The sequence below is a fragment of the Crassostrea angulata genome, chromosome 4, assembly GCF_025612915.1.
Source record: "Crassostrea angulata isolate pt1a10 chromosome 4, ASM2561291v2, whole genome shotgun sequence".
NCBI classification, from domain to species: domain Eukaryota; kingdom Metazoa; phylum Mollusca; class Bivalvia; order Ostreida; family Ostreidae; genus Magallana; species Magallana angulata.
Genome location: NC_069114.1, coordinates 34,251,411 through 34,513,105, shown reverse-complemented (window position 1 = coordinate 34,513,105; position 261,695 = coordinate 34,251,411). Strand labels below are relative to the sequence as shown.

The 261,695-nt window shown below is 33.4% G+C and overlaps 19 protein-coding genes, 1 long non-coding RNA gene and 1 pseudogene across 27 annotated transcripts; 9 read left to right on the top strand and 12 right to left on the bottom strand.

Annotated features, from left to right (window-relative positions):
- Positions 1-2,483: 2,483 nt before the first annotated feature.
- LOC128180724 (uncharacterized) lies at positions 2,484-13,149 on the bottom strand. 4 transcript variants are annotated; one of them, XM_052848865.1, is made up of 10 exons: positions 12,891-13,149; positions 12,499-12,704; positions 11,701-11,897; positions 11,436-11,509; positions 10,422-10,490; positions 8,967-9,006; positions 7,714-7,779; positions 6,220-6,356; positions 5,641-5,838; positions 2,484-4,133 (listed from the first exon to the last, which is right to left on the bottom strand). In XM_052848865.1, the coding sequence occupies exons 1-10, from the start codon at positions 13,012-13,014 to the stop codon at positions 3,400-3,402; spliced, it is 1,845 nt and encodes a 614-aa protein (XP_052704825.1). In that variant the 5' UTR covers positions 13,015-13,149; the 3' UTR covers positions 2,484-3,399. The 4 variants fall into 4 exon arrangements, with proteins under 4 accessions (XP_052704825.1, XP_052704826.1, XP_052704828.1 ...); XM_052848866.1 differs by having other exon boundaries at positions 5,665-5,838; XM_052848868.1 differs by having other exon boundaries at positions 5,773-5,838.
- A 1,262-nt stretch (positions 13,150-14,411) lies between these two features.
- On the top strand, positions 14,412-17,177 carry LOC128180739 (uncharacterized). The gene is made up of 5 exons (XM_052848888.1): positions 14,412-14,567; positions 15,112-15,194; positions 15,309-15,402; positions 16,352-16,795; positions 16,921-17,177. The coding sequence occupies exons 1-5, from the start codon at positions 14,489-14,491 to the stop codon at positions 17,160-17,162; spliced, it is 942 nt and encodes a 313-aa protein (XP_052704848.1). The 5' UTR covers positions 14,412-14,488; the 3' UTR covers positions 17,163-17,177.
- Positions 17,178-18,957: 1,780 nt separating this feature from the next.
- LOC128180738 (uncharacterized) lies at positions 18,958-21,513 on the top strand. The gene is made up of 5 exons (XM_052848887.1): positions 18,958-19,110; positions 19,598-19,689; positions 19,835-19,928; positions 20,041-20,475; positions 20,769-21,513. Exons 1-5 carry the CDS (start codon positions 19,041-19,043, stop codon positions 21,023-21,025), a joined length of 948 nt encoding a protein of 315 aa, XP_052704847.1. The 5' UTR covers positions 18,958-19,040; the 3' UTR covers positions 21,026-21,513.
- Positions 21,514-22,175: 662 nt separating this feature from the next.
- Positions 22,176-25,263, top strand: LOC128180737 (uncharacterized). Its single transcript, XM_052848886.1, has 5 exons — positions 22,176-22,354; positions 22,573-22,667; positions 22,857-22,950; positions 23,060-23,497; positions 23,721-25,263. The coding sequence occupies exons 1-5, from the start codon at positions 22,288-22,290 to the stop codon at positions 23,996-23,998; spliced, it is 972 nt and encodes a 323-aa protein (XP_052704846.1). The 5' UTR covers positions 22,176-22,287; the 3' UTR covers positions 23,999-25,263.
- Positions 25,264-40,173: 14,910 nt separating this feature from the next.
- Positions 40,174-52,307, top strand: LOC128180743 (uncharacterized; annotated as a pseudogene).
- Positions 52,308-53,233: 926 nt separating this feature from the next.
- LOC128180729 (hexokinase-2-like) lies at positions 53,234-68,438 on the bottom strand. The gene is made up of 11 exons (XM_052848874.1): positions 68,279-68,438; positions 63,176-63,338; positions 62,559-62,698; positions 60,649-60,864; positions 56,557-56,656; positions 55,903-55,982; positions 55,680-55,792; positions 55,329-55,487; positions 54,358-54,497; positions 54,098-54,234; positions 53,234-53,991 (listed from the first exon to the last, which is right to left on the bottom strand). Exons 1-11 carry the CDS (start codon positions 68,315-68,317, stop codon positions 53,893-53,895), a joined length of 1,386 nt encoding a protein of 461 aa, XP_052704834.1. The 5' UTR covers positions 68,318-68,438; the 3' UTR covers positions 53,234-53,892.
- A 41,073-nt stretch (positions 68,439-109,511) lies between these two features.
- LOC128180740 (uncharacterized) lies at positions 109,512-119,001 on the top strand. Of its 3 annotated transcripts, none has more exons than XM_052848889.1 (5): positions 109,512-109,672; positions 111,703-111,869; positions 116,797-116,905; positions 118,525-118,639; positions 118,810-118,997. In XM_052848889.1, exons 1-5 carry the CDS (start codon positions 109,577-109,579, stop codon positions 118,887-118,889), a joined length of 567 nt encoding a protein of 188 aa, XP_052704849.1. In that variant the 5' UTR covers positions 109,512-109,576; the 3' UTR covers positions 118,890-118,997. The 3 variants fall into 3 exon arrangements, with proteins under 3 accessions (XP_052704849.1, XP_052704851.1, XP_052704850.1); XM_052848891.1 differs by having other exon boundaries at positions 118,786-118,926; XM_052848890.1 differs by having other exon boundaries at positions 109,530-109,672; positions 111,706-111,869; positions 118,810-119,001.
- Positions 119,002-123,584: 4,583 nt separating this feature from the next.
- LOC128180726 (pyruvate kinase PKM-like) lies at positions 123,585-150,538 on the top strand. The gene is made up of 12 exons (XM_052848871.1): positions 123,585-123,671; positions 128,691-128,841; positions 130,456-130,547; positions 130,893-131,012; positions 131,917-132,109; positions 132,238-132,380; positions 132,877-133,004; positions 136,856-137,006; positions 145,991-146,143; positions 146,278-146,441; positions 147,230-147,348; positions 147,640-150,538. Exons 2-12 carry the CDS (start codon positions 128,733-128,735, stop codon positions 147,876-147,878), a joined length of 1,611 nt encoding a protein of 536 aa, XP_052704831.1. The 5' UTR covers positions 123,585-123,671; positions 128,691-128,732; the 3' UTR covers positions 147,879-150,538.
- A 970-nt stretch (positions 150,539-151,508) lies between these two features.
- LOC128180731 (protein Mo25-like) lies at positions 151,509-159,222 on the bottom strand. Its single transcript, XM_052848876.1, has 8 exons — positions 159,106-159,222; positions 158,356-158,512; positions 156,702-156,866; positions 155,130-155,248; positions 154,795-154,963; positions 154,504-154,629; positions 154,104-154,247; positions 151,509-153,701 (listed from the first exon to the last, which is right to left on the bottom strand). Exons 2-8 carry the CDS (start codon positions 158,464-158,466, stop codon positions 153,513-153,515), a joined length of 1,023 nt encoding a protein of 340 aa, XP_052704836.1. The 5' UTR covers positions 158,467-158,512; positions 159,106-159,222; the 3' UTR covers positions 151,509-153,512.
- LOC128180727 (flavin-containing monooxygenase 5-like) lies at positions 159,167-167,667 on the top strand. Its single transcript, XM_052848872.1, has 10 exons — positions 159,167-159,492; positions 161,186-161,355; positions 161,787-161,963; positions 162,180-162,306; positions 163,528-163,698; positions 164,000-164,108; positions 165,908-166,057; positions 166,298-166,483; positions 166,976-167,109; positions 167,297-167,667. Exons 1-10 carry the CDS (start codon positions 159,293-159,295, stop codon positions 167,472-167,474), a joined length of 1,602 nt encoding a protein of 533 aa, XP_052704832.1. The 5' UTR covers positions 159,167-159,292; the 3' UTR covers positions 167,475-167,667.
- A 2,160-nt stretch (positions 167,668-169,827) lies between these two features.
- Positions 169,828-175,640, bottom strand: LOC128180068 (dnaJ homolog subfamily C member 3-like). The gene is made up of 11 exons (XM_052847881.1): positions 175,444-175,640; positions 175,233-175,343; positions 174,903-175,027; positions 174,605-174,679; positions 174,274-174,414; positions 173,761-173,942; positions 173,341-173,566; positions 172,859-172,979; positions 172,418-172,550; positions 171,978-172,123; positions 169,828-171,647 (listed from the first exon to the last, which is right to left on the bottom strand). The coding sequence occupies exons 1-11, from the start codon at positions 175,538-175,540 to the stop codon at positions 171,508-171,510; spliced, it is 1,497 nt and encodes a 498-aa protein (XP_052703841.1). The 5' UTR covers positions 175,541-175,640; the 3' UTR covers positions 169,828-171,507.
- Positions 175,641-179,061: 3,421 nt separating this feature from the next.
- Positions 179,062-191,373, top strand: LOC128180067 (cilium assembly protein DZIP1-like). Of its 2 annotated transcripts, XM_052847879.1 has the most exons (21): positions 179,062-179,202; positions 179,687-179,944; positions 180,877-180,948; positions 181,131-181,196; positions 181,537-181,674; positions 181,805-182,002; positions 182,136-182,213; positions 182,493-182,786; positions 183,298-183,378; positions 184,020-184,128; positions 184,276-184,336; positions 185,714-185,852; positions 186,418-186,495; positions 186,641-186,746; positions 186,839-187,115; positions 187,452-187,694; positions 187,939-188,122; positions 188,373-188,441; positions 188,822-188,892; positions 189,087-189,172; positions 189,692-191,373. In XM_052847879.1, exons 2-21 carry the CDS (start codon positions 179,687-179,689, stop codon positions 189,802-189,804), a joined length of 2,721 nt encoding a protein of 906 aa, XP_052703839.1. In that variant the 5' UTR covers positions 179,062-179,202; the 3' UTR covers positions 189,805-191,373. The 2 variants fall into 2 exon arrangements, with proteins under 2 accessions (XP_052703839.1, XP_052703840.1); XM_052847880.1 differs by lacking the exon at positions 183,298-183,378.
- A 46-nt stretch (positions 191,374-191,419) lies between these two features.
- Positions 191,420-192,976, bottom strand: LOC128180069 (uncharacterized). Its single transcript, XM_052847882.1, has 2 exons — positions 192,819-192,976; positions 191,420-192,566 (listed from the first exon to the last, which is right to left on the bottom strand). Exons 1-2 carry the CDS (start codon positions 192,886-192,888, stop codon positions 191,455-191,457), a joined length of 1,182 nt encoding a protein of 393 aa, XP_052703842.1. The 5' UTR covers positions 192,889-192,976; the 3' UTR covers positions 191,420-191,454.
- A 915-nt stretch (positions 192,977-193,891) lies between these two features.
- On the bottom strand, positions 193,892-195,841 carry LOC128181918 (uncharacterized). Its single transcript, XM_052850498.1, has 7 exons — positions 195,823-195,841; positions 195,210-195,421; positions 195,036-195,105; positions 194,766-194,941; positions 194,445-194,626; positions 194,184-194,349; positions 193,892-194,065 (listed from the first exon to the last, which is right to left on the bottom strand). Exons 2-7 carry the CDS (start codon positions 195,415-195,417, stop codon positions 193,938-193,940), a joined length of 930 nt encoding a protein of 309 aa, XP_052706458.1. The 5' UTR covers positions 195,418-195,421; positions 195,823-195,841; the 3' UTR covers positions 193,892-193,937.
- A 6,366-nt stretch (positions 195,842-202,207) lies between these two features.
- On the bottom strand, positions 202,208-203,923 carry LOC128181919 (uncharacterized). Its single transcript, XM_052850499.1, has 6 exons — positions 203,716-203,923; positions 203,502-203,571; positions 203,197-203,372; positions 202,899-203,080; positions 202,564-202,729; positions 202,208-202,414 (listed from the first exon to the last, which is right to left on the bottom strand). Exons 1-6 carry the CDS (start codon positions 203,921-203,923, stop codon positions 202,311-202,313), a joined length of 906 nt encoding a protein of 301 aa, XP_052706459.1. The 3' UTR covers positions 202,208-202,310.
- Positions 203,924-206,097: 2,174 nt separating this feature from the next.
- Positions 206,098-210,231, bottom strand: LOC128181917 (uncharacterized). 2 transcript variants are annotated; one of them, XM_052850496.1, is made up of 7 exons: positions 210,092-210,231; positions 208,076-208,287; positions 207,743-207,821; positions 207,385-207,560; positions 206,917-207,098; positions 206,619-206,784; positions 206,098-206,304 (listed from the first exon to the last, which is right to left on the bottom strand). In XM_052850496.1, the coding sequence occupies exons 2-7, from the start codon at positions 208,281-208,283 to the stop codon at positions 206,180-206,182; spliced, it is 936 nt and encodes a 311-aa protein (XP_052706456.1). In that variant the 5' UTR covers positions 208,284-208,287; positions 210,092-210,231; the 3' UTR covers positions 206,098-206,179. The 2 variants fall into 2 exon arrangements, with proteins under 2 accessions (XP_052706456.1, XP_052706457.1); XM_052850497.1 differs by lacking the exon at positions 208,076-208,287 and adding an exon at positions 208,544-208,752 and having other exon boundaries at positions 210,092-210,208.
- A 7,076-nt stretch (positions 210,232-217,307) lies between these two features.
- On the bottom strand, positions 217,308-222,772 carry LOC128181001 (uncharacterized). The gene is made up of 3 exons (XM_052849235.1): positions 222,045-222,772; positions 220,296-220,335; positions 217,308-217,938 (listed from the first exon to the last, which is right to left on the bottom strand). The coding sequence occupies exons 1-3, from the start codon at positions 222,390-222,392 to the stop codon at positions 217,496-217,498; spliced, it is 831 nt and encodes a 276-aa protein (XP_052705195.1). The 5' UTR covers positions 222,393-222,772; the 3' UTR covers positions 217,308-217,495.
- LOC128181002 (uncharacterized) lies at positions 218,851-220,009 on the top strand. Its single transcript, XR_008243272.1, has 3 exons — positions 218,851-219,195; positions 219,369-219,494; positions 219,911-220,009. It is a non-coding gene; the product is annotated as an uncharacterized LOC128181002 (long non-coding RNA).
- Positions 222,773-229,485: 6,713 nt separating the features above from the next.
- On the bottom strand, positions 229,486-231,122 carry LOC128181000 (uncharacterized). Its single transcript, XM_052849234.1, has 3 exons — positions 230,733-231,122; positions 230,409-230,448; positions 229,486-230,245 (listed from the first exon to the last, which is right to left on the bottom strand). Exons 1-3 carry the CDS (start codon positions 231,081-231,083, stop codon positions 229,800-229,802), a joined length of 837 nt encoding a protein of 278 aa, XP_052705194.1. The 5' UTR covers positions 231,084-231,122; the 3' UTR covers positions 229,486-229,799.
- A 2,067-nt stretch (positions 231,123-233,189) lies between these two features.
- On the bottom strand, positions 233,190-234,450 carry LOC128181243 (ctenidin-3-like). Its single transcript, XM_052849565.1, has 3 exons — positions 234,334-234,450; positions 233,477-233,961; positions 233,190-233,367 (listed from the first exon to the last, which is right to left on the bottom strand). The coding sequence occupies exons 1-3, from the start codon at positions 234,425-234,427 to the stop codon at positions 233,356-233,358; spliced, it is 591 nt and encodes a 196-aa protein (XP_052705525.1). The 5' UTR covers positions 234,428-234,450; the 3' UTR covers positions 233,190-233,355.
- Positions 234,451-244,243: 9,793 nt separating this feature from the next.
- On the bottom strand, positions 244,244-252,897 carry LOC128179248 (uncharacterized). The gene is made up of 5 exons (XM_052846616.1): positions 252,778-252,897; positions 252,141-252,281; positions 248,583-248,682; positions 248,246-248,376; positions 244,244-244,710 (listed from the first exon to the last, which is right to left on the bottom strand). Exons 1-5 carry the CDS (start codon positions 252,814-252,816, stop codon positions 244,450-244,452), a joined length of 672 nt encoding a protein of 223 aa, XP_052702576.1. The 5' UTR covers positions 252,817-252,897; the 3' UTR covers positions 244,244-244,449.
- Positions 252,898-261,695: the final 8,798 nt, after the last annotated feature.

Here is a 261,695-nt window from a genome sequence, read left to right as displayed (position 1 = left end):
GACTACCACGTGTCTCAGTGATATGTACTTAAGAAATTGTAGGTTAATTGCAATGTTGAAATTTGATGTAGGAGATAAACCTATAAATATTGCAACCAAAGAACAAAAGTTGGATAAATGAGAAGATTATCTCCTTTAGTTAGAAAATTTAGCCGCAGAGGAGAACAAAAATATTACCGCAACTCCGCAAGATTCCCTTTGAGTTCTCTGATCAGCAATAGAAAAATATTTTTTTTTAAAAAGGGTTCATTTTTTAGAAAAATAAGTTGGCATTTGATCTAGATCTCGGCTATGCTTTTCATGATTATTTTCATTATTTACATACGTTTAATTTATATACGGTATTAAAACAAAGCAACCCGATGAGGGATTGGTCAACTGTTCCAAAACACAATTAATAGTTTCTTTGGTGATAAGTAAAGGGGATGAAGGTGAGGCCTTCGTAACCACCTCACAATCACCGTATCTCTCAAAAAGCAAAAACTATAACAAGGAACGGGAGTTTGCAAAACTTATTAGGTTATTTCTATCTGTGTTGGGTTGTGTTAAAGTCCATAGAAAGCAAGGCGAAGCCATATTGCCGTCTATTAGTTGCTACTTGTCGACTAGAAATATACATGTATACGGCAATCATGTGACGCGTATTTAATTTCATTCAATGAGGTTGTACATTTTATTCTAAGGCAATACAATAAATAACGCTTCTTAAACGGTCTAATATTTTGAACTTATGCCTAATCCCAGTTGTAATTTTGTACAATAAAAATATGTTCAAATCAACACAATTTGAGTTCCTCTAAAATCTAAAACTTAACATTACTCAGCTTCTGGATAATTAAGGTCACACTCCGTATCCGAGGCTAGCTCTGTAGTACATTTCCACACATGTAAAATAAACCAAATATGACTATATGCAAGCTGGGACCATTATTTACGGAGTGAAGTGACCAGCTCCAAAAACCTTTAACCTCTCCAGCATCCTAAACCTATGACCCAGATTAAGTATCCAAGCCTGCGAGTTCATTTGTATTACAAGATGCACAATCCATCAAAGTTTTTAATGGTATTGCCATTAACAACTTAATGTATAACATTTTTGAATAAGTTTTCTCATTTTGTCACAAATAAGACAATTCATTACTATGCCCCGAAAATATTGTTCAATCACGCCGGAAACAGTTATTGTATTGCCCTCCCTGAAACAGTTATATTACATTTTTGAATAAGTTTTCTCATTTTGTCACAAATAAGACAATTCATTACTATGCCCCGAAAATATTGTTCAATCACGCCGGAAACAGTTATTGTATTGCCCTCCCTGAAACAGTTATATTTCAAAGGAAATAGATACATGTATATTGCCCGTCTGAAACTTTATTATTATACCAAAATGTAGTTACTCTATATAACGCGACATCTGATTGGTTCAACTACTAGACAATCACGTGCCAAAGACAATAAAGCTTCATATTTCCGTGTCATCGTCATATATTTCATCATATCCTACCACCTCGAATTTTCAATCTTTGCTTCTGAGAAATCCGGAGGATGAGCATATGATGAAATTATGTCTGTTCATTTTAAAATGAACCGAAATTGGTAAACCATTAATAAATTATCGAGTAAGTGAGGATGTGCTCCGTTTAGAGAGTCCCTTTTACCTCGTATAACCGTATGACCGTAGTCGGACGAAGATCTTGTAGTTTTCAGCACGTGTCAATTACTGTCAATCAAAGTCCACGTGGTACAAATAAACGATATAAAATTATTCCGGTTTGTACGACCCTTAAATTTCCGGAAGCTCAAAATTACGTTAATTAAGTATGTGAAAGGGATTTTTATGTATTTCAACCATTACAATCAACGTTATTTCTTATTTCCTAACGATACAATAGGTACATGTAAATCTGAAGATATTCACACATATGTTTTCAGCTGTACTGTCTCTTTAATTACATTATTGCTTTACTAGAATTGAAAAACAATTAAAAACCGATGTATTCTACGTGTAAATTATCACCTATCATTCGGTATACTAATACGGTAATAAACAATTTGTTGCATGATTGTGAGTAGAATATAATTTATATGAAGATTTATTCCCCATTGAACATATTTCCCGAGGGCAACATTCAGCAATCAAGCCTGGCAAATGCACAAGCATCATTAGATGCACCATCCATGGACTTTTGGTGAATATAAGACCAGTAATAAATATTTCTAGACAAGTAATAAATATTTCTTGACAATCGCAACTGTGTTTCCGAGCTCTGCCGGAAAGGCCCGAGAAGATGTGATTGATTACATTCGAAGTGTTTTCCCGGGCTCTATCGGAAAGGCCCGAAAATTGCGATTGCATAAAAATAGTTCAAAAGATATTGAATAATACATCAACTGCATGACGTACTGTTTAAAAAAATGTACATGCAATAGGATTTCAAAAACAATATCGTCGGCAGGTGATAATGAAAAAACAAACAAGATAACATTTGTAAAAACACGTTTAATTTAACAATTACATAACTACCAATGAAAAATGAGCGTTAAACCTGGTATCAACTGAAGCAAGGTTTGTAATCTCGGTATATTATGCTGGACACAAGATGACGTCATTGTCACACGCTTTAAATGAATGTCTAACAATTAACAAGTCTTCGGTACCAACACACACATTTTTTTTTGATAAAGATTGACTTACGAATATAACAAACGACTAGCAAAGACAATAATTAAACAATTAAAACATGGAAAATTTTATGATTCAGTAGTCTAGGTTCTCACAGCAAAGTGGGGGTTAAATATCAATGCCGCTTCCTGTCGCGCGCTGGAAGACAGGTCAACAGTATATAGATTTTGTAAAATTCGAAACTAATTTTAAATGAAATATATATATTTATATATATATATATATATATATATATATATATATATATATATATATATATATATATATATATATATATATATATATATATATATATATATATTGACTTCATCAATCGAAAAATTGATCTGTCTTTTGCGTTCAACTCTCATTATATCAAGAAATGGACCTAGAAATCTGGTTAATGTCACAGTTTAATCTACTAATATGTCATTCGGTAGTTTATACCAAAACAGTCAACTCTATGCCAACAACGGAACAAGATTCCACATAAGATATCATCAATCAAATATAAAATGTAATATCATGTATCAGAAATAGGAATGTCGAGATAAAGAAAGGTGCTTTTTCTTCTTCTTTTTTGCTGTTTATCATTATTGTCATGTAATGTTTTGTAGTCTAACTAGCTAGAAGGTTATTGATTAGAAAGACCACGATTTTAAAATATAACAATTATCCAAGACGTACATAGTATATTGACATTATCATATCCTGTTGCTTTACCCAATATGAATTCAGCTGAGTTTAGACTCCTGCTGTTTTTCAGTAATTGTCACGTGGATTTGTGTGGGAATTTCCTCTTCTGTCGCAAGCTCTGTTTTCTGGTCTGAAAGACCATTTTCTTTGGCTGCTTCGTCGACAGAGTCGTTAATGAGTTCATCTTGTTTATCATTATTAGTAATAAAGACCTCTTTGTTTGCGTTCGCTACACTATCAACACTATCTAATTCGTTACAGTTTGGTTCGGTTTGCCCATTTAAAGTCACTTTTGTGATATCCTGCAGTCTCGATCCCTCCTTGCTATCCGCATCACTCTCCTGTGGTTTGGGAGATATGTCTTTCTTTGCCTCAAACGACGTGAGGCCGGAATCTTCCGGCATTATATCATGGCTAAGTACTGATTTGTTGATATTTTCTCCAATATCGTCGTCAGCTTTTTCTGCTATCTTTTCTAGTCTGTTGTCTGCGTCGGTGTGCAAAGGGGGCTGATCGTCTGCATTTTCAACAAAAGAATTCAATATGTTTTCTTGATCGGTGTCATTTGGAACTTGTTCGCTGCCATCACGTGCAGAGAAAGCCCCTACTGGGGTGGGCGGGGGTTGATTGTGCAGGGACGCAGAATCGTCAGGGACATCTCTGGGGCGTCGGTAGTACGTTTTGGGGGCGGTGCGGCCGGTAACCGAAGGAAGAATAGACTCTGGGCTACTCTTGAAATTTCGACTTCCTTTAAATGTAACCAGCACTACCTCTGCAAAATAAATGGAGCATATTGCATAACAGTCTAAATTTAATACCGTAGGCATGAATATAATTGCGGCAGTTAAATTGTGCGAGAATATACAAAATCAAAAAAAAAAAAATTAGATATTTATCATTGTCTTTAACTTTGCAAATCCATATCGTGAATTTAGTTTTATAAGATATAAAAATAAAATCCAAGCTCAAACTTAGCATATTATACACGCGTATGCTTTTAGTTAATACACAATACATTAAAAATGATGTAGATTAATTATTGTAAAAAAAGAAATTTCTAGATATAAAAAATAATGAGAAAGAAAACAAATTCGCGAGAGACGTCGTTAGCACTAGTTGTTATGAAAATCAAGTAAACAGCTGTTCAACTACAAGTACATGCGACTGCAAAGAGCCATTATTACAAGACCCGGACTTTCGGTGTAATAAAACATCTACTAAGTCTATTAATTTTCATTAGCCAATGACTGGATGACATAAGAATGAAACAGATAGGCCTAGGAACCTAGGAACGTCAGAATAAAGTACCAAGAGTCAATGGTTATTTAAATAAGCCAGTAAACTAATATTACGTGCAAAACTGGTGCCAAATGCAGTGTGCTTGATGTGTTATAAGACACTTTAAATTTGTGCTAAACTCTCTCTCTCTCTCTCTCTCTCTCTCTCTCTCTCTCTCTCTCTCTCTCTCTCTCTCTCTCTCTCTCTCTCTCTCATAGCATAAGGCTTGCAAAATTTAACCAAAATTGAAAAAAAAGAAGTTATCTTAAATAAGTCGATATTAAAAAGACTTGATAGGACATTAACGTTTGTAATCTTGAATTGGGTAACATCAAACAAACATCAAGTTTACTTTGCCCTTCCAAGACATCAAATTTTTTCTTGCAAAGTTTATTTAATTAGGTAAGTTTTTATAGCCGTAGTAGTGATTTTCATACGAAATAAATTCAATAAATTGTCATTTGTTAAAAATTAAGGCATACTACAATAAAGATGACATTTTTCACATTTTTGCTCTATTATTTCTATTAAACGCCTACTTTCTAAAACATTGCGCAACTACCTCCTTTAAGGTTCATAAACTGAGGCATATATATATAATTACTTGTATATATACTGTACTACATATTATAATAGCATATAAAAATTAATTCCTAATTATATTCTAGAAAACGTAAGATAATTTTGTAATTCATAATGCAAAACCAATTAATGTCGCCAGCATTCTAATTGTCTAAAGAATGTCCTTAATATTTACGTCACAATCATTTGAAGTAATTTTCCATTTCAAAATATTTATGTAGATGGGTGTACTTTTTATGTCAAAAGAATTAGTCAGTTTTTTTAAGCTAAGCGAAAAGAATAAAAAAAATTTGCTGTTATCTTTAGGAGCCAAGCAACAACTGGGGGTTGGGTGGTTATAAAAAAAACCACAGGGGTTAATTAAGCGCCACATCTACGGTACGGCAACCACCACCAAGTGCTACCGCTAAGCTACCAACTTTTCTTAGGTTTCTCATTCTCACTTTCAGTGTCGCCGTGAACCAAGTGACAGGTGGTGGAGTTGTCCCCCCACGCACTGCGGGGGCGGCCCCCGGGATGCGGGGAGGGGGTGGAGGATAGCAACCTTTTACCGGGCGCCGTGGACGGTCGTTTCTCCATGGGCTTGGATGCGTCGTCCACATCAGATCTGGGAGAATCTTTGAAAAAACCCGAGAAACAAACAATTAACAAATAATAACAGAAATTACGAAATGCTCAGTGATATTTCAATGTTTCAAAAATTACACTTATCACTTAAAGCGCGATTTCTAAATTAAAGACTCACGGGTGCACTTTTGTTATTTGTCTTCTTTAACAAAAACACGATAAATTGGTGATATGTGGCAGACAAATCCATCTTATGTGGGGACAAATACAATGGCCTTGTCAGCTATGTTTATACATGTCGGATAATTTTAATGCGATTCTTGAAATCGGCACCTTACTCTTTTTTCTCTTGCAGGTTTTTAGACATACACTGAAAAAAAAGCACTTCAGTACCGTAAAACTATATAATTAGGTGATTTCTAGGAAAGTACCTGGGGGTACTGCTGGAATATTTTGGCCTTTGTCCCTTGATCTTTTTGCGTGACCTGTCATAAAGATTCCTTGTGGGTTTGTCCTTGGCATATACACTCCATATACCGACAGACTTTTAGCATCAAGGAAATGCGCCCTGAAAAAAAACCCCAAACAAATATCTAATTTATCAATTTTGTAATTAATTCAATTTGTCGGCAAAACAAAACGTATATATTACATAAGATTAATGAGGTTTTCTAAAAAAAAAAATTAATTTTCTTTCTTTCCAAGTGACATAATCCATTTGTATTATTCAGTATGTTAAAATATAGTGAAAAGTGCCCAAGTCTCGTTTTTAATAGGGAAAAATGATTTAATTTTCCACGATGTCGACTTTGCAGTGTACTTTTACATGTACAATGGTTTTCATAAATGTATAATATGTAGTACAAATATTCTAAAGAAGTAATTTGTACTTTTATGGATAATCATAAACAACCTGTTTCCATACTTAACATGTAACAAGCCAAAGTCCTAAGATACGTGTAAAGAAACACGTTTTATCTTAATCCATATTAACAAATATAATTAACAAAAAACAAATGAACGCTGTTCTGAAGTTCATTTTTATAAAATGTTTTTCTCATTCATTGCTCTAGAATTCATGACTTGTCTGGCGACACTAAACACGCCATCTTGATATTACTTATGGAAATTCGTCAGGATTCATATCAAAATGCCAATTCTGTTTTTGCGAGTGAAGGAAGAGTCGCCATTCCTCGCTGATCCTCCTTAATTCTAAGATGATTAGTTTCAATTTATTTTTAGTTGACATATCACATTTGTAAAACAATATTTAGACAGGATAAGGCTCTTTTGTTTGAAGAAAAAAAAAGAAGATATAAATGGCATCAAGGTTAACTGCAAATTGTGTTGAGAAAAAAAGCGGTCGCCTGTAAATGGATTTTGGTAAATATTACATTGAAATTAATCGCGGATTCTCCATTTTTAGCTTGTGATTCTTAGGAAAAAAACAATACATGTACATAGATAGGAAAAATTGAATATTTATTCTCTACAACTAGAATTTCTATATTAGACATATAATACCCTTGAATTTATTCCAGTTCTATTTAGGAAAATAGCTTTTAACTTGTAATTGGAAAACGTAGCTCGGCATACTCTCGGTAAAAATGAATATTGAAGGGGCAAAATTTGCATCTACTTTCACTTCAACAGTATTGTTTTTAGATCTAATTATAAAGATCAAAGGTTGATACATATCATGTTGTTTTAATTCGTAGTGTCTTTGCTCATATCAGTTAAAATTACCAATTATGAAGAAAGCAGTTAATTATATCTGAAAATATTTTTCTCCTTTTTCACATCTCTAAACTGTTTTATTTTCTAACTTTTCTTGGTGATTAACAATATATCATATTATCTATATAGATCGTATTGTAAGTGATGAATAGGGCCAATATCTCTCCTTAACGAGCCCACTCCTTTACCTGTTGTATCTTGCACCTGTTAGGAAGGCGTGTGGCGACTCTCCCTCAGGATGGGCAACCAGAACACTGCAAAAAGTCGAAAAGGAAAGCAATCAAAACAAGTTCTTTTAATTAACATGCAGGCAAGGATTCAAACGAAACACGTCAGTGGTATTGATTCCAAGTTATCTGATGATTTTCAAATCTTTCATTACATTCCTTGACCACTCTTCAGGTGTACTTCTGTTACATGTATGAATTGATGTATTATTGTATATATTAATTTAATATATGGAAAAAAAATCGGACTTCTAATATTTTTTATTTTTTTCATGCCATGAGGTTATTTGATATATCATCGCGTGAAATAAATTTTACTTTAAAGTTTTGTGCTTCTAGAAAATAACAAGGCAAATTCTGAATTGAGGAACGGACGTTTACTCGATGCAAAAAATTGTTCATTAATCATATATAAAACATCATGCAATATGTACATTCATATCTTAGCATGCAGTGAAAACAAGGTGGAGATGCTATATAATAATCTGTAAATGTATATAAGTAAAATCAAGATCATGGGCCGTATACAATTAATTTTCATTGGATATTTATATGTCCACTAAATTTATAGGAATCTCATGCATATGCATGCAGTAGTGTATGATGTGTGGTAGAATTGATGCATGCAATCTAGGTTTAAACCTGTCTCCCTTAAACATCTATTATAAATACATATACATCAATCAAGTTGACCCCTCTCCATAGCTTAAGTTTTGACATATACACACAAAGTGGAACATATATACAGTGTAAGACAACACATATACTCTGTGCCTCATTTTTGCCCATGCAGCTGTTGACATTTTATTTGTGTCCACTCACCTTCAGTGAAAAATCTAATGAATTGAAATTCACTCTGTGTCACAAGTTGTCAAATAAATATCACATTTTACTTTAATGTATTAAACACTGTAGTGAAAGAACAAAACAAACAAAATTGAATGAAAGTGACATGTATTTTGATGAATGAATTCATATATTAATTACATGACTTATGCAGGTTAAGAGGGCTGAATAGCTGTGGCTGTTTTTAGACTGTATTAATCTTCTTTAAAAGAAAAGCTTTGTATAAAGGTAAAAAAAATATATGGTTAAGTTGACCATGCACTCAGCCTCCTTAATTGCAGATTTAAGATGTTAATGATCCTCCAACAAACCCCTTTCATTAGTACTTTAATCAGTGATATGATGACAAGTGACAGTATCATACTTACTCTTTGTTTATCTGGTTTGTTGATGGTGAGTTCTCTGACTCTGAAACACAAGAGATCTTTCTGAAGTTTACTTAATATAATCTTAAAAGATTTGAATTTTTTTTCTTCAGTTTTCAGTTTGAATTTTACAGCTAATTATTTTAATCATGCAGATAAACAGCATTAATTCACAGTAAAACAGAAAAGAAAGCAATTCTTATGCATTTGCTAACTAAGATTCATCTAAAAGATCAATTTGAGAATTTTTTTCACAATAGAAAAATTGAGACATATTCCTTATGATCTTTAATAGTACCTCATATAGAATAAAGCTCATAATGGCCATGTATTAAGGTTATAGTTATATTCATATATATATCATTACCTTCAATATTAAGAATATAATAATTATATCTACATGTACTAACAAAAATATTGAGAAACTAAAGTAATTAAGCTTCTTCTGAAAACAAAGACATTCCATCTGCAACCATTCTCTTATACAAAGTAAACTATATCTAGATCTGCAGATAAACATTTAGTATCTTTCATTGCAAAGCTAGGTTTTCAGCTAACATACATTCATGTACATGTATGTTTAAAGTTTTGAACAAGCTTATTAATTAAGCTCTGTTGACTTGAAATAGACAATATACTGATACATGCGAATTTCAGTACATCGCCTTTTCCATTTCCTTTCTAAATTAATGGCAAATAGCACATAATTTGCAAGGCCAAGCATAATTTTATCCAAGCTTTTCGCGCAATCATTTCACAAAATATTTTGTTTGTGTACCAAGGTATTCTTATTTTTGACTTGCAAGATCTAAATTAAACGCATTGGGCTAAATCTACAACAATGTACAATTATATATGGACCCTGAATTGCTGTAAACCATGGAAATATTTTATAAATTTACATTTAATATACAAAAAATACAATTGAAAGAATGGAAAAAAAGTTGAGGCCACCTCTAAAAGCTTGTTTGCCCTCTTTGTACTGAATGAAGAAAAAGTACCCGACTTCAGATATTAACTTTTCTAAACAAACTGAGAATATATCTTTTTTAAATCTAGAATGCAGTTAATTTTCAATATTTGTTTAATATAAAGCAACTCTGAACAAATTTAAAAAATCCTTATATAGTAAACCAAGGTTTCAACAGTTTTTGTTGGGAGAGCGCAAATGAACAATTTATTAAAGGTGGCCCAAGTATATATATATATAAAGAAGCAGGTGATCGTGAACCCCAGGCATCTAAAGAAAATCCATCAAATACAGTGAGATCAACGATATATTCCACTGGTGATGTTCCAAATATGTTGAAAGCCAAGAAAAAATATTCATTCCATGCAAGTCAGAGTAAAAAAAAAATCCCATAAAAATTCAACCATCAGCCATACAGTAGTGAGAGCAGTAAAAATGTATAAGTGACTGAGTAAATATTGAATCATGCTCCGTTTTTTTAGGGGTACCTCGACAAGACAGACAGTGGTCTGTATAGCGAAACGTATCAGGGTTGTCCACCTCGTCAATATCAACAGCTGAAATAACAGTGCACAATGGCCATAATAATATCTTAATGTAGTGACAGTTGATAATGAGAAAACACTAATTCAGTATCTGCATGGATCTAAATATGCATTTGTTCTGATACTAGGTAGAGTTTTTCAAAATTATTTCTAATTTTTAAATTAGATTAAAAGATGAATTCTAAACAAACTGACATGCTATTTCACAATTAAGCCATATAAAAGACCCAAATTATATATAGCTCATTAAAGCCTCATTTTGTGGTGATATGGAGTTTGTGTTTTTTAAAACACTTTTAGGTTCAACAAATATATAGTGCAATTCATATTAAATAATTAAAATTGATTTATTGTTAAAAATAGTTTTTAAAATCTAATAAAAGAGAGTAAAGAGATACTCCGAGTTAAGAAAAGGCCCTGAATATGCCAGATTAAGCAGAAACAGTTCCAAATCCTCATTTTCTTAAAATTAAAGTAATTAAATTTCTTCTTTCATTACACAGATGATATTCAACTTTGCCAGGCAAGACTCAGATGTGGTGGCAGATTGACCTTTTGATGTAATTAAGTGAAGATTATATTAATATACATATATTCATTATATGGCATCTATTATAAATTGCTATGCATTAATTACTTATTTTGAATTAAAAATATTTATTCAATTTAATGAATATAATTGTCAACAATTTTACTTATGTCAGTGCCAGATGATAAAACTCATGTACATCATGTATACACTTGACTCACGTACTTTACACAACTAGATATGATTCTATATGTATATCAACTGTCTCATAGATACTTTTAAACCTATACAGATAGTACATGTTTTGACAATGACATTACAAAAACACATGCTGCAATAATAATAATAACAAATTTGGTGTAAATAAATGAATATAATTCATTGGCATGTGACATATAACCTTTGAATTTGATAAAGACTTCACTTACTTTTGACCAGCTCTCTTCGGACATCGTAAGAATTTACAGGGGCCGATGCGCATCTTTGTCTTGCTCGTAGTAAGCTAATGAAATATAAATTTAAATGGTATGAATATAAAAAGATCATAGGCCATTATTGAACTATATATTTATAATAGAAAGTGTCTACAAAACAAGATCCAACTAACAGAAAAAACTAAAACATCATCAACTGTGAGATTTATCTTAGTGGTAAAATAGTTCTAAGGGAGGAAACTCAAGGAGCTTGTCTTACGTTGTGCGAGTGGGTCGTCCATATTTGAGTTCTTTGGCAGACAGCTGTGAGGTATCTGTGGCTGTTAGGTACTGGTGAGGAGAAGGAGGGTGGTAAAAGGAAGAGCCTGTATTTCTTTTTCTGGGAGTATTCCTTGCAGAGGAAGCTGGAGTGACTGAGCGCCTGATGTTATGTACTGAACTGGTTTCACTTTCAAGCTAAACAAGAATCAATATGAGATCAGAATTCTGTCTTCATGCACCTATAATCAATAATCAACTTTACATAATGCAATGTATGCCCATTTATTATATTTATAAAGCATCAGTTCTGCCTCAATATATAGATTATGTTCAAGTACATGCATAGGTGATCTTATATATAATTAATATAAATGTTCTTGTTTGTATATCATATATTATCACAATATCACTTATTAAACTTCTATCATGAAGAGCATTTAAGAACTTTATATACTAAATAGTATATATTGGTATAGGCCTATGGTTCATAATGTAATTTCTAAATCAATATCCAATCAAAATCTCTTTAAATCGATATTATCTCACATGTTAAAAAGTTGAAAGGCTTAAATTACTGTCAATGGTAGTTTTAAGGATATTAAATGCTTTAATCTTATAAATCACTAAAATAACTATAGGCCTAAATCCTTTAATGATTTAAGTAGAACTAAATTGGTAGATTACTGATGCAACACCTATACTCGAAAGAATCTTATCTCCATAATTATGTAATATATATATATATATTGCAAAATCACCTACATAGTTGTTTGAGTTATTGAATAAGATGTCTTACTTTGCTGGTACTAAGTAGTCCATGGACATGAAATGGGGATTCCCCACTATGAGTTATCTCTTTACTGATATCAAAGGCCCAGGCTGGGGAACCCCGCCCATCAAAGAACTCCTCCCGAAAGAGTTTGTTGATGTCGTCTCGAAGCTGAACATGGTATTCAGAGGTTTTGTTGAAGGAATATGGACTTAAAGGATGTTTCTTGCTTCCTGCAAGTTAAAACAATATTGAACTCAAAATAGTCACATATGACACATAAACTCATTTTAAAACAGTTAAAAGCACGTGCCTCTATTAAAATTACATGATTTGATTTATTATGCTTGGAATCTAATTAAAACAATAAAGGTTCTGCCAAACGGAAAAGTGTTGCTTGATAATTATGCAGAACATACCCCTCAAACCCCCGTGGGGTTTCGGTTGTGGTTCCGTTTTTGTTACCCCATTGTCAAAAGTTAGATCCAAGAGGCGTAGGTGCGGTTTTTTGCCGCTCCCTGCGCGTGAGCCTTTATTGATCATGATACGAGAATTCGCTTCATTTTATGCTCTGCAGACATGCTACATCCTTCAGAATATCAGTGAACAATACCATCGCCTTAGATGTCAGCCATGTTGTTGATAGCGTTGTCAATGGCGGTAGCGAAGGTCAAGGGCAAAAACAAGTACTTCATGCAAGTAAGTCGTACCAAGTTTATTCCAATATAAATCGACGACATGTCGCAAATTTTGTGCAGCATTTAAGGTACATCACTACATCAACACATGTATTTTTTAATACACTACGTCACAAGATGGCGATTTAAATGTTTTGTTAAAATGTTTATATCGTACAATTGGGTTGTATATCGTCGTAGCTCAGTGGTAAAAGTATTGGGCTTCTGGGCCGCAGATCATGAGTTCGAATCCACATGGAGCACTTGTTCATGTCAACTTAATGAAATTTTTGAAAATGTAATTTTTCATCAAAAATTGCACATATTTTTGCATATTTGCTTCTTATCCATTAAAATCTTATTCATAATCAAGTAAATTTCAGCTGATTTGAGAAAATATTTCACGGTGTAGTGAGCCACCTTAAAGAAAGAACTAAATTTTTGAGTCTTTTTTTTTGAAATTCAGGCATTTACCTTTGAAAATTAATACCCCATATTTCTTCTTCATTCTTCATGTAAATAATACATGTAATTCCCACGTGAGAAATAATTTTTCTAAAGGAAATTTTGAAAATCCCATCAATAAATTTCTGAAAATCCTATAGGAATTAGCCTATGTACATTTCCTATAAAAAGTTCTGTAATCCATGAATGAATTTTTTTTAACTGTTGAAATTAATTTTTTAACGGTAAAAATCTCACCTGACAGGTAACGATGATCATTTCATGCAATTAACTACAAATAATACCATCCTAAATTGTAAACACAATTTTTTATGACATGGTTCAGAAACAAAGTGGAATAAAACTTTTAATCTATTTACATTCTTTGGTTAAGGTACATGTTCTAAATCATAAAATGTGCGGTTGACTGTTTAATAATGTACATGTAAGTACACGGGAAAATGCTATACTTTCGTGTGATATAATAATAATGTATGTGCGTTAGATTCAAATATTCATTTTGGTCACTCCGTATTTAAAAAAATTGATATCTTTTCTACGAATTGTAAACATGAAACAACAGCAATTAAATATCGCCCGCTTACGCGTACAATGTTTAGTGTACATGACCTGGGATTTAGGGAGGGGGGGGGGGGGCGGCACCTCGGCTCACTATCCAGTCCAGTCCTCCGAGGAAAAAGTTAACAACATAATTAATATACATTTTACTAAAGAGGGGAATTTCTATCATTAGTATGATAAAATACCCGGCCGTTTGTAAAAGACCTATGTTGAATTCTTGTCTTCTTATCAGAAAGCCCCAATTATTAATCTCGGACAAAAGATAACCTGTTTTCTACGATGCCATGACATACAAGCCCCAATAACCAATCACCATGTTCTTCATTGTAATTGAATTGTCGTTGATTTCTTTAATTACCATTGTGCGTGCGCAGCCACCGCCAGTTGATGCAAGTAAGTTCACCACATTTTAGTTCAGAATAAGATGGAATTATTTTTGTAGGTCTAAGATTAAAACTAACCCTAATCTCACGTGACGTGATGTCACGTGTGAAAATAGTTAACGGAAAGTGCTTGGTTTACCCAAAAATGAAAAAATAAAAATAAGGCAATATCCAAAATTCTACAGAAACAAGTTCTCTGAGCATTATGTGCATCACCTTATTTTCAAAAGTATGCTGTCAAATTGTGGCCGTTACCTGTCAATCTAATGGAAGCGAAGCAACCAAGTACATGTATAAACAACAAAGCAACAAAGTTAATACACTACTATTTGTTATAAGCCTTAGTCAAATTTAGATGTTTTGTACTATAATGTCAGCCTGTGAACACAGAGTGGCCTGTTCAACATGTTCAGTGCAGGCGCTGAGAACCACGAGCTTTTGCGAACATTGGTAGAATTGAGGGATAGGAATATCTGACGGTACTCATTAATAGTATACATGTATAATTTAACCACTGAACAGGTCTCTCAACTTCGAAAGGAATTACTTTGTAGGCGGATGTCCAGCAGGATTTAAACCACATGGAAATCTGTGCTACTTTGCCTCGACATCAGAGGCCAACTGGGCTGGAGCTATGGTATATCTTTTTTCCTTCTTTTTTTAAAACTAATATTTTTATCTCCATTTTTCTCAATCTTTATATTAGATAATCAAGACATAATTTATTGTCAATATTGAATGTTATTTGTAGGGTTATTGTCAGTCTATAGGGGCAACTTTAGCTACGGTGAACACTTTGGACGTACAAACGTTTCTAACGGGACTAATTAAAACTGGGTATACAAGTAAGGAAATGTTTTGATCAATTTTTACTTTTATTTCGTTTGAAAAGGTGTTCTGGCTTATTTAATTCATTATATACACGTACCATTCGATTTCGTATTCGGGACAAGTGGCCAGCCAAAGCACGACATGAGGTGTGTCAAAACAAAAACAAAAACCAATGATCATTATGATAGCATACTTATTTTACCTCTATTTATCAGTGGTACTCATCTGTATGACTTTAAAAAGGGCTTGCAGTTGTAATGAATAAGTTTATGCACGGGTCTCTAGTACATGTTCAAAAGTAACGGGGCGTCATCTTTTATTTTTTCGAACACTTCACCAGTTTAGCTTGATGGTTTTTAGTGCGTCTTAATTGCATTTTTTTGGAGTGGGGGGGGGGGGATCCAGTTATCAAATAAATTATGTAAAAAGAAAGACGATAAAATGTGACTGGATTAACTAAACCTTTTATCGATGTTAACAATATGAATACAACTAGAGGCAATATTCTTATTGAATATGAAATGCAAACTACTACTACTACTACTACTACTACATATAGTAGTAGTAGTAGCTAGATATATAGTCTTATGCTTTGGCACCTGAAGTTACACAGGATGAAACTCTACCATTCAGTCAACTGAAATGTGACTGAATGATTAGTGAAAGGTGTCTGAATGGCATGTGCCACTCAGTCACCTTTCCAGTCAGACCATTCAGTAAACATTTAGTTGACTGAATGGCAGAGGTTCATCCAATGTTACATGTAAATATTTTTCTCTTATGAAAAAATGTCCTACCTAATAATATACACATTGACAATATATGTACAGTGTATTATTGGGTAGGAGTGTGGAATTTCACTGCGAAAAAATATACTTGGTCAGGTAACTAAATCTTATGTTACGAGAAAAATGAATTTGATACTTTGCTTATAATTGTAATCAAGATCTGTGTACATTTCAGATTCAACAGTAACACTGAACACAGGGAATGATTATATCTATCATTATCTTATTGATTCGGGCATTGACACCACGGGCCATTACTCCTTCACGTTTGACGTCATGGCCTGTAATGACGCTCACATTGCCTTGTCACGTGACAAGATTGATACCGCGAACACGTACGAGATTGTGATTGGTGGATGGTCGGATTCTCAGTCGGTGATTCGGGACTGCAAACAGTGTGCTCATATGGATACTGCAGCGCATCAGAACCACCCTGTAGACTGTTCCCAGTATCGCTCCTTCTGGGTCAGTTGGACAAATAACATTATCAAAGTAGGCAAAGGGCATGATGTGGGTAAAAATAGATTTCTGATTTGGAATGATACTTCCCCTCATGACGTCAACTATGTTGCTGTGGCGACCGGCTTTGGTGCTACAGGGAAATGGAAATTTGAAAGAAGTGAGAAAATCTTTAGATAAATTTTTAAGTCAAATATTTCAATTGTATTTCTTGTTAAAATAAACAGCACAAAATCCAAGTCGAACTTGAAAGCTATCGCAGATTACTAGTATATTCTTTTTAAGGTAGCTACATGCCTGGTCAATTTTGGCTTGGGGGTTCAGACCTAGCCCTAGAACAGCAGTGGATGTGGCTACCAGATCAGACCATGTTTGACTACACAAACTGGGCACTGGGGGAGCCGGACAACCTATACAACAGACAACACTGCGCCCTGATGGACAGTTCCCGCTCCTATCAGTGGACCGATGAGGACTGCGAGGAAAGCCGGAACTTTATCTGTCAAATCGAAAGAAATAGCGAATGAATTCACATAATTTTATTGAGGCGTTCATTTATTACGATATGTTTACACGTATTTTCTCGTCTTTCCTTTTTTGGATTTTTAGCTCACCTGAGCTAAAGGGTCATGCGAGCCTTGTTTACCGTAGTCGACGTTATTTGTGTCCTTTTAACTTGACCAAATTCAACTAAACTTTACACAAAGCATTAAATTGTTCAATAAAGTTCAAGTTTTAGGAAATGAAATAAACAGGATATTGTGTTGTTTATAAAAAAAGTAAAAAGTTAAAATCAGGGACAACATTTATTTTTCTACAGTACAAATTAAGAAATTCATTTCTGTACAAACACGAACCAATGATGGTCCCCGGTAATGAGTGAAACATAAGTACATGTATATATATATATGGAAAAATTATCAAAAATATTCTAGGAACTACAACTTAAGAATGTATGATATATTTTATGTGAATGCATACTGATATATAAAATAGTGTCAATTTTGTCCAAATTCTTCTGAAGAACTATAATTTAGCTGACAATTTGCTAAACATGTTTGTCCCGGTAACTTTCCAAACTTTCCAATATACATTTTTCAGTTGCGTGCACATGAATGAATAAACTTAAGGTCTGTGAAGTGGATATAATTCATAAAATGTTGTATAGTTTAATGTAGGATTTAGGAGATCTGAAATACACAAAATGCAAGACCGAATTTTGTGATATAATAATATGAACTGTTTGGCATGCAGTGAGAACCACGATTAATTAATCACAATGGTGTAACGCGGAAAGGAGTAACTTACCGCGGGGAGAAACGAGATCCACGTTGCTTGTTCTGTTTATAGTTTATATTTTAAACTATGACCTGCAAACGAATTTTATTGCCATTTGAGGGATGAAATTGCAAAGTTTTTCGTTTCAATTCTGAAATTATATGATAGTAAAATCTCCCCGGAAATCGGTGCACTAAGAGTCACCGTATACATGAATTCTTTAAAATATAATATTTACCTTTTCAACTGTCTTTGTGTGTGATAACATTACGAATCAATTAAAACCCCTATAGCCCAATGATTTTATAAAAGATGAACAACACAAAATGGGCGTGCACGGTAAAAGAAAAGCATTATTGGCTTCGCTGCGTAGCAATACATTGAATGTGCTTTATGAAAAAAGTGTTTTTAAAACTTTGTTTAAAGCGTACAAATTGGAAATAATATCGATATATGTATATTCCAATGCATTACACCAGTGACTATTTCAATATTTAACGTGGACGTACAATTGTTGAAAATTATATAAATATAAGTAAAATACATTCTTTGAATATTATGAGGCGATCAAAAACTTTCGGGATTGATCAAATCTATCAAAAAGCCATTTGGGCTTTACTGGATTTGATCACACCCAGCCGTATTTGATCATCTCATATTACTCAAATAATGATTCCCTATTCCTTTAGTAAATCCACTGTCTGTTTTAACGCCAGAGAGAGCTGACGTTCAAATAAATTGCACGTTTACGTCTGGAGAATATAAGGATTTTATACTGTATAACTAACTCTTTGCTGACTTGTGTATTGTTTTTACCAACCATCAGTTTGAATAATCATTTAAGACAATCACAATGTGCAAAAACGTTTAATTGAATTAAAGATACTTTTATCAGCATTTAACCAGAAACCAATGTTGACAACAGGTTTATGGTGATTCTATTTTAAAATTATGTAAGTGCGAATATACAGAACGTCCTTCTTGGTATGTCTGGAGATAAGGTAGTTCCTTCTCTACGCCACAGCAAGTTCAAAGGTGATACATGTGCACCAGTATAAATAAGAACGACTCTTTTTATCACTCAATACCTTTATACTGGTATATAAAGTTAAAAACGTACAGACACCATGAGAGGGGTTAATATCATTTTTGTATCTGTGTTGTATTTTTCGATCGACGACTTGTTGAGCCATTGTGGTGAGTACATGTCGTTCTATCATAAATTCTCTATGTACAAACCAAATCCACATAGCCGTTACAAATAACCGAAGTGATGAAAAGAAACCTGTGCTTCATGATAAATCCCTGATGATATTTTTTTTCTTTTTATTAATCTGAATGTCTCTAATGAATTTTCAATGATAAAAAAAAATAAACTATAAATTTTACAAGCCATGGTAAATCAAAAAATTGGTTCAATGTAAATGCTTTTCCACCACACCAAAAAGTTACTTGTTTTTAAAAAAACCAATGCAACGGCACGTGCATCTGGTCAAGAAGTGAGTTGTACCAGTAATGTTGTTACCATATAAAAAAGGCTTACGCCAAGGTAATTTGGATCTCGATGAGACCTTTATTTAAAAATCAATAAAAACAATGTTTTAATTTCATTCTTCTTCAATTAAACATGAAAATCACTGGGAGATGAAAAGATGGTAAGGCAAATTTTTTTTAAAAATTATAGTTGACGCTACATGTCCTGGAGGATTTACACTGTATCGTGGACTATGTCTGGCCCTATCCAATCAGACAATGCTAAGCTGGCCCAATGCATTGGTACGTGTTTATTTTATAACACTCGGTACGTTTGTTTTACTGCGTGCACGTGTAAAGGTTACGATGTACGGCACATTAGTTCTAGTGCAACTTTAGATTAATTAATAAAATGATTCAAATTGAGACAAATACAACAACCTTCTAGGGAACTTGTCAAGACTTAAGTGGAACTCTTCTTACCATTGACAATGCCCAGAAACAAAAGAATGTAGAGGATTTCATTACTGATCACTACAATGGTAAATGATCACTATTTCTGTGATTTTCGTTTTTGTTTTGAATTTCATTATTTTCAATCTGTAACAATACAATGCATGTTCATTTCATCATCTGTTTTTTTTTTTTAAACAGCTTCTAAAAGAGTTTTGGATCTTCCACCAGTTTACCAATACCATTACATAGATGAGCTAAGCACCTACATCAGACAAGAAAAATACATTCAGTTTGATATCAAAGGCTGTAACGACGCTCATCTTATTCTCTCAGAGCACCGAAATGATTCATTTTCCTCATACGAGATTGTCATCGGGGGTTGGGGCAACACGCAATCTGTAATAAGGGATTGTAAACAGTGTATTTCCATGGCGACCGCGTTCCACAGTCCATTGTCTTGCACAGAGTTCAGACCGTTTTGGGTCAGCTGGGGTGGCGGCACCATAAGGGTGGGAGAAGGCTGGGAGGTGGGCACAGGTACATTCATGGAATGGTCTGATCCAACGTCACATCCGGTCAACTTTTTAGGAATTTCATCCTGGAATACTATGACGTATTGGCGATATTTCAAAGGTACATGAATTTTGTGTAGGAAATTGAAAAATTGAAAACAAAATGAAATATTCATCCTTATACTTTACAATCAATTTTGCACATGTTGGTATTTTAGTATAATAGTCAGAGAGATGGAAGTATTTTTCATTTAGACAGTGGGCACCTATCTTATATTCTTCCAGAATAGTTCTTGATTGCAGAAAAAAATTTCAATATGGGTTGTTGCATTCAAATAAATTTGAAGTATCTCTCAATTTTGCTCAGCAGAATTTCGTGTAAATTGTCTAAAGATATTTTTTTCACACCTCCAGACCCGTATAACAGCAATTTCTGGCTCGCTGGTTCAGATCTAAGACACCATGGACAGTGGGAGTGGTTCCCAGAGGAGGATTTTGTGGTCTTTGAGAATTGGTTACCAGATCAAGAAGAATCCCAACAACATTCACCAACGCGGCACTGTATGCAGATGTCGCTTTATAATAACTTCAAGTGGGTCGCCGACAACTGCATGCAAAATCGAAAGTTTATTTGCGAACATTTATCAACCTCAAAGTCTCCGTTTGGTTGAGGAATGTGATGTTGATATGGACACTAAACATTATCAGAAATAATGTCTGAAGTTCATTTCTGAAATTCGTTATTTTACGATATATTTATAAAATAATAATGACCACACTATACTGTGATATTTTATAGGTTAAAAATTTCGCATTTCCAAATCGGTAATCTTGTGATATACATTTGCAAATAAATCAATTAAAACTTTTACAAATTTATTAGTCCATAAATAATTTTTCTGTACATACACGATATTATTGAAATTAGCACTATGCCGAATAGTAATTCCATGCCAAAGTGGCATTTTTGCACTCGTCTAAGCTGCATGTATCGAAAAATTCAAATATGCCATATGATAGACCATTGCCTTAAGAGTATATAACCACCTTTGTAAACTGTTTTGATAAACATATACGAGTATGTGTTAAAATATAACCATTTATAATGTTATTTTTTTATTGATTGATATTAAATCTTTTTTGTTATTAAATGGCTGATTGACCAAACTTCCTTTTTATTCCTTCTTAGTTTGAGTGTAAATATAGTTTCTGGTATTGCAGTTGCAAGTTGTAAGTGTGTATGCATATGTTTAAACAACTTGCCAAAAAAAAAAACCTATCGTACGGTGAAAACAAATTAACTTTTCTTTTAACTTTAGTAACGTTAACTCTACCTTTCTTTTGTGGACAAAATTCCAAATGAAATATTAATTCAAATAAATCATTATGTAGAGATATCTTATATACAAATTTTACTACTTGACTTTGTATTTGGAAGAAAATTCTATTGTAGCCTAGTCAAGTTTAGTTGAGACGTTTTAAACCATTTCTTCCATTTTATGTTGCTGTGTTTCGTTTTACATCTACCTTTTACCAGTTTCATCAAGCGAAAAGAAAACCGCAATGGTGCTTTGTATACGCATACCAGCATACCATTTTGTGGAACAAATTAGAGTTTGTTTCACGATGAGCATACTTGAAATACATATGCATACATGCAGAAGTTTCCCAACTTCAGCAAATGCTAAAAATATTGATGGAAGATTGTATAAGACAATAAGGAAATCATGCATATATGGAACCGATTTCATGTATTTTCAAGAAGTATTTACTATCTTGCAGAACACAGCACTCTGATAAGTGAAGCGATAAGAATCTTTCTTATACAGTGTATATACGTAAACCATACTGTACAGATCTTATTACTGACAGTAGAGGATAAGTTATTATTATGTTATAGTTTTATATATAAAAAAAGAAACATTTTATTGACATGAACGGCGTTTATAAAACATTCATATTTGTGATATTTTCTCCGATTAACCTTTTGGGCCTATATGGTGAGTATAATTATGTTATTTTTAGTACAAAGAGATCATTTCAAGAATCATGATAACAGGAATGGGAAATACGTTGAGTAAAATTTTGTTAATAATAACCAATTAAAAATATTTATTCATATAAGAATGTAATTAATATGTATTCTGTCCTTTTGTAATAAAAATAAAGAAAATGAAAGTCACTGGGTGATAAAACCATGAACATTCAATATTTACAGTTGTTGCTACCTGTCCTGGAGGATTAACACTGTACCATGGCCTGTGTTTGACCTTGCCAAATCAGACGATGCTGATGAGCTGGCCAAACGCAATGGCAAGTGATTAATCGCAACTCAGTACTGTTTACGACCCCTTTAGTTCTAGTGGTCCAAAGATGCAAAACTTTTCAAAAATATATCTTCAAATGACGTTAACAAGAAAGTTTCGTAAATAAAAGAATATTTGACTTCATAATATAATTTATTTAAAATATAATTTTCCTGTTCTTTCAAAAACCTTATAGGGAACTTGTCAAGACTTAGGTGGAACTCTTCTTACCATTGACAATGCTCAGAAACAAAAGAATATAGAGGAATTCATTGCTGATCATTACAATGGTAAGTAACTTTTTTATCTTTATATTTAAAAAATTGTACCAACTTTATAATCTTAAATAAGTACTACCATGTATGTACTGTACAAATAGTATGTTCTTTTCTGAAACAGTTTCCAGAATTGATATGGATCTTCCACCAGTTTACGAATACCATTTCATGGATGGGCTAGATAACTTTATCAGGAATGAGAAATACATTCAGTTTGATTTTAAAGGCTGCAATGATGCATACGTTATCCTCTCTGAGCACCGGAACAATTCAGTCCGGTCATACGAGGTTCTCTTTGGGGGTTGGAAAAATACATTGTCTGTAATACGAAAATGTAGACAATGTGCTCCAATGACTACTACATCCCACAGTCCGGTGTCTTGCACAGAGTTTAAACGTTTTTGGATTAGCTGGGAAAACGGCACAATACGGGCGGGTGAGGGACGTGAAGTGGGCGTAAATACATTCATGGAGTGGTCTGATTCAATGTCACATCCGGTCAACTTTTTTGGCATTTCATCTTGGAGAACCGCTCAGACATCTTGGAGGTTTTTAAAAGGTATTTGCTATAAAGACCAATTGAGATAAATATTGAAAATTTAAACAATAATTTTGGTTTAAAACGGTTTGTCATTCAAATAATATATTAACAACAAAAATCTACACACTCTCACACTTTCATTACAGTTTATTACATCATTACTATATTTGTTTTTTTTATATATATAAATGTGTTCATTTATTTTTCTTTTAATTTCATATTCTTTCATTTGAAACTGTAGACCCATATAACAGCACGTTCTGGCTAGCTGGTTCGGATCTAAGACACCATGCACAATGGGAGTGGTTGCCTGAAGAGGATTTTGTGGGATTTACGAATTGGCTTCCCAATCTAGAAGAATCCCAAAAACGTTCACAATCCCGACACTGTATGCAGATGTCATTTCAGAATGATTTCAAGTGGGCCGCTGACAACTGTATGCAAAATCGAAACTTTATATGCGAAATTAGCAAACATGAATCATCAACAAAAGCTCCGTTTGGCCGAGGCGTGGGTTGATATCGTATATGTGTTAAAACTTAACTATTTTTATACCAAAGTGAAATTAAGAATGTTTTGCCCATTACTGTCGTCAGTATGCTTTCATATTTCTTCAAGTATTTGTTCACATGAGCACACATTGAATTTACACAGAAGCCTGAATTTTCTTACCAGAATTGTTTCCGGGTATAATGCTACCAAGATCCTATTTGTTTGGCCCAATTCCGTCTATCCAGTTTCGGATGTGAGTTATTTCTATGTCATTAAGTCCAATGAATGGAAGTTGTAGAAAATTTAGAGACATTGTAAGATTTTTCCTTCATATATTAAAAAAACCCTACTTTAATACATTGTACTGTCAAAGATAACGATGTTATGTTTAATGACTGGTTAAAGGAATTTTAAAATAAAGCTTGCATTGGGGTAAAAAAACAAACGATAAAGCTTTTTCGGTCCAATCATATGAATCTTCTGCAACATGCACTAATGGTTTTTAGAATATTGTTTAGATTTTTATTAAGTTTATCAATATTTCCAGTACTGAATTCCATTGCATTTTCTATTGTTATCGCATTAAAAATATTTTAGCCATATATGTTCTCCAAAAAAATGACCACTTTTTAAAATCTCATTTCAATTTATTTAACCATTACAATAAAAACGTGCAGAAACATGTTCTATTTAACCAAAATGACTTGATGATAAGATATGTTTCAACAAATGGATTGCCAGAATCGTTTCTCTCTATATGTCAGCATTACGAATGTATGATTTAGACAAAATGTTACGTAACCTTAATCATACCTTCCTTATTAAATCAGACGTTTGAAATGTTGAGTAAACATATACCTTAAATTGATTGGTTCTATTTGAAGAACGTCAGCAATTTAAACTGCCATATTTTTCTAGAGAAGAGTGTGTGATCGTTTCAAATACCTTTGCAACCATGCACCACACAATCAAAACACTGACTGAAAAAACGGACTGCAGGTCTGGAAAGCAAAGATTTTAATGAAAGGGGCTAGCTGTTAAATATTGTTTCCTAAAGATTTAAAAAGAATGTATCCAACTACTACAGTGTCATTTTAAAACGTTAAACAGGTTTGGTTACATGTTGGCATCTCCTTATGCATGTGCAAAAGGTAGAACTTTATATGGGTATATCAGGTAATAAACTCAAAGAAAATCTAAGCTGATGCAAGCGTGTTGAAATGTTTCCTATTTATTCAAACAATACTTGTATATTTTATACTTGCCGTTTCAACCACCAATAATATTTGTAATCTTGGTCAAATGTCCTTTAACCCTTAACGTATCCTGAATTAGTTTCATAAAAGCTAGGAGGTTAAGATCTCAATTGTTTTTCTTGTTTATCATTTATAATAATATAATAGGCTCAACCAAATAGAAATCAATAATTTTTTAAACTTCAGTATTTATATTTAAAAACCTCTAAATGAACTTTGGTGATTCATGCGGGGTATACAGGTAGCGACATTGCAAAAACAATGATACATAACCTGCGTTTGCGGGTTATTTAAAATTTTTCTGTCATGGTCTCTACTTTCATAACCCGCATGGCTTATTAAAGAAAGCATTTAATTGTTTATCTTTACATTTTTATTTGAACAAATTGATGACTGAACAGTAAGTAAAAGTAACTAATTTATTGTGAATGTTCGTCAGTACGTAAGATAAAAGAAATTATAGTAATGTCATCTTATATCCGACATCACCATGGTTATTTCGTGCAATCCGTTTATGCAGGTTTGAGTCCTGTCAGATTCTGTAAAGCTATGAATTACAAGCTATTTTTGTAAGAAAGATGTGTGGAAGGGGGGTCTCGATGTCTTATCCAAAAAAAAAAAAAACTTGACAAGCTTAAAATAAATAAATAAAAGGAATTTCTGCATATCATGAAAATCCTAAACCTGTTAACGTTACACTATAATTCCATTTTCACTATTGATTTCCCTGATTTATTTCAATTTTTAACAATGCTCCCAATCAAGTTGTGAGCCATCTCGATATATTTGAAGTAAAGTATCTCTGAGCAATTCATCGAGGCATTTTGTTTGAGGAACGCCCATAACTCGTCAAACCCGATTTTGCCTCAAAAAGAGAGTCTTATACCCTTCTTTTGTTTTATACATGTACATACAATATATTAACAATAACTTCCAGTTCCTGTGTCAAGCCCAAATCTTTGTTGACACAATTAATAGCTGAGATATTGATACAAACTGGCTTCCATACACGGATGTTTTTGTTCCGATTCTGCACCATGTTGAAAAGTATGTGTGTTAAATAACTTTCAAACATGCATGAACACTTGTTTTAATCATTTACACACATTCCGGGATATTGAGCTCTGTCGTTTTGTGAATTCGTCGGACCATTAAAAGATTGACGTTTTATGATATAAACCGAGCGTTTCAAAGTCAGGAGAAAACCTCATTGGGATTCAACTGTTGTGGTCGCTTGCTTGTTTGGTTCTTTTGGTTCAAATTAATGAAGATAAAGTTTAAAATCAATAAACCTCTAGATTTTATAATTGACTACAAGAACCTAGATTCTGTGAAATAGACTATAAACACGAGGCACGATTTTTACTGCGAAACTGAAAGGGTCAAATAAAACCACGTGGTCTAAAATTTGAATGACAATAACATAACGATATTCACATACGATGACATAATATAAGCCGCAATGTGAAGTCAGTTGAAACGAGTCACAGGTGGTTAAAGCATTTAAAAAATGTAATTTTTTCCTTGTGTGTATGTGTCTTTACACGTGGTACACGTTTTTGAAAAATCTATTTTTTTTTTGTTTTTACATTTTAAACCTAAAAATCTTTGGAAAAAAAATAATTAACATGTTGCAGACCATATTAAAGACTCTTTGTTTTTAAAAGTGAAAACAAGTATTCCTTTTAAAGGAATGACCGGCATTATATCATCGGTCAGCATCAAGAAATGTCTATATATAAATTTATAAGTTCATTATGCTATAAATAGTATAAGCCGGTCTCGGCAATAATTTGCTGCTTTACAAAATAGTGTTGAATTAATTTGAAGCTGGTACTGTATAGTAATCAACGTAGTGCAAATTGTCATGTGTGCACAAAAGGTGAACTTTACCGTATGCATAGCATGGAATCAACCGAAAAAAGGCTTTAAAAATGTTCTTCTCTACAACATTTGGCCAGAAATGGAGACATTCTCATTGAGTGTATATTTGTTCAAATTATAATCCCAGAGAAAGGGTGGGGGTGGCAATGGCACAAGGAGGTCGAATTTTTTTGTAGGATTTAAAGAAAAAAACATTACTAGGTGAACACTTACAATTTTTTTAAGTGTAGATGTAAGATGATCTTTGTGACGTCATATTTACATTAGGTCGTGTTTTGGACAATTTGTTACAACATACTTATTTTCTAAATGGTTTTAGCTATCCATAAAAAAAATTGTAAACAACAAAATACTGATATTCAAGGTTACATACATTATTCACACCTGGAGACAAATTCATTTCAATGTAATTTCTGTATTAACTTCAATGTTTTTGGGTGTTAAAATAAAGAAAAAATACCTAAATTAGAGCAAAACGTCATGATATTTTTTTTATATTTCATGCAGGTTTCATTAAACCTAAAGCGCATATAAGTTTTAAGCAGTGGTAAATCTTATTTTGCTAATAACTGTTTGAGGGCTTATATATGTAATTATCACTTTAAAGTAATATTTTCCTATATCATAAGGGCTAATAAATGGATTAGAAAAATTTTATGTTTTTAAATTTACCTTTTAAAGTGTTGCTTATGGATTTGAGAAAACGACAAATAACAATAATGTGTGTACTTATAGTGTTATGTGACTACAATTTTTAAATTTTTAAATATCGATTAGCCATGGAATGATTGAGTGGATATAAACTAAACTTTTTGTAACCCACCACTATCATTCTCCGTTGGCACGCATCAATAATTTATATTATAATGTTGTTTTTTTTTTTGCTTTTGATTACTAAAGCATTCTTCCACATACTTAAATCTTCTCGAAATGATGACATATCAAGCACTTTTTTAACTTGCAGTTTAGTTTATGCAACCAGCACATACATGCACACAAAACAGGTAATTTTCTATGCATTGCTAATGCTTGTTTAAGAAGAATTATATGTAACAGTCAGACATTGCCATTTGAATCAGACGTTTGATATGCTGTGTAAACATGAAGGTAGAGTTGATTGTCTGTGTATTAACATTTGGCGAGATGTCAGCAATTTTACCTGTCATTTTAACCGAGAGAGAGAGAGAGAGTGAAGGATCACATCAAATACCTCTGCAACTGTGCACCGCACAATCAATGCATTAACGCTACACAGACACACAAAACAGGGAAAATGTACCAGTCCGGAAACAGATTTTTAACAAGAGGGGCATTTCCCCTTAACAAAGGAAAAAAAACTGCAACCACAAATATGCACAGTTATGCACTCTTCTCTTTAAAAAAAAAAAAATACCAATTTTAGAATTAATTTGAGTTAGAAAAAAAAGTTTTTAAATTTTTTTCCCCCAATTGTACAATTTGATTGACGATTTGATGGAATCCAAGACTAGTCTCTCACATGCTTTCTTACACTGTATTATGCGCCAGCTTAAGAAACTGTTTTTGCTTTCATAAGGATGTACCAATCCATCAGTAAGAAACTTTTGGATAAATGATAACGAAGATCAGGATTAAAAGCCGCAAAGATATAAAAAAAAACCCGGCATAACAGTTACTCACAAGAAGCTCGAGTTTTTGATTTTCTTTCACAAAAGTGTGCGGGAGCCAATTGAAGTAGTCAACGAAAGCATACGGTAATGTAAAGGATTTCTCGACTGGTTTTGAGTGTAACTATTATAACCAGGAATGTAGTTTATATTCACATTATGTAATACTGCTCAAGTCATTTTGTATGAGTAACGGCGCGGCATAATACCTTTAAGTTTTACGAAGACACGAGATCATATATGAAATATATGATATTTACAACTTTCTGTCATGATGGGACGGGACCTTCATTATCTTACTACGATGACGAATTTATTCGTTGATCCTGATAAACGTACACAGTACAGTGCCAGAACTCAAGTTATCTATGAGAACACAAAGGAATCTAGACAACATTGAGATATTGACAATCTCAAAGGGCCCCGCTTAAATAATGGACAAAAGGATAAAAAGCATTTAAGGGAATTTTTCTTTTTCACCTTGACCTCTTACTTAGAAAAATTCCAGCTGGCATAAAACTTTTAACTCAATCTCATTAACCCTTTCATACAGACATTTTTATTCAACCTTAGCAACATTATATGCAAATGGGAAATAATCTACGGTCTAAAAATGTTTATAAAAAGATCCGTTTTGACCTTCACATTGCCTTGGTTCAAGTTATATAGTCACTGCATATCATTAACCCAAAAGCTCGGTTAATGTGAAGTAAGAGCCAAATAGGGCCAAGTGGAGAGTATATATATATATATATAATTATGTTCTACAAAGCATTTTGCATGATCCAATACGACCTCGACACTTTACTTACAAACATCATTCAGGGTCACTGCACATTCTTTGATCGTAGGCACTCTGTGAGTGAAGTATAAGCCAGATTTGACCAAAGGGAGAAAATATATGCTCCGGAGAAGAATTTTTCAAATAATTCTGCAATGACCTTCAGCTTTGACTTTGAATCTCAAAATCTCTGTTTATATGAAGTATGAGCCAAAAAGGGTTATGTTGAGGGTATACATGTATACATGTATATACTCTGAAAAAAATAATTTTTTCGTGATCTAATATAACCTTGACCCTTGACCTACAAACTTCATTCGAAATCACTGCTCATTCTTTGAATATAGGCACTCTGTGAGTAAAGTTTGAACCAGATTGGAAGGACGGAAAGACTGGTCACTATAGGGCGCCCGCAGAGCGGGACCCTGATAACATATAATTATAACTATGTACCGTCCTCAATCGGCATACACTTTATGTGTTTTGCGATATCATTATTATTGTGTATTACAAACATGAGCTTGCTTAAGATAATATCATCTAAAATTTGATAGCTTTGTGCATTTGATTTAATTAAAGGACACGTTTCATATATTTTTAAATGAGAGGAAAATGTTGGGTTTTTTTTTTTTGTATCGCCCGTTAGAAAATTAGGTATTATAGAATAAAATGCATTTAGTTTAGAAAGTGTTTTTTAAGAAGAATAGTTAAAAGAATGTACTTTTTTTCGTTTAAAGGGGTGGAGGATTGGGTTTGACAATGTCAGATAACAGTGTAATTTTTTCAAGTCGATCATTGATTGGGTAAGAGTAGAGTGACTCATTTTTTCCCTGTTTAATTCTGTATGTTGTTGATGTATTATGTTGGGAGCGCATGTGTTAGGTCAGGTGCTCAGGGAGGGAATCTCTCTCTCTCTCTCTCTCTCTCTCTCTCTCTCTCTCTCTCACACACACACACACACACACACACACACACACACACACACACACACACACACACACACATACATACATACATACATTCATTCACTTTCAACTTTTCAAATTACAAACACGTTAATCAATATTTACATCTGCTAGTTATTTGCTCCTTTCTTATAACGAAATTTTGTGTTATTACAGCCACAGCTGTATTATTTAGGTTTAATGTTACCAGCACCCTTTCAAGTTCCCAAAATATTTGTTTCCTTGCTAAAAAGATCACTATCTTTATAATGATTTGTGCTAAATTATGCCTAGTTTTATAAAAGCATGCGGGGAAAGGGGGGGGGGGTCAATGAACTCGAGAATAATGCTTGTTTATCAGCACCGAGGGTAAATTAATGCATCACATTAAAGACTTGACATAATAATTAATAAACCGCATTTTTTTTTGTATTTTGAAGATTTTAAATTGAGCTATCCTTTCATTTCCATAATTTTTTGTTTCATATAATTGATGCACAGTCTTCAATCATTACTCATTACCCTGTCGTGGAAATCATTGTTGTGTTCAAAATCTCCTCAAGCACAGATCTCTCTAAATATAAAATCAATAGCGGAAAAAATCTAGTGATACCAACTGTCCTCCATACAAGCAGGTTTTTGTTTTGTTTTGTTATATGACGATGCAATTTGTTTCTGCGGCAGGTTAAAAGGGTTGAAGAACTTACTGTGAATACTACTGTAGTGTATAATATCAACACACATACCGACATATCGACTCCTGTAGTTTTCGGAACACATCGGACCACAGAAACACGATCGTGAAAAAGCCTTTCTCTGATTCAGTTGTTCCGTCGCAGGCTACTTTCTTTGGTTTTTTTAATATTAATGGTACACTGCTGTGTTCTGCAGATTGAAGGGTGTGTGTTATTGATCACGGATATCCTATCATTACTCAAGGTAATTTATGTTAATGGCCACCATTTAGACTTATTCTTACGCCAAGGGAAATATTTGATGTAATGGTACTGGAAATATTTAATAATATATGATAATTTGTAGTTTAATTTTTTTAAAGTATGAGAGATGGAATTGAAATGCGTTAGTCGGACAAACTTAAGACATAACATTATTATTAACATGCAAAATAATGCAAAAGTATTGATTTAAAATGGCGTCGTTTTCATTTATTCAAATATATAACAGTGAATGATAGGTTTCCTGAAAACAAAGCGATGGATACTAATAACAGAAAATCTTTTTAATTGAAGTACATGTTTATTCAAAATATAATCGCAATATTTCTAGATATGATATATGATAATTACTTTAAAACTTAAATTCTTACCGTGATACAATGGAGTTATCAACACCTGTCATGTGAAGTCAGTTAATTAGGATCAATCGCGATTCAAGCATGCAAAAATGTCATTCAAAAACTTTGAATATGCTTTTAGAAATTTTATACACAATGATCCATGACTTCCTTTGAAATGATTTACAGTGTAAAATATTTGTTTGTTTTTATATAAATATACACGCGAGACATGCACTTTTAAACAATCATTATTTTATTATATCTTATTTGTTAATTTAATTATCAATTTTTTTAAAATTTTCATCGTAAATTAAAGAAATTAAACTTTGAAAGTGAATAGTAAAATTGTTCAAAACAGAATCTAAAAGTGTGTCAACATGAAACATTGGTCAATATTATGGGCTTTAATCTAAAGGTTTGTGCACAAAAAATGCTGCTCCTTGGTGCTGAACATGTAAATAAGGTTTTATATGAATTTATCACTGCACATAAACAAAGAAATGCAAAGTATATTTGTGATTTGTATCTCATGATCAACGGAACCCGGTTACAGAAGTCAGAAATATGCATTTTTGGCTGATTGCTAATAGGTCGTGAAAAAATAGGGCTATTTTCATCATACCATAAAGAATGTTCCATGTTTATGTATTCTTTGACATTTATAAAAAGAGGTTTCTTCCCAAATGGCTGCAACAAGTCTTGCTTAACATTTATTTAATGCAATTAAAGACTTCAAAGAAAGATAAATGAAACAACCCGATGTGTACTACTTCATGATAACACGCCTGCCTTGTCCGGATCAGACTCAATTTTTCCCCATTTCTCGACATTGAAGTTATATGGAATAAGAATGTCGTCAAATAATATGGTTCTGTTCTATGAGGGAAAATACAAAAGGGCTCTAGTTTAAACACAAGTAATGCTGAAATTGAAGTACACTTTCTTTTGAGCTCGATGTATGTTGAAAAAATCAAAATATCGAAATATATAATTGGTGTTAACCTTTGTATACACAAATTTCAACTATGTATAGGCAGAGTATATATATAGACTTTTAAAGAAATGACTATAGCATGTAAAGAAATAACACAAATAAACAAAAAACAAATTAACATAAAATCCAGTCCAGTCTAAAGTGGCTGCTTTAAAAACAGTTCAAAAACATTTGTGTGTAATTTAAAAGGGCTGGATGATTGTAATCATTTTAGTGTGTGTCGACCTCTTTAAGAGAAGAATTCTGAATAAAGATAAAGAAAAATATAGAAAGGTTAAAGCTAAAATATATGACTTTTATTAGGATAGTATTGAAGGTAATTAAAACTGTCAGTGTATAATTATCAAAGCAGCTCAAAGCATCATATATGTGCACAAAAGACGAATTTTACTGTATGGATTGTATGGAATTGCTTCTTTTTAAAATATATCATAGCTTTTGGCTGTGTGGTTTTCATTTTCATTCGTTGAGTTGTTCTGATGCACTGATATTTAAAAGATAAAATAGCAGGCAGTTGAAAATTTGATGGGCAATAATTGATGAATATGGACACCCTGTTTATACTTATAATGTATTTAAGAAAATATTTTATCGTTTATGCATATATAGTTGCAACCTTCTGTGTATATTTGGACACAAATAAAACTATATTGGGTAATGGCAAATTTCTACCCCCAAATGTTTACTTATTTTTAACATGACCATAACAAGATCATATCTTCTTCATTACATATGAAATAGAAAATGTCTACCACAATAATTTGTAATTAGTGACAATTGTTAATATTATATAAGTCAATAATCTAATCTAAGTCATTTTCATTTGATTAAAGTACATTACGGGACATATGTCCTTTTCTGACATCGTGCGCAATTGATAATCATCTGTTGATAACGAACATTGCCCAGAATCAAAAGGCCAAAGGAAAAATACAAATTAGGAGTAGAGCAAACACGGACCTCTAGGAATTAGAGGTAGGATCAAGTGAAATCACAACCAACAAATGACATTAATTTTTATTTATTCAGTTTCATAAATCCTGCAAAATAAATAAAATAATCAGCTGTGCAGCGAGATCGGTCTCTCTCTCTCTCTCTCTATCTCTCTTATTCATTTTGTAGGATTTCTAAAACATACATGCATAATATAACTATCATGGACTTCATTGTATGGTCAATACGTGGTTATATGGACCCATGTCATATGAAATCGACCTCAGACACAACTCTCTCTCTGTGTGATGATTAATAACATTTCAAAGTACAAAATATTGCAGTTCAGTTGTGTTAACTAACAAGTAATTTTATTAAAGCTATGATGATTAGAATTTTAAAACATACGTACTTTAAAAGGAAACAAGTTATATGATTTAACAATTTTAATGAGAAGAAACTGCAACTGAGATTGTAAAGGAACGCTTTGGCATTTTATACACAAGAACCGGTTTCCAATTTTTAAATTCTTATTTCATACTTCCAATGTCAAAATTGACCTAAGATGATACGCTTGATCAATATGAACATTTCTATTTATCTTTACTCAAACAGTGATCAAGTTTTAAAAAATGATGCATTAATTTTCTACACAAGTGCTTGGTCAAAATACTAATTTCTAATCAAAGATAAAGAAGGATGTTGTTCTTCGATCAGTTGTGACCAGTTTGAATGCACTGAATATATAAAATAAGACATTGAAAATCAACCAATACCATGAACTTACAATACAGATTAATGCAATACAAAAAAGATTCTATATTACAAACGTTCACTTTCAACTTTTCAAATTTTACCCACTTATGTTGATATCTACATTTACACATTAATTCCTCCCCTCCCTCTTAATAAAAGATGTTTTGTAAAGCTACAGCTGTATATAATTAAGATTCGCTGTTGCCACAACATATTGAAGGCAACAAAGTATTTGTTTTCTTGCTAAAAGATCATAATCTTCATCATGTTTTGCAAAAGTATACCTTGTTTTATAAAAGCTTGCTGGACAATGAACTCAATGAATAATTATGCTTCTTAATCATTACTAATGGTAGAATGTATGCAAATGATTAATATTTGATATTATAATTAATGAATCCCAATTTCTTTTCTCTCCATTTGTGATATATATATATATATATATATATATATATATATATATATATATATATATATATATATATATATGGTGCTACATGACCTTTTTTTCAAAATGACCTTTTTTATATATATATTTCCTACGTATACTTACTGTACATGTATGCAAAATTAGCTTAAAATTGGATCGATATGACAGTTAAGTATGTCTCCTGCCAATATATATCTAATCTCTCTATAACTCCCCCCCCCCCCAAAAAAAATAATTTAAAAACATCATCTGAGGCAGGCATTGCAGCCTATACTTAAATTGCTAGTACACGCATTACTACGAAAGCCGAGAAGGATCATTCGAGATACGAGATTCGAAATACGAGATTCGAAATACGAGATTCGAGATTCGAAATTCGAGATTCAATATCTAATTAACCAATCAAATCAAGGATCTGAAAACACGTATCCTAGCGACATCAAACTGTTCTAAATAAAGATTATTAGTACATGCTCTTATATACAAATAAATGCTATGTTCACTTCTCCCTAGCTTACTAAATAATTGTTTGTATTTATTTTTACACAGAATATTCAAGTAGAATAGTAATAATGCAGTGTGTTTCGCAGATCTATGTGATTTTGTTTGCCCTTGTGCATTTCCACCTGATGCGTTTGAACCCTGGGGTATTTCACCACCAATAGTTTAAACCCCGGCTTTATTCACCCTTTTTTGTGTACAAATGCGGTTATGGTAGAGAGCTTCATAAGCGGAGCCAGTTTTTTTTCGGTAGGGGGGTCCTAGGCCAATTTTCAATAATTTTACTATGTATATTAAGCTTCAATTTTCCCGAGGAAAGTCCAGACTCCCTGACCCCCTTCGTTATAGACCTCCTCCGCGCATGAAGATTAGTATCTAAAATACGTTTTAATCTAAATATAAATAATCAGTCCAGGTTTCACCAATAAATATAAGCATTACTTTTCGTTTTTTATGTATACAGGCATACACTAGTACTATGATTATAAACTAATCATTGAAATATTATCACATCATACGGAATTATTAATATATACAATTTTTTCCCCTTTTCTTGAGTAAACAACTTCTTATGAGTCTTACTTTTGGCATTGTTTTCAATATAGAAGGATACATATTCTGTACAATTAAAGGTAGGGATAATAGAGTGCCAATTTGTTCACATTGCCGATTTCTTGTGCAGAGAACAGTAAAATTTTAAAAATTTGATTGTGCATGAATTTTTTAAAATCTATTGTTGTAGTTTGTTATAATTCATTCATTGATATATCAACAAGAAAGAATAGATGGTATAGACAGGCATATGTATCACACCCAAGTTGAGTGTCTCTGTAGTTTCCTACCCCCCCCCCCCCCCCCTCAACGCATCAAAATTGACAATAATTGCATATAAATCATACAAAAGTTTAATTTGTATGAAAGTAACTCTCTAAAGATGTAAATAAGCACTGCAAAGATGTGTGTACGTAATATACTACTACATTACACTTAGCCAGATAAAATGTAATCAGGGTGATAGCTACAGGTGGCGAGAAGTGCAAATTTACCAATTTGTCGCCATACACACAGAACACCAAATAAAGAAACTGTGTGTGGTGTGGGGAATGCATAGAGGATGGCGGCAAATTATCTCAAATAACCAGTGCGAAAATCAACAAATAGGCTGTTATTTGTTACCTATCCTGCAAATACATTGATAAAAAATGTTATCGTCACATAACATAGCCGATTAAGTTAATGTTTACATATTATGGTCAACGTACATGTAATTCTAATGTACATGGAGGCGGACGTATCAGGCGGGGGTCCAGAATTTTTTATCTCCAAAAATGATCGGTTGAATTACATAAAATGCTTTGAAAATTGTCTTAAAGTATCGCGCGGGTCAAAATGCATGATAGAAGCTATGTACAGTGTAATTGGAAACTTTCATTTTATATCAATATGTAGTAATACCTATTATAACAAATGAGAGTATAGCCCAACTGCCACAAACAATACATGTCTTTTACCGGCACCACCCCCTCCCCATAAAAAATGAAACAATTGTCGTTTTATTTGCTAAACATGTGTGTGGTTCAAGATTTTTCTAAAGGACATACCCGATTAGAATTGAAAAATCAGTCGTTTAAAACTAATTTTGTCAAATTTTTTAGATTCATTTAGTTATATTTTGGTTCATTTGGGTAAATAGATGCACCAGCGCAGCTCTAATTTATATATAATCAGGCCATAAATTCGAAATATTTCAAAAATTAATAGCTTTCAAACCAGTGGATAAAAAAATGAAAGTCGAACTCGATTAGTGCTAATACCTGTGTTGAATGAATGGTACAGTAGGATATGCGCAAAAAAGTCCCGTCTACTCTTTCCTACCCTATATTTATTAATTGGAACATTAAATCCGATTATAAGAGTCAAATTTAATTAAGTACGGATATATTTTGCCGAGCCAAATAAAAAAAAAGCCTGGAAAACGAAGAGAGAACGAAGTGGGGACAGAATAACTGACAAATTAAATTAGGACTATGTAGCCCCCCCCCCCCCCCCCCCCCCCCGAAATTTATATATTGAAAACAGATTATTGAGTACAACATCCGCACACAATTTAAAGAAAATTCCATGGTTTTTTTTTAATCATTTTTGGTAGCTAATGTAAGAAATCACAATTACCCCAAACCCCTCCACGGAAAAGAAAATGCTAGGTGATGAGAGAGAGAGAGAGAGAGAGAGAGAGAGAGAGAGAGAGAGAGTCGATGTAAATCACAATCACACCGTTCACAATCACACCGTTCAAATTAAAGCTTGCTAGTTGGTCTGCCCTATCCTAGCTACCTCCTCTCTTTTCTCCTTTGAGTGGCTTAACTGTCTGTATATGCTTATATCAAATCAAACAATTTCAAATTCTAAATCAAAATTGAATATGACACTACAAAACTCTCTCTCTCTCTCTCTCTCTCTCTCTCTCTCTCTCTCTCTCTCTCTCTCTCTCTCTCTCTCTCTCTCTCTCATATCGACAATGACATTGATACCCTACAATACACTATTCCTATCTGGATTGTTGTCGTTGAGGTTGTAAATCATTATATCTCCTATAGTTTAAAACTTTATCATAACCTATATTTTGACATGTCGATTATTTCATTGAATTTCGTTTTATAGCTAAAACCACACTCAGTTTTAATTATTTAGATCAAACAGATCTTTTTTAGCAAGCCGATTTTTACACAGTTGGGACGAATACACTACGGGTTAAAATGGTTCGGGGGGAAAATACATACAGGACAAACAAAATCACATAGATTCGCAAAGCCAACAGTGTTATCACTCATTTAATTGTTTATATTGTGTGGGGTTAATTCATTAATGTTAATTTAACCATTTTATAACCATTACATAAGAGCTATTAAGACATTTATTTGCAGGAAAGAGCATGTACGAATGATCTTTATTTAGAACAGTTTGATGTTGCTAGGATACAGGTTTCAGATCCATGATTTGATTGGTTAATTTAGATATTGAATCTCGAATTTCGAATCTCGAATCTCGTATTTCGAATCTCGTATTTTGAATCTCGAATCTCGAATGATCCTTCTCGGCTTTCGTACATTACAGATATTTCAAATTGATTCACACCAAAATTTATCGCGGGAATTATAGCATGATATCACTGTGACGTCGTACGTTAAAATCAAGATTCTCAACTCAATACGAAGGAATGGAAACATGTAAAAAATGTTTTGGGTCTCAACAAAGCTTGTGCAGTATTCAAACCTCAAGGCACCGTAAATAACGCGTTGAATGTTAGCCATTTTTGGCAAACACTACGGGAGAAAACATTAGAGAGCATTATGGGACGTATATTCTTGATGAATCTGCATGTTTAGCTCGTTCTTTTCCCGCGCGCACTGGTTCTTAGAGCTCACTTCGCTTGCTTTTAGAGAGGATTAGCAAACAACGTGTACGCGAACGTGTACGTGTAGAAAGGAAAATATGTGCACTACGTCATCAGTTTGTGTAATGACGAATTTCTACACGTATGTACCCGAATGAACATACATGTAAATTGCAAAGCACCTTTTAGGTCGAGCTTGTAGGTCTGTTTCCCTGTTGGCTATTTATTTTTTTAAAATGTTTACATTGTATTTTTTTAAGCCTGAATATTTAATGCGAGTACTGATATCAATTAACATAGTTTTTCATTAAAATTTGATATTATATATATTAGAGAGGTTTAGCAAACCAACGTGTACGCGTACGTGTACGTGTAGAAAGGACAATATGTGCATTACGTCATTAGTTTGTGTAATGACGAATTTCTACACGTATGTACCCGAATGAACATACGTGTAAATGGCAAAGTACCCGTAAGGTCAAACTTGTAGCTTCTGTTTCCCTGTTGGCTATTTATTTTAACAAATATGTTTATTTTTCTTAAGCCTGAATATTTAATGCGAATATTGGTATCAACAAACATTAATTTTCATTAAAAATTTATTTGTTATTGAACTTTTATGCACGTATCTCTCACTCCAAAACATGCAATGGTTCTGTTATTTTACTAATCTGTGATAAAAAAAAAATATATACATATATAAACAATGACGTCTAATAAAATTAACACATGCAGAATTTTCAATTTTCGACTGTGACTAAAATTCTCAGCTTAGTAGGAGAGGATATCTAGAATTACCTTGAAATATCTACACGTAAAGGTACACGTTACAACTGCTAAACAAGAAAAGTAATGTGAACTGGTACGCGTAGTTTTAACTTGTAACCTACACGTACAAGTACGCGTATCCGTTGATCTGCTTAACCTCTCGATCTATTATTCTCTCTATTTCTTACGGAAACTTATAGTAAATTCATAGCTCTATAGAGCCCCGTTTATCGATTAGTCGAAATCTACAGCGACTGAAACTGACAAGAAATGTTTATGTACATAAACAGTAATATAGTGAATTTTACTTATTTTTAATACTTAAGTTATTAATTAGTTAAAAGAAAGATGTAAATATAGGCTGAATAATGAAATGATTTCTTTGATGATTCATGCGGGTTATGAAGGTAGCGATCATTGCAGGAAAAATTTACATAACCCGCTAACGGGGGTGATGTAATTTTTCTGCAATAACATATCCCGAATGAATCACCAAAGAAAGCATTTTCGTATAGTCGACAATTATTACCTGTTACTCTGTTGTGGAGACCAAGCTCATCAAGCAAAAATCTAATGGTACCAACTGCCCTCCATACACCGATGTTTTTGTTTTGTTTGTTATGATGCGATCTGTTTCTGTGGCAGGTTGAAAACGGTCAACGGACTAATTGTGAAGACTAGTTTATAACATTTACACATATACCGGAAATTCGACTCTTGTTAATTTTAGTTAACATGGAAATTAAGATCCTTAAATCTACGTCGAGACAAAAACCGGATTGTGATTCAGTTGTTCCGTCGCAATTTAAGCGTCTTTGTCTATTGTAAAAAAAAAATTAGTATAATGGTACACTGCCGTGTTCTGCAGATTGAAGGGGTGTGCGTTGTTGATTACGGATATCCTATCATTACACAAGGTAATTTTATGTTAACGGTTATCCTAAAACTGATGCATACGCTTAGAGAAATGCTATATAATGTAACGGTATCGGGAATACAATGTATTTAATATATGACAATTTGCAGATATTTTTTTGAAAATATGAGAGACGGATTTAAAGCTGATGCATTAGTTTGACAAAGACATAACAATATCATTAACTTTAAAAATGGATGCAAGTCGCTTAAATTTAAATCTTCTTAAAATTGATGCCCTTGTTCATTCAATATGCAGGCTAACGCCTGCCATGTGAAGTCAGATAAAACGAATCGCAATTCAAGCATGCAAAAAGGTGTTTTTTATATAAAAATAAATGGATATACCTCAACATTTTCATTCACAATTATTTCTTACTTCCTTTGAAGTCATCTACAGTGTAAAATATTTCCTTGTTTGTACATGAATCTACACGGCTAAGCTGGTACATACCCTTTTTAAAAATATATTTTATATTCTTTAATTTAATTTTGAAATTTTATATTGTAAATTAAACAAATTATACTTTGAAAGTAAAACTAATAACTGCAGAGCAGAATTTAGAAGTGTTCAACACAAAACAATGCTCAGATCATTATATGATTAAAGTAAAGCGCTTTCTTCGTTGTTTTAATTGCTTCCTTCCCCCAAAAATAATAAATAAGTAGACGTTTATGCTGTGTACTTCCGAATGTTGTTCTTGAGTATACTAGTATAAAGAAAAATTCTTATCATTGCGTATAAAAGTTACTGTATACATGCTGTCACTTAATTTGATATTTTCCGCATGATCAACCGAACCCGATCAAAAGTCAAAAATGTACATTTTTGGAATAATTACTTATTGTTCGTAAATAAATTAAAGACCATTTTTTAACATCCCATAAAACCATGCACGGTGGTTTTTTAATCATTGACACTTATAACAAGAAGTCCCTTCTCAGTTGGCTGCGCAAAGTCTTGCTAAACATTTAGTGCAATAAAAGACTTCAAACAAAGAATATTGTAACAACCCGCCGTGTACTGCTTTATGATATAAGTGTGCAGTTATCCGGATTAGATTTAAAGGAATATTTTCTCCCCATTTCTTGATATTGGGTTTATATATATAAAAAATTCGCATTCGTCCATAATTTGTAATTCAAACATGGGAATGTCGTCATATATTCTTTTCCCGTTCTTTGAGGAAACAAACAAAAAGGCTCTAGTTGTAACACAAGCAATGCCGAAATCGAAGATAAATATAAATTTGTTCTTTCTTTTTAGTTCGATGTATGTTGATACAATCAAAATATCGAAAAGTAGAACTGATGTTTACCATTGTGAAGACTTATTGTCACCAACGTAAAGTGTATTTGCATACCTTTCACTAAATATAATGAACAAAGACGTGTTATCAAGCTCTTTTTGACGCAAATTACATAACATTATGCATGCAATTCGAAAAGTAAAATCTATAATTGAAAAGTTCAATCCAAATATTTTTATTTCTATATTTCATGTAGCATATACATTTAACAATTGTTATATTTATCATAGAAACACGATGGTATATCCCTTGTGTAGCTTGAAATATTTTATACCAGACTAATTATATATGCATCATCATGAGATTTTTATCCAATTTTCCTTACGTGTATTATGTTAAGCTTTACTCTTAGCCCTAGATGTACATAAATGTCCTCCAAGATATATCTCAGTCTAACCAACAAACCATTGCAGATCAAACCATTACGTAACACCATGACGTCACGTTGCATCAGTGGGTTATATTGCATCCGCTTTATCTTACATGTATCAAGTCTAAAACTTTGTTTTATTCATATAACGCCATTCAAATGTAATAAAGATTAAAGTGATAAATATCTTAAAATATTTTATAACTTTTTCTAAACCAGTTTCCGGCTAAACGGAAAGTCTAACATAATAGTGAATAAATACAAATAATAACAAACCGTGAACCATCTCTAAACTCCATAAAACGAAATATAAATTCAAAGCAAAACACCACGGACTTCCAAATAGCTGTTTCGTTTTCTCTATGCTTTACATAAAAAAAAAACTTAGTGCAGTGTTCTTGGCTTTACATGTAGATAACATAGGAACATAACTAACAGTATATAAAATGGCCGACAAGGTGCTATAATGATGATTAACAAAGATTATTTAAAGTCTAAATTAAAAAAAATTCCGGATTCAAATTTATTGTCAATGTTTATTTTCGTGGTAACATAAACTATAACTAAAGAATTGATTTCATACCTGTGCCGTTAACGTATACAGTAACTCAAGCAATACAGGTATACCTTATATAAAAGAATGATCGTCACGTAACATAATGGTTTATTCAAATGAAAGGATAAGCCGCGCTGTTGTGGTTGCTTTAAGTAATACCAATGAGGGAATTAACTTTACTGTGAGGGCAAGTCTACGAACGAAATTATTAAACCCTCTAGTCTTCGATGGATAAAAACACCCATAAATGTCTCATTGCGTCAAGTTTATACGTTAAAAATTCACAGTTTTAATGTTTATTGTGAAATTTTTCTGCTTTACATGTATATGAAATTATTTTAAGAATAACGTCTGGTTTGACAAATTCATGTAACAATGAAAATATGTCTGTAATAATTTCTTCTTTTGATTTAATGTACATGTAAACTTTGGCTGTTGAGATGAATGTTCATTGGTTGGGTTGTTTAGATGTATTGACATATGAATGAATAAATTTCAGACAACTTGATGAACACACCATGGGTCATATTTATAAGGCATTCATTCTTTTCTTTTCTTTTTTTTTCCAAAATGCTGCTTATTCTTTTTAAATCGTGTATAGTATGCGTACATATAAAAAGGAATGCCTCACTAGGTTACAGCAGAAAACATTTCATTTAAATAACAGCAGCTTAAATATGTATAATGCACAAAAAAACCATTCATTCATCCTTGCTAAGTTGTTTTTATTTGGTTTTCATTTGCTAGACATTTTCATCCTGTTTGCATTCGTCGAAGCATCACACACATCCATTTAACCATAATTGGAAGTCATATTTCTGAATAAAACTGTAAAGTATGTGAATGAAGCGATAAAAAGGAAAATAGTTGATGGTGTCAATTTTAGTCCTGGCATATTTGTGACAATCCATTACACTAATATATGGACAGTTCTCATTCAGCCCTTACCCACACTTATACTTCACGGTCGTTAGATACACATCAAAGGGAATTATGGATATCTTTGCAATATTATTTCTTCTGTCGGGGACAACAAATATGAAATCACACAGCTTAAATTTCAAATTTTAAAAGAATGAATTTTTTTCTTTCACATGTCGGTGAGAATTTTTTCGATTTAATGAAAAAATTACAATGTTTTAAGGCAGTATTAGCCATTGGTTGTTTGGTTTTACTCGTTCTTTAAAAACACAAAATTCTTTTTTTTTATATATAACTTCATATCAAGGCTACACGTTTTTAAAGGTCTTCTCGGCCCAAGGCAGGGAATAAACTGACTAATCCGTACCTTTCAATTTGGATATACTTTACTTGTTTTGATTGCAGAGTTTGGTATCCAAGCTTTATTGGATATATAGAATAATATCCGAAGGAACATCCAATGTCAAGGGGTTTCGCCACCAAACCAGACCTCGGGTGGTCATGGGCGGTGCTTGTTGCGTCTTTCGGAGCCCACTTTATCCACGGTTTCTTCCTCACAGCTGTCGGTCTCCTACAGTTGTCTCTATTGGAACACTTCCGGGAAGACGTGTTTAAAACCTCATGGGCACTCTCCATTTTCCTAGGCCTGTTTTCACTATCTGGTAACTGTATATTTTTCCTCTTTGAAGGGAGTATAGACAGTAAACGTTATTCATTTTAAAAAGCACAAAAGTTTATAAATGTAGTGCTGGAATGCTACCATTAGATTTAGTTTATCTGAGCTATTTTCCATCAAATATAATGTTTTATCTTTTATTCATATTTTAAATGAAAATTGTCTCAAACCAAGGGGGTATGGGTTATTTTGATAAATCAATGTGAATGAAAGAAAATGATGTTTAAAATAATATCAGTATATTAATAATTTTCAAATTGTAAAGTTTTTGATGAAGAGTGTCGTCATACATGTACTTCGTTAATTGTAGTAGATAATGACATTCATCTTGCAATGCACTACACGCTACATGTATGCATTCTACTGTTTCTATATATGTATTCTCGCATATGAGTACATGTGTTAACGTTGATATAATAACGCCAAGGGAAGGGATAGCCCAAAGATCTTGAAATATTGGCTCAGATCCGAAAAGTATGATTTCACGGTTCATTGTACACTGTAAAAAATGTTTTGCAAAAAGAAGGAATTTACAATGACATGCATTATCTAAATGAATAAAAATACTAAATAAATAAAAAAAATTTCAGGCCCACTGGCAAGTTTGATCGTCAACAGATGGAGTTGTCGCGTGTGTATGATCACCGGTGGACTTACTGTGTCTATAAGTCATGTCCTGACTGCCTTTATGCCAAATATAACGGGAGTTATCTTTTCTTTGGGAGTTTTTGGCGGTAAGCAATGGTTGTTGAAAATAACGTCCAATATAATTAGCTAAATAACATGTGCTACTGTTTTTGTCAAAACGGGTGTCGTGACAGGTTACTAGGAAATATTGGCAAATTCAATATCATTGTAAAAAGGTGGATTAAGACAAAATATAAAAATAACGAGGGATGGTTAAAGTATTGCTATTTATGAATCGTTTAAAATATTCCAAATGCTCTTTTGTAACATATTGATAAGGTTGATGTGTAATAACCAAAAAATGAAAGAATCAAACTCACTCCTTATATTTGTTTATGAAAAGTAAAGTTATTGAAAATCAGTTTGCAACTACATTTTCTATTGTAACAGGGTTATTGAAAATCAGTTTGCAACTACATTTTCTATTGTTAACAGGATTTGGAAGTGGGCTCTGCTACACATCATCTTTTGTTGCTATCGGATACAACTTTGAGGAAAAAAGAAACTTTGCGAGTGGAGTAGCAGTATCAGGAGTTGGAATTGGAGCGTTTACTCTAGCCCCTATACTGCAAACCGTCAGTGATTCCTACGGATATTTTGGTCTCTGGTTAACTTGTAGCGGCTTGACACTGCAGTATTGTGTCTTCGGTGCTATGTTTTTTCCTTCAAGATTAGAGTTAGAAAGAAAAATCAAAACACAATTTTCAACGATCGACAAAGACCAGAGAAGAGAAGGCTTGTTTCATAAATTACAGAATTTTGGAAAATCCTGCGGAAGATTTTATCGGAAAGAGCTCGTTTTTGTATACTTGTCGATGTTTCTCTGTAACATTGGAATATATTTGATATACCTTCATTTCGCTAGTTACGTGATTTCTGTCGGATTTAGTCACCTAGATGCGGCCTTACTTCTCTCTATATGTGGGATTTGTAACTGTATTTCTCGAATCCTAGTAGGATCGGCCGCCAATTCCAGCAATATCGATGAATTTGTGTTGTATGGAGGTACTTTCAGTTTAACTGGTTTGACCACTGCACTGTTTCCATTCTATGGACACATATTCGGTGGTCAGGTATTTTATATGGTGACGCTTGGTTGTTATTCAGGGTGCTGCTATTCCCTCCTGAATTCTATTTGCATCATTCTGGCAGGTGTAAGCAATTTGGCCACCGTGTATGGCTTTGTTATGCTCTTTACGGGTATAGGGTGCTTCATTGGACCTTTGCTTGGAGGTACATTTATATATATGTTGCTGAATGATCCGACTAACTCTAAATTATTATGTTTTGCAATAGCACGTTGATTATTCTCTTCTTCCAGGGTTTATAGTGAACAATGGAGGAACGTACGGTCAAGCGATTTCAATAGCTGGTAAGTTCGATGTCATAATTATATGTGCATTGCTTATACATGTATTTGGCAATGACAAGGGAGAATAGGGTTTTCATATAGTGAGAGTTTATTTACTCGATACCACACTGTTAATGTACAAAATTGTTCTTAGAATTTGTTATCGGACAATTGCATGCTGTAAATAAGAAGTAATTTGGTATGAGTAAACATTAATAGGTGGTTATTAGCTTAATCTCTAACGATAATGGAACTGGGTTGAATACACAGCAATCAACAATAAAGCAGTAACAAAAACGTAACGTGTCGATCTTGATGTAACACGCTAAGTAATTTGATACCAGTATAAAAGCAGAATGAACGATAGTTTTTAACAAATGGACAACACAGATACTTTGGTGACTTGACAATACATGTATATAAATAAAAGAAAAGTCCAGTTTAATGTTACTTTATTGTTATTATCAAACAATATGATAACTGATATATCATTAAATGACAAACTAAATGCACAGAATTTACTGATCAACATCAGATGATATGATAATATCAATACCACTATCCCGGTAGCAAGAAGAAGTTGCAAAATATGTTTCTATATTATATTCTGTTAAGTTATATAGAAAGGCCATGCAATCCTTAAATTTAAATGTTGATGAATTACAGGTATCCTAATTCTACTGGGATCTCTCTTTGCTTGGGGATCTGGTGCCGGTAAGCGTTCTGGAAGTCAAAAGAAGGATACCGAGGAGATCATTGTGTATCGTAAAGAGTCAGAAGAAAAAGAGATGGTGATGGAAGATATTCCAAACGTGATAGAAAGACTTCTGCCAGACAAGGACCAAAAGGAAGGGTGTGATCCCAGCTACCTTGCTACTGACAAACAATATTGCTCAACATAGGAAATGGTACTTGTATGTTACCCTAAGAATGGATCGCATTCAGAAAGGAATTCTCTTATATCCAAGCTCGGCCAACTGCAAGATGGATTGTGATGTTGGTCTTATTAAAGCCAGTTGGACAAAATTGTGTTTGAATGAATTAAAGCAAGGTCAGTTAGATTTCCTAGTGTATTTGTCATAGATAAATAAAACAATACGCATGTTATAATGAAATACAATTTCATATTATTATTGCAATTAATTTACCCATAATGTCTTGCAAATGCATCGAATGTTTGTTGTTTGTTTGCGATAGAGTTTGATTGTTTCTCACTATGTATAGTCTAGGCTCATTTATATAAGGTTAAGTGAATTAACTTCTACGAAGCAATTAATTTTAATTAAAGAAATGAAAAGGAAACAAATAATGCTTGTTTCGCTTTGACTGTTCGTTGTTCATTATATATATCAAATGGCATTGAATTATTGCTTAAGAGTGTGCTTTTTAGGATAACGTTTACTCCGGGTTTGAGAGTTCAAACAATATTTTTACAAAGTTCAATATCTGAAGTTCAATGTTGTTTTAAAACCACAAAATAACAACGTTATTAACAAATATTGATACTGATATCCATGATTTGTTTATTTGAGAAAGATATACTCCGACAAAAGTAGATTAATATTAAAACAGAGGAAATTCGGACTAATTTTTTCAAATTCTTTTTTTCTCTTAAAAACTTTCTGTTGCAATGTAATTGCAAAAGTTAAGTTTCTATATGTTTTTTTTATGTCATTTTACATATTTTATGGTTGTATTTACTCGTCTATAAATTTATATCACTGGCTGGCACGCGATTGGAAAAATCTTTAAAATACATAAAATCGATTCAAGATAAAATATCTCGAAATTTTGATCATTGACCTTATATAATATTAATGTCAACATAATACAGACAACAAACACAGTTTTAGGCAATCAATGGTTTGGAGCTCCTAGTAGTCAGTTTATTGTAAAAAACTATTAGTCTGTTTTTTGTAAAACTCGATCAAAAATGGGTGCAATTTTGGAAATTGATAGAGGAAATTCGGACTAAATCAAACTTGAAATATGAGCTTAAAACGATTCAGTCAAATATAAAATTAGTAAAGCTATTCGAATTTTATCATTTCCCAAACTACAAATTGTTTTATTATTTCTAATAATTACAAAATAAAGAAAACCTTGAAAATGGTGGACAAATTTTGGCACATTCAGAGGTCATTAGCAGAAAAAGTAGGTCATTGACCTAGTTATTTGAAAGTGAAAAATAGCACAACAATAGTGGGGTTTCAACGTGCAATAAGTAGTTTTTCGTTCCTATTAGTGGATTTTTTTTCGCCCCTGAGTAAACGTAATCCTTAAGCGGTTTAACTTACTAGGTTTTTAGAAATCGTATTTAAAAAAAAAATAACATTTCCGCTTCATGCTCGCATTATCGATGACGGTCACATTGACAAGAGTGACCGGACTAATGCAAATTAAATGTCCTAAAATACAAGTATCCTTCATATCAAATAATATGCTTCCTTGGACCAGAGGTTAGGTCTCGGAAGTCAAATAAATGGACAGGACACTGAGTAAATAGTTATTTTCGTTTCTCGAGATAGTTTTTCCAAGTACAATGCCAGTGAAGGGATTTAAATTTGACATAGAGCTCACATGGGGTTTCGATTTAAAGACAGAGACTGCAAAAGCCACACAGCGGTTATCCAGTTATTTCCTTACCTCCTCCTGGAATTTGGCTCAAAAGGAACTCATTTCCATTTAGCATATTATACGTTAGACCAAAATACCAAGCAAGGATACTAGTATGTGAATAAAATATGAATATGTGTGTGTCGGAAAAATATGTATTCCCATTGTTTGCAATTACTTAATTTTTTTGCAACTATCAAACCATCGTCAGTATTTAAAAGTCTATTAATATGAGATTCATATCTTAATAAAATATCCAATGAACTATAGAAAAAACGTCAAATTCACCAACATTGTCCTATTGTACAACACTAAGCACGCAGACTATATAAAAGACGTTGACAATATATTTTCAACTCGTTGTTTCTGCAGCATTTAATACAATGAACCGCAAACTTTTGAACAAAATCTTTACCCGTTTTTACATCTTATTTTCGGTTTTGAAGCAGTTTCTTGAATTAAGATCTAAATTACGATCAAAAGCGATCATATAGTTGAGTCGTTATTCATTATAAGTCACGTTTATAAACTATGTTCACTCTACTGGCAATGAGTATCAAGCTTTTATATGAGATAAGCTAGCAATCAAGTTTCAAGTTCAATTATTATAAGAGGTTGTAGGGGTCACCGGTAATAGATAAAGTACTGTCCGTCTGACCTTCCAGTTGACCACTTTTGATAAGGACAAAATCAGCGGACATGACGGTCGCCGGAATTTTCCTCCTTTTTGGGATTCCTTCCCTCATTAACAGTCAAAGTATGTACATGTACCTAGCTTAACATGATCTGGAATGGGTTTTTATGAAAATTATTTAGCAAATTGAATAAAAATTGTTGGGTTTTTTCTATCTCGTCTTTTTCGTTATATTGCATTATCTTTAAAAGTCAATGCGATTAAAAAAATTAATTAAATGTACAAATTATAATTTTGAAATTATAGTGTTTTTAGGTTTCTTCCGTGTAGTACTATTCTAGATTCTTTAAAATGAATTGTCTGTTTTCTTGTTTGATTGATACAATGTATGAAAAAAAATAACAGTTTACGACATAATGAGTTTTATATTTTGTTTGAGAGAACTAAGAGCATGGACACTTCGCTTTAAGATTATTTAAATGCTACTGCATGCATCTTTAAAAAAGTGGAATAAATTGAAATCGGATCGAATAATATGATATATATGAAGTAATGGAATCGAAGAACATACATATAATAGGTATTTAAAAGATTGTACAGATTTAATCTCAACAATTTGTAACCTTTAGCAATAATCGTGCAATAGATAAGTATGTATACATTTATCGTAACTTTTTTTTACATACTAGAATGCTATTGCATGTATATATAATGTGCAGATAATTTAAAAGCTCCATCGATGGGATATTCTAAAAAATATTGCTCCCGCAAAAGCTTTTGGGCTGAGAAGCTCTCAAGGGGTGTGTAACATTTCAAGCATCGATGGACTGCTGAGAGCAACTGGGCTGTGTATAATATGAGTTTAGTCCCAACGTAATCCCAACGTTATATCAAATCAAATTGAATGTATTGAGCTGCATGTGGTAAAGGTAAATATTAAACTCGATAAAATTGCATATATTTTAGGTTTTGATCCAAATGCCTTAGCATTCGGTTCAAGCGGAAGCAGTGGATCAGCAGCGGCATCAAGTGGATCTGGATCGACCGGAACAAGTGGATCGTCTTCATCTGGTGGATTCGGAGGAAGCTTTGATCCAAATGCAGCAAGTGGATTTGGACAGTTAGCTGGAGGAAGTTCCGGTAGCAGTTCAACTGGAGGATTTGGAGGAAGTGGTTTTGGATCTGGAGGATCATCCTCTGGTGGAAGCTCGACTGGCGGTTTTGGAGGAAGCGGATTTGGGTCAAGTTCTGGTAGCGGAAGTTCATCTGGTGGATTTGGTGGAAGCGGATTTGGAAGCTCTTCAGGAGGTGACTCTTCATCAGGTGGATTTGGAGGGAGTGGGTTTGGCTCCAGTTCTACTGGCGTCAGTTCATCTGGAGGTTTTGGAGGAAGTGGATTTGGTTCCTCGTCTGGAGGAAGTTCATCAGGTGGATTCGGGGGAAGCGGATTTGGAAGCTCTACAGGAGGTGACTCTTCATCAGGTGGATTTGGAGGGAGTGGGTTTGGCTCCAGTTCTACTGGCGGCAGTTCATCTGGAGGTTTTGGAGGAAGTGGATTTGGTTCCTCGTCTGGAGGAAGTTCATCAGGTGGATTCGGGGGAAGCGGATTTGGAAGCTCTACAGGAGGTGACTCTTCATCAGGTGGATTTGGAGGGAGTGGGTTTAGCTCCAGTTCTACTGGTGGAAGTTCGTCTGGAGGATTCGGAGGTAGCGGGTTTGGTTCCAGTTCCACAGGTGGAAGTTCGTCTGGAGGATTCGGAGGTAGCGGATTTGGATCTAGTTCCACAGGCGGAAGTTCGTCTGGAGGGTTTGGAGGAAGCGGCTTTGGTTCCTCGTCTGGAGGAAGTTCTTCAGGAGGAGATCCCGCATCTGGTGGGTTTGGTGGAAGTGGGTTTGGATCCAGTTCCACAGGCGGCAGTTCGTCTGGAGGATTCGGAGGAAGTGGATTTGGTTCCTCGTCTGGAGGAAGTTCATCAGGTGGATTTGGAGGTAGTGGCTTTGGTTCAAGTTTTACTGGCGGAAGTTCGTCTGGAGGGTTTGGAGGAAGCGGATTTGGAAGTTCTTCAGGCGGAGATTCATCTGGAGGGTTCGGAGGTAGTGGCTTTGGTTCCAGTTCTTCCGGAGGGTTTGGAGGCAGTAGTTCTTCGGGAGGAGATCCTTCATCAGGCGGATTTGGAGGCAGTGGCTTTGGTTCAAGTGCAACAGGGGGAAGCTCTAGTTCAGGAGGAGCAGCTAGTGGGGGGTTTGGTGGGAGCTTCGATCCTAATGCAGCAATGGGAGGGTCCTCTAGTTCAGGCGGAGCCTCAGGGGGATTTGGTGGAAGCTTTGACCCAAATGCAGCAAATGCTGGATTTGGTTCTCTTGGTAAAAAATAGAAAATATATAAAATCTTGCAATTATACTTAATGGGACTTGATTATGTTTCATGATCATTAAGTGATAATGTGTACCATTAAATATTTCATAACTTAATTATAATATTTTTCTCTTTTTTTGGCTTACATATATAAATGCACTGCATACGTGAATCATACATACAACTTAATACTTTTCTTTTTTTTTTTGGCTTACATATATAAATGCACAGCATACGTGAATCATACACACTTTTAAAGTGCTCAGCGCATTATGCACAGGGAGAGTTCTGTATGTATATCATCAAATTTTGCTGCCGAAAAAAATTGCAGATATAATAAAATATTTAAATTCAAGAAAATTCTTATACTTTATAATACGATTTTATTTTTATTCTAAAGCAAAAACACGTTTGAAACCACGATATGTTTTAAACTCCTGAATAAAAGTGAAATAATTACCCCCTTTTTACCATTGATTCATTATATCATATAAAGAGATGTTACGAAAATCACAAAATCATTAATACTTGCATGGAATATACTTTCATTACCCTTTTCCATAATTAATACCCATAAGAAGGTATTACTTGATTTTTTGCTTGATGTACATCGTCCGACTTATCGATACATAATAAATAAGTCTACAATTTATTTTTATAAAATGGTGACAAGTCAAATACATGTACTTCAAAGAGAAATACACACAGTTTGACTAAAACATACTAGTAAGAGAGAGAGAGAGAGAGAGACAGAGAGAGAGAGAGAGAGAGATTTATTTTTCATATTAATTAATGAATTCTCATATTTGACTCATCATGATTTAACTTTTAGTCAAATCATCTATGAAAAAAAAAAGATTATGGTATCATAAATTTTCATAGAAATTTGTCTGAATGAAAAGTGAAGATGACGGTTCAAATTAATGACCAAATGACAATCACCTCAAAAAATGCAAGTTTTAGTTTTTTTCAGTAACGTTGTATCCATAATAAATAATTTAAAAAACAAATTCTTTCTGAAAGTCTTATAAAGTGAATCAAATTGACATAACTAATAAATAATTTATCTGTTGTAAAATACAAATGTGGATACTTTTGATAATTGTGATGTCGGTTTTTTAAAATTTTGTGTAATTTGGGATTTGTTGAGTCTTAGAGATCTTTGGGTTTTGTAAATCTTCAGTTTTTAGTTACTTTAAAAAGCATTACGTGTGTGTTTGAATTCATTGGTGAATATACTCCAGCAGGTGTTTCTGCTATGCAGAATTTGATTAAAAACTCTTGAATCATTTTTTCTTTTAATTTTAATAATAACAATTCCATATTTCATAACAAAAAGCATAATATATCAGCAATTACCGGAAAACAAGTTTGCAGAACTGCACAAGGCTTATAATATAAATACTGTTTATAAGGTAAATGCATTTACAATAATGAGTATGTAACAAGAAGTTGCTTTTAACGATTGACAATAAGAAACTCTTATGAGTTAATTAATGCTGTACTGTTCCGCTGTAAAAAGTATCTTTTTAAATCAAACCATTTTCGAGTATGTGTCCAGTAAAACATATCAATGAAAAAAATAAGCTCTTCCACTTCATTGATAAAAATCTCAACACAACAGACTTCATTTTGGTAGCATACGTTTACAACACAAGAATTCCCTTCATTAATATACATCGCAACAAAATTGCAGTTACCTGCAGATACCTATGTACATGTGTATAGTTTTTAGCCAGCGTTCGTCAACCTGGCGCAATATCATTATGCGGATGGCTAATATAGATCTAAGATTAGCATAAAAAAAACAAAACCCATATTTTCCAAACTTTGGCAAACAATATAGATGAATAGAAGAGTACAGTCACGTGATTTCATCTAGAACGTCACGTGATCTTACAATCGCAAGATTCTTCCTCCTCAGGTTCTATATTGTACAGCCTCCTCACTCAGCAACTTGTTTTTTGTCCAGGAGTCTTGTTGCTACAGCAGCAACCAGTGCAGCACCTTTTCCGCTTCCGTCGTGGGATAACGTCAACTTGAACTGCAAAATACCCGGATTACCTTTAATTTTAATTGTTTTAATTTATTTTATTTTTTTTAAATTGGCTGTTTACTTTTAGTTTCTATACTTAGACTGGATTAACTACCTTGTGACCAGGGTTAACAAGCTCTTTAATTTTCAGGACCATAAGATTATGAAATCGAGGATGAAATCGGTATAGGGAGCCATCAATGGCAATCGTCATCGACTTCTTTTTAAGGCGATTTATCAGGGTAGCAATGCCTGAAATAACACGTGCGAGCATAAATTGTGAGAACTGTTAATAACGGATTAATGATCGTCGCAAGAATGGTACCCGATGCAGTAAGTACCTGGCTACAACACGAATTTGTATTTATTACTCACCAGCTGATGAAAGGAAAGCTGCGCGCGCAGATACAAGGGTGCAGACGTATTTGACAATCTTGCAGTCATCGGATGTGTAGTTTTCAATGCCTAACTCATCAAGTACTTGCTTGGTGTTTCTGAAGAATTCGTCATTGTCACTGTAAAATATCCAATAGAAAAATCAATTAGTACATGTCTATATCGATTTGAAAAAATGTAAATAAAGCATAAAATGTTTTTTTTACAATGTGGAATTCCTCACCCCATTTTAAAATTCTAAAATTTATGTCAAGGTTTATTTAAATAAAAATCTTTTTAATGCATCAACATTTGCACGTTCTGAGCTATAATTATACTTTATGTCTTCAGTCCCAATTTGATATTTTAACATGCGTGAATTTTATTAGGGAACATGCCGACCCAGTTAAAAGTTTGTAGCCATGTCTCAAGATCGGAATGTGAAGTTAATAGTTTTTATATAATATTCCGGAACTTTAAGTACCGCCAATACAGCTTCCCTATAGTATCATTGTACCATTCAATGGTCATAAAATAACAAGGATATTTTTTTTTCAAGGTAATCACCCCCAATCTCTGTACTTGTAGGAAACATTCCAGAACAATTTCTGCCTTTTGGCAAGTATGTCGATGCTGTTTATAAAATCATGCAAATGTACCGGGCTACAAATCATACACCATTTCTGAGACATACATCAGATTCTATGGTCTGAGTTATTGAAGCCATTAAATTATAACTCTGGTGATTGCATTTCCAAATGTTACGATATGACTTACACGCTAATATGTTGCATTTCGTGAAATTATGCTCACTGACTATAAATAATTGTTCTGTATAACAAATGAAACCAAACTTCAAGTTGCATATCGTAAAATTAAAGCTGACTGACAATTATTCTATCAAGTGATAAATATTTGATAATTAGAGCTTAGATTAAATTCTTACAATGTAGTAGCGTTTTAAACTTTACCTTTCGACTTCTGAGACGTATTTCGTATAGAATCTGCCTCGAATAAAAAGTTCGCTTTCTTTGTCGATGCCGGAAAACAAAAGTTCATCCATGGCAAGTCTTTCTAATGCCAATCGTACAATCTCACCCATGTACATTCCAGAAATCATCTTTTCCATTCTGAAATAGCATTAAAACAACAATAAAATATAATACCCTTTTGAATGCAGTCATGTAACATTTATTGACTTTAGCTCCCGGTCATGAAAAATTCGAATGAGAGACCTGGGAGCTACAGTACTTCCCATAGAAAAAAAACCTCAGCAATTTACACAAAAATTACACTAGTTTTGGAAATACTTAAATATTTACATTTGTTTTCCAGGATTAATGGAGAAATTGTCCAGTTCTCGATCGTACTCGGTTCTAATAAAGTCTAAACATCCATTGTCGCCAAATGCTCCCCATTCTGTGTTTATTATGACCTATAGCAGAAATTCAAATATAAATGTAGCTGACCAATATACTTCATTCTATTCTATTTACGGTGTTTACAGATGTGAGTTTAGGGGGTAATTCCATTATCTAGTCTCACCTGGTTTGGATGATCGCGGTCCCCTTCCCACAGACCGACATTTTCAAGAGATTCCATGTAACACGCATTGCATCCGGTCCCTGTGAGATAAAACCATTGTAACAAAATGACGTCATCGTGCATAAAAAAACATTCTTTTGGAAATGTTGTCAAATTATATGTGTTTTTTCATGACTATAATTAACAGATATATAAAAAAAATATGGTAAGTAATGAACACTTAATTATTTTTCATCATTCATCCTAGCAATTTCTAAACATTTCGCTACAAGTAGTAACAATTTCCATTAGAGATCAAAATATTTGAATGAAAATGCAAACACTTTTGAAAAAAAGTCCAAATCAGTAAAATACATGTAAGAGTAAATCATTATTTCGAATGTTAAGTAAAATCATTTATAAAAGGGAACTTTGACATTAGGAAGGCTGGATGGCCATTTTAGGCTATATTTACCTCCTTTAAACAAAAAGCTCTGTATAGAGATAGGAAAATGACCGACTCTTAATGCTAAAATTAGTAAAATATAATCATTTTTAATTCACCCAATGATAAGTCTATGGCCAAAATGTTACATTAAAAGATTTAAGGCCGATCTGATGGGAGATCTGTTGACAATTCAGCCTCCCTAACAGATTGTGGGGTTTGTTACGGACCTAGAATAAGGCCGATCTCACACTGCCTGTCACTGTGAGCAGCCGACATCAGAGTTCCCACGGCGTCATTGACAACGGCCACCACCTCTACTGAGTTGATCTGAAATATCAGGTGCATGGTATATCAGCAATACTCAGTTCCATAGTGTTGATTTGAAAAAAGGGCTACATACTATTTAACAATATATTTGTTACCATAGTGATTTTTAAAAGTTTAATCAAAAGAAGGATATCATTATTATTTGGACATGGACAAATAAAAAGAAAGGAAGTGTGTGAAATTCAAATTTCTTAAAATTTACATGATAATAAAATTACTAAAAAGATTCCTATGACCACCTGGCAATCTCAATTAACTGTCGGAGTCCCCCACACCCCCGAATTTATTTTCTGGATCCGCGCATGCATTAATTACGTTTATTACGTTAGAGTTACGATTCTGTTCATATGCCGGAGAAAAAACCCAGCAAATTGTATTACAAGTAAGTTACATTTAGAATTGTCATTTGTATTATCGTCAATATACATCACTAGGACAAACAAACAAGAGGCCCATGGGCCACATCGCTCACCTGAGGAACAATAGGTATGATAAAGTCAGCTTAATGGAGTCATAATACAATCTGGACAATGTACATTAATACATGTAGATCCTGTATAAATAAAATCCATTTTTCCCCCTTGGAACTCGGATAGCCCTGATTGCTGAAAATATTTACAAGAGCAGACTTTAATCACCGCTCCTGCACATATATAGGGACTCAACGTTATGCAGGCAGAGATGACCGCACACCTACGCAACTCAACAGGTACCACCGTTAATGCAAGCAGAGATAACGCAAGCAGGGATGACCTCACACTTGCGCCAACAGCTCAACCTAACGCAGGGAGTACCGCACACTTGCACTAGAAAGGCCAGAACACCAGCAGGGATGACCATACACTAGTGCTCCGCCGCAACCACCACCAATACAAGCAGGTATGACCGCACACTTGTATCAATGCGATACAGGGCAGAAATGACCGCACATTCTGTATCGTTGGTTAGAAAAACACGAAAATTAGAAAGTGCAGGGATGTCAACACCCTCAATCTCTCCGTACCTGTTCAAGTTTAACCCCAAACAGCCACTCGTTGCAATGCAATAGACACTGTCCCTATATATGTGCCAGCCTAAAATAATTCATAGTATCTAAAAATTGGAAATCAAAAATAAACAAACTAATCCAGCCTAACCCAAAACTACTTATGCAGAACAACTTATATACATTGAATATTTATTATTGTATAAAAATAATCATCACATTAATTGGTTAACAGTGGATGCATTAATTAAAATAATCAAGAATCAATAAATCAAGGGCAATAACCCAAAACAGTAATACAAAATGATTCTACTGAAAAAATAGCTGCCTGCTTCAATTTTATAGTCATATCACATGTTGAGTATTGCAGTTCTCAAAAAGATCCTTTACAATTGTTTATATATGGGATATTTAGCTACATCAAACTCTGAACCTTCTTGTGAGGCCGAAGAATTGTCCTGGAGCCAAAGTCTTAACAATTAAAAAGAATCATCTTGCTGATTAGTTTCTGAGAAGAAGATTTTTAAAGATTTACTCTTTATTCCTATGTTAAACTTTAACACCCCCCCCCCCATGTGGCCTCACCCTACCCCCAGGGGTCATGATTTTCACAACTTTGAATCTACACTACCTGAGGATACTTCCCACAAGTTTCAGCTTTCCTGGCCAATTAGTTTCTGAGAAGAAGATTTTTAAAGATTTACTCTATATATTCCTATGTAAAATTTTAACACCCCCCCCCCCAATGTGGCCTCACCCTACCCCCAGGGATCATGATTTTCACAACTTTGAATCTACACTACCTGAGGATGCTTCCACACAAGTTTCAGCTTTCCTGGCTGTTTAGTTTCTGAGAAGAAGATTTTTAAAGATTTACTCTATATATTCCTATGTAAAACTTCGACCCCCATTGTGGCCCCAACCTAACCCCAGGGGTTATGATTTTCACAACTTTGAATCTACACTACCTGAGGATGCTTCCACACAAGTTTCAGCTTTCCTGGCTGATTAGTTTCTGAGAAGAAGATTTTTAAAGATTTATTCTATATATTCCTTTGTAAAACTTCGACCCCCCCATTGTGGCCCCACCCTACCGCCGGGGGTCATGATTTTCACAACTTTGAATCTACACTACCTGAGGATGCTTCCACACAAGTTTCAGCTTTCCTGGCTGATTAGTTTCTGAGAAGAAGATTTTTAAAGATTTACTCTATATATTCCTATGTAAAACTTCGACCCCCCATTGTGGCCCCAACTTAACCCCAGGGGTTATGATTTTCACAACTTTGAATCTACACTACCTGAGGATGCTTCCACACAAGTTTCAGCTTTCCTGGCTGTTTAGTTTCTGAGAAGAAGATTTTTAAAGATTTACTCTATATATTCCTATGTAAAACTTCGACCCCCCATTGTGGCCCCACCCTACCCCCGGGGGTCATGAATTTCACAACTTTGAATCTACACTACCTGAGGATGCTTCCACACAAGTTTCAGCTTTCCTGGCTGTTTAGTTTCTGAGAAGAAGATTTTTAAAGATTTACTCTATATATTCCTATGTAAAACTTCGACCCCCCATTGTGGCCCCACCCTACCCCCGGGGGTCATGAATTTCACAACTTTGAATCTACACTACCTGAGGATGCTTCCACACAAGTTTCAGCTTTCCTGGCTTTCTGGTTCTTGAGAAGAAGATTTTTGAAAATTTCTCGAAATTTTTCATTAATTTCTAATTATCTCCCCTTGAAAACGGGTGTGGCCCTTAATTTTCACAACTTTGAATCCCCTTTGCCTAAGGATGATTTGTGCCAAGTTTGGTTGAAATTGGCCAAGTAGTTCTTTAGAAGATGTTGAAAATGTGAAAAGTTTACGGACAGACAGACGGACAGACGGACAGACGGACGGACAGACGGACGACAGACAAAATGTGATCAGAATAGCTCACTTGAGCTTTCAGCTCAGGTGAGCTAAAAATAACTTTAAAGTTCTTGAGATTCTGGCTATTTCCCGGGCACAAATAAATAAAAGTAATAATATGCTTTAATAATATTTAACTATCTTTTTTTTTTATTTCGTGCTTTTTATCTTTTGATTTATTTCTATCAAGCTTCCTGTCTTGGAGACAATAACTTGTTTCTGTTTTCAACCTTGATGTGAATGAAATTGATTTCCTAGGATTCAAATTTACATTTGATAGACATTTAGAAGTAACATACACTCCTCAATGCCGTCTGTCCCCAGACTGGTAACGATAACATGTTTACTCTGAACCGGCTCAATAACCGCAAGTGCTCACAAGTACACAGTTAGGTGGAATTTCTATAAATCATATAGGTACACCATAAGCAATCGGACCCTTTGTAAACATACAGGGTTATTTTTGCCCCGTGGTTTCTTTTTTCGCCCTTCTACACTAAATGTAATCTAAGACATAAGCACAGATTCGGCCCGCTGACGAGGGCAAAAGGCCGGGCTGAAATAAAGCGGTGCTAATATTTCCCTGTACACAGTATATGATGCGTTCTAGTAATAAGGAAGGGCGTATTTTTCATAGTTAAGATTGTCTTACTTCATGTTCTCGAAAAAATATCCTTTGGATGAGCTAAGGAAAACACCTAACGGAACACTAGATTTTTATATAAATTAAACGAAGGCGCTCCAAATTGTCTGGACAGCTTTAAATTAATGTTTATATTCTGAAGTGTATTTTAGGTTATTTCATTGAATTTAAATAATTTAACTCAAAACGCAACACACAATTTTAAAATATATCTTCAATATCAATGAAAAGAAAGTTATTATGGACGCCTACGTAACACATTTGGTGTCGTTGTACTGTTTAACGGAAAAGACCGACAGGCTACAATATGGTTTGAACCATAATATTCAACCTTCATCCTCATCATAACAGAAGACAGACCGATTAATGTTGTTTCATGCATAAAATAAGACTTATAAAATTCTTGGCAGTAAACTAGCAGATGATGTAACGCGATTCGTTGCCTCTTACCTTAATTCTAAGCAGTGCTTCGTGCAGCAGGCGACATATATCTTCGCCCACAACCCCTTCGCACCGGAAGCCTTTTGTCCATTGGGATAAACGCGCTTTGGCAAGGCCTTCTTGCTTACACGGGAAGGAAAATGTGAAACCCAGAGGCAGCTTTTGGTTTTGTAAATCATGCTCATAAATGAACTTTTTTATACAATCTGCTATGTGATCGAATAACTACAACGAAAGAAAAAAATACAAATTAAGTTTGATATTACTACACAAAATTGAATTATTCAGGTAACAAGTGAACAGATGTCTATATCACAACAAACCGGGGCTTTTTTGTGTTTAAATTATTCATAATCCATTTTTTAACCCTTAATTGATAAACACTACCTATCAAGAGAAATGACTATGGGGTACTATATATGCAATATTTTGCCCCAAAAATGACAAAGTTCAACGGATATTTTTCTTCTTCATAAACAATTGATCTGCAAAATAACAATTTCTATCGTGAAAACTGTAGGAGGAGTTATCCGTATAAAAGGGGTACCCTTTTGGCAGCCGCCCGCCCGATCGCCCGCCATTTTCACAAAATAACCAGGTTTTTCTTTGGAAAACCCGGTTAAATATTTTTCGAATATTTATTATTAATATACTTTGAAAGAAAAATTGATCATATTATTCAAGAAAAATAGATAAGATGAATAAAGCCAAGACACTACAACGTTGAATGCATCGGGGATAGCAATCGCGTAGTCAAGATCTTTTACACTCAACACTTTGTACTCAGTACATGTACGTGTAAATGGATTATCCTACATATTCAAAAAAACTTTTAAACGACCACTTTCTATCGTCTCAAGCCACGGCTTTTGTGTCCATTCTATTTCCACAAAATAGAAATTTGTCGAAATAGAATGGACACAAAAACCCGTGGCTTGAGACGATGCCACTTGTCTTAAATTATTCACATTATAAATGTTGGGTGTACACCATAAAAGGACAGTTCATGCGAATTCTGCATGGACAAACTGAGATAACTATCGACAGTCTGGAGTTTAAAACTATTCTCACAAGTAGTCTCGGCTTCCAGAACTTTAAACTTGCAGTACGTGTACTTCTGAATAATAATAATAAATATCACGACACGCAACGGACAATTGTAGATCCTGTTGCAAATAGGTCAAGGTTGTTTACTTGAATTTGACACATATGGAATTAAACAAGAACAACAACAATGCCCGGCTATGATAAATTTCAGAGAATATGTCTTTAAGGGTTAAATAAAATCAAACTAAACTTTGGCGATGGAAAATATATCAAATGGATCTAAAGAGGTCGAGACGGAAAAGTCTAGTTCTTAAACCCGAAACCTTCACAACGTTACAAAGAAATTCTGCTTACAATGCAAAACAGACATACGAGATATTTGTTCTAGTAAATGATGGCTCAGATACAACGATAAAAGCACTGAAGTTGTTAAAAAACTCCACTCAGCAAAGATTTTTTTTAAATCAAATATTTTGAAACGATTCTGAAAGGCGTACATAGTATTTCAATACTATTCAATTTCAGTAATATTCGAGCTATTATATTTAGAATCCCGATGAAAGTTAAATTTTGGGTCGTATCTCAAATTAAGAGTACAATAAGACATATTTAAATTCTATCCTACCACTCTAGTCTAACACTTTGAAATATTGTTCTTGTCGCACGCACAGTGCAAGATTATTGAACAAAGATTTTAAAAAGATGAGTAAATAAAGTACCAATAACAAAGTCAACAACAATTTATTATTAATATACTATAGGCCTTCAAGGTTTCTTTTACTTTACTGGGGGATGTATATTTAGCATGGTGATGTCCCTTTGATTGAAACATGTCATATAACTGAGCATGCTCACCATGCATCATGACATACCTGAGTTCCGGTTCCCAGCATGACTCGCTGTGGAATGAGGTAGGTCTTACTCTGAATATCAACGTCATGTCCGTTCAGTTTTACCAGCAATACCCGAAAATTAGTTCCACCAAGGTCAAGGGCCAAAAAATTCCCCTTTTCTGTATTAGAAGGACAATTTTTTTTTAATTAATATAAACATGATTGGTTTTGACCAGGTTTTTAGTATATACGTCCCCAATATGAATTGCCGCGGTGCGGGGTGTCATTAATGGGATAAAAATCAACTTACTTTTAGTGTTTTATTTTTTAATGACATAAATGACAAAAATCCAATATCTATATTACTTGTAGATAAGTTGTTGAATAATCATTAATGAATATTCTGTAACTTCAACTTTTCTCCCACATATTCGAACGAGGACAAAATGGGAGGAAGGTGTTATATTTTTACTACATCTATCATATTTTTGGGTAGTTTTTGGCATTGTCTTAAAAAATAAAAGTAACCTTTTCTTTAATTATAATGAACAATGGAATTGCCACAGACATAGCTTATCTACTTCAAAACATATATTTATGAATTATTCATACTGGGGGGAATGCTTGAAGTGTAACCCTCCCTCAAGAAGACTCACCTGAACCGTCAGGTAAGGCCCTGACAAAAGTGGGGAACATCTTGATGTCGGCGCGCACGTGTGACTTGCTGCACAGTCCGCTCTTCATCTCCTCGTGCAGGAGGTGCATCACCCTCTTGTAGGTAAGTGACGACAACTTAAACCCCTTAATGACCGCCTCAATCTACAAAAAAAGTCAAAACTGTATAAAACTTACTCGCATAGCGTGTATAAATATAAAGTTTAACATTGGGTTAAAATGATGTTTCCTTACTCTTTCCCATCTGTCCATTACTTTGTTTTGAGAATAAGTACTCTACAAACGTGGCTTTTATCTTCTAACCTTATCTTTGGGAATGTTGCATCATTATTTTAGAGTAATTTTTATCACGAACAAGCAATCCATACGTTTGCAAAACAACGGAATAAAGATAATCATCAATAACCCATTACTTTTTACATTGTAATATTCAAGAAAAAGCTATTTTCAATGCAGCACCAGTTCAAGTTTCAGCTTCGTATGAATTGTGTCAATAATGTGATGCAGAACAAATTTGCAATCTTGTATGCGATTGGATATTCTCCGTATATTTTTGTGGGGATCATATGGACGACAACTGAAATAAAGAAATTCGTTACCGAGTCGAGCATACACTTATACAACGGTTAGCTGTCTAAGGACAGATTTACAACATGCATTTGGTAATCAGAAATGGGTCAAGTACACAGTCCATTCAAAAGGATAGTTTGCTTAATCTTTCCATGAACTCTTTTAGGATAAGAATTCAAAGTATATGACCTTAATAAATTAAACCACAGGATTTATCGAGGAACAACGCAAAGGAAAGAAGATAACAAAAAGGACAGACAGACAGATAGATAGAAAGACAAAGCACGTTTAAGTTTCAAAAACATTTAAAATCTGGTTGCATATATAAGAAGTTATTCCAAGAGCAACTGGAGTAATACGAAAATATGTAGATTTGCTATAAAGCTAAACAAAGACTCAAAGACAGGTATGTATAAATATACATGTATATAGGTATATAGGTTTCTATTTATATAATCGCGATGCCAAACAATCCAGAAGAGTCCGAATAAAAGCTAGCAGACGATACAACAGTCACTGGTTCTATGCCAAAAAATACATACATACAAACACTCGTCTCATTTCAATCCATGTATTTAGGTGCATATGTACAGCGAACGATTGCATAGGTGATTTACAAGCACTTTTTACTAAGTATAATTTATTTCAGGTGAAAGATCTCTATTGAAAACAAGTTATATCTGCGAAAGAGGAGGGAGGTAAAGTTCATGTTTGGAACAGCCTGTTTTTGTTAACAAAAATGTTTTCTATATATAAATTTACATGCAATGAATTTTGTCTGATAATTTCCATACAAGAATAAGATTAATCATAAAACTACATGTACATTTAACGTTGTTCGGTGGTCTTTTCGAAAGTACATCACTTTTATCTCTAAATCATAATATACTATACTACACTGCATAGGCACATGTATATCTTCTTTTGATAAAGAAAATATACCCTTATAAACATTGTATTATAGTATTTGGTAGAGGTGCATGTACTACATACATTTTTGATTACGAAAAAAACCCTAATAATCAGGTGCCAGTGATGCACAAGTACTTGGGGACTTGCTTTCTTGCGTTTCTTTTTTCAGAGCAGACGACCTTGGTTATTTAAATAAAATAGTCCATTGCTCGGTAACAAACCAACAGGACTGAGTGGACATGTGCCACAGTTATTACAAAATAATGTCGGCACACAGCATCTAATGAAGAATTAGTTCTTGTCATGCAGGGTTCAGACTATTAACCTAAGAATTAAATTTTTAACCGACAGAAATTACTTGTATATGACTGTGAAAAAGCAAATAAAATACATGTACAAGAAAGTTTATCATAACAGAACAAGATTCCCATGAAATAGTCTCGATTAATTCTATCAATGATTCTCTTTTTGAACTGTTATTTATCGTGATAGGTTTACTAATAATGAAGTCTTTCCAAGGGAAAACAGAAAACAAAAACAATCTTTTATTGCGCCTAGTTTTTATGTTTTGTTTTGATTGTGTTTTGTTTTGTGTTTTTACATCAAAACATTTTCTTAATTCATTTCTTCTTGCAACAACAACTGGTGATTGACTAATACACGAATTGACCGAGCAGTAGAATTATCTCGTTTTCTTTATGGATTTTAGAAGAGTACAATCAATATTGACGAAACCTTATACATACAAATTCAAAAGCAACTGAATTACTCTTAAAAGTGGGACAAATAGTACGTGAGGTTCCGCAACGTTTTCATCGTCAGCAGCAAGTTATCCGCAAAATCTGAGATTTATAAAACCTATACACATGTACAGATCTTTAATACACATTTCATTCCTTTTTTCGACGTCGTACATGTACATATAACATGCAATGTCAACTCGGGCATAGATTTGTTTGTATGAGAACACATTACTCTACCTAGCAACCTAGAATATTCAAAACGAGAGTTGGTAGAATTTTAACAATCATATTCAAGTTTACTAAAAAATATAACCCCAAAAAAACCCAACAATCATTTATATCTAAAAGTTTACGAAAAGCTTACCAAACTGTCACACTATAACATATTGTACTTCTACGCTTACATGTAGGGTTGCAAAATTTCCAGAATTAACATTTTTTTTAACACACACCAAACAGAACGAAGACTTCATGTATATAGATGTGTCCCTATTGTTCTGTATGGTATGTGAGATAAAGTCTCCATCAGTGTACGCGAGTATCACAGAGGTTTAACAGAGTGAACTAGATATATATAATTATTACGCAACACTGATAAACCACGAAGGGTCTATCTATATCTATAAGACTTGCAGGAACCGCATGCTTTCACAGTGCCAAATGTCAGCAGAGAATGTAAATATGATGTGTTTATTAACAGATGCAGGAATCAGGAATCTTATAGGAATATTTGAAGAAGGTACGGTTATTAGCAGGAAGCAACTTTTTTTCCTCTCTGGATGGGTTTCTGGTAAACAATTTAATCCACCACCCATTTTTGCGGACGAGAAAATTTTTTTTCAATACAAATGAGAATGGAAGTAATATAACCCAAACCAGGTCATCTATGACATGTAAAAAGTTTAGTTTAGGTAAACAAGTAAACATACATCAATGTACAGTGAATGTTTCTCGAGGTTTTATCAGAGTTTGTTGACTTTATGATAAAGTTAAATAATTATGCACCACTTGCATGACTTGTAGCCCTACTAAACAAAATATGGGAACGTTGACTCGGTAGGAAAACAGTTGAGTAAACTAAAATTTTACAATGTTCACCAGACCTTGGAAAGCTGAAATGATAAAAGCTGGTGCACATGTGGACCCAAATGCCAGTGTTATAATTAGGACAGTGTTGACAACGTAGAATAATGACCTAGACAATAAGTCTTCATGCATAATTTTACACATTTAGTCAAACCTACATTCTCTTTTCTTGGAATCAGCAATCTATTTTTGCACAGCGCAATATTTTCAAAAATTAGATTAATACATGCTTCTGATACATTCTTATGTAAACATTGTTTAATTACGAATCTACCTGGTGCAAATATCTTTCAGATTGCAAATGATATGATATGATGCATATTCATTCTAACCATGGATTTAAAAAAAAAAGAATTCTGAAGAAAAATATATACGATTTAAGAAAAAACATCATGAATAACGATTGAAACGTTTGTAACAAGACACAGAATCTAATATGGCGTCATTGGGCAGTGTTCCATCCTTGTTGGTCTAGCATTTTTAATTTCCCATTTGTTTATAAAAAAAAATACACTTAAAAAAATTAATTTAGAAAACTTCAGCAATCATTGATACTTATAAAACAAATGTACTCGACTATATCGCTACACTTTGTTAAAACACTTATTCGTACAATTATTTTTATTTATTTTATTTTTTCATTTGTTTGTAAAAATTTTACTTAGCAAATTAAATATGGATTACAACTCATTCTTTCATAGTTTTTCATGGACATACCCGAATGTACCCGGCTACATAGCTTCATGACGGTGTATATCTTGTTAAACTAGTAACGCATACGTTAAATTCTTGAAAACATGTAATGCACGGAATCTATAAAAATGAAATAACACAATAATTAACTATTCACCGCAAAAAGTTTGTTTAAAAAAAAATAAAGTTATAATTTGCTTTCAAGTAGATTTATTTTTTGGAAACTAAACTTTTCAACCAGTCAGCGAAATGGTCGTCTTTTTACCTGCAACTTAAATCGCTGGCCAGTCAGTAACTTTACAATGTCAAGGTCAGCACGTGTACTGACCTAGCTTAGAAAGTTATGAAATAAGAATGAAGAGCCGTGAGATGAGGAGGACAAGCACAGAGGTGAAGAGATAATGCTTTGTAAATTCACTGAATGTGATATTTGAAATTTAGAGACTTCTCAGGATTTTTTGCGAATTTTCTTTGTGCGTTGAAAGAAAAATGAATGCATTGCTAATTGAAAATATTCGACAAGTTTAGGATAAAGAATCATCAAATATTATATAACTTAATATTATTCTGTTTCCCATTCGGATCCCCAGCTTGTTGTTTTCCTGCATTCGTCCTTGAAACTCACACCCACATATTGTCCAATCAGATTTCGAGAGAAAACAATATCTAGCTATTTTCGATTAACACGAAATAAAAATAAGTTATTCAATCCTTAAATATATAATAAAATATATATCTTAGCACATGCATGTGTGTTTGTTTGTGACTGCATCATTGTCCAAAACAGAAGCTCGAGAATGCAGATATACGCATGTCGGTTTTGGAACACCTCCAAAAGCAAGAAATTCCTGGTTCAAAAATATAACGTCGCATTTTCTTAAACATACATCTCAAAGTTTTAAAACTTAGCATTTACTTAAAAAGGCAAATAGGGAAACTGAAATTGTGTTAAATGAAAAATATGTAATGGTCCGTTACCAAAGATTGACCTAGATACGACTATTGGATACGTCACCCAGGTTCTCAAAAGACCGTTTCATGTTTGACAAAATAACGTAAGAAGCGGTTGAAATGACTTACTTTTTCATATCTGGTCATTTGCTCTGGAGTGGAAGGCATCTTGAGGATCAGTTGTCGTGCCGCTGTGAGGGATATTTCGACGTTTTATAGCCCGATCGATTTGCCAGCAGTCTCGCTAGCATGTAAACACAGACATAATGAATTAAAGAGGCCTTGAAGGGGGAGCATACTCGAGTTGACCTAGATTTGAGGCATATTGCTGAACAGGGGAAATTGGACATCATTATGTAGATCTAGCTCCTATGGTAGATGTATAAAGAACTGTCAAGGACATTTTTATCGGCATGGCAATTTTTTTATCTTGGGTAAATATACATAATAACTGCTGACAAACATCGAATGATATCTTAATGTACTTTAAATTGAGAGTCCTCGGTATGAATTGAGCAAATAAGCATGCACAGAGAGAGAGAGAGAGAGAGAGAGAGAGAGAGAGAGAGAGAGAGAGAGAGAGAGAGAATAAATAATATCATTATATTGATAAAAAAAGTTTTCGGAAACTTTTTTCCTTCTATATTACAATCATATCATGTACATTCATTGTAAAAAAAATGAGGGAGAGAGAGAGAGAGAAAGTTCATTTATTCCTAGCCTTTCGAAAATTCAATTGTTAAGTTATAAATAATTGTTCGATTACATTTGTAGTTGTTTTTAAATTACTGTGCGTTAGTCGCGATCGTTAACTAAATTCTTTGATAGTACAAGCTTGTGTGTTTGTAACGTAACTTAGATAACCTAATTCGATGATAATTCCCAAAATATTTTAGATGAGTTTCTTGTACTATACAAGTCTTGTTTTACAATGTTTGAATCTGTATATAAAATATGCACTTTGGTGAATTTTTCATACTCTGCAACAGAATGGGAAAATGTAAAGAAGATAAGAATTACCAAATGTAATTCATATCGAAGAAACTGAATATGTTTAACTTCCACAATGATTGAATTTCTCCCGTGATGAAATCATATGAAAAGCTGTTCATTATTTTTTCAGAGGAGTTTTAAAACCAATTCAAAGAAATTACCAGGTAGGCTATCATCTGACCGCTCCCCGGATTGAACCGAAAATACTTGGCTAGCGAAGACGTGAACATGGAGTCATGAGCTACGATTGTTTTGTGATGCGTTTTGTCATTTTATTCTATTTTCATTTTTTTATTTGTGATTTATTCAATTTTTTCACTTTTTAAAATACTTAATAGGAGTAAAAGCGTTTACAAAGGTTTGGACGCGCACCATAATTTTTATGGCATACAACTTACAAGTCACATTTAATACATGAATATGGTGCTAAGGGTTCAGTCATCTATTGGGAACTAAAATTGTACAAATACATTTATATGTCAGACATGAATCAAGCTACATCGTTGAATATTTGTATACATAATTTTTTTTTTTTTTACAGATTTCACACCAATTTTTAAATAAATGGCACAAGTTACACACATTTTTTACTAGATACTTAAAATCATAAATAACAACATAGTATATATACTGTAATAGTGATTTTATTATTTGAAAAAAAAAACTGATATAATCACCTTTATTTCGTAGAAATTGTAACACGTGTTTATATCCATTAGATTATTTATACATTTATCTGCCTCGTTAGCTTAGATATTATTACTAATTGAATAAAATTGTTACTGAATGACTACATCGGTTAACTGATCAATCTCATGGACGGCGAGGCTTAAGAGATTGATCAACCGGTATATTTCTATAGTCAGTCAGTAAAAAAAAACAGTAAGCGATTTGTTTTCACGAAGACATTTATTCACAAGAAGTGGCGATCAACTCAAATACATGCTAAAGTTCCCTATAAAATAACATCTCGTTCAATACGCATCAAATTCTCATTCTCACCTTTCATTATTTTTGTTGTTATATAATTTTAACGACATTTTTCTTTCCCCTGCAGAGCTTTGCGATTTCGCATCCAACAATATTACTTATTAGGTTTGTTACGTAATGTTTACAGAAATTTGTGAGGTCGTTAAAGTCCATAGAAGGCGAGGCGAAGCCGAGCCTTTTATGGACTTTATCGACCCCACAAATTTCTGGGTCTCCCCTTCTATGGACTTTAACGACCCCACAAATTTCTGTAAACAGTCAGTAACAAAACTAATATCGAGGACCTGAAGTTTGATATATAAACAAACAAAAGATGATTTCAAAGGGCAACCACTCCAATTCAAATAAGAGGCCAATGGGTCACATCGCTCACCTGGGGAACAATCGGTATGATAAAATGAGCTTAATAGAGTCATAATACAAAATATCTGGACAATGTAGTATAATACACGAAGATCCTGTATAAAAAATCCATTTCCCCCTGGCTGGATACTCTTATGTTTCTTACCATTAGTCCCTTTTCTAAACACATTTAAATCTACATTTTCTGAAGTTGCTTTCACTAAAGTTACAGCTTTTGTAGGCAAATGGGTTTTTAGAAAAAAAAAATTAAAAGATTTTTTCTAATATATTCCTATATATATTTATGCCCCCCCCCCCCCCGGTTGTGACCCCATCCTACCCCTGGGGTCGTGATTTGAACAAACTTAAATCTATCCTACCTGAGGATACTTCCACAAAAGTTTCAGCTTTAAGGCTGATTAGTATCATGGAAGAAGATTTTCGAAGATTTATTCTATATATCCCTATGTAAAGTTCAAACACCCCTCCCATTGTGGCCCCATGCTAACCCAAGGGGTCATAATTTCCACACCTTTGAATCTACACTATCTGGCAATGCTACCACACAAGTATAAGCTTTCCTGGTTGATTAGTTTCTGAGAAAAAGATTTTTATATTCCTATGTAAAAATTGACATCCATTGTGGCTTCACCCTACCCCTCGGGGATCATGATTTTCACAATTTTGAATCTAAACAATACTTTCACACAAGTTTCAGCTTTCCTGGTTGCTTATTATTTAAGAAGAGTATTTTTTAAGATTTACTCTATATCTCGCTATGTAAAGTTTGACCCCATTGAGGCCCCACCCCAACCCTACCCCCAGGGATCATGATATCCACAACTTTGAATCTACAATACCTGAAGATGCTTTCACAAAAGTTTCAGTTTTTTCTGGCTGATTAGTTTCTGAGGAGACGGTTTTTAAAGATTTATTCTAGATACTCCTGTGTAAAAGTTTGACCCCCCCCCCCCCCCATTGTGGCTCCACTCTACCCCTGGGGATCATGATTTTCACAACTTTGAATTTACACTACCTGATGATGCTTCCACATAAGTTTCAGCTTTCCTGTCCAAATGGTTCTTGAGAAGATTTTCAAAAACTTTCAATAATTCCTTATTATCTCCCCTTGAAAAAAGGCGTGGTCCTTAATTTTTACAACTTTGGATCTTGAAAGTGTAGAGAGTTTACAGACAGACAGACGGACAGACAGACGACAGACAGAGGACTATATATGATATTGGCCTAAAATGGCCCCCTAAAATGAACATCATCATTTTACTGTAACTCTTTGTTTTCTTTGTACAGATATATATGTGATGTTTTTACATTATGTCCATTTTGATTCAAGTGCCCACAATTTAGAAATATGATATCATAATGATAACATTTTCCCGCCATTTTTGCATTTTTAGCATAAAACAGCTTGTTTTCAAGCAGTTTTTCTCTCTGAAAACATAGTGCGCAAGCTTGAACAAACAAAATAATTTAATCAGAGGTGTAACTTGCCAAGACTAATAACTGACAAAAAAAATTTCCTTGTTCAAGCATGCGCTCTATATTTACCATTCGTTAAAAGATAAGAAAAATGTCAATTTTTGACTTATTTTGAGTAAAAATAGCGTCACTCCTGACGTCATATACTGCAAGTGAGTGCAAAAAAAAAATCAAACAAATAGGTGAAAAATACATTTCATATCAACTCTTCTAAAATATAACATAACATTTTATTGTTCCCGAAACACTTTAAAAATGGCGAATCATGGGGGCCAAATTCAACTCATCTATACTACTATATTAAAATAATAGACTCGAATTTTTGGGCTTTAAATACCGATAAATCGGAAAAGTACTGTCTTTTGTTCTATATATTTTAAACATCATTGGTACTTGAAGATTACCAATTTGTTTTTATTTATTCTTAATCAAGCTTCGCTAATTAATAATCAACGAAAATTCCTCAAAAAATTCCGGAAATCATCTGAATATTTTGGATTTTACAATCTTGCGCATGCTCATTACATTCACGCTAAATCACGGGAGGCTCTTTATTTTGTTTCCAGAATATCACATTTGCATTTTCATTGGAAATTTTTTACTGTTCATCAAAGAAAATAAGGGAGATAACTATAACACAGTGCATTTACAGTAACTATAAAAAGTCCCGAGAGTTTCGAATGTCAACATGGTGTGTAAACACGTTGTTGAAAAAATCTTGAATTCTGCAATTATAGATTTAACTTTTCGAAGAAAGGTATTTACAGCTTCAAAATGGTTTGTTTGAATAATTTGACTGTTATTTTCGATGTAACTTTATTATTTTTCTCCAAAATCGTTTTGGAGCGATTCTGCAATTTTCTGCTACATTACGGGTACAGTGTATATGGGAGGCATTTAAACTATGGTGAAGGCCTTTCCGAGACACAGTTAGATTATTCCAACTCAGCAGAGTGCAGTGAAATTACAATGAAGCGCAATGAAGTGGTAAAAGTTTTTGTTTGAATGGAAAATCCTACACTTTGTATCGAATGTCAATTGTTACATAAGATAGGCCCGGTTCTTTTATAACGAGGAAAACAGTATTCGTAACCATGCTTTCTGAACCACTCATCTTCTAAGCAACACAAGCAGGTCTGTGGACCCTGGAAATGTGGACACAAGCTGAATCCCGATTTTTTCTCGCCTAATCTTTCATGTAAGAAGTCACGAAATATGAATCAAATTATCTAGTTTAACCTTAGTAAGCAACAAAGATACAAAATTTCCTGTACTTTGGCACTAAATCTAGAGAACATAATTCTTCCCCTCAAGTCAGTGCAATTCTCTTGGCCAAAACTCTACCCCTTAAGTCAGTAACAAAAAGCACCAAATCTCCTGTGCAGAACTCTTCCCCTCAAATCAGCGATAAAAGGCGCCAAATCTCCTATACATAACTCTTACCCTAAAGTCAGCGACAAAAGGTGCCAAATCACCTGTACACAACTCTACCCCTAAAGTCAGCGACAAAAGGCGCCAAATATCCTGTACATAACTCTTCCCCTAAAGTCAGCGACAAAAGGCGCCAAATCTACTATGCATAACTCTACCCCTTAAGTCAGCGACAAAAGGCGCCAAATCTCTTGACCACAACTCTACTCCTTAAGTCAGCGACAAAAGGCACCAAATCTCCTGTACATAACTCTTTCCCTAAAGTCAGCGACAAAAGGCGCCAAATCTCTTGATCATAACTCTATCCCTAAAGTCAGCGACAAAAGGCGACAAATCTCCTGTGCATAACTCTTCCCCTCAATCAGCGACAATAGGGGCCAAATCTTCAGTACATAACTCTTTCCCTAAAGTCAGCGACAAAAGGCGCCAAATCTCCAGTACATAACTCTTCCCCTAAAGTCAGCGACAAAAGGCGCCAAATCTCTTGACCACAACTTTACCCCTAAAGTCAGCGACAAAAGGCGCCAAATCTCCTGTACACAACTCTTCCCCTAAAGTCAGCAACAGAAGGCGCCAAATCTCTTGACCACAACTCTACCCCTAAAGTCAGCGACAAAATGCACCAAATCTATTGACCACAACTCTACCCCTAAAGTCAGCGACAAAAGGCGCCAAATCTCCTGTACATAACTCTTCCCCTCAAGTCAGCGACAAAAGGCGCCAAATCTCCTGTACATAACTCTTACCCTAAAGTCAGCAACAAAAGGCGCAAAAATCTCTTGACCATAACTTTACCCCTAAAGTCAGCGACAAAAGTCGCCAAATCTCTTGACCACAACTCTACCCCTAAAGTCAGCAACAAAAGGCGCCAAATCTCTTGACCACAACTCTACCCCCTATAGTCAGCGACAAAAGGCGACAAATCTCCTGTACATAACTCTTCCCCTAAAGTCAGCGACAAAAAGCGCCAAATCTCCTGTGCATAACTCTTCCCCCAAGTCAGCGACAAAAGGCGCCAAATCTCTTGACCACAACTCTACCCCTAAAGTCAGCCTCAAAAGGCGCCAAATCTCCTGTACAAAACTCTTCCTCTAAAGTCAGCGACAAAAGGCGCCAAATCTCCTGTACATAACTCTTCCCCTAAAGTCAGCAACAGAAGGCTCAAAATCTCTTGACCACAACTCTACCCCTAAAGTCAGCAACAAAAGGCGCCAAATCTCCTGTACATAACTCTTCCCCCAAAGTCAGCGACAAAATGCACCAAATCTCTTGACCACAACTCTACCCTTAAAGTCAGCGACAAAAGGCGCAAAATCTCTTGACCACAACTCTACCCCTAAAGTCAGCGACAAAAGGCGCCAAATCTCCTGTACATAACTCTTACCCTAAAGTCTTGTGTTGGTCAGACCGGTTTGAATACGCGCCAGATAGCTCAGTTGGTAGAGCACCTGACTAGAGATTCAGGGGGCCCGGGTTCAAAACCCGGTCTGGTCCGTCATTATTTCTCCCATCCTGTTACATTTGGTGCCGTGACCAACCCCTGGAACTGACAGGTGAACTCCTGCCAGGTGAAGAGCCGGGGTGATCTTCAGTGACGAAAATCATTCAAGGATGGAGGAATTTGACTGTCAGACCGGCTCGTATACCGGCGCCAGATAGCTCAGTTGGTAGAGCACCTGACTAGAGATTCAGGGGGCCCGGGTTCGAAACCCGGTCTGGACCGTCATTATTTCTCCCATCCCATTACACAGGAATTTTATGATAACTTGTTGTTTCATTGAAAAGAGAAAAATTATTTAATGTTTTACAATTTATATTATTTGAGTGGCTCTATCACTACACCATGAAATAGTTTCTCAGATCAGTAGAAAATTACTTGATCAAATCTTTTGTCCTTTCCATCTTCCATTACTTTATTTATTATTGTTTTTAATTTTGGTCCACTTCGATACTTTTCATTTAACGGAATAAGCCAAAATATACAACAAAAAGTTGCTTTCGTGTATATATCTTGTTTTTACTGCTATGATGAGGGGAATACTAAGTTTTATCTGGATTTATGCATAGCATGAATTCTGATTCCACAGTTTATTTCATTGAAAAGTAGCATGTATGACTTGTTCATTCTAAAAATTAGCAATATTTATTAGTCCACATACGAATTTCTAATGATCTTTCTCTGTCTCTTTGTCTCTTACTCTGTGTCTTTCTTTTTAAGATGAAAAATATTTGTCCTTCCATTATTTTAAAACTGTTTCGGTTTAACTTTTTCAAAATAAGCGAAATGATAGAACAATATTTCATGGTGTTAATGAATGCTATCAACATCTATGCTTCTCTCTCTCTTTCTCTATCTCTCTCTCTCTCTCTCTCAGATGTAAAATATTTGTTCCTATCATTATTTTAAAACTGTTTCAGTTATTTAAACTATTACGGAATAAGCGAAATGATATATCAATATTTCATTTCGTTAATGAATGCTATCAACCTCTATGCGCGCTCTCTCTCTCTCTCTCTCTCTCTCTCTCTCTCTCTCTCTCTCTCTCTCTCTCTCTCTCTCTCTCTCAGATGTAAAATATTTGTTCCTATCATTATTTTAAAACTTAATCGGTTATTTAAACTTTTTACGGAATAAGCGAAATGATAGAACAAAATTACATGTCGTTAATGAATGCTATCAACCTTTATGCTTCTCTCTCTTTCTCTCTCTCTCTAAGATGTAAAATATTTGTTCCAGCTATCATTATTTTAACACTGTTTCAGTTATTTAAACTTTTACGGAATAAGCGAAATGATGCAACCAAATGTGCAAGACCAATTATGTCCTGAATGTCCACCCAAAGCTTGTAAATTTTAGTATTTCTTGATTCCATTTTGAGGATATAAGTAGTTCAAATTACATTGTACATTGTATATGACCAAGAGTACAGAGAAACATAATGGGAAATATTGACAGTTTGTGTTAAATCCTCTAAAAGCTTAAATTTGCCCCTGTTTCCAAAATGTTAAGATTACAAAAAACTGCAAATCTCAAATTTTATTTAAGTGACAATGTGTGTTCTTTTCTTATTAACATGAAATATTCCAAAAATATACATGTAGACCATATATGAAACATATATACAGTAGCATGTAAATTGTTGTTTTCCTATGGAACGCCATGGCTGCCTTATAGCATAATACTATAGGTACATTATGTCAAATTATCATTACATTCTGTCAAAGTCCATTACGTGGTGTGAATATAACTTTACGCTAGGTCAAATCGTTATTACGTGATGTCAAAAGCACGTTAGGTGAAGTAAACATGTCTTTACATTATGTCAACTTTTTATGTTGTGATGTAAATTCATCCTTACGTTATGCCAACCTTGTACAACCAAAGGTCAATACATCGTGACATTATTTTGACACTGTATTACATGGGGCAAATGTATCCATACATTATGTCAACATTTTATTACATGCTATCAATATACCCTTACATTATATCAACACCGCAGTACGTATCGCAATTCTATCCTTACATTATGTCAACATTTTATTACATGATATCAATGCATTTTTACATTTTATCAACACCTTAATACATGGTGTTAACTCATCCTTTCATTATTTGAACACTTTATCACTTTATGTCAAAAGTACATTACTTGATTCGAAAATGTCTTGACTTTTTGTCTAAACTTTATTACGTGATGTAAATAAATCTTTACATTAGGCAAATTCTCTATTCCGTGATGTATACGCTCTATCACTTTAAGTCGAAACATCATTCCGTTATACAAACACGAAATCCTTGGTCTTTATACATTTGTCATGTTTAAAATTCAAAATTTACAACATAACATATATATAGAGACGGTACGCCGATTTACCCAAATGGACCCATGCAGAAAAACCCCAACAGTAGATACTAGTAAGAAGCAATCATACTAAAAGGAAAATATATATACATGTAGGCCTACGTATGCTCTTCTGAAAGCTGTGAGGGACTTAGTTGCAATTTCCCGAGAGTGAATGAACATCTACGTATTTAAACATTGAATTTATAGTTTAGATAGACCTAAGTTATAAGAATAAGACTTAAAATCCAAGTTTTCTTGTGCTCATCGGCCCTTGAATATTTAAAATGAAATGGATATAAAATCTAAAATTAACCCCTTTATTGTTTTTATTGTTTTTTTTTTGGGGGGGGGGTTAAAATTTTATTTTTGATTTATACTTTTTTTACTTCAAGAATATTCAAATTACGTTCGTTACTACACACTCAGTCATTTAGCAGTCAGGGTTCTTTATCGTTCCAAAGCCTGTATGTCGTGGCGCAGACACCCAGTGCATATTTAATTTTCTAAAATTTAGTCTCAAAGTATTTAGTAGTTAAAATAAAGTATTTAGTAGTTAAAAATAAACGTTTCTATTGCTATCTTAAATTAAGGATACTGACCCTAACTACACATGTAGGTATGGCCGTTCTGCTACAAAATTATTATGCTATGAAAATGATTTTGTTCGTATTGCTGCAGAGGGGGTGGGAATGGTGTTTGTGGAGGGGGTACGCTACGTTCCTCTGAATACATTTTCTCCTTTTCATCCAAGAGGGCACTTGATAACTTATATGAAATAAAATCTACAAATAAATTACAAGAGATCTTTAACCCCTTTAAAGACCTTCTCCATCTTGATATAGATGTTTTTATGAAATGTTTGTTTTAGGTAATTGTTCAGACAGAGGGTATAAATCAGAAATATGTCATAATAAAAACGCACACAAATAAGAGAGGGGAACTGTATTCGCCGATTTCAGAATTATTATAAAGAAAGGCAAACACTTTTGGTAGAATCGGTACTGTCTTCAGGGTTTGCCCCATACATGTAACTTATTAATTTTTAATTAAATGAAATAATTCGACAGCATGAGTATTGGTTTTTTGTAAACAGTTAAATGTATGATCATGTTACATATATTTTCGTTGTAAGTATAGAATAGGCGTGAAATAGGCTGAGAAGGAAATTTTCGCTCATTCCGTTCTGTTCCGTTGAATACCAATATCCACAGGGGTGGATTGCGGAACGTAACGGAACCAGAATCTTACAAATAAGTCAAGTACTGCTGACATTGTAATTTTAAAGATGGTATGCTTTGGAATGCATTTCGTTTGTTTTAAATCTCTAACTAATAGAGAATATTTTTTGCTAGCTTAAACTAGTTAGTAAGTTCTGCCGTGAAAATACTGTAATATGTTAACATTAGAGTAGTAAGTAATATAAGTATATTTTTCTTTAAACAACGAATTTAAACAATAAAATTAAAGATCAATCTTATTTTGAAATGAAATGAATAAAAACAAAATTAATCATTATTTTTAAATCTCTATTTTCCCATTGGATGACCCTTTACTGGTTCCGTTCTGTTCCACAAAGTTTCAATAACCCCTGGATACATTTGGGTAAGCTTACCGTTTCCTTGTATATAGAAAGGCCGATGTATCCGTGTTCGCGTAACGAAATGATGTTTCAACATAAAGTAATGGAGCGTGTACATAATGAAATAGAGAACTGACCTACAGCGAAGACTTATTCACATCACGTTATTAAGTTTAGACATAACGTCATAAACTAATGACATCAAGTTATAAAGTGTTGACATAATAAAACGATATATTTACACCATGTAATAAAGTGTTGATAAAATGTAAAAATGCATTGATATCATGTAATAAAATGTTGACATAATGTAAGGATAGAATCGCGATACGTTCTGCGGTGTTGATATAATGTAAGGGTATATTGATAGCATGTAATAAAATGTTGACATAATGTAAGGATACATTTGCCCCATGTAATACAGTGTCAAAATATTGTCACGATGTATTGACCTTTGGTTGTACAAGGTTGGCATAACGTAAGGATGAATTTACATCACAACATAAAAAGTTGACATAATGTAAAGACATGTTTACTTCACCTAACGTGCTTTTGACATCACGTAATAACGATTTGACCTAGCGTAAAGTTATATTCACACCACGTAATGGACTTTGACATAATGTAATGATAATTTGACATAATATACCTTTAGTCTAATGCTATAAGGCAGCCATGGCGTTCCATATTTTCCTGTAATAAAAAAAATATACATTGACCCCAGTACCCCATCTCCATTCTCATCTAATTTATTGTGGGTTTTTTTCCTTCTTTGAACATCCTCTTGAGGGTTGAGGGTTTCAATTATAACTATGTGCACACTGCAATACCCCACCCTTCTCCCATGGAGAACTATATAGCTATTTGGCAACATGAGGGGTTCTATCCATCTACCTGTGGTTATCAACAATGATCACAGTAATAAAATAACTTTTAACATCAAACAGTTTATTTATTTCCAAAGTGGTGTCAATTAAACATATGCTATTCCTTGTGTTTGTTTACAATAATAAAACAGAGGTGTTTCATGCTATAACATTTAATATTTGTTCATTAATGATATCCACTCCACTTGAATATTTACTATACCCCTAATTAATGTACTTCATATGAATGTGGAATCCACATGTAATAGACCAATATATGACAGATGGCAAAATGGAATGCTGCAGCCACGAGTTTGTACAGGTAACTACTTTTTACCACGCGTTTTGCTATGGGACCCTCTTAACCAATTTCCATTACTTCAACGAAATCCCCCTGTATGCACTGAGCAAGACAATATCTTAGTTTCTGGACAATGGAGATATAAGAATACAATGCAACCACGTTGGATTTATGACAAAAATGGACCAATTATTCTTGTAATGAGAAACTATATCTTCAAATCAAAAGAAGCTTCCCATCATAACTTTCTATCAGATGAATGCTTTATAACAGACCAACTTTCACCAAGCATTGAGGTTCCATTCCGTTTAACTCATAGAGCTGGATTTACCACTAATTTGCAATGGAATGTCACTCAAAGGTATAATCAGAATTGTTGTTTCATCTCGGGTATAAATTAAAACTCTCTATACCAGTGGTGTAAATGAGTAAATTAGTCAAAGAGATTAAAGAAAGATAATATAATAACTTTCTTAAGGTGGTATTGGACACCTCCATGTTGTGATGTATTGTTCATTGAAATAAACAACAATTTAAGAATGAAGTCTGATTATATAAGTTAGTTTCTTTCTCAATATTGTCACCTAACAGCGTATAGCGCAGTGGTTTAGAGGGTTTACTACAAATCTTTACGTCATGATTTCGAATCCCGTTGGGGGTTTTACATGGGGGTTTTTACATTTTTTACCTCTCCAGAAAATTTCAAAAGCTATTCTGTGGTTAAATAGTGTAAAATTTGAAAATTCTAAACATTGATATAGACAGGTGTCCCATACCACCTTAAGTTAACTGCAAAATTCTACTCTTTGTGAAATTCTTATAGAAAATAAAGTTTCACTGCATACATCAGTTTAAATTTGATAAGACAATTGATATTCCTTGATACTCTTTATTATTTACCTAAAACTAAGAAAGTGATATATAAAAATACTCTATATTATTGTATATTAAGATGTGGGAGATTTGGTGCATATTCGTCTCCGACTTTCTCTGAGAGAATGTGTAGGAGATTCGGCGCTATTTGTCGCTGACTTTGGGAGAGAGTTTATGTGAAGGAGATCTGGTGCTATTTGTCGCTGACTTTGGAAGGGAGATGAGGTATAAGAGATTTGGTACTATTTGTCGCTGACTTTTTAAGAGAGTTTAGGTATGGGAGATTTGGCGCTATTTGTCGCCAACTTTTGGAGAGTGTTTAGGCGTAGGAGATTTGGTGCTTTTGTAGAGAGCTTAGGTATGGGAGATTTGGCGCTATTTGTCACCGACTTTGTAGGTAGCCGAGGTTTAAGAGATTTGGCGCTATAATATGTCACTGAGTTTGGGAGAGATTTTAGGCTTGGGAGATATGGTGCTATTTGTCGCTTACTTTTCTTGAGAGTTTGGGTGTAGGAGATTTTGGGCTATTTGTTGCAGACTTTTGTAAACAGATAGCCATGCTATGACCTTGAGTTGTTAGTATTACATAATGATCACTATGATATTTATGTGTACCTAGATGCTGCGCACGGAATGGTGTTAATGATAATTGACAGAATGAACTCTGTGACTCTTGTAGCAATGCGTAGTATTCCTAAATGATGTTATGAAACCAGGTGCATAATACGGGCAGAATAATATCCAAATTGAGAGTTTAACAACATGTGACCTATTTGGCGATTCTGTGTCTGCAACGAATGCTCTAGTACTCTATATTGAGTCATGTATTGTGTATTCTATATATTAACCTTTGTAACCTTTTATGCCGTGTATGAATGAACGTATTGTGAGTAAGTGATGCCTCATACTAGGTGGGGGACTCCGAGACCCAGGACTCGGAGACTCACATCCTGCATCCAGACTCTTTGATTGGCAGTTTTGACGGTTTTGTTACTTTATTTAGAAATAAACTATTAATCTTAATTTCGAACACTAAATGTTCACTCATGATCGTCGTATATGGGCCGAACTAGTCAGAACTGTCCATCATAAGTAAAATGTTATATATACCCATGTAAAATGATGTTGAAGAGATAGATCCCACATATAGATAGATTCCGCTTATTGAGATAGATTATGAGACTCCTGATTTGGGCTGCTATTAGCTGATGTAATTGTAACTATACGATCACGCTTAATAAAACCGCTTGAGAAAGAAATACTGGACTTGTCATCTATAAGCTTGAGCTGACCCTCAATAGGATCCTGTAAGACGGAAGGCTTACATGAACTTTCTTGGTGCCCGTGACCAGGACTAAGCGAAGTCAAAACAGAATAAGGTAAGAACCATTTCTATATGTCTCTTATAGCTATCTCGAAGTAAACAACTTTGTCTAAGCAACAATATGGCGACAGGTGATGAGTTTTATAAAAAAGAACTTAGAAATCAAATGGAGCAATTAGAAAAACAATTCGCGGGGTTGGGTCAGAGCAAAGAAAACAAAGGGCAAGAAACAGGTCAAAAATCTTCAGAAAAAGAACAGATTAAACAAAATACTTTTGAAACATATCATGATGCTAGGCCGTATGAAACTCGTGAACCTCGACACCGAGTCCCAGATCAGGATGATGATAACGATTTTTTCATTGGTCAAGTTAAAGCTATAACAGCCGCACTCTCAGTGCCCCTATCTTCTGTGATAACTCCTTTTGAGGGAGATGCTCAAAAATTTAAACAGTGGATAAAAGAAGTTGAAAAGTACAGTGTTATGTCTGGGAAACAAGGTCATGAGATCCCCATGCTTGCATACATTACGAGTAAGGGTTCAGTTGGGGATTATATTAAAAGGTATTTAGATGAAACAGATGCGTCTGACAAAATCCCATCTTGGAACGATCTTAAGGAATCCCTTAAAAATAGATTTGCAGAAATAACAGATCCCCAACACGCGTTAGCAGTAATGCGTAGGACTCGACAAAATTCAAATGAAAGTGTTCAGTTGTTCGCCGAGAGACTATTGCAAATCGCGGAAGACGCCTACAGTAATGACAGACTAAAAGATCCTTTGATACAACAACAGTTAGTAGATATCTTTTGTGACGGGTTGACATTCGACTATCTCAGAATGAAAATTTTGCGAGAAAACCCTAAAGATTTAGAATCCGCAATTCAAATAGCAATGCGAGAACAAAATCTGAGACAGAGGCTAGCGATAAGAGGGTCAAATATGACAGAAATTGTCCAAAGTAATGACAACAGACGAACTCTTTTAAATTTTGATACTACTCTTCCCTTATTAAAGGATAGAGCAGATAATCTTACCTCAGTAGAAACAAGGCATGTAGAACCAATGGAAATTGACCATGCGCGTAATAGTAGGTGTTTTAAATGCAAACAGACGGGTCATAGGGCTCGATTTTGTACTCAAAATAAACCCCAAGTCAGGTCCCGTCCTCAAATAAATAAACGACCCAGTCAAAACAAACCCGTTCATAATATAGAGCAGAAACCCCGTTCGCCTGTGGAATGTTGGAATTGTGGTAAAGTAGGTCATGTGCGTGCAGATTGTTGGGGCTCGCATATGTATCAAAGAGCGCAGCAAAATCGGGGCAGACCATCAAATCGTCAAGGCCGAACATATAAATCTAGCGACCAAGTAAATAGGGGATCGTCTCAAACTTTCAAATCGCGCTCTTATTTTGATAAACAAAAACAGGAAAACTAAGACGTTCTTCCTTCGTTGAAGCCCGAAGAAAGAACTTTAAACAAAGACCTACATATGAAATTAATTTTACTAACAACCCCAGTAGCTGTTTATTAAAAGTAGGTAAAAATAAATTTAGAGCTTTGGTAGATACAGGTGCAGCCGTATCTCTAATTAGTAAGAAAATGTATGATAATCTATTTCCCCGCCCCAAGTTGTTTAATAATGACATCCCCTCTTTACAAGCAGCAAATGGCAATTCTTTAATTGCGATAGGGTATGTATATATTTCCTTTAAGATTTCAGGGTTAACTTTAGACCACAAACTTTATGTGACAAAGGGACTCAACCGAAACATGATTCTCGGTCGTGATTGGCTCAAGAAAAACAATGTTCGTTTATACTTTGATCTTGGACTCATGCGTATTGATGGCAAAGTATACGCGGAACTTAAAGAAGATTTACACATCTCAACTGTTGTAAGAACTCCTAAGAAACTTATTATGAGACCAAACACGGTGACTGTATTCTATGGAAAAATAAATAACAATTTTCCTCTGGAAAAAAGTGACTTGGTTGAAGTGAACAGCATAGACAATAACTGCATTATGGAAAACCCAGGACTATATTTAAAAGACGCCGTTTGTATAGTTCGGAAAGATAAGAAAGTTCCAATGATCTTCGTTAACCAAACTAACAAAAATTATAAAATTCCAAAAGGCTACATAGTAGGACGAATTACCGCATTAAAACAGAAGGAAATCTCAGAAATACAGACTACTCAAGACACAAAAGAAGAAATTGATGTACCTAAAAGATTTGAACACTCAATCAAAAGACTTGTGAGCAAAAACAATGATTTATTTGCAAAGAAAGACAGTGACCTTGGAGTGACTGATACTGTTAAAATGAAGATAGAAACTGGAGATCACCACCCAATAAAGAACAGACCCTACCGTGTACCCTTAAATAAAAGACAGATAATTGACAAGGCCATACTGGAAATGATGGACGCAAAGATAATTGAGAGATCACAATCGCCTTGGTCATTTCCCTTAGTAGTGGTGAAGAAAAAGGACGGATCAGACCGGATGTGCGTTGACTTTAGAAGCTTGAATAAGATAGTGAAACCCGTATCATTCCCGCTACCGTTGATTGATGACATCCTATGTTTACTAGGTAAGGCAAAATATTTCACTGCACTAGACTTAAAGAGTGGATATTGGCAAGTGAAATTAGAAGATTCAAGTAAAGAAAAAACGGCCTTTGCATGTCACAAAGGACTATTCCAATTCAACCGGATGCCATTTGGGTTGAGTAATGCACCGGCAGTCTTTCAAGAGCTGATGAACATAGTTCTTCAAGGACAAGAGGAGTTTGCCATCGCATACCTGGATGACATTCTTATATTCTCAGAGACACCGGAAGGTCATATTCGGCATATTCAAGACGTTTTCAACCGCCTAAGGAAGCATGGACTTAAAATGAAGCTAAAGAAATGTAGTTTCTTCAAGAAACAGACAGAATATCTTGGTTTCATCATTGATGAACATGGCGTTACACCTGATCCAAAGAAAGTCGAAGCTATAAGAAAGTTACCAGCGCCCACTTCAGTCCGAGAAGTTCGTGGCTTTATAGGTATGTGTAGTTATTACAGGAGATTTATACCGAACTTCTCTAAGATTGCGGAACCATTGATTGACTTAACCAGAAAATATGCAAGGTTCAAATGGACACCATGTTGCCAAAAAGCGTTTGACTTTATTAAAGAAAGTTTAACGGTAGTGCCTTTACTAGCATATCCAGATACTAATAAGCCTTACATCCTGTACACCGATGCCAGCGACAATTGTATTGGAGCGTGCCTTACTCAAAAGACAGATGAGGGAGAAGATAAGCCAATATATTACTTATCCCACAAGCTGAGTAAAACTCAAGAAAAGTGGTCAACCATAGAAAAGGAGGCATTTGCAATCCATTACGCCCTTCAGAAATTAGACCATTATTTACACGGTGCTCAGTTTACTATAAGAACAGACGATAAGCCGCTCAAGTATATCTTAGAATCTCCAATGCAAAATAAGAAAATTCAACTATGGGCATTAAGTATTGCAGGATATAACTGTAAGGTAGAGTACATAGAAGGAAGATTTAACTGCTGTGCAGATCTCTTATCCCGATTACCGACAGTCAACCTCGAGTGTGAAGAGGAAGAACAATCAGAGCATGATGAACCAGATGTTAAGGACAATTTCTTTGAAGTGAACGTACTTAACTCCAATGCCTTTTCGCCTAAGAGATTAGCCAGATGTGAAGTTAAACAACAGGACGAATTGGTCAAACCCTTTATTGATCTACCAGAAAAAATCAACATCAAAGAAAGTCAACAACACGATGAGCAGATTAAGAAACTGAAGAATCGGTTAAATAAAGGAACAGCAACGGCAACCGAAGAGAAGAAGTTTTTGGAAATTGATGGTTTAATGTACTATCTTTCAGATGGAGACTCAGAAGGCCCAAAACTTCGTCTGTATGTACCACGTGAGTTAGAACTTTTAGTAGTGCAGCAGTATCATGACGGACTTGGACATATGGGAGTGGACAAAACATATGACGTAATCAGACAAAAGTACTACATACCAAATTTGTACAAAAGGTTATACTCTTATATAGAAGGATGTGTAGTATGCCAAACGTGGAGCAATAAGAAAAATCAACCTCCACTTCAAGAGACAGATATACCACCTTTTCCAATGGCTAAAGTAGGACTTGATCTATCAGGGCCATATCCAACATCCTTGTCGGGAAACAAGTACATAGTGTCTTTTATTGACATTTACTCTGGTTGGCCAGAAGCTTTTCCCGTTCCTGATAAGTCAGCTGACAACATAGTACATCTTATCTTAGAAGAAATATATCCAAGATATGGCTGTCCTCTTCAAATCCTCACAGACAACGGAACAGAAAATGTGAATAAGAAAGTGGAAGAAACTTTAAAAGAATTGAATATCAACCATATCAAAACATCTTATTACAGCCCTCAAGGTAATGGTAAAGTAGAACAATTTCATAGAACTCTACATGACGTGATGGCTAAGAAAACAACAGACAACGCTCAAACATGGGATATTCATCTTAATCAGACGTTGGCAGCCATTCGTTTCCATCCTAACGATTCGTCAAAATTTTCCCCATATTACCTTATGTACAACAGAGATGTCGTATTACCTCTTGATACTTTAATGAAACCTCGAAGGAGATATGCGGGAGAAGATCAACACAAGATCGCCCTACAAGAACAACATAAAGCTTTCCTGCTAGTACATCGTAATATGAAGGAAGCCAAGAAGAAACAGAAAGCTCAGGCCGATAAGAAAAGCAAAGACGAAAATTTTCAGGTAGGTGACCCTGTCTACCTTAAGAACAACAGGAGACAAAATAAATTAGATAAAAAGTGGCTACCATATTATCGAATCATTGAGCAGAAAGGACCAGTTAGTTTCGTGGTGAGAGACCAATTGACTGGATTAACCACCAAATGCCATGCACGACAATTAAGACTGGCAGATATTTCGCACTGGCCCCTTTCACAAACTACGGAAGATGGTGGAAGAACTCTAAGAAAAACTAACTATGTGGTGCCACCGGAAGATGAATCGTCGTCAGAAAATGAAGACATGCAACCAGAACCATTGGAAAGAGCTATACAGTCCAAACAATGGGAAAGAGAAGGATCTTCAGACGAAGAGGATATTCCCCTAGCAGAACTTCAAAGACGTATAAGAGCTAAGAAAATCATGGATGATCAGCAGTATAAACACGAGAATGATCAGACCGTAGATTCAGAATCGGATGAGACCCATGAGTCAGAACAATGTGATGAAAATAGTGGTCAAGACTATGAAATACCCTTAGATAACCCAAATGTACCCTTAGATGAAAATATGGAAATAGATGAAATAGTCCCTAAAGTAGGTCGAGGCTTCAAACCAATCCCTAAACCGCGTAAATCAATCCCTAAGCCCTGTAGAGAAAATAGCATACAAGAGTATGTGTTGGCTTTTATGAAGGAACTAACCAAATTAATAAACTAAATAAGTTATATTATTGTATATTGTAGATGTAAATAATCTTGAATAAGCTTAGCTTTGTATATATAGCACGCTTTTAAAAAGATATGACAGGATGACCCACGTGACATTAAAACATGTATTGATGAGATACGCCGACTAGCAAACGCGGAATCAGCACCTCGGTTATTTGTATGTATATGCGGAGTTAAAGAGATTTAACATATACGCGAAATACATGAAACAGCGAATAAGTAAAGAAATTGTAAGACTAATTTTTATACGTGATTTAAAATTATTGGTAAAAACTATTAAATATTACTATCGACATCTTGAATATGGGACAAGGTTGCTCAGGTTTTCATGGTTTAATGTCTTAAGACAAAAGATATTAATATTAAAGTTTTCCCTATGAATTCACTTATGGCGGAATTGCCAGTAATTAATTTGCAACCCATGAAATACTCGTCTTGGTTTAATGTCCCTGGTTTTATGTGTGTTTAACTTTGGCAGTAACAATAATGATATGACTTTGTATTAAGAAACGTAAAATTATTAAATAGTGGGGTGGTATATGCTGTGGTGGTTGCTGGACAGGTTGTCGAAAAAGGGGTAGTGACGGAGATGAGAAAGGTTCTTCCAAAGACACTTTATTTTGTTGTGAGAATCCAGAGAAAAGGACCTCTAGCGACATTATTGAACTTGAACCAATCCCGAAAGTCACTAGGATCCGAGAGAAACCCCGACGAAGCGGAAGAATCGCAACTCGCAAATTGACCTGTAACACGGGGACAATTTCGACTAAACTAGCACAACAATTTCTTGTAGAGGAGGAAAATGAAGACTATCCATGGACCAAATACTATCGACCGGACCCAGAGCTGGCACGTAAATACCTGGAAGAGAAGGCCGCGATGTCTACGCAACAGAGGAACGCAGGAGACGCTCCGCGAGAAGTCGCCTCGCCATCCGCGCCGACCCTCTATCCACGGGTGCCGATGATGGATGAATAATTGAGCTACAGCCGCGAAGAAGTTGTGTATTCCTTATGAAAGGATTGTGAAATTTAGCGAAAATTAAAAAAATGTGAAATGTGTAAAGTAGAAATGTGCGTTATCTTGTGCTAATGTAAATCTTGTATTTGTTGATTCACTCTGGAAAAATTCAGGAAGAAACCGATGGACTCCGAACTTATGACGCGAACCTCGCCCCTAGGAAGGAAGAGATATTTTTGTGAACTTATAAGCATGCACTAACTTTGTATATATATGTGACATCAAGCTTAACCATACTTAGTATGACTTTGATGATGAATTACGATTATATTCAACTATGGTTATTTTCATCTTGATCATTATTGTCATACTTTATTCATTATTGTTTTCATGGTCGTAATGCGATATAATCAAGCTATATGATTTTATGAACATGTATACATCCTGGGTATAGATTTGTTTTTATAGATGAATGGTGTTCCAAGCCGGAGGTGGAAACATGTCACTTGTTACTATCTCTTAACATAGATGTTCTGACTGGTATGTCACTAGGAAGTTCGTCTGATCAAGGGTAGATCAAGGACGCTTTCCTATTCCGGGCGCCAAGAATGAGAAATCTCCCTTCGGGATATTTCTTTTGTTTGGGGGACGTATGTAAACAGATAGCCATGCTATGACCTTGAGTTGTTAGTATTACATAATGATCACTATGATATTTATGTGTACCTAGATGCTGCGCACGGAATGGTGTTAATGATAATTGACAGAATGAACTCTGTGACTCTTGTAGCAATGCGTAGTATTCCTAAATGATGTTATGAAACCAGGTGCATAATACGGGCAGAATAATATCCAAATTGAGAGTTTAACAACATGTGACCTATTTGGCGATTCTGTGTCTGCAACGAATGCTCTAGTACTCTATATTGAGTCATGTATTGTGTATTCTATATATTAACCTTTGTAACCTTTTATGCCGTGTATGAATGAACGTATTGTGAGTAAGTGATGCCTCATACTAGGTGGGGGACTCCGAGACCCAGGACTCGGAGACTCACATCCTGCATCCAGACTCTTTGATTGGCAGTTTTGACGGTTTTGTTACTTTATTTAGAAATAAACTATTAATCTTAATTTCGAACACTAAATGTTCACTCATGATCGTCGTATATGGGCCGAACTAGTCAGAACTGTCCATCATAAGTAAAATGTTATATATACCCATGTAAAATGATGTTGAAGAGATAGATCCCACATATAGATAGATTCCGCTTATTGAGATAGATTATGAGACTCCTGATTTGGGCTGCTATTAGCTGATGTAATTGTAACTATACGATCACGCTTAATAAAACCGCTTGAGAAAGAAATACTGGACTTGTCATCTATAAGCTTGAGCTGACCCTCAATAGGATCCTGTAAGACGGAAGGCTTACACTTTTCATGGGTTTATTCGGATTATGCATTACTGATGCTGTTATTTTTGCATTGGCCTTTGTAAACAATATGGAGGCTATCCACCAGCTATCCCCCTTTCCTCTTTTGTTTCGTGACTTTTTACATGAAAGATGAACCTTTTTCTCCGTATGTTTTCCGTGCCCCGTACATATCCCCAGTCCCCTCACCATGCTGCGAGCACAGCAAAAAATGCAGAAGGAGACAAACAACGTAGCTTACCCCTCTAAAACGAATAACTGAAACATGTGCATTAATGTTGTGAAAAAAAAAACCTTTTTTCATTTACAATACAGTACATGTAACAGGAAGTTCAAAACAAAAATGAATTTGTTACTAAAAATATTCTTGACTCTATTTTGAACAATATCATTGTTTCTGAACATAGTTGGAAAGAGAGAAAGTGTGTTTATGTGTGTTTTTGCGTATAATGCACGTGTGTGAAATTCCTGCTTGTGCTGTTTAGAAGAGTGGCGGTTCCGAAAGCATTGTGACGAATACTGTTTTCCTCGTTTTAAAAGAAATGGGCGTGTCTTATGTAACAATTGACGTTCGATACAAAGTTGAGAACATTCCATTCGAACGAAAACTTTTACCACTTCAATGCGCTTCATTGTAAAAGCATTATTGTAGGCTTAAAGCTTGGTTATGCAAATGTCAACAATACACAGTGTGTCGATGTATCTATTTCGTAAATGTCCGATATCATATGCAATGTCAAACCGTGTACGCACGGGTCAAAGTCTAGTATCATATATAGTTCTTTGATCAGAAAAGTTCACTTGAGCTATCAGCAGGTGTATAGAATGCAGTTTCTGTTGTAAACGATAATATGAAATAACGAGATAAATAGGCGAAAGGTCGGCCATATTGTCGAACATACCAGATGCCTAATTGTGACAAGGAGAACACGGCGGGTGCGACCGGTCAGCAGAGGATGCTCACTCCTCCTAGGCACCTGATCTTACCTCTATCTATTTGAAGGTCCGTGTTGCTCTGCTTTGAATTTGTATTTCGTTTTATGGATTTTTGAGATGGTTGGTTTGTAATTGTCATTTTATCATGGGCTACCCTCTGACTGACATATCACATTTCCATTGATTTAAATATGGCACATGCCGGTCGGCTATATTTCTATGTCCGGCTGTTGAGAATTTATAATCGGCAATATGGCCGACGTTTCTCATACTTAACTTGACATTTCATATTATTAATCAAAGTACTGAAGTACTGAAAGCCGGGCTCTTTTGGTGTGTCTTTATGCATATTGTGTAGTAAAGACTGAAAATCTCTGTCTGTCTCTCTCTCTCTCTCTCTCTCTCTCTCTCTCATGCTTTTAATGTCGGCAAAGCATCAGAGAGCGACCAAATTTTGTAAGCGGCTATAAACAAAAATAAGTCTGTCTAGTAGAAGTTAAAAAGTTCAACAGTTGCTGTCTTGAATTTTGCAACAAGCATTATATATTCAATCCCCGTTTCTTCATCATGCAGCAAAGTAGTTCCTGGAAATTCATGCGCATTGTATGAGTTTAAAATGCATAGTAATGTTTTAAAAACACGTTATTAATAAGAAAACTAAAAAAGATAGACAATTCATTCGAAATTTAAAAAAAGAAACAAAATGTCAACACTTTTGACAAAACGTGGCTCTTTGTGTAACTATTTGGTATAGCGAAAGCTTTACCTTGGCACTGTTTGGTTTTTTGTTTATTTGTGCTATTTATAGTAACATTGGCGATTGGCCTGCCTATAGCCAGGACTCTGCTTTCAGCAGAGCCCGGCTAAAAACAGAGACCGCGTTTCGTAAAACTTGATAGGGAAACGAAACACTTAAATAAGGTTTGTTACCGACTGAAGCATTCAACCTGATATATATCCGTTGTATATCAGTAGCAAACTTGATAAATATATTAATAATATCCGGCAGTCACGTGCCGATGAAAGTGTGCCATATCAGTCTGAGGAAAAACAAAGAAGGAAAATCTTAGTTTTAATATAATTAAATTGAATTATGTCTTTAATTTTATGAATTGTATTGATATTTCGTAAGGTTGCAAGAGAATCGACGACAATGTCATGACTTTTAAAAGTTTCATTAAATGATCTTCCATGCGCAAAAATTACACAAAAACAATGGTCCAAAATGAATTAAACCTCGAATGTACCTTTTAGATGCATTTACGCAAAACATTAGTAAGTGATGATAAATGAAAATTTATAAATTTGGTTGTAGGTCGTAAGTGCCTTTGTAAAACGCAGCCAAAGCTATCAACCATGCACTACATACTTGTTTGACCGTGAACTGAGAAAATTCTTAAGGTACCTCACTACACCTTGAAATAGTTTCTCAAATCAGCAGAAATTTACTTGATTATGATAGAAAGAATGATGGATAAGAATTATATATATCAAAGAGGCGAAAAAATGTACAATTTTAGATAAAAAATGCTATTTTCAAAAATGTCATTCAGTAAACATGAACAAAAGCCCCAGGTGGATTCGAACTCATTACCTGCGGTTCACAAGCCTGATACTTTAACCACTGAGCTATGACGATACACATCTGAATCGATTGATACAAACAGATTAACAAAACATTTAAATCGCCATCTTGTGACGTAGTGTCTTAAAAAGTATAAGTCTCGGTGTAGAGAAGTACCTTAAGCCTTTTTAATTTTATTTTCCATTTTAAATGTTTAAAATGGTTAATATTGGTATTTTTGATGCTTCGTCAAAATTTGAAAATCACGAATTAAGAAACAAAATAGAAAATGAATTTTAAATTCTTTGGGGTTTTTTATACAAAGCACGAGTTTTGTAATTGTTTACATATGTGTTTTATTGAATAAATTTCCATCAAGTATGTTTTTATTCTATTTATAATGTTATTTGTGAACACATTAAGTCAGTTTATCTTGTTTACGATAAGTCATTTCGTCAAAGAAACAGTAATTCTTAACTTTACACTATTTGTAAACAAACATGAGACATATTTTGTAATTGAAACCTTCTTTATGATAGTGTTCTTTTAATCTTTTATAATAATTTTATTTCCATATCTCTATGTTATTTATAAGATAATTTCTTTCTTAAATTTTTTACTTTAATTTTGTATCCTTATTGTGATCCCTTCCTTACCCCAACTGGCCATAGCCTAAGAAAGACCCTTAAAAAATTCACAATACGTGTATTTGTATTTCAACGTGAATATTCTTTATTTTCAGTTATATTCACATAATATTTCTTCCGGATAAATTATCTCAGAAATAAGTGGGTTATAACGTGACCTACACACTATTGAGGCCCCTTAGTTTATCTTATGGATAATATATATATCTTGCTTTTTGATTTTTTTTTTTAAAACACATCATTTCAAATAAAATATGTTTTAAAAAATTAAACATTTTATAGAATGTCCTTTAAAAATGGAGATAGTATTTAATTGAAAGAATATTGAAAAACTTAAAAAAAGGACAAGTGTGTGTGTGCGTGTCTTATTCTACTTTAAAGTCATCGCCATGTTCATATTTCTATATCACTAAGCTTTAGTTGTTATAGTGATGATGTCGTCCGTACGTCCAAACCCTTGAATTAAAGTACCGAGTGTATGCACATACCTTATCTTTAGCTTTGTCATTAAAGAAGCTCTAAACAAATTGTCGTTAGCATTTGATTATTACTTTGTCATGTATCTTTTTGCGAAGGATCCCATAAACTTCCCTTGCCCTAATGCATTATAAAGATTAATAATATTCTTTAAAATAGTCTGCAAGGTAAGACGCATTTTTATCGAATTTCTATGTGCATGATCATTATGGTTTGTTGATATTGTTTCAGTTTTTTTTATTTTTCATATTCCTGCAAATTTAGAAGACAGAGATTACATTTATATATATGCTTTGTTTACCATTTGATTGCTTTACATGAAATATTTATATTTAATTATGCTGATTTTAAAAAAAAATAATTATGATATTCCGAATATTATCTAATAGATTAACACAATTTTTTTTTATAAACATAGTCGATAATTATATAGATAATCAAAGAATGATAAATACAAAAGAAATTTTGAGGAATATATTTTATATTGCAGTAACATTGTCTTCGTCTGTACCTGGTAAGGAAAATAATCTTCCGGTATGTAAAATCAAAAATAGTTCCTAGGGTTATTTTTCTTTGTTAAGGAAATCCTTTGCAATTATAATAATGTTGCTATAAGCGTTAAGTCGTGATGGATTTGCAATATGGTATAAGCCTTACCAACCTATTTGTGGGTGCGATTGGGTTATAAGAAATTTATTGCACCGTTTGTGCTTGTTTTTTTTTTCTCATTGTGATCCTTAGTCTAATCTACTAGTAGAACTGATTGTATAACAGTGATCTCCTAGAATTTTCAAAATCTTTTAAGAACATAAAATATACATACGTGTTTGTTATATATACAATTCTCTAAATGTAAAATAGTCATTTGACTTAATTTTGTATGGGTTTGTGCTTCCTTTTTTCCTAGAGTTCGGACGTAATCTGTCAACAATTTGCACAAAGATTACGTTCTGTGCAAAGAAAAAAAATAAAAATGATTAACAATCTGGTTGATGCTTGCACATACATCAGAAAACAACGGATGCGAATGCTCTAAGTACGCAGCGTATTTAAACCAAAGTAATCTTAAACAAAAACGCAAATGTGACAAGAAGATTATTTAACTTAATTTAAAGAATTCAAGCATTTTCGAATTAAGTTGTTAATTAAGAAAATAATCATGAAAGTATGAATAATAACATTCATTTTCAATAACTAATGAAAACATTAATTTAAATGTTCAATTAGAAATAAGTACATTAATTTTCGTTAATTATTACATTAAATATGCATTCATTTTCAATTGGAAAGAGAAGAGAAATCGTTACCAATAATGTTTTTGCTTGTCTAATACGATGCTTAAAATAGCGACCGTCACTCCGTGAATCATCACTGTCTATTGATTTACAACATATACTTATATTTGATGACACGAAAGTTCAGTGAACTGGGAACATTATAATTCATCTTTAGTGGGTTTTGGTGGGTGGTGCCGTTCGTAATCAAAATAAAAGATTTTATAATATTCGTTTTCAGAAAACAAGAATTAATGAACGCAATTTCGTTTAAGTCTTATAGTTTTGAAGTAAAAAGGTAATTAACGGCACCTAAATAACTCTGAAAATAAATTTTTCGACGTACTTTACAAATAGAACAAATTATAGGCGACCGACAATACCTTTTACCATATATGGATGAAAAAAAAATATTTTAAAAAAATAAGCGTATTTTATTACATGTAAAGCGGACATTTGGCTCAAACATATAATGTCTGTTAAAGGAACGTAGACACGATTTGAGTTTATGTTTTTCAAAGTTTATTTTTTGATATCTAGAATTGTCAATATGGATGCTTGATTTTTTTTCTTCAAAATTTGAAGGTCAAATATCGAGTTACAATCGAGATACATAGGTTAGAATTCTTTGTTTTGTAAACAAAGCTCGACTCCTATTATTTTATACATATGTGTTGTGTTGGTATATGTTTCAATATAATGCTGCTTTCTGTTTGAATAACATTAGTCATGACATGAACATACTGAGGCAGTTTATCTTTTTTACCACAAGTTATTTTGTCAAAAAAGTCATAATTTCTTTACTTTTGATAAATTATAAACAAATATAAGATTCGAGCTTTGTTTACTTAAAAACGAATTGTTTCCCCTGTATCATAAATATGCAAGTCCTTTTGACCTTATATGTCATTTTTAGATAATTGGTGTAGAAATATAGGTCAGAATAATAGCAAAGGGGTTTGTCTGATCTTGTTGAAATGATATAAGATGAAGCATATCAATTACAGATTGCTTCAAGCTATTTTATTTCACATGTCTTTCATCACGTAATGATCTTGACAATTATTCCTAAGCAATTCCGAATTCGCTAGCAACCTCGTTTTTATATTTACCATTATATATGTACATGAATTAATTTACTGGTATGTTTATTAATTAAAAACTTGCATTTTTTTTTTCATTTTCTAAATAATATTGAGTTGAATTATTGTAAAAATTCAAACAATTATAACCTTTTTCATTTATATACAAATCAATAAATATATAACTAATAGGGCAATTGTGTTGTAGATTCTAATTTATAGCAATTAGGTCTTTTAGGAATGTTGCTTTTTTATCTAAAGCGAGGTAAATTTATTGCATTTGGACCTTTTAAGAATATGTTTATGTTGCTTTTCCATCTAAAGCGAAGTAGAGTGATTTGCTTTGTTTTATACCTAATCTATTTTTTCACTATGAACATGTGAGTTTGCAAGCTCTATATTTCATCAAAATATCAAAATTTGGTGGCCACGTAAAGTCACAGTGTTTCTTCATAATTCATACTTGACACCTTTGGTTCATGAAGATGCACAACAACCTTAAACGATTGCTATGTGGACCGGTTATCATGGTAGCAATCTGTTGCTAACAGAAGCAAAAGACTTTATCATAGCCATTTGAATTACGGTACTTTGAAAACAATCGCAGCAGTTTCAGGCAAACAAACTATAAGAATCACATTGACATATTGTAAATTCTAATGTAATAGTTTTAGGGCAAATTTAACTGAACTAATCAAACTATTATTATGGTAACTAAACAGAACTTCAAAAATAACATTATGCCAGTTTATTCAAGCATAAATAGTTTTGACTGGAACATTTTTATCTGCCAGGTAACAGAAAACAGTATATATCAATATAAATGAAAATTGATATCCGTTGCTATGATAACAAAAATCTGTATATTATGAGGTACTAAAGAAGAATGTTTATCCATACTTGAAAAATGTTTTAAATTAAATTGATTACATGCATAATTTGCATATAAAACAACATGCAGAACCTCTTATTAATTGCTTTTTATATTTTGGCAGCAGCTTTGCTCAGTTTCGGACAAAATTAAGCCAGTTTAAGAAATGTTTACATTCTCAAATTTAGAAGATGGCCGCACATACCCCGTAAAGCTTGGATCAAAACATGGTTAAGAGACCGTTTGAGATAAATGTACATGTAGCTCACTTACACAAAAAAAGCCGGGACATTAAGTAACAAGTTATTTAGAAAATCTTTCAAAATAATTTTAATCAAACACATTAATTATTGATAATTATAATTAGATATTATATTTTTTATATGTTTTGTTTGCAACGGTTGCATTAACAAAGCACTTATAAAAATCAATGAGTACTCGACTATTGCTAGAGTTCCCAATTAATCGACAAGGCTATCCGAGTAAAATTGACATTTTTTCTAATAATCATCTTCAAGCTATGGGAAAGATTGTTAATCCTTTTTTCAAAGTTGTTAACTTTATGAATATTCAAATTTGTTGCTTCGTTCCAACTTGTATTGCTAGATTATCAAACATTCAATCTTTTAGACGGATTATTTATGTAAAATATAAATATTCACACGTAGTGTTAAAATGGTTCATTCAAATTTTCAATTTCATTACTTCCCAAATACAGCGAAATACATTAAGCAATGATAGAAATACTGAGTTGAGCCACATTCAGCAGTTCATGTCTATCCATTTTTTTTTTTGGAAAGTGACTATTTTGTTCTTTCTTCCTTTTTGTCAGATATTTTCGTTTCGGTGGCTTGTTTCCTTTGTATAGCTGTTAATTCAATCATTTTGGAAAACGGTTTTTTATCATGAATTTATCAATTTTGATTTGATTTTTGATATTAAGGCCTTATTTTAATCATTCAAGCATAGTATTTATTAGGCTATGTTTTACGGGCAAAGCCATAAATGTGGTTAAGTAATAAAGTATGATCTATATAAAACATCAAAGATTTTGGTTTTTTTATTCACTTCTGTTTTTCCTCTGTTTTCGCGGTTTGTTAGTGGTTTATCCCCGTTTTCTGTAAACTGCACATTGATCCATAAATCACCATGAATAAAAACAACAGGAATATTGAATTTTTGCCATTAATGAAATTTCGTGCATATAAAAATTACGTTATCCGTTTGCAGCTCTAGGGGATGTCGTAGGAAAAGAATTCTTTAATTTACCACTGTAATCACGAAAGCCCAAGGTAATGTGGAAGTATTCATTGATGATATTTAAGATGTCGAATGATAGAGATTCCCATGGAAAGGTACCAGAAGCTACACTATGTATACATATATGCTTTAATTTATGATTGCGCCTTTCAAAGGGTAGGTATGTAGGTATGTAATTTTTACAATATGTATTATTTGGAGGAGGGGGGCATATTTTGAAAGGGTAATGCAAGTAAAACAAAGTCCCTGGTTTATTCGATTTGTTGGAACATCTGCAATTGATTTTTGGTTAGAAAATTGTGGTTAGAAATGGATAGCTTGGTCCGAGTATCTCCAGCAACAATCCATTGTACACATACTAGTAAATAGATATCAACTGTTCTGGCATCGATGTGTTTGGTATCAATATCAATAGCTGTGTAGTTGCTCAAGCGCCTAATTGGAGGCCCTAAACTCACATCTACGACACCTAGTACATGTGTTGGCATGGAAGATACACAACTCCAAATTAAGATTCTTAGAGAAAACATCAAAACGGTAAATATTTAGTTCAACCGGTGTTTTGTGTGGTGAATCGGAAATCATTCCCTTTATAACCTAATAGTTACAATGTTTGCTTGGTTTTTTTTTATTTGATTCCTCTTTTGGTTACTATTTTTCTCTCTTCGTTCATTAACAATTCTTTCCTGGCTCTAAAAACTAATACGTTGAGAAACAGACTGATGAAGTGATATACATAGGGAACAAATCTTATTTTCAATAAGATTTTTTTTCATTTTCAATAACAACAGTTTTGGCCAGGTCTATTTTCTATAAAAAAAAGAAGTAAGTAGTTCAAGAACTACAAAAAATGTTTACATTTTTGTCAACATTTGTACAAGATGGCCATACACCCACTTAATTGCAGATGCTTTGTCTGGTTTTGAACATCAATGTATGTGATTTTTCTTGCATGCTAATTTTATTAAAAGTGTAAATCACTCAGACAACACAATGCGTTAGTGTACCTTGTAGGAATTACCCAGTATTTCAATTGTCTTTCTCGACAGCCTACATTTGTTTGATATCGCTTTTTATGTTTTTAAAGAAACATTGTAAAATGATAAGGCGTAATTTTTTTAAGCAGATCGATAGTTTTATTTATAGACTTAATTAGATCAAGGTTCATTTTATGTTGGTCATAGGGGATATATATGTGTCGTCTCTACAGTCATCAACGGATATCTTTTGAAATAACCAAGTCATACATGTATATTAATGTTTTTCATAATGAAAATATGATTTCAAGACAAACATGGCAGTCTTGTCGTATATTCCGTTCTGACACAGTGAATTAGCCTGACCCAATTTCTTTTTCATTCATTTTTTTAGTCGGAATAAGCAAGATCAGAGTTTAATGAAAACATGTCCTGATTTATATGAAGAATTCTTGATTCCGACGGAATATGTTCTTTCTTTCCTTGTGCAAATTATACTTGTCAAGATTGAAATATGCGCAATATTTGTGTTATTACTCTTTCTAAAAATAACTAAACTTTAAACCAACTCTATGTAAATTTTTGGATGGTATATGTAACATTTTCAGAAATGTATGCGTAGGCCTACTATCCGCATTAATATGGTTTTCTAATCATAAAATCTTCTTCCATTTGACCTGATAATGATTAGAGCTAATTGAAGAATCAATCAACTCGAGCTATATTAGATACTGTCATATTAATTTGATATTAAAATAAACATCTCATCGGTTCGGAGCCCACCTGGTTCCTAGTTGGATTATATTATGAATTTTCTCAATAAGTCACGTTTGATTAGGTTAGATTGTAATTTCAAGTCGGATTAGAAATTAATAGGATGAAATCACTAGTAGTAACGTCACAGACCTAATACATCATGCAGATGATAAAACCTGACGGATTTATATTTTTGGTCTTCTCTTTCTTGTAATGTAGCCTATAATAACGTGTAGGGAAAGTTAGAGGAACATATAGAGTTGAGTTTGATGCCTGGAAATGGAATATTACTGTATATCTGCTTAACTTACTGTTTTCATGAAACTGTCAAACTAAAATAATACAAACATGAAATTCTTTGCAATTCACTGTGAACTGTTTAATTTTAATAGATTAGATGGTTACGTTTTTGCCAATGGTAAACCTTATACACGATGGCGCAAAAACATTTTAATGAACTGCAGTAAAAAAAATCCTCAATAAATGTAACAAATTATACGGTCGGTCTTTATATAAATACATACTATGTAGGTTTTATGTATTTCTGTCTGTCTGTATTTCGATTGACTTACAAGTGCGAAAAATTTACTGTTTAATCTTCATAACACCCCCACAGGATTGCTGAGGTAGAATTCTAGACACAGACTATTTATTTCTTGTAATCAGAAAGGATACATACAAGCCATATATCATATTAGTGGAATTAAATATAGACTCCAGGGTTGTTCGTCATTAGCCAAGTTTGCTGAAATCATATTTTTATATCCTCTGCACGTCAATATACGAGAAATTTCTTAGATTCACATTTCAATAAAGGATCTGCCAATGTTTCAACCTACATAAGTTACATATGCGAAAAATAAGTTTCTTTTAATAAAGTAATCAAGAATGACATGAAAAGGATATTATCTTATCTTTTTGTGTTAACACTTGAATGATAAAACTTTCTTTTAAAAATGGCCCGAAAAAAAAAAAACTAGTGTAAATCGTTTCAAGTTGCAGCAAATTGATTTTCATAGAAGTGTATTCATTTGTTTTGTCATATTCTGGTATAAATTACTTTGTTTTGAATTATGATGGAAATATGATGCAAAATGAATTATTTGTATTTAAATTTTTCAACAAAACTTGCATTAAATTACCATATTTGGGATCTGTTAGCTTCAATTTTATTTTTTAACCTGGAAAACAAATATATTAGGCTTTTTGGTTGTATTTAGTTTACACACATATGACAGAAATCTTTAATGTTCAGTGATAAGCTTGTTTAAAATACAGGGTTTTTTAGAAACTTTATATAAAATATGTGACAAACATATTGTTCAGTGAAAAGTTAAACAAATTATTAGTTAACACATATATGTAAATCAACATTAAACAAAAGATATGTGCGAAAAAAGCAACCGATTTATTTTGTTTATTTTTATTTTGCTATTTACAAATTAACTTTAAACACTCGTAAATGATTTAAACTGCATTATTCTTATGCATTCTCGAAATGAATATACAAATAGGAATCGATGATTTCGGCAAGGCATTAAGGTGGTATGGGACATCTGTCGATATTAATGTGGATTAAAGTACATTATCATTAAAAATTTTGTAGAATTTTCAAATTTTACAATATTAACCAAAAAATAGCTTTTAAAAATTTTTGGAGAGGTGAAAATTGTAAAACCTCAAGGGGGATTCGAACTCATGACGTACAGATTTGTTGTAAACCCTCTCAACCACTGCGCTACGCTGTTGTGTGACAATATTGGGAAAGAAACTACTTATATAATTACATCTCTTTTTTTTTTATTTGCAATTTATAAATTTTTCACATAAACATTTATACACACACTCATACAATCTCAACAAGAATATACAATACTGTGGAATCATTAGAATTCGTGGTGGCTCAATTTTCGTTGTATTCGTGGGTAGCCCTCGCCCACGATTTACATCCTCAACGAAAACTAATTATAAAAGATTTAGTTTACCATCTGAAACTAAAAACTGACGCATCCACGAAATTACATCCCAACGAATATGCAAAAAAAACCACAATCCACGAAAATTGGCCCCCACGAAATTAAATGATTCCACAGTAAATAGCTTGAGGAATATAGTTGATACAACGTACAGAAAAGAAAGTATACGAGTCTACTGTTGACAAATATTTCTCCACAAAGTCCATCTTTTGTCAAATATTTTCATTTCAGAATTTTTTATAAGATATACATTTTTCAATTACATATTCCACTTTTAAGTAACATAATAAACCAGATAAACATGGAAGTTTGTTTTGTTTAGAACAACAAAAAATGAATAGTTTTCCATATAAACTAAGGAAATTCACAACCGTGTTTGTATCTAGAAGAGGACAATTCCCAAAAATAACATTTTATATATTGAAACCAACTCTTTCTGAAGTAGTATTATAAATGTGAATACTAAACTGATTCCACATAGCTAATGAATGGGAACAACTAACAAAAATATGCTCAATAGTTTCAGTAGAATTCCCACAGAATGTGCAATCATCGTTATCAGTAGCTTTTATCTTCTTCAGATAATTTTTAACTGGAAGAATTCTGTGTAAAATCCTATACTGGAACCATTGAGAATCGTTGGTCACATTAAAACATATTTTGAATACATATTTGGTGGGGTTTTTTTTTCTAAATAACCATTAAGTGACATTTCAGAGTTCCATCTGACAAAGGAAGCTGGAGTTTTGTCTCTAGTGTTAATATTTTTATAGATAATATTGGTCCATTTTATTAAAAAAACAATGGCTCATAATACAATGGTATAATTGGATCAATAGTATAACAATACATTTCTTTGGTGAAACTAAAAAGTCTTAAAAACTTTGCAATGGCACTTATAATGCTATTATATTGCATTGTACATACATGACTAATGTTAGATTTGTTTTCAAACATCTCTTTTGGTAGAAGAGTTCCATTATCATGTAAGAAATCATTAACAGTTTTTACACCCTTTTCATACCAGTATTTTATAAACAAACTTTTCTTACCAACCGTTATCTTAGAATTGTACCATACAGAAGATGAAGTAACCTTGTAAGAATTTTGCAAGTTACCAATATATGATGCCAGTACATACAACCATGATTTTAAAACAGCAACCCAAAAGTTGTTGGTTGTCTTATCTAAAAGTTTCTTAATAAAATCATCACTAAAATCCAGAATTTTTCTGACAGCAGTGTCACCATATATTGCATAAAAAATATGAATCCATGATTGTTTTCTCCTCTAAGGAGCTTTTGTATCCAGGAACGTTTTAACAATACTAAAAAATTATCAATATTGACCATATTAAGTCCACCATTAAAATATTTTTGGGTAGCAACCTCCCGTTTGATTTTATCGCACTTGGCTTTTCATAGAAATCTAAAGAGTTCTTGGGTCAAAGATGACAAAAATTCTTTATTGGGGTTTGGTTAAGAGATAAAAAGATGATTGAGCTTCGGCAATATAAGTGTTTTAATTACGGTTACTCTTCCAATAGGAGTGAGAATTCGTCTATTCCATTGCTGAATCAATGCCAGTATCTTTGGTAATTGTTTATCATAATTTTAGTCAACAATTTTATTGACATTAACTGAAAAATAAATACCTAATAAATTGAATTCTGTTGATCCCCAATCTAGTTTCCACATAGTATAATGGAAGACTTGACTAGAAAATTTTCTTGAGCCAATCCAAATAATTTTTCCAATTGATTTTAAAGCAATATTGGCCACAGTGAATTAATAGAATAGTTAAATTACATCTTCATTTAATTGTTTACTTCGATAAACAATACGTCACAACATGGAAGTGTCCCATACCACCTTAAATTAAGATATTGTCATTGTAATGGTGAAGTAATCATCTATGCAATATCTAACATTTTGAATATTGAATAATCTTTCAAAAACGTTTAAATGAAACCATTCATAAATTATCCTTTGAAAACTTTAAACACTATGTTTGATATTATTATTGCAATTTTCATAACGAGTGAAATCATTTTGCAAAGCAAATATTAGAAATAATCGTAAAGAAGAGAAAAAAATTTCCAATTGATTTTAAAGCAATATTGGCCACAGTGAATTAATGAAATATATATTTCATGCTGAAATGAAATCGACTCAACATTACAGAATAGATTTACATAAGTCGTACTGTTAACAGATTTAAAGGAGGGTAAAAATAACATATGAAGGAAAGTCGATCCTTCTCAATATAACAACATACATTAACCGTAATAAAAAAATAATTTAGATTACTTTACAGGAGTTGCAAAACAAGTTCTTGCTTTTCAATTTATTGGTGAAAACTGCGCTGTTAAGATAGCTTTGTAGCATATATATATATTAGTCTTTTTTCGGATAACTTTGTATAAAGATTCAAATTTTAAAGCTAAGATATTAAAAAAAATTCTTCTCTTATTAATAATTTTTTACTAAACAACCAGATATAAGATTTAACGTTAGATCTTACGGGTGTAATGTTATTTCTAGACCATCCAACCTCCTTAACGTGGCAAGTTCTGTTTTGGGGACACAAATTTTGTTACAGTGGTTTCACCAATATTCACTGATTACCAATATTTGTGGATTTTGTCGTTATGCTTATCCACAAAATTAAGTGTTCGTGGAAGTGCAATTTCAATTATCATTTTGCATTGATAGGATCCTTGGTCACAACTTTACGCATCCTTGAAACTGTAATCTTCACTTTATCCATGAAAATTGATGCTCATAATTTAATGAAACAACAGTAACAAACATTTATATCATTATATGAGTTGATGGTGTTAAGGCGGAACTGATTAAAATGGTTTTAGTTAAAAATTTTGGATAGATAAGTGCTGTCTTAATATATACCGGTATTTACACATATTGTTATTTTTCATTTATACATTATATTATCAGATCTTGCACACATTGCTGCAGACAAAATATCTTCTGAATGTAGACACACGCATTTTTTTAATTCAAACATTAAGTGTTATTTGGCAATGCCCAGTGCATTTAGTTTCAACATTAAATCAAATACTTAAAACGATAAAGAATTATTTCTACATATAAGTGTATTCTTTTTAAATCTTTAGTTATCTCTATCCGTGTAAGAATGTGCTCCTCCATCTATAATACTTATAGACAAAACATATACAATAATGTTTTTTCTTTCGTGTTCTATTGTATAAAAAAATATATGAAGTTAAACCAATCTATAATCTCTCCCTGGTCACTATTTCTGTCTATTTTTGACGATTTTAAAAAAAAAACCACATACCTTTCAAAACAATACAATTGAAATTGATGTAAGGTAAAATCCAGAATGCGTATTGACAATTACTATTTATCATATATCGTTTGCAATTCACAATCCCCACAGACGTTTCATTTTGACTGTGTTTCATTGCCCAAAGCAATAGTGGGGCGTTTCAAAACAGAATAACTGGATTTTTTTAAATTCTAATTAATAAATACAGTTTAAGAATAAAGGTTTTATCAATATCCCAATACTACACAAAAAGTGACTTGGGACATACATTACATGTTATTCATGAAGAAGTAACATCATCAAAAATACCGGGGGAGACTACACATTCATCAGTAGAGCGGCCACCAATAAATTTGCACATGGTTTTCTTGAAAGAAATACCGCTTAACGGATCTGAAAACACGTACCGGTATGCATTGTCTTTTGGTATATATATACATATACGAAATTAAACCTTTGCTTTACGGCCTTATAAATTTTTAAAGACAGATCTTAATACTAGAATAAAACATTTTATTCTATTCATTTTACAACGATTGATAAGCAAGTTCTACAACTTATATTAATATCTCTCGTTGGCACGGATGTTAGCGCGAGGGGGTCATTGGTGTGGGAATTTCGATATTCAAATAATCGTTTCCCTTTTGGAAAGTGACTTTTATTTGAAATAATATATACTTAGAGAGTGGTTTTTTTTTTTTTTACCTAAACATGATTTATGAAATATGCATAGATTTGTTGAAATTGACTACATGGTCATTGAGAAGAATTACACTATTGATCTGAAACTTTGATGAATTTTCTACTCGGGTGAGCTTACTGTCAGAAATGTCACACAGATAGAATGTATCTCCTTTTTTAAATCATTTTGTGTAAATAAAACTTTTTAAACCTTGCATGCACGAATCCATTGTGTAGTAATTGATAAAACGAACATCTCATGTAAATTGAGATTTGAAATTTATTCAAAAACAGTCTAATTTAAAAGTTAATGTGTTTAAAATAAGCGATTGCAGGTTTTCTTACTTTAATTAATTGTAAGTCGTTTTGATTTTTCATTAAAAAAGTTAGATTTTTTCCATGTTCAATATACAGTTTCCAATTGTTTTTCATAAATTATTGTCTCCTATTCTTTATTGATGCATATGTGGGCATACCTTTTTGTTTTAGACACATATATAAATACAGTACACGATTTTTGGAATGTATACATATATCTTATATATTCAATAAAATCAAAAATGTTTTCAAATGAATATGACATTAAAGGAAATATATGAAGCTAGTATTAATTATTCCCTAATAGGGACTGAACAATGCATTTTCATGATGAAGCTGGATTCAGAAAAACTAATTACTTACTTGAAAGAAATGATCCTTACAATCCATTCAGATTAAATCAAATGAGATTAAGATCCTCCGACGTTCCTTGTGGGGTCCTCCTTGATCAAATGGTAATATATTCTTGGACATTTTTAACCCTGTAACATTTCCTTTGAAAGATGATTTCAAAAAGTACCTTTTGAGCGTTGGTCTTTCCCAATTATTTGAAACATATAATATTTTCTTTGAAACTAGATTTTGAAATGTGTTTTTTGGTTTTTTCACTAAATAATGAATCTTATAAAACAGGCAATAACATGCAATTTTGACTACTTAACATCTGATATAGAAGTTTATCCTTTTGATGGTAATTGATTATAGTCTTAAAAGTCAAATGATTTTTATTCTTGACTTGTTGTGTTACTGTATTTTAAATCAATTTAGAAATTGATGGGGCGAGACAGAAAAGTGACAATGTGTTAACATTTTTCGTGGTAAACATCTTACATTCCACGTTAAAAATTGCTCCGTTGGTTTTCATTGCACATTTCTTGGTCATTCTTTAAATTAGGTATTACTGTAAGAATAATTATGTGATGAACGAAAAAGTACAAATACCTGAAGTGACATGTTAAGTAGTTTATCATATAGAAATTAACACGAATTATTAATTTGCAAACATACCATAAGTATTTTATGAATATCGTGTAAAATAATGATAATAATAAAACCCTTTATTATTAAGCTTTTGTTCATTTTAAAAATCTGATTATTATGTCTAAAGCATTTCTTTCAATCATATTGAATATGTATTCTTTTCTTCGCTTATATCGTACCTGAATGTTGCGGACTTTTTTAAATTGAATATTTATTGATCACAATACAAAATACATACATGTATATTATAACCATTTATAATAAAGCTTAAAAGAATGAAAATAAATTGAATTTCATACAAAGTATTTTCAATGTGACGTGTATTAAACTGAATGATAATTCACAGAATGTTTTATTTTAAAATTGAATATTTATTGATCACAATACAAAATACATATATCATAACCATTTATAATTAAGCTTAAAAGAATGAAAATAAATTGAATTTCACAAAAAGTATTTTCAATGTGACGTGTATTAAACTGAATGATAATTCACAGAATGTTTTGTATTTAACTTTTTAAATAACAATGTGCAGAGTCCTATTAAATAATTTAGAATGTCTTAAAATAAAATAAAATACATACTTACTGTCTTTAATTACAAGCTATATTTGGGCGAGGGTAAGAAAACGTGGCAGAGGGCGATGCTTGCCTATCTGCCTATCAACAGTTGAAACCAGAACGCCATGGCGTAAACGAAGCAAGAAAGACGACGTCACAATCGTTTGAACGTTGGTTAAATGTACGAGGCTATATTGGGGCAGTGACCAAACATAGCTTTGGTTTATTTGGTCAACTTTATTCCGTCAATTCAGGATAAAATACATGTACATGTGATGTGTGTATTGTAAAGAGCACAATGGATATGAATATAACAAAAGAGTGTAAAAATGCATTCTTTATTTGAATACACGAAGTTAGGTACACTGATTAAAAAACAATTCATATAAACCGGCATTGTTCTGTAATTTTACAAAATATTACTAATACATGGAAATTCAAACTGAAATGAATTCATTTGTAATTAACCACTTTTCATATAAGTGTTTGATTTTTAAAGCAATAAAAGCATTTTTTTTTATTTTGCTAAAAAAAACTTACTTTCATTTTACATGTAATACTGCATGCAGCTACGATTGATACATACGATTCAAGTTTATAACTGAAAAATGTCACTGAGGAATATATAACTAATTTTTGTACAGGACGACAAATTGAAATTTTGTATCGATCAGGGCCTCAAAATAACTTTTCCAGTTGTATTATTTCAATAAGTTATTTTACTACATTAGAATGATCGAGTCCATAGATAACTGTAGTTTAAGATTACTATGATTAAATCGATGCATTAGGTGCAAAGGAGAGTGACATTGTTTTTTATTCAAAACCTGTGGCTGTTTTAGAGTATATAATTTTCTAAAACCGTTTACGGAAATTTAGAAAATCTAATTCTCAAGGAAGTGCCATTTCTTTGGTATAAATAACGGTATTAAGAAGAAGTTTTGGGAAGGACATTTTCTTTATAGGTCAAAAACTGCGATGTAATGCGGATTAATATTATTCATGAAAGGTGTACATGTTTTCATTAATATTTAACATACAAAACATATTTATGATCACATGCTAAATTAGAAAAGGATTAAACAGTTTTTAAATATAAAGTGATTAAAACTAAAAGGTCCTTATTCACATCAACGCATGAAATTAAGCAGTTGTGTCATTTCAAGGAAATAATTGGTATTAGTCTTCATTCTTACGGGAAGTATTCATTTTTCCAAAGCTTAACGAAACTTTCAAGAAATGAAAAGCTTTAAAAAAAAGAAAGAATTAATAGTTTAGAGAAATGTGAAATAACATGTGGTATCTAAGATTTTAATATCTACTAAATAGTTATTTATTCATTGAAAGTAAAATGCAGTGAGGTTGCATATGTAAATTTTGTTACGTTATCAGTTCAATCCTTTTTTTGTAGAGTAATTTGCTAACATTCAAACAATTGAAATAAATACTTTTTGGGGTTTTATGATTGCTATCGGCAATAAAAAGCATCAAATCTCCTTTTTTATTCGTTATTAATAAAAACTGTTGCAAAAAAGGGGGAAAATTTAAAAGTGATCAACATTGTACGACTACCAGACAAAAGCCATAACTAATGAAATTGAATATGAAATGTCTCCATCTTTTTTTTTTTTTTTACTTTCCCACACAAGGAGGTGGTTGTTTTGAATAATGACATATTTCAATCGATATAAAAGGAGGCCCAGTGCTAGTCATTATGTGACGTGGTAAGTAAGTTTATAAGAGTTGACTCGTGTCGGTAGAGTCCGTAGTGGAGTATATTGGCAGGAATGTGTGCTATGAAAGTACTCGGCGTCTGTTTTATTGTGATATTTGCCCTCCAGCAGCGACTTTTTGTCCGAGCGGAGACAATTGTGAGATATCAGGTACTTTTTCTCTTGATTTTTATTTATTTATTTTTTACCCCGAAACAATTTTTTGACAATTTTTATTTTTTTTCTTCTAAATTATCTTATTAATCTACTTCGACTTTTTACATTTTATTCATTTCATGCATTCACTTTAACGATGTTAAAAAGCTAATAAGACATGTATACGTTTGCGGTAATGAGAATTTTGTGGTATGTGAAATGATTTTTGAAAGAACTTTATCATAACAGAACCGAATTAAAAGAATTATTTCTGATATAATATTCTGTAAAACTTGCACTATAATAAATATACTTTTATTTAGAATAAACGTCGTAGTACATGCACAGTATCGACACAGCAGCCACGAACAAAGTTATATACAGTTTTTAATATACAATTAAATTTAATCAGAAAATTTAAATTGTTTATTATTGGTTATTCATTCAAAAATTGCAAATACATAAATGTGACTGCAACATAATTTTATCAATACACTAACATTGCAAACAAATACAGTTACACGTGTATACACCAACAACGGTATGTTTACTATTGAAATAAACTTATATAATGAAACACATTTTCTTCCTATTCATAAAAGTAACATGATTCCGTTGGTTATATATGTACCATAACCGATACAGTCTTTTGAATTTTGAAATACAGTTTTTTTTTCCTATTCACAAAAGTAACATGATTCCGTCGGTTATATGTGTACCAAAGCTGATACATTCTTTTTGGATATTTCCAAGGTCTTGGTTTCAAGGCTAGCAGATAAGATTAAATGGTAATCTGTCTGCCTTTGATACTCAAATAAATACCCCGGTTTCTCGCAGACTGATAAATAGTTGTTTTTATCCTTATTACTATAGTGCCACCAGTCAAAGAAGTATTTTTAAACAAGAACACATTTGCATTTTTCCTTGATCATTACTGACTTTCTATCAATGTCAGGAGTTTGACCTTGTATGAATGATTCCTTTGACTTTCGTACTTTTCTTTTTTACGTCAGCCCAATAAATAAATATAGCCATTAAATAGATCCATTTTGTAAATGTCACTTTCGTAAATGGTTTGCCATCTGTCTGTAGGGTATGCTAAGAATAATGGATTTTGAGATTTTTGGGTGTAATAAATGTCCAAAAGCTAAATGTATGTAACAAAATTTATGAATTGGATATTGTCTTTTTAAATCACAACGTATATGATTTGCAATGTTTTTGTCAATGGTTTAATATGGTTAACTTGTGACACTGGTAATTTGGAACTAGATTGTTTAATGAAAACGATACTTTAAAGCGATAAACTCGAGTAGCTTATGTTTCATTATGAAAGAAATAGAAAATATCTCTTTCTTTTTTTTTATCTCCGCGAAAAGTCAACAGCTTTGAGATGAGCTATTTACACGTACTGGCTTTTACTGTTCTTTTCTTATTTCCTTATTTTTTTTTATTGTTTTGCGACAATTAGCAAAAAAAGCAAGGTTGTATTTTAAAGGATCATTTTCGTGAAAAAACTATAAACAAATTTTTATTACCAACATGTTGTTTCCCTTTATATAACACAACGAATAGTCTGTTTATTAACATTTTAACAAGATGTCATAATTCTCGTATTCTATTTAGATCTCTTGTAAAACCTAGCCACATCTCACTCAAAAAAAGCATACATGTACGGAAACTTCCGCTCTGTTTGCTGTTAATGGTGCGCCTATGCATTAACATAAGCACAGAACATTTGTAAAATAGTCAATATTTGCAAATTTCAAATAAAACATTTTGTCTGATGTTTATTCTCTAACTGTTGCACTCTTTATGTTGTAATTAACATTTCGTTGGATTTGGAGCACAGTGAAAATAGATTCATACTCTCAGTAATGCTGACTTTACGGCACTTGCTTGGACAATAAAGACATCGTTATTGTATTCATACGACTAAATATGACGTCACGTTTGTTTTATTCATACAAATTTGTAAATACTTACAACTATCCAAGTGTGTATAAGATAATAATGCATGTACATTTGAGGGTTTTTTCTATCAGCAGGAACAGTTGGAAACAGCGGTCTGCGAGGAGAATGCAGTTTGTACCGAACTAATGGCGCTTCCAAGGGATAACTACTTTAGTCTAAAGAGTTGCTCATGTCCGAACGGTTACACGTGCCCAGAGCGACCTGGTACTTCCACTCTACCATTTGGACGCGGGCGGTGGTGAGAAACAAAGCTAATACTTATTTCTAGGGAGTTCCTTTCCGAAGATTTGAATTGATCAAGTCAGTTATCATTTTTGTATGTCACATTTTTGCAGTATTGCCATTGCAATATTGGAAATTGTGATAACTTTTGAAGTCGTTAACGTTTTCTGTCAGAAGTATATGAATCAATTAACAATACCTCGATAGTTTCTTCTGCAACCCCCGTAAAATATGTTCTCGTGCGACAGAATGATCTACCTCACGCTTCATAATTTACGTTTGCTACTACATCAAGTGTCTCAATTTCTCATTCATTAAAAAAAAAAACGAAAGCGAAGACACTGAAAGGCATCACTTTGTTCTCTAGGTGTCACTCCCTATAGACGACTTATCTCATTCTCGTTCAGAATTTTGGTTTTGTTTAATGTGGTTTGAATTTTGGTCCGGGTAATTGCACAAAGCATTCAGTTTCCTCACAAGAAATTATTCCCTTTATAACTATCTCGGAATTCGAATTCTTAGATATATACATGCTCTTATAGCACTAAAGATGAAAGATAAGCCTAGGATGAAGGTCTGCCAGACATGCCGCCACTAGAAACATAGATGTTTAATTTTACATAGGTAATTAAGAAGGTGGCATTATAAACAATGATGAGTTGGTAGGATCCTGCAATACTGATATATATATATGGACAAAACTTAGAAGATTATTCATATGATCGTCAATAAAACTATGTCACTGCTACGCTTTGAAGTACTATAGTATTCGGCAAGATGATTATGTTTGCTTTATATATGGGTGGAAAACGGGTTTAATCCTATATTCCTGTTCTGTCCACCTGGTCAGTATCATTGAAACTAGTCCATCTCCGAGTCTACTATTTGATACTTGGCTTTACCATCATCTTGTGAATCGTAATAAAAGTCAAAATCTTGTGAATCGTAATAAATGTCAAAGAAAACAAAGTGACATTCGACAACTTTTTTATTGTTTCTACAATAATGACCAATCTACACTTTACAAAAGCTATGTCCCTTGGCGCCATCTTTCCAGAAAACCCCAAATTTTACTCGCAGTAGCCTTTGTAGTTTAGAGGTTTGTTTGAAACTTTGTCATTTGACTTTAAAAATCCGTTTCCTTTATGTATTTTGATTGCCCCAGGATAGGTCAACCCACACATCGAAGGAAAAATTCATATTCAAAGAAATTCATCAATGGAGGCCAAGATATATTTGGTTGAAGGGAAAGTTGGGTTTTTCCCTTTGACCTTTGGGTTCCACAACTTTTGCAAAGTGTGGATTGGACTGAACTTATACTCGGCTTCTAAATATATACAAAAGCTAGGCAATTTTCATCTTTTCTTGTGGAAAGGGGGATATTTTTCAATGATAAACCATTATTATGGAGTTTGAGACCAAACGTATATTGATTTATATATCATTAACCGTTATTAAATTGAAAACTTATACTTAATTGACAATGGTAAATATAGAATTAAATAAAAACCAACTCCAAAAAGTGCAGTTCTGGTCTTAACTTTTGGAGGATCATGAATGGTCTTCTATAGCTATAGAATTACGAACAAAATGGCAACTGCAGCGTTAGGGTCATGTGTTTGTCAGTAGAGCAATGGTCTCTGTGTAAATTTTTTTCAATTCCCGAGAGACGTTAATGAAACTATTTTTTCATAACCATTGATTTTTTTATTTTCGAATATTAATGACTTTTGGCTGATTATTTTTTTATTTTTTTTTTTACAATCTTATCTTCGATCAGTTGGAATAGATTGATGGAGGAAAGATTTCGAATAATTTTATTATGTTTGGTTGAATGATGTTGATGATGATCAAGCTTCAATTATTAAAATGATTTTCCCCTTTTTTGTTACTTTATACATAAATCCATGATAATACTCGTGCAAGACTTGAAAAAAAAATCGAACTTTATAATTAAGCATCACTTTTCTAGGAACCTATTTGCTACACATATCTCGATAATTATTCACACTAGTTTTTGATTCAGTCCCTTCAGAGTGGTTGTGGGGTCGAAAACTTGCTCATTAGATCTATAGATTTAGAATTTAATTACTTTTAACCTAAAACTATTCAGCAAGCCTCAAGCTCTGAAATTTGATATTGTTAAGGGTCTTCCGTCTTCTGCGGAAGACTCTACTATTATTCTATTGTTTCTTTTTCACTTTTCTTATTATTCTTAGGGTCTTCCGTCTTCAGCGGAAAACCCTACTATTATTCTATTGTTTCTTTTTCACTTTTCTAATTATTCTTTTAATTCTTTTTTTGTCTTACAAATTTTGTGCAGGCGATTTCTCGAAGATGGCTCATTCGATTTTCTTCAAATTTTGAGGGTTGATGTGTCGGTATCTGAAGTTTGTACCGCCGTTTCAATTTTTTGATAATCACTTCCGGTCGGAAGTTATCGTCCGTTTACGATTTTTAAAAGTCAATTTTGTCGGCTAGAGATCCAAAAAACGAATAAAGATATAGGGCTGAAATTTTCAGTGAAGATAGACATCTACTTAACCTGTTGCAACATGGTCATAAAATCGTCCGCCGTCACTTCCGGTCGTCATCGGAAGGAAAGATAAAAAATCGTTTTTTTCAACTTTTTTCTTTATATATATTTTTTAACGGGTTGATAGAGACTCTTTTACTGATTCAGAATATGTAATTTTTTTTAAAATCGATTGATGCGTTCCCGAGATATTAAGCATCAAATTCCTGAAGCGAGAGTCCGATTAGCTCAGTCGTTACAGTGGTGGACATGTGCCCAGGCGACCTGGGTTCAAGCCCTGGGTGCCGAAATTTTTTTTTCCTAATTTTTTTGGCGTTGATTAACAATTTAGTCTTAAGGTGGCTCTATACACCACTTTTTGATGACGCAGTACGCAAAAAAGTAAATCTGGAAGCATGCAATTCCGGTACTGGCTGATTTAAACTGAGGCGAATTGTATGGGAACCGCTCTTTTGAAAAATTTGTTAAATGAATAGATTTAATTTGATAATTGGAAAATTCATTACTTACAAGTAATGTGGTATGTGACACCTTCAAGTTGTATGGTATTATTTATCGAAATAAACAATAAAATTAAGTATGATTTTTTAAAGAGTTTCTTTACCATCATCGATATGTTGCACCGTAGCGCAGTGGCTTAGTGGGTTCACTGCAAACCAGAAGGTCATGAGTTCGATTCCCTCTGAGAACTATATTTTTTTTTACTTTCCAAAAATTTATAAAACGTATTTTTTGATTTAATACCGTAAAAGAAAATTCTAAACCAGTGAAAATATTTCAATTATAATATACTTTAATGCACATTGATATCGACACCTAAAGGGGATGAGAGGGTTGCTTTGAATTTCTCTCAGGTTGCATACGTAAATCCTATTAGCCTAATCAATGTTCCCCTTTATTTATTTCACTTAGTTTTGCATTAAAGCGAATATATTCACTTATACAGGGCAAAGTCTATAATGAAATATGTATGTATTTATCACTCCTTATATTTAGGAAATTTTCTTCAACTCAGAAATGAAAAATCCCCAAGGTGTTTGGGCCTTGGGACTTAGGAACGATAACCCTTACCTGAGGAACTTTCATACCAAATAAAATTTAAAATATTTTTTGTGTTTATTTGCAATAGTTTTCATTCAATTTTTTACGTCACATTTATTAAAATACATTTTCTTATAATATCAAGCAACTTTTTCAGATGATTTGTCAACAATATAAGAAAATATGAAAAATTATGTTTTGAGGAAATACTAAAAAAATTGCATTAATAACATTGTTAAATGTTAAGAAGTGAAATAATTTTTTTAATGTGTCCGAATGAAATATCCATCATATGACAAACAAATTTCTCTCAATTTGTTAATAGCTGTCTTTTTAATAAATATTTTACAAAAACACGAAAAAACATTAAAAAATTCTTTAATAATACCTATAGTATCCCTATTATCATTTTAATATTTGATAAGTATATGTTTTGTGGTCTTCTATTGAGATTTGGAATAAACTGTGGGTGTATAGAGCCACCTTAAAAGTGAAGGATTTTATCTCATTTACTCAAAAATCGAACGGAAGACCCACTCGTTGCTCGCAACGAGAACGATCTAGTTTTTATTCTTTTTTTGTCCTACAAATTTTGTGCAGGCGATTTCTCGAAGATGGCTCATTCGATTTTCTTCAAATTTTGAGGGTTGATGTGTCGGTATCTGAAGTTTGTACCGCCGTTTCAATTTTTTGATAATCATTTCCGGTCGGAAGTTATCGTCCGTTTACGATTTTTAAAAGTCAATTTTGTCGGCTAGAGATCCAAAAAACGAATAAAGATATAGGGCTAAAATTTTCAGTGAAGATAGACATCTACTTAACCTGTTGCAACATGGTCATAAAATCGTCCGCCGTCACTTCCGGTCGTCATCGGAAGGAAAGATAAAAAATCGTTTTTTTCAACTTTTTTCTTTATATATATTTTTAACGGGTTGATAGAGACTCTTTTACTGATTCAGAATATGTAAAAAAAATTAAAATCGATTGATGCGTTTCCGAGATATTAAGCATCAAATTCCTGAAGCAATAGTCCGATTAGCTCAGTCGTTACAGTGGTGGACATGTGCCCAGGCGACCTGGGTTCAAGCCCTGGGTGCCGAAATTTTTTTTCCTAATTTTTTTTTGGCGTTGATTAACAATTTAGTCTTAAAAGTGAAGGATTTTGTCTCATTTACTCAAAAATCGGACGGAAGACCCACTCGTTGCTCGCAACGAGAACGATCTAGTTTTTAATACTTTTCTACAGAACTCTTTTTGGCCGGACGGTACAAATAGTAAAATAGTAAAATAGTAAATCAATTACCATTAAATTTGTGTACATATGTCTCTGCATCTTAATAGATCAATCTTCATATGTCATTTGTAGGTACGGGCTGTGTCGTCCTGTCTCCGATATCCCAGAATGCAGTCCGGGGGAAGTGGCCAGGAAGCAATACAATGGCGTCCGGGATATTGGCTACCTCAAATATACTCAGGTAATGCAAGGCGTAATTTGCATGAAAAGAATAAACTGTTAATGTGGAAATACAGATAAAGTTTTTCCTAAAACAAATCATCAATAACGATGAAAACTATGGCCATGATACCACAAAAAAGGTGCTCGGAGTAAAAGGAACCAATATATTTTTTTTTAAATTTCGTGTAGCAAGAATTTGCTTTTGCAGACTTTGTGGTTTTTTATTGTATGTTTTTTAATATATTTCCGAAAGTGAAAATGTTATCTGGTAATTTTTTTGTTGTCTTTATCGGATGTTTCTTTGTATATAATAGTATTCGAAAAGGCGAAATCAAGAAATCATAAAAATTAAACGAATCTTACATGTTGATTTATGTAAAACAGCTTAATTTGGGAGAGCTGAAATTGAACAAAAGTGTCTCGAACATTTGCACCCCTCTCCTGCAGCGACAGTTAAAAACTTATATGTGAGAATTTTCCAGTATGATGGTGCAATTTCATATAAAAATACTCAAATGTGCAGTAATGCTTTACTATTATTTGAAATATTTAATCATGTGACCTGGTAAATATCTATAGTCAAGTACATAACTATTTGCGAAAACGATTGCAAAATGGTCAAAGAATAAAATATATTTTATTTATGATGGTCGATATTAGTCATTAAAAGAAAGACATTTAAAACGAAATATAAAACCCCGATTTAAGTTTAATGTTACTCATTAAATTAACTGGCGTCAATAATCATCCCTTTTTTAATCTATATCAGAAAATCCTTCGAGACTACGTATTTTCTTCCGGCAGAAGATAAAGTAGAGAACAGCAAAAAATCGGTCAATGAATTTGCACGACTTTCTCCGGAGACAAATAGGTTGTTTATTTTTAAATAAATCTTTGGAAAGAAGCTGGTTTGCCAGAAACAACACCAGAATTTGCTTCTTCATCATTTAATCTCCAATTAGAACAAACGTACATTGCGGAAATCATGTTGCTTCGATAATAGGGAGAGCACTGGGGCAAATATTAACAAAAAGAAGATCCACAGTTGCAGTCTCAGCAATATTTATTCGAGGACCATTTTGTCCAGAAATTCCAAAAATAAAACCAAACTCTACGTCTACACAGCACGGGAACTGCTCGATTGCTTCGTAATAATTTTATTGAACGGGAATAAAACACCCCCTGAAAAGCTGATTAGAGCAAGCTTTTGCGATCGGTGCGGTGATAATTAGCAAGCTCTATAGAAGATATTTCGCAAACCCAGATGACAACGCACACGGTCCATGCGTTTATAAACAAGGAAGTCTTCTTGCTTTAATCCGACAAAAACCCACATCCTTCCTTTTTATGTTTAGTGAAATTAGGTGCGATGGTTTAATGCCTCTTTTAAAAGTTCATAGCAGTTGCAAGCAATAAAGCTTTTATAATGGCCCAAAATATGGACACAGCCGTTTCGTTTAATTTTATTCGATAAAGGATAGGTAAGGACAGAAATAAACAACGCCATAACCAAGTGTATCTTTACATTATACAAAGGGATAGTGCATGAACTGTCAAGTTTCCAGACAAATTACTTACATGATTTGATGTTGATCAGTTAATTTGATATACATGTATATAATATAATTAACCTTGCAGATTCACTGCCTTTGCCCAGGGGATGGTCAAATTGGAATGGTACCTTCAACTGTGTGGACTAAGACCAGGAGGGATGACCCAAGGGCTGATTCTGTGTTCGAGTTCGAGTGCGCTGGTCAGTTTGGTCCTAAACTTCTAACCAAAGCCCAAAAGCTCGCTAAATATAGCTCTTATATATATATTTTGGCACAATAACTGTGATTAAAAATAACCATACCGTTTGATGTTCATTATTTTTATTTTTTACAATTTTATTTTTAGTATGATTCCTGTGATTTCTTCCAGATCAAACACACAGCGGCAGTCCATCCCGAAAACGCAGCCGAGGGAGAGGGGGGTTCCGAAAATTTTATTTCTATAAATAGGGCTGTTTTATAACAAAATAGACTATTTATAAATCATCCAACGCTGTAGAAATGCTAGTATTTCTTGATGATCTTATGTATATCAGTTTTATATGATATTTATAGAAAATAAATACTAAAAAAAAATAAAGCGTTGCTGGTTGTTTATTGTTGTAAATATTGAATTAAGATTTTCTTGGTTTATAAATGTCATAATTCAATAGACTGGTAATGCTGTCAGGTATTTAAACCAAAATTGAATTAAATTTTTTAAAATGTAATCCAGTCGAAAAAAGTATCAAGATAAACAAATTATTTACAAACAAATTAATTGCCTCTCAGGCAACAATAATGGAATCTTCTTAAAGGAATCAAATTTAATTAATTAATTAAAACTCGTCCTGTTTTTAAAAGGATTGTCTATTTCCCAAAAGGTATTTTTCTGGTTAGAAAGGTGCTGGTAACGAAATAAATCAAAGTTTGATTAGCTGCTGAAGCTAACAGCCACCAACAGCAACCGCTAAGCCCCGAGAAGCTACTGTAATAGCCAATAAAGAAACTCATGAAAAGACCGAAGGCATTTGATCGAAAAATTTCTTTGTATTTCTTATTGGCTATTTCATAACTACGTTGTTAATACAAAAGTTAATGCCATGATGAATGATAAACTCGAAGGAAAACGTTGGCAAAATATAGAAAGATGTGTTTTGAGGTTTTTTTTCTTTTAAGGAAAATCAATCTAAGAATTAATTTTTGTCTACATGTAATTAATTATAAAACTGATATCTTCATATAACCTAATCGTAACAGTAAATAATGTATATGAAGACAAAAACGTTTCAATGTTTCAAAAATCGCATGGACTGTACAGGTAGTTTCAAAACACTAAAAATTGTGCAAAATATATGTCATATATATTTTATAGAGAGTACGTCAACTTAAATCAAAATATTTCGAACCTTGGCTTAAAGGAATTCAAAAGATGTTTAGCTTGAGTTATTAAGCTCAACAAATTAAGTATCAATTCAACATTGCAAAGTAGGATACACTGTAGGTAAGTACATACATTTTCATGTTGGCAGTATGAATCCAAGAACTTACCGGTGTTATATAGTGCCTTTTCCCCCTAGCCATCTTTCCCCCCGGAAAAATGGCTATATAGCAGTTCTTCCCCCCGGAAAAATGGCTATATAGCAGTTTTTCTCCCACGGAAAGCTGACTATATAGTGGGCTTTCCCCCTTTTTATAGCCAGATTACCCCCACGGAAAACCTACTATATAGTGGATTTTCCCCCATTTTTACTTTCCGGCCATGTTTATCGCGGATCATTCGTGACAATAATTTGCAATAACTGATATGATATTAATTTCTCACAAAAAAGGATAACCATGGCATTTATTTTTTTCAACTCCAAATATGAACTAAGGGATGCGCCTTCATAACATGCATGTGTCATCATCGTTTATTTCACCTGTTCTCACCCCTTTTTGGAACAACTTTTACACGGATTTTGGAATAACTCGAATCTTTTTCACCTAATCGATGCTTATCTACAGTTTTGACTTCGACGTTATGAACACGTAAGAACACATTTGAGTGAAAATACGCCGGTTTGGAAATTTGATTTTCCAATGTATTACCATCAATGTACAAGCTTCTCCCAGGGAACTAACTGACCAATCTTGACTTAATTTTGTAGAGGAAGGGAATAAAAAGTGGAAATGTATTACTCCCTTCGTCCAAAAGGCTATCAAATTTAAATTAATACCGTTAGAATTGACGATCTTAAAAACAATTATATATTTCTTCTTCTAAATATCAAACGGAAGACAGGGTGCAATGATATAATGAGAAACTGAAATGTTTTAGTTTTACTTTGATTGATGGGGTTCTAAATCATGGGTAAGGGGTATTTTAATTATGTATTAAAAGCATGTGTAAAGTTAGTGTTTACCATTTCGTTTTAAAGTTACGCATATTCATATTTTTAAGCACATTTCTACGAAACGCGAGATATTATGATGTAAACATTTTATGAGTGATTGTGTATTTTTAAATGATGTTTTTACTTTTAAATGACCGTAAAAATATGTGCATGTGGTTATCTAGAGTTTTTGAGATATGGGGCCCTAAAAAATACATATTCTTTATAACTGGATTTTAAACATCGGGCTCGAAAACAACAAAGGCTCCTACCCTGCATGGGGGCTTAAACTTTTTGTGTCATCTACTAGTGGTATACCACTACCACTGTGAAAATATGGTTAATTGGTCATCTCTAGAATTTGAGATTCGGGTCCCCACTTATAGAACACTATTCAATCATAATAATGGGGTTTTAAACATAGGGCCCTGAAACATCAAGGGCCCCTACCCTGAGGGCTGAAATTTTCAGACTCATCTTCAAGTGGTAAACCACTGCCACTATAAAAAAATGGTGATATGGTCATCACTAGTTTATGAGACATTGGACCCTAAAGAATATGCACTATAATTATTATAATAGGATTTTAAAAATCGGGCTCTGAAACATCGGAAACAAAATTTCTCTAAAACAGAGGTTTAGCCTGGATGAAATTCTCACAAACAGACAAACAGTCTGATAAATTTATCAAGAAATTCTTAAAACATTCTCGTTTAATACAATTTCAGAACACAGCATTATGCATACAAGTGTATAACTTGTAAAACTTTTTTTCAATAAATTACCTAAATTAAGTTCTATGTGTAATTCCATTACACACATGTTCAACTTTCAGCATTGTCTATAAAAATTATAAATCGGCAAAACGAAACTTAACCTGTACAGATGAATGCAGATATGTACATGTATGCAACCTGGGAGTGTAGAAACATTGATTTTAATCCTTACTGGATTTCCATAAATATTTTTTATAAAATCTGAACCAAAAACGTGAGGGAGAAACCCTAGTATGGGGGAAAAGGTACTATATAGTAGCTTTCCCCCCCGGGGGGAAAGGCTACTATATAGTAGGTTTTCCGGGGGGAAAAGCTACTATGGGGGAAAAACTGCTATACAACACCGGTATGAGAACAATGCATGAAACAGGAAAGTTGGCTGATAAGGTTTCAGATTCAATCAGACTTTGGATGAAGGAGTACCACCGGGTGGTACCCGAGCTAGGAGTACATGAAGACTGGAAATAGAAAGAGGATCCTCGCGGATTTCCTCTATGTACATGTTTATTAGCTTTAGAAGGGTTTGTTTGTGCTAGCGTTCGAAACCAGTTAACTCGGGGCGTGAAAATGGTATAATTTCGCGCACTCTCAAACTGGGCTCTTGGGTGTGTTGTGCCCGTAGATGAGGGGTGGGGACTTTCAAAATTGTATATATCTCCACAAATTTTAACCAGCAGAACAAACCATAAATAATAAGAAGACCGAGCACCATGAGTATCTATTGTCAGATTTGGTTAACTTTAAATGATTTTAATTGGAATTGTCTTATTTTATCTGTGCTATTGATGAGAAGATATATCAGTTACAAGATGTTTAAAAACCTCTAGACTACAGCCAAAATATGATGACCCAGTCAACTGATTTTTCTGTTTCTTTAATTCGTTACAGTACTTTACTAATAATATTTTATAATTGCTGTATTTACACTTTTCAACCAATTGGATATGTATGAACTTATGAAAAATAATCGTAAAATCATATCTATTCGTTAAAAAAAAATTCTCGACAAAGTTTTTGGCACATTTTTAGTCGTGTGTGCTCTATAACACACCAATGCTGTGTAGACAGATTATCATACCTACCGCGCGGTTTCCAATTTGTCTGCACTGCCTTATAGGACCGACGACATCCCAAAATAAGCATTCTATGCTTATAATCTATATAAAAATAAGCATTCAATGCTTAATTACAAGTGTCGAGTTCAAAATAGCTATTCTTTATTGGTTTTGATCAATAGACTTCCCAATCAACAAGATATTACAGGACTCTGATCTGATGGATGGTAAAGATCTACAGGTTCCTGCTGTATGGGAGTGGGTGTTTGAAATTAAAATTAATAAATAAATATGATTTCAAAGGAAGGATGGATTTCAAACGATGACATTATGATTGAGCATGCATGATAAAGAGTTCATGCATATATCTGCAATGGAGAGAGAGAGAGAGAGAGAGAGAGAGAGAGAGAGAGAGAGAGAGAGAGAGAGAGAGAGAGAGAGAGAGAGAGAGAGAGAGAGAGATGGAGAGAGTTTACATGTAAGTATGTGTATGTTATTGTCAGATTGGAGAAAGTTTTGTCTTTCGATGATGTTAACCACTTATCAGCGTAGCACAATTGGTTTAAACCGGTTAATCAGTATGATGAAATTTCACATTGATATCTCAAAGTGTCCATACCATAACATGTTTTTTGGTTTATCGTTTGGTGACTTTTTACAATAGCTTTAATGTATTTAAATGAAAAAGACGTCCATAGGGCAGACATACAAAAAAATAAAACCTTGAAATTTTAAAAGCGCTAGCTTTTCAAATCAACAAATTTCCATATTTCCAATGGTAAAATATGAATACTTTCGAAACGACCCTTAGGAAATCGGGGTGATAAATGATTTTTTTTTTATCTGAAAATAATTGATGTAGAAGTAAAACTACATGCATGCTATTTCGTCAGAATATCTACGGTAGAAATAATTAGACTCGGCCTCGTTAAATGAACAAATTACTTCGGGTTCGGTATGCGATAATTGTACAGTCGGAAGATCAGTGGAAAATCTGAGTGCAGTCAGTGCTGAGTGTGACCAAGCCAAAACCAAAGCTATTTTAAGGTTTGTAACTGCAGTAGCTGCACACTTGTATTTACTGATTAAAAAATGCATTGAGTACATGACTCTGTGAAACAACTTTGCAATTCTCTCCATTCATAAGCATACTATTACTATTCATTTATAGCAGTATAAATTGCGTCTTATAATAATACTAATAGAATCAAACATCCTGATATGTTTTACGGTGCTACTGTTCTGGCGAGCGCAGCAAGAATTACACATACCTTGCATCATTGTCAACCTAGTGTTATTTAGGTATCAACGAACGTCAAAGAATTTTTGAGAGAGTATTGCTCTACAATAAGTATACCAAAGCAGAGTTCTTGAAATCTTTCGGTCCTGTCGGCAAGACCGATAAAAATAACCAAGGACCGATTACTTGAGGTTGCCTGTCAGTCCAAATGACCGATAGATATGGACCGAGTAACTTGCGAAAATATAACTAATTTTCTAACAAAAGCAACAGAAATATGATGAAAACTCTAGCCTCTGTGTAATCACTGAGGAGATCCGAACGCATAGGATAAATCTAGAGGAGTTTTTTCGCTCTCTCTAGACTTATCATACATTTTCGGAACACCTCAGTAATTATTACTTCCGTTGCTTTCGATAAGTTTGGCGAGTATTTCGTACATATTGAAACGGTGCGTTTATAATGCAGCTAACAGATGTAGTCAGGCAATAGGAATAAGTCTTTCAATCATTTTCCAACCTAGATTTCGTCAGAAATCATGGGGCAAATTGGAGAACTTGTTTAAAACATAGCGTGAACTGAGGGCCCTATATAAATCAAAGATGGCGAGTGTTGTCTCGGTACGTTTTTTCAATGTACATTGCATACACCGAAACAGGGTTTTCAGTGAATGTTTTTATTGGAATACACAGAAAAACACACACAAAAATCCCAATGTAATCATTTATAATTTTTTTCGGGAAATAATAAGAACTCCGCTATCTGACAACCGAGCCCTAGTTACATATGAGATGTGCAGAAAGAGAATGAGAAAGAGAGAACAAGAAGAAAGTTGATAATGACAGAGGGAAGGAAATAAAAATAATAAATGAAGTGATAAATAAGAATGTTATCAGGGGCCAGAATGTGAAAGTTAGGAGAAATCAGAATAATTAAGGTAAAAATGAGAGAAATAAGAAGGCAAATATACATCGTACATGTAGTTTTTTCATCTTTCTATTGAAAATGTTTGAACTGACAGAAATCAGTCTGGACTGACAAACTCCTGATGGTTGTCAGTCCAAATGACTGACAGTGGAAAAAAGATTTCAAGAACTCTGCCAAAGGTACTAATTTTAATGGTTATGATACATACAGCGCAACCCCCTACCCTCTCCTGAGAGAGAGAGGGAGAGAGTGTGTGTGCCCGGTCCCTGTTTGTAGGTGCATATGTAATTTCCTACTTTTAAATTTAATGGTTTGACTATATGCAATATCTACATAAATTTTTTTAACTGTTTATTTTTTCTCTTAATTCCTTTTTTATTTAGTTCAAAATGTCCAATTGTTTATGATTTCCTCCCTACTCATATACTTACCTGCCTACTGTACATGCATGCACAATTAGCTTAAAAATGGATCGATATGACAGTAAAGTTGGCTCTTGCTAGTATATACTTGTTTTTATATAATCTCTATATTAAAATAAATGAAAACAAATCATATGTCAATGAGTCAGGTATCGTAGTCTAATAGTCTATACTGAAATAGCTAGTACACGCATTACAGATGTTTGATCCACCTCTAAATTTATCGCGGGAAATGTAGCGCGAGAGCACTTTGACGTCATCCATGACTTCGTTTGTCTTTGTTTATGTATCCCGACTCAGTACGAAGGTATGGAAACAAGTAACAAATCTCTTGAGTCTCACCAAAGCATATGCGGTACTCTGAATGTGTCTTCAAACCTTAAGACACCGTAAATTACGAGTTAAAAGTCAGCCATTTTTGGCATAGCACCACGGGTGAAAACATTAGAGAGCATTATGGGACATAGACAAAAAATTTTGTTTGAAACTGTAGGTTTTAGCTCGTTCCTTTTCCCACGCACACTGCTTCTGAGAGCACGCTTTGCTCGCTATTAGCATTGCAATGGAATATGCTTTTTTTTATTTTGCGATCGTTAGGGCGAGCGCAGCATAAATTGAATTAAATACACACAAATAATAAAGCATGGTTTACCAAGTGGGTACATCAATGTGACGAAAAATGAATAAAAATAAAATATTTTACGCTCTCGTATACATGTAAAACCATCTAAAGAGACAGTACGGCGCATTTTATCTAAAAACCGACTTAAAAATTTTTCCTAATCGGTTTTGGTATTTTTGTACTACTAATGATTGAATAAACTTTCAGAAAATTACAAAGTTCTCCATGCAATAAATCAAATTATTTTATTAAAATTAATAATTACGTATAACCTATCACATAAATACATCGCAACGTGTTCAGGGTTCAGCCTTCTATACTATATTACGCATGCGTATTTACTGTAAACAAAACACATGCAGGGCTCGCAAAGAATCTCCTGGACAGGTTTGTTGATAAAAATATGTCTTTTCTACTTCTCATAGGTAATAACTGTTCAAAGTTTTTTAAACAACCACAATTATTATTTTGTAAGCGAGTATTTTGCGTGTTTATCATAAGAGTTGCTACAACCTAAATCTATTTTTATAAATAAGGCTCCTTGAGGGGTTATTTGACATATTTGTGTCTATTCATTTTAAAATGAACCTAAATTGGCAAACCATTGATAAATTATCGAGTAATTAGGATGTGTTTCATTTAGAGAATCGCTTTAACCTCGTTTTCCATGATGGCCGTAGTGGGACGAAGATCTTGTAGTTTTCAGCACGTGTCAATTACTGTCAATCAAAGTCCATGTGGTACAAATAAACGATATTATATATAAGATTATTCCGGTTTGTACGGCCCTTGAATTTCCGGAAGCTCATAATTACCTTAATTAAATATGTGAAAGGGATTTTCATGTATTTCAACTATTACAATAAACGTTATTTCTTATTTCCTAACAATACAACAGGTAAATCTGAGGTTATTCACATGTGTTTTCAGCTGTACTGTCTCTTTAAGGTTTACGGTGTGTCATGTAGAGGGCGAAGCCAATAACACCTTCACATTTTCACTCTGAGAGTCATTAGAAACAGGCACAGTTGGATCCACCGATCTGCACTGTGTACTTCTTTGATGGCATTTATTTCAGAAAAAGACTTGTTCTAATGACCAATTAAGAAGTTTATGTGGACTTCACTCTGAAATCATGATTTATGCAATATTAGATTTTTCACAAGTCCCCAAAATGACATTTGTTATGATAGCTAGGCTGATATATCCATGGGTGCGCTCAATATTACTCTTAAGCTGAATATAAAGGCAGAGGATTTCAAATGGACGATTTACCTCTAGTAAGTTCAGGTTTGGGTGTAGCCTACTTGATAAAGGTGTAAAGCCCTGAAGGAAACGGGCTCTATTGTAAACACGGGGTGTTAAATGCTTTCAACAGAGTTTTTCTTATGATCTAGAAAAATATTGTATTTATATATGCAGTACTAGGTAAAGCAAATTGTCAATCGTTGAAATGAATTAATGCAGGAATAATCGCATGCAACATGTGCAAAATCTTGTCTTTTGTTGAGAAAATTTTCAATGGGATTGACTGAAAATTTATCAGAATGTTTCATGCAATGTAATTGCAATTATACTACACTCCAACATTCATTCAACATACGTTTGTATAACTTCTCCGATCAGCTGCTTAAACGCACAATAATTCTACAAGCTGCGCATTTACCAGAGTTGTCTCTCCTTGTTTCTCTTCTGGTATCCGCTCGTGAAACATCTCAAAGAAATATGATAGGTCTTATACCTGTAAATCGTGAACACAAGATTTGACGTAATTTGATTATTTATTCTTAATTATTCACCAATAAACATCTTTATTAATGCCGATAGATGAATGTTTTTTTTGATACCGGTAGTCAGTGCCAAATTATTTAATTGACAGACTTGGCGATCAAACGAGTAAGACTAAGTTTCAATTTGTATCTTTTAATTCCATGAGAAGAAAAATTAAGATCCGTCGACAATAGTATCTTTTGATTATAGTGATTATAGACACAGCCTTACTAGCCATGGGTATTAGTCCACTCCAATCTCCATAAACCCTTGACATATCTCATAACAAAAACTCACTGATACAACAATGTTATCTAGCAAATAACCAGATATTTCACCCCTTGCATCTTCATCTTGATCCAATGAAATTATGGGTTATATGCACTCTAGAGAGTAATATATAACTTGATAACATATCAACTGGCAGTTATTGGAAAAGAAATATTGCAAAAAATTTAATATGAATTAAGACGTCACCGAGAGTAAAAATAAATGCTCTATTTATATGAACATAATGTTTGTCTGTACAGGGAGTAAAAAGTTGCTAATGTACGAAAGCATTCATGTCATAGAACCAGGTATCATCATCATGAAAATTGTAGAAATACAGTGTATAGAATTCTTAATTAAGAATATCCATAAGCGGTTTGGTTAGACCATTGTTGGTGAGGTATTGTTATGGAGCATTTGTGTCAACTTGTTAAAAGCAGTCTACAGCGCCAACGCCATGATACATCATACATCCCCAGATCATGACACTAATTTTCTTACTAGTTCCAGGGGAAATACAGTCTGGCAGTAAGGATTCATCACTCCTTCTCTGACACTTCTGACATGGTTGCTATTTTGAATGCACTGTATGCTCAGAATTCAATCTAAATTTGGATAAGATTTCCCATTAAATGAAATTAAAGAATATAATAAATAAAAGATTGAAATTGATTTTTTTTCGTATCTGTTTATATTCATGTACTGATGCGTGTGTTGTCTGCATATTACAGGTATATTGATATTATCAGTACTTTGATGCATTATCCCAGCCCCACTGTTTTCAACAATGAACATCAATGTTCTTATACATGCAGGTTTCAATATAAGTCTGACTGTGAGGTGAACAATCTCCAATAATGTTGTCCAGAAGTCAAATGTCACACACGCGCCTGGAGCACATGTGTAAACTGGAGATTGACCAGCCTGGACACCAAGCCAGACTCACCAGTATCATCGGAACTATAGGTGAGGCCTAAGAAAAAATATCTTTATTTACAGTCACCCCACAGACCCTAAGTTTAATGGCCATCCCAAATGTGAGTGTTTTTTTTTTCCATTATGGCAACAAAATTATTCAATTTGGCAGCAAATGACCTAATGCAAATGTGCATGAGAACCACTTCATTGTTTTTTTTTGCCCAAACAGTTTGGGTTAATGCCCTAGAAGAAATTTTCTAATTAGAGTATCTTTGAAAAATTTCTTTTATGTATTGGAATGTCAGGATTTTAGCTTTTAAAATGTATTTATGCGTAGAAAAGGGGCATGTCTTCATCAATGTTTCTGTCTTTTAAGTACCGTAATGTATCGTGTATAATACGCACTCGTGTATAATACGCACCCCCCAAAGTTGACCAAAAAATGGCGAAAAAAACAGCAGGTCCTATGTATAACACGCACCCCAAAAATGGCGAAATCAATGGGCACCATTTCCCCTAAAACTATCGATGTTTTAAAATAATTTTATAATCCACGTGCAGTTTCTTTAATTTTGTGATGGGAACATAGCACAGGGATGAAAATCAATAGCGGCCATTTTTCCAAATAGCTATCGATGTTCAATGATATATATTATAACCCAAGCGCAATTACTGTAATTTTGTGATCGGAACATGGCACAAGCGATATTAAAGTCAAAGTTCTTACAATTTTACTTAAAGGGACGGCATGATTTACGTGAGCGGTATCAAATATCATTTGACACTTCGTAAAAAGTTTCTTATATAACAGTGGAGACGTTGAAGATCATCATATGTAGAGAAGAACGGCAACCGAGCTTAGTGCTTAAAAGTAATAACTGCATAACTGGACATGAAGTAATCAAGTTTAATAAAATCAGAATAATCGCTAATCTTCATGCAATTGAAAACGCCCTGTGTAGTCCGACACAAGACAGGTGCATGCCTCTGACACCGGAAATTATTAAACAAACACTGACCACGGGCCCAGTCAACAGGTGGCTGCTTACGTAATGGCGAATACACTGGCGATATTTAAACTTGTTTGATGCAAGAAATAGTGTTGAGAAAGGATAAATATTTCATGGAAATAAAACTAAGAATAAGGTATTTCTGATGCAGTTAATGTAGTATACACTCACACAACTTGCTTAACAGGCTATATTGGCAGTCACTACTCCCGTGGTATCAAGAATCACGGCTTGAAAAAATGGGGTAATTTTTTGTCTTATGTACAACACGCACCCCCACTTTTGATCAAATTTTGGCTGAAAAAAAGTGTGTGTTATACACGCGACATTATGGTATTGTCATTACAAAAGAAAACATGTTGACCTTTTGTTTTTAGGCATATATAATGGCTGTTTTTTCATCAAGTTCAATATTTTTCACTATGGCATTTTCATGTACTGGTAAATCTCTCCTTTTGTATTTCAACTTTTATGAAGTGTTTAAGGCAGCCATATTCAGATACTGTTAAATGTGTTGAAATTTTCAAAGAAAATGGAAAGATCCATGAACTAGTGAAATGTGACTGTTTGAAGTGGCAAAATATTTATAAGTTGGAATCTTAAATACTAATTCAATGTATTTTAACACTATTAGTTCTTATTTTTATTCCAGGTCTAGCTTGCGATTCTGTAGAAACTCTGCGGGAAATGATGAAGGCAGGCATGACAATTTGTCGTCTGAATCTAGCATATAGAACACATGAGGTGAGTCTGAACCAATAATTTTCATTGGTCAACAAAATTGATTGAAATCATGTATCAGGGTATTTTGAGTCTTGCAATAGACTTCTGGTAGTTCAAGTACATGTACCTGGTACTATTGAAGTTGACAGGGTTGTCCATGTACATTCACTCTCATTAGTGTTTTATTTCTATGAAATCCAAATTATTGCTTTTGATCAAATTAGGTAATTGTAGATTTTGTTATTTGTGATAAAAGTCTTTATGGTTGAGAAGATACGGCACCTTTTAATTAACAAAGAATAGCGCCCTCAAGAAAAGTCCATGTGACTGTATGGGTTTTCATGAACTTCCTATTTTCTGTTTCAGTACTTCAATGGAGTTGTAAAGAAGATTCGAGAGGCAGAGGCAAGTCTGGAGATCCCCATCCAAGTAGGAATTGGTATTGACATTACTGGTACAGGAATAAGAGTTGGCTCACTTGTAAAGGTACTTTTATTGAAAATATAATTATCATTTATTTAAAATCAGATGAAGATTCTTCTTTGAGTTGCATTGGAATAATAGATTTAGTTTACCCTTGAAATTTAGAATGATGGTTCTTATCATTAGAGTTTACCTGAACCCTTGGTTGAAAATAATGAATGCTCTTCATGAATTGGTTACTCAGGTGATCTTTTGCAGCTATTCATATTTATCTGTAGCATGTGTTGCTAGTAAACTTAAGAACATTTTCAATTTCATTTTACTGAAATAGTCCTTATAGTTAATTGTGACTCTCTGTATGGAGAGCATGATATCAATCTTGAATCATTTGATGACCTTTCATTTCCTAAGATAAACAAATTGTGAGGTGGGGGGGGGGGGGAGGGGGCTGCAAGCATATGCATCTTGTAGGAAAAAAATGAGTTTTACCGGTAGATAATGATGAGCAAGGAGTCCTGTACCAAAATGATGAAACTCATGAATACTGTTACAGTGGTTTCTGTGCTTGGATTTGCTTTGATAGTCATTTGGTGGAAATGCATTTATTCTTTTGAATGTACATGTATTTCTCTACTCTTTTGAATTCTTATAAATTTGAAAATGGATGATCAGTACATGTAAGACAACTCTAATCAATTATTAAGGCATGTGAATTACCATATACCCGGTAAATTTTCTTTGCCTTACCACAACCTTCCCTGCACATATACACATGCTCATTGTTGTATCAAATTCAGGTGACTTTCAAAAAGGACTTTCTGCCTCTTGCTTTGTTGACACACATTAACTTAAGGATGATCAAAAAAGATGAAAATAAGAAATAAAATTTTGCTTTGAATTTAAAATCAGACACTTCTTTGGAAATTGGAGACCATTGAACTTTTTTTTTTGTAATAATTTTTTTCAGGAAGTAGGTCTTGATCAGGAGTTAAAACTGAAAACTGGTGATAAAATGAGATTTTCCATTGATGAGCAATACCGTGACAATGGAAACGAGAGTGTCATGTTTATCGATGCAGCTTTGGTGTTCTCTCAAATCAAAACTGGCAGCACAGTGATCATTGAGGATGGTCCTCTCACTTTCGTCATCAAAGAGAAAGGTGTGTCATCTATAATAAGTCTGAGAACAATTTGTATATTCTGTATGTAGGCCGTAATTCTATACTCTCCTGTAGGATGTAATTCTATACTCTCTTCAAAGAAATTCAGAGTCTCTTTGTTTTGATAGGTGAGGATTATGTGGATTGCGAGGTGGAGGAACCAGGAGATTTGGGAAGTCACATGATGTGGACAATCCCTAATATGGTCATGAGAGAGGCGGAGCTGTCGGAGAAAGACAAAAAAGATCTGCAGTTTGCCGTCGATCACGATGTAAGTTGGCTTAATTAGCTGTGTTTATCTGAGATCAAAGATAAAGGACATCCTGATTTTGGTTTGTTTGTAAAGTGTCATTGTAATGTATAGATGTTAAAGGCTTAAGGTCAAATTTACATCCATTGAACTTTGTCACCATTGAGGACACATCTTGTTATAGTCTATTGGGCTCTTTTGCCCCCTAATTTAATGACACTGTACTACCCATACATAGCCTGTGAATACACACATGCTCATTGTGTTCTTGGACAGTTCCAGGTATTTAATATTACAGCTGTAAACTTGATTAAATAAGGTTAAAATTATATGAACTCTGTGTTATATTTCGCAATGCAAAAATTGCCAAGGTACAACATTTGGTGTGATGAGAGGACTTGCACTGTACAGGAAAGCAAATTTTTTTTTTTATCAAAGATGAATATATAGAAAGAAAAATAAGGATTTAGGTTTCCAGTAATTTGAAAATTAATTGTCATAATCATTTTATTGGTAGCTGGACATGGTATTTGCTTCATGGATTTGTAGCCCTGAAATGGTGGAAGAAGTGAGAAAGTTTTTGAAGGCGAGATCTAAATCAATGAAGATCCTGGCAAAAATTGAGACCCAAACAGCGATTAGAAGGTCAGCAAGTCATGCATTTAATTTGGTAGCTCACTTAATTAGTAACTCAGATGACATTGCTTTCTGTTTTATAGCTCACCTGAGCTGAAAGTTCTAGTGAGCTATTCTTATCACCATTGTCCTGCCCCCATCTGTCTGTCTTTTGTAAATTTTTACATCCTTGACTCTTTCTCCAGAACCAATAGGCCGATTTTCAATTGAACTTGTCACAGCTTATCCTTAGGTAAAGGGGATTCAAGTTTGTTAAATGAGGGGCCACCCCCTCTTTCAAAGGAAGAGAATTAAGAATTATTGAAAAATTGTCAATATCTTTTGAATATCTTCTTCTTAAAAACCATTTATCCAGAAAAGTTGAAACTCAGGTGGTGTAAATTCAAGATTGTTCAAATCATGATCCCCATGGCAAGGGTGGGATCCTGCTTGGGAAGGGGATTAAATTTTTACAGAGGAATATAGAGAAAATCTTCATCATAAAAGATCAATTTGCTGGAAAAGCTGAAAAATGTGTGGAAGCATTCTTATATACTGTAAACTCAAATTTGTTGAAATAATGATCCCCAAGGGTAGAGTGGGGCCACATGTTGGGGTTAAATTTTTGCATAGGAATGAATACAGAGAATTGTTGTAAACATCTTCTTTTCAAAAGCCAATTGGTCTAAAAAGCTGAAACTTTTGTGGAAGCATCCTCAGGTAGTGTAGATTCATGATTGTTCAAAACATGTTCCACGGGGTAGGATGGGACAACACTAGCGTTCAAATTTTTACATAGGAATATGTAGAGAAAAATCTTTAAAAATGCGGTCTGTATTGGAAAATACTGTTATGTCTGTGGTACAGTCTGTATTGGGAAATACTGTTATTTCTGTGGTGTACTCTTTTTGTAGATAATTCTGGACTCTTTCAATATTTTTTGAAGAAATCTTGAATTGTATCTCATTTACAGTAATCTCAATATGTCAAGTTAAAGGTAAAACTTGATTGATTTTATTTGTTACAACATTGAGGTAGAAAATGAAAATGAAAAAAACAGATGTTGTATCAGCTTACAAAAATGATGACTTGCAAGAACTGCTAATATATAGGATAGTCATGAAATGCAAGGAAATACTGTTCTTTGATGCTATAAATGAAAATGCAATATTATTTTTGGAAAAGTTGATTATTAGCCTTTAATTTTTTTTTCATAGTTTTTAATTACCGATTCTATTGTTGACTCATATACATATCACTTCTTAGTCCGAATTCCATTTTTTTGGGAGCTGGTACTTGGATCTGTCATGGCCAATTAACATCCAAAAAACTGTCTATTTTATGGTCATGTACAGTAAAACTCGGTAATAGCGAAGTCCTAGGGACTAATGGAATTACATCATTATATCCGTAATTCGTTATATCTGTATAACGAATTCGTAATAATATCTATAGCGAATTTACTATATACATGTTTTCTTTAACCAGACTTTAATTTTTGTTAATTGAGGCTTAAAATAAAAATTCATTTCTTTGATACCTTAAATAATCTGATTGTGAATTGAAAAAATTTTCTGAAAATAAATTCATTCAAACTCTTTTATTAATTGGTAGTGCAAAACTTTTTTAAACTGTAAAGAAATTCGTTATAAATGTGTTAAATTTCGATATTATTCACCTCTATGGGACTCAAAATCAGTTCGCTATATCTGTTCATTCGTTATATCCGAATTCGTTATAACCGTAAAATTTTGCAAAGATCTGCTAAGAATTTTGCTGGGGATTCCAAAAAACTTTGCTTTATCCGAAAATTCGCTACATCCGTGTTCGTACGAAATGAGTTTTACTATACTTGTTAGTTGGTCATGCATTGATCAGAAACTGCTCTAATTTGTTGATTTTAAGTTGAAATTAAGTAAATTTTAAAATGTCATTAAGAGATCACCAAAAGATCTGGTAAACTAAATGTATGTTATACAATATGTACTGCAAGAGTGTTTATTAGTCCCCTACCGGTTTCACCGGAGGGGACTATAGCTTTCCTCTGCGTCCATCAGTCCGTCTGTCCGTCCATCCATCCGTCCGTCTGTGTGTCCATCCGTCAGTCCGTCTGTCTGTCCCACTTCAGTTTTCCACACTTTTTTTCTTTATGCATTTGAGGAATAATATGAAACTTGCTGAACAGCTTCAAAATGTCAAACTACAGATCAAGTTAACACTTTTGTAGCGTCTGATTGACATATTTTCGAGAAAAATAATTTTTTATATTCCAATTTTTTAATGTTCGGGTTCGTTATCGGGTTCGGAGTGTATTGAATAAACGAGGCCAGTATGTAGTCAGTAATAATACCGTGCGTTACTTGTACCACTCCTTTTATCATATCTAACAAAAAAATAAATTCTGTAAAAAAATGTTAAACATTGTGTTGTAAATTTAATCGGCAGGGTTTTTTTTTGTATTATTACAATCGGGTTCGTTGTCGGGTTGGGCTGTTTAACTGTTTGGTTTGCTTCGGGGTACAGAAGACGGTAAGAAATGATATTGTGCATAACAGTGCATTGTTTTCACAAATTTTTACCAGCGAATACAGAATAGACTTGGCGAAATTACAGGAGATGAAATAAAGAGTATTACTTCACCTATTTTGTATTTAATTTCTATATCAACCATATAGTTTTAATTTCCTCAGTTCTTTTTTCTCTAATTAAAGCATGATATCTCGTTTACATTTTACAATAGCTCTGAAATAGTTGTGTGCTTGGAAGCATTCATAGAATAATACAAACCGGTAGGGGACGTGCATTGCTTATGCAATACTCTCAGAATGCTTGTTTACAATGGGAGAAAAGTTACAAAGTATTGTAATCTTATAACTATGTAAAATAGCCCTGCATGTAATTGTCACAAAACTACTGACATTTTGGACTCATCTTAAATGAGTATTGGTAATATGTTTGACTTATAAGTTGACCTCAGACTTAATAGAGTATTCTTCTCATTGAATAAACTCTACACAAACTGTGTTGATTGACACAGATACAAGAATTATAAACAATACAGACATTTTGACCTATCTACAATTGTAGTGAGACTAGCATCAATTTTCCTTAAAAAAAAGGAACTTTTTATCAACATGACATTTATAAGGCAAAAAAATTGTCTATAATGTCAAGCAAGAAAATAATATTTGATGATATATAATGCAACCAAATACTTTATTCCCATGTCTATATATTGCTCCACTTTCACAACCCGTGTCAAGACTGTTACCATGCACTAACACAGCAGCTATTGTTATTGTGCTGATGAACATATTTACATGTAGTATATATGAACAATTACTTAAATTGGTAGAAATGATAAAAGCAGTTTTAAACCTGTCGATGTTGCAATTAAGGAGAGTTCACTGTGAATTATTTTCATGTCTCTTGTAGTATTGTACATTTATGAACAATTACTGTAAAGTCGTGTGTATAATACCTTATTCCCTTATTCTTAGTTTTATTTCCATGTATTGAAATATTTATCCTCTCTCACCACTATTCCTTACATCAAACAATTTATTAGCAGTGTATTCGCCATTACGTAAGCAGCCACCTGACCTGTGTGGTCAATATTTGTTTAACATGTTTAACATTTAAGAAACAAAATTAGGAGTATAATTGACACATTTGTAGCTCTCTGAGTCAAAAGAAAAGCTATAAAGCTAAATACATTAAAAAAAAGATTCAAATTTGTTTTAATCTTGCCCCCATCCAATCAAGACAAAAAGCAATTTATTTGTTTCAAGATGCATCAATTTTGTTATTCTGAAATGAGTGATTTCCCAATCTGATAAAATATTTAACACATTTTGCAAAATCTGGATTTATTTTTCCAGAGTTGATGAGATTATGGCGGTAGCAGATGGACTCTATCTAGCTCGAGGCAATCTGGGCATCCATATTTCACCAGAAAAAGTCTTTCTGGCCCAGAAAATGTTGATTGGAAAAGCCAACAAAGCTGGGAAACCAGTGATATGTGCCACTCAGGTATAACAATTTATAGGCTGTCTCTTTTGTACATTGTTCACAATATCTTCTGTGGGGATCAGCGAGTTATTTTTGGTCTTTGAAATTCATCACTTTTTGATCAGATTTTCTTCTATAATCCTGTCGATAAATTCAGGCGTAATGCTATATGGGGCTGCTGGATAATTGGTCTTTCTCCAAATCAGTTACCAATTTGAAAGATTATAATGCGTTACCACTTTTCTTTTCTTTTCATACTTATTTCATGACATACATAGTTATCATGAGTATAGATCTATCTGCTTAGTGTATCAAAAGTGTTTTTGATGGAAAGATAAATTTATCAATATTGTACCAAATATATTCATATTTAAAGACCTATTTCAGAATTTAACGATTGAAATTATGATAGATATATCTGTGTACCGGTATTGGATACCAAAAAAAAAACCCCAGATACTGGTAAATTTATGCTTGATCCCTATTTTTACTGTAACATCCATATATTTTCAAATTTTTGCAGAATAATCTTTTGTTATGTATTATGTACAGTTATACAAAGTATAAATCATAACATATTAATTTATGATGATTTCATAAAATGCAAGTGTCAATTACAAACTTTTATGATAGATAGTTTGAAAATGTTTTGGAATTCATTGAAATCAAGCTGACATATTATGGACAAATAATCGTACACTTTTCATTGATTTCTCTAATTTTCAATAACTTTTTGATGATTTCGCAAAGACTGGGAAAGGAAGCCTTAATTTGCTCTGTAAATATTTTCATCAAAACCATAAAAAAAACTTGGGAGGAGATTTTTGTAATCGCAAATATTACCTAAGTGACTTTTTTAGTTTTGTATGGTTATAAACAATTCAACATTTTTACATACATTTTCATTTTATGTTTGATATCTGTATGACCTTCAACCCATATTGTCTTACATACAATGTAAAAGCTGAAAAATACTGACACTATCTTCTCTTCTTATCCTAACTTTGTGCAAGTGCAGAAATACAAGAAAAAGGGATTCTTAAGTCATTTAGTGGTGGTGAAATTCATGAAATGGTCAGGTGGTCTAGTGAATAATTCAAATTAGATAAATTGACCATATCGTCCTTGTAACAAATTAATTTCTTACATGTATTTATGTATATGGCATGACAAAATACCAAATCTATGAAAAATAAAAACTGGTGGACAAGGAGTTACCAAGGGTTTATACTAGATAAAAGCATAAAATACCAGTGTTAGTCAGCTAGTGAACTGAGTCTGTCTTGAGGTTTTTGTAACTTACTTATTCGAAATCCAGTAATGACAAGATCGGGATAAACACATCCTTGACATAAATGAACGCAACTCTGAATCAGTTAGAAGACCAAGAATGGTATGATTTACGTAAACAAATATATGGATTTACAACTTCCTTATTGCTGTGAGTCTTTTCACAAAAATAAAATATCAGGTTTCATATTTTATCAATATTTGACCTCTTTTTTTGTGCTGGAACAGTTATGGATCTAGATAATGTTATTTTGAGAGTGAATATAATTAGTGCATGTAGACTGAATAAAAAAAAGTCAGCATTTTTTTTATAGCAGTAATTAAAAAAACCTATTTTGAAATATTAAGAAGGAACTAATCAAGACTCTTATTATTTAAAGAGAAATTTAAGGGAAGTTTACTGCTGGCTAGACTTCAGATAGACTGACATTGTCTATCATTGAGAATAAGGCCAGTGATGTATCAATAAAAATTGTCTTGCCTGTACACTGTATGATGGCTAAAAATAGTATAAAGGGATTGGCATGTAAATCCGGTACATGTATATATATGGAAAAAAAAAATGTGATCTTCATTTAATTAGCTGAGTTGTTAATGCTTTCGATTTCACCATACTTAATTCTTAAAGATTTTTAATGTATTAATAATACTGTAAATTCCTTATATTACGCGAGTTCTTAATTCTGAGTCAATTTGAGTCAAATCGCAAGAATATAAAATCGTGAATGCGGAACTTTTATCATTATTTCTTAAGGTTTTCAACTCTCGGAAAATAATTGCAAGATTTTAAAATCTGCAAAAGGTGCTTCTCGCAATTTTACATGGATATTAATTCCTCGCGTTTAATTAGGAATCCACAGTATCCAGATAAATATATCTCATTATGTTTTACTTGACAAATACTCAAATACAGAAAAGTTATCCTTAATTCAACATTTTTATACTTTAAAGGGATACAATTTTATTAGATTTATTAGATGATTTATTGCGATAATTTAATTTAGCTTTTATTGTGACCGGTTTGTCTTTGAATTGTGGGCGGACCCCATTTCTGTGGATGCGGACGAACTCAACATCGACACCTAGTGATTGCTTTATAACATTGGCTGTTGCCAAGTCCTCTTGTTGGGTATAAGGATAGTTGTGAATCAATATGTTGTCTTTCATCAATTTCGAGCGAAGATCAGTTATGTCATCATCCATGTGTGACAGTTTTCTGTCCATTCTAATAACAACCGACCGCAGGAGATCAAGTTCACGCCTATGTTGAGCATTTTTCGGAGTGCAAGGTTGTAATTTCGTTGTTATTACACTCGGCCTGGTCTGATATGGTTTTTAGTTTGTCATTTAACAGACCCTGGTCACGCTCTTCCAAATTTTCGCATTGCTTGGCTTTAGGTGAACTGTTGTCAGTATTTTTAGCTCACCTGAGCTGAAAGCTCAAGTGAGCTATTCTGATCACTTTTTGTCCGTCGTCCGTCCGTCCGTCCGTCTGTCCGTCCGTCTGTCCGTCTGTCCGTCTGTAAACTTTTTACATTTTGAACTTCTTCTCTAAAACCGCTTATCCAATTTCAACCAAATTTGGCACAAAGCATCCTTATGGGAGGGCGAATATAAATTGCAGAAATAAAAGTCAGATCTGTATTCAAAGCGGAGAAAACCTTGAAACTGTAAAAAAAGGGGGGTGCATTTTAAAAAATCTTCTTTTCAAGAACTACTGATTCCAATTCAACGTTGTTTAGCATAAATTATCCTTATGGGAAGGAAAATATAAATTGCAAAAATTAAGGTCTAATTATGTTTCAAATCTGAGTTATTACGAAAATAATAATAAAGGAAAGGCGTGTTTCAATCAGTTTAATAGCTTCGGATTCGGCATTCGGTAAAATGGGTAGACAAGACTTGGCCTGGGAAAAACAAAAGATTGGCAGTTATTAATCTGCCAATCTCATTAAAATTTCAGGATATTTGATGGACCAGTATATTTGTATTTGCTGTAAATATTGCTGCAAAAAAATGCGTATTTGGAATTGACGATTGCCGATCTGCCCCGGCTTTTATTTTGCCACGGCCCACGTTTGCGTACCCATTTTACCAAGACTCGTATTCCATACATCTAAAACGAGGTTCTTTGTTTAAAGCAGCCATGACATTATACGAAAAAGGGTCGATCTGACTATGATGAATTTGCTTGTTGTGCAACAGTTCGCGAATGAAGGGAGAGTTTTGAAACATGCAAAATGTATTTGTGCCGATTTTGTGATGTAAATTGAGGCTAAATATTTCAATGCGTTGACAGTTTTCACACATGACGTTGGTGTTAGCTTGTTCTGATTTTCGTTTCGTTTTCATTATTTATGCTTTGTAACCTGGGAACTATCGTCTGTATTTCGTGATTTTTAGCTCACCGAGACGAAGTTAGGGGGAGCTTATGCTATACCCTCGGCGTCGGCGTCGGCGTCGGCGTCCGGACCTGGTTAAAGTTTTTGTTGCAGGTCCTGTATCTAAGCTATTACTTGTCCTATCTTCACCAAACTTGCATGGATGATGCATCTGGACCTACTTATGGACTTGAAAGACTTGGATGCTGAATCTGGGTCCTAAATTTCAGATGCTGGAGGAGGTTAAGGTTGTTGGACCAGGTTGAAGTTTTTGTTGCAGGTGCCCTTTGATAGCAATATCTAAGTTACTGCAGGTCCGTACTTCACCAAACTTGCATGGATGGTGTGTCTTATGATACTGATGCACCAGACAGGCTTGAGTGCTGAATCTGAGCTTTAGGTTTCGGATGCTGAAGGAGGTTAAGGTTTTTGGACCAGGTAAAAGTTTTTGTTGCAGGTGCCCTTTGATAGCAATATCTAAGTTACTGCAGGTCCGTACTTCACCAAACTTGCATTGATGGTGTGTCTTATGATACTGATGCACCAGGCAGGCTTGGGTGCTGAATCTGAGCCATAGGTTACAGATGCTGAAGGAGGTTAAGGTTTTTAGAGCGGGTTAAAGTTTTTGTTGCAGGTGCCCTCTGATGATTATATCTTAGTTACTACTTGTCTTAACTTCACCAGACTTCCATGGATGGTGCGTCTTATGATACTGATGCACCAGACAGGCTTGAATGCTGAATCTGAGCCATAGGTTTCGGATGCTGGAGGAGGTTAAGGTTTTCTGAGCTGGTTAAAGTTTTTGAAACAGGTGCCCTCTGATGATTATATCTTAGTTATCACTTGTCCTAACTTCACCAGACTTCCATGGATGGTGTGCCTTATGATACTGATGCACCTGACAGGCTTGAATGCTGAGTCTGAGCCATAGGTTTCAGATGCTGGATATGTTTAAGTTTTTTGGAACAGGTCACATGTTTTATAGATAATAGTACTATTTCAAACTTGCATAGTTGATTAAACTGTAATATGAATAAATCACAGAGGAATTTTCAGATGCAGAGCCTGATCTCCATTATCAGGGATGCTAAAAAATACATCTTAGTTATTACTTGTCCTAACTTTACTAAACTTGCATGGATGGTGGGTCTTATGATACTGATGCACCTGACAGGCATGAATGCTGAATTTGACCCATAGGTTTCGGATGCTGGAGGGAGGTTAAGGTTTTAAGAGCTGGTGTTTTTGAAGCAGGTGCTCTCTTATGATTATATCTTAGTTATTACTGGTCCTAACTTCACCAAACTTGCATGGATGATGCATCTTATGATACTGATGCACCTGGCAGGCTTGAATGCTGAATCTGAGGCGTAGGTTTCGGATGCTGGATGAGATTTGTTTTTTTGGAACAGGTCACATATTTTATAGATAATAGCTTGCTTAGTTGATTTAACTATATAATAAATGAAACGCAGAGGTAGCTTCAGATGCAGATCTCCATTATCAAAGATGCTTAAAAAATTCTCCTATCTCAAACCTGCTTGATAGATGTGTTCGTTGCAAAATGATATAATATGATTTCTATGATATAGTATTGTATGATATGATACACTTTTGTTTTATATGATACAATATTATATCATATATCATTGTAAAAAGATATATGATAAGATATGATATTGTATTAATTTTTTTGTGCATTATGATATGATATTGTATCATGATATTGTTATGTATAGAATTGTTTATTATGATACAATATTGTATAATATGATATTGTATAATATATCATTTTATCACATGCTATTTCATATGATATTGCAACATACAATATTGTATCATATGATATTATATAATATATATTGTATCATATGATACGATATTGGATAATATAATATATTGGTTTATATAATATATTATTATATCATATGAAAATGTATCATATGATATTGTATAATGTTATATTGCATCATTTAATACAATATAGTATAATATGATATTGTATGATATAATATAGTACTATAGCACATGGTAATGTAGCAATTGATATAATACAATGCTGTATCTAATTTTCTTGTATCATATGATACACTTTCCTATCATGTCTCAAATATACAATATCATACAATACAATATCATATTATAATATAATACAATATAATATTATATGTTACAATGTTACAATATTGTGATGTATTGTGTGATATAATATTGTATCATATATTATTATACTGTATCATATAATATCAATGTCATAATTTATTATGATATTGTATTATGTGATCAAATACAATAATGTATAACAAGAAACAATGTCATATTATACGTTACAATATCATATTTCATCATTATTTATTACAGTATTTTATTGTTATATATGATATATATTGTAGGTATCATAGGATGCAATATCATATTTTATATTATTGTATTGATAGACATTGTATCATATAATACCCTATGAAATGAACATATGATTATTATACAATTTTTTAACATATGATATTGTTATACGATATTGTGTCAAAACAGTATCCATGTATATCCAAGATCATTATTAACTATGATTTTCAAATAATAAGATAAAGGTGGTCTCATAAAGGTGATTCCTCAGAAAGGTGATGCCTCGTCTCGGTGAGCTTTGTAATCTGTGATTACCTATGTTTACGTATCAAATCAAACAGAGACTTCGGTAAATCAAACAGTTAACTGTTTACCTGCGCAAATTAAGCAAAATCTGATGTATCAAAAAAGTACTGAAATACAATTCATTCTATCGGTAATTCGGCATTATATTTTGCGTAATGGTATATTAATGCAATAGGTTTTGTTGAGATGCTCGGCATTTTCTCGAGTTTATTCAGTTTAAATAGAGTTTGATATCGCTGTCGGAAATATGTAGGTATATACATCTACATGTATATATATGATTCATTTCGAAAAAATAAATTGTGTTCTTTATTTGTTATAGTGCATGTTTCTTGTGTTTTATATAATTGTTTACAATTTCTATTTACTAACCATATTTGAGTGTTAAGCTTCGAATTATAAGCAAGATACAGAGATTTGCTCACAATTCTATGTTTGTACACAGATCTTAAAAACTAAAGATTAAAAAACTAAAAAAAATGTCAATATTTATTAAGAAAATTTTCAAAGTCTCTTCTTCCAGAAACTAACTTTAACAACTTATTGCATTGTAAATTTAACCTTTTTTAGCTCACCTGAGCCAAAGTCTTCTAAAAAACTATTAGGCCAGGAAAGCTCAAATTTGAGTGGAAGCATGCTCAGATAGTGTAGATTCAAGTTTGTTCAAATCATGGTTCCCGGGGGTAGGGTGGGGCCACAATAGGGGGGTCATGTTTTACATAAGAATATATAGACTAAAATCTTTAAAAATCTTCTCAAAAACTATTAGGCCAGAAAAGTTCAAATTGAAATGAAAGCATCCTCAGGTAGTGTAGATTCAAGTTTGTTCAAATCATGATCCCCGGGGGTAGGGTGGGGCCACAATTGGGAGATCAAGTTTTACATAGGAATATATTGAGAAAATCTTTTAAAAATCTTCTTCTCAAAAATATTTGGCCAAGAAATCTCAAATTGGCATGTAACCATCCTTAGGAAGTGTAGATTCAAGTTTGTTCAAATCATGGTCCCTGGGGGTAGGGCGGGGTCACAATGGGGGATGAATTTTTATAGATAGAGAAAATCTTTAAAAGTCTTCTTCTCAAAATTATTAGGCCAGGAAAGCCCAAATTTGAGTGGAAGCATCCCCAGATCGTATAGATTCAAGTTTGTTTAAATAATAGTCCAGGGGTAGGGTGAGGCCACAATGGGGGATGAATTTTTACTTAGGAATATATAGAGAAAATCTTTAAAAATCTTTTTTAAGGAATTTTTGGCCAGAAAGGGTTTAAACTTGTGTAGAGGCATCCTCGGGTAGTGTAAATTCAAGTTTGCAAAATCACAGTCCCTAGTGGTAGGGCGGGACCGTGATGGCGGTTTGAATTTTTACATAGGAATATGAAGAGAAAATCTTTAAAACTATTCTGGGAAAGTGTTCGGTTCAAAACTCAGTACTTAGTGTGAAAGCAAAGGTTATGCAGATTTAAGTCTGATGAAACCATGATTCCCTAGAGAAAAATGGGGCCATGAAATGGGGGGAGGGGGGGGGTATATAGGAATAGAGACAAATCTTCTTACAGGTACAACAACAAAAGGGGCTTGGTATTTACCAAAAAATAAGAGGTTGATAAAAATTGGCAGATTTTCAATTTTTTTTTTAGCAAGATCTACTGTACTCAGTTGTCAAGATATTTTGATACTGTAATGCTAATTTGATCAGAATTAAGGCAATTGTTGCTCAGGTGAGCGATGTGGCCCCTGGGCCTCTTGTTTTGGGATATTCCTTTGTTTCGTGTTTCCATGTTTCAAACAAATCCAAGTTAAAATTCCTCTCTTTTTTCCAGTATATATCAATACAAAACACTATTTGACACACGATAAGTCAAAATAGAATCCCACTCTGTATTGAAAAACACCTCAATAAACCAAACTCACCAGCACCAAAAATATACGTGATCATGGCCTCGGGTGTCACGTGACTTTTTTCATATAATTACGCGGATATTAATTCCTTGATAAGGAATCTACAGTATTAAAGAGTTTGGAAAGAGACTTTTTAGAATTAAATGTTGAATTTTACAATCTTAATATAAACTTCATGATACTGACAAAGTCAAAGAAGCTAAACAGGTCTGTATAACCTTATTTAAAAATACATGTACGGGTATCTTATGCCATTAATGAAGTACACATAATCCAACTCTTATTCTTGACATAGTTTCTTTGCAAGGTAATTAATTGCTGATGATAAACGGATGGATTTGCAATTGAGCTCGCAATTTGTTCATGATTTTAAACATAACAATATTATTGAATTTTTGAATTACATACCACATGCAACAAAACATTTACAGTTAATCCTCGCTCTCAATTTGAGGACACGCTATTGTGTTAAAAATATTTAATGTACAGGGTTCAAAATAATGAGGTTACCGTAAAATGATAACAAAAAACTTTGGTTGTGACCTCGAGTTCACTTCAACATAGCCACAGTATTTGAGAAATGGATGCTCAAGACATTAAAATTTGACTGAATATACTGATAATGTAAACATATTAGAAGATTGGTATTTAAGCAACCATAAATGATTATATTTTAGAACATAGATTGCAACTGAATTCAGAGAGAAAGTTTCAGTTGGATATTTTGTTTTTAATGATATTAGGGTATTTTTCAAAATGATTATGTATGCATGGTTCTATGTTTAGATGTTAGGAAGCATGATGCATAATGCACGTGCCACACGAGCAGAAGTTGCTGATGTTGCCAACGCAATCTTGGATGGAGCAGACTGTGTCATGTTGTCAAGGGAAACGGCAAGAGGAAAGTACCCATTGAGAAGCATGCAAACAATGAGTGCGGTATGATGACCAAAAATATCATGCAATTAGCTTAATTTTTTTTAAACCAACTCAATTAGGACTTCGAATTGATATCTAACTCATGTGGTAAGACGTCTGCTGAAAATATATGGTTTTCATTGTATCGTTTTAAGGTTTGCACAGAGGCGGAGGCAGCCATTTTTAATGAGGATTTGTTTTATGCTCTGAGGCAAAAAGTTGGAGTGACTGACAACACACACACTACCGCTATAGCAGCGGTGGAGGCGGCCCACAAATGTCACGCCAAGGCCATTATGGTGGTAACTGTTAGTGGGAGGTAAGTTACCAAAGAATGCCACTATGGTAGATCTCAATTGGCTCAAAAGATAAATAATGATATGACCATCAATTGAATTGTCCTTACTGGCTACTGCTAACAAGTTTTATGTTTTTAATTTGTTCAATTCTGTTAACTTGATAAATGAGGCATTTAAGAATCAAGGAATTGTGACTTGCACATTTATTTACTTCCAAAATGAAAATGAAAATATGTGAGGCCACACCAATATAATTTCTTGTTAGAAGGACGTTGCACGCTCGTATTATAATAAAACTGTACAAATAATATTATTATTAATTTCCCGCATCCACTCAATTCTGCGCTGTTTTCTGTTCTATTTCCACTCTATATTTTGTATTTTAATTAGCTTTAATTTATTAATCAGAAATAAGTAAAAAAAATAATATAACCATCCGCACAAATTGTCTGCACAAATTAATTTATGTACTGCCAAAAACTTTTGCCTACAATAAAAAAAATTTCATTATTTTATCGCTTGCTCGCTCATACTTTTTTTCATTGGATGTCCAACAAACAAGAAATTATATTGGTGTGGCCTGAATGTATATGTATAAGTGACCTAAAATAATTAAACTTGGCTCCTAGCTCTTATCTGAAAGGTTTCATTCACAGTTAAATACATGTTGTAATAACTTAGTTGAATGTATGGTAGTACCGGTAGATCAAACTGATGAACATAATACATATATATGTACATAATGGGAACTTTTATCAATTAATGAATATGTTGGTTAGTTTACCTGTATATTTTTGTGCTTTAACAGGTCTGCAGCCCTGATTTCCAAGTACCGGCCTGATTGTGTGATTGTAGCTATCACCAGATCAAAGCATACAGCCAAATCCCTGCAGCTCCACAGGGGGGTGTTCCCAGTTCTGCACACAGGTATGTCCCCTGTACAGGTGTACCAAGTACATTATGCTAGTACATTGAAATCAAAAGAAATCATCACTTTGTTATCTACCACAATAAACAAAAAGACATTTGTCATCAAAACGAGTGAGGAGAAATACTGAAAGTTGATCTATCTTATTCTTATCCCACTTCAAATATCTAGCTGTTCTACGAATAAGATATAAATCAGATCGTTGCCGTAAGTGCAGTGTCTGGTCACGAGAAGTTACATGACATTGTATATATTGATTGTAAAAAAACTGTCATTTTCATTGACAACAGATTCGAAAGATCAAGTGTGGGCAGATGATGTGGATGCCCGCCTTCACCACGGGATATCGATAGCGCGGCGTATTGGATATATCAACAGCGGCGACATGATCGTCCTGGTGACAGGATGGACCTCGGGGGTGGGGTCCACGAACACAATCCGCGTGGTCACCTGTCCCTCCACCTCTATCCCCTCCTACACCAGGATAGAGGTGGACACCGCGTCCGATGAAAGGGTCCGCTTTGAGTAACCTAATATTCACACAATGTGTGTTAGACTATAAGTGTTTTATTTGTTGATATTTAAGGAGGTTGGATGGTCAACAAATTTCATATATATTACTAAGCTTTTATATTTGAATATTTTTCCTGTATCTTTATACAGAACTCTTCATCTAAAGAAAAATAAATACAGTCTAAAAATGGCCACAACCATCCAGCCCTCTTAATGAAGGACTTATGATAAAACTGTATAGCCTTTACTCGAAAAGTATATTACTAGTTTTCTTTTTGATTCGTTTTGTTTATTTTTATTAGTTACTTTTTTATTTTCAACCTATTTGTTTTGTTGAAGCTAGCTGTCTTCCTGAATTGATTTGAGAAGAAATTGTTCAAGAAAGATAACTATTGCTTTTTGATATATTGAATACATTTGGTCAAAATATATAACCAAAGATGTTTAGTACATATACGCATAATGTTTGTAAATCAAAATTGAGATTTTAATTTGACATGAATACTTTTGCTGTGATTTTACTAATTTTTTTTTGCCATGTGTTTTTTTATTATTTATTTCTTTAGTGCCATGTATATACCGGTCTATTGTCAACTCTTTGCCATTTTGATTACAGCAAGTACACAGTCCTAATCTATTATGGGTTTACTGTTTTTCTTGAATTAATATTGTATGATGCAGTTGGGTTTTTTTTGTTTACACTCACATTTTTTTAATTAACATTTTTTTAAACTATTTTTTGGGGGGAGTTGGTGGGATAGAGGTAGAATTGGTAGCCGTTATTTGATAATTGTATCGATCCGTTTTATCTTGACTACTTCTCATATAATCATATGTTTATGAATAATTATGTATGTATTATTATATTTATCAGTGAAATTAAGAAAAAGTCAAAGGAGTGTTCATGACTGTATTTGATTCATTCACTATCTCTTCCATTTAATATCTCAGTTTTATAATTGTTTTGGATTTTTGATTTTTTTTTTTATAAGAGATTGTTGATTTATAAACTAGTTATGTCTTTCTCCTTTTAATCAAATAACAAGTTTTATTTTTTAGCCAAGTTTGTTTCAAAATCATTACATTATTCATATCCATGCATAATTAATAATTGCTTTTGTTTACATACATGAACGTGACTTGTATAAGTGTGTATAATGCTATCAACTAACTACAGTGTAGTACAATGTACTTTGTATTTTCTCTATAAATAATGAGTGTGCATTTTCATGTACAGGTATCTTTCTGGTATTTAAATGTTTAAATGTGTTTTGATACACATACATTTATAGTGATTATATGCAATACATGTATACCTGTTGTCTGTGTTAATTGAGGACATTTTATATGTTATTTTAAAGAAGGGTGTTATTATTTTAACATTATAATTAATATGGAACTTATCTGAAGGCATAATATTGAAGATTTTTGGGGGAAAAAGGGATTTTTTCCAGATTGTCAATTTATCACATACATGTAATTCATTTTACATATGCTAGTATAATACTACGTGTAGTAACTTAACTACTGCCAAGTGTTGTGTTAAAGAAAGAAGGTGCTATAAATTTATCAAGTATGTAACTTTATATACAAACAGTATATTTGATAATGTTTTGAGTTGAAATCCACAATTTCACTTTTCAGTAAATATTGCACCAAAACCTACGCACTCTTGTAAAACCAAAAACATTTTTAATTTATAATATTATATAAGATTATTGTATTGATGAACATTCCCATTTAAAAAGTTGATGGACACAATATACAATGTACATGTGTATTAATTGAAAGTGATAGCAGTTGGGTGACCTATGGATGGGATGGACAGGTACTCAACTTAAAGTAATACCAGAAGATATACTTTGACCTAGCTATTGCTACCTATAAGTGCTATGAGAGATTAACATTTGATGATTAAATCATTTGCACAACTTGATAAATTGTAAATACAAATCTAATGATTTTAAATTTATTTTTGGAGTGTTACAACTGCATGTACATGTTGCTTGATAAGATTTGTGCATTTGAAAGCTTTTATCTAGTATGTCATTGAAATCTTTTGTTGTGAAAACAAACTTTATTAATATGCTGTAAAACACGCTTATAAGGAAGTGCCAGGGAAGGGCTATTTTGTTTTATTATAAGCATTATAATTTGTTATTATAACAAGTTTACAACATGTAATTAAGTCACGGGGAACGAATATCATTTCACTGTTAACACCAATTCATTATAAGCATGTTCGCTATAACCGTGTTTTACTGTAATGCTTTTTGGATTGATTTTATTTTATTTGTATGAGAAGTGCATTGATACCATGTTAAGGCTGTCCACAGTTAATTCCACATTTTAAGCTTTTTAGAAATACAAATCCTACTAAGGCAGAAAATAAACAAACTTTTCAAACAGTGATTTTTTGCGTTTACAAATACATACTATAAATGGACAATTTTGAATTTTTCAAATTTTTATTGTCAATCATAAAAATTACTTGAACAGCCTGGTGAAAAATGCATACTTTGACATTTATCCCTCCGTGAGGAAAAGACTTTGGAATTTATAATAACATGTTTGTAGATATACATGTATGAAGATGTAATTGCACTATTTAAGTCGTGTTCTGTTCATATAGTGATAAATGCATAATAATAAATACATCACTATGATTGTAGTGGAGTGACTGTTAAGCTTTATAAATTGTGCAGCGAGGACACAGGCATGTACCAGTATTGAGTAATAATTTAAATAAGTAGCTATTTAAGCATAAGAAGTTCTGTAAACACATCACATCATTACAATATGTCAATCCTCTCATCTCGGAGGTGTCTGTTTACAGGAACATCAAATTAACATATATCTATTGTTCTATATAGACAGAGTAGAGATAATGTACCAATCTGTTTAGCTGCACGAATTGGTTGTTAAATAATGAACATAAAAGAGGTTGAAAGATTACCAGGTCTTGGTCTGCATGCACACATACACACATATGTATTCATGCAGACCAAGATCTGGTAGTCTTTCAATTAATTATATGTTGTACAAACTGGTTAGTTCTTACAAGGGAAAATAAGAAGAAGACTCCTGATCAGAAATAGTTTATGAAGTCTGTTGTTGATGTGTTGCTATGCATACATGTACAGAGCTAGAGCGATGAAATTCTTTTATTCTGCAAGCATTAGGAAAAACTTCAATACATGTTAAGTACACATGTATTTACTATTAAACATGTAACACACTTATAAGTATGTCAGGTCTATGTATTATCCACACATAAATCAATTTGAGGAATTGTTTGAAACATTAATATGGATGAAAATAAAACACAACTGATAGAGATTCTTCAGGAAAACAATGGCATTACTGTAACCTAATTAATTAGCTGATGCTTTGTAAATTGGTAATCAACTGACAAAGCCACTCTGTAAAACAGTGATCTATTTTATTGTTTATTTAAATGGCAAGTTACAATATGGACTGTGGAGATATCATATTAATTTTCTCCTGATCACCTAGTGCAAGGAAATTCTTACTGGCAATGTAGCTTACTGTCAAGAAACCAAATGCATGTACCAGTACATGTATTTGAAGGTCTCTATGACTGCATCCAGTCTAGTGCTACTGAACACACAAAAAAGACAAGACATTTTTACTTAAAATATTTATAACAGACTTATTTTAACATAGTATATATACTGATCAAGTCAAATTCTATTCTATATTCTTAAATATTGCAAAGAAGTGAGTAAAGCTTCATTTGATTTTTTTTTAAAGTTGCCCTTACAGTGTTTCTCTAAAACTTTGTGTCAAAATTTTATTCTTTACATTAAAAGAAAATTGCAAGAAATTTCACTTTTCAAAATAATTGTTGAAATTTTTTTTTGGGATACATGAACCTATTCTCTCAATTAATCTCAATTAATGGATCCTAACTCTGCAATTACATCAATTGCACTATACAATACAAACTCATTTGTCCATATACACATTAACATCTAATAATTTTTTTGCATTCGAAAAAGTAAATTTACATTGAATTTTTTTGTCATACATATAAATGTATCAGATACATACAAGTCCAACATCACAATAATCACATTATGCATCTAAAGCCCCATCAATATCCCACAAACATTCACAACTAGAAAGGAACTTCCAGTTGTATGGAACAGAATGCTGGAAAAAAAAAAACCTGGAAATACATCTTAAAGATGTAAAATAAAATATATTCTAATAATAAAAAAAAAGACAATATAGAAAAGAAATTCTCAGAGCTGGAAAGATATCCACAGATGAACATTCAATGACATATTTTTGTCATAAAATTTAGACATTTTTTAAACAGCTAAAAGAAAATTTTAAATACCGGGTATTCTTACGGTAGCATTATGTCAAGCAATTTGCCACCAATTTTAGAAAATAAAAAAACCTGCAAAGATGTGCACAAATTTAAATGAAAGAGTATAATGCCTGGGTAATTTGCCTTAGGACAGGGGTTATAAAACTGATAATGAAAAGAGAAAAAAATTCCAACTTCCAAATGATTGGCTTAAACCTCTACCTAATTCAGATACATTTGCAAAAAACACATACATGTACTGTAATTATAGCACTAAAGTAAGAAAACAAATAACACAGTGATGAGTACAGTAATGGAATTAAATATGCAGTTAATATTAGATCTACTCATACAAAAGTACACTTCTGGTCAAATAAAGTGACCTTGGATAATGATTCACCAGTTTCATCTGAACTCAAGAGTCTTGGAGAAAAAAAAATTAACAAGACTTGATATAAGAATTACTGTCCATGCTTTACTTTAAGAAAAAGAAATAGGAATCATTTGTGTGCGTGTGATTTACAATGTAAAATCCTGGAATTTGAACAGCAATTAGTTACAGATGAGCAAACAGAGAGGTAAGTTTTGATAAGTAATACATGAACAATTGCGAGGCCTGCCACATATTTATTTGCCAATTATTGAAAAACATACTTTATTTTTCATAAAAAATGTTGAACAGTCTTTACCGCTAAATCTTTTTGAATTACAACTCCCCCAAAAATATGAAAATCACTGTAGTGTATTTGAATTATAAAGAATAGAAAGATTTTATTAGATAAAATTATTTTTTATATATGATCTGGATATATCAATAATATAAAAAAAAAATTGATAAATAAAAACCTTGAAGGTATAACTTTCTCAAAAGGAACAAAATATTATTCAATTTTTAGTAAAGAAAATTGGAATGAAAACAACAAGTGCTTTAAATCTTGACCCGTTAGAACAAAGCAGAGAGCATTCCAAATAATTTTTTCTATGAAATTTAATAAATAGAACAGCTTGGCACCAAAGATCTAGCACTTGAGAAGAGTCAGGTCCTCTTGATGGAACACTTAATTGGGGATATTAGGTCTAGGGCACGAATCACATTCCTTTATGCATCCTTATATGTACATACAGCAAAGCGAATCACCATCATTTGAAATTTTACGAATCCTGAATGATCAGTATAAAGAAGTGTGCAAGCTCCTTGCGGATGTTTCGAGGAGGTGACTATTTCATATATTAGTAACAAGGGCAGAAACTTCTTTGTGACTGAGGTTTCCTCTGAAGCTAGACTCCATCGTTAGCTAAAAGCCCCTGCTACTATGATGTACTTGTTTCATCGGCTTTGAGTTCTTTTATTTGTTTTATAAGATATGCTTTCTCGTCATTGAATTGTTCGTCATCTGATCTTTCAGTGTGAAATTTGGTTAAAAAGTCCACAAGTTTATCCTTATTCCTTAACAGTATGTCGAGAATGGGCTTGGGTTTGTTTGGATTTGCTACAAACACCTGCAAAAGGTACATGTGATTAACAAACCTGACAATACATGTTCATTAATATGGTATGTGAATATCTGATGTATATTTAAAAATATTAACAACCAATATGTACACTGCAAATTATTGCAGAATATTTTCACTATTTTTATTACTAAATGGGAGCTTCTGATAAAGCTTGAAATTGTACATAATGTACTCATCTAGAAAATAATAATAAATATCAAACTGTTCTTTTACATTAAAACATTCATTCATAGCTACCTTGTGATTGATATACATGTATACTGTCACTCATTAAAACTGTTTGCAACAAAAGGTTAAAATATCAAGGTGTAGATAATATTGTTGTTTTAGATTCATAAAATTTCAGTTAAAAATATGCACAGGCTACTGCATTTTGTACATTAGTACCTTAAAAACATGGAAGGCTTCAAATTGTATATTGCGACTCTTTTCTCGTAACATGGTCATCATCAGTTTCAGATTTTCAGGGTTGCTGATGTATCGAGTCATGGTTGTGAAATTATGACGATCTAACAACAGTTCTCCTAGTAACTGAAAATATCACAGGAAACTATTATCTTAAAAGAAATGATATAAAGAAACAATACATAATTGAATACCTGAATCTCTATGCACATAATTTTACCTGAAACCCTAAGCACAGTGCATACAATGTATTTCAAAGATATTTGTCCGTTTTCTCTAGGGTATTAAATGAACTGTGATACAATTAACACAAAAATAATTAGCACATTATTAGTGACAATGATATCTGTGTACAATAAAAAATTCAGACTTAAACACATACCTTCAGGGCCTGACGGCGAGTGACATAGTTTTCGGAGTTGAGCAATCTCTGGTAGGACGTAAATACTTTCTCATAGTTGTTCTCCAGGAAATCTGCAGACAGCATTTTGTGCTTCACCAGCAGCTCCTATCAAAATTGAAATAGAAAAAAAATACTTTATCTTTTCACTATTAATGAGCCTGATGATTTTTTTGAATTCAAGTAAAACAGTAACTAACAGATTATTTTAGGGGACGAGAAATCAAGACAAGATAAACATAATTATAAAGCCTTAAATTTTTAGACACATACCTTAAATGTTGAAAATGCATCCGAGGCTATATCAAATGTAGAAACCTCCACATAATCAAAGAAACTGTAGAACTCAGGAGAGAAAAGCATTATTTTGGCAAGAGCTTCATATCGACAGCATTCCCTCAACATCATTCCACAATTGAGAGCTATTTCCTGATTCTCATATCTACAGTAAAACTTTCATGGTCAGGTACGTGAAAGTATTAAATGTAAACCACACGTATCAATGTTATACATTTCTCCATTAAGTAAGTACCTTGACCTATATATTAAGGATATTTCATAATGCTCACTTTGTCCCAAATATTACAGCATTACACATACATACATACCCCTTCATAAGATCAAACAAAATCTCTTGTTTGGTAACAATGTATTCAACTGTGGGGGTTCGAGACCCAATTTGTCTTCGCAACAGGTTGTTGAAGATGGCAACCACATCTTTTCTGCCCTATGAAATTAAATTCTTTTTGTTAACTTTCATTCATTTTTCATAGTTTTATCATTTTTCTTTTAATTAAAAAATTTAAATCCAAAATCCAATCATTTTTTGGCTTCATAAGAAATACATGTATCCACTAAAAATATCCATGGATTTTAAGATTTTTTAAATACCTCAAAGTAGAGTTGTAACAATATATCAATCGTATTGATTGTGAGGGCCTACAATACCATTATCATATTGTCACATGTGTATTGTGATACACAATGTTACTTAATTTTCATTGACTTTATGGAATAGTTACATGGTACACATAATCAAAGACATTAAGAAATTTCAATTGAAGTTGGTTATAATTTGTATGTTTTGTTTCAAGCAATTGCATTTTATTTCTTTTTGATATAGTTTGTTGACTGATTTTGTAAGAAGATGACACATTTGCTTTATGCTGTATTACTCTGTAGGCAACATAGATATCAGTAAATCTTATGCTTAGTAACAACTATATCATTATACATGATGTATCACATTAATATATCATGATAAGTATGCATACTTGCCAACTGACCCGATTTCGTCGGGTCACACCCGATTTTTCAACCCTTCACCCGATTATTTTTTATGACCCGGCGGGTCATGCTTTTCACCCGATTTTTGTCGAACAACCCGAAAATCTCCCGATTTCCGGATTTGGTTCGTAAATTACGTTGCGCGTTTGACTTCCAGTTATGAACCCAAGCTGAGCTTGGATTATGTAACGCGTAAACAATGCCGATGGCTATAACAGACACATTAAGTGTAATCATTATCGTGAGTTGTTTTGACTAAGCGAAGGTGTGATGGCTTCCAATAAGGAAAGGTCTTCATCGGGACCAGCGGAATCAAAACCAACAAAAAGAAAACGATATTTTTGTACCTATCAACATATCTGAGAAAATGAATTCCCATAGGTAAAACAAAGTAATCGAGTACAAAACGAGGCTTTTGTGTTCTATGTAACGCACATTTGAATATTGGATTTTGTGCCCAAAATGATCTGACTAAACATTCAAAAACGCTAAGTCATGTATAGAATCCTTTTTAATACACAAAAGTCTTCCAAGTCACTTACAACTTTCATGCCATCATTTACAGAGTTCAAAAGCAAGGTTAATGTAGCAGAAACTCTTTTTACATATTTTTTAGCTGAACACAACCTACCATTTTCTGTGTCAGATCACTTTACAAAATTCAAAATCAGCATCTGTTAGTTAAAATGCTTCTTTGCAATAAAGTATTACACATAAGTTTTAACACATATTTCTATTGTACAGTATATACCTATGAAATGCATGGTAAATATGTCGTGAATGTCGATACGCGCTATGACCAGATTTTTTACTTTCCAAATCTGGTCATGACCAGATTTTTACATGTTGGAGGTTGGCAAGTATGTAAGTATGCCGGCGATACTCAAGCCTACCTCAAAGTCTATACGCGGGAGTTGTTGTACGAGGGTCAGCAATATGTGCGTGTTGTATATTTCCTGGGAGAGCTGAGCCACAAGCTCAGATTGAGGTTCCTGGTCACCAGCCCCATACAAAATGGTCTTGATGGCTGACAGATTCTTGGAAACATCTTCTGTAGCCTAAATCAAAGGGACATAGCCATGCATAACTTAATTAGATATAATAACAAATAAATGTATCTCATGGTTCGTTTAATAACAAATATTTCCTTATGGCAATGAAGTGCTATCATATTTAGATTGAGTGGATCACATAACCATGCAATGTCACAGCAACTTGCTACTTGACTGTGTATCATGTATCGAGTATAATAATAAAATGCTGGGGGGGGGGGGGGGGGGGAGCAGGGCTCGGCATTAACGCTTGTCCGCTTGTCCGGTACCAGTTAAAAAAATATGCGGACAAGTGAATATTGCTGGCCACTTGTCCGACTGGACAAGTGCATTTTTTATATTAAGAAGTCTCCAACATTTAAAAAAGAAAAGAAAGTTTTGTGATAAGTTTATCCGTAGTCTCGTTATAAGTTTATCGATTAGTTATTTTGAATTTCGATCCCGACATCAAATTGCAATGCAATTGAGTTACTCTTGATCGGGATTGAAGTTTACTAATTTCAAACAACTTTCAAGGTGTGGATCTTAGTTCTTACAAAGTACAAAACACATATGTTAAGAAAAAGAAAGGAAGAAAAGGTAGCAAAGATAAAGGATTATGGAAAGAAATGTAACTTATTTTAGGTTTCATTCATCATTGATAGACTATGATGACTTTCCATGTTTAGTTTAAAAAACAGCTGAGAAACCAATATAACAGTTACATGTATTTTTAAACCTGATGCTAAATTTAAGATGTCTTGTAATTTGCCATGACAAAGCTACAGCTGACAAATCATGTTTAATGTTATATAGAACAAATACATGTACATAATTATAGGAAAGACACTTTAAGTTTCCATTTAAAAAGTCAGGTTATTAATTATAGCTAGAGTATTAATCAATAAATGATTTTATTTTAGTAATAGAGTACTGTAGTTTTCAAGTTGACAATATTTGATCTTTAATATTGAAAATTTTTCGGACAAGTGAAGTTGAAGTTCGGACAAGTAAATGTTTTGGTCACTTGTCCGAATGGACAAGTAGGAAAAAAAGTTAATGTAGAGCCCTGGGGAGGGGTTAAAACAATTTATTCTATAGCTGAAATTGACATACACTCTATATGACACAAATGATTTTTTAAAAAATATTCAATTTTTCCATAATAAATTTCCGCAAATTAAGAAGTTGATGCAACTGTGAGCATTCAAGGGTTTTGGGTGAATGAACTTTAGCAATTACTGGTACATGAACATGATCAAAAGCCAAATAGACAGTACATCAAACTATATTTGTTGTCATATAGGATATCAAATAGATCAGATGATTTATCATACCATAGCTATTGCAAGTCTGTTTCACACATCTTTATCAAATAAACAATAAAATTTGAATGTTCAATTTGTAACAAATTCTTACACTTTAATCATAAAGACATAAACGATATCATCTTTGTAAATTTGTTACGTATCAACAATTCACTGAGGAGATAGTTGACCTCTGATTGCATTCTCACCTTGTCAGCTTTCTTTTCTCCTGCCTGGCCTTTAACTACAGCCCCTAGAGCCTCCTTCAGAGATCTCACTAGTTCCTGAGGACTCTTCTGGGATTTCCCAAAGAGGGGCATGGCCTGATTTCTACAAGAAGTAGGGTAGAAACTGCTACGCTGTTACCTAAATCAAAAGAAGGGTTAAGCGTTGTAAGATAGAGTCTGCATGATGTTAAAAAAAAACCCTGATTCATTCATGTATTTTACTCATTTTCAAGTAACTGTGTCCACTCTGCAAGTCGCACGACTCAAGAAATGAGCATTCTATCTATAACACATTTAAAAATGTTGCAACATGTTATGAATAAATATGAAAAACTGCACTGAACAACAGAACAAGCGCAAACTTTATCAAATCTGCATTCCTATTCCGGGTTGCAATTTTGTTCAGAGAAAATTTGGATTATTTAAACTTCGCATTCATAAAGGACAGATAAAACGTGAAAACACATCTAAAATACCTAAATAAAAACGAAATAAATAAAGCATTCGTATTATGAATTTTGTAATAATCATTTAATGAATGGAATTTGGAGAATTTATAACCCATCATGACGAGAGTGCGTGAAAATGAAACGGATTTTATTTCATTTTTCATCTCCTATAGGATTTTTCTCCCCATGATATTTGTAATCATTGTAAATATTTAATATATTCAAAGGAAAAATATTTTCCTTTTGTTCTCCGCGCTTGTAAACGCCCAAAACAGGCACCTACCCGAATGGATGTCAACTCGGCCAGTAACTCGATGAACACAAGAAGTGACGTCAAAAAATACAAGGACTGCGCAGAGTCGGAAGTGGATATCAAAGGGCAACAAATGCACGTGTTTTAAAAAGCTGTCTGCTCGATTTATCACGTAGTCAACAGTAGCATTGGAATGTGGTTCGTGGGTTGACTTTAAATGAACAAGACAATGTCGTCAAATCCTAGAGAAAGCACTGTCGATGTTGTCGTCATTGGTGCAGGGATTTCAGGCCTTGCTGCAGCAAAATGTCTCCTGGATGATGGATTTAAAGTGACAGTTTTGGAGAGATCAGGCGACATTGGTGGACTGTGGACTTACAGAGAAAATGACTATGGCGTTATGCGATTTACTCACATGTAAGTACAGTGATGTCATATATTTCATTATTTTTTCTCTTATCAATTAGCTGAAATGGGGTCCGGCTGAAATGCTATAATTTATTATACCGTAATTATCATGATTGTTGAAATATATGTCGTACGTACAGCAACAAAAATTACATCTAAGACTATTAAGAAGATTATCTTAATCATGTTGACACCAAATGACTAATGGGATATAATACATAGCCCATTCAGAATGTATATTATAAGGGGGAGGTGGTATATAGCCTACATGTACATGTATCATAATTGCATGGTACGTTGTGATTAGACTTCAGCATCTCAGAATAAATGAAGTTTTTTTTTAATGTTCAGTATTTCAAAGGAAGATACATGTATATATCATCTTAATTCAGAGTTGGTTAGATTTAATGCATTTTATTCTCTGTCAGTCAGCTTTCAGATGTAGTTAAATGACTATAAATAGATTAAACATTTGAAGCAGATTTAAATCAAAGTGGTAAATTTAAATTGATGCATAATGCTAGGTTTTACACATATCTGAATAAAAAAAAAGTGTGTGCCTTGCATGGATGATGAATATGACTGATACATGTATAGCAGGGCTGTCACAACACTTTTTTGCTTAGGGACTCAGGGCTCCCTCCAAAATTGGAAGATTATCAACAATTTTTGTCAAATTTGGAAAATTTAAGATGCTTATATATCAAAAGATATCATTCTATATATCAGAGAATATTCTAAAAATTGAAGTTTTACAGCTCAAATTTTACTTGAACTACAATTTTTTATATATACCCAATCTAAAATTTGTGATATACATGTACAATAAAACACAGTTATATAGCAAACACGCTTATAATGACTTGACACTTACAGCAATTTAGTGATTTTCATTTCATTTCGTGACTATATTATATGTTGTGAACTTGACATATATAACGAATTATGCTTATAACGAAGTGAAATCGCCCATCCTTGGCACTTCATTATAACTGTACGTGTTTTACTGTATAGGGAATTTGTAGATGAGTAAATTGGGATTTTCAATCATGCAGGGGTTTTTTAATTGGGAATGATTGACTCTGTTTATCGGACCTAAATTAAAGAGATTGATTGCCCTGTATAATTTTTATTGAATAAATCTATTAAACATTTAATGTTTCATGAGAAGGTTGATCCACTTGCAGGGATTTAACTTATGATTATGAGTCCTATTTATCAATATTAGTTATCAAAACAAAAATATAATGAGAATTACTTTATATACATGTAGGGTTATTTTCGTCCTTGTGTTATTTTTGCCCTTCTTCACTTGCAAACGGTGGCAAAGCTGTGTTTAAAGAGAGATATTTTGAGGGATTGCAATTATACTAGTCTTAAATTTGCCCGCTGACAATGATGGCGAAAGGGGGGAAAATAAAACAGGTGCGAATATTTCTCTGTGTACAGTAATTACACTAAGGATGTAAGGTTGTTAATCTCTTTCTCGATAAATAGTTTGCAAATTTTTTGTATCGTGGCAAAGTACTTGATTGCTCATTTGTTGATTGCATGAATTGCCTATTATACCTCAAATTAATACATGTACAAAGCCTCCGACTCCCTTATCATGTAAATTGCTGGACCAACTATATAATTAATTTAAAAAGATTTTGATCTCTTTTGATTTTGTATACTAATGAGTTATGATAATATGTTTTAGCAATGTATCCAAGCACAACTACTGCTTCTCAGACTTTCCGTTTCCGGATGATGTTCCGGACTATCCACACAACAAGGACATGGCAAAGTACATCAAGGACTACGCTGCTCACTTCAAATTACAGGAGCACATCAAGTTCTTTACCAAAGTGAAGGGATTGGAGAAAACAGGTAAACATGGAATGGCAAGGAGACTAATATATCATCTCTTACTATTGTTACTATTGCTGTTATTTTTTTTAGTTACTGTAGAAGCACATATTTTCATTGGGTCAAAATTTCGTTGTTTTTACACCAAATAAAATTTTGTTGGCATTTAATTTCGACATTTTTTTATCTTTTTGTATTTATTAATACTTGGGTTAAAAATTTGTAATGTTATGGATTTAATTTTGTTGAGATATACTGCCAACAAAAATAACGAAATTAAATCCTCAACGAATATTTCTGCTTCAACAGTATTATATTTGACCTACTTTCAAAACATACTTTTTAATTTTTTTAAATCATATTTCTAACTCTTCAAGTGATGCTGCACATTATCTTTAATGTATTTGCATATATATATATATATGATTAAAAATCTGTTGATTTAAACATAGAATCTTCAGAGAAGGGCACTTTATGGAAGGTGCATTGTCAGAGAGTAGAAGATGATGGAAAAACTGTCAAGTCTCCAGAGGAGGAGGAGATAATCACAGCACGATATGTGGCCATTGCAACTGGACATCATGCTAGTCCAGTGGATCCAAAGTTTAGGGGCGAAGAGACTTTTAAAGGTATCAAGTGTATATATGTTTATAATATATACACCTATATGTCTGTATATGATTTATGATACTTCAAACAAGCAGTATTTATTATTTATGAGATGTAAAATTCCTTTCAAACCCAATTGCTTTGTTAATATGCAGATAAATACAATTGTATAAATTAATTTGTCACTGTTGCAAAACCACTGCAGAGCAAAACAAAATTTTTATTACATCTTGAAGGAGAGATTATTCACAGTGTGAAATACAAGGATGTAATCTATAATGGCATGGAGGGTAAGAAAGTCCTGATCATAGGAATAGGGAACAGTGCGGTGGATGTAGCCGTCAACTGTGCTAGCCAAGGAAGGTGAGGGTACTTTCATGAAGGTTTGATCCTAACCTGAACAGGTGAAATATAATGGCACAAATGTTCATGAAGAAACTAGATTATCTGCTCAAGTACAAACTTTTCTTTAAAGGGGCATGGTCACGATTTTGGTCAAATTCAATTTAATAACTATTTTTATTATTTACAATGCTTTAGGAATGTATTTCTAATGATCAAGTGTAATTTGAGAGTCGGTTGGAAGGCTCACAATTCTTTGTCATGTAAACAAGGCTCGTGCCCTGTTTTTGTTTACATAGGTTCAATATACCTGTAAAAAGTCTTTTTCAAGCTAATTTGTCAATGTTTTTATTAATTTTAAGCATTCAAAATGTATATTAAACAAAAGCTTTGTTTACATATCAAAGAATTGTAAGCTCTGTAACTCGCTTATAACTCAACAAAGGACACTCAAATTGCCTTTTTGAAATGCCTTACTAAAGCATTGTAATCATTAAAATCGGAAAAATAATTGTTCACCAAAATCATGACCATGCCGCTTTAATTGTTACTCACTTTTAGAATCTTGCCACAGTAAAAACCACTTTCATTTTAGTTGATAATTTAAATTCCACATCATTTTTACTGGAAGATGAATTTGTATAATTCTTCCTTGTTCAGAAGTAAAATCAATATTCTTGCTGTATTCTGCATGAACATATGGCCTGGATCTCTAGCCTCTATAATGTTGGACAATTTTGAATATTGATAAAAAAATTTTCATTTTTTACTGTTTGTAAAACTAAAAAAATCTCCGTGTCAAAATACTTATAAGAAAAAAGTTAAAAGTTTTAACACATTTCAATTTCTAATCTTAAAGCTAACAGTAATGTGAGACAGCTTTGGTCTTTAGTAAGAGTTGCTGGCCTTGAAGCACAATTTAAACTCAGTTGTGTTGTAAACAATCCAACAGTTGAAACTCCTATATTTATTCTCCTTTATTATCCTTAATCAATCAATTTGGTTGAAGTTGTAATATGATGTACCGGTATGTGAATTGCAAAAATGATTGGAATTAAAAAAAATAATGGATAATATATGATTTAAGATTTAATGAAAAGTATACATATCACTATCGCATTAATTGTTCTTTTTACTCAATTCTCATTAGCAAATTTTGTTATGAGGTTGAGCTACATATAACTTCATCCCATCAAGTAAATTTACAAAAAGTGAACAACAGATTATTTGATTTTTGTGCAGGTGTGAATCAGTCTATATAAGTACAAGATCTGGAGCCTGGGTAGTTCCTAACTATCTGTTTGGACTTCCAACTGATTTGTATGCATGTAGAGCTTTCTTCTACATCCCATGGAAGGTGGGATCGGCAATATTTGAGAATATTGTGAAACTTATTTCTGGACCTCCAAAAAGGTAAACTTAGATATCTTTTTTACATTTTTTAATGGTACAGTAAAACAAAGTTGCATTGAATATGCTTATAATGAAATCACACTTTACATATGGAGATCCTGTTTATTAAGTAAAGTGTGAGGAATTGTATCATAGACTTATTGGATTAAACAAAATACATGTATGCATGTGTAATGGAAATTGTTTGTGACTGGCATTTTGTCATATAGCATGTTTTTCTGTAGTTATATTCTCAGGGTGTCAGCAGAGAATGTGAGAATTAAGATTGACCAATAAGAAGGCTATTACCATTGAATTGTAGGTGGAACCTGAACCCTAAGATGAGGCTCCTTCAGACTCAGCCAACGGTCAGTCCCTGTTTGATCCATCACATCCAGAGACATGACATCCGAGTGGTGTCCAATGTTCAGGTACCTAGACTTTAAATACTTTGTCATTGTAAATTCCTTATATTACGCGAGTACTTAATTCCGCAATCCCACTTTTTTGTATCAAATTGTGAAAAAATAAAATCGCGAACTCAGATCTTTTGTTCTTATTTCTTATAGTTCTCAACTCTTAGAAAATAATGGCTGGATTTTAAAATCCGCAAAGGGTACTTCTAACAATTTTATGCGGGTATTAATTCCTCATGTTTAATTAAGAATCTACAGAATACTGTACCGCTCATAGTAATACCGTTCCTTGTAATTTCTTCACAACTAGGAGATACTTGAATCAATTACGGCTGAGTTAAAAGGAGATAAGTTTGAAGTAGAGCATAAATAATATGTTAGTATTCAATTTTAAGATATAGTCAGTCTATTTTTTTAGTTTAAAATAAGTTATTCCATTATACCCAAATACGATAAGTGTCAAACACATACTGTACATGGTTTGCAACAATAAGATTATGTTGCATTGCAGTGATAAGAATTTGGAAACAAATGCTGCATTAATCGAATTCTTTGATACAGTGTACATGTACGTTGTTTTTGTTGCTACTTCAGGAAATAAGAACAAACAGCCCTGTGAAGTATGGAAGTATTAACAGTTTTTGGTTTTTATTGTAATAACAATGCCTCCATATTATTTTCTAACAGCATGTGTGTTGGTGGTGAAATCACATGTATAGTTTATTACTTTTTTTAAAGTATTTATACCTTTGGCTCTTTTGTATTTGAGATTGCTTTATTTATTCAGTTGATACACTATGTATATACCAGTCATGTATATCTCACTGCAAGTTAGTTTATTCATGATTGTTTTATTTGCATGATTTTAAACCTGTAGCCTCTTTGGAGATAGCTTTTTAATTTTGCCTCTAATCTTCAGCTATCAGACCTATCAGTGCAAGTACTTGTTTACATACATGTATATGTAGAGGATATCTTTATTGTGTGATTTTATATTTGCCTTTTCCAACTCATTGAAATGGTGTATATATTTGTGAGGGTTGCCAGATATCAGGGTCAATCAAATATTGTCAATCATAAGCTATTCCTTGGGTATTGTACATTGTCTTAGCATTTTTAAGACCCTAACATGATTAAGCAGAATTAAAGAGTACATGTATATTAAATAGGAAGTGCTTCTGTGCATCTGAGTTAATCTGCTGGTAGATGGAGAGGAGTAAAGAGCTTGTACAGAAGAGGATATATGGTTTATTCTTTCATTTCTGGGACCCATAATTACTGCGGGTGGACCATTTGAAACTTATACATAGTACCTAGTCCAGGAGCACAGGCTCAGAATAGAGAGTTCAGATTATAGGTGTTAAACAGTGGTTTCAGACAAAGTGTTGAGACATAAGGGTTAGCTTGATGAAAATTATATTTGAAAACAGTTAGAAGCAATTGCTTTCATTCATTTTGATCAATCATATTTTGATTCAGTTATTTAGAAATGTGGGAAACATTTATAAGAAAAAATCTTATCAGTGGTTTGAACCCACATTACATATTACAATAATTATCTATAATTTATTCACAAATTTATGAAGCATGTAGGTATATTTCTTATTGAATTCTGAAACCTGGTACATACATGTATATTGAAAAAGTTATTGATTAGAAAAAGAGTTAAATGACTAACTGATGAGCATATGAATCTCGAAGATACACACATATATTAAAACAAAATCAACACAGTACAAATTAAGAATACCAGTGCATGAAGTTATATTGTTTATATATCCAAAAATATTTCTGAAATACTGTCTGTGTTTCAGAGCATTGAGGGGTCGAAGGTCACATTTGTGGATGGCCAATCAGCTGACTTCGATGTTATTGTGAAGTGTACAGGGTACAAGATTGATCTCCCCTTTTTGAGCGAGGACCTAAAGAGAATCATTTTAGATGAGGATTCAAATTCCATAAGAGTACGTCTTAAAACATATAACTACCACTAGCTATTTTTAGGGTGTTCCATATGTTGTATAAATTGATTTTTCTTTAGCACATACGGATACATTCAAATGTTTAAACCAAAATAATACTTAAAATGATAATTAGCAAAATGCAATGTAAAATGCAAGGGAGGTTGCCCTGTATGTGAGTATGTATTGTAAAAGCAGACAAATAGACAGTTTGTGAATCAATTCCTATCTCATATTTTGCAGCTTTACAAGAATGTCTTTAACCCAGAAATCGGCCATTCTTTGGCATTCATTGGTTTTGCCCAGCCTGCATCAGGAGGACTTCTGTCCATGTCTGAAATTCAGGCCAGGTGGTTCACAGAGCTTGCCAGAGGGCGCTGTAGTCTGCCTACACCGCTCACCATGAAGGAGGACATACGGGAAGATGAGGCAAGTTATTAAAAGATTCTGTAAATTATCACATCTCAAGACTAAAAGATATTATTACTTTTGTATAGTATCATGATTTCTTTTCAAAATATTGTTTAAGGTGGTATGGGACAGCATGTATGTATTGTTTATCGAAATAAACAATAAAGTGAAGTTTAATTATATGAGTATAAGTTTCTTTCCCAATATTGTCACCTTACTGCACAGCGCAGAGGGTTCGAGAGCTGAATTCAAGTCTGTAAGTCTTGAGCTCGAATCCCACTTGGGGTTTTACAATTTTTACCTCTCCAAATATTTTTATTTTAAAAGCTAACAATCTTAAAATTTTAAACTGGTGAAAGTATTCTAATTATAATGTACTTTAATCCACATTGATATTGACAGATGTCCCAAACCACCTTAAGTTTCAGGAATTGCTTATTTTGTAAAATACCGGTATATACATAAAAGTAAATTACATGTATTAAAACAAGTGTCTGATTTTTTCTGTAGGAAAAAGTGAGATCCAGGTATTATCATTCCAACAGACATACAATTCAGAAAGATCCTATTCTGTACAATGATGATATAACATCCATGTTTGGTGCTAAGCCAGAGCTTCTGAAGAATCCAACACTAGCGTGGAGGTAGAGATTATCTTATCATAGAAAAAAATATTTCAAAGTCAACATCATACGATTAAATTCAATTTCTTTTTAAATTAAGCAAATTAAAGCTATCTCCTAAATCCTGCTATAATGTAATGGTACATATGCCTTTTTGAGACTGTCAGAGACATAAATAATGATAACATTTTTCTCCTTACCATATCAGACTTCTCTTTGGGTCTTGTGGCACCTATCAGTGGAGACTGCAAGGGCCAAATGCCTGGAGTGGTGCTAAAGAGGCGGTGCTTAAAGTCCCAGTCACAGGGATGTGGCACTACACCGGTGTGGCTTTGGTGGTGCTCGTAGGATTATGGCTGTTGTACATCCTGTCATTTTTGTTTTGACTGTAATACATGTATCAGTGCTACCCCTCAGATCAATGGAGACACTGAGTTGTTAGCAATGACAATGAACTGTGATAAAACATGTGCAATATACCGGTATCATTATAAACTAATATGCAGGAACTGAGTCATTTACAGTTGTTTATTTTTTTCAATCTATCTATTAGTCATAATAAATCTTTTCAAGAATTTAGTTTTCGTTTTGGTATGTACATGTATATCAGGACCCTACTTTTTTGGAACCCAAGTTACCCTATAGTAATCTATCTTTCTGTCCCACCTTTGAGAATCTTATCTGAGTTTTTGCTGGCTCTCCCCCAAGGGACAACTCTAACACCGAGGTAAAGGACATGGAGTAATCTTCAATTAAGTGTTTAGTTCTGAGTTTCAAGTCACAGCAGATCTTGAGCTATTTTTTACTTTCCTTATCCCTACCTGGCTCATACATGCAAATTGTCCATATAGGAAAGTTTTTGGTACTGATTCAGAAGTAAAACCATTGTCCAGAGCATTTTTCTCTCCGCTTTGCCTCATCTGGTCATACTTTAATCACAAAGACTGACAAAGTGCTCATAGGTAAATTATAGTTCAAAGAAACAAAAGTGTCTAAGTCAAGGTCATGGTAGAGTTCTTTGTAAATATCTTTCCATTAACATATTTTCTCCCCTTCTATGCCATATCAAGCCCATAATTTACACTCAAATTACCCGTGGGACAGTGTGAATAGTGTCAAAATTACCTTAATTGATGTCAAAGATCAAAATTAAACAAGATTTTTGTGTAAAATCTATCTCTTCCTTGAGCTTTGATTTTAATTGTGTGTTCCCGTTTTGCACACATTTGATAATTGGGTATAGAACAATAGGTGTGAATTGTGTTGTGATAGCAATTATAGTCTGCTTTCAGTCAAAGATTTTACCTGGATTTTTACTTGTGTTTTATCATTCATTCATCAGCGCCATGAAACAAGAAGACTATAGATATTTTGTTGTGTTTTAGTCTTATAACTAATAACTATCACAATTTTTTTTTCATTTGATAAAATAAAGATCAAATTAATGTTTTTAGTCTTAAATTTCCACTCACTGATAAGAAAAATAAGGATTAGATGATTTGACTTTTACATTTTTGCCCATTTACTTTAAATATAAAACTCGATGAATTGAGGAAAAATTGCTGGTCCCGGGCCAATTGGAAGCTGATTCAGTGTATGTAATTATATGATAAAGGGGAAAACTACACGGACAGTCATATGGGGTAGTCCGTGTCTCTTTTTACAATTTACATTGTAGATGCAAAATATGTAAATCGCATGTTTATAATTGGTTGTTAGGTATCAACAGAAAGATTATTATGAAAAGAAACAGACCTTTATCACAAAATATTTCAATCTTCGGAGTAGCAGCCTTGACAGTAGATCTTATGATCGACATCACCGCTTTAGTATATTGCGGGTCACTTTTCTGGAGTTTCAAATCAGCAGCTCAATAAATTCCGACAAAAATAATTTAAATATTGATTCGATATACCTCAAACTGAAGAAGGTTGAAAATGTATGAATTAGGTCTACATTTAATAGGTTTTGTGAAAAAAATATTTTCAGTTTTTGAAGCATATAAAATTGCCTATTTATCATCATATCGTCATATATTAATTTGTCTAATAGTATTCTCTTCGATTATTCAAGCCACAGCATAAATGAAAAATAATTAGCAGCGTTTTCACTAGACACATTTCCTCCATTTATGTAAGCAAAAGCAATAAATAAATACTAATTTATGATATTTTCTCTTTAAACGTGTAGCGTGTAAATGTACTTCCTAAAGGCAGGAAGTTAAACAAAAGCACTACATACACAACATTTTTGCAATAATCTTTTTTGTTTAAAGAAATTAATGAAATTGTTGATGACCAAATCGATGTTTAAAATTAAATTTCAGAACATGAATGTCAATTATTATGTAAATGTGCTTCTATGCAAGTTATATTGTAACATAAAATAAATGTAAATATCAATTGCGAGTAGATATGTTTTATTTATTTCATTGTCAATTGCCCTTACAGGAACTGTGATATAGACTATAGCAATTAAGCAATTATCTCACCTGGTCAAATTCCCGTTTCGCACACATTTTTTCGATACCTAATTTTCAAATGTGTGCAAAACGGGAACAAACCTCTGCAAGTACTTTCCACAAGTTTTCATCCAGAATTCATTACCTATGATATTTTAAACAATTTTCAGTGTGGATTAATTTTCTGGTAAACACAAAACAACTGTTTCAGGTGATTCCGTTTCACGACATGGTTTGCATCCTGAGTAAGAACTAAATAAATGAATAAGAAAACAAAATTTTGAATTACAAGCATTTGTATTTCATAACATCTTGATCATTAACAATAAATTCTCTCAGTGAGATGACATATTGAAGCCAATGCCTGAAGCAATGGTATTGCAGGACAAATAAACAATCACGTTTTTATTTATCAGATGCATAGACAAGTTTAGTGTCAATCATTTCATTATAATATTCCAATTCAAACTTTTATCACATTATTATTCTATCCTGCACTTAAAATTTTCTAAGTACTGACATTATCAAATTTCCAAACGTTTCACATGTTAAATTCATCATTCTCAAAACATGTAAATATACATGTAGTGTTTTGCATATACATGTAGTACTAAATAAGACATACCTTAGTTCACACACATAATAATTAAATCTACTGTAAATTAATAATTACCAAATCTTGGAAACCAAATAAATTTCTTAATCTTTAATTTTTACGGACATAAAATAAATGTAAATGTATTCCAACATAATTCTATACATTGAAGGAAATTTTTAAAATGTAAAAACTGGTGGAAATAGATGAAGTAAACTTGTGATATAATACACCCCCTGAGTCGATATCAGCTCTATAAACATTTTATCACATACACTGATTGTGCCTTGATGTTCTGATAATAGAAACAACCATACACAGTCACAGTTCAGCATCTGATGTCAAGGTTGGTGTGATTCTAGTCATTTTTACTATGCAATTTCACTTTGGATTTCTTCAACAAGTAACAAAAAAAAAACAACATAAAGGAGAAGAAAAATATGGTTGAATACTGAATACACTGAGTAGGCATTCAAAGGTTCCCTCAACAGATTGAGATACATGCGCGGATCCAGAAAATTTTTCCAGGGGGGGTCCGAAGGATAATTGTGTTTGCCAGGGGGGGTCCGAGGCATATTTTCGCGATAATTTTACTATGTAAATTTAATAAATTTTCATTTTCCAGGGGGGGTCGGGACCCCCCCGACCCCCCCTCTAGATCCGCGCATGAGATATCTTGCGTAAATTTGCTATGGACCCTTTAAAGCTAACCCAATAGCAATGTTCCAACTTGGACCCAAAATGATACCTGTTTTTTTAAAATTTCATTCGTACAATTCTTTTCTATAATTCATAAACTTATTAAAAGAATAGCTGGTGTAAACATTTAAACCTAAAAACTTTTTACATATGATTCACAAGTTTCATTACATTAGATATCTCATTAAAACATATAAAGAAACTTAAAGTTCCTAGTGTACACCTACAAAATCAATTCATCTCAACAATGTAAGAATTCAAGAAGTTGAATGATTCTCTTATACAAAAACCTCTTAAATCGTAATGCATGATTTCTAACTCTTTTTCATATGCTTAATCCATAAAAAGTCAGACACAAAAACAAAACATTCATACAGTATATATCACAAACCAGGCCAATCTTGTAGCACACTTAATCACAGACATATAACCCTCTCGGCATTTATCAATATATTCATTTACACATGAATGCACACTGTGTGCACATCAATGACTCTGATATCAAATGACAAGTGTGAGATCCAACATACCCTCATATATAAATGGTGTTATCCTCGCTATTTACATTTCCCCAAAAGGCAAACACATTCACAGCACAAGATTTTGGAATTTCAATAAATATTTCTAAGTTGTCAGTAAACTGTCCTAAATTATGGGCACCTCGTTAATTAAAGTTGAACTTGAATTTGAATCCTCCGCCTCCGAATGGATTAAAGCCTTCGTGCCAGAAGGGGCCGCCACCTCCATGTTGCTGTTGTTCTGGATCGAGAGGATCTTCTCCGTTGTCAAACTTCTGTCGCTTTTCTACAAAACATCATGAATCTCTTATTTTCAATAAATGCATATGTATCTTGGTATATTGTGTGAAGTATACATGTAAATTTAAAAGCTGTTACAATACCAAACTAAGATATTTTATATCACAGAAGAATGCATATTAGATATAAGTTATCTCCCTTTTTCATAATTTATCTTTTGACAGAGATGAATATAAAATTTGAAGATGCTCTTTGAAAAAATGTCAGGTACATGTATATGAAACATGAATTAAGTCTGTGAAAATAAATAAATTCTCTATATCTGAGATCATGAACTGTTTGTGTAGTTAATATTAAAACAGGAAAACAAACTGACCTGGATCTGTTAAGACTTCTTTGGCTGCTGCGATATCTATGAACATCTTCTCTGCTTTGGCCTTATCATCCCCATCGTATTTGTCAGGATGCCATTTAGCTGCCAACTTTCTATATGCTTTCAATATTTCTTTCTTTCTTGCAGTTCTATAAGATACAAGTATTAAATAAAACAGAGAGTGATTGCAAGTCTTTATAGTGTGACTTATTATAAGCTACATGCATTTTACATCTTCTTTCCACTTTTAACATTTAGACACCTCTTAAAATTTTCTGCCTATTTTGAAAATATTTTTTCTTATCAAAAAGCTACAAGCCAAAAAGCAATCACGGTAAGCAGGCAATAGAAGTAGGAAAACTACTACATGATAAACTTACATGTTTAGATATTAGAAAATTGTGTTCAGCTTTAACACATTTGATTAATAAGATTGTTCATACCTTTTGACTCCTAATATTTTGTAATAGTCCTTCTTTTGTGATTGTTTAAGCAATTTCTGTGCTTTGTTGAGTCCCTCCTGAGCCCTTCGATTTCCTTCCTCCATATTTAATGCCTTTTGGAAGTCATTGATGGCTGAAAATGTTTGGGAGTCAAAGTAAATTCTCATAAATTTTTGCATTATAAATGATAAAATATGTTAAAATGTTGTCAACAGAGGTCTTAAAATTACTTTGTTTAAGCCGTAAATATGGCTGAGTTCATTATATACAGCAATTTTGTATAGGTTTATATAAAACTTTGCCAATTGCCAGGACATGCATTCGCTATAGTTGCTAATTTGCTATATTCGTGTTTGTTATATTCGAATTATTCTGTATTCGCTCTTTTTAAAATATTTATTGTCATCTATAGTCTCCATTTTACCGATTCTCTACCCGTACCTTCTTCCCATTTTTCACTCGCCAAATAGGCTTCCGCTCTGTCCATTAAAGCCTCTACATTCTCTGGATTTTTGTTCAGCAACCTGTTGCATATCCTTAAAGCTTCTTGTATGTGGCCACCCTAAAAATAACCCTCATGAATGTTAACAAACATATTACAAGGCACTGAAAATCATTATACCTCTGACAAAGGGATCAACCAAAGGGAAAACTATCCAGTACCAAAGTTGCTCTCACTAATTATCTTAGCTTTCTTAATATAATTTTGCTCACCGATTGAGTAAGAGAAGAATACAATAAAAGTTATTGAAATTGTATATAAAATTCCTTGTTTCGTTAACCGCAATTAATGTATTAAAATCTTAACAATTATAAAGTATAGTAAATTCATATCCAAACCTTTTCTACTAACTTATTACTAAAAGGTATACAATACTAGTACTTCAAACTAGGTTAAAATTTCTATTGAGTGAGTTAAATACCTTTGCATTACAATGGCAGAGGTAGCCTTGTCCTTTGAGCTGGTAGAACTCTTCGTTTGGCTCAGTCTTCATGAATTGCTTGGCTTTGTTCAGGCACTCGTCGTACTGACCATTGACCTTGGCCTCTTGCGCAGCATTAATTTGTTTGACTAATTTCTTCACCTTTTTATAATGTGGCTGACACTGCTTGTCATCAGGGTCAAGCTTTAAACATTCCCTGATTTGACTGCAAAACAATAAATAAATTTCAGAATAATTGCTATAGTTATCTTTTTTTTTAAAGTCTTTCATAACTTCATAACTGATTTATCATTCAATTACATGTAAGTATATGACATGTTATCTTGAAAAATTTATATGGACGACAAAACTCCACATTTTAATGGTTGTTGAGGCTTTAATCAAGATAAATATACTTACATTAATGACTCCTCTGCTTCCCCAAGCTTGTAATAGAGGTCGCTCATCTTGTAGAACGCAGGTCTGTTGTCACTGCGAAGTGAAGTGGTAGGACGGATGTCACTGATGGCCTTGTAGTATTCCCCCATCTGTATGTAGCATTCAGCTCTAGTCTCATGTAAACTAGGATCCCAGGGGCATTTCTATTGAAATTTAAAACAATTGATGCATTTGTAAAAATCTGCATGAAAGGTAGTTTTAATCCAATCTAATGATGCTGAAATCATCTGATAAGATCTTTGTCATGTTCTGTACAAGGTACCTAGATAATCAAATATCAATTGATCAACCTTCAAATAAAATTTTAAAGTATCTTAAAGAATAATTTATGTTAAATAACCTGTTTTATTTCTAAAACCTTGCTATTACAGGGCTTAAACCAAATACTGTTTAAGTTGAATAACCACAACGGCAACAATCTGCCACTTCACTTGTGACATTATTTCGCTAACATGTCTCTAATTAAAGTTGTACCTCTATGACCCTTCCTAAAATGTCCACAGCAGTAGGCAGCTGACCATGTTCAAAATACATGTAGGCTTCACTGATGTCTCTTCTCAATTCAGCAATAGCATTTAGTTGTGATAGAGCTTCATCATTTGGGCCTCTCTCAATCTACATGATGTATGAGAATTTACACTTTGTGTTGGAATTTTAAATAAAATTCATATCAATTATGATAACTGTAAGAGAATTGACATTTAAAGATTTTTATGTTTAAATAATGAGATCTCAAGAGCCAGCTAGCCCAAATATCTATGCCAGGTTAAATATTGTCAACTGAAAATTATCTGTGAAAACTTACCACTGATTTAAAATCTTTTTCGGCATCATCTAGTTTTCCTTGTTTTAACAATACATTTGCTCGTTGTATTCTTGCCTATAAAATAATAAAATAACAGTCCTTGAATCTATAAAATTTGCTGTTTGTAGCAAACTCATCCAACTTTACAGTAAAAACATTACATCATTATGTTAGCAAAATGCAAGTTATAAAGATATAGAGTTAAAATTGCATGATGATGATGATGAAGGCAAATGAATGAATGAATGAATATACTATAATTTTTTCCCATAAACTGCTGACACTCTTTAAAACTTACAGCTGTAAAATCTGGTTTTAGTTCTATGACTTTGGTTAAGTCAGGCAGAGCAGATTTTGATTTTCCCATGGCTAGAAAAACAGTAGCTCTTCGAAAGTATGTCAAATAGTTGTTAGGGTCTCCATCTGAATAAAAAATCAAAAACCTTTAATAAAATAAGAGGGGGAAGGGGGTCATATAAAATGCTCAATTAATAAATTCATACAGTGCATTTGAGCAAGAGATATAAAGCTAGGAAGATAGAACAAATGTTAAGAAACACAATAAGGCTAAATAGAAAATTTCAAACGCATAAGAGAGAGAAAAAAGAGGGGAGAGACTATCACTTACCAACAGCTGAGTGATAATGCTGCAGGGCTTCTGCCAGCTGCCCAGCAGCCAATAGTTTCTTTCCCATCTCCAAATGTTGTTCTACCTCCATGCTGTTCACAGCATATGATCCTGACCGATTTAATAAAACAAATTAAATATCAATGTAGATTTATGTAAACGAAATAACAGAGAAAACTCGGGTTGTGATCAGAGGAAATTCAGTACATACCTTTTAAGTATACATCAAGTAAAAGAAAGATGAAGAGGGATTTGGTAAATATGACAACTCCTCCTATATTCATATCCGTAATTTTCTCTTCGATCATGTTTGAAAAACTCAAAGAAACATGACAATAATATCGATAAGATAGTCCGTCAACTTTTTTCTCGACTCTTCTTCTCTTGAAAACAAAATAAAGAACTCGTGGTCTTCTATGATTGGCCAAAAGAATAACTTCCGGGTCATTCAATTTAAATTTCAAGTAACTCGTTCATAAAATATCCAAGACCAATAAAACTACTACACGTAGCATATTTAATGATGTGTTTCATGGGGAGTAGCTACAGGAAAAGCAATTTCTGACTTCAAAATGGCACATTTTATTATGAAGGATCTAGGTAGTCCTAATGAATGAACAATTTGTCTCGGGTTGTCGCACATATTTATAGACTAGTCCCTGTTCGAATACTCAAACACCGCAAACAGAGCAGAATATTAAAAAAAAAATTGAAGCATGACAGCGAACTCTACCTCATAACATTTCGAATACTGTTTATTTATAATATGTCTATTGAAATTCAGTCCATTGTACTGTCTTTAGTATTTATTTGGTTTTTTTTATAACAATATTTCTTCATGAAACAAAGATCATCGAAATATGAAAATGAATTAAAAATGATAAAGTAAATTGCTGTAAAACAACATTTACCAACCAACCACCTGAAATTTAATTATTGAATCGTTTTCATATTTTTTTTTGTAAAAAAAAAAAACAAAAAGGGGTGGGTCAAAAAATTAAAAAACGGAAAAAGATCGAAATTATCATATTAATGGTTTATTGACATCATCATGTTGGCATACAGTCAAAATGAAATCAAATGACAGACAAAAGAGGGGGGGGGGGGGGCTAGTATACCTATCACTCCAACTTCTCAAGATTTCCATCTTTTCAGGGTAAATTTAGGAACAATTATCTTTCCTGCGAGAAAAAGTGTGGGGGGGGGGGGGGGCTAAAACCTCTATGATGCTATGGCCTTATGGTTAGGTCTAACCACAGGGGTATCGTATCCGCTCTACACTCTATGACATATATATAAATAATACGTGTATTATTTATATATGTTATAGAGTGTAGAGCGGATACGATGCCTCTGTGGTCTAACTTTGCAAAAAAAAAAAAGGGGGGGGGGGGCTACCCCGGTTCCGAGGCCTATGTATAAATCATTTATTGATTTTAAATCCTTATGTAATGACGTCAGGCAATAAGGTAATCTGTCCATGCCCGTGTACATGTACTGTCTACAGAGCTAAATCCGGAAAGATATAGACTGTTACATTAATTCGAACGCCCGCAAGGTTTATTCGAGAACAATTTAATTTCGCAAAATATTTTCTTTAAAAATGAAACTATGTTGACCAGCCCCTCTCCTCCCTGACTCAAGGGAGTCTAAATATTGCATATTTGTAAATTATAGTGATTACAATGTATGATTATATACTGATGGGTTGTACTGCCCAAAGTTGTACTTTCTGAATAAATAAACATCCATATTATTATCGATATACTCAATGACATATACCTTAGTGCGTATATTTTATTTATACATTTTCATCGTCTAATATCAAAATTTTTAAACATCTTTCTTAGTTCTTTAATTAAAACTCCATATTTATTTGATTCATAAAACTACCCTTGGCCTCTTCTCTCTGATGATTGTAATAAGGAGAAGGGGTCGGAGGGGTGCCACACTGCTTATAGCAATTGCAAATCAAATCAAACCTAGCTATATGATAATTAAGGCTTTTTTAATCATATAAAATCTAGGGGTGTCAATAGAACTTAAATCACAATTTAAGATTAATAATGCAAAATATTTCCATAAGTGAAAAGGCATAATATGCTTATATATTGACAAGACAATAAAATGAATATCGAGTTAAAAACTGTACAAGTGCTCTTCATTGATAAGAATCCTTTAGAATAAAACTTATGATTTTTTTTCTGTTAACATCCCAGTTTGCGACGCGTATTGAACTCTATATCATTGACTTTAATTAAGCATTTCAGCATAATTATTTTCTTTCGATGCCGACGAATATTTTTGATGTGCACATTTTGCCATTTTAGTGTATTACAAAATGTATCACTATAAAAGATAATTCATTTTCAAACCAAAAGTATTTCTAAGCATAATTTGTGAACCTCTTCTTGCTAAAAATTGCAAATCCCCATGCAGACTCCGATTCAGTTAAAGTATAGTAAAATCAAAATATTCTATAGCATAATTAGAAACAATACAAAAAATGCAGAAATTAGAACTTTCGTCCACTCCCCGTTTTTGATGTGTCGCGTGACATATGGAAAACCGGGGAGTGGATGGAAGTTCTAATTCTAATTAGATTGGAAACAATAAAACATTAAATAAAGAAACTCGTCATTTTTTTAAAAATTGATATTTATATTTCTAAATAATTTTTAAAAATCCCCAACCCATTAGCATGAATCTCTTGAAGTTCGTAAGAGATCTTTCAACCACAGAGAGACGAGTTTGTTTGAGTCTGAACGTCAAGAATATGTGATTATAAATTATGATTGTGTACATTGTTCATATTCTCAAATTCATTGTCATGTTTTGTCCAGAAATTACGCTACCTTGATCAAAAGTTATCTTAGATATCTATTTCCTAGTAGTTTATTATAATTTATTTAATCAATTTGAATATGAAACTAAAGAAAACATCCCCGAAAATTATATAATTTTTTTTTAACACTTACTTTTTATCTACACAAATCTACTAGTAGTACAGTCTGAATTAATAAATGTGTCGGAAAAATTAAGACCGCAGGTAATCTATGATATATGCACAATTCTGCAAATAACTCTTTCTATTTTTTAAAATTAATCCCCCTTCCCTTTTATAATTTCATTCCAATGAATTGTTCAAATTATGCACATGTGGAAATTTTAGTGAACAAAATCTATGTGCATCAAAGAGATACCAGTACCAGCCTGCAAAAAATGGATTTTCATCACCCCGCACCCAACTCCACCCCCCCCCCCCCGCCCACAGGAACTTAACATGAATGTTTATTTCTCTCAAACCATATCAATGGTACATGAGGTACAAAAAATAAAAATATTTACAAATATACAAATGCAGGGTCAAGTTAGGAAGAGTACAGAGTTAAATAAAATAAATAAATTTTTTTAACAAATATATGGACAATTTTTTTTAATGAATCAATGTCATTTGTATTCATAAGGTTCCCAAATTTATTAGTATTAACATTTGTTGAATTTTTTTTTTAACACAAACACACCCACATACTCAAGTTTTGTCAAACAACAAAAACTTGCTTGATAAATTTAATTAGTTAATTTATCTGGTTTTCCTTTTCAATCCATGATTTAAGCGTTAATTTGATACCATAACCAAATTAACTGTTTGATAGAGTATTATTAGAAAATTAATACAGCAATTTTAATGACTAAATCATAATTTAAATAGTTAATCTTATTAATTAAAAAGGTGAAAACAATCTGTGTTTACCGTTAATCATGTTAATTGGTTGCATTCCGTATAAATTACACACGAAAACGAATGTGTTCAAACACGACTTAACTTGTGCTTTGTTATGGCGGTTGGAGAAAAATTCCAGGTGAAAAAGTCCGAGAGGATGAAACGAATGATATAGAATGGTTGACACGAAATTTTGAATTATGGAATAATGATCGTCGGATAGTTAACTTTTGCATATTACTCAAGGTAAGTGAAAATAATATTGAGTTGCATCTAATCCATGAAAGATGCTTTTATCAGTTTTTACCTGCGTGTATCGATTGTTTACCTGCGTTTGTATGGAAACAACAGATAACGCACTCTGTTAGAATCTGCTGTCTATACAGTTTCATTGAATTATTGGTATTTATTTAATTTTTTTTGTAAAAATAACATACATACAGGAAAAGTAAATTTATAAACAATTTACGAAATTTAAATTCGTGCATGGACTTGTCCAGGCAGTGCACGTTGGGTGGATAGCTGGTTTTACTGGTCAACATTAGGTCAATTATTTATGTCTTTGTTTTGTATTTTGTTATTTTACTGAGGTTGAGGTCTTTGAGATAGTTGTACAAACTGTACAATCTTTGTTTTTATATGTTGCAATGCACATGCATTCACATATCTTTGGATTTGTTATTGTTTTGTTAGCACCTTTTTATTATGTGTTTATTTCAATAATTGACAGATGGCCACACAATTTATGTCACAGTACAATGGGCATGGGGCAGCAGGCCCACAACTTGGAATAAACATGGGTCACCAATCTGCTTATGCCAGTAAAAACTCAAATGGAAGAAGTTTTGCATTCAGAAAGAGATATGAAAGAATTGACTGGAGGAGAATTGCTTCAGTGGATGTTGACCAAGTGGCAAGGACATTGGACTTTAATGCTCTTCAAGAAAACATCATGAACTTGACATTTTGCAACATTGAGGCTGAACTGGTAGATATTCTATGTAGCTACACGTACAGTTTATCATATATTAATTTTGAACAATTATTTTTATTTCCAATAACACAATATGATTAATAAAAGATATTTATTTACCTCTTTCATATTTATATCCTTACAGGCAGAATTTGTTGTCATAAATGATGCTACTTTGTGCATTATAATCTAATTGAGACAAAACTTACTTTCTTTTCAAATATGAAAAATATAGCGCATATATCTTTGATCAAGTAAATATTTTTATTCAGTAATTTGTTTTAGATATTTATTAATATATCTGACAAGAATACAATGTTTTTTCTGTAACATACAGTCCGTAGCTGAAACGTTCTATTTTCCAATTTTTCTATGCACTCACAGTGCATTCACTTGCAATCTCCACACTGCTCTGTTCACGCTCACCGTGCGTTCACAAAGCATTCACCTTGCACTCGTTATTCATTCAGTGTTCACTTATTGTTCAGTCAGATAATATTAAATTTAGACCGATAACATTTAAAACTTGTAGTTTATTTGTTACTTCTTCCTGATTATCGACGAAACACAATGTAAGGATAAATTCCAAGGCCATCCGAATAAATTATTTATCTTGCATTAATAACATTCATATATCGTTTACCCTTCACTTTGTGCTCTGATTTTCGCTAAATTCTGTTCAGGGAGCGCTCACCGTTCGCTCAGCATGCACTAACCGTTCAGTCACTGTTCAAGTGGGAAAGCAGAACGTTTTAGGGACTGTAAATGTTTTGGGAAAAAACTTTTTAAATGTAAGCAGTTTTACACAATAAAGTATAAATGGTAAGAATTATCTATGTGAAATTTAGGGGACCATTGAAGACCCTTATTAAATAAATATAGTTTTTGCACAGTCAATTTCGTATTTGTTATTAGAATTTGATATCATAATCATTTTCAAATTTCAGGATGTAAGAATGGTGGATCCAAATTTCATAAAACTCTTCAAACTGGCCCAGCTGACAATTGAATATTTACTGGTATGTACATGAATATCATAAATTGTGTTTAAAAACCAATTAGACAGAAACTTTAGTTTAATTCTAATTTCTCAGAAATGGTATGATATTTGGTATTAGAATTTCTATTCATTAGACTACGGTATTGCATCTAGAGTAAACATATACATGTATTTTTAACTCCTGTTATCATCATTACACAGCACTCCCAAGAATACCTGACAGGAGTTGTCTCCAGTATGGAAGAGAAAATCAAAAAGGAAGAAGAGGTAAAAAGAACTTCATATTTGACAAAATTTTTGTTGATACCTTCATTGACAAATTTTCCCAACATCCTGAACTTTTTCATGGTTGTCTGTAAGGCAAACCTTTTTCTGTGTTCATTTTAATATCTTCTTTGGATCCATTTCAGTGATAAACAATAAATTTTTTTGTGGATTGAATCATTAATAGAATAATTGAATGGAAATCTGCATAAGTGCTGATAATAAGTACAGGAACAATCACAATAACTAAATATACTTAAAAAAATATGAAATATTTACAGCATATCTCAGTTGATGAGATTTACAAAAATGACAACCATTTTCAATGTGTTTTATTGTTCAGGATCATGCTGAAACAAAAGCCCAGTTAGAAAAAGTTAAGAAGGACCTGGCAGAAACAAAGAAAGAGAGTCACAAAAGAAAGAAGTTACTAATGGCTCAGCAACAACTCATTCACGCTGGCTCAGGCAGTTACAATAAGGTAGAGCTGGAGCAACTTCCAAACAGAATCACAGAGAGATTATTTTCTTACAACCAATTTTTGTCATGCAAATGAATATCAACATACCTTATACCAGGCACACATGTACATGTAATGGTTGTCATTTCAGTGTCCATTCTGCCCTAAAGCTTTCCTCAATTCATCATTTCTCCAATCGCATATAAACCGCCGCCATAATGATTTCTCGGGCAAGGCAGCATCAGTTGCCATGGGAGCAGAGCAGAGCACTGGTCAAATTCCCCAGGCTGTCAGAGAAACAAAAGAAATATTCCAACAGTTTCAAGTTCAACAGGAACATGCGCAGACAGTAAGTGACAGGGTTTATCTAATTATACCATGCAACATTACACCAAATAAATGAATGAAGTAAAAATCAATGTTATGTATTACACCTTCACATATCTATATCTAGTTTATGACAGAACTTTTTTCCCCTACAGTTTCATGAAAGTACATCTCCCAAATTGCAAGACACCACAGCAAAGATGGAAGTTATTAGAGTTCAAGAGGAAGACAAGGTATTCAAACCCAAGCAATAAAAAACTCCCAAAAACTTTAAACCAGAATGATATAATTGTTTATTTTACAATGTATAAAGAAATTTATATTTTTTCTTCAAAACATTAAGCTTATGTATCTGTGCATTAAATCCCTCTTATCCATTTCTTGATCAGGTCACATCAGTTCAACAGTTAGTAAATAATAATGTATTGTGAACTGTTAAAAATATATAGATTTTAAATGAAAACAATTATCATTTTTTTTGTACAACAATATGTTGTTTCTTTGTCTTTTAGAAGGAAATTGAGAAAATTAAGGAAATGTTCATGAGAGAATTAAAAGACATGAATGAAAAGTACCAGTCATCTGAGCGTGCTATGACTGAAATGGAGCAACGCCTCGGCAAGAAGTCAAACCTGGGTGACCTTCAGGATGATGTCGACAATGAGCGGGAGTTACTACGGCAACAGAAGGAAGAAGTGGCCATGTTGAAGGAGCAGTTGGAGAGGCAGCTAAGAAATGCCAGCCTGGAGTCGTCCACCCACACGAGTGAGATGGACAGGAGATCAAGACGAGAGGAGAGAAGCAGGGTAAGGCTTATCGCCGAGTTATCGGATCTGTAACTGTCTGCAAATTCGGACCTTTATCACCTTTCTGATTAAATTACATTTTTCCAAGATATTCATTTATTAATAAGAAATCATGTCATCAATCAAGACTAAGATTAATTAATACTATGCCATCCACAAAGTTCATACAATGTCATCGAGTTGCTGTTTTTGTGTGTTTTATAAAAAGCTAGCACAATTTGTTTTCCAGTCATGCACATGCATCAACAAAAAATATCAGGCACAGATGTTCCTTCATTATTTTTAAAACTTTCAGATGCCAAATTCAAAAGTGGTGTTTATTCTCTGTCTAAAATTCAGTCCTCTTGATCCTCAACTTAATAAAATTGTAATAATCCAATTGAAACTGAAATAATATTATCACTTTCTTCACAATTTACATAAAAAAGCTTGTGTGACTCAGGTTGAAGTGTTGATGTCATTGTTTGTGTTTTACCTTTCTAACTTCATGCTAAATTGCTAATCCTCACAGCGTAAACCTCCGCCCCGTAAACAGGAAGTTCAAATCGAGAAACCTGTAGAGGATGAAATTGAGGAAATGTTGGAAGATGCTGTAAGTATTTCTATCGGTGATGTGGGTCACACGACACAGTTACAATGTATGTGATGAAGAAGAGAACTGATATTTACATGTATATTTTCATGCCTCATTAATGTGTTTCATATTACCATAATTTTAAATCTTGCTGCTGGAAATTGCTTACATTTGCCAGTACATCATTTTGGGTGTGAATAACCTCACTGAATTCATTTAAATCATGCAACTGTTTAAAACAACTGGATTTAAATTCAATGAAGAAGGTGACAAGGTTTATAGAAAAAAAAAAAACAACTTTAGCCGTTCTAATTAACTGTAATGACTGTTTACAGCTATGAGAATTATCTCCTATATCTACAATTTGCTAATCCACACCTGTCTGTGTGTCAAATAATAGGTCATTGGAAAGTGGCATTGCTTTACTGATTAACCAATACTCCTACTTATTAAACAATAAATTATGTTAAAGAATGATCAACATTGTCAAGAAAATGCTAGTTTTAATCATAGGAGAACAACATGTTGTGTCTCTGTTGCAAATATGCTCTGAAACTGTTTCTTGATATTACTATAGAGGAAACTTGTTAAGTTTGTATTAAGAAAGACAAAAATTTTGCATGGCTGGCATGATCTAACTCCATTTCTTGACATCACAGGGTGCAGCAGCTTCTCCGGAGAGGGTGACGCCCCGTGGGGGACAGCCTAGTGGAGTAGAGGTCCCAACCAAGCTGATGATGGAGCCCAGCGATGATGACGAGGATACAGGTAAAAAAAAAAGTGTATTCATCAGAAGAACAGCTAATGCTTTCTCCCTAATTAACAAATGAACATATTATACTGGTTGTACCGGTAGATTGTTATTTAAATTTTACTTCTATGAGTTGCTTGATTTGCATTCCAATTATTTTTCAGAAATGAAATCTGCAAGGGGCACAGGAAGCTTTGGCAGGGAGTCCATGCATAGTACAATGGAGTAAGTCTTAAGATACTGATTTCATCATTCATGATCACTATATGTGTAGTACCGTTACATGGTACATGCACATAGAAAACAATATACATAACATGTACGTCACCGTTCTGAGATACACTGTAAAATTGTAACATATACATGTAGATTGAAATCATTAAGTGTGGGATACTAATTCTCATAAGCTTTTTTGAACAAACGTCATATCCGAATAATCCATATTCATGTTCATTTTGTTTGAAAGACATGCATGCATATAGATTTAGTCATATATATCTGGAATAAACTGCAATGTTTGGGTTGTGGATATAAAAACATGCAGTTGTCAGGGCTTTGTATGGGATTAAACTTGTACATAATCTTTATACATAAATGATATGAATGTAAAGCTGAAACAGAGAATTAGGTTGACCTCTCTGAGACCACATTACAGAGGAAGCCTAGAGTCTGTGTCGGAGGAGGAGGAAAGTTCTGGTTCTGTGACCTCCCCCACCATCAGGTTTCTGACCATGAGAGGGTGGGTTCTGTCGGACAGTGTCCACAGGCTGCAGTGTTGTGTAAAAATGCATGGGTAGAGGTGGTAGTTATAGAAAACTGGTTCTAATAAGGAGTGGGAGTGGTTTATATGTAGAGCTGTTAGAAATGTGGTCACAGTGGTGGAAGTGAAAAAAGGACATCACTGTTATATAGTTTTAGACCACAGTGGCTCTGGATAACACGATTTATAAAACTGTGTGTTGATTAAGATGGACCCAGACTTAATTCTGTAGTTTTAGCAGCTGATTCATGAGAATGTTTACCGTTTGCTATACTAAAACAATTATGAACTAAATACAGTTCACACAAAGTAACATGATTATTTAAGGTAGATTAGAGCATTTTAACACAGAAAACCTTAACTTAGTCAGCAGTAAAAGTAAAAGTAAAGTTTCCTGGAATTGCAGGAGTAGGGGAGAGATTCAATATTACCTGGTACCTAATCAAGTTTGATTAACAACAGCAAACAAAATCATCAATTTAATTTGAAGGAAATAAGTATTTACGCAAGGAAAACAGATGAAATTCTGACACTGCATATTCATTTTAGCATCATCAGTAACATAAAGAAGCTAATTTAAGCTATTAGGACAGAGTAAATGAATATTGTGTTTCCTATTCCAGACTGAAAATTGGGTCTTCATAGGTATTAAGAATTTATTTTGATATTTTATCGTTTAAATCCACATGCAAAATCTTTTGTTAAAAGAAACCCAGACAAATTAATTACAAAAAAAAATAGGTATTGGAAAAGTTAAGGAATCAGAAACACACTATTTTTTAATCTGGCCTATCTTATATTTATATAAATATCTATTGTTAATCTCTGGCATTGTGTAACAGTTCCTTCAGGAGTGGAGAGCTGACACTGAGGACGACCCAGTTTTTGGAGGAACTGAGGAAGAACCCGACCCTCAGGCTGATGAGGGACGAGCTGATCTCCTTACTGCAGGACAGCCTGGACAAGATTGGGATCCCACCGGTATGTCCTCATCCTTGTGCTATCACTTAGCTCAAAGTCCCAACAGTATGTCCATATCCTTATGCCAGTACATGTACTGGCGTTTACATTTACCTCAAAATTTTCGTATCCTTATTCTATTCAAAGCAAAAAATTTCAGCACTATATAAAGTACATTGCAGGGTTGTATCTAAAAATTGATGTATAAGGGAGAATTAAAAAAGTAGAAGGGGGTCTTGAGGTCTAGTTTATAGCTAGATTGTGTTTGAAATGAAAAATAGACAACCCTGACATTGTAATACATTTTATGTATCAGTACTGGTTTTAAGATTCCCTCCCTGTCAATATGGCATTAAAATAAATCAGTGCTTGAGGCATTTGATCTTATGCTGCAGTGATGAGAACTAATACATTAATTATTTTTGGCCTTAACTAAGCTCAAAATACCCACGATTGATTAAATGATGATGCATGTACTACATGTATCACTTAGCTAAAAAAGGCAAATTCCTTGCCCTTGAAGAACTTGGAAAGCTGAATTCACAATGAACAAATGTTTAAGTAAATCATTGTCTGTTGTTTTAAGGAAACAAGAGGCATTCCTGATGATTTGTTGATCAGTAAACTGGCCTTACTGAAGCAGAGGAGACAAAGCACAGTGCAGGTACATTTGTAGTTTTCTAATTTTGAAACTCCATATTGTCAAATAGTATTGTGAAACTCCATGTTTCATTTACGATAAGCTTGAATTTCGTATGTTGATTTATGTACCGGTACATGTATGATGATTTGGATTTTTTGTTGCTTAGAAATATCCAATCTTCACCGAGTTCAGGAAGCAGTGTAATGCACATGCTGACCATTTGGCTCGTGAAAAATTGAAGCAACAGAAGAAATCGCCTCCTCCCCCTTCAGGTATTGTTCAAAGATAGTTTTAACTGAACATACATGTAAATATTTCTATTCATACACTTTTATTACCAGGAAATTTTTTGACCTTATTTTAGGTGGTAGATCAGGAATTCCTCCTCGTGCTATGAATACCAGTATGACAGCCTCGGGAACCTCGAGTCCTGTCCGGTCAGCCAACCAGTCTCCTATACGACAGCCTCCTGCTCCTGTCGCCAGACAGCCAGCCATGTCCACTCCCCAAAGACCCACCTCAGCATCCTCTGGTCAGGGCAGGTACCCACCTCCCCAGACTCAGCCCTCACGGGCAGCAGCCCCTCAGCAACAACCAAAGCCTGCGCCCCGCAGTCCCCAAAGGACGCCCCACTCCACAGGGTAAGGACCATAGGCAATTTTCTTAATTTCATCAAATAATGAAGATACCTTATTGCAGATACATATTCTTATTGATTTGCATAAGACTATTAAATGACAGTGGCATTAGAATATTCATTAGTATGCTAATTAGTTGTTGTATTGGAAATTAATGAATATGAATTGATACTGGTATTCGTATCCATAGAGAATTATTTGATGTTTTCCCTGTGCTCTACTTTGTTAGTTTGTACATTTCAGAATAAATATAGAATCTAACTCTTTTGTTTGCATTAGCGTATACATACTTACTATACATGTGCATACACATGAACTAACATTGACTGATTCTTTCAGTTCAAGCTTAGAGTGGACCAGCACTCAGTGGGAATCTGGGGAAGATGAAGAGACAGAGGAAGAAAGTGAAGCACCAGCATTTGAACATGTCAGGGTGATAAAGTCAGGGCCTGCGGGGAGGGGAAGGGGAATCCCTGCCCCCAGAGGCCAACCCACACCTGGGGCTAGACAGCCAGTGCAGGTTCAGTCTCGGGGGAAGGTTCAAGATGATGATGAAGATGATGTTTGGGATTCAGATGTTAGGTAGGACTTTTTTGGTCATCATTTAATTGGATTTTGAAATTATATGCTTAATGGTTATTGCTTCATTAATAAAGATATGATTTTTAGAAAAGGAGGTGCATGTAATATCATGTTTGTACATGTGCACTACAGGAAAAAAATCTTTACAGAAATTTGTACTGAAATATTCTATGAATTATTGCCATTGTGCATATTCATGAACATGTATCACAATCACTTAACAAAATGAATTTGTATGTTTTAGTGATTTAGAGGAAGAAATTCTACCTTCGAAGTCTAGAACAGCTCCAGGCCCTATCAGGGTTCAGTCCTCTCCTGTCCGAAATCCTGGTCTCTCTACCTCACCTGCCCGGGGTGGACCAGTCGTTGTACAGCCCAAAGGTCAGAAGGTCGCGGAACTCTCACGTACCATAGAGATGCAGTTAGCTGTGAGTACACTCATAAAATACATATAATGAAAAGCCAGCTAAAAAAATGCTTTGAAACAAATGATTGCATTCATTTATGTGTTGTAAAGTGTGAATGTTTTTGAGCAAGTTTTTCTTGCAGGTGTAACGTCCTGTACCCTATCTGTCGATCAGTTTAACTTGTGTGATAGGAATTAATGTCCTTTATCCTTTTCAGTTTACTTAGAGTAAAAGAAATAAATAACACGTACATGTAAATGTTCAATTTTAGGGTCGCAAAGAAAAGAAGTTAGCTGGAGCAGTAGACACTATGGGTGGAAAAAAAGAGGAGGACGTTCTTGTGAGTTTGTACACTGTACATATACAGTAAAACACGATTATAGCTAAGTGCAAGAAATGATCGATTTTGCTTCGTTATAGGCGTAATTCTTCATATCTGTCAAGGTTACAACATATAATATAGTCACGAGGAATGGAAATCACTTCGCTGTAAGTGTCAATTCATTATAAGCATGTTGGCTATAACCGTATTTTGCTGTATATGTATATTTTGTAATAATTTCACAGAAAACATTTTCTACTATATTTTCTGCTGTCTAGTCTAGCCAAACAAGACAGTTTTGAAACTGAAATGAAACTTTAAACTGTTTTGAATTCGAAATTAAACTTTATACAGTTTTATTTTGCCAGTATATATCAACCCTTCAATGTGTTTTTTAGGATGACTTCTCGGACAGTGATTGGGATGTGTCCCCTGTGGAGGATGAGCCCCGCGCTGCCACAGCACCAAAGTAGGTCACATGCCTGTCTGTCATTTTTGTGGAATTGTTGACCGTTCTAGAGATATCTAAACAAATGTGCATTTGATGCTAAAACCTGTTGAACATGCTAGCTAAAACCTGTAAAACATCCTAGTCTTGATGAGTAATTAATACTTTTGTGTCATTTCATGTACTTTTAAAATGATTTGAATTTTGTTTTTCAGGCGAGCCCCAGTGCAAGTGAGAAGTAGTCATGCCTCTGATACGACCAACACTTATGGTACAAGCGTGTGGGGATCATCATCCAAAGGTAGGCAACTTTGAAAGGCAAAGAGTTGCTCTTTACCTCCATATAATTGATAACATTATTGGCTTTGCCATTGGCAATTGCAACTGCATGAAAGGATATTTTCTCAGTAAAGTGTGAATGTGCACATTAGTTTTGTAATGGTAAACAGTGAGTGCAAATTATATTCCTGCATGTTTTTAATGTGATTGGAAACTTCAGATTGTAAAAAATTTATTAGTTGTTCACCACTTTAACATTGTACCCTAATTTTCATTGATATTATTTTTAAATTGATACACAACATAGATTTATTGCTGTTTATGAGATCAACACAATAATTTAGCTACCCAAGTAGTACTATATTCTTTGAGCTGGAGTTTCAGTATCAGCTAATCAGAGAGCTAGGAATTCATATAATAAAATCAAATATTCTTTGAAGTTAGAAAAATATGTTTTACTTAATGAATATTACTGATGAAATTACACTTCTACAATTCCCCTAACATGTCTTCATTCTATGTTTTGTTTCTGCATTCCTAGGAGCCAGCACGGTACCAGCTGGAGGGACCCAGGGAGGACGAGCATCCCGGGGGTCCTACGTCAGTGTGACGGACGTCAGCTCAGATGAAGAGCTTGACCTGGACAACATATGAAAACCTCAAGACTGACCATACACCTCATTCACATACATGTAAAAAATGAAACTCTTCTGAATGACAGTCCTTTCCTAAGGATTCAGTTACATTGCATGCTAGGTTACTGATATTTTCTTTACCTTTATGTTATGTATGACCATATTTGTTTTGGTGCTTCGAGATAATGATTATGACAACAGGTGTCCGAGATTTCTGGCTCTTGTACTGACTCCTAGATTCTAATCACAACTGGTTGTACTCCGAGATTCTCTCCCTTAGGGTAGCTGTTTGATATTGGATTTATTTCAGAAACTTATTCTATTACCATGGGTAATGACTAAAACTGTGATGTTGATTCATTTTTACTTGTTAAATGACATATCTGCTATACATGTACATATCCTGTATTTTTATGCAAAATACTTAAATATGTTGAGATTGTTTGCTATTCCCTCCAAAACCTTTTCACATTTTGCTCTTAAAATGAACTTTATGCATTTTTATCTCAAATTTGATAAACAGGTATTTGCAACTCAAACTGTTTTTATGTGATGCATTATAAAGGTTAGAATTTAGATGTTATAGATTACAGTAGACCCATAAACATACTAAAGGCTAGACTTGAAAGGTTGTTTATATAAAAGTGCCTAAATCAAACTTTACCTAGGCTTATTTACACTGCAGTGCATATTACGTCATCCGTCCAGACAGCAAAATGTGCTACAGTGACTTGTTAAGTAAATTCTTATGTATGGATTTCAAAGATTTATACTTTATTACTGCATGACTTGTTTAATGAGTAATTTTAATGTAGGAATTTCAAAGATTTTAGTTCTACTGTATTACAGCATGTCTTGTTAAGTAAATTTTTAATTAGGTATTTCAAAGATATTAGTTTTGCTGTTTTCAAGATTGATTTTTACATAGTCTGTTTATAGAGATGAGAAGAGATATACATGACTTTTTAAAGAGTGATTATCTTTGTTTTAATTTAGTTTTATTGCATACATCCAACCATAATTTGAATAATATTTGCTCTCAGTAAAAACAGCATTCATAGACATATTTACTTCCATTGCCATGCATTAAATAAAACAATTTTTTAGTGTTTGAATAATATCTGACATTTCTTTAGAAGCAGAGACTTAGTTATGTTACATACAATGTTATTCTGCCTTGCCGTCCCAAATGACATATTTGTTCATGTACATATTTTATGTACTGTTCATGTACATATATCATGTACATGCATGTGATTAGATGAGATTTCATTAACACAACTTAAATTACTTGTTGTTGATTTTATTTTGTATATTTCATCATGAAGCATTTATTGCATGTTATAATTGTGTATAAGATATATTTATTACTACGTAGAAGTGCTGTAACTTATTTTTATGGCACGTAGAAAAAGTGCATGTAAAATATTTATATATATGGAAGAGTTTGTATACGTTTGTATACCGAGTATTTGTTTTTGGTTAATTGTATTTTTATTGAAAGTTGTAAAAATGTCATTCATTTACTGCTATGCATGACTAAGCAAAAATCAATAAACCATAAATAAATTAATTAATTTTCATATCACATCTTTGTACTTATTTCATCATATTTTGTTATTTTTCTACGTAACAGTGGGAATTATTAATTACAAAGATCACACTCTTGTTATTTTCGTCTCTCTATATACGCTTTGTGACGTGCGTTAATTGGGTCAGTACTACCAATGAGTTCAAGGTCATGTTGAACACCCTCATCCACGTGATCTCCAGCCTCGTTGTCGAGATTGAGGTTGGAAAGTAATTCCTCTGGGGATATTTCGATGTTCCTGGCGTTTGCAAACTGCTGTATTTCCCGCTCTGCCTCCTCTCCTAAATTCATGTATCTCCGTTTCATAAGTTCTATATCAGAGACAATGGAGTCTGATATGTAAGCAATAGTTTCCCCAGGAGGACTGTCGACGCTTTGTTCTTTCTGCCAATTCCTATATTCCGCTTCATCCTCTTTTCGAATTTTGTCCAACCCGACCGATTTTAGAATATCGGGATCAATCCCTAACTTCATAATCTCAGCAATGTTGAATCTAAACGGCTTGTTTTCTTCAAGGAGGTTGTGAATAAAGTTTTCTCCATTATGCATCAATTGGTGAATGATATCTGCTTGGTCGTTTGGACCCGGTATCGTGGTTGGTTTCTTATCCGATGTATCTTCGTGATGAGTGTCTCCATCTTTATGCATTAATTTATGCATTTTCTGATTAAGATCAATTGGTCCAGGTGCTTTAGTTTCCCTATTTTCATTCGGATTTTCGTGAACATGGTGATTCTCAACAGAAGAATCTCCGTGCATTAAGACTCCATGCATCAGCTGCTCGGCGTCCAGAGGTGCCGCTTTCTGGCCCACATTACCCGTCGACGTCTTGCCCACTTTGTCCTCTCTGTCGTGATTATGTCCTGGCTGGTCGTCCCCGTGCATCATCACGCCATGGAGAGCCGTCTCCGCGTCTTGAGGCCCCAGTTGTTCAGTAGTCCTTGGTTCTTTGACACCCGCCTGATGCGCATGTGCGGGGTCTCCTCCATTATGCATCAATGACGCATGGAATGTTTGCTCAGCGTCTTGGGGTCCTGCTTTTTCAGGACTTCCTGTGCGTAGGACAGGTTGGAACCGGAGATACTGATCCTCCGCTTTGTGGGTGTCGCCATCGTGATTGTCACCGTGCATCAACATCCCGTGAAGACACGCCATAGGATCCTCAGCGTTCGCACATGGTCCTGCTTTATCTAGTAAGAAAGAACACAAACTCTCTGAACAACGCAGTTGTTACATTTACCACCACAAACATATAGACATTCATGGAAAACTGATTGCATTTCTTTCTTATTAAAAACAATTAAAACATGTTATATGTAAGATTTCTCTTACTGTTAAATCTGCGTAAAAATGAATACCCTGTATATATATAGAAACCTAGATTAGAGAGACGAATGTGGCGGAAGATGTGTTTTGTGATAGAATGCCAGACATTTTCTTACCTTGGGTTGGTTTCCCATTAGTTTGATTCAGACCCAAACATAGAATTATCCATATCACAGAGCGCTCCATTACGTGAAAAAGCACTTTGGGTACGTGCACATAGGAAGAAAATATTTTTGTTATGTTCTTAAGTGATATTGACCATATATAATAGGTAGACAGCTGTATTGGCTTTAAGTTGGACCAGCATCATGCTACACGTTCATCGAACGGGGCGACATCTGGTGATCAATTGATTATACCGGGGTCACACGACTGATCTTTATTGTATAAGAACTAAAGCTTCTGATTTTATTTTTCAACAAGGTCAAGATTGCATCATAATATCCTTATGATGCGTCATTCTTTAAATTTAATTTAAAAACAACCAAGATATACGCTAATTCTCAATAAATGAATGATACGATATATAATATTAGGATAATTTTTCATTTACATATTCGTGCAAGAAAAGCCAAACAAGTAGACCCCCGACTGATCAGAGTGTGACAGGTCTTATCGCCAACTCTTGGCCCTCGTGTTACTTGGTTAAGAAGGACAGTCTTGGGGTCGTCTTATCTGTTTTTTGGAGGTCAACAGTCTAAACTAAACTACAATTTTGGACTAGCAGTCTTTTTAGTAATGGAAAAAAATATATGGACTTAAAATATCTATGCCAATGCTTTCAACTTAAATATTTCATCAGCGCTTGCATTTCTTTTTTCATGATCATCAGAGAACACCAAATAAAACGTATATTGTATATCATTATATACCTATGAAATAGAAAATTAACTTGATTACATGAGAGCCACGGGGAGGCCCGATTCTTGGATCGTACATAGAAGAATACTGTTCTGTCTGTCTAAGAAGTGGAAAAGGACGAACCAAAATTCATGACTAATTTAGATCACTCTACCAGAAAATGGACATCTGGTCTTGATAAACTCGGTCTTGCATTTGGATTTAAAACACGTAAATCATTCTATACCACGCGACTGTTTTGTCGGGGTTGTATGATTTTAAACCAGTTGTTCAGATAGGTCAAAATCCATCATGCCAAAAGATTAAAACAATTGTACAAAGCAGTGAACAAGTTTTCACATTTTATTTGTAAAAAAAAATATGACAGTTTAATTTTACTGCGGGTTTGCAGCAGTCTCGGATGGGGACCCAGCAGGGTGTTGGGAGAGGGTGTCGGTGAGGGCCTGGGCTCCGTGCTGGAGGATGTTGACGATGTGTGGCTGCATGTTGGTCAGGGTTTGCTCTGTAAATAAAGACGTGGAGACGTTAGACGCAAGTTCAATACTGCAGTTGAATTTGTTTGTCCAAAACATGTTTTAATTGTGACAAGGCAGTGTTAACCATATTAGGTTTCGACGTACGGAGAATGTCAGAGACGGCGTCCTTGAGGGCACTGAGGGCGTTCTGTCCGTGCTGAGCCAGAGCGGAAGCAGAGTCATGGATGGCAGTTCCGTGGGTACCAGTAGTCAGACTGGAGTGGAATTGTTGGGTGGTCTGTTTCAGGGACTCGCCAACTCCGCTGACTAACTGTATGTCATAATACGATGAAAAACAAATAAGAGAAACAAAATTTTTTTATATAGTATTTTGATATTTGCATTGAAATTAACACGAGACTTCACCTGTTGGACAGCCTGTACATGGGGCTGGAAGAAGTTGGCAAGACCTTGTCCGATGGAGCTAAGGGTGTCGGTAAAGGTACCTCTCTTGTGTCCGGGGTGGAGAGACAAGGCGTGTCCGAAAAGTTTGGTCAGCTCTGAGACGAGCTCGGTTTGGATACCATCAGAAACAAGGTGGTGAGCGACTGAACAAAAATGCAATGCCACGTAGTCACAACTATAGACATACCAAGGCTGTCTTTTTAGAACTTTATGTCTCTTATTTCAATAGGAATTTACATGAATGGGCTACATAGGGTAATAAAATCAAATGCATATACTAACTGACAATCTGGTCGACTTTCTTGATGAGGTCGGTGGCTGGAAGGTCTGTGAGCTGAGAGGAGACAGCTTTAAGGTTATCAATAGCCTCGTTGTAGGCACCCTTCAGTTTGTCCATCTTCTGCTGAACAAGCATTTCGGCGGCATCGGTCAAATGCTTGCTTTGCTCAAGGAGTTCACTATTAAAGAGGAAAGTCCAACGGTATATTCTATCTCCCAATTTGAGTGCTTAGGAAATCAAGATTTGTTATAAGAACCCGCTGTCATACATACGAGAGAGATCTCTTGGTAGCGGGGTCTGTTTGTGGTTTCTGCAGAGCGCTCATGGTTCCCATGAGAAGACCTTATGGTTAAAAAAAACGAAACCAATGCACACATTTGTGAGGATAATGTTGGTTTACAATATTTAATACTCAAAACAGAGTTGATAAGACTAAGAAATCGTACTTTGAAGAGCTTGAGAAGCGAGTTGTTTTCCTTGCTCGGAAGCTGCCTGAAGAAGGTTGGTGCCCACAACTTTAGCCTGATCTCCGACGGCATGAACTGTAGTTGTCAAAGCTGTTCCAATATTGTGAAATGTAGCCTTGAGATCGTCAAGGAAACTGGCTTGGCTGCCAGCGGCAAGGCACAAGAGAAGAAGAAATCCGACCTTCATAGCTCTATCAAAGACAACGGAAAACTGTATGTATAAACAATAGCTTGAGTGAGCTTCTTAGAATATTTTTTTATTAGATTGGAATTCTTCTAATAATTTTAAACATTCTTTGAGATGTATTTCTATTTCTGCTTTTATTATAGTGCTTATTATTTTATGGAAGAATATTAAAAGAAGCGAAAATTATTCTGTTATTTTTTATATGAATCTAATTGTAATTTACACCAACTTAGTTAGGTTATATAATTTTGCATCACTTATCCGTTAAAAACCAGCAGAAAAATAATATGTTTACTTGGTATTAAAATTTAATTAAATAATGAAGCAAGTACTGTTCTTTGTATACCAAAGTATGTAAACGTTTCAACAGAAATTGAACCTCTAAACTAATGATTTCTTACTTACGTTAAGGACTATCCCAAGAAATTAAGGAACTGACTAGAAAAGAAGTAACTGGAACTATATATATAGTGCATGAAATCGTCATAGTTCTACTTAGAATCATACGATATTGGTGTAAGATAAGATATGTGCACGCCGAGGGACTATCTTTCATCATTTGCGTGTCTTTCCTTATTCTCAGAACTATGAAATTATTTGCAAGTACAGATAAACTGAATGTTATTGTGTACATAGATAAACTTTCTTACACATAATGCACATTGCTCAGCTTGAAAATAAAAGGCGCAGTTAATTTCGATCAGAGCGAACAATAGCAATGCAATCACAGTTGGAAAAAAATGAGAAAAGTTTTAAGTCTTGTCTTATGCAAAAGTCCGAATTTTAAAAAGGTTGCCTCTAAAATACAAATAATAGTTTGAGATAGGTAAAGTAATGTACTAGTAACTGGCTACTAGTAACTGGCTACGAGAAGTAAAAAAAAGCTAGTTACTAGTAACTGGCTACGAGATTAAATAAAACTTAGCTACTAGTAACTGGCTACTAGTAACTGGCTACGAGAAGTAAGAAAAGCTAGTTACTAGTAATTGGCTACGAGATGAAAGAAACTTGGCTTCTAGTTACTTCTTACTGTCCATGGGAGAACACATACCAAGGATTTCTATTTTTGTTCATAAGATGTACATTGACCTATATCACTGTCAATTATCAATATATCTCAAGTAGACTGAAGATATATGCCCGACTTGCTAATATCAACATTCTGTCAAGTCATCCACATAATATTACCACTCAATTACTCAGATATCTCTCTTTATGTAGTCAGCTACTTGTGCGTTTCGTTACAAATATCTTTATTTTTTGGCGGTTTTGTGATATATATCTCAAGTAGCTGTATATATAGATTAAAGATATATGCCAGCATGCGCGGATCCAGAAAATTTTTCCAGGGGGGGTCCGAAGGATAATTGTGTTTGCCAGGGGGGGTCCGAGGCATATTTTCGCGATAATTTTACTATGTAAATTTAATAAATTTTCATTTTCCAGGGGGGGGGGGGGGTCGGGACCCCCCCCCCCGACCCCCCCTCTAGATCCGCGCATGGCCAGACGTGCTTATATCAACATTCTGTCAAGTCATCCACATAATATTACGACACAATTACTCAGATATCTCTCTTTAAGTAGTCAGCTACTTGTGCGTTTCGTTACAAATATCATTCTTTTTTGGTGGTTTTGTCAATATATCTCAAGTAGCTGAATATATAGATTGAAGATATATGCCAGACATGCTAAAATCAACATTCTGTCAAATCATCCACATAATATGACGACATAATTACTCAGATATCTCTCTTTATGTAGTCAGCTACTTGTGCATTTCATTACAAATATCTTCATTTCTTGGCGGTTTTGTCAATATTTCTCAAGTAGCTGTATATATAAATTGAAGATATATGCCAGACATGCTGGTATCAACATTCTGTCAAGTCATCCACATAATATTACGACACAATTACTCAGATATCTCTCTTTATGTAGTCAGCTACTTTTGCATTTCGTTACAAATATCATTCTTTTCTGGCGGTTTTGTCAATATATCTCAAGTAGTTGAATATATAGATTGAAGATATATGCCAGACATGCTAATATCAACATTCTGTCAAGTCATCCACACAATATTACGACACAATTACTGAGATACCTCTCCTTATGTAGTCAAATACTTGTACGTTTCGTTACAAATATCTTTATTTATTGGCGGTTTTGTCAATATATCTCAAGAAGCTGAATATATATAGATTGAAGATATATGCCAGACATGCTAATATCAACATTCTGTCAAGTCATCCACATAATATTACGACACAATTACTCAGATATCTCTCTTTATGTAGTCAGCTACTTGTGCATTTTGTTACAAATATCTTTATGTTTTTGCTGTTTTGTGAATATATCTCAAGTAGCTGTATATATAGATTGAGGATATATGCCAGTCTTGCTAATTTCAACATTCTGTCAAGTCATCCACACAATATTACGACACAATTATTCAAATATATCTCTTTATGTAGTCAGCTACTTGTGCGTTTCGTTACAAATATCATTCTTTTTTGGCAGTTTTGTCAATATATCTCAAGTAGCGCATTACGTGAGATTTCGTCAGCGATCTTTATCTTAGACAAAGAGTTGATACCAGATAGGTGAATTAGATATATGCCAGACATGCTGGTATCAACATTCGGTCAAGTCATCCACATGATATCACGACACAATAACTTAGATATCTCTCTTTATGTAGTCAGCTACTTGTGCATTTCGTTACAAATATCTTTATCTTTTTGCTGTTTTGTGAATATATCTCAAGTAGCTGTATATATTGATTGAAGATATATGCCGGTCTTCCTTATATCAACATTCTGTCAAGTCATCCACATAATCTGATAACACAATTACTCAGATATCTCTCTTTATGTAGTCAGCTACTTGTGCGTAAATTGACAAAACCGCCAAAAAAAGAATGATATTTGTAACGAAACGCACAAGTAGCAGACTACATAAAGAGAGATATTTGAGTAATTGTGTCGTAATATATTGTGGATGACTTGTCAGAATGTTAATATTAGCATGTTGGCATATATTTTCAATCTGTATAATCAGCTAGTTCAGAAATATTGACAAAACCACCAAAAAATAAAGATATTTATAACAAAATGCACAAGTAGCTGACTACATAAATAGAGATATCTGAGTAATTGTGTCGTCATATTATGTGGATGGCTTGACAGAATGTTGATAGTAGCATGTCTGGCATATATCTTCAATTTATAAATTCAACTACTTGAGATATATTGACAAAACGGCCAAAAGAGAATGATATTTGTAACGAAACGCACAAGTAGCTGACTACATAAAGAGAGATATCTGAGTAATTGTGTCGTAATATTATGTGGATGACCTGACAGAATGTTGATTAAATCATGTCTGGCATATATCTTCAATCTATATATTAATCTACTTGAGATATATTCACAAAACCGCCAAGAAATGAATATTTTGTTATGAAATGCACAAGTAGCTGACTACATAAAGAGAAATATCTGAGTAACTGTGTCGTAATATTATGTGGATGACTTGACAAAATGTTGTTATTAGCAAGACTGGCATACATCTTCAATCTATATATACAGCTACTTGAGATATATTCACAAAACAGCAAAAAGATAAAGATATTTGTAACAAAATGCACAAGTAGCTGACTACATGAAGAGAGATATCTGAGTAATTGTGTCGTAAAATTATGTGGATGCCTTGACAGAATGTTGATATAAGCATGTCTGGCATATATCTTCAATCTTTATATACAGCTACTTGAAAAATATTGACAAACCAGCCCCAAAAAAAAAGATATTTGTAACAAAATGCACAAGTAGCTGACTACATAAAGAGAGATATCTGAGTAATTATGTCGTTATATTATGTGGATGACTTGACAGAATGTTTATACTAGCATGTCTGGCATATACATTCAATCTATCTATTCAGCTACGTGAGGTACATTGACAAAATCGCCAAAAAATATATTTGTTACGAAACGCACAAATAGCTGACTATATAAAGAGAGATATCTGAGTAATTGTGTCGTAATATTATGTGGATGACTTGACAGAATGTTGAAATTAGCAAGACCGGCATATATCTTTAATCGATATATACAGCTACTTGAAACATATAGACAAAACAGCAAAAAGATAAAGATATTTGTAACAAAATTCACAAGTAGCTGACTACATTAAGAGAGATATCTGAGTAATTATGTCGTTATATTATGTGGATGACTTGACAGAATGTTGATATTAGCATGTCTGGCATATATCTCCAATCTATATATACAGCTACTTGAGATATATAGACAAAACCGCCAAAAAAGAATGATATTTGTAACGAAATGCACAAGTAGCTGACTACATTAAGAGAGATATCTGAGTAATTGTGTCGTAATAGTATGTGGATGACTTGACAGAATGTTGATATTAGCATGTCTGGCATATCTCTTCAATCTATTTATATACAGCTACTTGAGATATATTGACAATTGACAGTTATATAGTGCAATGTATATCTTAAGAACTAAACTAGAAATCCTTGGTATGTGTTCTCCAATGGACAGTAAGAAGTAACTAGAAGCCAAGTTTCTTTCATCCCGTAGCCAGTTACTAGTAGCTAGCTTTTCTTACTTCTCGTAGCCAGTTACTAGAAGCCAGTTACTAATATCTAATTTTTATTTTATCTCGTAGCCAGTTACTAGTAGCTAGCTTTTTTTACTTTTCCTAGCCAGTTACTAGTAGCCAGTTACTAGTAGCTAACTTTGCCTATCTAATAGTATGTATAGAAAAACATTTGAGTATTTTCACGATAAAATTTCTAGTAAAGGTTTCCAGACTGAATTGCTTGAGGTTATTTTTTTTAGAATTTGATTATGAGCAGTGATGGTTCAAGAGAGAAATGTAAACTTGGCTGTTATAATGAAGCCTTCGGATTTTAAAGGGGCATGGTGAACGATTTTTGGTCTTATTTGGTCATATTCAATTTTTCTAGGATTTTTTAGTATTTACAGTGCCTTAGGAAAACATTGCCAACGATCAAATGAAATTTGAGAGTCAGTCATAGAGTAATAAGCAAGACACAGGGCTCATAATTCTTCGTCATGTAAACAAAACTCGTGCCCTGATTTTGTTTACAATGAAACAGCGTAGGTTCAACATAATTAACTTCAGTTAACAGTTCTTATCGCTAACATATTTATTTTTGGTCTGAAATTGGAATTTTTACTTCAACATTCAAAATGTGAACAAAAGCTTTGTTTAATTAGCACATATTTGTAAGCTCCGTAACTCGCTTATAACTCAACCAAATGCCCTTAAATTTTGTTTGCCTATTATAAATGCTTGAAGCATTAAAATCGGAAAAAATAATTTTTGATCCAAATTATAACTTTGTTTAGAAGTAGAAATAGCGTTCACTTCTGCAGGGATTGTAATTTAAATGAATCTTTTTTGATAGTTGTGCAAACTTCTCAACACAAATTGAAATTAAATACTAGTATTTGATTCACTCATTTCAGGGTGTATTTAAAAGTTTCAACTATTCAACAAATTAAAATACACTCTCTGCAGCAAGTAGATCTATTGTGTGAAAAACCAGATCAGTCAATTCAGCATTTTCCTGGTTTGCCGTTGGTTACCTATGGACATTTCGTATATTTGTTTTCCTAACTTTTGCTACCTGTGACCTGCAAATCATTCTCCATTTCTCATATGCATGCATATTGAAAGTTCATGTAGATATACAAGTATGAACATGATATATTTTATGATTTTTTTCTTACAAAGTGTAAGAGTCCCTAGTTAAGTTTTTTTTAAAAAGGGTCTGTGCAGTTCAACAAATTCATTTGTTCGATGCAATAGAAGATAGCTAGTGCACTTGAGTAAAAAAAAGGAAATGGTACCTTTTCGCATTGATATATATTTAAAGTTACTAGTTAAATGACTGTTTGACTATTGAAATTTAAATGTAAAGCCCATGTATCAGTGATTTATTCTTCCTTAAGTAAACATTATGCAACATGTGTCCCCTAAGGTCCCTTTAAACGTTTCATGTTTCATGATATACATGTATTGTAATCGCCAACAGAAGAGAAAAATTGGTCTAAAATATTACAGAATTAAGTTATAAAGTCAGACTTCTAACATTTAGTATCACAATGTGATATTTTTCAAGATAAAAGCAATTTAACACCAACAAAAAAAAACCTTTTAGAGAGAAATGCCAAAATAGCATTATTATATTTTAAAATGAAATCGCTTAATTTACCTTTTTAGCATTTGACAAAGGAGAAGCTTTTGGAACATGCATTTTGTGATGACTTATAGCAATTTCATACTACCTTGAGTTAAATATTTACAAGAATATAGTATAAAACTGTACATAACATTTGTGCCCGATATTCAAAATTCCTAGTATATTGAAATAATGTATTGATTTTACTTTTGGCCGGTGTTCAATACTTAAGTGATACATTGTCTATTCAGATTAGGAGTTCTTTCTTGTAAGAACACTTGGGATAAAAGGCCTGCTGCAGTTAATATTGTCTTCATTAGCAAAATAAAGAAAAGTAATATCCAATCAAACTTTAAAGATATCTAGAAGCCTCTAAGCAGAGGAAAGCCAGACAAACTCAAAATCGTTTTTTACAAACATTCTTTCCAAGAATGACGTGCTATGACAAAAGTCAAAAATTATTCTTCCTAAACAAAATCAGAACTTGAATATATATAGCATAATTTTAAAACGCAAAGACACTGAATATTTTGATACAAAACTGACAAACAAATGTAGATATCATAATGATTCGTTTATTGATTTTTTCTATAAGTTGATAATGGAAGCAATGAACTATCGCTTTTGATGATGGTTTACTGTGGTTTAGCATCTGTCTAGGGTGATGTTTCGGTGTTATGGGTGAGGGTGTCGGTGAGAGCTGAGGCTCCGTGCTGGAGGATGTTGACGATGTGTGGCTGCATGTTGGTCAGGGTTTGCTCTGTAATGTAAATAAATAAAACCAAATGCATATTCGTCAACTTATATCACCTGTTTTCCAACAGATAATTTTTATAATGTATAAATGTATTATTTTTAATGATTTTTCATACTTTCTTTTATTTTAAAACAAGGGTAGATAAGACTTACGGAGGATGTCAGAGACGGCGTCCTTGAGGGCACTGAGGGCGTTCTGTCCGTGCTGAGCCAGGGCGGAAGCAGAGTCATGGATGGCAGTTCCATGGGGACCAGTGGTCAGACTGGTGTGGAATGTTTGTGCGGTCTGTTTTAGGGATTCACCCACTCCGTTAACTAACTACGGGTAAACAAATAGAAATGAATAAGATATAAATGGCAATGTTCATAGACATCAATTCATAAAGATGATGTCATTAAATTCTCATCCGCTGGACATTCTGGACACAAATTTTATTATACGATATCATAATGGTAATGACATTAAAGTTTAGAGATCAAATCCTCACCTGTTGGACAGCCTGGACATGTGGCTGGAAGAAATTGGCGAGACCTTGTCCAATGGAGCTAAGGGCGTCGGAAAACGTACCTCTCTTATGATCAGGATGGAGAGACAAGGCGTGTCCAAAAAGTTTGGTCAGCTCTGAGACGAGCTCAGTTTGAATTTGGTCAGTAACAAGGTGATGATAGACTGAAACAGGGGCATTTACAGTCAATAATACAACTATACAAATATTCATCTTTTATTTTCATGAAGAAAGATATGTTGTAGGTTACTTTGATCAGTGGGAATACACGCATGCTTACCAACGATCTGGTCCACTTTCTTAATGAGGTCGGTAGCTGGAAGGTCTGTGAGTTGAGAGGAGACATCTTTAAGTTTGTCAATCGCTTCCTTGTAGATTCCTTTCAGTTTGTCCATTTTCTGCTGTACGAGCATTTCGGCAGCACCCGTCAAATGTTTGCTTTGTTCAAGAAATTCTCTGATAAAGAAGTAAGCGATTTTTTATGCATTGATTCACATTTAGCAGTTACTTTTTTCTTGTATAAACTGCATACTGTAAAATACAAGTTGCACATCATAAAAAGTGGGGATATAAAGATATCCATACGAGAGCGATCTCTTGGCAGCACCGTTTGTCGGGGGTTTCTGGAGAGCGCTCATGGTTCCCATTAGGAGACCTACCAATCAAAAATGTTTTCGAGGCGTAATATCCATTGTCAGACTGTTTTAAATGACATTTCAATTGGAAGAACCCGTGATAAGAGTTAAATTTATATCAACTACCAGAATATTGGTAAATAAGACAATGCAAGGAATCATACTTTGAAGAGCCTGAGAAGCGAGTTGTTTTCCTTGTTCGGAAGCTGCCTGTAGAAGGTTGGTGCCCACAACTTTAGCCTGATCTCCGACGGCATGAACTGTAGTTGTCAAAGCTGTTCCGATATTTTGAAATGTTTGCTTGAGATCGTCAAAGAAATTAGCTTGACTGCCAACGGCAAGGCACAAGAGAAGAACAAGTCCGACCCTCATTATTCTATGGAGTAAAAACAGTTTTGAAGTTTTTCAACAAATTTATATACGCAACACATCACTTGTACTTACTATCAATATTCTCTTTAATGAAAATAGAATAAATTCTATTGTCCAAGAAATATTTTATGTTAATTTCAAAAGTGCCAAAAGTGAAATGTTAAATTATAATGAAGATTGAAAGAGAACGAGAGAGAACAGTAGAAATAATTTTTTAGTATGGGGTAAACGCTGACAAAGTTTGACTACTTATGTTTTCTTCTTTAAGGATTTTTTAACAGCTATACAAATAAAGCATAAAATACCTGTAAATTTATACAATTTATGTTGTTTATGGCTTTTTTATTCTCTTTTTTTTTTTACATTGTTGGCTTTACAACTTTAAAACTAATTGAATACTTACATGTTCACTACGTACTATCCAAAGAGGTAAAAGAAGTGACAAGAAAAGAAGTATCTGGACCTATATATAGTGTATGCAGTCATGAAGGTCACAGCAGGAATCGTCCCATTGCAGTAAGAGATAAGCCATATGCATGTGCACCGTCCAGCAATCTCTCTAGATCTGACATTTGAAATTGCATGTCTTAATCTCGAAAATTTAGGTCCAAAACTATATCTTAGCATACAAATCAATTTTTTTTAAATCATGGTTGAGCTTATGTTCAGCTTTGTTTGATGATAAAGTGTTTGTTTGTTTTTTTAGAGTCTGGTGACTTTTTTTTTTTTACAAAACTATATAGAGCAATGCAATAATATAATTTGGAGAGATGTTTTTGATGGTTTGGCTTAATGTTAAGAACATACACTCTAACCAAATTTCTGATTTTAACAATAATATAACATTTACTCCAATATGGCATAACTTATATATCAAAGTAGACAAGAAGTATATGATTTATAAAGCATAGTAAAGAAAAGGTGTAAGAATTGTAAAAGACTTTTTAAATGATGATGGATCATTTTTTAAAAATCTTAATTTGAAAAAAGATTTAATTTGAACAAAGTATGTTGTATACAATACAACAGCATAATTAGTGCTGTTTGAAAGTTTGTTAAGGGCTCATATATTTTCAAAGGAGATCTATGTCAATGTCCTTTTGTACCTTCTTACTGTCTAGAATTACTTTTGTACAAGGAATGCACTAAACCTATTTACAATTTAATCAATATAAATGTTCAATGTGTTATTCCAACTTAATTATCAGATGGAATTTAAATTTGTAATGAGAGGCTATACTCTAAATATAATTACAGGATGTGTTTAAAGTATGTTTCAAAGTTACAACAGATACTACTGTACAGTGGCTACAGTATAGAACTTTACTTAAAATTCTTTCTGTAAAATCATGTTTAAAAAAGATAAAGATAAATAAATTAAAAAAACACTGAAACTTGTTCCATTTGTGATAATGAAGTTGGAACTATTGAACATGTTTTCACATCCTGTTCCTTTGCTTTAGATTTATGGTGTAGTGGTGCATTCAGTGGATGCTGTTTCAAAAAGAGTTGGCTTTAATACATATAACATTATTTGGAGATACTCCCCCTTCTGATTCTAATTTAGTTATAAACTTTTTGATCCTTTAAACAAATAATTTTTCAACAATTTACAGCAATTCGCAGGTATGTTATGTCATTGAGATCTTAAATATGAAATTGAAAAATGTATTGCTATCAGACACTCTTCTTATAATAAACATAATGATAGGTGGTTTGAATTAAGAAATCTTTTGCGATAACATTTAACTTCAAAAGCTATGGTAATTTCAATTTCTACAAAATTGTATCAACTTCAATAGTTTAGCTATATTCATTATATCATGGTGTGTGTGTGTGTGTGTGTGTGTGTGGTATATGTGTTGTAAAATTGAAAACTTTAAATAAAAAAATTAAGAACAAAACTTCCAGGGTTTTAAAAAATCTTCTTAATTTAATGATGCTTTTCATTGTAAAAATTGTTTTAGTTGGAAATTCTATGGCAAAAAAATCAATCTTTATATTATATTGTATATTTTAAACTTGTGTATTTACACTAATCCATTGAAATCAAAATTTACTATATGACATAACAAGTTTCATCAAGCGGTCAACATAAAGTCTCATAGATATTTTGATTCGCAACCCAAAACTAAACATTTCAAGTCTAATTTTAAAAAAAAGACACACAAATATGGTAACACAAAACCCGTTTATTGTTTTTGTAGGAGGTTTTATAATAATTTATACAATACAATGGTTTCTATATCAGATGGTTTACTGTGGGTTGGCAGCTGTCTCAGATGAGGTGGCTGGGTTGTGGGAGAGGGTCTCTGTAAGTGCTGAGGCTCCGTGCTGGAGGATGTTGACGATGTGTGGCTGCATGTTGGTCAGGGTTTGTTCTGTTTGAAACATCAAAAATATTTGGCTGACAAATATAACAATAATATGATAAACTTAAGCTACCTGTAGATAAGAATCGACTGATTCCCAATACACAAAAAGCCCGATGTTCCATGTATCCAAATAGATGCATTGAAAAATTCTACGTCCCTATTATGTTTTGAAAATACTAGTACCTTTTACACACCATTTGGAGTTATTTATTGTATGGAAATGTCAAACTATATTTGACGAATCACAGAATTGGAACATATTTTGTATAACTATCAGACAAAACAGCGACAGAATAAAGGTTATAAGAGCTTTCACGTACGGAGGATGTCAGAGACGGCGTCCTTGAGGGCACTGAGGGCGTTCTGTCCGTGCTGGGCGAGTTGAGAGGTGGAATCAGTGATGGCAGCACCATGGGCTCCAGTGCTCAGGCTGGTCTGGAAAGCGCTTGATGTCTGCTTCAGGGACTCTCCAACTCCGCTCACCAACTACAATATGATATCAGAAACCTGAATTAACTGGAGATATTGCAATTATGGCACCATCGACGATTCTCTAGAAGAGAAGAGAAACTTGATAAACGAGATTTTCTTATGCTTTCTAGAATCTAATGAATATACCTGTTGGACAGCTTGGATATGAGGCTGGAAAAAGTTGGCGAGACCGGATCCGAGGGAACTGAGGGCGTCAGTGAAGGTACTTCTCTTGGTTCCTGGGTGGTAGGACAAGACCTTTCCGAAAAGGGAGGTGAGATCTGTGACGAGCTCATTCTGGAGATTGTTGGAAACGGTGTGGTGGGCAGCTGTTGAGAAAAAAAAAATCAACATAACTTAATCTGTTCCAAAGATTATAAAAGAATGCCATTCTATGCAACCAAATGGCTATTATCATTTATGCAGTTTCATTAATATTCATGGGCATACATTCTAGTGGATTTAACAAAATAGTGGATTTAACAAAAATCATTAGAATGTGAATTCGGTGCCAATGGTTCTGTTAATACAAGACGCTTTAAGATATGGCTATGCAATGAACATTAGATTTCATGGATCAACTTAACAACGATATCCTTCTAAATTAGTACTGACCAACGATCTGGTCAACTTTCTGAATGAGCTCAGAAGCTGGCATGGTGGTGAGCTGAGAGGAGAGAGCCTTGAGCTGGGCGAGGGCCTCGGCGTACACTCCGTTCATGTTGTCCATCTTCTGCTCTACGATGCTCTTGGCGGCATCAGTCAAGGGCTTCACTTCTTGGAGGAGATCACTACCGAAGGAGACAGGGATAACGCAAACTTAAATTTTGACAATCATTGTGTTTTCAAACGGATTGAATTTCCGTTTCAAACCAGAAAAATGTATAAATCATCTGTGCATTTAGCGATGACTAGGAGAACTGGAAATGAGTTGGAGTTGTTGATTTATAGTAAAACAGTTGAAACGTCTTACCTCAGAGATCTCTTGGTTGCAGTGGCAGTGTCTGTGGTGCCCTGGGAGCTGAGAGCGTTCATGGTTCCCATTAACAAACCTTTTAATCAATACGAAATGCACATATCATTTCACTTTTTAATTTTAATTTTGGGTTATTTTCATATGGTAATATGTCGTATTTCAAGTGTACATGTAAGTTATAAAATTTCATTTCCGAAAAAAATAATATTAATATAAACCTTAGATTTAAAGAAAATTATATATAGTTGTGCCAAACACCATATATCATAAAGTTCTGATGCATGCACTACAACGATTGGGATAAGACAAGGGACGTTTTGCAATTCTCACTTTGAAGGGCCTGGGAAGCAAGCTGTGAGCCCTGCTCTTTGGCTGTGGTAAGAAGGTTTTGTCCTACAACTTTAGCCTGATCCCCAACAGCGTGAAATGTAGTTGTTAGAGAGGTTCCGATATTACTGAAAGCACTTTTCAAATCGTCTAAGAAACTGGCCTGACTGCCAGCAGTCAAGCAGAGCAACACCAAGAATGCAACCCTCATTTTGCTACAAGAAAAGCATGAAAGCATTGGGAGAGATACGTTGTTTTCTCATTATACCAAACCCTGTACATTACATAATTATGCTATTTATTTTCTCTCTGTAAGTAAGATGTGCATATAGTGTTGCAAGTTTTACAGAAAGACTGCTATGATTAAGCAGTAAACGACGATCGAAGCAAAACACCTTGTTTCAAAACCGACACCCATGAAAGTGAAGGAAAGCAAAGCGCCGTTGTTGTTTGCATTTGGACATTGCTCACTCTGTAAGGCCTGGGAAGCAAGTTGTTTTCCTTGCTCGGAAGCTGTTGACAGAAGATTCTGGCCAACAACTTTAGCCTGATCTCCGACAGCATTGAATGTGGTCGTCAGAGAAGTTCCAATGTTATGAAAAGCATTTTTCAAATCGTCCAAGAAACTGGCTTGACTACCAGCGGCAATGCAAAGAAGCAGCAAGACTGCAACCCTCATTCTACCATTTGGCAAAATAACAAATAGTTTTAGCTTCCTTTGCTTGCAAGACATCTCAAAACTAGACAGGCTTAAGCTTGTTTTGTGTAGAGTCATTCACCATTTAATGAACTATACATATTTCAGAGCGTAATTCGACTACTAGTAATTTAACTTTATTTTTCACGGAATGTTTTTTTTTTGCTAAAACAAAATCAAAACTAAATTACACAAACAGGACAAGTTGTTAATTTTGAGCATAAAGCTTATATAAAAGACCACGACTAATACATGTATTCTTTCTTTTTCTCCCACAAAGCTATATCTGATTAACTTAAGAGGAGGAGAGTAATTTTCCTTTGGTCGTCGAGTTCCGTCTAACTTTAACTACTATGTAAACGTGATTGCTACATGAAGAACACTCCAATAATTGATAAGCACTCTCTTGAAGTTATCGAAGAAATTTTCTTGACTTTAGACGTCAGCTGATTTGAGGACGAAAACGAGTCTTGCGCTATTCTAAAGATAATTTATGATAAGGAACAAGATTTTATGCACAATTCAAAGTGTGATATAATTTCAAAGAAAAAATTCATTGTCCGTTGGATTATTTAACGTTTAACGAAAATTCCTATTCATTTTTGGGAGTTGATTTTAATCAACTCTCCTATGCACTTACTCGGGCAAAGCGAAAGTGAAACAGTGTTTTGACCTAAGCACAAATCAATACCGCTGACAACACTTAGTTATTGAAAATAATTGATAAATTCGATGCTATGTATTCTGAAGTATTGTTTTTCAAGAAAACTTATTTATTAATACCATGAAAATAGTAAGATTTTAAATTGTACAAACAGTTAAGATATTTTTTAAAGTCGTATGTATTCCTACGCTGAAGTTCAATGTAGTCACGTTCAACCAGACGCTTGGCTGTCCCCGTTAATATCCGACAAAACAGAGCCTCTCTTGCTTGTCGTAGATAAACGGAGACAGCCGAGCGTTTGGTTGAACAAGACAAGAGTTCAATCTTGCCTGGATCCATACAATTTCTCAGCAATATTTCGATTACTGATACTTCTTGCCATGCAAAATCACATATCGTTGATTTTGAATAAATGATAATCGATAAAATCAACTCCCGTCAGTACTTCAGTACTTTGATTACATTCTTAAAGTTGACAATTAACTAATTGAAACCATTTTTTACGAGTACAAATCGTTTTGTTGAATACGGGAATTCTAAAGAAAAAGTGGCATCATCTTGTATTGGATCATTTGAAGTGTAGCTGTCATTGCAAAGACAAGATAAAAATATAAACAAGGTTAGAATGTAGGTTACCATTCCTCATGGCAATACTTACATTATCTGTAAAATCCGAAATATCAACTGACTCTATGAGATGACCCCTGGCCACTGGGGCCTTATATACCAGTTGTTTCCATCTGTCTCCGTTCTCATCACGATCATGCGATCCAACAGAAATTATTTGAGGAATTTCGATAAGAAAATCTTCCGTTCCCTCCCAAGATGGCATCATCCATTGGTAGATGTGTCCTTACTGAGCCAGTGGTCCACTTTTTGGCCTTCAGATGTCATGAATTGAGTCATGCTTGCACGGATATAGATACATGAATTCCCGAGTGGATGATCATGCAAACTCCAGAGCCGTGATTTAGAGACAATCGGAGCTACAAATTATTGGCATATTAACATTATAAAATTCTTGGTCTATTTAACATTAGCAGAAACGCTTTCACCAAAAAGAAAGAGCAAGTCAGGAATGTTAAGTAGAAAACCAATTTTAAATTTATCTTCTTGTTTTCATCTGAGGTCCTTTAGTTTTAAGTCCATATAATGAATTGCCAGTAGAAATCTTAAAATACAGTCTAGTATCATGCCTTTGTTTACACAGTTTATATGCTAGGGTGATGCACACAACTTAACATAGCTGCAATAATGTAGCCCTCTCCGATTTTTTATATCTGATGTTTACTGGAGAGGGCTACAATTCCACAGGATCTCCGTAATGGTGCAAAATTAATTTTTTAATGCGGCTGACTCCGGTCTGAAAAGATCGATTTTATATTTGACTTCCTTTAGATAAAATGATTTTTTAATTCAGGCTGAACAAATTAACCGTATATAAATCAAAACCAGATAAAACACATAAGCATGTTTACCAGTCGTCTTTTTCAGCAGCCATGACAGTTCTCGCGTGATTTTATGGGATGTACGCTTGGAGTTTTGATGGGCTTGATAACATGAATGTCAGTGTAAATAATCGTTCTTACCTGGTTATATCACTAAAACATCATTTAAGGAAATGGTATATAATGGAAAATTCATATTTACCGCGTTAATTATGTTTAAAATAGGGGAATTCCTATATTCAGTTCAAGATCCGCTCCTGAATTCTCATTGGCTGTCCCAAAATAAAACCGGTCAAGGTCAGTAAACATGGCGGACAAATTTAACTTTCGTTGTTGACATACACGAAAAATAACCGATATATGGACTTTACTTGATATTTTTGGATTAATTTATGCCATAGACATTTACGATGTTTGAGTTCAGGTAAGAAATGCAAATGTTATATTATGTTATTGTCATTTATGTACGATTTGAGACGAAATCGTTGAGGGAGTGAATCACTCCCGCACTTGCACCATTACGGAGATCCTATGGAGTTGTAGCCCTCTCCAAAAAAAAAATAAAAAAAAAAAAATCGGGAGAGGGCTACATTATTGCAGCTAAACTTAACCTCAGTCTTGTGATCCTCAGAAAAATCTGATTTCTACCAATTCAGCAATAATCAAGCAACAAGAAAACCCCCATAATTTTTTGCTATATATATGTACTTTCTCATTATATTTCAGAAATCGACATTTTTTAAATCAGAGTTGCAGGTATTTTAAATCCTTTAATGATTTGAAAGCACTGCAGTTGTTTAAACAATAAAATGCTTTCTTTGATGATTCATACGGGATATGAAGGTGGCGACATTGCAGAAAAAAATTACATAGTATATTTTTTTGCAATGATCGCTGCCTTCTAAACCCGAATGAATCATCAAAGAAAGCATTTACTGTTTATATTAACATCTTTCTTGTAACTTATTAATAAATTGATCATAAACAGTAAGTAAAATTCACTAAATTACTGTTAATGTATAAATACATGTACATTGTACGTTAGCTTAATGAAACAGCCAAATCGTCTCCTGCGAGATTTTGAGTCTGACATTTCATGATTATTTGGTGCGTGATATTTCTTTGGTTGCTGTAGGTTTCGACCAATCGATAAACAGGGCGTGTCGATTTCAGTCCTGTCAGTTTCAGTTGCTATCGACCAATCGATAAACAGGCCGTGCAGATTTCAGTCTAGCTGTTTCTATAGAGCTATGTATTAACTATAAGTTTCCGTAGGAAATAGAGGGAACTAGACAACATTGAGATGGTGACCATCTCAAATGGCCCCGCTTAAATAATGAACAATAGGATGAAAAGCATTTCAGAGAATTTTTCTTTGACCTTGACCTATAACTTGGACATTTTCCAACTTGCTTAAAACTTTTAATTCAATCTCATACCCCTTAAAATCAGGCATTTTTCTTCAACCGGAGCAAGACTAAGCGAATGGAAAAAATCTACGGTCTAAACCTGATAATGAAAAGATCCATTATGACCTTCACATTGACTTTGTTCAAATCATAAAGTCACTGCACACCACTAAACCAAAAGCTCTGTTAATGTGAAGTAAAAGCCTAATAGGGCCATGAGGAGAGTATATATATGCTCTGAAAAAAGAATTTTGTGTGATCCAATACGACCTTGACACTTGATCTACAAACATCATTTGCGGTCACTGCCCTTCCTTTAACTGTAGGCACTCTGTAAGTGAAGTATCAGCTAGCTTTGACCAAAAGAGAAAAATATGCTCCGGACAAGGATTTTTCATATAATTCTGCTTTGATCTTCACATATGACCATGAAACTTGGCTCAAGGTCACTGCACACCGTTTACTTAGAAGTTCTGTTTATGTGGAGTATGAGCAAAATAGGGTTAAATGGAGAGTATCTATATGCTCTGAATAAAGAATTTTTGCATGATCAAATATGACATTGACCCTTGACCTACAAACTTTATTCAACATCATTGCACATCCTTTGACCATAGACACTCTGTGAGTAAAGTTTGAGCCAGATTTGACCGAGAGGAGAGAAAATATGCTCCAGACAAGGATTTTCACATAATTATGCTATGACCTTGAGTTTTGACCTTGGAAAAAACCTCAAGGTCACTGCACACTCTTTACCCAAAGCCACACTGTGGGTGAAGTATGAGCCAGACTGGGCCAAGGGAAGAGAAGATATGCTCCGGACAAGAGATCTCGGACGGGCAGACGGACGGACGGACAGACAACGGACGAACAGACTGATCATTATAGGGCGCCCGCAGAGCGGGGCCCTAATAATACTCGGTAGATATAAATATTCTCTTATGCTTGTTGAGATGTAATAAATCATATCATTACATATGAAATACTTTCGGTGTTTTTTTTTTTACAGAGAGAGCTCATGTGCAATAAAATGTTTTCTGTCTTTTGCAAACAAATTCCGAGTTCAGAGTCCTTCAATATTCCATACACGCATAGTTGACATATACATAAACTTGTTCATCTATATATGAAAGTTCCAATCGATTTGATCAATTATTATTTATTAAACGATGAAAGCAATTGTTCAGATTTAAAAGTAGGAAAGAGCTTTTTTGTTTTATCTCATTCCATGCACAGGTGCTTGAGGACAGGACAGATTCTCCCTCCCCCTCCATCTCTCACCTCAAAGTACATGTCTAGACCCCCGGGACTTAACTCATTTTTCTCTTGTAATTAAATGTATACATTAATTGCATAAAAATATCATTTTGAAAAAATCACCTCTCTCTCTCTCTCTCTCTCTCTCTCTCTCTCTCTCTCTCTCTCTCTCTCTCTCTCTCTCTCTCTCTCTCTCTCTCTCTCTCTCTGGGGATATGATTTATTTATAGAGGGGATATGATTTTTTTTTCAAAATGTTTGTTTTAAGTAATTTTGTGCAATGAATGTATATATTAGATTATAAATATTTTATAGAAGATGGATAATTTAAGAAAAAATAGCAAGATACTTGGGGTGGGAGATGGAAGGGGGGGGTACCGGTCGGTCCTGTCCTCAAGCACCTGTGATCGCATGCGGTTTTATCGATTGAAAAAACTTGCCTATAGCAAGAAACCAAGAACATTATATTTTCAAGTCAACTTTTTCACCTTGTACCTTTTTTCTTACGAAAGCCCATTGAGCTCATTTTCGTAGGTAAAAAAATTCGCGGATGCGAATAAACGCGTTACTTTCGCGAATTAACTAGAAACTTTCGCGAATAAACGCGAAATGTTCGCGAATAAACGCGTTACTATTGCTATATAACGTTAAACTATCGCAAATAAACGCGAAACTTTAATATAAATATTGTCATTTCAGACAAGAACCCATTTGAAGAACAATGACTGAAAACAAACAAATTAATTTTAAATAAAACAAATTAATTTTATAATATAAAGGTGTAAATGAATCAGATTTAATCTTACACAAATTGATATAAATTTAAACGTAGGAAATCTTTAATTTCTTAGTACCGATTTTCAAAGGACATAATGCATTGCGTTTCTCACATTCTCATGAGGCACCAACATACTCTAATTATAACAATTTTAATCCGAATTAAACGTTTTACTAAGTATCATTTTAGAATTGAAAGGATATTATTGTTCAAAACGTTATATTTCATATCAATGCGACATAAATTAACGTCTAGTTTAATATCAGAAAGATAAGTCAAGCTGTGAATTGAAATTTTAAAGCTATTGGTCAAATCTAGATGACGTAAATTCGTCCTCTAAATCTATCACATATTTCATTTGAAAATCAGTACTAAGATTCAAAAGGTTTCTGACGGTTGGATTTATAATAATTTTATAAGTAAAAGATAATGAATGAAATATGATGCTCTTACTTATTATCTACTTGGAACATATAACATCTAAAAATGTTATGAAATTTTATCAGATTTATTAATATCTATATGTAGGAAAAGATAATTTTGTGTTCATAAATCAACATAACAAGGATAATAAAATCATAATTAATAATAAGTATTTCATGATTTAAAACTGAAATGTATTTGTTTTCAATCATTTTTCTTCATAAGGGTTCTTATTTATCTAATGGTTTCGCGGAAGTTATGCATAATATCGCAAAAGTTTCGTGTTATATCGCGAAAATAACGCGTTTATTCGCGTAAATTACGCGTTTATTCGCCAAAGTTACGCGTTTATTCGCGAAAGTTTTGCGTTTGTTCGTGAAAGTAACGCGTTTGTTCGCGAAAGTTTTGCGTTTATTCGCGAAAGTTACGCGTTTGTTCGCGAAAGTTTCGCGTTTTTTTGCAAAACTTACGCGTTATATAGTTTAGTTACGCGTTATATAGCGTAAGTTACGCGTTACATCGCAAAAGTTTCGCGTTTATTCGCGAATTTTTTTTTTACCGACGAATATGAGCTCAATGGGCTTTCGTAATTTCTATATTTTTAATTCATACCTACGACTTTTTATTACAACTGTTAGCTTACAAACGTACTTTCTCAAGTACCGTCATATTAAATTAATAGTTTGAATGAAATAAAATAAAGTTCAGCTAATTATAGATGGCCCATTGGCAGTTGGCTTTTGGAGTTGTATTGGGGGTTTTACAACATATATATGAGTGAGTAAAATGAGCGAATCTAGAAAGTCAGGAGGTTCCGACCCCACCCCCTCCCACCCTTTTTTTATAGAATTTTTAAAGTAAAGTTAATGACAGTAGGCATCGAAACCCCACCCATCCCTCAACCACTGGCAAACAATATCTCTCGGGCCCCCTTCCCGAAAAAATTTCTATACCTGCTCATGAAAGCAATTCAGCTAAATTGTCGAAAATTATGTTTTGTCTTGTGGATATCATCACATTTTAAGGTAATTTTGAAAAGTTTGTACATCAAAATGTGATCAGAATACGCACTTATATTATCGACAGGAAACGCATTATACAAATGGCGGAAAACCCTTAAAAATACCCTTATAAATTCTTTTACATCATTTACGTTGTGAAGTCTGTATAAAGTTAAAGGGACTTGGACACGATTTGACTAAAAATTTTATTTTTCCATTTTCATTGTTTATACTGATAAATATAGAAGTTTATACAGTTTATAATGCTATGTCAAAATTTGAAAGACAGATATCAAGGTTTTAGCAAGATACAGAGTTCATAATTCATTGTTTTGTAAACAAAGCTCGAATATTGTGATTTTTTTTACATATAAGTTGTATTGGTGTAAGTTTCAATCAAATGTATCTTTCCTTCGCTGATAATAGTATCTATGAAGATTTTGAATGAATTTAAATTGTTTTTTACATGTCATTTTGTCAAAGAAATGACAATTCTCTACATTACATTTTTGTAAACAACTATAACACTCGAGATCTGTTTACATAACAACCAATTATTACTTCTGTATCTCGCTTGCAACTTGACTTTAACATTCATTATTTTGGTCAATCATTCAAAATGCACTAGTAAACAATTATATACATAAAAAATGAAAATAAAATATTTGATCTTAAATCGTGTCCAAGTCCCTTTAAGTTCGGGGAAAATTTAGTTCTCAATCATTTTCCTTATTATATTGTTCAATATATAGTGTCATGATTTTGTTGTATACATATAAAAAAAATCTATAAATAAAGTAATTAATTTTCAAACCAATGCTTATTAGATACCGTGGTAATTATCCCAGGAAGTTGACATTATTTAGACATCCCCGTATGGGTACTTCCTTATTCAAAAATTTGAAATAAAAATAAATATCAATTATTATTAAGTAATAAATATTATGCATCTCCTTTTCCATCGGACACCCTTGGGCCTTGGTCCTGACACACCTTCTTTAAAAAATACAGAATTAAAGACGTTAAAAAGTATTATTGAAATCTGAACATTGACGTTAGCTAAAAGAAACAGCCAAATCGTCTCCTTTTGAAATTTCAGGCCGACATCATCATTTCGTGCAGTCGGTCATTTTTCTTAGGTCGCTTAAATAGGTTTCGACTAATCGCTAAACAGGGCGTGAAGATTTCAGTCTTGGTGTCCATGAACAGTATTTTTTTTATTTTGTTTAAAAGAAAGATTTAATTACAAACAACAAAATGCTTTCTTTGGTAGCGATCATTGCAGAAAAATTTACATGACACGCTGATGCAGGTTATGTATTTTTTCTGCAATGTCGCCACATTCCAACCCCGCACGAATCACCAAAAAAAAAGCATTTTAATTGTTTAAATAATAATTGACAGCAATGTTGATGCAATGTGAATTTTCTTATGTAAAATTTCTACATATTTTGCACAAAATCTCTTCATATTAAATTCTGAAATCAGCGCCTATAACAATGTCCCAGTGTACAAAAAAATGTGTGATAGTAGTGCATGTAAAAAAATGTTTTGTATGCATAGTGTAATTTTCTTTATTATCATAACACAAAATTTCAATATTAATATGATTACAAAACACTATACTAGTAACCAATTTCTCTAGATGGTTAAAAATTTTTTAATATATATAATATAAGAAATTGGTAGAGAAAACAATCGAATATATCGCAAACATATTAGATTTCCGTTGAGTTTCCAAACTTCTCACAGCATAAGTATTCCGAAGAAATTCGCGTAAGGGGTGTTATCTATAAAACTATGGTCACTGACAGATACTGAGATCTGATGTCCCTTGTAGAACTTCGATATTCCACACAGATAGCCCGTATGTCGCTTTTCCGAGAATGGAGACCCGCCATACTTACCCATCAAAACAAATGTGAACCGAGAAATTACGGGTAGGAAGCTAGTGATGTTGTAGTAGATCTGTGGAACTTTAGTGACGGTTCTAAAATCAAAGACGACGGCGGCATAAACAAAATAGTGTCCAGTTTTTTCAATGACAAGTTTGTTCTGATCTACGATTGGTAATTTTGAAAAGGCGGATCCAGTTTCTTCGGTAGCCGTCCAGTGCAACTGAGTCCGGTACCAATCTTTCAGATACAAGTGTGCTGAATTTGGCCTTTCTCTCCACCAAGAAAAAGAATCTGATAAAAGAAATGCTTTACAATTATTTTGGTTAAAAACTTTAGAAAAACATTGGGTTTTGTAATTATACAATTTTGAACTATTGTGCCAAAGTGACTGCTTCATATTTAAAGTTGTAAAGAATCATATATCATTGATTAAGGGCAGATTTTCATTCATAAAACCTGAAATGTAGTTGGTATGATACATGTATACTGTTTTGACCCAACATGCAGTAAATACTATACTAAAATGTTGCTTAAGTAGGCCAATTTCCCTGTTTCTAATATTGAATGTCTAGAAATAAATTATCATTTCACCGCAGTCATATATGGTTAGTACATGTATTTTAACGAGATATATTTACATTTTCCAGTGTCTTTGTCTGTGATAACACTACGTATCGATTCTGTACTATAAAACCCATGGAACCATTTTAACAAGACCTTGGACTTTTGGTTGGACGTAGCTATCTATTTCCTGCGTCAAAACATGTTAAAATTGACGCGGTTTCAAGCGAAATGTACACCAATTGTGTCGTCTTAGCACAACAGCTAGACAAATCTTGTTGATTTCAAAGAGCAATGGCCGAGTGGCCTACAATTAAATAGACAGGCCTAGGTCACATTGCTGTTTGACACAACTATCCAAAGTCCAATTGCAAGCTCTTGTTAAAATGGTTCTAACTTCAGATGACGCCAAATTGAGGCGCCAGCGGGGTTTGCTTACTTATAATTAAATATTTAATCGTACGGTGGCTTAAAGCTATAAAAATATAGGTAACAAGGAATCATTCTTTGAATATTAGAGGTGATAATTTCGGTCGGGGCGTGATCAAATCTATCTGAAACCCTTCGGACTTTATTGGATTGATCACGCACGGACCAAAATTATCACCTCATAATACTCAAGAATGATTCCTTATTCCTTAAGGTGGAAGGCTACATCGTCACAAACATGTCTGACTTCCGTTCGAAACGCCATTGTGTTCCGGATTGATAACATTATGTCGTGGTACAAAATAGCTATACACCGTTTAATTGAACTCTTCTAACTAAGGAGACGAGATAGGACTGGAATCACCAAAACGCTTAGAAAATATGTCAATTTTCTTCCTGTTTAAAGCTTTTAACTAACATTGATTATCAGCTGTTTTGTACGGAAAACGTGGACTCTAAATAATATACCGTTTCCCTGCTCTGCTGCTATTGGCAATACATTTTTGTCATGTCATCTGCAACAGACGATCATACATATGTGGCGGATTATCGATATAGGTAAGCAGATGTCAAATTTTCATTTAAAGTATATATGTATGAATAATATAAAACGAAAGTACCGTAGTACGATCTCTTGAATTGATCCTAACTTCCCAAATTAAAAAAAAAATTGCAGTAAAAGACTTTCACTGAAACTTTGACATTAAACTAATGTATTTTGATTTAAATAGATACAGCTAGGTAGCATTAGCAGTGGAAGCCCGGATTTGCAAGCAAAATGAGGGAAAGACAGGATTCTGAAAAGGAGCATGTTTTTCATTTCCACACATGCATGTGTATCACTATGGACATCTAATGTATGTATTAATATGCGTATGGTTGTTGTTTATAATTGCTATTGTATATAAAAAAGTAAAAGGCAATTTATAATATAATTAACTACTAATATTTTGTTCTGAAGAGTTAAATATATATAATGCATTCATCAATAATATATTTTTTCAGCTTCAAACATTATCATAAGCACTACTTATCTTATATCTACATATTTAGCATAGACTTGTTCTTTTTTTAATTTTTCTTCGTGATTTTTGTTAATTAAAAAATTGATCCCAAGATATTTGAGACCATTTAAAATAAAGAAAGACAACTCTTAAACAGGATCTTTCATACCAAGATTTTTGCAATAATTAAGTATTTCCTTTAATTTTTCAATTTCATTCAATTTCTTTTCTTTATCCCATTCACCAACGAATATTGTTTATATTTTCAGGTTTTTGTGGGATTTTGTCCAGCAGTTTGCCTTAACAGAATTTTTTTATATTTTAGTTTCATATTTATGTGGATTCCAATAAAAATCATACAAACTTCATTCATGATTTTTTTGTTTTTCATTTCTAAACTTAATAACATTTCACTTTCATATGAATTTTAAAACAGAAATGTTTGAAAATTTGATAAATAAGGGGTTATCTGGAACCAGACTGATATTTTAAAAATTCTCTAGAAAATAGTGTATTGTATTTTGAGGTATATTATTGTTGAATACTGTGCGTAGTATTGGTAACAAATGCATGCAACAAAAATCTCCTACACTTATTTGGTGTAGAGATCCACCTTAAATTAAATACATGTAAATTCGTACAGCTAAAATATACCTTTGTCGATCGGTTTTTCACTATCACCTATTTTCAAAACCTGAAAAATAACACTTAGAAATAAAAAAAAGTTTTAGAAAATAATCAAATCATTAAATGATATTTCATTGTTTGAAAAATTAAATAATTATTAAATAAATGTTAATATCATGCTTTCAAACTTCGAAGACTTTTATTATCAAAACCGATTTGGTTTGACTTTTCCTATAGCGTCACGATCATTTCTGTCAGCTACGTCATGCATAAATTATACACGCCGCCGGTGTGAAAACTATATGATTGGTAAACTCCTATTTTTAGGCCGAGTTATCAGTATACGCTTATGCAATGCCAGAGCTGAAGGATTTCTCAGAACATGCAGTTTATTTCCCCCCAATATTATTCATTCAATATCGACTATCCCGTATGTTTAAATTCTGTGCTAAACTCTCTCTCTCTCTCTCTCTCTCTCTCTCTCTCTCTCTCTCTCTCTCTCTCTCTCTCTCTCTCTGTGTGTGTAAACGGGCGTTAAACCATAGCCTCAAGCTACGGTCCAGAGTACGGCGTTATAAAAAATATAATATTTAAAAGTTGCATGTGCTAAGCGTTCATTTCATGTAAATACCGTAAATGTATAATGCACATGTATTACCTACTAACTGACTAACTTGCCAGTCAAAGTGATAGGTATGAATTCCTCGATTTCTACACCTTTCGATCAGCAATCGACAGTCAATAAAAGTATTGAACGATGGTGTGAAAGAACGAGACGGAAGTGGAGAGTGCAAGGAGGTTTGTACATGTGCGTCTTCATTAGGCAAGTGTCCTATTCGGTTTCTCTTCTGTTGCCCTATCACTTTCGGTGTACATATATATACTAAAATATCCACAAACCATTTACTGCAGATTTCTTTATTTTACCTGTCTCTGAACCCCCGATCACCCGCTCCATACATGAACACTGGTTTGTTTATATACATAAAAAATACAGTTCTTGATCCGCTTTCCGAGTACGGTTAAAGGTTGTTTAATAGGAGAACGTTTGGGGCGGGTAAAGCTACAATTATTAACAGTAGTAAACTAAATGAAGAATTATTTAAATGGATTATTTGCACAAAATGTGGTATGGTATGATGTAAATATTTTTAAAAAATAGTGTTATTTTTATACGCGGCAAATTGCCGTAAAGTTTTTTTGTACATGTAAGTATTGTATGCACTGTAGCTTTATATTTTCTAACCCAAAATTTATACACAGAGCTACAGCTATATATGTTATGTACCGTATGAATTGTTTTATCACAAGTGTACACTTTCGAAAAATAGCCCAATTTCGACAGTCACGAGTACCCATGTGAATTTTTCATTCTCTGATATGTTGTTGTTCTGTCCGTGCATAATTTAGTCTTAGTTAACCAGCAGCCAATCAGCGGTAAGCTGAATCCACCAATAAAAAAACTGTGGTTAAGGTGCGGGTATTGTTTATGTATGACGTAGCTGAAAAAGTTGAACGCGACGCGATCGGAAAAGTCAAACCAAATCGGTTTTAGTAATAAACATCAAACTACAAAAACTGACTTCGAATAGTTTATACTCAAAATAAATCCACACCAACTTTGTTATCCGATTTTTAAAAAATGCAGTGTCTAAAATGAAATATATAAATGTTATACAGAACATAATTTTCTTGACAAAATTCTTGACAAAACTTTCTATAAAAGTCTACTTTTATACACCAGTTAATTTTACTTCCGATTTCGTATGTGACTACCTTTCGTGCAAGGCTTGCTAGGCTTCCATCTTCCAAACAGCACATCCGTGACCCATTTTTTGAAATCAATATTTGATTGTACAGGGTTTCTTCAGCTGAAATGTTTTCCCCTAAATATCCACACTTTACACAGAGAGTATTATCCGACACCGATATAAAGTCAGAGAAATAATTCTTTGCCAGCTGACCATTGGCGTGTGCACCTAATTCTTCTGTTGCATTGCCATCATCCTTCCTAATGTCGTAGAAATATTGCAAAACGAGAAGCACACTGAAAAGTATTGCATTAATTCCAATTGAACTGCATAATGCTCGCCTCGTATTCAAAAAGCATGTTTCGTGCGCCATAGCCGCATTTCTACTAAAATACAAAGTACTTTACATGCCTACACAATGCAGTGGCTAAAAATAGACTAATCAATTAGGTGTTATTGAATTTATCAAACGATGATTGGTTTTATTAGCTGTTTATTTTTTAAACACAATTAACAATCATCGCCTACTTTCGTTTTTGAAAGGTTTATTTTTTTTAATATTGATGTTCTGCTTTCGATATTGTTTTTCGATAATCTAGTTTACAGAGATTTAAGTAAAGTTAAAAAAATATAAAAAAAAAACCTCACTAAATATCATATAATTACTTTACAAAAACAATTAACTTGATAAGATTTTCCTGATTAATGTGTCAAAAACTTGTCATATTTTCATGATCTTTTTCTCAAGAATCACCTTCATAATTTCCGGATGTGTATCTAATGGGAGTCACGAAGTGTAGATGAGTCGTTGGTTAAAAACGAAACTTAATGTTTTGATAATTTGTATTTATTTTTCATTCATTAAATAATAAAGAAAATAGCTTAATCTAATTCAAAATAAATTGTATTTTTTTATACTATTCCGTCTTCCGTTCCGGATCAACTTTAACATTGAACAACTGACAAAACTAGAAAAAAATCATTTTATTGTGTCAGCCAAATGAAAAAAAGAGTAATGAAACTACGTGAATAGTTGAAAAAAACATTAATGAGCTGTTTTATTTGGATATGAATTTTAAAATATGAATTTATATGAATCGAAAATATATGACTACGGCGTTCAGTGCAGACATCCATTGTTTTCGTTTTCGTTTTTCCCATTTTCGTTCTCCGGGAAAAAATAGATGACGTGTCAATGAAGACATCTTGATTTTTCCCTTCAATCAATTTTAATGGAACTTACTTGATATGTGACTATGTTTGTTTTCGTTAAAAAACTTCAAAATGACGTAAACAATAACTTGGTGCAGACTTGAACAATTTATTGGAAATTTATCAAAATCTCTACGTGAGAGTGTTAATTAAATCGAAATTCACGTGGTTGTCTGATTCTAACCAGATTGCCTCTTTATAAGCAATCAATTACATCACCCCTGCAAATGTGTTCGGAATGTTTTCTTTATCGTTGCTAAGTATGCAATAAATCCAGAGGTGCTCAAATGAAAGTTCACGAGACTACACCGAGATTAGTTCAGTACAAGTGAAATTTCGAGCGGAAGTGTAAGTGTTCGGATAATAATCTCAAAACACGTAAGAACTGGAAGTTTTTCACATCATATCATACTTTGTTTTATGTTAAACACGGAAATCTATTAAGATGTATGTCTTATTCCATAATCTAACAGTTATTTAGATTAAACGATGGTACTCAGAACAGAGTTATCGTTCGTGTTCAACCACTCTATGTCTTATTCCATAATCTAACAGTTATTTAGATTAAACGATGGTACTCAGAACAGAGTTATCGTTCGTATTCAACCACTCTACACGTGATTGAAAATATAAACATAGTACAAATATAAAATAAAGTTCAGCTAATTATAAATGGTCCATGGGCAGTGGGCGTATGGGAGTGTTTTGGGGTTTTTACAACAATACTGATATAGATGAGCGAGTAAATTGCGCGAATCTAGAAAGTCAGGAGGTTCCGAAACCCCCCCCCCCCCCTCCCTTTTTTCTGAAAAATTCAATTTGATAGAATTTTCAAAGTAAAGTTAATGATAGTAGACATCGAAACCTCACCCATCCCCAAAACCCCCGGCAAACAATATCTCAGTCCCCCACCCGAAAAAAATTCTATACCTGCGCATGAGAGCAATTCAGCTAAATTGCCGAAAATTATGTTTTGTCTTATGGATATCATCACATTTTAAGGTGATTTGGATAAGTTCTTACATCAAAATACGCACATATATTATCAATATCACGACAGAAAACGCGCATGATACAAATGGCGGAAAAACATTAAAAATACCCTTATAAATTCTTTTACATCATTTACGTTGTGAAGTCTGTTTAAAGTTAAGTTCGGGAAAAATTTAGTTCTCAATCATTTTCCTTATCATATTGTTCAAGATATAGTTTGTCATGTTTTTTTTTTGTCCTAAACATAAAAAAATCTGTAAATAAAGTAATTAATTTTCAAATCAATGCTATTTAGATACCGTGGTAATTATCCCAGGAAGATAACATTATTTATACTTCCTCGTGTGGGTACTTCCTTATTCAAAATAAAACTTTGCAATGGTGATTAAAATGATGCCTTTTAAGGTGGCTCTATACACCACTTTTTGATGAGGCAGTACGCAAAAAAGTAAATCTGGAAGCAATTCCGGTACTATCTAATTTAAACTGAGGCGAATTGTATAGGGGCCGCTCTTTTGAAAAATTTGTTAAATGAATAGATTTAATTTGATAATTGGAAAATTCATTACTTACAAGTAAAGTGGTGTGTGACACCTCCACGTTGTGTGGTATTATTCATCGAAATAAAAAAAATCTTATAGCGTAGCGCAATGGGTTAGTGGGTTCACTGAGGTCTTGAGTTCGAATCAGGTGGAGAACAATAAAAATTTTAACTTTCCAAAATTTTCTAAAACGTATTTTTGGTTGAATTCTGTGAAAGAAAATTCTAAACCGGTGAAAGTATTTCAATTATGATATACTTTAATCCACATTAATATTGACAGATGTTCCTTACCTACTCAAGGGGATGGGAGGGTGGCTTTGAATTTCTCTCAGGTTGGGATACATAAATTCCATAAGTCAATTTTCCCCTTTATTTATTTGACTTAGTTTTGCATTAAAGCGAATAATTATATTCACTTATACAGGCCTATAATGAAATATGTATGTATTTATCATTCCAACATCATTTTAGGAAATTTTCTTCAACTCAAAAATGAAAAGTCCCCAATGTGTTTGCCCCTTGGGACTTAGGAACGATAACCCTTACCTGAGGAACTTTAATACCAATTAAAATTAAAAATATTTTTTGTGTTTATTTGCAATGATTTTACATTCAATTTTTTACGTCACATTTATTAAAATACATTTTCTTATAACATCAAGCACTTCTTTCAGATGATTTGTCAACAAAGTAAGAAATTATGAAAAATAATGTTTTGGAGAAATAATAAAAAAAAAATGCAATAACATTTTTAAATATAAAGAAGTGTTATATTTTTTGGGGGTGTCCGAAGGAAATATTCATCATATGACAAAAAAAATTCTCTCAATTTTTTAATTGTCTTTTTAAAAATTATTTTACAAAAAAACGAAAAAACATTTAAAAAATCCTTGAAAATACCTATAGTATCCTTATCATCATTTTAATATTTGATAAGTATATGTTTTGTGGTTTTCTATTGAAAATTGGAATAAACTGTGGGTGTATAGAGCCACCTTAACGTCTTTAATTCTGTAGTTTTAAAGAAGGTGTGTCAAGTACGTTATCAATTACTATTAAGTAATAAATATCATTTATTATTAAGTAATAAATATAATGCATCCCCTTTTCCATCGGACACCCTTTATAAGCCCTCGACCAATATCAGCCCTTGGGCCTTGGTCCTGACACACCTTCATTAAAAAATACTGAATTAAAGACTTTTAAAAGTATTATTTAAATCTGAGAAAATTTACGTTACTTAAAAGGAACAGCCAAATCGTCTCTTTTTGAAATCTGAGGCCGACATCATCATGATTATTTCGTGCAGTCGGTCATTAGACGGGGTCACGTGACCCCATCTATTGATTTTCTGAACACATGAATTGAGTCTACGCGTAAGAAAATAGTGCAGAAAGTTTTCATGCATTTCAGTAAATATATATTATAAAAACACGCATTAAATCTTTTTAAGTCCTCTGTGTATAAACAAAATTCTATTTAGACAAGGATAGAATTCCTGGGTCCCCCGCTGGTCAATTATTATACTTACATAATTATATCTCTGATGTCTTCAGATGTTAATAAACTAGCAATATATTCGATGATGGGGCGGAGCGCGATATAACAGTATACAGATGGACAAACAGACGCACGTTTGTACTGAATTACAGACGGAAAGGAGTAAAACAATATGCCCCTTCCAGCTTGTCTTTGTGTGAGCATAAAACATTTGGTATAAATTTTATGAATATCTTAAAATTTGTAGGCATGAAAGCACTTTCAAGGTCAATTTTTGATATAATAATGAAGTAATTATTGTGGTCAAAGTCCCATAACTCCAACAAAAAGTATCATCCAAGGCTGATTTAGGAACTTGACCAAGGTATTAGTGGTATAAACATTTGGTATAAATTACAAAATTTGTAGGCATGAGAGCGCTTACAAGGTCAATTTTTTGATAAAACGGAGTCACTATTGTGGTCAAAGTCCCATAACTCCAACAAAACGTATCGACCAATGCTGATTTTCGAACTTGACCAAGGTATTAGTGGTATAAACATTTGTTACAAATTTAATGAAAATTCGTCAAAATTTGTAGGCATGAGAGCGCTTACAAAAAAGTGTGACGGACAGAAACACGGACGGACGCCCGGCATGTCTATGTCCCCGCTCCGAGTTGCGGCGGGGGACAAAAATAAACAAATAGTTTTATTGATCAAAATATTCTTGCTCGGGTTCAAATGTGAAATGAGTTACGTTACTGAATGCACAGCGCCGTTGACGATTCAGTTGGGTACGAGCTCATTATCGAAATTAAAGTTCCCAAACGCAATGTGCCATTTTTGAAAAGTTGTGAATTTTATTTTGACAATCTTTCACCTTAATACTACCAAACTTCATGCGCCAGCCGAAGTTAAAATCGGGACGGTTTATACACAGATGTTTTACAAATTAAATAGGTGTTTCATTGGCTTCCAGTCTACTTGCGGTATGACTTCTGTTCGTCTCTAAAGGAATTTTGTACAAAGAAAATAAAAACAAGTCTAAATTTGCCTTCTCGTTTGTTGGCTCTTTAGTTGATTAAATTGAATTTAAATTTTAAACAATGCACTGTAAGCAAAATCTATAATAGATTATACATTTTGGAAGACTTATACATCATATAATATATACAATCTTATTGATTGAACCAAGTCAAATGTAAATGTTCATGTTTTCCTACTTAGTTGGAATCAGGCTTGGGGTGAATTACATTGTAAAATAATGCATTACATTACCATTACTTCTTGAATTAGGGCATTAAATTACCATTACCATTACTTAATTTTCTTGAAGTAATGCATTACATTACCATTACATGAGTAAAGTAATGCATTACCATAACGTTGTGAAAAGTCAATAAGTTTTCAAAAAGTAATTTAAAAACCAAATAAAGAGTTTTTGTAAATATTTCATAAATAAAACATGCCTAAAAAAATTACAGGTTCATGTTCATGTTCACTATCAGGTTCAAATTTAATGACTTATACAAGATTGCTGTTGCACTTGTAGTTCTCAAAGTAAGGTTGGTCCCGTAACATTTACACGCTTATGGCGGAGTTGACAATCTCTGTTATTTATGTCTCTGATTTTCGGAGTATGATTTTTAATAAAAGGAACGGCTGTATCGTAATTCGTGTAGGTGATGCACGAGTTTACACAAAAAAAGTAGTAAGTGGCGAACGGATTTATTTTTACCTATTAATTTTGCATGAATCGCAAATGAAGAAAATCGTGTCAGATAAGTCGGTCTTAAAGCTGCTTGGTCCAATTTTTTCGTTATTACAGTATCAAAATTTTGTTCATACAAATCATTTATCTTAGAAAGTTATGGACTTTCTCCTATATTTACACCAGCAGAATCCATCTCCTTTCAAAGTTAGAAATATTCAAAGTAAATAAAAATAATTTTCTTTGGGCAAACGAAAAAACAAACCAAAATGCATCACGGGAATGTTTAGAAAAGGAAACCGCATGGTTTCGTCCCCCGAATGATTGGGGTTATTCAACCAGTCCTGCATCGACTGTAAAGAAAGCAGACTTTAGATATATTGGTGAACAAAACGAACACATGTTTATTTGAATTTGTCTGATCATTTGTCTGACCATTTCGACCTTTATTTAGAGCGATGTCAAATTCGTAATACAACCATACCCGTCTCGTCGTCAGGGGTGAAATTTAACATGAGGCGAAATAACGCGGTACCTTTTAATGTCGTTTGTTTTGTTAGCAAATTTTGTACGTATTCTTCGTCATTGAAATTTGGCTTAATTGACTGGGAAAACTACTGCAATGTCTATTATTATACATATACTAAGCATAGCCATCGTTTAAAAGCGTGCATAAAATTTGATATAAAATCGGACCAAGCAGCTTTAAAAATCAAAATGGCGACCGTGACAAATCTTTTTATTGTCAAAGTTCTTGGAATCTTATTGTAGAAAGAATATTTCTGACGTCAGGTGCCTGTGTTTGTTATCGGTATACAAATGTTCAATTTGTTTGTTAATTCAGCAGTTTTAGAGTTTTCGGGGTTTTCATAAAACTTTTATTACGCATACCGTCCGACTTGTGGATTTTCCCTTGGATTACAAAATTGAATAAATCTAATGATTAAAATTATCTACTTTGATAAAGTTGTTTGATTTTCCCGGTAAGTAGTAATTTTTAAAATTTGTCATTGGAGCTTATTTTACATAATATATTACATTGTGTCAATTTTCTACAATTATGAAGGCCGGGATCGAGTAAAATTTAGACAAAGTATCAGACAACTGCAAAAAAGGCCGAATTAACATAGATTTTAACAACTTATCCAAACTCATAAATTTTGGAAGCTTAATCGAGGAAATCCAGGACAATTACAAACTTTAAAGACCCCGTCTTTCAGTACTTTGATTTTTCTTAGGTCGCTGTACAAAGGTTTCGACTAATCGCTAAAAGGGGCGTGAAGATTTCAGTCCTGATGTACATGAACAGAATTTTTTTTGATTTGTTTAAAAGAAAGATTTAAATACAAACAACAAAATGCTTTCTTTGATAACTCGTGCCCGTTATGAAGGTAGCGATCATTGCAGAAAAATTAACATGAAACGCTGACGCAGGTTATGTATTTTTTCTGCAATGTCCCCACATTCCAACCCCGCACGGATCACCAAAGAAAGCATTTTATTGTTTAAATAATAAACATTAATGTTAATGTAATGTGAATTTTCTTATGTAAAATTTCTACATATTTTGCACAAAATCGTTTCACAATTATTCTGAAATCAGCGCCTATAACAATGTCCCAGTGTACAAAAAAATATGTGATAGTAGTGCATGTGAAATATGTTTTGTATGCATATTGTTGTTTTTTTTTTATTATCATAACACAAATTTTCAATATTAATAAAATTACAAAACACTGTAACCAATTTCTCTAAATGGATATAATATCTTTTTCTATATAATATAAGTAGCTTATATAACATCTAACAATTTAGATTTCCGTTTAGTTTCTAAACTTCTCACAGCCTAAATATTCCGAAGAAATTCGCGTAAGGGGTGTTATCTATAAAACTATGGTCATTGACAGATACTGAGATCTGATGTCCCTTGTAGAACTTCGATATTCCACACAGATATCCCGTATGTCGCTTTTCTGAGAATGGAGACCCACCATACTTACCCATCAAAACAAAGGGCTGTAAATGAGGAAGTACGGGTAGGAAGCTAGTGATGTTGTAGTAGACCTGTGGAACTTTAATGACGGTTCTAAAATCAAAGACGACGGCGGCATAAACAAAATAGTTTGCAGTTTTTTTAATGACAAGTTTGTTCTGATCTACGATTGATAATTTTGAAAAGGCGGATCCAGTTTCTTCGGTAGCCGTCCAGTGCAACTGGGTCCGGTACCAATCTTTCAGATACAAGTGTGCTGAATTTGGCCTTTGTCTCCACCAAGAAAAATAATCTGATAAAAAAAAGTGAATATTTTACAATATTATCATTTCAGAAAATTTCTTGGGCTTTTGTAATTTTAAAATATTGCACCAAAGTAATTGCTAAACTAAAAGTCAAGAATTCATCATAGGTAAATCATTGATAAATTATACATGTATGTAGCTAAATTATACCTTTGTCGATTGGTTTTTCACCATCACCTATTTTCAAAACCTGAAATAACACGTATAGTAGTAACTAAGTAAAAACAGTATAAAATCATTATTTTTTTTTAAAATAATTATTTGATACATGTTAAAATCATGCTCTCTAGCATCGCATACTTTTAAACTATTGACTTCAAATACTCATAATAATGTTATTTTATTTTTAAAAAATGCAGTTTCACAAATAAAATTTTCAAATATGTTACGCAACTTTCTTGAAGAAGATTTTCTACGAACTGGATGACCAGTTGTAGTTTTACTTTCGATTTCGTATATACACTGACTATGTACCTTTCGTACGAGACTTGCCAGGCTTTTATCTTCCAAACAGCACATCTGTGACCCATTTTTTGAAATCGATATTCGATTGTAAAGGGTCTCTTCAGCTGAAATGTTTTTCCCTAAATATCCGCAATCTACACAAATAGTATCGTTTGACACCGATAGGTCAGAGTAATAATTTTTCGACTGATCAGTTGCACTAAATTGTTCTGTTACAGATTGCATCGAATTGTCATCATCCTTTTTAATATCGTACTGGACACATTGCAAAACGAGAAGCACAGTGAAAAGTATTGCATTGATTCCAATTGAACTGCATAATGCTCTCCTTGTATTCAAAACGCACGTTTCGCGCGCCATAGCCGCATTGCTACTAATACAAAGTTTTTTTTCATGCGCATGCATTCGTTGGTAAGCCCATTTTCTGAAAATGAAGTATTTTCTGAAAACGGGGCTAAAAATAGATTCTAACCAATAAGGTATTTCTCACTTGATCGATTAATAGTGATACCTTTTATTTATAAAATATGTACACCTTTACAGAATTTGCTCTTTAAAGATATATTTAGTACAAATAAACATTAATTCTTTTTCTACTTTCGTTTTACAAGATCTATTCATTTTTTTTTTTTAATGTTCTACTTTCGAAATTGTTTCTCGCTAATCTGGATTTTTAAAAAGGCTGTAATAAATACAGGGATTTACAGTAAAGTTCAAATATAAAATACACGTCACTGAATAATATTTTGCAAAACAATAAACAATTAAGGAACTTGATTTTGCTGAGTAATGTGTCGTAAATCTATTAAATTTTCGTCTTTTTCTCCAGAACCATGCACCTTCCTAATTTTAACCAAACTTGAGGCAAATCGGTCTTCTGTTTTTTTTAAGAGGATTCTTCAAGACCCCGTTACAAGGGAGATAATTAGGAATAATGAAGTCATGATGTTCTTCTCATGCATGTGCTAAATGGCTAGCAGTGATTTCCAAAAACTTTAAGAGTTTTCTGTCTGTAAACACATGTACGTACGATATATTTCAGTCTTTTCCAACAAATACCTCGGGTTCAGCCAGAGATATAAATAACAGAGATTGGCAACTAATCGAAATCTCGCGGTCCCTACGGTAAAGTATTCCCAGTTTAAATCAGTATATCTTTCTAATAAACAATCATATTGAAATATAAACAGATAAAACCTATTACCAAAACAATATTAAAAAGATAAGTTTTAAGAGGCAGTTGGCTACCCGTCGTCCGAGATTTCGCCACTGTTTTATAGCTGGCCAATATATTTTCTATATCTTAATCTTATTTTTCAATTTTTTGTTTCAAAATGTTTAAAACCCATGCATATTTTTCATGAAAACAATATGCTTTTGGTTTAAGATCATTATCTCAAAGTAAGTTTGGTCCCGTAACATTTTTTAACATCAAAACACGCTAATGGCGGAGTTGCCAATCTCTGTTATTTATGTCTCTGGTTCAGGTAAAGGAGCTCCATTTTTAAACTATAAACAATGCGATTTTTTATGAATTTTTTTCCATGTTTGTTTGGTCGTAAGAATGAGGCGACAAAACGTAAAGCTACGTCATGTTCATACTTTTACCAATTTAAGAACACATGTACATGTATATATATATATATGTTAAAATCTATAGATCAATCTTGGTTAATTGATCATGAGTCAGTAGAAATTTTCAAAGAAGTTCTAAATCAATCAAGGAAGAAATCATAATGGAATTTGTACGATGATCCCAGGGGTGTGGGCGGATCTAATGGAGGGTACGAAGTGTGGCCGAGATCTGTCGTTGGTTAAAAACGAAACTTAGTGTTTCGATAATTTGTCTGTTTTTTAATTGATTAAATATGAAAGAGAATAGCTTAATTTAATTCAGAATAAATTGTATTTTTTATACTATTTCGTCTTCCGTTTTACAATGAAAGGAGCGAATCAACCCTAACATTGGACAACTGACAAAACTGAAAAAAAAACCCAGTTTATTGTGTCAGCAAAATGCAAAAAAAAAAGGAGAGCAATGAAACTAGTGAATAGTTGAAAATACATCAATGAGCTGTTTTATTTGGATATCAATTTTAAAATATGAATTAATATGAATCGAAAATATATGACTACGGCATTTATTGCAGTCATCCTTTGTTTTCGTTTTCGTTTTCCGGGTAAAAACAGATGACGTGTCAAGGAAGACATTTTGATTTCTTCCCCTTTAATCAATTTTAATGGAACTTACTTGACATGTGACTATGTTTATTTTCGTTAAAAATCGTCAAAAATGACGGGAACAATAATTTGGGGCAGACTTCAACTATTTATAGAAAATTGCTCAAAGTTTCCTCGTGAGAGTGTTAAATCGAAATCCACGTGATTGTCTGATTCTAATCAGATTGCCTCTTCATATGATTTTTAAGCAAACAGTTACATGATAACAAAACAGGAACGAGTTGAAATGTTTTTATAAAACATTTTATTTCTTCAATTGCAATTTTATAAAAATAGAAATAACACATAAACCATGACAACAAGTCGGGACGTCGATGAATGAGTTTAGGCGCTTGGACCTCCTAGGGCTGACAGGAGACAAGGACCCTGGTAGGTGGTGTACTTGGTCACTTTAATAGTATCCCTGTAATATCAAAGGTCGACCGTTAGTATAAACAACAAGTGTACATGCATTGATGAATACGAACAATTCCCAATTTGCATGAATGATAATTCAGATGGATTATGCTTACCTTTCCTCTGGATCTGCGTCCGTATTTTCCACCGCTGCTGTATCCAAGACTGCCCCCGATGATTCCTCCACTTCCGTATCCACCTCCGATACCACCGTATCCACCTCCAATACCACCATATCCACCTCCGATTCCGCCGTATCCACCTCCAATACCACCATATCCACCTCCGATACCGCCGTATCCACCTCCAATACCGCCATATCCTCCTCCGATACCACCGTATCCGAATCCGTCATCAATACCGTATCCACCTCCGTATCCACCGTATCCGCCTCCGATACCACCGCCATATCCACTGCTATATCCAGCAATTCCTCCTATTCCACCATATCCACCTCCGTATCCACCTCCATATCCGCCGCCGTATCCGCCTCCATATCCACCTCCGTATCCGCCACCATATCCACCTCTTTTGTAGGTGGCGCTAGCGTAAACGACACAGAGGGCAAGGCATACAAACTTCAGCATTTTGAAAGGTGGGTCTAAAAGAAAAAGAAAAAGTTTTAGAATCAAGTAATTTTCATCACATTCAGAAATAATTTATTTCATTAAAACACCACCGATTTGATCATAATACAATAATTACTGGACAAGATAGAAGTACTCTCTCTAAGAAAAGAAACATTCGCTAAATAGTCACACAAATTAAAAATTAGCATATTTTTATACTTCTTATTTCACACATAAAAGATTATCCAAATGATAATATGTCCCTTTTATACCAAAAAACAAAATGCTTAAACAGAAAATGAAGCCCAAGATTGTTTTACAATTAAGAATGATAGCGTTTGGTTTCAGCTTTAAAGGATGTTCACCCTCTTGGCCCAGGGAGAGCTCGGAGAACACCGTCTTACCTGTTCTGACGGCTGATCCTGTCTGCTTGGTCCTCTGCACCCGCTTCTTTATATACTCTCCCAGGAGATAATGACCGAATAACCGCGGACACATTTATTGTCCCTTTCTCTACGTGACCCTTGTGATTAATTAACCCCATCAATCAGACAGTTCTCACCGGGAATAAAAAGCGTATTCCTTATTGGTTTCATAATGTAAAATGTCTTGTTTAGATGACAATTATGACTTTGCAATGTTTGTACATGTTGCATGTTGGTGATTTCAACAATCTTCAAAGAGATGCCGACGCGGACGTTTAGCTTTAAACATGCTTTTATTTATTTATTCATTTATTTTTTATTTATTTATTTATTTATTTATTTATTTATTTTTAGTTTAACTTTAAACATGCTTTCATCTACATGTATTTGTTCATTTATTTATTTACTTACTTTTTCATTCATTCGTTCATTTTTTTGATAATTCATTCATTTATTCCTTTAATCATTTTCATAACTTTATATGTATGTGTTTGTTTTTAAAAGAATTTTTTTATTCAAACGTTCGGCCTTTCTGAATGTTAAATAGATAATAAATGATTTATAAATACAAGCGTACATGCACCTCTTTTTTAATCAAAATGATAATTCGGATATTACATAAATACTGAACATGTTTTGCATTAAGTGAGAACGTTAAAGTGAACACAATCTTTTTTTATTTGAGACATGATTTGAAGAAGAATTTCTATGTTCTGGAAAGGGGGGGATACACGCAAGCAATATTGTATATCGTGTCATTCTTTTCCTATGCTCTATGTTCAAAGATATACTAAAGATAGTTAATAAACAGTCCGTAACTCTCACTACTGAGTAATTACTAATTAGTTAGTGATTGCATTGGTGTTTCTCTTTGTGACTCATCGATCGATATATAGGTATAGTTTCAATAATCGTACAGTAAATGTTATTGGCCCAACATTGATCTGAGTCACTCACAAGCAACCGAGACTACTGTTTACGAGATCTCCATGCCATACAATAATAGGGAGATAAATTACGGTGGTAATCACTGTTTCATCACATAATAAATGTACGTGCAGGCCCTTGTACACGAAATTCGCTGACCATTACTAACTGTCAATGTTTAGACGCACGCGCCTTTTGCCACATTCACGGGGGCATTCGAAGCGCGGTCTGGCATATACTGGTTTTCATTGCTAGCGGCCAATGGCCAGTTAGGCAGAACATATCTAGGGTGTGAATCTGCATGTCGTTATATAATTTACAAGGCGCATTATTTTTCTGTAAGACACTTTATTGTTGACAATTTTCTTGGGTAAAAAAAAAAAGAAAGGCACTGATCTCGCTCGAAACGATCAAATTTGTAAAGCTGTGTAGCACCTTAAAGGTATAGTGAGTATTATTTACACTGATAATTTCTCCAGTATCAGATTCTATTCGGTTCCAGTTTGAATGTTATTTCATTATTCGTATAAAATTGAACATAAAAGGTTAAAAAGCATTGGATTATCTGCTTGTGGTTTGGAAGATTTTAAGTCAAATGCTAGGAACCTACTGGCCCTGGCATCATAAGCGTGTACATGGTCCTGCATGTGACATCTATCACCATAACCACAGCCAGTATAAACAATCAATATGACATTCAATATCGGTACAGTTGCGGTGGGTTCCTATCATGGAGTTAGTTATGAGTAACCGTCACAGAATGTTACTGGGGGTTCGCTAACAAGACACAAAGTCTGGTCCTGGGGTACGGATCGCAATGTCCGTCCCTGTACAAGGCTTTATAATGGCTGATCCATGTTCGTTAAAAAAGCAAACAAAATGCATACATGTACATGTATACATAAATATGCATATACATGTAAATGTATGTCTAGACTGAGTAACACGTTAATTTAGACGGGGGATCTTTTAACCGATTTTTAGGGGGCTTTTTTGTTTTCTAAAGTCGACATCTTGATTAAGCGTCAAGCATGTCTATGCTCTACTATAAAAATGCGATTTCCTTAAGCGGGACAGGGCGTTGCAGTGTAAAATTATTTGTCAATGGATTTTTTTTTTGCTTTTTTTCAACACATCAGTATTAAGATGTCTTCTACAACATATATCATTTTCGTGACTACTTTCTCACTTTGCAAGGGAGATATTTTGACAGGAATTGCCCCCTTCCCCTTTTATGGCATTATAAAATTTTCTGATGATATCAATTTTCTGCAATGGTTATTTTTTTTCTCTGGAATTTATTTGCATATTATATTAATTGATTTTAAGAGCAAAAATAAATTCTAAAATTATTTACAACATTGGCTATTTTACATTGGCAACATCATAATTCTACAAAAATATTGCTAGAAACAACACTTCAAATTTTGGAGTTTATCATTCTAAATTTGAACACAAATATTTTACAATACATTATATCATAACTGTCATGTGATCAATGAAAGTCACGTGCTCTGTCAACGTTCTGTCCCCCCTTAAAGGGACTACCCTACAAAGTTGGAAGATAAATACAACGAATTTTACATCAGTATATAATCCTGTGTTTGCTGAAACTATAGTACGGCTTTCGAGAATATGTCTTCCAAGGAAATTTAATGAATGACCTCTGCCTTTGTCCGAGAAGATATTTATTAAGGCAGTTATATATTTCTTATGTACGGGACTGGACACATAGGGGACAATATATCCATTTATCGTGTAGATAACTGCAGCCTAGCTGCTCAGAAGACGCAGAAAATCCCCAGTAAGTGTCACCTCCATGAAGGCTCTACTTTGTCCACGTTATGATTAACTCGGTGAACAATGGATGCGCGCCCCCGAGCTGACACAATTAGCGCGGACTGCACCGGGGCGATAATTGTGCCCCATCTGGATATTCCACTTCCTGGTCCACGGTTAGTTTGCTCATTTTAAATGGATTCTCCTTAAAATGGATTCAGAGAGAATATTTACAAATAAGGTGCCTCGCCGTTTCTTAAAAAAATATATTTTTTAAAGACCAAAATACTAGCGGTTCTCAAATGTCTATTTGCAGGCATCTTTGATAAAGTGAAATACTAAGCTTGCTGTTGGTTGATTTAAGTTTTATAATCATTATTTACACATGAAACGAATCAATCATCTAGTAATGCCTTGTTGAAGTGGTGTATTCAATAATTTTAAAGCTAAATAATTTATTGAATTTTGATATCACAAAGACCTGTCAATACATGTACAATTACAGATTGCGAGAGACAAACCGTACAAATGTATTGTTTTTCTGTTGCAGGTTAAATAGAATCATTCAAGGATGCCGAATCATTGATTATAGAGGAAAAAATAATATATCTGTGCATATCTTACACATGCTTTGATTAAACACAAACCAAAAAGCCCCAGTATTTGTGTGGATGTTAAATGTAATTTATGTAGGTATTACTTACAAAATATATTTATATACATTCATGTAGATATAAAAGCAATAAAGCCTTTTGTACAAAGTCCGTTTGATACGATAAAACAACATGTGTAACACAATTTTTTGATTTTATAAGTATATTCTTTGATTTTCCTTGGCAATAATGCAACATATCTGGCCGTTTTCATATCCACTCTTTCTCCAAGCATGCCCCCATATACATGTACTGACCGCTAGGCCAAGTGCCTTTTGATTCCATTGTTTTGTGAAGCAGCATGTGTTTTTTTTTATGTACAGCAGTAAATTATAACGTTTCCATTCACCGTGTCGTTGACATGTTTATATTGCAATTAAATTTTCATATCTGCAGTTCGTACGTACATGTATCATGACATAACAGAAGGATTTTCGCCGTTAAACGGACATTATATTGGGCTTTTTATCTTCCATTGGTGAAAACGCATGATTTCACCGTTATGAATATTAATGATGTTTACATGTTCTCTGTTATCCGTCAATGACCACAGACGGTTCACGTATAACTACCGGTTATGAAATTATACATCATATTGTTGTTGTTTATCTGTATACAGCCTTTCCTTATTGGTTTAAGATAAAGGGTTGGCTATCGCCATCAAACTGTTTGTATTCATGAGATGAACATGCTTTTTTTTTTAAGAAATGTAATATTAATTCGAATATTTGAATATTAAACAAATGCTAGTAGGCCATATGTCTTTTATAATCGATTTGAATCAAAATTAAGATGAACAAATAAAAGAGAGAAAAAAGGAATAAATACGTTTTAAATAATTTTATTTTACATTTTGTTTTATGCATTAAGCCGTTGAGATTGTACATGTATTTAAATGCATGTATGAAAACGTAGTGGTATTACATCTTTGTTACATTTTTAACATTAGCGACGAGACTTTTTTTTTCAAATTATCAACTATCAGGGATTTGGTGATGAATAATTCTGATTGATTTTTTTCCGAAAAAAGGTATATAAAAGCTTTAGAAAGCACCTTTCATTATTTTATTGAAGGTAAATTATGGATGAACAGACACACACACATGTATATATATTCAAACATGTGAATACACACGATTCCATTCACATTCCTTAAAAACTGTGTAATACTGTATTACATGCATACAATATAAGCATTATCTGTACATATACAATTTATATAAATATAAATAAATAATAAATATTATAAGAGAACATACAGTAAAGTAAATAAAAAGGTCTGATAAAGATATACATGTAACTGTATGTAGTTATTCTTCCGATTCATCGGTTACTTTCTTCATCAAAGTTCGGTCCTGTGATAGCATTATATAGATACATGTTCTGATGACTTTTAATAACAATCGCAAAATTATTTAAGCATTTTAGAAGTTCACGATTCCTCATAATTCACCAACCTCAACTTGAGATAAAAAAAATCTTTAAAAAAAATAGCAAAACACTTTCGTCCTTTAAATATGCATCCATGAAATCACAAATATGTACATAAAAATAGAAAATGGCGTTAAAGATATAGTATCACACTCATGAATTCTCCGATAAGATAGGTAATGGGTCCGTGATGAAGAATTCATCGTTTTCAAGAGCTCTGTTCGTATTCTCGATCCACCGGCCTATCCATTCCTGCTTTTCGTCCGATAAGTTCTGTGGCGACGCCGGGCGCATCTTGTCGCTCGCGGGTCTACGGAAACCCCTTTTCATGAAGGAATCGCCGTTAATTATGGACAACTTTGGCGGTGACACTTTCGTTTGGCGGAAGGTGGCGATGCTAGGTAAGTTAATACTCCTGGCTAGCGGCGGATCCATCTGTTTTGTAGCAAATCGTGCATTGTCTTTCTTCATAAACGAGGTAGCCACATTGATCACGAGTTTCTGCGTCCCGTGACTCTGGGGTCGCTCGATCTCGAAGGAGGTTTCCCGCGGGAGCTGTAACCCCCCGATGGTCTGTGAGCGGTCCAGGCGGTAGGGGTTCTTCCCATTCTTGGTCAACCTCAGCCGGTGGTTCCGAGGGTGCTCGATGTGGCGCCGAACTAAGGTGGGCACAGGCGTGGCGTCTATTTTCAACGATTCCAGTTGCATTTTTTTCATTGAAATTAGTGTTTCACAATTATTGAATCACAATAAATCACATTGCAAAGCGCCCCATTTCTGGAGCACTAAAATCTACCAATTTGACACTAATATTAAAACATTTCCAATTGGTATTTTTTTCATAATTATTAATCCATTCTAAAAGAATATTTAAAACAGACTGTTCTCTGATACTAGCTACCAAAAAAAAAATCATGCCATGTAGCAACCCTATCCGAAGATCGCCATACGTCACAATTAGTCTTTTATCATGTAAACTATCAAAGACTGTGCCCCTGTGTACTTCAGGCATTTAAACATTTTTTGCTACCGTGAGACGCAATTATAAATCCGATCGTTAAAATAGATACATATTGCTGATTAATGGTGACCGACTACCGGCAATACACAGATAAGGCGAGCAGTTAAAAGACAACGCACCGGGTGTTAAAACTCAACACAGGGACCCCAACCTCCTGCGGTCCAAAAAAACAACCGTCAGCGAGGATTTTGGATTGTGGACGGTTTATAAAGAGAGAGATATTTTGTGCAGAGGAGCAGTGTAGGTAAATAGACAAAATACGCACATATCTCCTACAAAGCCGGGAAAGAAAACTCGTGTACGCCATAGTATGTAGGTCATCGAACTCGTTTAATCATAATACAAAGAATTTTTATTTAATTTGCAATTTTGAAGAGGACTACAGATTTATAATAACACGAGTAAAAACAAATCAATTTAAATAAAATTCTTCGTCACTTTATAAAGTATGTACAGTGTATGTGTATACGCGATAGCGTGAAAGATGCGAAATACATACACATACATGTAGCAATTGTGAATTCAATAGTAAACTTCGTCAAAACAATAGATAATTAATTAAAACGCCATTGATACACATGTTAAAAAAATGTACCAGAGTCAGCATTTAGAAAATACCACGAAAATCTACAATTACTGCGAGAGCTACACGAAATGAATAAAAAAAAAATGAAACAAAATTGCGATTTGTCAAAATGTTATTTATTATAACCAGAGCAGAAACAACCAAACTACATATAATTTTGTACTGCTTTACCTGTCTCGTACAAGTTTCATACCCAAGGAAAATTTATGTGTGGGTTCAACCAGGAACGAGCGACGGAGGAGACTCGAAAAGGTTATGTGAAGCAGTTTTAAAAATGTAGTTTGTATTACACTGTTGTGAGAGACGATATTACAAGATGCCGTCTTTTTCCTTACCTCTTTAAAATCCTTGGATACTAGTAATATATTGAAATTATGTGAACGCAGACCATTCGAACACATAGCTATGGTAGGAAAATAGCTTTTATATTATATATTAAACATTAAATCTTACTGTTCAGTTCGGTACATTTTGTGGTCTAATATTCATGTACATAGCTTATGACGGTCACGGGGAATAACTCTTGCAACATCTTACATTTTTTCTTAACTCTATGAGTGCATAAATCGTAATTGTTGTCATGAAATAGACGGAATGGCAGGCCCAATGAAAAAAAAAAAAACTCGGTACAAATTTGAAAGGTTCTGATTCGTAGAATAAAATGATACTAAATGGTTAATGAATGTGCTCTGTAATTGATGTTTTATCAGTGAAAATTTAATCGATCATTGTCTTAATTAAGTAATTGCTATCCGATAAACATAATTACTTACTTAGTTTCTAGAACCTCGTGTGGGTCTAAATTTTGTACATAGAGATTAGATCTAAATAACTTGAGGAATAAGGAATCGTTCTTTGAATATTATGATGTGATCAAATACGGCCAAATAAATACAATACAGCCTAAAGGGCTTCATGAAAGATTTGATTACGACCGACCGTATTTGATCACCTCATAATATTCAACGAAAGATTCCTTATTACTTACATTTATATAATTTTCAGCAATAGTATGATTAAATACTAAAACTGTCATTAACAAGCATTCTGAGAGTATTGCATAAGCAATACACGTCCCCTACCGGTTTGTATTATTCTATGAAAGCTTCCAAGCACACAACTATTTCAGAGCTATTGTAAACGAGATGTCATGCTTTAATCAGAGATAAAAGAACAGAGGAAATTAAAACTATATGGTTGATATAGAAATTAAATAGGAAATAGGTAAAATAATACTCTTTATTTCATCTCCTGTAATTTCGCCAAGTCTATTCTGTATTCGCTGGTAAAAATTTGTGAAAACAATGCACTGTTATGCACAATATCATTTCTTACCGTCTTCTGTACCCCGAATCAAACTAAACAGTTAAACAGCCCAACCCGACAACGAACCCGATTGTAATAATAATACAAAAAAAACCCTGCCGATTAAATTTACAACACAATGCTTGACACTATTTTATAGAATTTATTTGTTTGTTAGAAATGGTACAGGAAAAGAAATGGTACAAGTAACGCACGATATTATTACTGACTACATACTGACCTCGTTTATTCAGTTACACACCGAACCCGATAACGAACCCGAACATTAAAAAATTGGAATATAAAAAATTAATTTTCTCCAAATTTATGTCAATCAGACGCAACAAAAGTGTAAACTTGATCTGTAGTTTGACATTTTGAAGCTGCTCAGCAAGTTTCATATTATTCTTCAAATGCATAAAGAAAAAAAGTGTGGAAAACTGAAGTGGGACAGACAGACGGACTGACGGACGGACGGACAGACGGACGGACGGACGGACGGACAACGGGTGATCAGAAAAGCTCACTTGAGCTTTCAGCTCAGGTGAGCTAAAAACGTCTTACGCTTGATATTTGATAATCATATATTTTTAGTCCCCTACCGGTTTCACCGGAGGGGACTATAGCTTTCCTCTGCGTCCGTCAGTCCGTCTGTCCGTCCGTCCGTCCGTCCGTCTGTCGGTCCGTCCGTCAGTCCGTCTGTCTGTCCCACTTCAGTTTTCCACACTTTTTTTCTTTATGCATTTGAGGAATAATATGAAACTTGCTGAACAGCTTCAAATTGTCAAACTACAGATCAAGTTTACACTTTTGTAGCGTCTGATTGACATATTTTCGAGAAAATTAATTTTTTATATTCCAATTTTTTAATGTTCGGGTTCGTTATCGGGTTCGGTGTGTAACTGAATAAACGAGGTCAGTATGTAGTCAGTAATAATATCGTGCGTTACTTGCACCATTCCTTTTCCTGTACCATTCTTTTTATCATTTCTAACAAACAAATAAATTCTATAAAATATTGTCAAGCATTATGTTGTAAATTTAATCGGCAGGGTTTTTTTGTATTATTATTACAATCGGGTTCGTTGTCGGGTTGGGCTGTTTAACTGTTTGGTTTAATTCGGGGTACAGAAGACGGTTAGAAATGATATTGTGCATAACAGCGCATTGTTTTCACAAATTTTTACCAGCGAATACAGAATAGACTTCGCGAAATTACAGGAGATGAAATAAAGAGTATTATTTTACCTATTTCCTATTTAATTTCTATATCAACTATATAGATTAATTTCCTCTGTTCTTTTATCTCTGATTAAAGCATGACACCTCGTTTACAATAGCTCTGAAATAGTTGTGTGCTTGGAAGCTTTCACAGAATAATACAAACCGGTAGGGGACGTGTATTGCTTATGCAATACTCTCAGAATGCTTGTTACAAATATTTTATCCAAACCTAAAAAATTGATCAAATCGGAGAACTGCATAGCAATTGCATATGCGCAGTAGTTTGCCCATTGGCGGATTAAAAGGGGGTGATTGCTTGTCAAAAGTTTGGTAAAGCATACCATTGATAGAGCAAGTAAATGACTCCTGTGACGACCACGGTATCACAATTCCAATCAGTAAATGAATTTGTATGTTGATAATTTTATGTTAATCTCGGCAACTTCTCCATCTTTTACTAACTCCAATAATGTTTGTTTCCACATTGTATGCAAGTTGTCCTGTTTTATGTATTTCAAACATTGGGAACTGACAAATTATACATTTTTGTATCCTGTATCGTAACTACAATTTACTGTTGCAAACATAGTTTTGGACTCTATACGCCTCTGAAAATTACCGGTTTTATAGAAAAATACACTCATTCAGTTGCAAATAAGACCTTAATTGATTTATCAAATTTGTTTTCTTTTTAAATCATTTAATGCATATTTTATCCAATATACCATACGAGATAAATATTGCCCACTAGAAATATGATTTGATTTATGTTGGAAACTTACAAGACTTATTTACATCATAATTACAGTTACCGGTGAAAATAAACCTTGCTTTAAAGAAGTACAGTTGAAGAAATCGTATCAAAATAATAACGTTATTGTAATAAAACTTACATAATTTTCAACTTTCCAATTAAGTGCAAATATTATTTCATATTTTGGTAAAATTAATTTCTTTTCAGAATTTGTAACCTTATAAAACACATCATTTATTTAAAGATATACATGTTACATCTTGTACTAGACAAAGCTCTCATAACATACAATTATCATTTAAACATTCGAATTTTTAAAATCTTAATGCAAATAAAGATAACTCTAATTATCAATTATACCATATAACAATCACATAGTGACTTATGCATGTCAATTTCAGTCAATTTCTTTGAATCACTTTTGTTTGGGAATTCTTCCCATCAAAAAGAACTCTTGATTCGGTTTCAAGTTCATTAAAAATGCCATGCGATTAGACATTGCAAATAAAGCTGTGACTGCTCCAATATCCCATAAATCGTCTTTATCAAGACCATTCTTTGTAAGGTTTTCTATCTTATCCTCTGTGAGAGGCTGACAGCGGCACAAATCCATGGCAACATCCAAAATGGCGCGTTGTCGATCGTCGAGATCAGCTGTTTTCCAGTTTGCAGCAATCTGTATTTATTTAGATACAATGTAAGTATTATGTACTCATTTCGACACATTTTAGCAAGTTTCACCAACTGACAAATCAGAAAATATTGGTGATTTTATTTTGAAATTGTGTATCATATTGAAAAAACATAATTTAACTAGGTATTTGGGGGCATGTACAGCTCTTTTAATTTTGAAATAAAAATCTTGAGCCCATCCAATTTCTGCTATTGATGCATTTCTGATATCAATAGTGTGAAATACTATGGTATTGTTTCCATTTATTAGGATCTTTTTAAAAATAGGATTTTCTTAAAGACACGAAATACAGCTCTCCATTCTTTTCTACATTACCCCACTGAAGTTATACACAAATCGATGCTGTAAGACAACGTTCCTTTCTTTAAATTGTTTTTAATTACTTTCTAATTACTAAACTTGTGATTATTCTGATTAAATCACATATATTTTGGGTTAAATATCCTCAATGTGTTACGACTGATCCGGAAAATGAAAAATTTTGGTTGAACGACATTAAAAGTACATTACTTGCAGTTATTTAAGACTTTTTGACGATTAAGTACGCACTATAAATATGCGGTTAATAAAATAACAGAATTAATCGTTCCAAATGATATTACACACAGTACCACATTTAGTTTGTTAACCCAAAACAAATTCTCAGACAAATAGGAAAATACATGATAATCATTTGAAACTGATATCTTATTAAGCCAACACATGTTCTACCATAGTTAGAATTTACATACATGTACAATAGCAGTGCCATATTGTAAAGTTTGAGTTTACCGGATGGCAGTAAATACAAAATTTACAACATGTTGTAAATTTTCATTTACTGCCTTCCGGTAAACTCAAACTTTACAACATGACAACAGAGGACAGTATATTAAAATGAGTTACCGTTCTTGTACTTATGCAAACTAATTCACAAGAACAGAATTACCCTTAATGGGAGAATCGTTTGAAAAACTGATAAATCGGTGATACTACATAATGTAAAATATATAAAATGGATAAACGGCAGAAAAGCAATATCATTAAAATTTTACAATGAGAACTGCGCACCAATAATAATTACATCTAGCTGCAGGACTGTAGCTCCCGGTCTGAAAAAATTCGGATGGACGACCTGGGAGCTACAGTGCCTCCCATAGTAAAAAACTGCAATTTACGGCGCACAAAAAAATGCGCTAGTTTTGGACTGATTAATCTCATTTACGAACACATTCTGTACAAATCTTCGATCCCAAAAAATTCCTCGGACATTTTACTACAGATGTCGTCACTTCACTTGCTTCTGATAGTCTTTTAAACACCATCAACAGCCCTGTAAACTAAAGTGGTGCAAGTTTGTTTACATTTAAAAATGGCGACTCTCGATCTCGACGTAAATTAACATACTTCTTTTTCCGAGGTCGGTTATCATGTTTAAGAAAAAATCTGAGGCAAGTAAAGTGATGATATCAGTAGTAAATTTGCTGAAGAATTTAATGGTACTAATTATTTTTACAGAATTTGTGTGAAAATAAGGTTAATAAGTCCAAAACTAGCGCAATTTTTTGTGCGCCGTAAATTGCAGTTTTTTACTATGGGAGGCACTGTAGCTCCCAGGTCGTCCATCCGAATTTTTTCAGACCGGGAGCTACAGTCCTGCAGCTACTATACATCATGTTAAGGCATGCCAAACCAACACTTTTTCTACAACTATAATATTTTACCATCTTATATTTTAATTTTCCAGTGTAATTTGTGTTTTTTAAGCATTTTATTTATCATAAGAGCATTTTATAACAAAAACGTTCTTTTTTCTTTTTTTTACTAATGGGCAATACCTAATTTACTTAATGCCTATTTTTAATGTTATTATACGTAAATTTGGATATTATTGGGGATCCTATTGGAATAAGCTTCTATGTTTTTATGGGTTATCCTGGTATCATAGCACGGTTTATTGCGTGGACCCTGAGGTCCACGCAGAAAATATATAAGCAAGGTTAAACCGGATGCTATGGGGAAAATTCAGTCTGCGCATGAGCTAGCCTGGTTCCTGTGCGTAATGGGTAGCTGATGGAACCAGGCTAGCACACGGTTATCTCAATCGTGATCGGGATTCCGTGCCATATGCACACAGAAGTTCAAAGGCGATGTAATTGTAAAGTTGTCGGTAAACAGTACAGAAACAATGTATCCCTTATAAAGAAATGATTGGCATGTGATATGAACTATCAGTATTATGAAATAAGTTAATGTTTTGCCGAAACAAGAACATGCATCAAATAGCATAATTTGCAATGTTTTGTTGTTTTCCACATGTAACTTAACTTTACTTTTATAGTAGGCGAGGCTTGAGAACTTCCCGATTAAATTTTTTTTAAGCATTTAAGTATTATTGTATAATAATGTCACTTTATAAAAGTTTAAATCTCAAGAAAAATGCATCATTGAAATTTTTAATTTACACAAAGCTGTCACTGCATAGTTAACAAAGTAGTGCGAATCGTAATGTGTGCACAAATAGAAGAATTCACCGAATGCCTGTACATGCAAACTTCATTCATAGATAGACAATAATTATTTTAGAAGTACGAATCCTTTAAATTCTAAGATAAAAAGTCAGGGCTATACATACATGTATACATACGTAATACAACGTACAAATTTAGTGGTTAAAAGCAAAGGGCTAGAGTCAAACGGCTGGAATCTCTAAGAATCTTAAGGCTTTCACGTTTTCGTCTGAAACACGTGCAAATGGTCCACGTATTGTAGTCCTTTTTTAAAGGACAGCAACTTGTATAGCACCATTTTTGTTATGCATTTATAATGTCCCTCAAATACTACGTCTTTTAAATGACTAATAATAGTGTATATATGATGACACGATACCAATTAAATAATACCTGTGTAAGTTTATTGTCCCCCGAGACAGAAAATAGTTGCTGTCGAGGCGGACAATAAACTTGATTCCGTCCGAATAGCCATTAATAGGTATTTTATTACACCAAAGAAACTGTGAATTGTCGGCGATGCAGATTTTGTTGATGAGAAACAAATTAGAGTTATCGGACTTTGAATTAAGCGTAGCTACTCGGATTACAGTCACTGTGTAGAAACGGACTAGGGTAACGCACTTTATCCTAGTCCAAGATGCATCTTGGACTAGGATATGGCGAGATGGAAGCTCGCTTCAGATTTTTTCGCACAAGTTTTCACCTTTTCCATGGTTGATTCTAAAAACTATTGCGCACTGCGCACTATATGTTGGCCGGTGCTAGTTTTGGATGTCTACTCGTAAATCTGTATCAAATTGCTCGTATTTGTAGAGACAGTGAAACGAGGGAAATCGAAAGCATCGGGTATTCACCATGGGCAGATAGCACGGAAGCTATTTCACATTTTGATAAAATAGTATGTTTATTCGTTATAATTTTACATAGAAAAATTTTTTGCAGGGGTATAATAAAAATACTATTTTCTTAAGAGCTGCGCTGCTCTTGAAGGAATATATTTTCATTCGACATATAATTTGGCTTACCTGGTCAGCAAGAAGAGGCTGTTTAGAATAGATTCGATGTAGGGCTCCGTGAGCCACAACACAGTAGAGGCAATGATTTTCTGCTGATGTAGCTAATACAATCATTTCCTTATCCGCCTTCGTCAAGTTCCCTGTCAGTGTCACCATTAATTAATATATTTAATGTAAAATGTATGATAATCTGACTTTACTCTCACACTAAAAAAAAAAAGAATTATTCAGAATTGTTGGAATGACAGCAAGAAATGCAACAAAATATATCCGATGTATGAAATATTTTTAACATAATATACATTTAATTACGTTATGATGAAATGGAGAAATACTGTAACAGTACCTTTGTTCACCCCCATTACAACATCATAATACTGCATAAAGGCTCGTAATTCGTCGGGTCGATATGACATAGCACGGAAAACATTGGGTAAAAATCCACTCTGGAAGATTAATAAAAAAAAAAGAAAGAAAGGAAAATTGGTCAGTTATTCTTATTTGGAAAGTTACAAAAGGTTTAAAAGACTACCAAGAATGTAAACTTGGTTTTGTTTTTTTAAATAAGTATCAAAATTTTTAAAGCTATACACGCTATAATTTGCGTCAATTTTGAATGACAGTGAAAACGCATGTGTTTGTCTACTTATAAAAGTTATCCTTAATCTGTAAATTACAAGGGTGAATTCCATCTCGTTACAAAGATATAGATTTTTAATTGTTAATTTTCCTGCCAGGAAAATATACCTTTTCATGAATATTGATGAAGAAAGAGCAAACCGACCTCATTGCGCATGTCCGCGGAGAATAAGGTGGTCGTCATTGTTTGCCTATTTAAATATCCAACTTGATTTTTAATATGCTTAACAGTTGTTAATTTGAAATACATACATGTATAATGAGTAAAATACGCTTGCCATTCACGATACCCTTACTTCTGCATTAACACTTATAGGATCTATAAATAGCACATAGGGGAAAAACACATGTCTACGTCATTTTTTTAAAGGAAGTATTCATATCTACTCACAGGCTTGTATTTTTTTCTTTTGTTTGTACTCGTATATCGGACAAATTTATGCTTTACTGAAAATATCCTTTCCTTTGTGAAACTATCACAATTATGAAGATGTTGACCCTTCACCAGTTTTGGTATGAAATGCTAAATTTTGCTGTCGATATCACGTGATAGATTGATATTCACGAGGAGGCATTACTTTCCTGGCAGGAAAATAAATATTTTTTATTGTTTAATATTTGATATATTTGTTACGTGATCGAATTGAGCATTATAATTAACAGAATAAAGGTAACTTTTATTAGTAATCAAACACATACATTTTCCCCTTTATTCAAAATTGACGCAAATTATAGCGTGTATAGCTTTAAAGGTTAAGATTTAAATTACTATAAAAATAACTTCTATTGAATATTTCCTCAATTAATTCTTTGAAAATAGGATTTTGTTAATATAGTCACTGCCATGTGACCGGTGTTGCGTAAGGTAAAAATAAAAAACGCAAAAAACCCCTCTGAGATTGTAGCTTGTATCCTTCATATTTTATTGAAAACGACAATTACGAATACAGCTTTTCATCGTGGTTTTCTTCAAATCAAACCCGAAGCACCAAATTAAACTAAGCTATTATCATAAAGCGTCATTAAAAGAATTATTTTCCAAAATCAGTGATCTGTAGGCTACTTCCATTTATTAGATCTTGATCTTACCTACATGTATCTATACTTATAAATTAAGGCATTTTGCAAATAAGCTACAAAATGCCTGCACCAGAGTACTTGCTTACACCTTTGTTATTTCAACACATGTGAGATGATGTCCGTAAGGTATAATTGAATTTTAACTGATGAGTTATTTTTGTGAAATTAATCAAAAACCTATTTTAATTTTCGATAAACAAGCCCGAAATAGCAAAACGAAAAACGGGTTGATTAATTGACGTCATGGCGGAAAGTGTAGGGCGAGTTAACCATCGGCTTTGACCAGCTACATCTACTTTGAATCTGACAACTTTGACTGAAATATGCATGCAAATCAGAGGCGGATCCAGCAATTTTGAAAAGGGGGGGGTTCCAATTGATGAAAATCAATATGTGCAAAATACATTATTTGTCAATAAACAAAGCCTTTTGAACGTTTTCCGTGCGTAAATTTAATAAACAATTATCTCTTACATCAATATCTATTTCACATCTATTTTAATATCAGAGTGCACTGCATTATTGAGCGTTTTGGTTTAGGAAAGGAAGATTTGCATAATTTCTAGCCTTAAAAAATAAACGAGTCTCCAGCAATGAGAACGTGCGTCTATGCTATGCTTAATAGAGAGAAACGCTAAGAAACCAAAAATAATTCAGACTTTTTACGACAAGATATTATAAAAATGAATTTTTGGTAAAAAAAAAAAATATATTTGTCTTTGATGTTTAAACTCTGAACTATTTAATATTTATTGATTTTGAGTTTTATCGATCGCCTTCTTAAATAAAGGTCTAAATGATAGGATATAACAAAAATGGGGATAGTTTATCAGCTGAATAGATGGAACATGTGTAATACAATTGTACAAGCAGTAGTCGTCCCACGGAACTTGATGTGACCTCTGTATAATGGATGCGCCACATCACCCGGCACTAGTACTGATGCGATCTTATTCAGGAAAGTTTTGAAAAGTTGTGCATTTTCATGATGGTTTATATATAAACCCCTTACACGATATTTTGTAGCATAATTTCCGATTCTTGGAAACAAATCAAAAAAGGGGCTTTCTTTTGTGTTTCATGTGGGTACGAGGTACGGTAAAGCTAGCATTCCAGAAAAATAGCATAACTTGCATAAAATTAACTATAGTTGATTTTTTAAAGAAATAGAGTAGACAATACATTGTAGATGTAATTATAAATCTGTGTTTTTAGTGACACTGCTTGGTTATTTTTTTTTTAATTTTCCACATGTTTACTCACAGATGTACCTTTTTCGAAAAAAAAAATCGTAAGGGTTTTTCATATGAAATACATGAACATGTAAATTACGGTGCGTTGTAAAAAATTCTTTAAATTAGCAATTTTAAAGGCATTTATTTGAAATAATTACAGTATTTATATTATAAATGGGGACAATTGCCTTTAAATAGGCATTACAAGTTTTCCAAAAAATTTATATGCTCCAGAGAAAGGGGGGGGGGGGGGGGGGGTTCCGACCCCCGGAACCCCCCCCCCCCCTGGATCCGCCAATGCAAATAGATAATAATGCATAACCTAGCGTGTTTTAATTCATTTTCATACCACGACAAATTGGTTGTACACCTTAAACATTAATAAACAGATACACTAAATACTTATTCACTGGTTTGAAATAAATACATGTAGAGAAAAAAGTTTTTTTCAAGTCAGCTGCAAGAAACTGTATTAAGGCCACGCACATGTACATGATTGTGTATATTATCCATTTCAGTCTATGGTTTAGATTTTTCATCCCTGCCCGCTCCTTTAAATATCCCACAATGCAGGTTTTTTTTTTCAATTTTAAAGGGTTAAGATAAAGAAAAATTTGGACAAAGTGTATACAAAAAATGAAAAAATATGGTTCAACATATTAAGCATTATATGATAATAATGTGTAAAGTGTTAATTCCCGCGCTTGCGCGGGGTATCATCTAGTATTAATTACTCAGTTGTAAAGAAAAGTATGAGCAATGTCATGTTGTAAATTTTGAATTTACCGGGTGGCAGTAAATACAAAATTTACAACATGTCATGTTGTGAATTTTGTATTTACTGCCACCCGGTATATTCGAAATTTACAACACGCAAGCAATATCCATTCCCTGTCTTTATCAGAACTATCAATGATTAAATCATATATTAATAAGAATTAATACCAAACCTTCTCTTCTGTTGTTTCCATGGCAATTCTTACGTCATCTGGCAGACTTCTGACGTCCGGAACAGGAAACCGACTAAAGCTGTTCATCAAAATGGGTGACCAGTGTACATTTCGTGCAAAACTCCTCATCAACCCACCCACCTTGTGGTATCATTAAAATAAATAAATAAATAAATAAATAAATAAATAAATAAATAAATAAATAAATAAATGAATAAAATTCTAATATATCAAAACACCTTCCGATAAAAAAAGAATGAATGACAAACACACACAACTATGGTCGCTATTGTTTTTGGGTGAAATAAAATGTTTGTATTTATAACCAAAGTGATTTCCATATATTTTTCGTCCTATTTATTAATCAGACATTCATTTGCCAAATTGGTGTCTACAAACACACCATTCAGTTTTTAAATATCAGAATCATAAATCCATTTACCTGATAAGCTTCTTTTGTCAAATTAAAAATGAATGCCCCTGTGGTGTAACATTGTACAATACGTGTGTATGTAAACAAACGGCGGTCAAACGAAACGAAATGATCTGCATTGAAGTCCCATAATTGTAACACAATATACTCGGATGTCTTACATTTGTACGTTAGAATATATAACATTCTTTTGTTTTTACTTACCTGCCGAGGAATGCAAGTTCTTAAAACAGATATGAACATATTTGCAGTACTATGGAATACACTGTGTGCTTTCTGATTAGGGTCTCAAAACCACGTGATCGTAATTCGGACTTTGTTTAAACAGTTAAATGCACAAGCACGTAGCATCAGTCGGGGGCCGGGGGGGGGGGGGGGGGGGCTTGGCCCCCCTGATGCTACGTGCCTGTGCACTTTTTCTCGCAGTAACAAATTTTCTAAAATTTACATTAAAAAAATTGAATTGTCATGGAGTTGGTCCCCCCACTTTTGTGGCAGGATGTAAAAAATTAATATGAAGATAAGGAAATTAGGATTGAAATTGAAGGTATATACTACGCCAGTCCCCCCCCCCCCCCACGCCCCCACGGATTAGGATTTTTGTCACGGTGTGAAATTCAATCTTTCGGACTATTTTTAATTATTGTGTAAATTATGTTTTTCGGACTTTGTGTTAATTGCTACAAAAACTTTTCATCTATTTCGACAACTGTTTTATAAACGTTATAAATTCCTCGCAGCATTAATCCCACCTGAGGCACAATCAGTGATGGACAGCTAATCTTTTAATTGACTTCTGTTTTTGTTTATTGACACTTAAGCTTCTTTCATCTTATTCCTTTTATGTACATGCTGCTAAAATGTCCCGAGTTACTCAATAGCTGTTTGATAATTGATTTACTTACATCTGTACTTATTACTGTTAATCCTTCATTGTGTTATTCCATTTGTTCGTTATATATTATTCTGAATTGTAAATTATAGTCAGTTGGAATCAGACCTTCGGTGCTGATGCATACCAAACTCACGTAAAAGTATATTTCATGTCAAGTCTATATTAAAGTCTGAAAACTAAAACGCGTGTTGGCTTGTTGGAGGTTTTATGAGGCTGGGCCCAACAACAAGAGAATAAGCTCACGGTTGGCCCAGTATTAGTACTATACGGGAGAGAGCGCCCCGTAATATTTTGAAGATTTTGGGGAAGTCATAATATCCTTTTTTTTTTCTTTTTTGCTTGTCAAGATTTTTTTGGATGAGTTTGACCCCCCCCCCCCCCCCCCACTTTCAGAAACGATGCTACGTGCCTGATGCATGCACATATATTCTTATATATTATTTAGATCTTAACGAAATCGAAACTGAAAAGCACTTTTTATTACGTTGTCCATTCTTTAATAACCAGAGATGTCATTTATTTTATGAAATTGGAAATGATTTAACTGTAAGTCAAAATAATACAAATGACAGTACTCTGTTCGTTGACCTAATATGAAACTATCCCCGCCAAATCGCTTATTTTATTAATGAATTATACAATTTAAGCCAGAAACACTTGACAAAGCCATCTTGCTCCCAAAACATGTAAAATTTATTCACATTGTAACAGTTTGAAAGTGACTTATAGGTCCGTTGGGCCGGGTGTATTATGTTATATTTGTAAAATGAATTTTGTAATCATGCTATATACACATGTCACTATAATAAATTATTTACTTACTTACTATATTCCTTTCTGTTCATGTGTAGGCTAGTGTGATTCAGAGATTCAACTGCGGCGCGAAGCGCTGAAGGGGATAGATACGGTATGGGATAGCCCCCTTCAATTTTGTAATGCACCCGCCGAAAAAAGTTGAAAATAAACGCGAAATCACGAGGTTTTACGATATCAATATGAAAAAAAAATGAGTCTAATTGAAATTTTTTAAGTACATATGTATATAATGCTAGTCGTACTGGCACAAGAGAGAGAAAAGTCGTCCTAAATGAAAATTTTGATTTCTTTTATTCTGCGAATTTAAAGATAGGTTGCCATGATTCAGAAATTAAAATTCTCGTGCCACTTGGCAACATTCTGAAAAATCATTCCGAATTAAAATAACACGATGCTTCCCTCCTGAAAGTTATTACGGTGTGCATTAAAATAATAATTTATTTCAAGGTATATATGGCGTATTGTTGATAGATTAAGTTTGCCTTATAAAACTCTTTTTATTTCATTACTTTATTTAAAGGTAGGACTTTTCTGTAAATTACACAATTAGATTAACCGCGTTTTACAGATATAAATAATCGTTGAAATTTTTAAATTGAACGAACATATGTATCATGTGTATCTACACTCAATTTTGTAATTTCATTATTTTTTTTAGTACAGATACGCCATATATAGCTTTAACACTTTCATTATGTAAACAAAATATTTTGTCCAGTAATCTTTTCTTATTTTGACAATAAGCGCATTTGTTTTTCGGGAATTTTTGCTTTAGAAATAAACTTTGTTATACCATTATCAATGTCAAACATAAAGTCTTAGTTGACATGAATTACAGCAAAATCAATGAGTCGTTCTTGAGCTAGACTTATTTTTAAATTAGTGTTATTATTAACTTTGTGTATATATATATATATATATATATATATATATATATATATATATATATATATATATATATATATATATATATATATATATATATATATATTTATGCACCTTGATAAAATACTGTGTAGACTGCAGGCTTTTAGCCTCTATGAAATATACGCCACTGGAATCCCATGTATAGCAGCCCCTCTCTTCAACGCTTCAGTGACCTATTTTCGAAGATTTGCTAGTACTTTCAACATAAATTTATCTATATACTTAAAAAATTGATATGAAATGGATTTGGGTAAGCCCCCCCCCCCCCCCCCCCCACACACACACAGAGCGCTCTGGTTGTGTTTATACATGTATATACAAGATACAAGAACTTACCGAAATAATGTTTCTTAAGACTTTTATTCCACCACCTGTAAGCATCCTTATTCACTATTTTGATTAGGCTATATGTTTGTTTTATGAGACATCAACAACTGTTGCTCGTTCGAATCAATTCAAACTACCGAGCATTCGCAACTTTGTGTATGGCAAAAAACTTGATTATTCAAGTCTTCTGATTAGTATTCACATTTCACCAAGTGAATAAGCTCTAAGAAAAATTATTTAGAGCTAAAAAAATATTTCAAAGGTTAATTCAGTGAAACTTTATATTAAAACAGTAAGATTTATCTCAGAAATGACGTATTTAATTGTATTGTGCAAGGTCACAATAACCGCATAACACAACGTTGCATCATCGTTTTTAATCTTTGAAAAAAAAAAAGACAATTCGAGTCATTTAAAATACTGTCTCAAAAGCTTCATAATATAATACATATATATATATATATATATATATATATATATATATATATATATATATATATATATATATATATATATATATATTAGGTCATATATATATATATTATTTCGGTGTTGTGATTTTTTTCATATATATATATATATATATATATATATTTATATATATATATATATATATATATATATATATATATATATATATATATATATATATATATATATATATATATATATATATATATATATATATAAACAATAGTAAGGAGTCTTATTAATGATGATAAACGTGTTTAGTTTCCGCAACATTGGCAGAAATGGACTGCGGTTACAGACTGGCGGTAGAAAGTGCGTCAATAGAACTTCCTTATAGTTAATACAGTATCTAAAGTGCTTTTACTTACGAAATATAATTATCATTGAGCAAAGAGTTCATACACTAAAATAATATCAAATCCGATAGTTTATCAATTAATCTGATAGATTGGTCTCAAATGGCTTTGTTTTCTTCTTGCCGCATATGCAGTCTGCATGCACTGATAGATTATGCTACATGTAATATTTAAAGCTTGGATTAACCAAAATGGTTTTAATCATTATTACAACACATCGCATCACGCCATAAATCATATAATCCTTAATATCAAACTTCTTATAACATAATGCCAACAGTTTCCAAAAATCAAAACGTTACTTTAGATCAATCAATATTAAACAATTATCGGTTTAATATTGATCTATCTGTATAATATCTCGCGTCTGATTTGTTTGCTCCAAGTCATGATCTAATTGATGAATATTTTGAGCGCGTCTGATTTGTTTGCTCCAAGTCATGATCTAATTGATGAATATTTTGAGCGATCATGAATTGAGTTACTAACAAGAGAAATTCAGTGTAATGTTCTTGAAAAAACTCAAAACATTGATGTAATAAATTATCTATAGGACATGAAATGCATGCTATATCAAAAATACAGTTATTTCAATGAATCAATAGAATTTATCACATGAAATCGACTACACCAAAAAACTTACTAACAAAAAAAAAACCATAAACCAGCACCAATAACAAAATAACAACAACAAAAAACCCCAAAAGCAAAAAAAAACCATACCCCCCCCCCCTTCCAAAAAAAAAAAATCCACAAAAACCCCATTTTGACGCTGCGCTTCGTGCTTAATCGATAATTTTTTCTGAATATTCGATAAAAATCAGCATTAACCTTAAGAAAGATAATAAAAGGAGTTAACCCACTACATTACGAGGTAATGTACAGGTTTTTATGGAGCGTTTCCAACTCAGATTATATGAATTAAATACGGTAAAAAATGAATTCATTGGATATTGATTGATTGGCTGCTGGTTCAATTCTCTAACATCAGGTACAGGAAAAGGTGAGTATCTATCATAAATAGCAATGAGTTGAAGAGACATAGCGTCAAGGGGAATGATAATTTTTGGCGAAAACCAAAGCGACGTCAGCAAAAGATTTCAATCTTCAGACCTAAACTTTTTATTTACTTAATTAAACAGTGCACTGTTAAGAGTAATTACACTATATTTGTACAGTGTATAACAAATGCTTTTAAAAAAGGAAATTATTTGTAACATGACTATGGCAATTGTTTTTATTCGCATATCTTTAAAAGTTGTGAAGGAAGCTGTGTAGCAACCTCTGATGATACAGTATCCACTAATGATATTAAGTTGTATTACCGAATCGTCCCCTATGATGCATTTCAAATTTACGTCCACTAATGCTTTAAGAAAAAATCGCAAAATAAGTACATCTTTGACCTTTAAAGATATGATTTTTATTGCATTAGAGGATTAGCTTCAACTGTTAATAAAAAAGTAAGTATAGTAGAGTAATATTCTATATTTTAATTATATTTAAATTTAATTTAATTTTCATTGGCTATTTTTCTATTGACTTAAAAGGAGTGTCAGACATATTATTTGGATTCTGTTTTGCTTTCATAGCTCTTTTAATTTGATAAGATTGAATCTTTAGATGCAAGCTAATAAGAACCATTACTTCTTTGAAGCCTAAATATTCAGCTGCTAGTACAATGTTAATTGAAAATGTTTATTTGGCATATTAGAATATAAATATATATTAAAACGTAATGAATAGTATAGAATATTCGGACCAGAGGTAATTGTTTTAAAGCAGTGGGTCAAGCCTTTTTAAAGATTGTTTTAAGATATGTTCATATAACTTTTTTTTTAGAGAATTTGCTCATTTTATCGCCTTTCCTGTTAGTTAATATAAGCACCTGATATTTTACCTCAGTCATCCATAAAAGAGTAATCCAGAACCAACTAACCATTACATGTAACAGTAAAGACAATGTTGTGAACTATAACAATATTTTTAAATTCACTTCTTTCTCTTGACATTAAACATAAAAACTATCTAGAATAGACCCCTGTTACTCAAAATAAAAGCAATGTATGAAGGCAAAAACTCGTGTTTCTTATTGGCATGTACCTATCACGTTAGTAGTAACCTCTAATGGTGCATCCTCTAATGATTAGTGGACAGAATTGTAATCATTAATGATTTTTGTTATCGTTAAGGAACTAAATACTTCCTACTCAGTTATTAATGCACTTTAGGACCGGGTCCAGAAATTTTCCAGGGTGGTTGAAGTCGAACCTTTTCACAATGATATAACAATAAACTCATTTTTCTTAAAAATCGTTTTATCTTAATTTTGTTATCTTTCTAGATCCGGACCTGACTTTCAAAATTATATAACAAATGGTCAAATTCTAATCAACTGATAATATCAAATGAAAACGCAAAACATGGACACGTAGTACATTAATCGTTTAATGATATGGTCATGCTCTTATGCGTGACACTCTGTCTACTCGCTCTGTTAACAAAGAAAAATATTAGATAGTTTATTTAAAAATTAAACAATTTTAAAGATTACATCATTGAAGTAATCATCGGTGATATATCATTATACACGTATTGTATTAGTCCTAGTGGGTGGTGTTAACTAAAGGATGGGTTTCAACCACTCATGATACTATTCCATGTATAAAGAGGTGAAATTTAAAACAGTACTTTAGTATACATAATTGTATTATTAACAGTTGAAGTTCATCCTCTACTGCAATAAAAATCATATCTTTAAAGGTCAACGATGTACTTATTTTGCGATTTTTTCTTATAGCATTAGTGGACGTGAAATTTGACCCTTAATGATGTAAATTTGAAATCATATCATTAGTGAACGGTAGTTTGTTAATGATACAATTACATCATTAAGTGTCAGAAGTCTGACCACTTATGCAACTTTATATCATTAGTGGATATTGTATCATTTAAGCATTGAATCATTATTTTTTGAAAGATGTGGTCTCATAACTGCAACGGTGTGTGCATCCAACTTGTATTACGCGCGCCAGCGTTATGAAAATTTGTTTGCACACACCGTTGCAGTTATGAGACCACATCTTTCAAAAAATAATGATTCAATGCTTATATTTTGTTTTTTTTAAAAATATTTATTCTTTTTCCGAAAACATGATTTATTTTTTAAAATATCTGTCTTATTCAACGAATAATGTGCAATTAACGGAAGAGCCATTGGAACAGCCGAATCATGCTGACAAAAATAGTGCACAGAGATTTAATAACTTATAAGAGAATTTTATTGTTCATTCTGTAATTTGATGAATTTACTTTTGGTATACTAAGAAATTAATCAATTGAATTCATTTTACTGTTAAAATATGTTTACATCAAGAAATATTTATCAGCGTAAGTAGAATACCAGGTCGTGATCTGGCTTGAAGTCGCGAGGAGAGTCAGCCATGGTCTTCGAGACATACTATAGGAAGACTGTATTCATACGCACCAGATTTGGTGATTGGGTCTTCTGTGTTATGCGTATATATCACTCAAATAAATCAATGCAATTTGATAGGGGTAAGAAAGTAAATGTAAATATTAGAGGTTGCTACTTGCGACAAAGCTATCATAGATCAACAAGAAACACATACACGAGATAACTTAAATCTCCATATATATATATATATATATATATATATATATATATATATATATATATATATATATATATATATATATATATATATATATATATATATATATATATATATATTATAGCATTGAATGATTCATTTTTGACGTCGTCGTGTCAATAACTGCCGTCAGGTGAGCAGACAAATTGAATAACGCGCGTTAGCGCGTTATGATAATTTGTCTGCTCACCTGACGGCAGTTATTGACACGACGACGTCAAAAATGAATCATTTAATGCTTATATTTACATTCCCTTACTGAAGAAATCAATTGTTTACTTAAATAAATCGATATAAAGTGTAGAACACGGAGGGAGTGAATAAGTAACAGCAGGAACAGCTGTTTTGTAAAACCGGTTTAAACTGGTTTTCACATAGACTGTTGAGATGAGATCGACGAGCATGAAAATATAATCCATGATAAATAACTCTTGAAATGGTGCTTTAAACAATCAAGTCAACTTTTTTGTTGAATAATTATAAAAAATGGTGTTTTTACAACATTCATGAAATACATTTTTAACAAATAACATAGAAATCACTGTTTGAGAACTACTTATGTAAATTACTCGTAAATTTATACGCAGTGAATAGGTGTTGCATTTAGAGGCATTTAAACATCACGGAATTTAATGGAAAAACACAGTAGAATGTAAATATATATATATATATATATATATATATATATATATATATATATATATATATATATATATATATATATATATGTATATAGATATATATATATATTTCATTTTTTGATGATAATCGAATGTCTTGGGGCTATTCAATTAAATAGCAAGATAGACATGTACAAATAACACGCCATTTGCAAAATATGAAATGTTAAATGTTATTTGTCAACGAAGCCATAATTTACGACAGGTACATATGATATAACACGCGCTGCAATAAACACTCTTCGTCCGATAATACCAAGAATGCATGTACATGTATCACGAATTTTCAGCTAAAAAACTGTGATATATTGACACAAAAAAAACAATCAACCTAGATTATGTACGATTTGTTCTTACTTTTATTGGTAAAAGGGTTTTTAAAAGTACGGTCATTCTGCAAAAGTGGGTGGGGAAAACCGGTTTAGATCGTTCAGAATCTAATAAGTGAAAAGTGCTCTTGTCAGATCTCTGTTTTAGATATCAAGGGGAATCATTCTTAGATAGAGATTCTTGTTTTGAAAAAAAATTGATGGTTCTCGTATTCCCTTTGGTCAGAAAACTTGCACAAACGAGAAAGGAAGAGATATTCAAAACAATTTTCTGAAAAAATCTAAGTAGACTTAACTTAAATCATGTAAAAATACTGTATGACTGAATTTAATGGTTCCAAAGAGAATTTTTACAGAACAAACTGCACTCGATATAGTATAGAGACATAACGGTGTTATTATATTATTTTTGACAAAACCTTATAATACTGGTAAACACAATTATTAGTTTGCAATTTCTCCATAGTGAACTAGTTATTTTAAAAATGTACTTAAAATATATATCAATAAATGTATTAATCCTGAATAGACCCTATGCACAATAATCCTTTATAACCTAAATGGTCATGTGAATAAATTTGAAACCTTTCGTACTACACTATAACTACCTTTCATATCAATTTTATGGAAGGGTATTGTTCAGTAAA

What these genes read in the sequence shown, in the direction of transcription:
- LOC128180724 (XM_052848865.1), bottom strand. Translation starts at nt 13,014, where the DNA reads ATGATCAATAAAGGCTCACGCGCAGGGAGCGGCAAAAAACCGCACCTA. An exon ending in ACAGGTGCAAGATACAACAG is followed by an intron (nt 6,357 to 7,713) that starts GTAAAGGAGTGG and finishes GTTTTTTTTCAG; the next exon opens with GGCGCATTTCCTTGATGCTA. An exon ending in TATTCCAGCAGTACCCCCAG is followed by an intron (nt 5,839 to 6,219) that starts GTACTTTCCTAG and finishes GTTTTTTCAAAG; the next exon opens with ATTCTCCCAGATCTGATGTG.
- LOC128180739 (XM_052848888.1), top strand. Translation starts at nt 14,489, where the DNA reads ATGTTCTTCATTGTAATTGAATTGTCGTTGATTTCTTTAATTACCATT. An exon ending in CCAACTGGGCTGGAGCTATG is followed by an intron (nt 15,195 to 15,308) that starts GTATATCTTTTT and finishes TGTTATTTGTAG; the next exon opens with GGTTATTGTCAGTCTATAGG. An exon ending in GAAATGGAAATTTGAAAGAA is followed by an intron (nt 16,796 to 16,920) that starts GTGAGAAAATCT and finishes ATTCTTTTTAAG; the next exon opens with GTAGCTACATGCCTGGTCAA.
- LOC128180738 (XM_052848887.1), top strand. Translation starts at nt 19,041, where the DNA reads ATGAGAGGGGTTAATATCATTTTTGTATCTGTGTTGTATTTTTCGATC. An exon ending in CGACTTGTTGAGCCATTGTG is followed by an intron (nt 19,111 to 19,597) that starts GTGAGTACATGT and finishes TAAAAATTATAG; the next exon opens with TTGACGCTACATGTCCTGGA. An exon ending in CATTACTGATCACTACAATG is followed by an intron (nt 19,929 to 20,040) that starts GTAAATGATCAC and finishes TTTTTTAAACAG; the next exon opens with CTTCTAAAAGAGTTTTGGAT.
- LOC128180737 (XM_052848886.1), top strand. Translation starts at nt 22,288, where the DNA reads ATGAACGGCGTTTATAAAACATTCATATTTGTGATATTTTCTCCGATT. An exon ending in CATTGCTGATCATTACAATG is followed by an intron (nt 22,951 to 23,059) that starts GTAAGTAACTTT and finishes TTTCTGAAACAG; the next exon opens with TTTCCAGAATTGATATGGAT. An exon ending in ATCTTGGAGGTTTTTAAAAG is followed by an intron (nt 23,498 to 23,720) that starts GTATTTGCTATA and finishes TTGAAACTGTAG; the next exon opens with ACCCATATAACAGCACGTTC.
- LOC128180729 (XM_052848874.1), bottom strand. Translation starts at nt 68,317, where the DNA reads ATGCCTTCCACTCCAGAGCAAATGACCAGATATGAAAAA. An exon ending in ACCGCGATCATCCAAACCAG is followed by an intron (nt 55,793 to 55,902) that starts GTGAGACTAGAT and finishes TTTCTGCTATAG; the next exon opens with GTCATAATAAACACAGAATG. An exon ending in TTGTTAACCCTGGTCACAAG is followed by an intron (nt 53,992 to 54,097) that starts GTAGTTAATCCA and finishes GGTATTTTGCAG; the next exon opens with TTCAAGTTGACGTTATCCCA.
- LOC128180740 (XM_052848889.1), top strand. Translation starts at nt 109,577, where the DNA reads ATGTGTGCTATGAAAGTACTCGGCGTCTGTTTTATTGTGATATTTGCC. An exon ending in GCTACCTCAAATATACTCAG is followed by an intron (nt 116,906 to 118,524) that starts GTAATGCAAGGC and finishes TTAACCTTGCAG; the next exon opens with ATTCACTGCCTTTGCCCAGG. An exon ending in GTTCGAGTTCGAGTGCGCTG is followed by an intron (nt 118,640 to 118,809) that starts GTCAGTTTGGTC and finishes GATTTCTTCCAG; the next exon opens with ATCAAACACACAGCGGCAGT.
- LOC128180726 (XM_052848871.1), top strand. Translation starts at nt 128,733, where the DNA reads ATGTTGTCCAGAAGTCAAATGTCACACACGCGCCTGGAGCACATGTGT. An exon ending in ACCCAAACAGCGATTAGAAG is followed by an intron (nt 133,005 to 136,855) that starts GTCAGCAAGTCA and finishes TTATTTTTCCAG; the next exon opens with AGTTGATGAGATTATGGCGG. An exon ending in CAGTGATATGTGCCACTCAG is followed by an intron (nt 137,007 to 145,990) that starts GTATAACAATTT and finishes TTCTATGTTTAG; the next exon opens with ATGTTAGGAAGCATGATGCA.
- LOC128180731 (XM_052848876.1), bottom strand. Translation starts at nt 158,466, where the DNA reads ATGCCCCTCTTTGGGAAATCCCAGAAGAGTCCTCAGGAACTAGTGAGA. An exon ending in CTCGCCGTCAGGCCCTGAAG is followed by an intron (nt 154,248 to 154,503) that starts GTATGTGTTTAA and finishes TGATATTTTCAG; the next exon opens with TTACTAGGAGAACTGTTGTT. An exon ending in AAGCCTTCCATGTTTTTAAG is followed by an intron (nt 153,702 to 154,103) that starts GTACTAATGTAC and finishes TACCTTTTGCAG; the next exon opens with GTGTTTGTAGCAAATCCAAA.
- LOC128180727 (XM_052848872.1), top strand. Translation starts at nt 159,293, where the DNA reads ATGAACAAGACAATGTCGTCAAATCCTAGAGAAAGCACTGTCGATGTT. An exon ending in GTTATGCGATTTACTCACAT is followed by an intron (nt 159,493 to 161,185) that starts GTAAGTACAGTG and finishes AATATGTTTTAG; the next exon opens with CAATGTATCCAAGCACAACT. An exon ending in GGGCGAAGAGACTTTTAAAG is followed by an intron (nt 161,964 to 162,179) that starts GTATCAAGTGTA and finishes TACATCTTGAAG; the next exon opens with GAGAGATTATTCACAGTGTG.
- LOC128180068 (XM_052847881.1), bottom strand. Translation starts at nt 175,540, where the DNA reads ATGATCGAAGAGAAAATTACGGATATGAATATAGGAGGAGTTGTCATA. An exon ending in GCATTATCACTCAGCTGTTG is followed by an intron (nt 175,028 to 175,232) that starts GTAAGTGATAGT and finishes TTTTTTATTCAG; the next exon opens with ATGGAGACCCTAACAACTAT. An exon ending in AAAAAGATTTTAAATCAGTG is followed by an intron (nt 174,415 to 174,604) that starts GTAAGTTTTCAC and finishes TACATCATGTAG; the next exon opens with ATTGAGAGAGGCCCAAATGA.
- LOC128180067 (XM_052847879.1), top strand. Translation starts at nt 179,687, where the DNA reads ATGGCCACACAATTTATGTCACAGTACAATGGGCATGGGGCAGCAGGC. An exon ending in GCAACATTGAGGCTGAACTG is followed by an intron (nt 179,945 to 180,876) that starts GTAGATATTCTA and finishes TTCAAATTTCAG; the next exon opens with GATGTAAGAATGGTGGATCC. An exon ending in ACAAGATTGGGATCCCACCG is followed by an intron (nt 185,853 to 186,417) that starts GTATGTCCTCAT and finishes TGTTGTTTTAAG; the next exon opens with GAAACAAGAGGCATTCCTGA.
- LOC128180069 (XM_052847882.1), bottom strand. Translation starts at nt 192,888, where the DNA reads ATGGAGCGCTCTGTGATATGGATAATTCTATGTTTGGGTCTGAATCAA. An exon ending in TAATGGGAAACCAACCCAAG is followed by an intron (nt 192,567 to 192,818) that starts GTAAGAAAATGT and finishes CTTTCTTACTAG; the next exon opens with ATAAAGCAGGACCATGTGCG.
- LOC128181918 (XM_052850498.1), bottom strand. Translation starts at nt 195,417, where the DNA reads ATGAAGGTCGGATTTCTTCTTCTCTTGTGCCTTGCCGCTGGCAGCCAA. An exon ending in CGCTTCTCAAGCTCTTCAAA is followed by an intron (nt 195,106 to 195,209) that starts GTACGATTTCTT and finishes TTTAACCATAAG; the next exon opens with GTCTTCTCATGGGAACCATG. An exon ending in CGCCGTCTCTGACATTCTCC is followed by an intron (nt 194,066 to 194,183) that starts GTACGTCGAAAC and finishes CTTTATTTACAG; the next exon opens with AGCAAACCCTGACCAACATG.
- LOC128181919 (XM_052850499.1), bottom strand. Translation starts at nt 203,923, where the DNA reads ATGAGGGTCGGACTTGTTCTTCTCTTGTGCCTTGCCGTTGGCAGTCAA. An exon ending in CGCTTCTCAGGCTCTTCAAA is followed by an intron (nt 203,572 to 203,715) that starts GTATGATTCCTT and finishes TTTGATTGGTAG; the next exon opens with GTCTCCTAATGGGAACCATG. An exon ending in ATGTCCAGGCTGTCCAACAG is followed by an intron (nt 202,730 to 202,898) that starts GTGAGGATTTGA and finishes GTTTACCCGTAG; the next exon opens with TTAGTTAACGGAGTGGGTGA.
- LOC128181917 (XM_052850496.1), bottom strand. Translation starts at nt 208,283, where the DNA reads ATGAGGGTTGCATTCTTGGTGTTGCTCTGCTTGACTGCTGGCAGTCAG. An exon ending in TGCTTCCCAGGCCCTTCAAA is followed by an intron (nt 207,822 to 208,075) that starts GTGAGAATTGCA and finishes ATTGATTAAAAG; the next exon opens with GTTTGTTAATGGGAACCATG. An exon ending in CGCCGTCTCTGACATCCTCC is followed by an intron (nt 206,305 to 206,618) that starts GTACGTGAAAGC and finishes TGTTTCAAACAG; the next exon opens with AACAAACCCTGACCAACATG.
- LOC128181001 (XM_052849235.1), bottom strand. Translation starts at nt 222,392, where the DNA reads ATGGCGCACGAAACATGCTTTTTGAATACGAGGCGAGCATTATGCAGT. An exon ending in TAGCAAGCCTTGCACGAAAG is followed by an intron (nt 220,336 to 222,044) that starts GTAGTCACATAC and finishes GTTATTTTTCAG; the next exon opens with GTTTTGAAAATAGGTGATAG. An exon ending in TGAAAAACCGATCGACAAAG is followed by an intron (nt 217,939 to 220,295) that starts GTATATTTTAGC and finishes TTCTTTTATCAG; the next exon opens with ATTCTTTTTCTTGGTGGAGA.
- LOC128181000 (XM_052849234.1), bottom strand. Translation starts at nt 231,083, where the DNA reads ATGGCGCGCGAAACGTGCGTTTTGAATACAAGGAGAGCATTATGCAGT. An exon ending in TGGCAAGTCTCGTACGAAAG is followed by an intron (nt 230,449 to 230,732) that starts GTACATAGTCAG and finishes GTGTTATTTCAG; the next exon opens with GTTTTGAAAATAGGTGATGG. An exon ending in TGAAAAACCAATCGACAAAG is followed by an intron (nt 230,246 to 230,408) that starts GTATAATTTAGC and finishes TTTTTTTATCAG; the next exon opens with ATTATTTTTCTTGGTGGAGA.
- LOC128181243 (XM_052849565.1), bottom strand. Translation starts at nt 234,427, where the DNA reads ATGTGTCCGCGGTTATTCGGTCATTATCTCCTGGGAGAGTATATAAAG. An exon ending in AGGATCAGCCGTCAGAACAG is followed by an intron (nt 233,962 to 234,333) that starts GTAAGACGGTGT and finishes TTTTTCTTTTAG; the next exon opens with ACCCACCTTTCAAAATGCTG.
- LOC128179248 (XM_052846616.1), bottom strand. Translation starts at nt 252,816, where the DNA reads ATGTTCATATCTGTTTTAAGAACTTGCATTCCTCGGCAG. An exon ending in GAACTTGCATTCCTCGGCAG is followed by an intron (nt 252,282 to 252,777) that starts GTAAGTAAAAAC and finishes TGATACCACAAG; the next exon opens with GTGGGTGGGTTGATGAGGAG. An exon ending in AGCCTCTTCTTGCTGACCAG is followed by an intron (nt 244,711 to 248,245) that starts GTAAGCCAAATT and finishes AAATAAATACAG; the next exon opens with ATTGCTGCAAACTGGAAAAC.